This window comes from Symphalangus syndactylus, chromosome 11 (genome assembly GCF_028878055.3).
Source record: "Symphalangus syndactylus isolate Jambi chromosome 11, NHGRI_mSymSyn1-v2.1_pri, whole genome shotgun sequence".
NCBI lineage: Eukaryota > Metazoa > Chordata > Mammalia > Primates > Hylobatidae > Symphalangus > Symphalangus syndactylus.
Window position 1 is genome coordinate 96,676,621 of NC_072433.2, and position 288,358 is coordinate 96,964,978.

General features: G+C 37.9%; 2 protein-coding genes and 1 pseudogene across 5 annotated transcripts; 1 reads left to right on the forward strand and 2 right to left on the reverse strand.

Moving 5' to 3' along the window:
• Nucleotides 1-7,127: 7,127 nt before the first annotated feature.
• LOC129492688 (E3 ubiquitin-protein ligase RNF217) lies at nucleotides 7,128-9,064 on the reverse strand. Its single transcript, XM_055297887.2, has one exon. The coding sequence runs from the start codon at nucleotides 9,062-9,064 to the stop codon at nucleotides 8,576-8,578; it is 489 nt and encodes a 162-aa protein (XP_055153862.1). The 3' UTR covers nucleotides 7,128-8,575.
• MAN2A1 (mannosidase alpha class 2A member 1) lies at nucleotides 8,666-186,046 on the forward strand. 4 transcript variants are annotated; one of them, XM_063612896.1, is made up of 23 exons: nucleotides 9,724-9,852; nucleotides 29,817-29,938; nucleotides 32,812-33,066; nucleotides 35,436-35,580; nucleotides 48,773-48,944; nucleotides 70,585-70,712; nucleotides 84,749-84,922; nucleotides 87,558-87,744; nucleotides 91,958-92,135; nucleotides 98,568-98,770; nucleotides 101,944-102,126; nucleotides 105,317-105,431; nucleotides 105,838-105,905; nucleotides 133,753-133,930; nucleotides 136,161-136,379; nucleotides 136,712-136,834; nucleotides 140,196-140,310; nucleotides 157,574-157,707; nucleotides 161,108-161,249; nucleotides 163,756-163,889; nucleotides 171,540-171,734; nucleotides 181,463-181,573; nucleotides 183,273-186,046. In XM_063612896.1, exons 3-23 carry the CDS (start codon nucleotides 32,824-32,826, stop codon nucleotides 183,423-183,425), a joined length of 3,300 nt encoding a protein of 1,099 aa, XP_063468966.1. In that variant the 5' UTR covers nucleotides 9,724-9,852; nucleotides 29,817-29,938; nucleotides 32,812-32,823; the 3' UTR covers nucleotides 183,426-186,046. The 4 variants fall into 4 exon arrangements, with proteins under 4 accessions (XP_055154118.1, XP_063468965.1, XP_063468966.1 ...); XM_055298144.2 differs by having other exon boundaries at nucleotides 133,765-133,930; XM_055298143.2 differs by lacking the exon at nucleotides 29,817-29,938 and having other exon boundaries at nucleotides 8,666-9,852; nucleotides 133,765-133,930.
• On the reverse strand, nucleotides 155,297-155,937 carry LOC129457630 (cancer/testis antigen family 45 member A10-like; annotated as a pseudogene).
• Nucleotides 186,047-288,358: the final 102,312 nt, after the last annotated feature.

Sequence of the window (288,358 nt, forward strand, 5' to 3'; positions counted from 1 at the left end):
TCTCATCTCTGATAAGTGCACATTTAGACATATTATTAGCCCTAATTATACTGTACATAAAGGATATTTTCCCCAGGATAAATCATAGCCATAAAGATTGTAATTTCAAGAGTTCAGAGTTCAAATAAGTAATCATATATTAGATATTATAGGGTTTTCTGGAAAGAGACAGTTTTAAACATTTTATTCCATTCTCTCTGTAGATATATTTGTATTTCTACAAATGCTGCCTGTGGTAAGTACTGCAGGCTGGCTCACTCACTGTCCATTTTCCTCTCTTCTGATGGTGGCTTTTATACTGCAGAGGCTGGAAACTGAAAACATTTCCTAGACTTCTCTGCATGTAGAGCTATGACATGAATTAGGTCTACAATTTGATACACTCATGCAAAACTTAACAGAAAAGAAGTTAAGGCATCCTCCTGACCACTTTCGGTGGCATTTCTCTTAGAATTAAGGTCATAGAAACATTTTTCTGCAGCAGTGTTCCATGGTCCATTATTCAGCCTCCTGGAAGACAATATGCAGCTGAGGCCGTTGACAGTAGTAGGTTTTTGACTCCACCTTCTGTCATAGCGTTATGTTCTTGAACTCAGTGTTCCAGTTGTCTTCAGAGGTACTAGCTTCACTGATAGGTCGCTTGGTATTATACTGGGAATCACTTTTGGAAGCTTGGTCTAGCACCCACTTCTTCAATCCTGACATGGATTTTTGTAAGCATCCTCTATTAAATAACTTCTTGCTTAAAATACCTAGAATGATTTCTAATTTTTACACTTAATCTGAGCAATACACTTCCTAAATGTTATTTTCAAAAATCTATTCGTTGTAATACAAGGTATAAAGTATCGTAATTCTGTAGAATGCTGCATCAAAAGAGGAGTTTTGAAACCAGAAAAATGAAGCTATACCATTTAGTAGCTAACTATTCTAAAGCAAGTTATTTAACTTCTCTGTATCTAAGCTTCTTTATATGTAAAAAAGATGTTAATATACTAGTCTTGCAGAGTTATGATAATTAAATGAGGCAACATAAGTAAAGCACTGAGCATAGATGCATTATATGGTGTTCATTTCTTTCTATCCCTGTATTGGACTTCCTTTAGTGATTGAGATGATTAGTAAAATAATTTGGGGGAGAAATTATCTTTAAAGGGCTTTTTATTAAAGAAACGCTTACTTTATAGGAATATAAAGATTTAGTGCTGACTCACAAAGACAAAAGGAATAGCTTTAAATGCAGCTCAAGAGCAAACAGACATCTATTATGAGCCAGGGCAACTCCTAATGGGCACCACCAATCCACATCAACTGGTAGCCCAGGACCACGATTAGTATTCACTCATTCAACAAATATTTATTAGGCCTCAATATTGCTAGACGCTATTTTACTCACTAAGATACAATGTTGAATCACAAGGTCTCTGACTTGTAGCAGCTTGTATTCTATTGGGAGGATAGACATAAAATAAGTCAATACATAATTTCAAATAGTGAGAAGGGTTATAAAGAATAAAGTCCTTCTCCAGCTCTTCTTCCCTTACCTTCTTATGTCTCTCTCAGCAGTGTATTATGCTACTTGACTCATCCTCTCTTGCAGCTTCCTTTCATGAGAAAAAAGGCACAGGGAGGTAAAGGTTATGCCGACAATATCAAGAGTTTCTGAGGTAGGTGGGTAATTTCAAGATCTGTAAAAGGTCGAGGGCTCACTACTGTTTCGTGGATATCAGTGGAAAACACAAGACACCCCGATTAGAGACAAAGGAAGATGTTAAAGAGACAAAGGAAGATGTTGAGCCTGATGTTGGTGCTAGTTTCTCATGTCCCCCAGATCCCACAGGGTCTGAGGGAAAGGGTCCAGCTGGATGCAACATACACAGTGGATTTGTCATAGCAAAGGAATATTGTGCTTGAGGAATTCAATGCTTTACAGTGTGCGGTAAGTCAGTCTGCTCATTGTTTGGGAGAAGACATTACTCGGTTGCTCAAGGCTGCTCCCTGCAAACACGATCCCGAGAGGACACAAGTAAATAATGGTCAGGGCCGTGCATTCTTAGCATACCCAGAAAGAACGTGTAAGGATGCTCAGGGCTTTGACAGACTGATTTTCACAATAGGTTGAGTGGAGAAAAGGATTAAACCCTCATTCATTTATAGTTTTATGCAACCACAATTATAAAATTTTCTCAAGTTTTTAGGATTTAGAACTTTGTCCTACTCTTTTCCAATTTTTCCCCCTTAGATATGATCTATTTAGGCCTTTGAGGAGCTCAGACAGACTTAGAGTATCAGTTGACAGAAAAAACAGATTTTCCTATTGTTACTAAATATAAGCTGAGGCTCTTTTGCACATGTAGACTTACCAACAGAAGCATGGGGCTAGACCTCATGCCTTCCAGAAACCTCACCCCAAGCGCTCCTTTGAGACATTTCCTATTCAAAATTACACTGAGTGCTCACTTTAACTTAATCTTCACTGCAAAAATGTATTTCAGTGGGTAGGAAAAATGACAGATATTTATGATATGCTCCCAACCTGGAGCATTCTTTGTGTGGCCATTGTTCTTGAATCCTGGTAGAAGGGGTTCTTCTGGATTATCCTCACAGTACACTTTCATTGAGCTCTCAAGCCATAGATCAATGACAAGGGAGAAAATGGTGAACTTGCTCCATGACAAATCAATGCTGTCCAATTATCTACATGGACTTCCTTCTCCATGTCCCATAGCAGCTGTTTCAAATGTTCTCTCCCCTACTCACCTCTCAATTGCACCCGTCTTTCCCTTTCCCAGAGTAAATGGAAGTATCTGGTGAATGCTCTCCCAATATGTCACTACCTGTGGTAATCATACGGCAAGGCTGAAAGATCACTGTTACTACCCCAATATATATGCTGGAAAATGGAGGCTTAGAGATATTATGTAACTTTCCCAAAGTCACAAAAGCTTTATGTACTGGAGAAGCAATCAGATTTGAACCTTTATGATATGGGCTCTGCCCTCATGTACCTTCCCTTCCCTCTATTTTCAGTGTTCCTACAAAAAGCTCTAGCCTCCTGAGCCCCAGAAACCTGTACACTATAATGTTTGCTTTCACTTTTGCTAGAAAATTTTCTCATAGCATAAGGATTAAATCTGTAGCAATTTGTTTCCCTAATGACAGAGATAATTGCTCTGATCCAAAGGGAGGATAAAATTTCTCATATCTTTCCCAAATGAAAAGATTGTATCCCAGGATAGGCACCTAGGTTTGTTCTGAAGGTCCTGGGGAAACCAGAATGTCTACCTATCTATCTATCTTTCTATCTATCTGTCATCTATCTCATCTCATCTATTTATCTATCCATCCTATGTATTTATCTAATTTATCTGTATATCTCTATCATCAATTTATCAATTATCTATCAATCTATTTTCCAGCTTTATTGAGGTATTATTGACAAATAAAAATTGTATATATTTATGGTGTACAACATGAAGTTCTGATACAGGTATCCATTATAAAGTGATTACCACAAGTAAGCTTATTAACGTATCCATCACCTCACATAATTACCATTATTTTGTGGATGATGAGAACACTTAAGATCTACCCTCTTAGCAAATTTTCAGTACACAGTACAGTATCATTAACTATAGTCACCGTGCTGTTTGTTAGCTCTCCAGAATTTACTCATCTAATAACTGAAGGTTTATACCCTTAGACCAAAATCCCCCCATTTCCTCCAATTCCCAGCCTCTGGCAACCTCCATACAACTTTCTATTTCTATGAGTTTGACTTCTTTAGATTCCACATACCAGTATAAGTGAGATCATGAGGTATTTGTCTTCCTGAGTCTGGCTTATGCCACTTAACGTAATGTTCCTCAGGTTCATCTAAGTTGTTGTACATAATAGGATTTCCTTCCTTTTTAAAGACTGAATAGTATTCCATTGTTTATATATACCACATTTTCTTTATTCATTTATCTGTTGATGGACACTTAGGTTTATTCCATATCTTGGCTATTGTGAATAATTCTGCAATGAAAATGGGAGTGCAGCTATCTAATGAGATATCACCTCACATCTCTTGGAATGGCTATTATCAGCTTTTGGAGACATAAAGACTCATATGTTAGTAACAATAGTAAAACATACAGCTTTTTCGTAAGTGACAGTAAAATCTTATTTCAGTAAATAAGTGATCAAGATTATCCAAATTAATTTTCTGAAAAAGATAAGTTGCTTTGGATATATACACAGGAGTGGGATTGCTGGCTAATGTGGTAGTTCTATTTTTAAGTTTTTAAGAACTTCATACTGTTTTCCACAATGGCTTACCAGTCTATAATCCTATAAATAGTGTACAAGGGTTCCTTTTCTCCATTTCTTGGTCAACTCTTACTATTATTTGACATGTTTCTAGTAGCCATCCTAACAGGTATGAGGTAGTATCTCATTGTGGCTTTCATTTACATTTGCCTGATGATTAGAAAACCTTTTTTTTTTTTTTTTTTTAGACAGAGTCTTGCTCTGTCACCCAAGCTGGAGTGCAGTGGTGCAACCTCTGCTCGCTGCAACTTCCGCTTCCTGGCTTCAAGCGATTCTGCTGCCTCAGCCTCCACAGTAGCTGGGATTATAGGCACCTCCCACTACACATGGCTAATTTTCTTATTTTTAGTAGAGAGGGGATTTCACCAGTGATCTGCCCGCCTCAGCCTCTCAAAGTGCTGGGGTTACAGGCAGAAGCCACAGTGCCCGACCTAGAGCACCTTTTAATATTAGCTGTGGGCCATTTGTATGTCTTCTTTGAAAAAATGTTTATCCAGGTGATTTGTTCATTTTAAGATTGGGCTATTTATTTATTTACTATTGAATTACGTGGGTTCATTATATATTTTGGATATTAGTCCCTTAACAAATATGTGGTTTGCAAATATTAGGTTGGTGCAAAAGTAATTGCGTTTTTTTTACCATTACCTTTAAAAAATCGCAGTTGCCACTACCTGCAAAAACCGCAAATACTTTTGCACCTACCTAGTATTTTCTATCAGCTGGGTGGTTGCCTTCTGTATTTGTTTGCTAGGGATGGCATAACAAAATCCCAGGACTGGCTAACTTAAACAACAGAAATTTATTTTCTCAGTCTGGAGGCTGGAAGTCCAAGATCAAAGTGTCAGCGGGTTTGGCTTCTCCTGAGGCCTCTCTCCTTGGCTTGCAGATGGCTGCCATCCCAATCTGTCCTCACATGGTCTTTTCTCTGTGTGCATGTATCCCTGGTCTCTCTCTCTTCTTATAAGGACACCAGTCAGATTGGATTAGGGCCTCACTAACAGCTTCATTTTAACTTAATCGCCTTTTTAACTTAATCACCTCTTTAAAGACCTTATCTCTAAATACTATTACACTCTGAGGTACTGGGGGTTGGGACTTCAACATGTGTGTTTTAAAGAGAAACATTCAGCCTATACCACTTTCCTTCCATGGCCACATGATTGGTATGACCAGTCCCAGCAACAATCACTTTGCCCCTTTTCCCCCAAATCCTAACCATTGCTAACCCACACCATCTGTTTGGATTCATCTCTCAGTGACTCAGTGGTTTTGTACCATCCTAGAACATATCCCTCATCCGAAGTGACCACTTTAGAGTTGTTATCTCATACTCAAGGTCATTATCTCCTTCTCTCTAGTTCAAATATATATTATTAAGGCACCTAAAATACTTACTAATTCCTGCTTAGCAGGTCCAATCAGCATAATGTTGTCAATGTAGTGGACCAGTGTGATATTTTATGGCATGTCAAGACAATCAACATCTCTGTGGACTATATTAAGGTGAATTGACATACCCCCAAGACAATACTGCGAAGGTTCCTGTTGGCCCTAACAGGAGAAAGCCAACTGCTCCTGGTGGTTTTACAAATAGATATAGAGAAAACAGCATTAGCCACATCAGTAGCTATATACCAAGTGCCAAGTGCTATGTTGATTTGTTTCAGTAAAAATAATACATTTAAGACAGCAGCAGCAATTGGAATCACTTCCTGATTAAGTTTATGAGTTCACAGTTATTCTACTAGATTTATTCTGCACTGGTGAATTAAATGAGAGTAAGTATCACCACCCCTACTCCTTTTAAGACTTTTATGATAGCACTGATTCCTGCAATTCCTCCCAGCCATGCAGTATTGTGTCTGGTGAGCTAAGTGGAAGCTCCAAGAGCTCCTGGAGCTTCCATTTAGCTCTCCCTAAAAATGGCCCTCATTCTATGGCTAAATCCCAATGTGGGGATCCTGTCAGTTGCTAAGTATGCCTATTACAATGATTAGATTGGTGCAAAAGTAATTGCTGTTTTTGCCATTAAAATTATGCCATTAATACATATTCCAATTACATTGGGAAAGTAGCCACATAGTTGGTATATGGACTAACAGTGGTGATTTCTGTCCCCAGGAATTAGCATCAACTCAGAGCCAGTGTTTAGTAAACCTCAAATGATCTGTGTATTTCCTTTTCGCCAATGCAGCGTCACTAGTAAATGGCCACATGTCGTTTTGGGGAAAGCTTGAAAGAATTTGCCACGTGTACTATAGCCAAGGTGCAAGATCCTTCTTAAAGGGGACACAGATTCTCTTTCAACCAAGGGACTATGGGTCTGTGAACTGACTTAGGTCTGAGAACCGAGAGACTGTGACCATCCACTGTGGTGACTCAAGTCAGGTTTTGGCTACCTGACCTAGATCTTTTTACCCATTATAAATATCAAGCAATAATCTATTTCAACTGCCTGTCTATTTTGTTCCCAGAGCAGCTCCATAAGCCAAGGCAGTCTGATTTCCTGCTGCCGTTTAAGGTAGATGTGCCCACCTTGTCTTTGTCGGTTATGTGCTGCCTGGCCTCTGCTATTCTGAGATCGTGTCATCCCCAATGAAATCAGGGAGCCCATCTAGACAGTGGCATCCTCTATAGTCAAGATTTTCAAGCAAGGCTAGTCTCTTTAGACACTGGAGGGCAACCTACTTCCACTGATAAGAGAAAGAGTTGGAGTGTTTAAGATTGTCGGTTTCATCTGGGTCCAACCCATTTCAAGTATTGAGATTCTATTATTAAAAAATAACACAATTTTACACGAAAAACCCAGAATATGTGTGAATTTAATAGCAATTATAATTCAGTAACATGAAAATTAAAATTTTGTTTGATTCTCAGTATAATTCTTGTTGCTACAATAAACCAGAGCTTTTAGAATTCTACAGAATATCTCTGGTTCTCATACCATAACTCTGAGAGTTAAAAAACCTGTGTTTGTCATTTCTCTTTATAACCACTCAAAAGCACGCAAAAGAATCCATCCCACACCAGTCCTTCTAGTCACCTTTATAACCACAGCAGTCAAGTGTAGCAGCCACTTGGGGCCCCAAGGCACAGGCTTCAGTTGGCACTTCATCAGGATCAACCACAGGTAATTGCTTAATTGAGATGCCCAGCATGTCATGAATTACATTTCCCTTTGGCAAGGAGCTCAAGCTCAAACCTCAATCAAACTGACCTTTAATCCCATCTTTGCAGGTCTATTTCTTGGGACTACTCCTGGGACAGGGAAGCCTTAATAAAAAGAATTATTAACTACAATAGAGGATTAGAGTAATGAAGGATTCACTAGCAAGAAGAGAACTTTAAAGAATATAGCAACAGCAGCTATAAGGAGCTAACTTTATAACTAACTCTTGGGCTGAGAGACAGAGTGCCCAATGAAGAACCTCCCCAATTCCTCCCAGGGCTAAGATCTAGACCTTTTTGGAGAGGGCATGACCTGGCACACTGAATGGCAGAGAAGTCACCATTGGGCTACGTCTGCAAAGCTCATGGAAGATGTGCCCTCTGCAACTTGCTGCAAATGCCTCTAGGGTGTCAGGGAAGTTATTCATGGGGTAGTGTCTCACCTCCTCTACAAAGCTCCTAGAGTTGGACATGTGAGAGGAAATTGCTAGTGACTGAGCACTATAGGACCTTGGCAGTGGAGAAAGCCAGGCATGCTGCAAAAGCCTATCAATACACTGAAACCAGGAAGCAAAATCCTTTTTTTCTGTAATGTCTCTTCAGCGCCCTCTATTGACAAAGCTTCAGTCCCAGAAGGCAAACGAAAAACTGTTTAAAAGGCTCAGATCTGTTTTTACAGTGCAGTCAAAAAGGGTGAATTTGGAGCTGAGAGGCGATGAATCAATAACTGGCAGAAGCATCACTTCTCAGATTACACTCATGGTTTTCCTAGTCAGATGTTTCCACATGTGCCTGGACGGCCCTTTGTCAGTCTCCTTTCCTCCAGGTTTTAACAGGCTGTCACCAAAGGAGGAAATAGCCCGAAGAGAACGTGCAAGCCCTCTTCTCTTGCATTTCCTCCAGCCCTTCACCAAGTACTCTTCCAGGCACGCCAGGCCCGAGTGTCCTAGGATGGGAAACCTGGGCAACAAAGGAAGTGGGGTGTAAGCTCAACCCCTGTTGGACGTGGGGTGCTGGCGCCTGAACGCCCCCGAAGGCCTCAACTCCCACAAAGCTGCCTGCCAGGTCACAAGAGCCCTGTGAAGTCTTCCTACCGCCGGGACACTGGGAGGCAGGCGCGGGGCGGGCACGGCGGGCGACGCGCTGTGATTGGGCATCCGGGGGCCCGCCCCCTCATCTCGGAGCGTCGGGAGGGGGCGGGGCCAGCCGCCCGCTCGGCTCTGGGGCTGCGGGCGCCTATTGACCCAGCGGCCGCCGCGCCGCCGCTGTCTTCTTCTGCTCGTGGCGGGCGGTGCTGGAGCGCCAAGTGGCGCTGGAGAACCGGCGCTTCCTTTTGCCGCTTCCGCCGCCATCTCCGCATTTGTGGGGCGGGAAAGAGGGAGGGGGCTCGCGGCTGCAGCTGGAGCGGGCTTCTCTCCGGGGACGGTCCTTTCCTCCCTGCTCTCCTTTTCCTTCTCCCAGCGTTGCCGCCGCCCGCCCTCTGCGCCTCCGCGCAGAGCCTGGGTCCGAGAGGGGGAAGGTAGGGGCGGCGGGGGGCGGGAGAGGCTGGCCAGCGGACGCTAGTTCTGAGGAAACTCATCAATCCGTGAGCCCCGGAGTCCGGGGTGCACACCGGCCCAGCTGCTGCGGCGGCGGCGGCGGCAGGAAGGGGCTCAGTCCGGGTAGGCGGGGGCGGTGCCGCGGGGGCGGCCCGACCGTCCCAGCTAGAAGTTGTAGAGCTAGGCTCCTCCCGACCCTGTTCCTTTCCCCTCTGCTTCTCTGACCTAGCTGCGCGGCCCCGGCCCGGGAGCTGCCGAACCCGCGCCTCTCCTGGGTGAGGAGGACACGCCTGCCCTCGTCGAGAAAACTTTTCCTGCCGACTCAGTTGGGGCGGCTGTGGCAGGAAGTGCGGGCAGCGACCTCTCCTTCGCCTGCCCCGGGCGCCCTGCCGGAGGTCGGCGCTGAGCTTGCGATCAAGTTTGTGGGGGCCCCCCTTTCCCGGCTGCCGGCGAGTCTCTCCTCGAGAGGGGCGCCCGACCCCGGGGAGGGCGGCAGGCCAGGGCGAAGGCCAAGGGCGTGTGGTGGCACCGGAGACTAGGTGCGGAGCAAGGCGGGGACTCGCACCCGCAGCCGAGAGCGCGGAGGTGGCGCAGCCCGGGAGAAGGGAGCCTCCGGCGGCTGCTTCCTAGAGTCCACAGTCCGCTGTCTCCTTTGGCTGAGGACAGTGTCCTGGCCGCGAGTCTATCGAGGAAAATGAAGTTAAGCCGCCAGTTTACCGTGTTCGGCAGTGCGATCTTCTGTGTGGTGATTTTCTCGCTCTACCTGATGCTGGACCGGGGTCACTTAGACTACCCCAGGAACCCGCGCCGCGAGGGCTCCTTTCCTCAGGTAAGCACCTGGGAAGGGGGCGCGGGGCTCCGAGGGGCCAGGCGTGCGGGCCCCTGGTTAGCGGCTGCTACCCCACTTCTTCCTCCCGCCGCGGCCCCACACCCGTGCTGGGCGAGGCCAGGCCGGGGGAGAGTCCCAGCCGCCTCCAGCCGGGGCCCTGTAGCTCTCGGACGGCAATGACCACCTGGGAGCCACGTCTCCCGGGCGCGCCGAGTTAACAAAGTGCTGGGCGGCGGCGGCGGCATCGCGCTCAGGGAAGTGGCCATGTTCCGGCATTCGCACCCGGCCTGTTGGGGTGGCTTCGGGCACCTGCTGGCGGGGGAACGGGCGCGGCGTGAGGCGCCCCCCGCCAGCCTGGGGCCCGCGTATCGCGGTGGGGTCGTTCTCGGCTCTCACAGGGTTAAGCCGCCCGCACCAGCCCAGACCCCCTGAGTCGCGGAAATGGATCAAACCGAACCCAGCTAGGCATTTTTTTTTTTCTTTTTCTTCCCCGCTGCCTCTGAAGAGAGAGAAGTTTATTTCGTGTTGCGGCCCTTTTAGATGTGAATCTCTAGGTTGATTTTAGTGTCGTCATTCTTCAGCTATTACATCTGGTTTGTTTGTGGCAGACAGGGGGAACCGAGTGGGGAAGCGCGTGTTATACTCCAGCCGAAAGCTGTGGGGCGCTCAGTCCTGCGTCCAGTGGTTAAATTGGTAAATGAGTTGGAAAGACGACCCATCCAAAGTCTTATTTAAAGTTACCAAAAATAAGCAAAGCGGACACCATCTGTTCCCTTTGGAAGGGTACCCACCGCGCGGTATGTGCGAGTTCAGTTTCAAGTTATTTGCCAATAACCTGTGCACTTCAGAAATTGCGGTGAAACTGGGTGTTGTGTAGTGTGCTCTGTAACGAATGAACCTGAAGAACTCAAACCCTGACAGGGCAATCTAACTATTTCTACTTGACTTACGAGAAAGAGAAGCCTAGACGTGAAGTTGATATATATTTTTTTCTCTTTTGTGATAACTTAAATGACCAAAGAATATCTTTGCCATTTTTTTTGTGTGTGTTATGCTAGAGCAAATGGCTTGAATTTAATTGAGATTAAAGTAAAAACTTTACTGGAATTATTTTGAAAGTGAAAAAAGACCCTTTTATGGATGCTGTCATCAATACAGAGCACTCAACATGTTTTGTCGGTGAGAGGTTTTAAAAATCTTGCCGCAGAGAGATGTATCAAAATTTTAAAAGCCTCTGCCTCCCCTAGGTAGTATGACAGAGAAAATAGAAACAAGCACTATGGGCATCTTTAAATCTTGAGCTCAGAGCTTGTCCAGTGCTTCTTGATGAGGCTGAAGAAAACAGTTGGAAAAAGGTAAGGAGTTTTAAGCTTAACTTGATATGTTGTGTAATTTTGGGGTTGAAATTATTGTAATTTTTTCCCTCCAGTAATCTCTTTTTCAGATTTTCCTCCATTACAGGAAAATCATAAAAAGTCATATATTTTACTTAAAGTGTTTCCTTAAATAATGTCCTTTGGCTTTGGTTGATGATCACTTGAAAATGATTTATGCAAACATCTGGACCTGGGTTTTCTGGCAACCTTGGCATTTTCTCTGTTTCTAAAGACGTGAGTGACTCATTCAGTTACTGGGAAATCTTAGGCAAAGCTAATTCCAATATTGTAATATCTATCCTTAGTCCTCAATGAGAGGCTGAAGTTCTGCTTTAAGTGTAAAGCATTTGATGAAAGGTGAAAGTGGCTGCTGGAGGGGAAGGCTGTTGGTACTGAACTGGGAGGTGGAGCATTTTGTATTTAAGATTGCCTTTCTCAGATTTTCTGTACTGGATTTTCACTGCAGAAAGAAGGTATTCTTTAAGGGCTTGGAGGGCCACTGAATCCCCAAGCAGATAGACATTCTAAGACCCCTCTGTGAGCTTAACCGTTATGCGTGTGACATTAGCCTTCCTATCTTAACAGGGTAAAACTTAAGTGGCGAGGAAACTGAGGCACTGAGGCACGGAGAGATTAATTAGCTTGCCCAAGGTCACACAGCTGCAAGCTGAGATTTGAACAGGTAGCCTTTGTAGCCCAGGCTCCCAGCCACTATGTTGTCTTGCCTCTTAGGAATCTGTTGCCTGTTGTTTAGGCTGCCATCTGCTTATGGAAAGATCTGATGTAAAATATAGAGCAGTGATTCTCAACCTTTTTGGTACCAGGGACTGGTTTCCTGGAAGACAGTTTTTCCACAGACAGGGGTGGGGATGGGGGGAGTCAGAGGTTTCGGGGGATGGTTTGGGGATGAAACTGTTGCACCTCAGGTCATCAGGCATTAGATTCTCATAAGGACCATGCAACCTAGATCCTTGGCATACTCAGTTCACAGTAAGGTTCGTGCTCCTATGAGAATCTAATGCTGCTGCTGATCTGACAGGAGGTAGAGCTCAGGCGATAATGCTTGCTGACCTGCGATGCCACTCACCTCCTGCTGTGTGGCCTGGTTCCTAACAGGTCCACGGCCCTGGGATTGGGTGCCCCCGATATAGAGCATGTTGCTCTCTGATACCTTAGCTTATGACTAAAGGCACTTTTATTCTGAAGCCATAATGAATATGGTCCTTTTTCTGAAACATTTACTGCTAGAGATTTATACCTTCCCAGAATGTCTTCGAGCTCATTTCAGAGCTAAACATTATAATGAAAACCATTATGTAGTCCAGCATCCAGAACTCGAGTTGATTCTTTTTTTTTCACTGCTTCTAACTTATTCTTAATAACACCAAACATAGCAAAAGGAGGTTGCAATACATTTCTTTGGCAAGTTTGGGTATTGAATTCTTGAGTTTTAGTAGAGCCAAGCAGGTCGGTCACTATGTGTCATTTTTTGGTGTCTAGTAGAACGGTTTATTTAGATAGATATTGGGTTCCTCTAAATTGCCCGTTTAGTTGGTTTCAGTTGATATGGAACCTTCACTAGGCTTTAGGTCTATCTTGTAAACAAGATATTTTTAAAGACCATCGTAGATTGAGAGCAATCTATTTGTTGTTTTTTTAAAGGGAGGGCTTTGTTCTTTTTCTCTTCTCTCACAGCTCTGTGTTTTCCACCATTTGGCTGGACTCTGGGGCAAGAGTGGGCTGGCCAAGGGTGCCCCAGTTTCTCGCACCCTGGAGCAGCTGCCTGCCTCTGAGATATTCTTTGGAAGTCTATCCTGAAGCACTCCGAAGCCTTGCTTCTGCTTCTGGGAGGAATTCCTTGGAGGACTAGAGGCAACAGGGGGCCTAATCTGTTGAAACTTGTTTGTATATTTCAGGGTTAATAAATCTCAGCTAAGAAAATTAATAAAAATTCCACTGTGAATGAGAGGTTGGTCAGAGACTAATGTCCTGAAAATGCTTTATGATAACTTGGAAGAATTTGAGCAGATGGAAAGGAGAAACTTTGTTAAGGTCTCCCTGAAATTAGTCATCATTTCTTACAAGCAGATTTCACAAGTTGCTTAGTGTCTATGGTGTGTATAATAGGGTTGTCTTATTAATTAGTCTGATGTTTGGATCTAGAGAAGTAAATTAATGAGTCAGGTTTTGTATAACAAATGATCACTCTTTAAATAATTAGCGTAGCATATGACCGTAGAGATTAATATTAACTCTTAAAATATGGAAATTGAGACTCTGATGGAAAATGTGAAAGTGAAGTTAAAACTTTATCTTTTTGCCTATGTAACATTTATCAAGTGAGAAAGTGAGAATGCCTTTAATAAGCATTTGATTGAAAGCCATTAGAAGGTGAGAACTTGCATACCTTTTTTTTTTTCTTTGGGACAGGGTTTTGCTCTGTCATCCAGGCTGGAGTGCAGTGATGGAATCACAGCTTACTGCAGTGGCCTTGAATTCTTGGGCCCAAGCCATTCTCCCACCTCAGCCTTCTGAGTAGCTGGGACTACAGGTGTGTATGCCACTGTGCCCAGCCAGTTTTAAAATTTTTATTTTGTAGAGACGGGGTCTTACTATGTTGACCAACTGGTTTCAAATTCTTGGCCTTAAGCTATTCTGCCTCAGTCTTCCAAAGTGCTGGGATTATAGGTGTGATCCACTGCTCCCAGTTGCCTTTTTTTTTTTTTTTTAACTTACTGTAATACACATACAGAAATGTGCTTACATGCTTTACATCAGTAGTACTTCTTAAGAGTCCAGCATAGTAGATGTTATTAATGAAAGTTGACCCATGGCAATACGCATAACTAGGACTTTGATTCCCCATTTTTTTTCTTGCTTTCATAAATCTGTAAATCTTAGTTAAGAATGACATATAAGGAAAATATGATCTCCTTCCCCTTCCTTGAGTGCAGTCTATTTATAAACAATAGCACTTGGTGCTGGGGTTTGTTCATGTTTGTATGAGGGAGATTGTCTTATTTTCTGGGATATAATGCTGAGATCTGTGCTTTTTGGGAAGTGATGGAACTTTGATAGTGCATCCAGCATTTAGAAATGCAAGAACAAACATTAGAGCCTTTTGAGGATGGTGTCCTCTAACTCCTCTTCAGTCCAACAGCTCTGCGGGACTCTTCCTGATCAGCATTTTTCACTGAGACACAAACTTATTTCCTGTAAACCAGCTGGGCCAGATACTCATGACTGTGGTCTGAAGATAGTAGCTTATTTTTTTTTTTTTTTTTTAATTGAATTGGGTGTGTTGTTCCCAGATGAACACTGTTATCAGGGCCTAAACAAATATTTTTGTCAGGGAGATGTCACAATTGTATTATTAGAAGGGGATTTTCTCTCTTAGCTTTCAATTTGCATTAAGAGGTGTCTGGGCTGTGGGCAAAACAGTGACTAAAATGATCACTTTTATTTGTTTTTGAGTCAGCTATTGCTTTTTGTGATAACTGAAAACTTTAGTCTTTTTTGAAGGACTGAAGTGTTGAGAGTTTCCTGGAATGAGTGGTTCACTAGCTGTTGCCGATCACCTGGTTTATTCTTAGCTTTTTTTGCATTCAGGAGTCTTAGTTTTCCCTTGTTCTGCAACTTCTATAATCTTTAAGAAAATGAAAGGATATTTAACAGCTCTGATGACCTGTGTTTGCCAGATTGTAAAGGCCTTATTGCATTTTTTATCCCTTCTGTCTTGGTAAAGTTCCTGATAGCAGCAGCTTTTATAAAAGTTTGAGCAGAACTAAGGCAAGGAGGAACAACTCTAAAATAGTGATTTTTGCATTTCAGTTGTTATTAGTAGGTTAATCAGGAGAGGAAGTAGGACATTTTAACTAAAATGGGTTTCTGTTTCAGTTATCAAGCCAAGCTGCTATTTTTAAGGTTGAAACCATGTTTAAATTCAGACAAGTTTGAGGATTAACTGTACTGAAATGGAGCTCACATCTAGTGCTTTAGTGAGTATAGCTAAATGTGCCTGTAATAGGGAGGAAGTAAATCATTTGGTTTGATGAACTCTGTCACTTGAGGTCATATCATAGCTTTTCTGAAAGAGTGCCCTGTTTAAGGTAACTATATTTTATGCAGACAGGTGGATAGTAGGTATCTAGCAAATATCTTTTTTTTTTTTGAGTCAGAGTCTCACTGTGTCGCCACGGTGGAGTGCAGCGGTGCAATCTCGGCTCACTGCAATCTCCACCTCCTGGGTTCAAGCGATTCTCCTGCCTCAGCCTCCCGAGTAGCTGGGATTACAGGCACACGCCACCACGCCCAGCTAATTTTTGTATTTTTAGTAGAGATGGGGTTTCACCATGTTGGCCAGGATGGCCTCGATCTCCTGACATCGTGATCTGCCCGCCTCGACCTCCCAACGTGTTGGGATTACAGGCATGAACCTCTGTGCCTGGTCGGTATCTCTTAAATATCTTAATGTTAAATTTCTAAATCTAACTTACTGTTTTCTGAAGAAGAGATCAACTTTAAAGTACTTTAGTTTAAAACTGGACATACCCTACCATTTGCTGCCTCTATCCAGGGTTTGCAGCCTTTTTGCTGTTGACATTTTGGGCCAGAGAATTCTTTCGTGTTAAGGGCTGTCCTGTGCATTGTAGGGTGTCTAGCAGCATCCTTGCTGTCTACCCGATATCTGCCAACATCACCGTTCTCTCTCTGTCCCCCTAGTTGTAGGAACCAAACATGTCTCCAGACACTGCTCTCAATATCCTCTGGGAGTGGGAATCATCCCTGTTGAAACTGCGTTGGCTGTGGCCTATTCTTTATACCCAGTACATGTCGTTAGCACTTCTGTGTTTTAGGAAGGAGTGATCAAAAGGCTGAAGCTCAAAAAGCCAATTAGCATTTTTTGATGGGTGAACTCTGTTCTTTCTCAGGATGCCTAAAATTCACTTACACATTTAGGATTCTAAATTGTAGTATGTTACAAAAAATTACAAGGATAGATTATGTTCATGTGTAAGTTAAAGGAAAAAAATGGAAGATTCTTATGGAACTTAAAAAAATTCTTTTCCAATTGAACATGTGTATTCTGAGAAAAACATTAGGGTCAAGTCATAGTAAATAGATCATCTTTTACTTTCTTCCAGCTGAATTAGAGGTTGGCACTTGTCCAGATTTATTCCTCTTGCCTTTTAGCATAGGAAGTTAAGATATATTGATTAATAAGGTAGTATAAAAATTGTCTGCAAAAATGTTTTGAAATGTCTGCAGTTTTCTCAGGCAGACTGTTTACTTTTCAGTGTATTGTTTTTATTTCTGTTAATTTTGATGATTCTGGTCACAACATTTTAAATATCTTCTTGAGATGAGAAAAAACAGGGAAAGAAACTGGAAAATAAGGAGAGTGGATAGAGACTTTCCTCCTGATCATTTCATTTTGTCCTCTAAATAGCATTTTTTACGAAAGTGGGATGGAGGTGGGAGGGCAGGGAAAGAATGAAATTCTTTGACAAATAATCTTCCTTCTTTCGTCTCCAAGGCCTCTGGTTTTGAACTCTGCTAAGTCAGCTAACTATGAGTGAAATCTGCCTGCTACCTGTCTTTATAGGGCCATGTGCTAAGAATGGTTTTTACATTTTTAAGTGGTTTAGTAATGTTTCATGACATAGCCATGGTCATTCATCTACCAATTGTCTCTGGCCACTTTCACACAACAGTGGCATAGTTTAGTAGTTAAGACAGAAACTGGCTCACAAAACCTAAAATATTTACTTTCTGGCCCTTTTCAGAGTTTGCCAATCCCTAGTTTAAACTATATTTTTCTATTGTTAATAGTGGAGGCAAATAGTATTGTTAGATCTGTTAGAGTAGATGTGAGTTAATTAAACACAAACAAAATTCTCGTAAATTGGTTATTAGATAAGCATTGGTCAAACTTTGTGTTTTTAGAGAGTGGTTTAAAACTTGTGTTATCTACATGTTTCATAGATTTCCAGGTATCCTTGGGGAACTTTGATGCTAGAGCGTCGACATGCTTGATGAGTTGGTTTCTCTTCTTTCACCTGAGGGTTTTGCACTGTAGGACTGCTCTGGGTAGGAAGGTTCTGGGCCATGAACTAGGCAAAATTGATCCATAGCTTCAAGACTGAAAACCATGACTTTATGACTTTTTGGATCTGCTGTAATTCACAGATGGGCTTAATTCTGAGCCCAGTCTGATTGCTTGGGTTAGTTAGTCCTGAGAAGGGAGAGCTCAGGTATAGGTATCTTCTTCATAAGCTGTAAATAGAAGATGGAACTCAGCCAGTCTCTGGGATCCTGAGCGTTGTTCAGCTTGGAAGCAGGGTACTTTCAGGTTGCCAGCAGAGGTACTGGCCTGCTCTTCTGCTTATCAAAGAGCAATTCTTGCTAATTTTCATCATTTTTTTCACTTTTAAAGATTGTATGTCACTTTTTTTGCTGTGACACAGGCCAACACCCCATTTGTGTCCTCACAGATTTTAGTATCATCTTTAAATTGCAGTATACTTAGTGTGAACAAAATGGGGGTAATGCGTCTTATTGAGTAGTGTTAAGGTTAGTGATAAGTAGAGTTTTTTAAGTTTTTTCTTTTTTGCATTTAAAAATGTATGCATTTGTGTATTTTTCACATGTAAATGGATTTACCACAGGCCTCCTTTGCAGGTAGTGCCTTTGGAAGCCCAGAGAAATTAAATGCTTTTTCCAAGAGCAGAGAAGACTCCAAATTTGACCCTGTCCTATGTTCTTGCTGGTGCACTTCATTGGCTTCAGTGAGGAGTCCGGAGAGCTGGGACTTTACCAATGATTTTTTTTTTCTTTTAAACATGTAAAAGGTATAAATGCACATAGAAATAATTCAAATGACATAGAAAGGTACACATTGACAATAGAATGCCTCTCCCTTTTTTCCCCATCTTTAGTCCACTCTTCTCTGAGTCCCACTTCTGACCATTTCTTTAATGTTCCATGTGTGGTTCCTTCTTTAAATATATGCATATACCTCTGTTTTGATTTTTGTTTCAATTTTGAGCTGTTATTTCCCTTTATAAGAGATGAAGAATTTAACTCAATACCCCCACTCTTCCCAGTTTTTAAAAAAGTTTTGTATTCAATTTCTGTTTGATATACATTAACAACTTTCAATGATGTAATTGCATTTGTTTTCTTGATTCATCAACTTTAGGCCTAAAGCGACTCCCTACTCTGTCAGTCAAGGAATTTGGTACTTCTCAGCCTTCTCCCACTCATTTCTCTTCCTTCTCATTTCTCACCCTCCCTCAGCCATCAGTTTTTTTACATCAACATACCTTATATCATCTACATTTCATTCTGTGACTGAATGTGTTATGTGCTCTGACTATAGGTTGGTTACAAAAATTGAAAGCCAGTAAACAAGGATATGGAATTTTAGGTAGGAGGAATAAGTTCAAGAGATCTATTGTACAACATACTGATTATGATTAACAATAAAGCATTGTAGTTTTGAAAATTGCAAAGAGTAGATTTTAAGTGTTCTCACCACAAAAAAGAATAAATATGTGATGTAATGCATATGTTAATTAGCTTGATTTAGCATTCCACAGTGTATGCATTTTTCAAAATGATATGCTTGCTAAATACATACAGTTTTTATTTGTCAGTTAAAGAGAGCTTGTTTGGAGGTTCCAGCAGGGGAGTGCAGCTCCTCTTATACCCTTGACTGAAGACCAGTCCTCCTCTATAAGGGATGGTCATCCTCTTCGACCGCTCATGCAGCTTCGGGAGGAATGCACATAGAGTGGTGAGGGAGGAAGGGGACACCTGTCTAGCCAGCCAGATCAGCCGAATCAACCCTGGCGATCAATGGGGTGACAGATTTCGCAGCCAGATTGCCCTCACATCCTATTTGTCAGTTAAAGAAATAAAAAATGTTAAAAAAAGAAAACCAGTACATAGTGTTTTCAATTTTATGATGTTAAATACCATTCAATATATGTCAGGTAGTTTGGCTTCATAAGAAGGAGGGATAATCTTGATAATTAAACCTGTGCCACTTGAAGAAAATATTCTGAGCATTAGAACAAGTGGAGTTTCTTCTATTCCAGCTGGTGAGAATCATGCTATATTTCAGTTTCCTTCACTTCTGGACCATGACTTCCTTATATGTAGTTTTTGTTTTTTCTATTTCTAATTCCTTTCTGTTTTTGTTAGTGTCAGAGGAAATAGAAGTTATTGATTCCTATCTCTTTAAAAAATCATTTTACAACTCATTATGCACCAACATTTTGGTCCCTTGTGCCTGCTCAGGATTGAAAGTATGAAGTTTTGCCGTTTTTTTTTTTTTGGTTGTTCACAATTACTATTTACTCAAACTGCCATGCTTCTTCTAGAACTGATAATGCTTTGTTTCCTTTGTGATGAGAAGCCTTTCCCTTCAGGGTGAGGACTTCGGGACTGAAGATGTACTTTGCAGCAGTTCCCTTCTGTTTCTTTGTACCACAGATGTAGAGGAATGTGGAATTTATGGGTCCTGGCCTTGGTGGTAACATTTTACCTGTAGAGCATCGGAACATTGAAGCCTGAGAATGTGAATCATTCTTAGAATCATTTTCTGCATAAAGTCCTGAATTGGTGTTTTTAGAATCCAGTGAAGCAGTCATTCTTTTAACAGTCACCAGCATTCCAGAAAAGTCATACATATGAAAAATTCAGGCACAGAATTGTAGAGTAGGCTGGGTCCTTCCGGGTCAGGTAATTTTTAGTCTTTGATTTTACAGATAAGGGCACCGAGTCACGCATAAACTAGACCTCAGCAATTTGCCCAGTCACAGGATACCTGGGACATGCATCCTGACTTATAATTCACTGGTCTTCCAGCTGTACTATACCCATATCCAGCATATATTTGAAAATTTACTGCGTTAGATAATATGGAAATTATGGTAGACATATGTTACTTGTTTTGAAAGAACTTTTTAGTTATTTAGGGAAACAAAACTGCCGTTTGTGAAACTATTAGAGACAGTTAAGTGCTATTATTCATTAAAAGTTAAAGAGGTTAGAATGTTGCCTGGCATACAGTAGGTGCTCAGTAAATGCTAGTTGTTACCAATGGACAGAGATTTGTAGCATACCTATTATGTAGCAGGCACTGTTCTAGGTTCTGGGAATACAGGAGCTAAGACTAAAACAAGAGTCAATGATATTATTTTACATTCCTGATATAAAGGCAAAGGCCTTAAAGGGAACTCAAAAACAAACAAGTTCTGGTTATAGCCTGGCTTAAGTTGACTAAAGGAGAGGGTAAAGAAGCTAAGCTTTTCCTATTGGACAGTAGTTTGGAGGGAGAAAGAAAATTGCTAGTGTAAAGTACGGTGCTTATGAAGGCTTTGAATCCTGGAGGAGATTGGCTTGATTTAGAATCTTTGGTGCCTATGAAGAGTAGTTGGGAAACCACTGTAGGTAGTTCAGGATCAGATTGCAAATCGCCCTGAGAGTTTGTCTGAAGAGTTATGAGTTAGATGTTAGTGAACCACTCCGAGTTATTGAATATATCAGGAAGCTGCTTGAGAAAAGCAGTGTGAGAGAATTAATTTTGTAGAAAATTTTAGACCTGGAAAGGAGCTAAGAGAATATTCAATCTAGATTATTCTGGTAGCTGTGTGTAGGAAGACTCAAGTAGGAAGGCAGCTGAGAATCTGTTTGAGGTAATATAGACATAAGGCAGTAAATCCCTGTACCAGTATTGAATTGGCTAGAATCGAGAGGATGAAAAATGTGGAGACATTTTGTAAAGAGAAAGACCAGAGCTTTTTAACAGGTTTGATCAAGGGTAATGATGAGTGGCTTGAATCAGAAAATTTCTCCTATCTTTTTCCATTGCGGTGTTGGAGACTGGTTGTACTGTTTGCAGAAGGGGATAGGGACAAGCTGATCTGGAAAGCCAAGTTCATTTTCATTTACGATGACGTGGATGTTAGTGGAAATAACCAAGTGGGCTGGAAAGCCAGTGAGAGATCAGGGAAGGGAGATGCTGATCTGGTAGTCATCAGCATAGCCGAGAATGAATGAGCTCACTTGGGGACTGTGCTTAGTGAGGGCAGGGCCAAGTACATTTCTTATAACCAAAAGCTGCACATCTTACATTAAGAATATTTTGTAGCAGATGTTAATGAAATAAAGCAGCTTGTGTTCAAATCGTCAGAAACCAGCAGCTCATGGATCAGCTTACCTAAGAAAATATAAGATGATCAGAAGGAAGGATTTCAAAGAAACATTTTAGTAGGAGTTTAAAAAAGACGCTTCTCATCTTTGCCACAAATGATAGGACTAAATTATTTTTTTCTGGGTTGCTTAAGACAGAACATAAATTGTGTGTGTGTGTGTGTGTGTGTGTGTGTGTGTGTGTAGGGAGGATGGGCAGCCAGGTGGTGGAGAGGGAGAGACATTTATTAAGGATCAAAATGCAACACCCCAAATAGGGGGCTGAAGTTTGAAGGTTGTTCTGAAGGTCAGACAGATTTCTGAGAATACCCTCCAAACTGCCTCTTATTGATAGTAAAGAAAACCCCCCTTTTGTTGGGCTGGTAGCTGACCCCATGAACTGAAGAAGTAAAAGCTGTCTTTGACCCCGGGCTACCTCTGGAAAATTTGTAGGGTCAAATAACAACACTTGAGGTATAGGATATTTCTTGCGACATTTAGGTAGAAGATCCAACCAATAATTGTTTTAAACAAAAGAGATTTGAGAAGAACTCCAGAAATTTGTATCCTTAACTCATCTTTGATAGCCAATGGTATGATATTTAGAGGTTTGCTATTATTGTATTGTTATGTATTATGTTATGTCTTACTACTGCATTTGTTGCTTCTGTGGTATTTACTGTGTCTCACCTTGCCCTTGTAGACCAGTTGGTACAGATGGATTTTTATAAAGAAAGGCAATAGGAAAGAATTTGTAAAACTTTAGAGTCTGTAGTGCTTGTATAAAGAGTATTTTGGAAATTCAGAATTTATAGTAATTCAGATGAGACTTGCCTACATACCTGTCCGCTGTCAATAAGAAATAGAAGGGACTTATTCAGGAAATGATTAGTATAAATAAGGTTGAAGGGGGGTTGATTATCTACTTAATACCACCCTGCCTTCAGAGGCTTTCCAAAACTATTTCTGTATGAAAAACGATCTCAGACATGTCAGTTGCATTTATTTTAATAGGCCAACACTGTTTAGGTTGATTACTGAAAATTATTTTCTTTTTGTGTTGAAATTGTTTGTCTATATTACTTGTTTAAAATTATAAGATGTTGACAGAACTTTTGTTAGCATATCCTAACATACAATACATGGCATTAATTCATGGTAAATGTGTTTAGGTAGTATAAATGGATTGTGTACAAAGATAAGCATTTGTCCAAAATGTAAGACAGATTACCAACATAGACCAGCAATCATTGCCTATATGATGTGTAACAACATGACCCTGTTTAGCTGGTTTAGCTGAGAATTGTTAAGGCCTGAAAGTGTATCACATGAACCTTCATGCAAGTTCTTGGGTGGGATACACTGTTGGCAGATTCTGTCAGAGTGCTAAGCATAAGAATATAAATTAAAGATAAGCTTTAGAAGTAAAGTCGGCGTGGTTTTTAAAAAAAAATTCTGCAAAGAATAGTGTTCCATAGAACAGGTTGGGAAGTGCTGAATTAAAGAGTTCTATTAGTCAACAGTTAATATGTTTAGTGCCACTTAATTGTAGTTATTAAATGGATTTGTAAGTAATAAAACTGCATTTTATTAAAATTTTGTGATCTACACATTTTGCCCTGCTTATACACCCTTCTTCCACTCACTTTTAAGTGGTTATCTTTTTTGCATAGTCTCATTTTATGTAATAGCTTGGTGTCTAAAATGTTGCCTCAACAGGAGGTAGTTTCTGTGCAGCCATATTGGACTGGTGCAGATAGGGCCATGTGGTTCTAATCTAAACGTACATCTGGAAACTCATAGGGTGGAGCTGGTGCTGTCTCCTGGAACCTGTAGAAAACGTCAGCAACTGGAGTCCTGACCACATTTTTGGAGGAGGGTGGTGAGGGAATGAGATGCTATTATTTGAGGTCAGGGCTTGGATCCTGTGTAGTGATTCTGGCAGCTACTAAGTTGGTGGCCCAGCTGCAGTAGTCATGAGTCCCTTGAGTGCTCCGCCAGAACAACGTATGTTGGGCTTGGAGTCCCAGCTTTTCCCTTCACAGTAATTTGGCACTCTTACCTGCATCTGAGCAGCCTCTGTTACTGTCATACCTAGGCAGGTGTGAGATTTATGAAAAATGATTCGCCTGGGCAAAGAGTATATTGCTCTTGCAATTTGGTAAGGTATTCTGTAGCTATGTATTTTTTGTGCTCACATCGTGAGGGCGTTTATTTCTTTGAATGGACAAGTGGCTGCACAAAGACAAATTCCACAATTTGGAAGAAATTCAGGCATGTTAAGCTCTGAGTCTGGAAAATACCATTAAAAGGTTATTTATAACTGGCTTGTGGCTCATTGACAGACAGGTGGAGATACATACAGAATTGTGACCACAGCCCCAGTTCACACTCTTTTTGGCCTCAGCACTACACATCTTAAGGGGTGGAATGGGTGCTTGGAGGGTTACCTGTCATTTTATCAAACCCAAAAGCCTTCCTGTTGAGTTCCAGAGATCTGACTAAAGGCAGGGTTTTTCTGTAGAGATTGAATAGTGGCTGACTGACCAGGGACTGCAGCAATAACGATGACACCCCCGCTGGAAATACAGACTCTCTTTTACCAAATCGCAGTTCCTATATTTAGCTTTAATGCGACGCTTCTTAACTGGGGATGTGTGAAAATCGCCTGGTGAGCCATTTTAAATTATAAAAGGCGGATCTCTGCGCTTTTTCTAGGTAATCCCATTTGTTCCCATTGCTTGAAATTCATATTTATTCTGGCCACTCAAGTTTATATATTTAGCCCTGCCTTCTCTCCTGAGTTCCAGACTTGCACATTCACTGACACCACCATTCAGCTGTCTAATAGTTTCAGAATATAACATTTGCCCTTCCGTCTCCTCCCCAATAACTGGCTTGTGGGCCTGTTCCTCTAAAATGCCACCCATAATCCTCCCCCTTGCCCTAGCAAAAAACGGAATGCGAATTTTTTTTCCTTTCCTGCCCCTCCCATTCCTAGCTCATCTTTCTTGTCATTCTTTCATGTTCCTTCCCTGCCTGTCCAAGCTACCATGGCTTTTACCTGGCAAACTGCAGCCTTTTACTCCATATGCCCCACTGTGGCTCCAGAATGGCTTAAAATTTTTTTAGTTGATTGATTCTAAAACTCAGTCTAAGATAAACATGTTGATGCTGCTTTTTCTGAAAATTACTTTGAACCATAAAGGGTGACTCTGTCTTTTCTTAACTCCTTTGTTCAAAGTTAGGTGTAGAGCCTTGTTAGACCAAATTATGCCCCTGGGAGACAGTTTATGAGGTTGCGCGGCCTCACCCTCCATTGCTTGAGCTCACAGCTCCTTAGGGTCATGGCTCTCCAGCTCCGATGATGGAGATTTGGGCAAGAATTTCTCTAAAAAGGACTAAGCGTAAGAATATAAGCTTTATTTTTATAGGGCCAACTATTTGCTAAGTATATTAGTTTCTTATTGCTTCTATCACCACAAACTTAGTGGTGTAAAACAAGAAAAAAGTGTTATCATACAGATCTTTAGGTCAGAAGTCTGAAACAGGCCCTACTGGACTAAAATAAAGATGTCTGCAGAGCTGCATTCCTTCTGGAGCTCCAGGGGAGAATCTGTTTCCCTGCCTTTTCCAGCTTCTGGAGGCTGAGTGCATTCCTTGGCTCAAGGCTCCCTTCCAGCAATAGCATCATTCTGATTTCTTGTGTCCTCACATCTCCCTCTCTGGCCTGACTCTTCCATTTTCCTCTTTTCCGTTATGATTACATTGGGCCTACTCAGATATTCTAGGGTTTTCTTCCCATCTGCAAACCCTTAAAATTAATTACGTCAGTGAAATTCCTTTTGTCATGTAAGGTAAGGTATTCACAGATTTCAGGGATTATTAGGACAGGGACATCTTTGACTAAACATTATTCTGCTTACTGCACCAGGCACTATTTAAATTTACTTGCGTATACTAACTAATCCTCATAACAACCCTATGAATTAGGTATTATTAATTCTCCCCATTTTACAGATGAGGAAACTGCAGCACAGAGAAGTTATGTAACTTTGAACTTGCCCAGAGTTACACAGCCAGTAAGTAGTGGTGCCAGAATTCAAATTTTGGTTGGCTTCAGAGTCTATTCTTAATTATGATGTGTACTATCTGGAAGTGCGTATTGTAGTACCCTTCAAAGTGATTTTTCAAAAGCCATACTTTTACTATGTAGCAGCAGCTGCAATAATACTTTCTTCACTGCTTACCTGTTGGCAGGTCCTGTGCTAAATTCTTTCATAGCCATTCCAAGCAGTGGGTATTAGTATCTGCATTTTGCCCATAAGAAACTGAGGCCCAGGATTAACTTACTTCCCCAAGATCACATGGCCAATAAGTGCCGAAAGTAGTATTGGAAGCCAGATAGCCTGAACAGGAGCCAATGCTTAGCCATTAAGCTGAATTGCTTTCACCTTTATCTGGTGAATGATGTCATTAAAGATAAAGGTAATCTTTGCTCTTACGTGGTGGGCACATTTGATGACATAATCAGAGTCCAGAAAGAACTTGATATGTTGGAGTTATATGTTGAATCTAACAGAATTAGATTTGAAGGAAAAAAAAAACATAAATGAAAGGTGGTATAGATCCTAAGTTTCAGATACATGCATACACTTTGGGGTAAAGTTTTATTTCTTTTGAATGCTACCATTGGTGGGTATATTATAAACATGTATATCTTCTACAGCTCTTATGACTAGAAACTTGATTTGGTTGAGTGCAGATCTTATATCACTACCATGATAGGAAATAGTCCAGAATTATCTTGGGGTTCTTTTTCCAAACTTCCTTCACTCCCCACATGAGGTGAAAATAATAGTCTCTTGAGCCATGTTAGTGATGGTAGTGAAAATGGAAAACTTTTGATTGGGCTGTACGGAATCCATAATCTTTGCTCTAGAAAGGGAGCCACATATTGTATTCTATTCACCAGGTCATGGCTGTCATCCTGTGGCCAACGTGGGTCCCATTCTATATTATTTCCCAAACAGCCCATGAAAACCACCCTATTAATTAGCTCTTTCCTTCCCATTCTTGCCTACTTTTGGGGATGCAGTGAAGACTTCTTTTGGATTTTCTTTCTTCAAAAATAGTGTGTTTTGTTTTTATTTGTATTCTTTTTGATGTGGGTTTATATGCCAAAACATTGAATACTTAGAAAAAAATGTTACATGCCATTTTTCTTTCTTTCCTTCCTTTTTTTCTCCCAATAAATACCTAAGGTCCTGCTGTGTGCTAGGTAGGTAGGCATCAGGGTACAGTACATTGAGTAAAACAGCTATGGTGCCTGTTGTCAATATAGGGATTCATTTAGTGAGGAAAAGAGGGAAGCAATACATGAATAAAATAGATAATTGTAATAACACTGTGGAGGAAACAAAAAATAAATTGAGATAAACCATAACATGAGGAGGCTTGTTTTAGACTGGCTGGGGAAGGCTATGCAGAGGTGACGTTTGGCATGAGAATTGAAGCATTATGTAAACAGAGACCATGTACAAAGGTTTTAGGGTAGGGTGGGGAGGAGCTGGCTTGGAACGGATATAAGATCAAGGTGAAGCTAAGTTGAGAGAAAGAGATATTCAGTCCTTACTGACTGTGGTGTACAATGTTTTGATTTTGAGGGTGCCTAACTAGGTAGAGATTAAAACTCTTTACTGGAGATCTGAGGACTGTAGGTGTCTTTTTGAGGAGGATGATTTTTGGACTTAAGTTTGAAAGCCAATTTGAGGCATCAGGTAGGCATTTGCATATATGGGTCTGTTTTTCAGGGGTGAGGTTTCAGCAGGAGATATAAATATGGGAGACATCATGGAATTTAAATCATGGAGTGGATGAGATCATGTAAGAGAGTATAGAGAGGTAAGAGGCTCAAGAAGCTAACCTTGAGGTGCTCTAACATTTAGAGGTTGGGAGAGAAGGAGCCAGCAAAGGAGACTGATAAACAGTTGGCAGGAGGAAAACCTAGGGCATGTTGTACTGGGAATGAGTAAAGAAAACGTTTCCAGAGGGAAGGAGTGATCCATTGTGCCTAATACTCCCTGAGATGATGGGTAAGGTAAGGGCAGAGTGCTTTTCATCAGGCTTGAAACATGGGAGTCTTTGGGAATTTTACAAGGTCAGTTTTGGTGGAGTGGTGAGCAGATGCTGATTGTAATGGGCAGATGAATGAATGGGAGTTTGTAAGGAAGGGGGATAATGAGTAGAGAGAAACTTTTGATAATCCCGGTACATGAAGTGGGTGGGGCCCTGGAGGGGAATGGGAATGTAAGATGTTTTATTCAGGGTTCTCCAGAAAGACAGAACTGATAGGACACACACACACACACACACACACACACACACACACACACACACACACACACGAGAAGGGAGTTATTAGGAGAATTGGCTTATTTGATTATGGAGACTGAGAAGTTCCACTACAGGCCATCTGCATCTGCAAGCTGGAGAACCAGAGAAGCTCGTAGCAGGATTTAGTCTAAGTCTGAAGGCCTTAGAACCAGAGAAGCCAATAGTGGAGCTCAGTCCAAGGTGGAAGGCCCAAGAGCCCAGGGACCACTGGTATGAGTCTGGAGTCTAAAGGCTGGAGAACCTGGAGTTCTGACATCCAATGGCAGGAGAGGAAGAGTGGCCAGGCTCTTACAGAGGGTGAGAATTTGCCCTTTTTCTGCCTTTTAATTCCATCTGGGCTCCCAGTTGACTGGATGGTGACTGCCACATTTAGGGCACATCTTCTCCACTTAGTCCACTCACACACCATCTCCTCTGGAAACACTCTCACAGATACACCTGGGGCAGCTCAATAATTCTAATCAATTGCTAAACCACCCGGGTTTCACTTTGAGTAGATAAAGGATGGGCTCAGTGCCCACTGAAGCTCTGAAGAATAATCAGTATTTGACCAGCTATCTGGATATTCTTTAATCTAGTCAAGTTGAACCCCAAATTAACCATCACATGGGGTTAAGCACAGGAGCGTGGAAGCGCAGGAGTTTGATTTTTTTAGATGTACATAGCATATAATAAATATTAAGTTCAACCTTACGAAATTGGTGGTATTTGACTATGTTTTACCTATGAGAATGGCAATTTCGTATAGTTTGATCTAATAGAACATGTTATATTACTGAGAATGAGTTGCTTTTAGAAGTAGAACTTGATTGAGCAATATCGAGAGGGTTTAATCAAAAGGGCAAAGAACAAAGCCTTGGAGCAGTTGAGATAAATGGGATTGTTGCTCGGCAGAGGGTTGGCCTTTGAAGCAGGGAGAAGGAAAGGCACACACTTTTCCAGGAAGGCAGGAGAAGATATACAGATTCAACCATGCTGGAAGGATCACGGTGAGGCCAATATCCAGTGGGTAGTGTCCTATTTGAGGCAAATAATTATGTAATAAATTTACGGATTTAGCTGTAGATACACAATGATTGATTTTGTTCATAGGACTGAGTGGGTACTGATCCTGTTCTACCTTGTGGTAGACTCTAAATTTGTTCTCTCAAAGGTCTTTGATATGTGATTTTTTGCTTGGTTTTTCTCTTTCACTAAAAGTGGAGTAAATCAAATATCATGACCTCCTTCCCCACTCCTGAGCAGTGCAATGCTGTGGCCTCCCTGTAGAACTGATTAGCAAATCAAAGAATAAAGTAGTTTTCTCATAAGTGATTTTCTTGCCCTACAGAAAATTGTCTTTTTCAATGTTACTATCAGTATTCTTTGAGTTCTCAGCATAATTGAAGCATTATCTATGATTTCTGTTTCTTTAATGCAGACTACAGGTACATCCTTTTAAGGTCATTCCACTCTTCTCTGTCACATGTACAGAATTTGCTTATGAGGTGTGTTCATTTCAAGAATTTCACCTGTTTGGAGGGAGACTTTATTCCACTGCATAATATAATTTTAAAAATGATGTTCTTTAGACCATTGTGTGCATATATCCCTAGGCCATAATTTTCTCCATGTACTTAATTCAGTACAGAATTCCAGGTACTTATCATTAATGATATCTTTAAAGCTAAATGAGATTGAAAGTCATCTTTAATGGCAGTAGGATCCTTTTTTCATGAACTATCTCCTTTAATGTTTATTTTGAATAATACTCTTCTCCATGGATTATGGGACCAAAGCCATAATAAAAATATTCCCAGGAAGGGTTGTCTTCTTATTCAGTGTGTACTTGTTGAGCCATAGGCAGTTTTGCTGTGTATATGCCTCTAAAATGATCTTTTCCTCAAAGTACAGAAAGATCTGAAGAAATGTGGGCACTCATGTATTAAGTTTGTAGTGTTGTAATATTGTACGTGTAAGATAAAATGTATCTTTTTTTCTTTTTTGTTTGAGATGGAGTCTCGCTCTATCGCCTAGGTTGGAGTGCAGTGACGCGCTCTTGGTTCACTGCAACCTCTGCTTCCCAGGTTCAAGCAATTATCCTTCGTCAGCCTTCCGAGTATCTGGGACTACAGGTGCGTGCCACCACACCCAGCTAATTTTTTTTTTTTATTATTATTTGTCTATTTTTTTTTGAGATGAAGTTTTGCTCTTGTTGCCAAGCCTGGGGTGCGATGGCGCGATCTCGGCTCATCACAACCTCCGCCTCCCGGGTTCAAGCGGTTCTCCTGCCTGAGCCTTCCGAGTAGCTGGGATTACAGGCGCCTGCCACCACGTCCAGCTAATTTTGTATTTTTAGTAGAGACGGGGTTTCTCCATGTTGGCCAGGTTGGTCTCGAACTCCCGACCTCAGGTGATCCGCCTGCCTCGGACTCCCAAAGTGCTGGGATTACAGGTGTGAGCCACCATGCTAAGCCACTGATTTTTGTATTTTTAGTAGAGATGGGGTTTCACCATGTTGACCAGGCTGGTCTGGAACTCCTGACCAGGTGATCCGACTGTCTCGGCCTACCAAAGTGCAGGGATTACAGGCATGAGCCACCGTGCCCGGACAAAATGTGGTATCTTTAAAAGCTCTGTGATTATGGCATTTTAGATTAAGGTAGTGTTTTATTTTATGGAGATGTGTAGCTGTACTGCTGGCAAGATGAATCAACATGTTCTAATACTGCTTGTAATAAGAGTAACTTGATTTACCATTACCTGCTGTGGTAAATTTGTATCTTCAGTATTGGAATTATTCAACAGAATCTGTCAGAAGGGATTTCAAAAGCTGCAGTCTGTGATGTTGTGATAAGTGAAGAAAAGCATTTCCCCTATTTCAGACAGCCTTTGATAGCATATGTATTTAGGAAAATATATACAGATTCATCAACTGTGTACCTGACTCAAATATTTTTAGCTTCTTTGGGTTGAACTTTGGGTTATGCCAAGGGATCGATCCCCTTTGGTCTTTTCATGGAGAATCACTCGTAACCACTGTTGATGTGCACTTACAGAGAAGGTTGTAAAGGTTTATAGGACGATACTGCTCGACAGCTTTGCGGATCTGGAATCTACATGGTTCAGCTAGCTTCTCTATTTGAGCCCTGAACTAGTGTTGCACTCGTCTCCCGTTTCCTTTGCTTTGCCATTTCCGGTTGTAAAGTGATGTGTGCTCCCTCTCTTGCCTTTTACTAGTGCAGTGGGGCTTGTCTTTCAGGATGGGACCTGTGCTAAAACTTTTTCTTGTCTCTGTGTATGCTGATAAACAGGCTTTAGAGTTCTATCTTGTGGTGACATATCACCCCACCCCATCTTAGAGATGACAATTGCCTTTAAAGGACTATAGTTTTAATGTGTAGGGGGCTCTTTCTGTTACGTGCTTCTAAGTAGAGAGGCCTGTGAGAGCATCTTTCAGGTCTGAGAAGGTACATGGCTGTCTTGTGCTCCTTTCTTCTATAACATCAGGCTGTAGATATTCACCCCTAGTGTTGTATTGCCCCCAACCACTGCCACCCCCAGTGATTTGCTGCTAATTTTGGCTACTTTTTTTTTTATTCCAAAATCTGTTGCAGTTTCTTCGGACTTCTGCCAATTTTGGCATAGTTTGCTCAAATGATTGGCCTTTTCTTGGTAGATCTCAGTCTCTTAACTTCTCCCCTTCCCCTTGTTGAACTGACCAATAACCTGTGAGTATAACCCGTATATCTTGTGTGTTATATGGTCTTTCATATTTTTTCCTAAAGCATATCATGCCATACATACTATTTTTAAACTGCCCTTTCGCCACTTTATCTTCTGAAAATACCTTTCCTTACTTTATCTTCTGAAAATACCTTTCCTTACATTTCTATTTTAAAACAATTTATATTTCTAAATTTTCAGTGGCCAATATCCCTTCCATGATAATAAATCTATCGTTTGACCAGTCCCCTACTTTTGGGCGTTTGGATATTTTCTGTCCTTTTCTCTTTTCCCTTCTTCCTTCTTTCCTTTCTGCTTTCCTGTTATTTCCTGGTAATGAATATCCAGAGTTGTTTGTTCACCATGCATATAGTTTTTTAAAACCTTAATGTGGGTTTTTTGAGGCTTTTGCTAGTTATGACATCACCTTGTGTGTTCAAAGACAGGGGCCCAAATCTTATGTGTGTCTTCCTAGCATACATGCCTGACACAGTGGCCATTCACTGAAGAATTGAGTTTCAGAAATATGAGGGCCATTTGACAAATAAATGAGTACCTTCTATGTACTTGGAACCCAGGATATAGGGGTGAACAAGGTAAAGATTGTCCTTGCTCTCATAAGGTGAGGTATTATTTTGTATAACGAGGTTTATGTTACAGAGATGGCAACCCTTTTAATGTGAGGATCAATGAAAAAAATTTAAGACACACAGTATAGCAAAAGCAGACTGAATGACTTAGGGTATGGTTACTTGGGAGATGTTCATGCTTATGGCTGAGTTGACTAATTGATTTTTCCACAGATGATATTTCTTATTTAGGATTACCCACTAGTGTGAAGGGATTGAGATGGAATGATCTTTTTCAAGTTCATACTTTTTTGACCCTTGTAAGTAACTCCAGTCAATTATACTTACATTAAAAATTTCATACCGGAATATAATATGCTGTTGTACATTGATTCCAGGGACCCAAACATCTTTTAGGACTGAGTTTGGGGGGAACATAAATATTTCCCAAAATATTTTTGGTCTTTCTGTTGCACGTCTTAAAATATGATTAAGCAAAGATTGCAGCCGTGGAGAAGATTTTCTGCTGTAAATTGGTGTTTCAACCCTGCCAGCTGTTTGTGCTTTCTGCGATCCCACTTACAAAAGTGGAAAGTGAAGGGTGAGTGGCTGCCCTCATAGGCAACCACAAAATTAAAAAAAAAAAAAATGTGTATGCCTCAGCAGATCTATATTAGTATTTCATATAGCTGCCTTTTTCTTTTTTATTGTAGGGCCAGCTTTCAATGTTGCAAGAAAAAATAGACCATTTGGAGCGTTTGCTAGCTGAGAATAATGAGATCATCTCAAATATTAGAGACTCAGTCATCAATTTGAGTGAATCTGTGGAGGATGGTCCGAAAAGTTCACAAAGCAATTTCAGCCAAGGTGCTGGCTCACATCTTCTGCCCTCCCAGTTATCCCTCTCAGTTGACACTGCAGACTGTCTGTTTGCTTCACAAAGTGGAAGTCACAATTCAGATGTGCAGGTAATGTATACATTTGTTAATAATCACCGGCCTTTTTTGTTGTTGTTCTTTTTAAGATTTGACCTGATGTCTGTTCTGACTTGGTAAGTCACTTAAAGTCTTTGGATTCTAGTTTCTCTTTTTGTAAAGTATTTTGATTAGTCACATGAACATTAATGTTCTGTTCAGTGATAAAATTCTATAATTCTGTTTTTCTCAATTTATCTTACTATTTTATGCTTATGTGAATATAGTCTTTTTGTATGCTTTTCAGGTCTTATTTTCTGTAATAGTTGAAAACCTTTAGAGGTTTAAATTTTGCCAGAGATTTTTTTTTTTTAACCTTCCTTTGGAGAATACAAGAAGATCCCTGTTCTTATTATATACAGTTGTACATTATAGATTTTGTACAAAGTAAGGTTAGATTTTTTTTTTTCTTAATATCTTTTTGCAAGAGGGAAGGGAAATATTCTAGAGCTGTACTTTCCAGTATGGAAGCCCCTGTCTGCATGTGGCTACTGAGCACTTGAAATGTGACTAATGTGGCTTGAGATGTGCTGTAAGTGTAATATACATACACAGTGTTTCAAACTTAGCATGCAAAATATCTTAATTCATTTATATATTGATTATGTGTTAAGATAATATTTTGGATATACTGGGTTAATGAAATATTAAAATTAATTTCAACTGCTTCGTTTTACTAGAAAATTAAAAATTTGGCTTGTATTATATTTCTATTGGACAGCGCTATTATAGAGGGCAGTGGAGTCGAAAACCAGCGTTAGAAAGGACTTCTGCTTTTCTTAAACTCAGAGTGTTTCACTCACATTGGCTCTGCAAATTAGGGCAAGGCTGTGTTTAACTTTGTGCCTTAGACCAGAAACTGGATTTTGGTGGAAGGATCCTAAGGGGTAAATATGTTAAAGTTGGACAAAATTATTTGACTTCTGGCCTCGTTTTCGAATATGTACTTTCCACTAACTGCTGAGGGCGGAGAACAAGATATGATCTTGAGGTCATGGCTCACAGGCCAAGCTGGAAGCTGGGGACAGTGGAGCTGGCCAGGTCTTGCACCTGCAACCTCATCAGCTAGAGTGTAGCCAGATTCTGATAGGATCAGAATCTTGTGTTTACAGGGATAGCTGTTTCTGTGAGGTTTGGCTTTATTTAGTTTTTTTGTTGAGTACTTCTTAAGTACCTAGCCTTGTTGTCATCCATGATAAGGGAACAGCAAAAAAAAAAAAAAAAAAAAAAAAAATTATTTTTGTTGTGTGGTCTAAATCTGGGCTGGACAGAAAGGAGTTGCAGAGCAACCATGGAAGTCAGGCAGAGCAAGTCAGGAGGGTACTGGGAGAGCTGCAGGACTGAAGGAAGAAACAGACACTGCTAACACATCCTCCTGCCCAGCTCGTTTCCAAAGATTTGTCAGCTCATCCTTGGGAAGATTTTATTTTATTTATTAAAGTCATATATTCCATAGGGAGAGGAATATTATTGGCTTAAAATACTTTGTATTGACTTTTATATGATTTGTTTGTCCTTTAAATTTTTTTTGTAACTTATTTATATATTTGGATGTGATTTTTGCAGTCTGGTTTTAACATAATTTAAATTTTACAAAAGGTTGTTTGGTTGTGTTGTCACATTTAATATTATAGAGACTATGAAGAACAAAAGTAAAGTTTTAGTTTTTTTCCCACTGTTTTTTCCTTTGCATCCAAACATTATTAGCCAGAAGGAATACTGCATTGAAAAGCTAGAAAACAATAGGATACATAAAGGCTAAATCTCAATTTTAAAATTTTTCTCAATTTTTAGATGATTATGCCTGATTGACCCTGTTGTAGTTGTACTTCTAGGATAAAATAGGTAGATATAACATATGCTACATGGAAGAATAGCTATAGATAGATATATTTTCGTTGAGGCATAGATTTTTAATATACATGAGATTTACTATAAAACAAAGATAGCTCAAAGTAAAATATCATTTTCAGAACTGTTTTTGAAAATGCTGAAATATCTGGTCATAATCAAATTTCATCAGAAATTTTTTTCTTGGTTCTTTTTCTATAAATTTCTGTTAAATTGTTTTGGAAGTAAAGTAGGGGAAGAAGGAATAGAATGAACTTTTTTTTTTATTAGAAGCGGATGGGAGGGGATTATTTGTCAGGGTAGTTTTGTAGCACAAATAGCATTTCAAGCCTTTGAGTGGTGATGAAATATTTTCTACTCTAAACTCCTCAATTAATGTCTACAGAAATAGTTTTATTTTATAAAGTATATATGCAGAGTATAGCAGTGAATAATTTTGAGCAAATATTTACCAACATTAAATTTAAATTAATAATGGTTAAACTTTAATTTTTTTTCTTTTACATTTTTAGATGTTGGATGTTTACAGTCTAATTTCTTTTGACAATCCAGATGGTGGAGTTTGGAAGCAAGGATTTGACATTACTTATGAATCTAATGAATGGGACACTGAACCCCTTCAAGTCTTTGTAGTGCCTCATTCCCATAACGACCCAGGTAAAATTTGCACTTCAAAAAAACAGGAGGTTATTAAGTTCCTTTAGGCCTAAGTCTTTTAATGAGAATGTGGCAGAGGCCACTTCTCAAATTTTTGAGACATTAGTCTCTGACTTTTAACATTAATGTATTCCTTTTATGTGTCATTATGTTTTAGTGTTCTCATTTCGTCAATTTATGTGCCATTCAAGGATAGTATCTGTGCAGTATGAAATAGTAATAAACAAAAAAGAAGGGCTTGCCTTTGGGGACAAAACAGTATATAGTTTTAAGAGACTGCTTGTTCATTTTAGTAACTTTTTGTAAAATATTGCATAGGAGCATAGGAGAATTATTTCACATCTATGAAGTCTACTTTTAGAAAAGGCAGAATACTCATGGGAAAGTTTGAATCTTTAAAATAGAGAAGCAGTATTAAATGTTTTAAGAACCTTGGTGTTGATTGGTTTCAGGCACATATGAATGTCTCAGCTCTCTGTATTTATCAGTGTTAGATGACTTTAGGCAAGTTACTTAATCCCTCTGAGACCAAGTTTTTTCCCTGGTAGAATGAGGATAACAGTATCTGTTTCAATAGGGTGAAAAGTGAAGGAATCATGTATGGCACAGCAGTAGCTGCTATCATTATTGTTACTGCATATGATGGCGCTTATTTATTGGGGCCACAGTTTCCTCCCTTCCCCCCACCCGACCCCACCCCGCCAAGATGAGGGGAAATTGTTTCAATTATAATGGGACATAGGATTTGATATACATATTTGTTGGTTTGAGTACACAGTCACAGAGAATTTAGTTGCAGCATTTTTTTTTTTGTGGGGATTGGAGAGGGGGGTGTATTTCCAAAGACTTATTTTGAAAGGAGTGTGTTACTTTTCTTAATATCTCGATTTCATGATTACTGTCAGAAGCACTGGTAACGTAATAATTTGAAGGGTTTTTTCTTTGCTTCCAACATTCATTTATCTTCTACTTACATTTTTTTCCCATTAGTTTATTGGCAGATATTCCTATTTTTCTATTTTGAAGACAACAAAACATGTTACTTTAGGTCTGGACACATGATTTAGTGAAGCATTTTTTTTGTGCGTGTGTGCTGCTTTTGGATGTGAGAGGTAGTCTGCAAGCTTGGATATTGAAATGCTTGGATTTCTACACTCCTTCAATATTTAGTATGCACTGACATGTAAAATATATGAAATCAATATTCTGGAAATTTGTGATGAGCAGTTACTACACCTCACCTTCTGACTTGATTTCCCTGTCTTTGATCTTAATGTCTTTGTCTTTTCCTACATATGCCTGTTAGTGTTATGTTTTCCTCATATATATTTTAGATTGTCTTTCTCCGTAATCTTAGCCTGTACCTTTTAAATCCAAACTCAGGGAAGGCTGGGCATCATGGAAAGACTTCAGGGATTTGGAACTAGGCAGAATGAGGCAGATATCTTGGCTCTGCTGTGTATTGCCTGTGTGTCCTTGGGCACATTGATTTGTGTATCTGTAAAATGGAGATCATACAGGTGGAGTAGCATCTGAAGCCAGGGTTAGTTATAAAGTAATTATAAAAGGTGATGAAAATTACATCTAATCGAAATTTCTTTGCCTTTATTCACTTGAGTACAGATTAGTATATTTGCATTTAGGGGATGCATATGAAAAACACGTATCTTTGATTACTAGACTCACACTCAGTGAGGTGAGGTGCTACCACTTAATGTAGGATCTAGATGGCTTATGGCACTGCAGATTTTTTTTCTCTATGAATCTCGTAATCACTTGAATATTCAATTATTAAGTGAAATGGTGGCAGAGCCACTTGTAATATCTAAATTGTTCTCCCTTCTCTTTCTGCCTATCATGTTTAGTTTAATTCTTGTTACTTAATTGGGAGAGTGTTGTGATTCCATAGTATAATCTTCCTTGTAGGCTTATAAATATAGTTCGAAGTGTGTCTTGTGAGTCTTCCTCGTATGAAGCCCACCTCTTCCCTTTTCTTGTTTTTTTAAAAGACCTTTATTCTTTCCCTTTTTCTGCCACTTTTAATTCTCATCAATCTCATTTCTTGTTATTCCATACATGGGCACTTAACTGTAATAATAAAATCTATGGTTTACCAGGCAGAACGCCAAATGTTTTACAAACATTTAGTGCATACCCATGAAAGTTAGTGCCACGATTCACAATGAAGGTGTTACCAGGTTGCACAGCTAACAAGGGGCACCAGAATACTTTGCTGACAATTTACCTGGATCTCCCACTAAAGTAAATTCTAGCGGCAAAGAACATATGCCTCCTATTAAACACACTCTCCTCCTGGCCTAGTTGAACACTTGGCATATAGAATAATTGCCAAATAAATAAGACCTCTTTGACCTTTCTCGAAGCCCCTCCACCACATACTCATACTGCACGCACACACCTCCATGCTTGCAGGTCTTCGCAGATGTAAACATTTACAGCACTTTTACTTGGTCTCCTCACTAGAATGTTAGCTCATTAAGGGCTAGAACTTTGTTTTATTCACTGCTGTGTTGGGAATGCCCAGAATCATAACTGGCACATAGTACTGAGTCATTAGAGTTTGGTTAAATAAGTTAATGAGCTAATGAATCTGACTCTTCAAACTAGGATGAAACATTTGACTTATTCTTTGGCCTAGGCTTTTCTTTTAAGTTCCCTCCTTCCTGATGGCTACTTATTTCTATTCTTAAAAAAAAAAAAAAAAAAAGAACTTATTTAGAGTACTCTTTTGTAATTTTATGTACTAAAAACAGGCAATAATAAGCTCTTTGAGGGCAGGAATTGCCCTTGATTTTTAGATTTTTTTTGTTAGTTTGCATTACTATTCCTGCTTAGTTAGTAGGTCATCTTCTGAGTAGACATCCCTAATAAGTATTCCTGACTATAATCTATTTTGGTATCCTAGTAACTATAGCTGAATCTTTTTGTCATAGTAAAAGCTGTTAATGACCCTGACTCTCAAACCCTTCTTCACTTGGAAAAAATAATTGTCAGAAACAAACCTTTTAAAACTACAGTGATTTTTGCTGTCAAGCAAAATGCTATAGAGAAGAATCCACTGACTTAATAATTTTCACTATTCTTTAACAAAAGTAAAATATTGACAAACTAAATTATTCTGTGAAAAACTGAATTAGTCACATCATGAAAAGCCGTTCTTTTTAATAGAGGAAAAAGAGAAAAGTGTGTTCACATGCACTCCAAGTCAAAATGTGACTTTGCAATGGGAAATATTTGTATAATACTCCTAAATGAATGTGCAATTAGGCAGTGTTCTTTCTAAATGAGATTTATAGAGATTTGTTTGCATTTTCTGCAGCAACAATTTAAAACAAGCTTTAGCATAGTAGTTTGTTTCATCGGTGGATTTTTGTCTATTGGGAATAGAAATATTTGAAATAGATTTTTAAAAATTTTCTGTATTTAGTTCCCCAACTTTGTGAATTTATGTTGCTATGTTTTTCTATATATAGATATTTTTCTTTTTGGACTGAGTTGGTAATATCTCTCAAAAGAAGGTAAATTTCAAAATACGTTTGTATTTTAATAAAATTCCAAATTATGTTACAGTCTGTGAAAAGGTGTAACAATTGTCATAAAATATTTAAGTGTTTTACATGAGTAAAAACCGAATTGGAAAAGAATTGTGAAGTAAATGCTGATAACTTTGTACTGTTATGCTTTTGAAAGTTTTGAATCATAGACCATGAAATTAAATGTTAGTTGATTGATACATGTTCATGTTGTATTTAATAAGCTGATTAAAACACAATTACAGCACCTTTGTATCTACAATCTTAATTCTTTGCTTCCTACTAGTTAAACTGCTGAAATATTTGGTTAGTTTTACTTCAAAGAAGTCACAGTGTGTGGAGGGAAGATAAGGTATCCTAAATGGAAGGTTGGATAGCATATTGTTAGTTAAGCAATTTGTGAAATGAACATTAGAAAATAATCCCTCTTGTGGTATGACTCTAAAATAGTAGGAAGACCTAGGCCCAAGAGTTAACACTGGAAAATAATTTTCTTTTGTACATTTGCAATTCTTTTTAGAACTTTTTATTGACTCAGAGGGCGATTAGGACTTTTTGCTTTTTTGTGTGTGTAAAATTAAGAAACAGGTGTTTGCATTTAGTATTATGATAATTATGTATCCTCTAAAAAAGTTTGTTAAAAAAAAGAATAAAAACATGAGGAAATCAGTGTAATAATTTTCAAATCTTTCTATTCAAATACTTTCAAGTATAGTTAGAATTTGAAAACAGTTCTGGTCAGCCATAGTTGGCTAATGTCTCTATCAGGGGTGGCCAATCTTTTGGCTTCCCTGGGCCACATTGGAAGAAAAATGGTCTTGGGCCACACATAAAATACACTAACACTAACAATAGGTGATGAGCTAAAAAATAAAATCGCAAAAAAGTTTCATAACATTTTAAGAAAGTTTACAAATTCATGTTGAGATGCATTCAAAGCCATCCTGGGCCACATGCAGCCCGTGGGTTGCAGGTTGGACAAACTTGATGAGAGGTGGTGGAGACTTATAAGTCTGGTTGCTAAAGGAACTTTACTGATCAGAATGAGATGGTCATTGGAAGGAGAAGTTGTATGTGAACACTGTTCGGAGAGTACTTTATTTGGTTTAGCTACTGCACGATAAAGTGGATTGTTTGATTTTGGCTGCCATGATGGGAAATTTTAGTTTCTGGAGCTAAAATCGTATGCGGAACAACTGAGATCTGGCATTTATTGCCTGTACCGCATCAGGGGAGTGGCAGGTCTTTGTTATTTTTTACTTTGTGTAATTCTTTAACCCTGAAAAGTGGTAAGTTAAGCCACATTTAACAGGTGAGGGCAGCGAGGCTAAGTTAGGGTAATTTGTTCAAAGTCAGTTAATTTAATTATAAATTCTCAGAGGTTGGTGAATTGAAGCTCAGGATTGCCTGATTGTAAAATCTGTTTTTTCCATTTACCTCTTTTTGTTGCCTCTTAAGATACTTTATTTAGTTCAAATTATTCTATTTCTTTTCTTCTTGTGTTGTAGGCATTAGTCAATTTAACACATTTATCTGGACTTTGGATTGTTAATAGGGTTGTCAGATTTAGCAGACAAAAATATAGAAAGCACAGTTAATCTTGAATTTTCAATAACAATGAATGGTTTGTGTGTGTGTGTGTGTGTGTGTGTGTGTGTTTGTGTGTCCCAAATATCACATGCAGCATGCTTATACTAAACATTTATTTGTTGTTTATCTGACAACAAATTGGCTGTGCATTTTATCTGACAACCTTGTTAAGAAAATTGTAGCACTTAAGAGTTAAACGGCTCTATATGGCTATCTAGAATTCTGTTTTTAGAGATCTCTAAAATACATGTATTGAGATTCTGTTTTAGAGGAAGAATAGATGGTTTCGTCTCTCATTGGACTTTATTCTTTGAGGAGCACATATGTTAAGCAGCTGCTGAGAAATGTAGATGATCATTAAATAGCTCTTCTTTCTCCTCAGTTTCAGTTACCTTTGTCTATCTTTCAAGCCTGGGTGCTTGAAAACTCTCCAGTGCCCTGGTAATACAAATAATTACTAACACTTAGGGAATTATTATGTTCTGTGCACTCTTCTAGGCATTTTACATGTATCACATCCATTACTCCTTTCAGCAACTTTATGACAGAGTCTGTAATTATCCTCACTTCATAGATGTGGGAGAAGTGGCAGGAGAGAGCGTAAGTGATCTGTTCGTGGCAGGACTAGGTTTGAAATCAAGTGATCTTTTTCCAGAACCAGTACTTATAACAGTTTTTAATATGTTGCCTTTTTTGGTTAATTCTTCTGGAACCACAGGCTGAGCATATAGGAGGGAAGTCTTTTAAGTATTTCCAAGCCAAATATCAACTACTTTAGTATTATTAATCATAAAAAAGATTTTTTTCAGCTATCTTGCAAAAGTGGATGTCTCACTGCACTATCTCCTATCCTTCTTTTCCTTCTGATTTTTCTGGTTTATCTTTATTGAAATGAATGTCTCTGTCCCTAAATACGATATTAGTACATGAGATAGTGGTTTTCCTCATTGCCACATTTTCTACAATTAGAAAGTGATTTACAAGCAATATTTTCCAGCTTTTGTTTTGTTTTGTTTTGTTTTTTGAGATGGAGTCTTGCTCTGTTGCCCAGGCTGGAGTGCAGTGGTGCGATCTCAGTTCACTGCAACGTCTGCCTCCCAGGTTCAAGCAATTCTCCTGCCTCAGCCACCTGAGTAGCTGGGATTACAGGCATACACCACAGTGCCTAGCTAATTTTTTTGTATTTTTAGTAGAGATGGGGTTTCACCATGTTGGTCAGGCTGGTCTTGAACTCCTGACCTCAAGTGATCCGTCCGCCTTGGCCTCCCAAAATGCTGGGATTACAGACTTAAGCCACCGTACCTAGCAATATTTTCCAGTTTTTAAGTTGGTTTCTTTTAGAGACTTTGATAATTTGCCCAGTATTTGTCTAAAGCTAAGTAGCCCCCTCGTGTACCCTAAGAGTAACCCACCAAAGAAAGTCACTTTTCTTTTTAACAGTGTCCGTCATATTTTAGACAGTTTTCTCATTATTTCAAATAACCAAGCTCTGTTTGGGGAAGACTTACTATGCCTGAAGTATTGTCAGTCAGTGTTAGATGCTCATAGATGGGATCATTAATAAGGGAGGGGAGAAGCTTTAGCAGAGATTTAGAAATTATCTTGGAGATTGATCACGCAATTGCAGTTATGAGAAAACAAAGTATGCAGGTCTTCTAAGGGGCACTTAGAAAAGCAATATAATAAGGGGTCACAGTTGGACATTGTACGTATACAGCTGCAGGATGAACAAAACGCCTGCTGTCCTAACAGTAATACAAATAGGTTCCTCTGGTGTGGGGTGAAATTTCCAGTGACAGCATGTTCATATGGATTCAAAAAATGATCTCTCTGAGACAACTTCATTGAATTAAAGCTGATTTGCTTAGAAAACTATTAAATGACACTGAATCAACTGGGAAAAACAGGTTAGATTATTTTGGAAACCTGGGTTCAAAAGCATTTAGAGGCATCAGCAGGTTTCTAGGTTTTCCAAGTCTCATAGGTCTCTGGAAGCCTCAGCTTCATCTGTGACTATCTTCTTACCCTCTCTTGGAAACTTAATCGATTACTAAGTTCTCTTCATTTCGTCTCCTTGACCTCTTATTTCCCTCTGTTTATTTCCACTGCAGTCCATAACCATTTTTTATAGAATTTTTCAGTGGTCTCATTTTCTGTTTCTCTGCTTCTACTTTGCCTTTTTAGTCTTCGCACTCTTAGTACAGTTATTTTTGAAAGCACAGGTCAAAAAACCCTCACGTCCAAAGTTCTCTGTAAGAAACAGGAATACTTTAGAAGGTTTTCAATAATCTGTCTCCCACTTCTATTTTTATATTTATTTCTCACCATATTTGCATCATGTACCCTGCAATGCAGCCATACCCAACTTCCTGTCTTTTCCATATGCTCTTCCCTCTATTTGGAACTACCACCCTTTTTCTCTCTCCAGATGATGACTAATCTAAGAATCTTTCTTCTTTTCTTTTGGTAAGACTTTACCATTTCTTTATTTCCATGGCATTTTGTTCATATTTTCACTGTAGAATCTGTTTTCATTTAGCTTTGCTTTATTGCTTTGCCCTTATTAGATGCAAGGTACGTGTTTGAATGAATAAATCAGAACGTTAATTGAAACTCTTTCACAGTTTATCAGGGAGGAAAAGCAGGCTTAACTTATAATAGAAATGTTGGAATTAAAATTAATCAGCAGCATATTTGAGTAGTAGTAATACCATTTAAGATTGTATGTTACCCCATAAGTATATGACTAGAAGTTACAGTTGAATATTGAAGGATTAACGAGTGATGGAAGAAACCTGTTCATCATTTTTTCATAGAAAATAACTTAATTACTAGATGAGAACAATAAACACTGAGGATTCTGAAAGGAGGGAGAGAGGGAAGGGGGAAAGGGTTGAAAAACTACCTGTTGGGTACCATGTTCACTATTTGGGTGATGGGATCAATAGAATCCGAAACCTCAACATCATGCAATATACCCATGGAACAAACCTGCAAATATACCTCTTGAATCTAAAATTAAAAAAAAGAAAATAAGTTATTAGATCAAAGGATATTTATGTTTTTAATGAACTTTATTTTAAAATTTGAGAATATTTATCACATTGAAATGGAAAAAAAATCTTGAGGCTTAAGTTGCATGTGTTGTTTATTACCAATGTATTGTTTATCTAGATATAATTATTTTTTATTCAAAAACTTTTCATGTTTTCCTGAAGGTTGGTGCTTATTTAACTTTTGAGTGGAATTAATATACTTAAAAAAAAGCATTATTAATAAAAATAAAAAGAAAAAATCATTATTATAGCAATCAAAACCATAGCAGTGTAACAGTGCTTTGTGGAGCGGGGTGCCTTCTTAGGGATGGGTGTTTTAATCATCTTAGGGCTGACAGATCCTCTTAAAATGTAAATATTTTGGAAACTTAAAGATAATGGACAATGATTATTAGGTATAGAATCAGAACAGAGAGTGAACATATTAAAGCTAATAGTGTTGTATTATTTTATCTTTAGTTTCATTTCTAGTTGAAGTAATAAATTTGCATTTGTACTTTTTTCCCAGTCCTTTTGGCTATACCTTTCATTCATCTTATCAAGTACTTATTGAACTCTTGCTCTTATATGTTTGCAGTAGATACTAGATTAAGTTTGAGTAATAAATTTGCATTTGTACTTTTTTCCCAGTCCTTTTGGCTATACCTTTCATTCATCTTATCAAGTACTTATTGAACTCTTGCTCTTATATGTTTGCAGTAGATACTAGATTAAGTTTGAGTGGTATATGTGCTGAGGCCTGCTTCTAAAATTTGCAGAATCTGGGGCAAAGTACACAGAGGCCCGCATACCCTGTATTTAAACATTTAAAAGTTACAAATCAAAGTAATAAATTACTAAAGAAAATAGGCCTTCTCCTCTTGCCTGGAGAAATAGCTCAGTGATCTAGAAGACGAAATGTAGGTTTAGATTGCTGTAGCTCTGGTTCCCCACTGGAATATGGTGGTGTGTATGGGGAGAGCCAGCCTGTGGGGCAGGCCAGCTGCCTTCTCGTCCCAGGCCTGGCCCTGTCCCGAACCAGGAAGGACCTTGCCTGAAGAGATCCTGGTGCCAGGTCTACACCCCTACAAACTACAGCCTCTTGGTCACTGTTTAGGCTAGAGAGGGTCCCATTTGTTAGGGTAAAGTGCCCTGATGGGGAAAGACTTATAAGAGTCCCAGGAGGCTTCCAGTTTGGGGCTGTTTAGACAGATTTCTGGACCTTGGTACTCAGAAGGGCAGGGCAGACTCTGGGTCAGTTTGTCCTGTGGATTAATCCAATTGAAAGGGGTGTAGTCAGAAGAATAGGGAGGTACTTCGAGAGTCCAGGGCTCAGGGCCAGGTAACTCTTGCCCACATCCTCATGGTGGTACTTAGTGTATGCCCTTGAACCAAATAAAACTAAATGTTCCTGAAGAGCATCAGAACTCCACATAGTCTCTAGATTTCCAACCTATGGCTGAGAGCTCAAAATTTTAAAAATAAATTGTGATTTGTCTGTGAACAGTTACTAGGTGCTTAATTGTTCATGAACATTGAATGTAGACAATAGAGTTTCCAGCTTTATTAGCTTTTTTTATTTTAGAACTTAAAAAAAATTAAATAGTGGTATTGAATTTGGGTTTATGCCTGCTTTGTGGAACTTGTAATTATGCACTCTGTTTTAAATATTTCCCTACTTCTTTAAAATAGCTAATTAGCTTTTTTATGGGTGATAATAGTGTTAGAATGGAAAAGAATAAATTGAAAGGTATTCTTAATGCTGTTCTAGCCCTGGTTCAATTTTCAAGTATATTCAACAGAAAGAAAAAAAGCTGTGAATTGACCACTTAAGTAAATCAGTTTGCAACTCAGTGTCCTAAGATTATTAAATCCAGAGGTAGGAATATAAATTTTATGTCATGAAAATTCATCCCCTACCACTTTTTATAAAATACTATATTTCTGGTTGGTCTCATGTTAATATACAATTGTAGTTTTTACAGTAATTTAGAAAACGAAAGAACCAATTCAGTGTAAAAGGGAATACTTGATTACTCTATTGTATAAGAGCAATAAAAGCTAATTTACTGTTATATTACTCAGTACTGAAAGCTGCAAGAGGCTTTCAGTTCATTCTTCATTAATTATGCTGTATGGTGGTGATATCAGTGTGAGTTTTATGGAAGGCTTTCAGGTTGACATCTCTGAGCTTGTATTTTGGCTCACGTGAATGTCTTTACCATATTTTCCTCGTGATTGTTGAGGGGTGAATGAAGTGTTGAAGGCAAAATGGACTAATCAATCACTGATTCCTCTATGAAAACTCCCATGATAAACTCTTTTTTGAAATGGCCTTAGTTCATTCATCACAGATTATAACTATTGAAAATAAATAGTTGTGCTTAATAAAAAACACACAAAAAACTTTTACTTTTCAGTCTTCATAAAGACTAACTCTTAAAAATTTGCCTTTTATGCTAGATTTCTGGAGTTTTATTATCAATTTAATTTGGAGGCATTTCACTATTTATAGTTCTTTAGCTAGTAGCCAGATAATTAGGAATTAGTTTGAACCTTTAAATTTAGGTAAAAGATATTATGTGATATCTTAAAGACGATAATTCTAATAGAACCATTTCATTTACATGGTCGTTGTTGCACGTGTATAATAAAAGCATGGTACAGAAATAGATTTACTTACGTACATTTGAATTTAGCTCAGTTTTGCAATATGTAGGTAGATAGAGTATGTTCAGTTAAATATTATGTTGATATGTGATAAAATAAATTCTTCCCATATTGCAATCTTTATTTCTTGGATGGTAATGACGCTGATTTGTTCTAGGGCTGAATAAGTTTGCTAGGGCTGCGATAGCAAAGTGCCAGACTAAGTGGCTTAAACAACAGAAATTTGTTTTTTCACAGTTCTGGAGGCTAGAAGTCCAAGATCAAGGTGTTGGCAGGGTTGATTTCTTTTGAGGTCATCTCTCCTTGGCTTGTTGATGGCTGTCTTCTCCTTGTGTTTCTGCATGGTCTTCCTTGTGTATCTGTGTTCTGATCTTTTGTTATAAGTACATCAATAGTCATATAGGATTAGGGCCTATCTTCATGACTTCATTTTACCTTAATTACCTCTTTAAAGACCTGTCTCCAAATACAGTCACATTCTGAGGTGGTGAGACTTCAGCATATGACACAGATCTGTCCATAACAAGGGCATAGAGTGAATTCAGTGCAGACTGAAATTTTGGGTAACCAATATATGTTTAAGATGTGGAGCAGTTTGTAAAAGTGTTTTAATTGTATACTTTACAAATTGGGTGTTCAGAATATTTTTTATTTCCCCTTTACCTAATTTGATTGTACAGATGTGGGAAAGGGCAGTTAAAGACTGATGATGATATCAGTTCTGAGCGCTTGATGTTTTTTAACTTGGTGGTGTTGGTATGGTCATCAGGGAGTTAGGGCATCCGGGTTGGTTGAGCTTTCTGGACTATTCCCTGGGAATCCAGAGGTGGATCGTGGCTCAGTGCTCTGGGGGCAGTGCTCCAGGTTAGTACTTTGGTGAAGCTAGGTGGAATTCTTTGCAGACCACCATTTCATGAAATATCTTTGAGGTTTTAAAAATAGACACAGGCTTTTTTAGTTAAATGTGGAAAAATTGAAGTATCCGGGAAGTGTTCTTTGGTGCCAAATCAGGTTAAAAGTGCCCCAGATCAAGAAAGTCCTGTAAAGACTATTTGACATTGTATTTCTATTTGGCCCATAGCTTCATACGTGCCACATTGTAGGTGCTCAGTAAATAATTGTGGGATAAATGAGTAGATTTCAGTTAAAGCAAGAGGAATAAATAAGTCATAGCTGCAGTGCTCTTTTCAAAAGCTCATATTCACATTGTCAGAATAGTTTTGTCTTCTCTGCCCTGGCAGGCTTTCATTTTTTATTTATTTATTTATTTTTGCCAGCAAATATAGTATACATATTAATTTAACTATATACAGATAAGAAACAGCCATTTGGACCCCCTTACTCTTTAATTCTCTCACATGTAAGTTTGGAAACAATAGACCAATAGTTCAGCTTGGATATATAGAAACTTCTCCCTATAAGATTTTTTAGATGGGAACAGGTTTTTTTTTGGGGGTCTACTTTGCCTGCCACCAGTAGATGGAATTGGTGGCTGTGTACGCTTTTGCTTGGCCGTTTTAGTAGTCTGCCTTATGGCGCTATGTTTCCACCTGTTGGTGTTAAAAATATTTCTTATAGCCAAATTGCAACTATCTGTAGATAAAATTTCTGGGATATTTGGAAAGTATAGGAAAAAAGAGGAGAACCAAGCTGTCAACATCTACAATTCTCTTTTTGAAAAATTTTACCTATATGCATTCGCATTTGTTGTTTGATTAGTGTTACTTTGTGCTTCTAAAGAATTGAATAATGAGCAGCTTTTGGGAACAAATGCCTGTATTTTGCAGAATTCTACTTCTCATTGTTCATATTTATGCTGTGATTACCTTATTGGTCTGCTGCAAGCTTTTAGGTATAGTTTATACTTGCGATCTCTTTTTTCTTAGTTTAACTTATTTAATGGGTGAAGAATTTTAGATGTGGCATGAGAAGAGGATAAAATTTGGATCCCCTGTTAGGAGTACTGCCAACTTGTTAACACTGTTTAGATTTTTAAAATTGAAAAAATGTTCATTAAACTAGAGATAAAAAATTGAATTAGATACTATAATTGTTAAGATATAAATAACTGCTTTTTGGCCTTAGGTCATCTATCTTATTTTTCTCATTTCTATCTGAATTTGTGCAGTTTTCACGAGTGTTTTCATTGTTTTAATATTAGTGGGTTTCTGAGTCCCATGACAACTAAAATGGAGTTTCATTAATTGAAAACACCTGTTAATTTTAAAAATATGTCTATGAATGAAACTTCTGAGGATGTCCAAAGTAATGCAATGGAATGTGACTGAGTTGAAATCAACCATACGAATTAGACCTTTGTGGTATATTTGTGTCTTGATTTAGGTTGGTTGAAGACTTTCAATGACTACTTTAGAGACAAGACTCAGTATATTTTTAATAACATGGTCCTAAAGCTGAAAGAAGACTCACGGAGGAAGTTTATTTGGTCTGAGATCTCTTACCTTTCAAAGTGGTGGGATATTATAGATATTCAGAAGAAGGATGCTGTTAAAAGGTTTGTTTTAAAACTTTTTTGGAATTTGATAATATTAAAGCTTAATTGTACAATGAACTAAGCATTGAATTTTTAGATGGTGAAAATTCTTAGCTTTATATCTGAAACTTAAAATATTTCTTCACATACCATTTTCATTGATTTTGTTTCATCTCTGAAAAAGCCATTTGAAACTTTTCCATTTAAATCCTGTTTCCACTGGAAGCAGTGGCTTACTGCTGTAATCCCAGCACATTGGGAGGCTGAGGTGGGCGGATCCCTTGAGGGCAGGAGTTCAACACCACCCTGGCCAACATGGTGAAACCTTGTCTCTACTAAAAATACAAAAAAATTAGCCAGGTATGGTGGCTCACGCCTGTAATTCCAGCTACTCGGGAGGCTCAGGCACGAGAATGCTTGGACCCAGGAGGCAGAGGGTTGTAGTGAGCCAAGATAGTGCCACTGCACTCCAGCCTGGGTGACAGTGCGAGACTCTGCCTTGGGGGAAAAAAATCCTATGTTCCAACTTTGTCCCACAAATGGAATTACTAGGTCAAAGTGGCTTAATAGTTTAAAAGTTTTTTTTAAGCATATAGTTAAAGTGACTCCTGTATAGTTTGTTTCAATGTATATTTCAATCTTCCATACAGAAAGTATCAATTTATTTGCTTTTTAGTCAGCAATATAATTTTTGAAATTGTTGGCCAATTTGATGGTTGAAAAATTTCATTTTCATTTTAATTTTTATTGGTAACAGTGTTGCATATTTTCTCATACAGGTTAAGATTTTTGTGACTTGCTTATTGTACTTTTTCTTACTGATTTGTAGGAGTATTTATATACACATATTCCTTAACTCGTATTTTTCCTCAAATATTTATTTTCATCTTTTAGTGTTTGATATACAAAATTTTAACACATTTATCTACTCAAATCTATTATTCTGTTTTCTTTAGATACTGCTTTTGCTGTCATGTTTTAAAAAGTTTTCTCCAATCTAGAGGTCAAATAAATAGTGCTTTTTTTCTTCCTAATTTCATTTTTTACCATTCACTTTTTAAAAAACTGATTTTAAAAAAATTATGTTACGATGGGAGGTTTTCTGATCTCCGTGTATCCCCTGGAGTTAAGAATTATCTTATAATGAATTATTTTCTTTAATTTATTTAATGTAACCTATACAGCACTTACTGTCTTAGTCCCTGTTCTAAGCACTTTACAAATTGTTACTAATAATCTTCTAAACAATTCTGTGAAATAGGTACAATTGTTATCCTTGTTTTACATATCAGGACACTGACTCGTCCAGGGTCACAGGGCAGCCTGGCATTCCGTGTGGTCCAGGCTGTGCAGCTCCAGAGGCTGCCTCCTTTGCACACTGCGCCATCCTGCCTTCCCAAGATTGAATTAGTCTATCCTTTTCTAGTGATTTGAAGTGCAATCTTTATTATATTTAAATATGCATTAGTTCCTGGGCATTTTGACCTGTTTCATGGACTTTCCTGTTTGACTGTAATTGTTGTGCCTTTATAATATATTTCATTAACTGACAGTTGAAGTTCCCTCTCGTCTTTTTGTTTTTAATATTTTTAGTTATTATGGATACATAATAGTTGTACATGTTTATGGGGTACATCTGGTGTTTTAATATAAGCATATAATATATAATCGAATCAGGGTCATTGGGATATCTGTCACCTCAAACATTTATCATTTTCTTGTGTTAGGAACATTGGAATTTTCCTCTTTTAGTTATTTTGAAATATATGATACATTATTCTTAACAGTATTAAAAAGTTCTTTCAATGAGTGAACATTTAATTTTCCCAAAGTGCTTTGTAATTAATTTGTTAAATTCTTCGTACTCCATCAAAAAAGTAATCTCTTTGGATTTTGATGAAAATTGATGTAAACATTTAAAGATAATTTGGGGAGAATTGAGTTTTTATAATTTCCATTGGAGTTTTTTTTTTTTTTTTTTTTTTTTCCCCTTCTGATAGGAGGCTTAAAATGCTTACAGGTTTGACTAGGAAGGTACTTTAAGTGAAGGGTATATTTTCTACCGGTACTGGGATTAATTAACTACCTCATCCAAAGGGGCTAGCCACATCCATTCTAGCCATATGCTGCCACTGGAACCAGAGTTGTCAGGATATCCCTCCAGTTACTCAAGACAAGCTAGAATTCCAAAATATTATGTAAAATACCTAGAGTTTTTACATTGAAATGTTAGCTATTAATTTAGATTAATATACCAGGATATGCACACATGTGTATGCATAAACACACACAGACACACACACACAGTGCCAAACAGATCACATCAGCATTTCTGAATCTGTAGTTTAGATATACTAGTTTGCAACCTTTTAAACATTAATAACTGTCCTGTAAAACCACATAAGCGTTGGTATTTGTTTTATAAAGGCAATTTTTTGATTAAGTTTTAAATTTTTTGCCAAGTGCAGTGGCTAATGGCTATAATCTCAGTAGCTTGGGAGGCTGAGGTAGGAGGATCACCTGAGCCCAAGAATTAGAAGCTACAGTGAGCTGTGATCATGCCCCTGCACTCCAGCCTGGGTGACTGGGCAAGACCTCAACTCTAAAAAAAAAATTTTTTTTTAGGTCTTTAGGTCTTACCTTACTTCTTGAGCATGAATAATATTTCGTATTTTCTAAGAAAATAATTTTATAGGTACTCAGATTGTTTCTGATTTTAAGAATTTATCCCATCTGTAGTTATTTTTACTTTTTTGTTACTTCTTTTGGGAATCTGATTTTTTTCTTCATTTTGATTTACTTAATTTTGTTGGTTTTTGCCCACCTTACTCTCCTAGAACCTATTTATAGTTTACCAATTTTTACTCTTGACCTGTCTGCTTTCATCTTTCCTAATTCCTTCTACTCACTTTCACTAAGGCTAAATGAGCCAGTCCACTTAATAGGTTCATCTGTGTGTTTACCTCTTAGCAATAGTGTGACTGGCTTTTATGTTTTTATATGCTATTTTCTCATTATTGTATTTTTTCCTAAATATTAATTACTACTGTTTTCTTTTTGACTGAAGTATGTTAGAAAAATAATTTTCAATTTGCAAGTGCTATTTTTTCCAGTTATACTTTATCATAAACTAGCTTTAATGTCTTATGGCCATAGAATATGGACTGTATACTCTTCTTTTTTTTTTTTTTTTTTTTGGAGACTGAGTCTCGCTCTGTCACCCAGGCTGAAGTGCAGTGGCGTGATCTCAGCTCACTGCAACCTCTGCCTCCCAGGTTCAAGTGGTTCTCCTCCTTCGGTCTCCCGAGTAGCTGGGATTACAGGCACCCGCCACCATGCCTGGCTAATTTTTGTATTTTTAGTAAAGACGGGGTTTTAACATGTTGGCCAGGCTGGTCTTGAACTCATGACACCTGCCTTGAACTCTGGTCTTGAACTCTTGAACACCTGCCTCGGCCTCCCAAAGTGCTGGGGTCACAGGCATGAGCCACTGTCCCTGGCCTGTACACTTTTTATTCTTTAGAGTTTTTTGAATTTTTTTTTTTTTTTTTTTTGTGACTTAATGTGTAATCAATGTTGATGAAGCTTCTACTGGTGTTTGAAAAGGTGGGGTTTGTAGAATACAGAGTTTGGTATCTGCTAATTCAGTATTTTACAATTGCTAATTTTATCTTCGTACAGTCAGTTTTGCTGTCATATTGCATACACGTTCTTAAAAATCATGTTATGCAAAATTGTGCAATATTAAACCCAGGGCTCATGAAAAAGTATAGTTAGAGCATAGCAGTCTAAAACTTCATTAGTAATGTAGACACACACAGAACATGGAAACCAAATAAAGATGCTAATCCAGTTTTACCTGTGTTAAATTGGTTAAAAAATGCATAAATAAATATGTCAGTTTACCTTGAAAAAGGCCTAAAGTTTGATTGTGGAAGGGTGTATTGGAAGGAATATAGATTTGAGTTATTACTGAGAAGTGATGGCAAGTAGGTTAGCTGAAATCTATTGGAAAGTTGAATGCAGATGTGGATGACTGTGGCTCATAACCCTTGATGAACTGAGGGAGCTGGTAGATGTTTGAGATGTGTGCGTGTGCCTTGTGCATTCCTTATACAGCTTTGTTCAGCTGAGTGAAGTTTTGTACCTTCATCTAATGTTTCTTGGAGACTAAATTGTGCATAGCAAGGCAAAATTTATTTCCTCATGTAATCAATCACCTGGGAACTCATTCCCATTTTTAAAACAAGTGTTTATAGCAGAACTGACTGTACTTATTTTTTGCTACTGTTCCCCTATCAGCTTTTATTTTTTGAGTATTTTATGTTTTTTTTTTTTTTTTTTTTTTTTTCCATTCTTGCCTGATCTTTTTTGGCTTCTGTTTTAGCTCATTCATTCATTCAACAGACACTTCCCGAACATCTACTGTGGGGCAGGGACTGCAAGGTGGGCCCTCCTAGACTAAGATTTATTTTTCTTCATTGTAAACTGTATGTATCATCACTGACACCATCTTTTCTCCTTTTTATAATTAATAATGTTATACTACCACTCTTTTGTTGTTCGTTTGCTTGAGTTTGCTGTCCTTTTTACTTGAAGGACAGTCAGCTTGGTGGTTCTAAAGGCTGGGAACTGGGACCAGGCTGCCTAGATTCAAATTCTGCCAAGTCCCATCTACTGTGTGGCTTTGAGCAAGTTATTTAACTTCTCTATACCTCAGTTTCTTCATTTGTCAAATGAGGATAATATTGACACCAATTTTGTTGGTTTTTATGAGGATTGAATTAATTCAAACACCATGCTTAGCACAATGCCTGGCACATTTTAAAATCCCAGTAAACATTAGTGCTTTTTTAACTTTTATTTGAGACTGTGAGTATTTCTCCTGGATACCATATGTAATTTTTAATGCTGAAGTCGTCTATAATGGGAGACTTTTCTTTTAATTTTTAATTTTTTTTTTTGAAACAGAGTTCCACTCTGTTCCCAGGCTGCAGTGCAGTGGTATGATCACAGCTCACTGCAGTCTTAACCTCCTGGGCTCAGGTGATCCTCCCACTTCAGCCCTCCAGTAGCTGGGACTACAGGCGCACACCACCACGGTGGCTCATTTTTGTATTTTTTGTAGAGATGAGATTTTGCCATGTTGCGCAGGCTGATCTTGAACCCTTGGGCCCAAGTGATCCACCTGCCTCAGCTTCCCAAAGTGCTGGGATTACAGATATCAGCCACTGTGCTTAGTTCCTATAATGGTAAGATTTTAACTATAATTTTTTTTCTCTTTTCTCTTAAAACTTTCTTATATAATGCTTCATTGAAGGTAACTTTTTCCCCGTGTTCACTTACTTTATTTATGAAATTTTAAATTTTCACTAAGTTATATATCTAGGTATGTATAACTTTTCATTAAGATTTCCACCTATCAATTCAAATGTTTCTTTAGCTTTTGTGTTCTGTACTTACTAATTTACTACTGCTTTTGTTTCATTTGTTTTAGAATTCAAGTACCTTGTTATTGTGTCTCTAGTCTCTCTTTTTCATATGCATTTTTAATTTGTTGTATTTACTGTGTTTTGGGAGATTTTTCCTAAGAGTCTTCCCTGCCACCCCCTCAGTTCAGTACTCTGGTATTGAGTCTTTTCTGGCTTTGAGTGTTTGGTTCTAACTTTACTTCTGTGATTTTTGTATTGTTGTCCGTAAGTCCAAGTATTTCCCTCCTTTTTATTTATCTGTGAGCAACAACAGCTGTATCCACACCTGAAATTTGTCCCAAAACATGGTGTAACTTGCCTTGAATCACTTTCTTTTCTAACCAAATACTTTCAGTTTCCTTGCTGTGGGTATTAGTTGTTACTGGCTGACCAGCGTCCATTTCACCTGATTTCCTTTTGGGAAGTGGTCTCTTACCCAAGGAAGTCAGCTCCTCCTCCTTGTTGCCTAGCCCAGACAAGTCAGCTGTGATGTCAGCTCAGTTAATCAGCATATTATTTCCCAGGGCTTTGAATCTTTAGAGAGTGAAGTGAGGGCCGACAGATGGAGGGAGGGAAGCAGACACAGAAGAATGTTTACTGGTCATTCCTCACAGCACCTGCATTTGCAAGACTCTTCCTGTGATAAGATCCTTGTGTTCCCTGCAGCATGATTTCTCATTTTCCTCCAGCCCTTTGTTAAGCCTGGACTTTTATCCTGTCTTCAGTTCTGTGTGTTCAAGACAGTATCCAGAGTCAGTTTGTATTGCTTGCAAACCAGAAAGCTAGCTGATAGGAGCTTAGGATTTCTCCTTAGTTCCTCTGTTGGAGAATTACATCCTGCAAGATTACATGAGAATCAGGGATCAGCAGTTGGGGAAGGTGCCCTGGTTGTAAATAGGACAGAATGAGAGAAGAGTGGAGCTGGGGCTATGAGAAGATCTGGAAAAGGAGTGCCCCATCTATGAAAGGTTTTCTGTTTCTTTGGTGTAGCTGCTGAGCCTAGGGCTGGCTTTCTCCATCTAGCTTTGTTTTTGTGTGGCCTGTAAGCCAGGTAGGAGATGTGTGTCTGAAGATGCTGCTTCACAAAGTCCAGCCACCTCAGAAGGAAACTGGGTCTGCTGCCTGCTGCTTGTGGTCAGGTGAGGCCAGCCATGCTTGGCTCTCTCCCAGCATGGCTTCATTAAGGAGACTGCCTCTGCAGCAGTCACAGTGCATGGGCAGAGAGACTTCTGCAGAGGGAGGCTCACACAAGTGCCATGAGGGTGAAGAGTCTGTGATTAGTATCTGTCCCAAGACTCAGCTTTGCCTCAGCCCTTGGCCCTTCAGATTAGGAGCTGTTGACAGAATCTCTCAGAATCTTCTTATTTATGCTGGGATTTCATGCTAATTTTTCATGCAGGGCAGTTGCAGGTCAATACTTGAATTATTTCAGTTTTACTTGTACCATATCTGTCAGAAATGCTGCCAATTGTGGCCTGCGGATGGCCTCTTTCTCCTGACTCTACCTGGATGCAAGTCCCCCCCCCCCCCTTTTTTTTATTCTTTTGGTTATTTTTCTTAGGTTGAACCATATAAGTTGCCGATATTTGACTACTTTTGATATACAAAAATGGCAATTTCATGAATCAGTCCAATATTAAAGATAAAATATGGTAAGATATTGAAGGGGACTGCAGATTAGAATCTAGTGCTCAATCTTTGTCTCACTCAGATTTGTCTCACTCAGACTTCTGAGTGAGAACAGCTTTTTTGGCATTGGAAAATGTTCTGGAAAATAGGCTTGATCGTCAACAGTATCATTTTGCTTGAAGGAAAAATGGTTTTATAGCCAGATTAGGGCAGATGAATTCTGTTTCTGGTCAAGATTTGCTAAAGCTCTGTCTCTTCTAGCTATAATAATTCACTTTTATTCACTTATTACATTTGTTTGTAGAACTAGGGTAATAGCATTCCTCCCCACTTAATTGAACGAAACATTCTTAGTGTTAGTTGCTTAAATGTATGTTTTCAGAGGAAAACTTAATAGATGTTTAAGTTTGCTCCTGTTATTTAAAATTCTGAGCTTGTACTAAGTGGCATTACTAATAGTTTTTTTGTGTGACTTCTAGTGTAATGCCTATGCAGTGGCTTGTTTTTCTCTTTTTGAAGATGAGCTGTGGATTAAATATCTGTACCTAAATTTGCAAGCTAGCTGTTGCAGAGCAGAACCTGTTAATTCCAGCAGAGTTCCACGTAAGCTTTCATTGTCCCTAAAGAATACCAATTGATTGTGGGAACTTAACGGAAACATAACTCAAATGATCCTTATAATCTATTCTAGCAGTACTTGTTTGATTCTTATCCCCTCCCCCTAGCAGCATTATTATTCAACTCTATAAGCTTTTAGAAGTGAAAATCTAGTTAACTAAAGAGCGATCTATATAAACAGCATCTATATTTTCTGTTTTTTCGTGTGAACTGAAATAATTTAATCAATTATAATCATGGTACCTACTGGTAATACATATCCAGTGGATTTAAAAGAAGCTGCCTTCCATTAGATAATCAGTGTATTGTCTTCTACGCTTGTTTAATTTTGAAAATGATTGGTGGTGTAATTTTCTTAAACTTTTTAGGCTTCACATTTGAATATTTTTGGCTAAATGCAGTTAAATACTGCATGATGTTTATAATACATCAAAATGTGAACCCTTATTGAGAGTCAGGCAGCTGAAACATTAGCCTTAGCCTTTCCTTTGACTAGCACACAGCATGTTACATATTCATTGTTCCTCTCTGGGCTCTGAGATACTGGAACAGCTTTTATATTGCATCTGCTCTTGCTATTGAGACCAGTGTTGAGTGGAGAAACCCACGAGTTATTAGAACCTAAGAACAGTTTATATATTCACCAAAGTCTTGACCAGTTTCTCTTTGTGGATCTTTTAGTGTGAAAAGGGCCTCCAAATGTGTGCTGGGAGGAAGGCACCATCAGTTAGTATAGACTTTTTATCTTCACCAAATTGGTGGGTTTCATTGCTTTAGCAAGAATGCAAACTCTTTATTTATGTAATCTTTGTATTATCTTCTTACATTTTTTCCCCAGGTTCATATTTAAGTGAACCTTCCACTGTCTTCTCAACTATCTCTGCTTGCTTCTTAAAATCAGAGAAATATTTGATGTTACATTTTTAAATAAGAATCCAAACTTAACTAATGTGCATCTTGGGTTTTCTAAGAAATTGGACTATTAATGTTCTTATACGGACTAATTCATTATACATTTTATACAGGTTGGATTTTATGGTATTTAACTGAAGGTTGCTGTAAAATTTATAGAGCAATGGGAAGTTACAGTGTGTCTTGTGATACTCAAGAGTCATTTGCAGATTTGGATTGAGTTTAGAATCTAAAGATATTTAGCATTTCATCAAAGCACTGAAAGAAATGCACCAGGGTCTAAAATAACTTTAGTTCTAATAGTCGAAGCAGTGGTTTACGTTTATTTTAGAAAGCATATGTTCTATCCCTACCTTTTCAATTCCAGTTCGTCTTGAGTGAGACGGCTATCCTTCCACCTCTCATTCCCTTCAACCACTGGCATCTGTTTATGTCATGGAGACCTGTAAAAGCCATGAGGGACTGCTCAGGTGCTCCGTCCATCCCTTGGATACTTTCTTAAGCCTCAGAGAGGATTTTTTTGCAGCATTGACATCGACCACTCCATTCTCCTCGAAATTCTTTCCTCTTTTAGCTTTGAAGTGACCTTGAGCTCTTTCACTTTCGGGTCTATTCTGGCAACTGCTGGCCATTCATTTTTCATCATCTCTCTGATTTCCTCTTCTGCTTACTTCCCAAATATTCCTGTTCTCGCCTGTTGGGGAACACTGCTTAGTTTTCTTCATTTTGCATGCTTTTCCACACTGTTGTTTTAATTACCAGGCATTTGGACTACTTCCAGATCTAAAGATCCAACCTGGACTTCTTGTTCTCTAGTTAGTGGCAATAGTAAGAGATAAGCACTCGTGTATTTATTCAGCCAATCCTTTAGCATTCTCTTGAGTTAAGGTTCTTTATCACCTTCATTCTCCTGTTGAGGGATCTGAGGCAGAGGTGTTAAGGAAAGTGCCTAAGGTCACCCAGCTAGTAAGTGTGGAAATAGGACCCAAGCCAGGCAGTCTTGCCCCAGAAATAGTGGGCAAATAGTCTTCACCTCTGTGGTGCTCTGCCTTTTCCACCTCCCTTTCCTGTGACATCCAGTTAGTCCCTAAGCTCTGTGACTTCTGCCTCTTCAGTGCCTCCAGACTCTGACCCCTGCTTTTCATCTCCATTGCTCGTCTCATACTGTTGTGAAAACCTCCAAATGGTCTTTCCATTTCCAGCTGTGCCACTTCTAAGTGTCTGCCATTTCGTCAACAGAGTTAGTTTTCTAATATATGAGTCCCACCATGTTTGCTTTAAAATGCTTTGTGGTGCTTCAGTCTCAAAAGGCACAGGCCACTATCCTTTGCCTGACGCATACTGACTTTTTCTGTCTGATTCCTCCCAACTTGCTCATCCTTATCTCAGTCACTTCCTGCGTCACATTCTACTCTTAGGCATTCTGAGCCACGGGTGACCTCAGACACATGCTATTTCATGCTTCTTAGGAATTTGTGTGTGTTCAGCTTGGATTTTTATTTTTTTCCTTTTGTGCACTGGATAATTTCAGTCTTACTCATTTTCAACACTCAGCTGAAATATTACCTCATCTATGAAGCTTTCCCTTATTTACTTCTGCCATTCATTCAGCAAATATTTATTGTGTTATGCTCCAGAAATGTAGGAGGTAAGCAAGACTGACCTGGTCCCAGCCCTCAGAAAACAGCAGGGAAGACGTGTAATTAAACACAACACAGTATAACAATAAAGGGTTTTCTTCTATAGAGGCAAGAAGGGGGTCTTGGAAGGCTTCCTGAAGCAAATGATATTCAAGCTTAAACCTGAATGATGACTAGAACTAGCCAGTCAAGAAATGGGTGTCAGAGGGCAGAGAAGGAATTTCAGGTTGTGAGAAGAGAATGGTGATTATGGGCCAGGGATTAACAAAGGCATGTTTGAACACCTGAAAGACGTTTATTAGACAGCAGCAGTTGGGGAGGGTGCGCAGCGAGGGTGTGTGTGTGTAGAAGCTGGATAAATCATGGCCATCAGGGAGATACATATCAAAACTTCTAGAAGATACTGTTTCCAACCCTTTTAGAATGGCTAAAATAAAAAAGATGACAACGTCAAAAGTTGGCAAGAATGTGTAGCAACAGAAACTCTCATATATTGCGGGTGGGAATGTAAAATGGGGGCGACTTTCTGAAAAGCCTCCAAAGAGTTTTCCAAACTTAAAATATATACCATGTGATCTGGGAGCTCCACTCCTAGGAATTTACCCAAGAGAAATGAAAAAATGTTCACAAAAAGACTTGTACAGACATTTTCATACAGGCTTTTTCCTAGTAACTTCAGACTGCAAACAGTTTAAATGTCCTTCAGCAGATGATGGATTAAAAAATTGTCGTATATTCATACAACACAATACCTAGCAGTAAAAAAATGATAAATTACTGAAATACACAGTAATATGGATGAGTCTCACAAATGTTAAGCAGAAGAAGTGAGACAGAAGAGTAAATATTGTTTGATTTCCATTTTATGAATTCTGAGAGGAGACTCAACTGATCTATTGTGATAGAAATGGAATGTCAGAATGTTTTTTGGGGGCAGGGTGAGTGGGCGAGCATGGAGTGGAGCGGGGCATGAGGGAACTCCGAATTGGTGGAAGTAGTCTATATATTATTTTGGATAGTGATTACAGTTATCAGAATTCATGAGACTGAAAATATGTGTATTGTATATTGTTATTTCTCAATTAAAAATATTTTAGAAAATGTAATACAATATAAACATACAATACATTAAATACAATAATACAATACAGTAAACATAATGATATATGTTTCTCGATATGGAAAGATGTTCATGGTATAATGTTAAGTAAATTAACTTGGTTAAAAACTCTGGCTACCATAACCCTTTGTGCATATATATCAAGGTAGTGAGTTTTTAAATTTTATTCTTTAACGTCTTTCACATTTTTCAACTTATTTTGAATGAGCATTTTATGAATAAAGTATTGTTTACAGTGAAAGATTTAAAGTACATCCCCTGCTTATTAAAACTTTGCAGAAATTATTGAACCATATGAGAAATTTATTATTTCTATTAATTAATTAATTTTAGAGACAGGGTCTTTGTCACTCAGGCTGGAGTGCAGTGGTGCTATCATAGCTCACTGCAACCTCAGACTCCTGAGTAGCTAGGACCTACAGGTGTATGCCACCATGCCTAGCTAATTTTTATAATTTTGTAGAGATAGGTTTTACTGTATTTCCCAGGCTGGTCCTCAAACCCCTGGCCTGAGGTGATCCTCCTGCATTGGTCTCCCAAAGCACAGGGATTATAGGTGTGAGCCACTGCACTTGGCCCCAAGATATATTTTTAAATAAATTTTCATGACTATTTTTAAGCTACAGTTCTGTTACTTTTTTTTTTTTTTTTTTTTTTTTTGAGACAGAGCTTTACTCTGTTGCCTAGGCTGGAGTGCAGTGTTGCAGTCTTGGCTCACTGCCACCTCTGCCTCCCAGGTTCAAGCAGTTCTCTTCCCTCAGCCTCCCAAGTAGCTGGGATTATAGGCATGTGCCACCATACCCAGCTAATTTTTGTATGTTTTGTGGAGATGGGGTTTCGCCATGTTGGCCAGGCTGGTCTTGAACTCCTGACCTCAAGTGATCTGACAGCCTCGGCTTCCCAAAGTGCTGAGATTACAGATGTGAACCACCGCATCTGGCCTCAGTTGTGTTAGTTTTCAGTGCTTAGGAGACACAGGTTATAGCATTTATAGTTGAGAAAAAAATTTGGTTTAATTTACTTTTTAATATATGCCCCAATATATACAAAGGATACACAATGAAAAGTAAGGTACTCAGCCACTCCTGTCTCCTTGTCATTTTGCTCTTTTCACAGGAGGTAACTACTATGACCAGGCTCTTATTTATTTTATGGATATATGGGAAAACATATGCACATGCACATAAAGGCATAGGCATATATATTATACAATGATACCATGCCATGCACATTGTGCTGGTTTTTTTTTTTTTTTGAGTGGGTCTATTTTTTAAATTGTAAATAAGCATAACATAAAATGTACTATTTTAACAATTTTTAAGTGTACAGTTCAATAGCATTACAACATTTACATCATTGTGCAGCTGTTACTACCATCCATCTCTAGAACTTTATCATCACCCCAAATGCAAACTTTGTATCTATTGAACAGTAATTCCCATTCCTCTTGCTCCTGGCAACCACTGTTCTGTTTTCTGTCTCTACAAGTTTGACTACTCTATTGGGTGCCTTATATACTTAGAATCACATAATTTTTGTCCTTTTCTGTCTGCGTTACTTCATTTAGCATAGTATCTTCAAGGCTCATTCTTGTTGTAGCATGTATCAGAATTTCTTTCCTTTTTAAGGCTACATGATATTCCCCTGTATGTATTGAAAGTAGTGACAAAAACCGCAATTACTTTTGCACCAACCTAATACATACCACAGCTTATTTATCCATTCGTCCTTTGATGGACATTTGGGTGGTTTCTACCTTTTGGCCACTGTGAATAATGCTGTATGGATATGGGTGTGCAGATATCTGTCCAGGTCCCTTCTTTCCATCTCCAGAAATGGGACTGCTGGATCACATAGTAATTCTATGTTTAATTTTTTTTTAAATCAGTGTCAATTTAGGTGTATTTTTTTTGGCAGGGTAAAACATTTAAACATTTTACATAGACATAAATATGAGCATGATAAGCATTGACATGAAAATGGCAGTAATTCTGTACGTGTGCTTCTTGTATTTTTGTAATATTTTAATGTCATGCTTTTTTGCAAAATACATTGTAAACATTTATGAATTTCACTAGTTTTCTGTGATATCATTTTTAATGGCTGAATAATGTTCTGTCACTGTATGGATGAGTTAACTTGACTAATCTCTTACTTTGGGGATCTAGGTAATTTTTTAACTTTTATCTTTGAAAACATCTGTTTGTATCCATGATCTCTATTTATAATCTAATTTTATACAAAGGTAACGCAGAGCTGGCGGGGAGAGGGTGGGTACAGCAGTTTCATTTGACTGACAATATAATCAACATTTAGCTGTATGATTTTGTCCTCTTTGTTGCCTAAAATGTTATTCTCTAGGGCTTTCCCCAAATTGTTTTAGAACAAGCAAGTGGACATGCCTTTTCTACAGGGTATACTGCCTGGGAATAATGTGGAATTGCACCAAGGAGTCAAAGGGCAGTATAAGGATGTGTAATACAAGATTCGTGCATAATTTTTTCATCACCATGCTGTTTTCCATACTACTGTACCATTTTACATCCCACCAGCAATGCACAGATTTCCAGTTTCCTCACATCCTTATAAACACTTATTTGCTGTTTTATTATTTTAAGTAATAGGCATCCCTAATGGGCGTTGTACCAGTGCTTTTTAAACATATATCTTGGAGAATCTTTTAGTAAAGTCTGTTATGTGAATGGGACTTGTTATTTAACTACTTCCAATTTTATTTCTGGCCTCTTGGTAATGTATTTAGTGTATCTTTTGTCTTTAGTGTATATAATGCTCTTATTTTAAAATACAATATTTTCTTACTCATTTTCAGTGAGCATGGATGAAAGTACATATGCATTTTACAGTTTGATAGTTATTGCCAGCAGTATGTGAGACTACTTATGTCTACATCCTTAACATCACAGTGTGTTATACAACTTTTTGATCTTTCTAATCTGATAGGTGAAAAGTGGCATCTTAATGAAGTTTTAACTTGCATTTCCTTATGAGTGAGATTAAATTTCTTGTCATTTTTATGAGCCAGTTATTTCTGAAATATCTGCATTGTATCTTTTGCCCTCTTTTTTTTTGCATTATTGGTACCCATGTCTTACAATTTTATACTAATAGGAACAATCAGTGTTAAATGATGAACAAAACTGATGTGATTCCTGCACTCATGGTACTTACAGCCTGTTGGAATAGGAAGATAGTAGACATACAAATATGCAATTAAATTTTGTTGTAAATGTTATGGAAGAAAAGTTAGATTTTCTGTAAGATAACAGTTTAGGCTGGATTTGGGTGGGATGTGGTGGCCAGTAACAGCCCCTAATGAACCTGTAAGAACCAATGAGGCAGATATTTGAAGGGAAAACATTCCAGGTAGATAGACAGCATAGACAGCTAGCTGAAAGAAGGGGATGTGGCTAGATTGCAATGAGGAAGAAATCATGAGAGATGACTGATTTGCCCTCTGTTCCTCATACACTAAATCTGTATAGGTATGTATCAACAATGTTCAAAAGTATACAGTGAGTTTCCCCTATCACTATATAAGGGGCTTTAAAACAAATCTTTTTCCCTGCCTACTAGATATTCTCCATGAAAGGAATATGAATCAGACAATCTGATTAGCAGAATGTCTTTAGGGTATAAATTGATTTATTGGGAGCTTCTGTGTTTTTGAATTTTTCATTTAAAATTTTTTTTAAATTTAAGGATGAAATACTGTATGTCATCTTGTATTATTTCCTGTTTCTCCAGATATGTGATTAGAAATTCAACGATTTTCTTATGTGAAATTAATTTGTGATTCTTTGAAGCTTGCTAAATGATGCATTGTTTGCTACTAAGTTGTCTGTAGCAATTTCCCCATTAGGGAGAAAAGCTCTTTGAGTGTGTCCTTCTGTGTGTGACCAAATTCCAAATGTCTGATGATTCTACATAGGGGAAAAAGTGACACTCAGAGAAGATGATTTGCAGCTTGTTGTGCTTTGCAGTAAATTCTACATGTTAGGTAAAATGAGGAACGACAGATATGCTCAGCTTAGTTTTGATCAGTAATTTTCTTTAGCTTTCTATACCAAATTTCTCATCATTGAAATAGAAACATGGTGGTATTTTAATGTCTTTTACCATTAGTTACAAGTCAACTCAGTGTAAAAAGTGAAACACAAGTATTGTTAATTTTGAAAATTAGTTCCTGGTTTCTTAGTTTCTGGATTTGTTAGATAAATATATTCCTTTTGTTTCCCTTACTTACCCAATATCCTTTCACTTTGGCCTTTAGAGTTCATGTTTATTAGGAAATACCATGAAGTGTACATGTAAAATAGACAGAGAATGTCTTTGTAGAAACTAAACAATAAACCCTATGATGTGGGCACATCTTTTTTTTATAATTTTAATTAAATTTATTTTTTTAAATTTTAATTTAAATTTTAATTTTTTTTAATTAACTTTCTCCACTAATATTCCTCTGCCTGTCAGAGAAATAGTTCATTTGATACCTGTTGAACACTGTGAATGGAAATACTTGGAAGTGCCTGTATTCATTCTAAGTAAATTTTTCTATAGATATGGGTATTTCTCATTACTTTAAAAAAATCATTAGTCTTGAATGTACAGCTACAATCCATCTTCATTTTATTTTTATCATCACTAACAACAGTGGCTTTAAGTATGGTACTTTTTTAGGTTAACATAGCTTTTCTGTTATTGCTTGTAAATATTTTTTAAATTATTTCCAGACATATTGTTTCTGTTAAGACTTTTAGTCCTAGGTTTTGTAGTTATCACTAAATGATGATGGTTACTGCTATGCTTCTCAATAATTAGGTCAACAATTTTCTTTGTTTTTTGGGGACTATTTCTTGTTTTTCTTTCACTCATCAGATGCTTCCTTAAGTGCTTATCATAGATGTTCTAGAATTCAGGGCAAATTTGTGTCCTGATGTTTTTGGGTTTTGTTGTTGTTGTTAATGGCAAGTGTTTTTGCTCAACACAGCAAATATTTTATATCAGACCAAACCTTCCTGCTTGTGAGAATCTTCTGATTTATTATCTGTTTTTCTATTCTTGTGGATGGGTTAGAGGGTAATACCCTAGGAAAAACAGGCAGTTCAATGGAATACGAGTACTCACTAACCTGATTATTCTATCAGGTATCATACTATTACAATATGGTCCATATTAAAATAATGTTGCCTCTTTTCTTCCATGGGATGTTTTGTTCTATCTTATAAAAGAAACTATGCTAAGAGGAACTAAAACCTATGCGCTTTCTGGCCTCCTATTATGATGTCATTTATATATGATACGATATATTTGCCTATTTTTTACCTACTCATGCAATTTTTCTGAAAAACCTGTATGAGCATAGTGTTTTGAAATATGAATCCCTTGGCTTCCATGACATAATATCTTGGCATTTTCTTATGAACTGGTTTTAAGTCACTCTGATTGAGTCTTAAAAAGAAAAAATAAAACTCATTCTTTCTCCACTAAATCAATGGCTGTTTTATTGTATTTTTATATTTTTAATTGATGCAAATATTTGTACATATTTATGGGGTATATGTGATATTTTGTTACATGCATGGAATGGGTAATGATCAAGTCAGGGTTGGGGTGTCCATCACCTTGAGTATCATTTCTAAGTGTTGGGAACATTTCCAGTCCTCTTTTAGCTGTTTTGAAATATACAATACATTGTTGTTAACTATAGTCACCCTACTCTGCTGTCAAACATTAGAACTTACTCCTTTTATCTAACTGCATGTTTGTACCCATTAACCAACCTCTCTTAACCCCTCTTCCCAATCCCTACCCTAAGTCAAATACTCTTCCCAGCCTCTGGTATCTGTCCTTCTACTCTCCACTTCTGTGAGATCAACTTTTTTTTTTTTTTTTTTTTTTTAGCTCCCAAATACGAGTGAGAACATAGGATATTTGTCTTTCTGTGCCTGGCTTATTTTGCTTAATAGAATGACCTCCAGTTTCATTCATGTTGCTACAAATGATACGATTTCATACTTTTTTATGACTAAATAGTATTCCATTGTGTATATATATACACCACATTTTCTTTTTCCATTCATCTAAATCAACACTTAGGTTGATTCCATATCTTTGCTGTTGTGAATAGTGCTGCAATAAACATGTTGTGAATAGTGCTGCAATAAACATGAAAGTCCAAGTATCCCTTTGGTGTACTGATTTTTTTCCTTGGTATACTTGAGTTTTTCCCAGTAGTGGGATGGCTGGATCATATGGTAGTTCTATTTTTATTTTTATTTTTTTTTAATAAATCTTCAATGCCTATTTTAATAATGTAAATATTTTTTAAAAATCTGTTTTTCAACTTCCTATTCTGACTCACTGATGTGTTTATTTCTAAGTCACAGTTATGGTAGCTTTTTAATGGCTTTTACCAACCGGAAGGACAGATTGCTCTTTATTACTCTTTTCTAGACTGTTTCAGACTAAATTCAGATTTATTATTTTTGTCCTTTAGCATTTCTTATCTCCATTTCTCTTATATTTTCCTTCAGCTTGATCTTTGACTCTCCTTTTGCTTGTTTTTTGTTAACTTCTCATCATTCGCTGTTTTCTCTTTTGTTAATAGTTCTTTGAAACTTAACTTTTTAATTGGCCCCTTTTCTTAAACTTACTCTTCTTTTTCACTTAACTCCTTTTGGATGTCACACTGTCATCAAAAAGCCCTGGCCAAATTTATATGCATTACTACAAAGTGACTTCCTTTCTCAACGCAATTGCACTGTCTGTGTATTAATACTACCATTCCGTTAGACACCTGGAATTAAAATTCTAAGTCATATTTACATTAATCTTTTCATCTATCTTCAGCCATTTTCTAATTACCATTGATACTTTTTCATGTGATGTCTCCCCTGTCTTCCTCCTCCTCCATATTTCATAATTACCACTACCATATTCTGGATCATATCATCTCATACCTAGATAATTGAAACTTCATTCTGACTGACCTTTCTCTTTCTATTTTATTTTGCAAGTATCTATAAGCTTCTTCTAACATAAAAACTGTAGGTAAATACTAATATTAAACTGATGGCTTTATTCATTAATTCCTCATTTATGTAACAAATATTTGAATGACCATTATCTGCCAAGCAAGCTTCTGAGTGCTGGACATGCCAACGTGAACAAAGCACATTCTAGTCCATGCTCTCTTGGAGCTTACATTCTAATGGTGGGTAGAGGTCAGGAGGGAAAGAGTGGAGATCTGACAATGAACAAGATAAGTTTGGTTTCTGATAAAGACTGTGATGGATAGAATGGGGGGTACAGTAGGAGTGTTAGTTTAGCTTTGGGCACATGAAGACATCTCTGAGCTGAGCTATGAGGGCAGTTGAGACCAGCCACACTGGGAAAGATAGGGGAGAAGAAAATAGGTAAATGCTGGAAAACATTTTAATAGGTGGGAAGTTTTTCATGCCTCCTCAAAATTAATAGAATAGTCTTTAACCTTTAAGTACAGATAAGAATTCAGTCTTTGATGAAAGTAGCATCCCAGGCATCATGGAGAAGAAATGGATTATTAACAAATGGAGCTGGGAAAATTAGTTACTGTATATACTGTAATTCTTGGCTGGTTGACTTTCTTGAAGACCATTGATGCCTGCGGGACAGGAATTATGTTGTAAATTAAAACTGATATAGATGAAAAAAGAAAAGTTCTATGATTGGAGTAAATTTTTTCCACTTAATTTTTAGTTTTCTTAATCTGTAGTTTTTTTCTCTATTCAAGATCAGCGAAGAGTTTGTTTTTGATTTATATCTGAACTTTTATCTGAAATTTTCCAAAAGACCTATTTATTGATATATTGAAATAATGAAGTCAGGTTTCCATATTTGATAATTAGATACTAAATCTCATACTGTCCTGACATCTCAGGCTGCCAAGCATAAGGCATAAGGGGCAGGTTTGGTCCATAGCCTCTAGAACTGTGGCTAAATCAGGCGATCACCAGAAAGATAAGAAAAAGAACTAATTGTATGCATAGGTCTATCTACAGTAAAGGTGGGACCAGTAGCCTTGAATTTAGTTGTGTTCTTAAGGGCATTTTTTAGAAATTTCCAGCTTCTTCATTGTAGGTTCTTGATTTGGGCCTTTGAGAATCTGAAGTTTGATTGGATATTGTGTTTCTTTAGACATTCGAATGAGTGATATTCTCCATGTGAAATTATATTAGTTGGTGATCCCCATGGCAACATAAATTTATTTCTTTAATTTTTGCAGGGAATTTATTATTTGATTTTTTTTAGAAATTATGTCCATTATCCACTCTGTTACTGGTTATATGATCATGCATATGTTTGAATTACATGTTGTGTTAATGTGGCTTCTGTCATATGCTTTGTAGAAAATAGTTACTCATCCTCTGTGCCTCTGGTCTGCTTCAACTAAATTTGGCTTGAGAGTTGGCTGTTAGCTGTAGGCATCCAGTGATGTATGTCGTTTTTAAAGCTGCTTTGCTTCTTTCTGAAATTTTCCCCCATTTTCCAAACCATCGTGTTGCAGGCTGGCAAGTCTGTGACACTTAAGATAGATACTTGCTCAATTTTTTTCCTTTTCTTTTTTCTTTTTCTTTTCCCTTTCTTTCTTTCTCTTTCTTTCTTTCTTTCTTTCTTTCTTTCTTTCTTTCTTTCTTTCTTTCTTTCTTTCTTTCTTTCTTTTTCTTTTCTTTCTTTCTTCCTTTCTTTTCCCTTCCTTCCTTCCTTCCTTCCTTCCTTCCTTTCTTTCTCTTTTTCTTTTCTTTTCTTTTCTTTTCTTTTCTTTTCTTTTCTTTTCTTTTCTTTTCTTTTCTTTTCTTTTCTTTCTTTTCTTTCTTTCTTTTCGACACAGTGTCTCACTCTATCTCCCAGGCTGGAGCGCAGTGGCGTAATCATAGCTCACTGCAGCCTCAAACTCACAGGCTCAAGCAATCCTCCCACCTCAGCCTTCCAAGTAGCTGGGACTACAGGCGTGCACCACCACACCTGGCTAACTTTTTAATTTTATTTTGTAAATATGGGATCTTCCTATGTTGCCCAGGCTGGTCTAGAATTCCTTACCTCAAGCAACCCTCCTGTCTTGGCTTCCCAGAGTGCTTGAACTACAGGGCTGAGCCACTGTGCCAGACCTTGCTTAAATTCTTGACTTTTATGCTTCCTTGGGCACTATTTCAAAATTTTAATAGTTTATGATTTTTTTTTTCTTCTCAGGGGAAAGTATCTTCTCAAAACAATTTTATTAGGACTAGGGATCATGTTACCTGGTATGGTATTATGGCACAGGAATACCCAATAGACAAGTAATGACGCTGTTAGAGCCTTTCACTCAGTAATGGAAAGTAAACTCTATAGCCTACAGTTCAACTGAATCTGGAGCAAAGTACTTTATGATGTTATCTGTATTCCCAGAGCCATGTGGTATTTACTAGCTTTACCCTTGTTATTTTTTAGGGTAGTTTGCATGATTAACTTATCAGTGTCAGAAGGACTAAATACTGATTTTTTGATAAAAGTATATTGAAATAAATAATGTGCTTAAAATGACAGCCCTCCAATAAACACACATCAAGCATATACTCTGTGTAAAACACTTTTCTAGGGGCTCTGCAAGATTCAGAAATAAACTAGATATGGGCCGGGCGCGGTGGCTAACCCCTGTAATCCCAGCACTTTGGGAAGCCGAGGTGGGCGAATCACCTGAGGCTGGGGGTTCGAGACCAGCCTGACCAACATGGAGAAACCACATCTCTACCAAAAATACAAAATTAGCGGGGCATGGTGGCGCATGCCTGTAATCCTGGTTACTCGGGAAGCTGAGGCAGGAGAATCGCTTGAACCTGGGAGGCGGAGGTTGCAGTGAGCCGAGATTGCACCATTGCACTTCAGCCTGGGCAACAAGAGTGAAACTCCGTCTCAAATAAATAAATAAACCAACTAGATGTGGCTTTTGACATTAAGAATCTTTGAGGCTGTGTGGGAGTTTACACCCTTGTGGAAGGAACCTCCAGAATGACCTGCGTGGCTTTTCCTGCAGAAGGGCAGGGGTCACCTGAGACACCGGGTGCTATCATGAGGTCTTGAAGTTGAAATTCATTCACTGGTTTAAACATTTTTTGACAACTAGTATACATACTGGTTATATTTAAAGGCTGTTCTTAATGTTTATGCTTGTTTAGTTTTTCATTTGAACTTTTCTTCTATTTATTAATGTAGACTTGTTATTTTCTCTCTAGTTTAATAGAAAATGGTCAGCTTGAAATTGTGACAGGTGGCTGGGTTATGCCTGATGAAGCTACTGCACATTATTCTGCCTTAATTGATCAACTAATTGAAGGACATCAGTGGCTGGAAAATAATATAGGTAAGTATTGGTATATTCTTTATTTGGGCTATTTTGGACAGTTAATTTTCGGGATGTGAAGTGAGGCTCTGTTTTTTTTTTTTTTGAGTAACTGTTTTCCCTGTTAGTCATTATTGTTGAATAATTTATTCTTCATTAATTTATGATATTTCTTAGCTCATAAACTGAGTTACAAAGATTTACTATAGTCACTTTAAGGATCATCTACCTTGTTTAATGTGTTATTTATCTATATTTTTATTGGTTTTGGGATTATTTTAATTATATGTTGAGACTTGATGACAAGAGGCAAAAACCTAATTATGGTAGCTTAAGTTTTTTTTTTTCAGCAAAGAAAGGAAAGAAAGATATTCATTATGTCACTGAGTGTTCCAGAGATATGGTAGCTTCAGGTATTGCTGTATCCAGGGATCCAGGGGACTTAAATTATGTTGTCTGGGCACTGTATCTTTGGGTTCTGCTTGTTTTGCTGGGTTTCTTTACAAGGTGAGTAAGATGGCTCTAGGCAGCCGAGACTAATTTTTCCAACTTAGCAACCAGGAATTCTCTTTAATACTTTATCTAGTTAGCCCACCTTGAGTCAGTTGCTTATGTCTGAGCCAGTTACTGTGTCCAGAGGTATAGGAGTTCAAATCACTGAGGTCTAGTCATTTAGGTGGAAATGGTCTTGGGGGAAAGGGAATTGTGGAGAGCAGGGTCAGCTGCACCTAAAAAGCATGAGAATGGGTCCTGCATGTGAGTGGCCTCATGGAATGGGTCCGGTTCAATAGAAGAATTCTGTTGCTACAAGAAATGGGAAAAAAGATGCTAGACTGATAGAATCAGATGTCCACTATAAAAACTTGGGACTAATAGAAAACTATGTGATATTTAATATTTGCATTTTGTTACATGGTATGTAAATCCTTTCAAATATTTTATATCTCCGTATAATAATGTAGTTTTTTATGTAAGTATATGTGTTTTTTATTGAAGTTATTTTTAGATATTTCCTTATTTTAAAAAATTGTCCCTTAGGGATAAAATTCTTCTCATCCCTATTAATTTTTTCTTTACTTTTAATTTTGAGATAATTGCAAATTTGAAGAAAGTATAAGAATACTGCAAAATATTCTCATAAACGCTTCATCCAGATTTACCAGTTGTGAACATTTTGACACATTTACTTAATTTTTTCTGTTTCCGTATTGTTGTAATGGTGCTGGTATTTCTTATTATCAGAACCATTTGGAAGTATGTTGCAGGTATCATGCCTGTGTAGAAAATAGTTAGCATAGCAGGTGTGCTATCCTTAGAAAGGCCTTGTTTGCAAGATTAGCCCTTGGTTAGTGTCTGGGAACATGGATATCCTAACGATGAGTGGCTCACTGTTTTTAATCTGTTTGTACAAGCACTATAGTTTGTGCTAAACAATTGCTTTCCTTCTGAGCGTCTGAATTCTTAGTATGTGCTGAACAGAGGGTGCCTACATGACCAGCCCCCAACATTGGACACTGAGTCTGTAATGAGTTTACTGGTCAACAACACTTCACACATACTGTCACAGTTTCGTGCTGGAGCATTTAAACACATCCTGTATGACTCTACGGGGAGAGGATGCTTAGAAGCTTGCACCTGGTTTCCTCTGGACTTACTCTATATGCTTTTTCCTTTTGCAGATTTTTCTTTTCCCATTTCACTGTAATAAATTATAGGTATGAGTATGACAATATGTTGAGACCTGTGATTTTTCTTAACAAATCACCAAACCTGAAGGTGGTCTTGGGGACCCTCTCTACACAATGCCCTTTTTCTTAAATACTTGATGTGCTAACCCAAGAATATTCACTTCATAAACCTCAGTTATGAATGTTTTTTATGTTTTTATTGAAGTGCAATTTACTTGCAGTGGAATATATAAATCTTAAATGTAGAGGTCAGTGAGTTTTAACAAATGTACATACCCATTTAATCTATACATTTATTACCCAAGGTCTCTCATCCCCTCATCTTTCCACTTGCAGCCAACTGCTCTTTGATTTCTGTCATTGTGCATGAGTTTTGTTTGAAGAAGAATTTATTAATATATGAACTCACATAATATTATTTTGGATCTTGTGTCTTTTGCCCAGTGTAATTTTTTCTTACAACTTTATTGAGATATATTTCACATAAATTCATAGATTTGTGCAACCATCACCACAGTCTATTTTTGGAACTTTTTTCAACATCCCCCAAAGAAACCTTATACCCAGTAGTAGTCACTCCCCTTTCTAGCTTCACCCTTCCCTGCCCCAGTCTCAGGCTATCACTAGTCTTTCTGTATATATGAATTGGACTATTCTGGACATTTCACATAGATGGAGGCATGTAATGTATGGCTTTTGGTGATTAGATTCTTGGCATAATATTTTCAAGGCTCATCATGTATTACAGCATGTATCAGTGCTTCATTCCTTTTTATAGCTGAATAATATTCTGTTGTATGGATATACCACATTTGTTTATCCCTTATTCAGTTGATGGGCACTTAGGTTCTATCTTCTTTTTGGCTACTGTGAATAATGCTGTTATACACATTTTTGTGTGAATCTACCTTTCTTCCTAGGAGTAGAGTTGCTGGGTTATATGGTAACAATGTTTAGCATTTTGAGAAACTATCAAACTTTTCCAAAAGAGCAGTATCATTCTACCTTCCCACCAGCAATGTGTGAGGTTTCTACTTTATCCATATCTTCACCAACATTTGTTACTGTCTTTTTTATTATAGTCATTCTAATATGTGTGAAATGGTAATCTCATCTCATTGTGATTTTGATTTGCATTTTCCTAAAGACTAGTGATACTAAGACTCTTTTCATGTGTATATCAGCTGCTTATAGATCTTTTAAGAATAAATGTCTGTTCTAATTATTTTCCTATTTTTCAGTAGTTATTTGTCTTTTTATTATTGACTTAGAAATTTTTTATATATTGTTGATGAAAGTTCTTTGTTGGATAGTGATTTGCAAATTTATTTTTTCATTCTGTGGTTGTTTTTTTCACTTTCTTGAAGGTGTCTTTTGGTGCACAAGTTTTAATTTTGAGGAAGTTTTTCTTCTGTTGCTTGTGCTTTTGATGCCATAGTAGGAAATCATTGTTTAATCCTGAATTATAAAGATGTACTACCGTTTTTAAACTAGTTTTATGGTTTTAGCTCTTACATTTACGTCAGTGATCTATTTTTAGTTAATATTTGTATATGATGTGAGGTAGAGTTTCTTTTTTTTTTTTTTTTTTTTTTGCATGTTGATGCCCGGTTATTCCAATGCCACTTATTGAAAAAGATGATTCTTTCCTCACTGAATTGTCCTGGCACACTTGTTGACAGTTAGTTAACCATAATTATGAGAGTTTATTCCTGGACTCTCAGTTCTGTTTCCTTGACTTATATTTCTGCCAGTACCATACTGTCTTGATTACTATAGCTTGTAGTAAGCTTGACATTGGGAAGTCTGAGTTCTCCAACTTTGTTCTTTTTTTAAACTTGTTTTTTCCACGTGAATTTTAGGCCAGTTTATCAATTTCTGCAAAAATATCAGCTGGGATTTTGCTAGTGATTGTATTAAATCTGTAGGTCAATCTGGGGGAATATTGCCATTTTAACAATGTCACATCTTCTGATATATCAACATGGGATGGCTTTCCATTTAAGTAGATAATCATTAATTTCTTTCAACAGTGTTTTATAGCTTTCAGTGTAAAAGTCCTGTACTTTTTTTGTTAAATATGTTCCTAGGCATTTTGTTTTACTGCCATTATAAATGGGATTGTTTTCTTAATTTCATTTTAGGATTATTCATTACTAGTATGTAGAAATACAATTGTTTTTTATTAGTGATCTTATATCCTGTCACCAGCATGAAGTTTTTGAGATTCATTCTTGTTGTGTATGTTGGTAATCCATTTCCTTTTATTATTAATCCAGTTTCCTGTTGAACATTTGGGTTGCTTTCAGTTTTGAGCTATGGTGAATCATATTGTAATAAACATTTGTGCACAGGTCTTTTTGTGGGCATATGTTTTCATTCTTTTGGAATGAAATGTTTACTAGCACCTGAATTGCTGGGCTATAGGATAAGTTTATGTTGCAGCTTATGTGAACTTTGAAAGAGTTTTCCAAAGTGGTGGTGCTATTTTATATTCCACCAACAATGAATTAGAATTCTGATTGTTCCACATTTTTGCCAGTGTTTGGTGAGTCTTTTTTCTTAGAACCATGCTAGTGGGTATATAGTGATATTTCACTATTATTTTAACTTGCATTTCTATGATGACTAATGATGCTGAGTATGTTTTGTTGTGCTTATTGGCCAGTGGTATACCCTATTTTCAAGTTTCTAAGTCTTTTGCCCATTCTTTTTATTTGAATTATTGCCTTTTATATATATATATATACACACACACACACACACACACACACTTTAAGTTCTGGGATACATGTGCAGAACATGCAGGTTTGTTACATAGGTATACAACATGCCATGGTGGTTTGCTGCACCCATCAACCTGTCATCTATGTTACATATTTCTCCTAATGCTATCCCTTCCCTAGCCTCCCAGCCCCTGACACGCCCCTATGTGTCATGTTCCCTTCTCTGTGTCCATGTGTTCTCATTGTTCAACTCTCACTTATGAGTGAGAACATGTGGTGTTTAGTTTTCTGTTCCTGTGTTAGTTTGCTGAGAATGATGGTTTCCAGCTTCATTCATATCCCTGCAAAGGACATGAACTCGTCCTTTTTATGGCTGCATAATATTCCATGGTGTATATGTGCCATATTTTCTTTATCCAGTTTATCATTGATGGGCATTTGGGTTGGTTCCAAGTCTTTGCTACTGTGAATAGTGCTGCAATAAACATACATGTGCATGTGTCTTTATGGTTGAATGATTTATAATCCTTTGGGTATATACCCAGTAAAGGGATTGCTGGGTCAAGTGGTGTTTCTGGTTCTAGATACTTGAGGAATCACCACACCATCTTCCACAATGGTTGACTTATACTCCCACCAACAGTGTAAAAGCATTCCTATTTCTACACATCCTGTCCTGCATCTGTTGTTTCCTCACTTTTTAATGATCGCTTTTCTAACTGGGGTGAGATGGTATCTCATTGTGGTTTTGATTTGCATTTCTCTAATGACCAGGGATGATGAGCTTTTTTTCATGTTTGTTGGTTGCATAAATGTCTTCTTTTGAGAAGTGTCTGTTCATATCCTTTGCCCACTTTTTGTTGGGGTTGTTTTTTTTTCTTGTAAATTTGTTTAAGTTCCTTGCAGATTCTGGATATTAGCCCCTTGTTAGATGGCTAGATTGCAATAATTTTTTCCCATTCTGTAGATTGCCTTTTCACTCTGATGATAGTTTGTTTTGCTGTGCAGAAGCTCTTTAGTTTAATTAGATCTCATTTGTCAATTTTGGCTTTTGTTGTCATGGCTTTTGTTGTCATTGCTTTTGGTGTGTTAGTCATGAAGTCTTTGCCCATGCCTATGTCTTGAATGGTATTGCCTAGGTTTTCTTCTAGGGTTTTTATGGTTTTAGGTCTTAAGTCTTGAATCCATCTTGAGTTAATTTTGTATAAGGTGTAAAGAAGGGGTCCAATTTCACTTTTCTGCATATGGCTAGCCAGTTTTCCTAACACCATTTATTAAATAGGGAATCTTTTCCCCATTTCTTGTTTTTGTCAGGTTTGTCAAGGATCAGGTGGTTGTAGATGTGTGGTGTTATTTCTGAGGCCTCTGTTCTGTTCCATTGGTCTATATATCTATTTTGGTACCAGTACCAAGCTGTTTTGGTTACTGTAGCCTTCCTTGTACTATAGTTTGAAGTCAGGTAGTGTGATGTCTCCAGCTTTGTTCTTTTTGCTTAGGATTGTCTTGGCTATATGTACTGTTTTTTGGTTCCATATGAAATTTAAAGTAGTTTTTTTCTTATTCTGTGAAGAAAGTCAATGGTAGCTTGATAGGGATAGCATTGAGTCTATAAATTATTTTGGGCAGTATGGCCATTTTCACCATACTGATTCTTCCTATCCATGAGCATGGAATGTTTTTCCATTTGTTTGTGTCCTGTCTTATTTCCTTGAGCAGTGGTTTATAGTTCTCCTTGAAGAGGTCCTTCACATCCCTTGTAAGTAAGGTATTTTATTCTCTGTAGCAATTGTGAATGGGAGTTCACTCATGATTTGGCCCGCTGTCTATTATTGGTGTATAGGAATGCTGGAGACTTTCACACATTGATTTTGTATCCTGAGACATTGCTGAAGTTGCTTATCAGCTTAAGGAGATTTTGGGCTGAGACAATGGGGTTTTCTAAATATACGATCATGTCATCTGCAAACAGAGACAATTTGACTTCCTCTTTTCCTATTTGAGTACCTTCATTTCTTTCTCTTGCCTGATTGTCCTTGCCAGAACTTCCAATACTATGTTGAATAGGAGTGGTGAGAGAGGGCATCCTTGTCTTGTGCCAGTTTTCAAAGAGAATCCTTCCAGCTTTTGCCCATTCAGTATGATATTGGCTGTGGGTTTGTCATAAATAGCTCTTATTGTTTTGAGATATGTTCCATCAATACCTAGTTTTTTGAGAGTTTTTAGCATGAAGGAGTGTTGAATTTTGTTGAAGGCCTTTTCCGCATCTATTGAGATAATCATGTGGTTTTTGTTATTGGTTCTGTTTATGTGATGGATTATGTTGATTCATTTGCATCTGTCGAACCAGCCTTGCATCCCAGGGATGAAGCCGACTTGTTTGTGGTGGATAAGCATTTTGATGTGCTGCTGGATTCGGTTTGCCAGTATTTTATTGAGGATTTTTGCATTGATGTTCATCAGGGATATTGGCCTGAAATTTTCTTTTTTTTGTTGTGTCTCTGCCAGATTTTGGTGTCAGGGTGCTGCTGGCCTCATAAAATGAGTTAGGGAGGAGTCCCTTTTTTCTGTTATTTGGAATAGTTTCAAAAGGAATGGTACCAGCTCCTCTTTATACGTCTGGTAGAATTCAGCTGTGAATCCGTCTGGTCCTGGGTTTTTTTTGGTTGTTAGGCTATTAATTACTGCCTCAATTTTAGAACTTTTTAATGGTCTATTCAGGGATTCAACTTCTTCCTGGTTTAGTCTTGGGAGGGTGTATGTGTCCAGGAATTTATCCATTTCTTCTAGATTTTCTAGTTTATTTGCGTAGAAGTGTTTATGGTGTTCTCTGATGGTAGTTTGTGTTCCCATGGGATCAGTGGTGATATGTCCTTTATCATTTTTTATTGTGTCTATTTGATTCTTTTCTCTTTTATTCTTTATTAGTCTTGCTAGCCATACTAGTAAAGAGTTGTTGCCTTTTTTAAAATTTGTAGATGTTCTTTGTATGTTCTGAATATGAGCACTTTGTCACATATATGCTATATGAATATTTTCTCCCAGTTTGTGGTTATTCGTTTGCTTTTAGTGGTATCTTTCTCATTTCTCTTAACTATTTAATACAAGTATATAAGAAAATTTTTCATATGCATGTGTATATGTGTGGTCTAAAATTGTATAAATCCTAACTATCTTTTTATTATAAATATTTTATATAATTTCTTATTAGTTATAAATATGTAATAAAATCATAAAATGAAAATTATCTTTTTAAATACTTATAGTATTTAGACTATATGTCTGTTTAATATTTTATTGCATGGATAAAATCTCTTATAGTAATGACGTAGGGTAGTGGTCTTCTTGTTCCAGATTTTTAATAGAAATTGTTTAGCTATTCTGTATTAAGTATCATATTATGTAGTGTTTTTATGGTAGGTGCTATTTATAGTGTTTAGAAAATTATTTTCTTTTTAGTATTTTTCAGTTAACAGTGAATACAGAATATTACTGGTTTTCTTATAGCCATCTATCAATACTGTATGGTTTTTCTCGTGTTTCCGTGGATGTGACAGCAGTTTGTTCAGTTAAAAAGTCATTGACTTCCTGGAATAAATCCCTTTTGGTTTTGGTACTATTGAGTTTAATTTATTTAGTGATTTTATGATTTTATATCCATTTTCATAAGTACGATTAGTTTTCTTTTTTAATGTACTACATTTATATGATTTTTTATTGGTTTATGATACTTAATAAAATGAATTAGGTAGTACTGAATTCTTCCTTGTATTCTGTGACAGCTTATGGACATTTGAAATAATTTATTGCTCAGATCGTAGGCTTAGAGGGGTCTTTTATTGGAGGCAGATTTTTTGATAATGTTAAAAATTTCTCCAAAGTTATTAATATCCAATTTACATCTAAAATGTAAATTGTATTATTTTTGTTAGAAACTCAGCCTTCTCATCAACATTTTAATTACTTGGAGTATAAAGTAAGAATTATATATAGTATTCTTTGTTTTAAACAGTGTTTTATTAAATACTATGCAGTCAATGTGGGAAAATAGGAAAAAATTATATACTAGCAGAAAGTAAGGAGAAATCCTTCTGTACCATTTAGAGATAACCTGTTTTGTGATATATAACATTATAGCATTCTGGACTTTTTCATATGTATATTTAAACACAGTATAAGTTTTTTTCCACAAGGATAGGATAGTATTTTAAAACAAATTTGTTAGAGATAGTAAAGTGTTTAAAGTTATCTTCTCTACAACTTTTGTATCTATCTTCTTTATAGTTTTCTGTAGGGCATTTTTATTTGACTGTTAGTCTGTGTTATTTATTTTTTAAAGAGCAGGTTAAAATTTTTTAAGCTAAAAGGTATTCTGTGTTTCTTCATACTACCTTATCTTTATTTTCTTCTTTCTTTGTTCTTTTTGTCTGTTTTTTGTTTCTTTTTCTCTCAAGGAGTTGGCAAGGGGTGCATGTGCACACATACATACACTTTGGCTCATTTGTTCTTTTTCTTTGTGAAGGTGAGAGGCAGCGAGACTTCTTGTGAGAGAGCATACCCATCCATCTCACTCATCCTGTGGAGTCAGCATAGGCAAACTGCTGAAATGGAGTAGGAGCTCATTTCTGCAGTCCAGGCAGAGGACAGTGGCAATGTGGCAGGGTCAGTCTGAGAGTGTATGTTCCTCCTACCTCAAGGTGCCCTGGAGAAGATCAGTGCTGGCCTTTGATGTGCTCAGGGGATGTACTTATGACTCTTAGCATGTGATATGAGGTATTTCGCCACTTCACTCTTTCCTGCATCCTAAATAGTGAACACATTTAACAATACAACATCATAAAACTGTTCAGTTTTAGAGGTATAACTGTCAAAAGCACAATGTGAACAAATTCAGCTTAAAGACTGAATTGGCTTTATTAAGTAATTCATGAACAGGGCAACATCCCATCTAAAAAATAATATTCTGATGAGCAAAGCAGAGAAGATTGGCTTTGTAGGCAGCAAAAGGCTGCAAAAGCAGAGATAGGGAACAAAAAGTAGGTTGGTTATTTCAAAGTTACTTCCCTTCCAGGGTTGAAACAGAGGAGACTTCCTTATCATGCTGGCTCAAGTAGACCAGTCCCCTTCTGATTGTGGATCAGATTGCTTCGAATCTCCTGGTTTTTATTGTTGTTTTTTAAACTGGTACATATTCAAGTTCAGTTTGATTATGTGGCACCTAGCACAAGTGACTGTATTCTGGTTTGATGTGGTCTTTTGGGGTGTACTGCAGCAGCTCAGCCTAATAACAGTGGCCTCCCATAATTTCATTTAACATAGACCTCTGTGAATTTAATTAGTAGGCTTTTGAGCATCAAAGTGAGCCTCACTACATGTTCCATAAAGCTGAGAAAAGCCAGGTTCGGGGAGATTTTCCCTTGGCCCAGTTACTTTCTTTTTAAAGATAATGAAATATCTGAGGATATGACATTTCTTTGTATTGTAGCTTTGGCTGCATCTTATGAATTAGTGTCCCTGGTTTTGTTTTCTAAAGAATTTAGGACGTTATTTTGGAGACTTTTTACATTTGATTATGGGATGCATTTTTAGTTGTTTAACCTTTGGCTATTAATGTCTGCTTTTAACTTTATTATGAAAATTGACCATTATAACTTTTTTTTTTTTTGAGACAGAGTCTCACTCTATCACCCAGGCTGGAGCACAGTGGCGCCATCTCAGCTTACTGCAACCTCTGCCTCCTGGGTTCAAGTGACCCTCCTTGCCTCAGCCTCCCTAGTAGCGAGGATTACAGGTGCTTGTCACCGCACCTGGCTAATTTTATATTTTTAGTAGAGATAGGGTTTTACCATGTTGGTCAGGCTGGTCTCGAACTCCTGACCTCAGGTGATCCACCCACCTCTGCCTCCCAAAGTGCCGGGATTACAGGCATGAGCCACCGTGTCTGGCCTATTATAACTTTTTTGAGCTTTTAAAGTTGTCTTTTGACTACCATATCCATATTACAAATATATTTCCTGATTCCTCTTAAACTGTAGTATTAAATATACTTAGAATAATCCAGTTTTATTAGGTACTATTCGTATTACTCATGTTCTAATTTTTAAACGTATTAGGTTTGCCAAAAATTAACTGATGTTAATTCTTCTTAATGATTGTTTTCCACACTTTTTTCTTGTATTTTGAACAGTTTTTACTTTTATGTATTTTGATAATCTTATTGTTGAATGAAGGCATGAAATCTTTTTGATGAGCTTTCTAGTTTTATTAGCAAATGTGCCCTCTTTATAAAATTTTGGATTTTTCTTATATTATACTTTTTCCTAAGTTTGCCCCTTACCCTCCTTTTAAAAAGTATTGCCAAGAAAAACTCTAGCAGGAACTGGGTTCCTTTTTAAGTCTATCCCTAGTTCTCCACTCCTTTCCTATCAAAGTTTTTAAAAATATAGTTTACACTCTCTCTTTTCTACGTTATTCAGTGTCAGGGACTCTTTATTCCATTGCAGCTAGGTTGCTACCCCTCTGGATCCAATGGTTTTGATGTGGAAAAGATTACCAGTGATGTTATAATTGTTAAATTGAATGGACACTGTAAACTCTTTGACATCACTACAGTGTTTGATATTGATTTTTGTCTTTTTTTGTAAGCTTATTCTGTCCTCGTTATTTGGACAATACATACTCCTTTTTAAATTTTATGACTTAATTTTGATATAATTTTTAACTTATAAGTGGCATCATAGTACTTGGGAAGGACTCCTGTATATCTTGTACATTGATTCATATGTATATTTTTCTGAATCATTTGAGAGTAAGTTAGAGGTACCCTGTACCCTTATCTCTAAATACTTCACTGCATGTTTCCTAAGAAATAAGGGCACTTTTATATGTAAATAGAATAAAGTTATCAAATCAGGAATGTTAACAGTGATACAGTAGGACAGTCTAGTCCACAGGCTGTATTCAGATTTTGTCAATTATTTCAATAATGTCTTTTATAAAAGCCGCTTTTTCCCCCACCCAGTCAAGAATGGCATCCATGGTCATACATTGCATTTAGTTGTCATGTCTCTTTAGTTTCCTTTTATTTGAAACTCTTCCTTAGTCTTTCTTTGGAGGTTTCTTGATCTTTATATTTTTGAAGAGTAGATCCACTTTTATAGAAGTCTCTCTATTTGACTTTGTCAGTTTCCTCATGATGGGATTCAAGTTATTTGTGTATTCTTCCTATCTACCTGTTTGTCTGTCTAGTTACAATATCACTGCAGTAATGTGATGTCCCGTTGTCATATCAGGAGGCATGTGATGTCTCTGTCCCGGTACTGGTAATACTAGAAACAACTAGTTAAGGTTTGTCTGCTAAGTTTCTCCACTGTGTTAAATTTTTGCCCTTTCTAATTAATATGTAGGAGGTACATTGGGAATAAATATTCTATTCCTCAGCCAACTCTCATGTTTTTGTTTTAGTGTCCATTGATGATTTTCTAATTCCTTCCATAATTGCTAGTTGGTATTCTACTAAAGAGAAGAGCTTTCCATCTTATTTTCTGTTTATTTATTTATATCAGTATGGGCTCATGGTTAATATTCAATGGGTTATAATGCATTATTTATTTTCACACCTCAGGTGTCCCAGATTTGGCCATTAGAAGCCTCTTTGGTCTCTTCCTGAGTTATTTTAATATGCCCTCCTGATACCTTGACTGTCTCTTTACTTTATGACACAAGAATATATTCCAGGCTTATCATGTGCTTTCCTGGCTTCAGCCTTGGAATAAGCTATTTCTTTCAGGTTTTTTTTTTCTTTGTAAAATGATTGGTATGTAGAGGCCAAGACCTGAGAGCTAAGGTGTGATCATTGGTACTGAGGTTTTATTGCATCTAGGTCCTTCAAGTGCACTGAGTTGGAAAATTTGTGTATTTTTTGATGCCTATATCTATATTTTTATATTTCTTCATGAAAAACCATAAGTTAGTACCAATATCTCCTGTTGTAATGCAGTATCGTAGGGTACATTCCAGTCTTCCACATTTGTAGTTACTTATCTTACCGTGAAGATCCTGGCTCCCTTGTTCTCGTTTGTTCAATCTTAGAATACATGAAAGCTACCTTCAGAATTGTTAAATCCATGCTACCACAGAAACCAAAGTTACTAAATAGAGTTCAATATTTCTTTTTAATTTTTGGATGTAAATTACATATGTGAAATGCACAAATCTTATATGGTCAGTTCTTTTAGTTTTGACATATGCTCTTTTTGAGTTTTGACTATATACTCTTGGTCCCCTGTAGATCCTGACTTTTCCTTATTGTCCTTTACTGGCTCCCCATCTCTGTGTTCTTCCTTAGTATTGTTTACAAAGTTCTAGTTCTCTTTGTTGTCTTGTGTGTTACTTTGTGTTATACTTATTTGAATGGCAGCCTCTGCAAACTGGAGTCAAGATCTAGTTTAACTTGTTTTTGTAACCGTGGGGTCTTTCATCATCTTAGGTAAGGTGCTTAAAAGGTGTTTGAATGAAAAAAAATGCACACAGCAATATTAGTTATGTCAGTTTATAAGTTGTACGTAGACACTTTATTTGAGAATCCCAAATAATTGAAACATCAGATTTTTATAATGCTGGATGAACAATCTTATTCTAACCTGTACATTTATTATCTTTTTTTTTTTTTTTTTTGAGACAGAGTCTCGCTCTGTCGCCCAGGCTGGAGTGCAGTGGCGCGGTCTCGGCTCACTGCAAGCTCTGCCTCCCGGGTTTACGCCATTCTCCTGCCTCAGCCTCTCCGAGTAGCTGGGACTACAGGCGCCCGCCACCACGCCCGGCTACTTTTTTTTTGTATTTTTAGTAGAGATGGGGTTTCACTGGGGTCTCGATCTCCTGACCTCGTGATCCGCCCTCCTCGGCCTCCCAAAGTGCTGGGATTACAAGCGTGAGCCACCGCGCCCGGCCTATCTTTTTTATTTATTTTTTACATTTTATCCTCTGTGAAATTGAGATATATCTTTAGTCAGTAGTTTGCATTATTGGTGTGAGCCAGCTATGAGAAATCACTGGCCCCTTTCTAGGTAGAGTGAAAGCACCAGCATCATAATGTCTTAAGATTTAATGAAATATGGTATAGTTATTTTGGCCTGTTCTGCCACTGTATCGTAAGATGATTTGGGGCTTTTGTAAGGTGTAAAAGACAGACTGAAAAATCCTTAATGTTGGGGTTGGGAAATGTAAGTTGAAATAGTTACGTTACTTTTCTTTATCATGTAATAGTTCCAGGGTTATCCACCCCCACAGATCACAGGACTGTGAGATCCTTCCAGGAAGGGCCCTGGTCCTGTTTATTCTTTACCTCTAGTTAATGGCAGTGGCTTTATAATAGGTAAAAGATGTTAATGGCTAAAAGATGGCAGTATTTATTTCAACTCTAACTGATTAATTGCAGTGAGCATCCTCTGCCTATGTGGATAGGCAGTGGCACAATCCTCCCTTCATGATATCTTGCTGGGAATACTTGGCAGAGGATAATGCTGGGTAGGTCCTTGGTCTGATATCTCTAGGAGACTATACAATGACGATGAGTCTGAATGTGTTGTGACTTCTTTTTATTTCATGTATCAATTAAAAAAATAACAGTTATCATCTTTATCCACAGGAGTGAAACCTCGGTCCGGCTGGGCTATTGATCCCTTTGGACACTCACCAACAATGGCTTATCTTCTAAACCGTGCTGGACTTTCTCACATGCTTATCCAGAGAGTTCATTATGCAGTTAAAAAACACTTTGCACTGCATAAAACATTGGAGTTTTTTTGGAGACAGAATTGGGGTATGTAGGGTTTGATGAAAGTTGATCCCAATTGGCCTAGATACTATTTCACAAGGGTTATGAACTCATACCACTGTGGGTTTTGTTCACTGTCAGTCTTGAAAAATCAGATGACCCAAAGATACTCTCGTAATTATTTTTCGCATGTACCTGTGTCAAGATTCTTTTAAGTAATAATGCAGATATTTATAGAGCATAGGAGAATCTTTTTATGACTAAAGGAAGTAGATAAATATAAGGAGTTAGTATTTTGCCAATAATGCTTTCACTTGCTTCTGTTTTAGAAAGCACGTTTTATCACAAATTTGAACATGCATTAGAACTGATATCCAGTCATATATCTTATATTCAGCCAGTGTTCCTTCCTTCTGTCTCTCGTCTCTATATCTTGTAAGAATTGCTTTTTAAAGCCTTAATCTTGTCCTCCTAAAACAGCCCTAATATCAAAATACCACCTGTCTTCACAGTGTGTTCTGTGGCCCGCAGGCATTCTAAGGATATACTTCTGCAGCTCTTTATTAGGAGAGAGGAGAAAAGATCTAGGCCTCTTGGGAGGCCTTTGCCTTTCTCAACCCCTATTTAATTCAGACCACCTTATTTTCTGTTTATTTATTGAGCCTTTATTATGGGCCATATATTATGTTACCTCTGCTTTATATTCATTCTCATTTAATCTTTTTAAATTATTCTTTTTTTATGGTGAAGAAATGGAGGCTTAGATATGAGAAGCCATTTGCCAAAAGTCATATAGGTCATGCATAGAGAGCAGAGATTTGAATGTAGTTCTGTGTAGTTCCTGAAACCCCGGCTCCTAACCTCTGTCATTGTGTTCTCAGTAAACTTTCATCTGAAAGGAATATTTTGTTTATAAAACAGTGTTTGAGAAATTACTGCATTACATTATACTTGTTTTCTTGTGTAATCTGGACCCCTTAAATGTTTCAGAAGAATCATTTGTAAATCTAGACAGTAACTTTCTTATATGTACTCCTGTTTTTTTCAGTAAGGAAAGCGTTAGCTATACAGTTTCTTAATTCTAGAAAATTAAACCTGTAGGGAGAACAAGAACTTGTAGGGGATTGCATTCTGTATAGTTTGATCAAATGCTAAGGAGCATATTAATTTGAAAAACAAAGAATTTGAAGAAGCCCTACTTAAACAATTGCCCATAAATATCAGTTAGTAGGAAATTATTGAGTACTTTTATGTATTTAAATATTGTGCTAGGAAGAAATATTGAAAACATCCTTGCTTATAGGGAAATTCCAGTCTAATTTGATAAAATACAGATACAGCCAAATGTAGCAGATAAAATTAAGTATGCAAATTAGCTGCAAAAGAGTAGAGCATAAGGAGAATTAGTGGGGCATGGAGTATGTCCTTATCCATAGGAGAGAAGAGTTTTAGGACTTGTGACAACTATATGCTCATAGCAAGCATTAGTGACCAGCATCTGCAGTGTCACAGTTGTGAATATGATTCAGTGAAACAGCTGATAGCACTGAAGTACATAGATTTTAATAGTTTTAAATTTGGAAAATAACAGTTAACTAAATCGATAAAACTGTAATATTTTAGGACTTACCTGATAAATTTGAACATGTTGCTTTTTAAAAAATGTTTTCGAATTAAGTTGAGCTTGTTCATGTGTTTGAGTTCTTAATGAAGCAGTTATTTTCACTTATTAAAAATGTAAATATTTTTGTCTTTCTGTTACATAAGCAGTACATACTCATTGCTGAAAATTGGAAATCCATACATAAATAAAGGGTGGGGGGTTATTTAAAAGCTCAGGATCATATTCACAAAGATAGCTTTTAACTACTAGTTAGGTCCTCCAGTCTCACTAGTTGGTAGGCTTCTCACCTCTCCAGGCCAGTGGTGTCAACATGTGATAACATTGTAGTTTTAATTGAAAGTAATTCTGCATCAGGAATCAGTGTTCATTTTTCATATCTTGTTTTGTTTTTATTTTTGTTTTGCTTTTTGAAAATTACTTTTTCTTTTCCTGTGCTTCTTTGTTGGTGAAAAGTCCCATTGACTGAATCATTCTTGGTAAACATGGGGTGAGACTGTAGATTCTCCTGGGTTGCACATCCTCTCCTCACCGTAAGAGGAAATTTTCTCCAAGATTGAATTTCTCCAGTGTTTTTATAAGTCTATGCTCCACACTTCCTTTGTTCTTCCATCTCTTTTTTACTCCGTTCTTCTCACCCAGCCTCTGCAGCTAATATCATGGTATCTCTCAGTGAATCCTGTTACCTGAATTGGGAACAGCTATGGCAGGAGCTGGCAGCCAGGGATGGACATAGTTTTGGATGAGCCAGCTGTAACTTTTACTACTGCTCAGTTTGTATCCCTCCTGGTCAGCTGGTGCTGGTTCGTGCTGGGGCTTCCCTGTCTCTGCTATGCTTTAGATAGAAGAGGTAGATAGAGACTGAGATGTGTGAGTATCTTCCTTCAGACAGGTGGTCATTAAATACCGCTGGGGTATGTGTACTGGAAGTTAAGGGGGCTGCTGATTTAGGATAGAGCTAAATCAGCATTACTTTGTGAAAAGTAATGACATTTTAAATATTTTTTGGGAAAACAGATTTTATAAATGCAGGGTTTGTGTGTTGGCTCTTTATTTTAGATCTGGGATCTGTCACAGATATTTTATGCCACATGATGCCCTTCTACAGCTATGACATCCCTCACACTTGTGGACCTGATCCTAAAATATGCTGCCAGTTTGATTTTAAACGGCTTCCTGGAGGCAGATTTGGTTGTCCCTGGGGAGTCCCTCCAGAAACAATACATCCTGGAAATGTCCAAAGCAGGTATGAAAATGCATATTTCTTAAGACAACATCTTGAATAAAGTAGCTACTCAGCTGCTAGTTGCTGAAGGCTTGAACAAATGGGCTTTAGTAGCCAACATTATCCTTGTTTGAAGTATTCATTCAAACCAGATCTAAAGCAACTTAAAAATGCGAGAGCCTTGACTATGCCGGTTATGTGTTACAATTTAGTGGAAAGTGAACAATACTAGATCAATATACAATGGATAACCTATAATACACTATTATTACCATCTCCTTTGCCCTCATTATAAAAGCCTTCTACTGTGTTTGATTGATTTCATATACTTTTGTTGAATAAAACTTCTGGTCCCTATTGTACAAATTGGTAAGAAAAGCAATTCAACTGCAAAAACACATTTATTGAAATGGAACACATAAAGAATGTAATTATCTGTTCTCTTAATAACAATTTCAATAATAGTGAATGCTTCCCAGCTCTGGTGTATACACATCTTTGCATCATTCTGATGTTTTTGACTTACAGTAAACTTTAATTAGGAATATTTATACTTAAATACATTTAAATAAAAATCAAAGGTATGAATCATTTCTTTAGAAGAAAATTGTGCTAATGATGGAAGCATCTCATTAAACCAACTTACATGTAGTTTCTAATATTGGTACTTTTAAAGTTTAATTTCTTCACTTAAAAATTAGTAGTGCATTAAAATAAAACATTGTGGTGTAATATAAAAACACTAAACTGCTAGGAAAATAATATAGCCCATTAAATAAATAAATTTTTGCACTTTTACATCAGTTTAATTTAAAAAGAGAAGTCACTTAAAAAAATGTGTGTGAGGAAGAAGGTGAAATGAGATCTTTTTACCTTCAATGAGTCCTTAGAATCACAAAGAAGATTTTCCTTGCGAGCCTCTCACTGTGGCAGACATGAAGATGTTTTAGCATGGCAGCCTTCTTAAAGTCATGGAGCCCTTCTATCAAAATCTGACTTTAATAGTTGTTTAGAAAAACTGCCCAAGGTTAGGGATTGACTTGATTTCATTTTCTTGGTTCCTACAGCCATGAGAACCACTGAGGAATTCTGAACAACCTGCTTTCTAGCTAGGGTTGGGCTAAGTAGACATAAGAGAGTAAGCCAGTGTATTGTATGGCGGAAGGTGTAATGAAAAGGAAGGGTTGAGTGTGGGGGTACCCTGGCCTGTGTAGGTGGGCAAATAGCTGTTTATATTTACAGGTATTTACACTACTCTCTGCTCATGTGACCAGGGATGGGGAAGTTCTTAAAAGTGATGTTTCATGTGGGGAGTCCCAGTGCATTCATAGTATTGTGAGCCCTTTGTTCTTTTTTTGGGGGGTGCTGCTGAGACTGCCTGAGGCACATTATTGAGGAAAAAAAGGCTTTTTTGTAATCCTTTTGCTGTGTCATCTAACCTTTCAACAATTGCCCCTCAGGATGATACCTTGTGCTCAGTTAGTTCCAGGGGTTTTGAAAGTGATTTCCAGGCACCTGGGGGCATACTGTTGAATGAGTCTATATAATACTTAGAGATTTTTTCTTTTTAAACTTCTTGGCCGGGCGCAGTGGCCCATGCCTGTAATCCTAGCACTTTGGGAGGCCGAGGCGGGCGGATTTTCTGAGCTCAGGAGTTCGAGACCAGCCTGGGCAACATGGTAAAACCCCGTCTCTACTAAAATACAAAAAAATTAGCTGGGCGTGGCGGCGTGTGCCTGTAATCCCAGCTACTCGGGAGGCTGAGGCAGGAGAACTAACAGAACCTAGGAGGTGGAGCATGCAGTGAGCTGAGATCTCCCCACTGCACTCCAGCCTGGGTGACAGAGTGAGACTTTGTCTCTAAAATAAACAAACAAACTTCTTACAAGTCTTGAAATGTTAACTTTACTGGTTACCTCAGATCCATATATCACCTTCTTTTTGACCTGATGATGAATTGAGATCAAACACAGGCATCCCAGCTCATTGGCCCCTTTCAAACTCCCCACTTTTTTTGAGACAGGTTCTCTTTCTGTCACCCAGGCTGAAGTACAATGACACAATAGCTCACTGCAGCCTCCATCACCTGGGCTCATGCAATTCTCCCACCTCAGCCTCCTGAGTAGCTGGGACCACAGGTACATGCCACCATGCTCGACTAATTGTTTTAAAAAATTTTGTAGTGACAAGGTCTCCCTGTGTTGCCCAGGATGGTCTTGAACTCCTGAGGTCAAATGATCCTCCTGCCTCGCCCTCCCAAAGTGCTGGGATTACAGGTATGAGCCACCATGCCTAGCCCTGTTCAATTTGTTAATGTCCCAAAGAAAATGAAATTTAACCATAATGTACAGATGGCATCTTTGGATATGTCCAGCTCAGCAGGTTCTTCTACTTTGCAAGTAAATAGCATTCTTTGTCAAGTTCATTTTTGGTCAAGTAGTATATATTTTAAGTTGGCTTTTTCTGTTGTCACATGATTTGATGTTTCGGGGATTTTCTTTTTCTTAGTTACAGTGAAGTTGACATTTCTTACCTGGTAAAATAAATCAGGAGCAAATTGCATCTGTATGTTTTCAAATGTGATGTTGGGTCAATTGATTTGTTATTGGTTCACCATATATTTAGTGAGTGTCTTCTTCCTACCAGGCATTACTGGCTGGTTACTTGGCTTTCCCAGTGTTGACACTTTCTGGACAGGCTTGAGACTTAGGATAGATGTGAAGTGTCAAAGGCATGCCATTAACGTTTGTGATTTCTTTTCTCTATATGTGCTTTACATATATATATATATATACAAGATACTGTATATCTAATAGTAAACCCTTTTTTATGCTGGCTGCCTAGGAAATCTAGTTGGAGCTCAATTATATCTTGTATCTATGATTTATATGTTTGATTATTTTTACTCATTTTTTTTGGTAGCCTTCTTTCTATGTGGTTAATCTCATTCTTCATTTTTATTGTAAGTAACCTAAAAGTGTTTTGGCAAATGTGGAATGTTAGTAAATTACTAGTAAAGATAAAGTAATGTGCTAATGTCAGAAAACTAAGCATTATATGTTACATAAGGACGCTGTGGTTATATTTTACTCACCAAGATATTATGTTACTGCTAAAATTTTATATTTGCAAAGCAATTTCAGTGATTATAAATGTAAAAAGGACCATATGAGATTTAAATTTAGTTAAATGTTTATAATTTTTATAAAATACTTCATTCCATCATTGGTGTTCTTTTAGATACTTTCATAAGTTTTTATATTGTGAATTAGAATTTACTTTTTGGATGATCCTTGAAGTGAAAATTATAAAAATACTTGTCGTTTAATCACTGATTTCTTAAGCTTTGTCTTTGTAAGTATTGTGAACTGCTCTGGGTTCATCCACTTGTATAATTTCATTTTCACAAGCCCTTTCTCTTAGTTTGTATTCTCAGACTTTCTTAAATGATGCCCTAATTCTGTGATTTCCAAAGGACATTCTGCAGAATACTATAATAGAATATGAAATATAAAAGCTATTCCATCAAGCTATTGGTTAGAGTCCAGAGAAGTAGAAACCAAAATAGCTAATTCAACTCCTAATCCTTATCTGATGGTCAGTATTGAAAAGGACACTGTGACAAATACTCAGATTATTGGTGGCAGGTGACAAGTATGTTGATTTTTTTTTTCTTTAAAAGAGGAAATATGACTATAAAATGTTATAGATTAACATTTATTCCCTTTTGGTTTTGTTCAGAGTACACTTTTTTCTATGTTTAATCAGATAATTTTAGATTAGAGAAAGGAATATTAAGACAAAGCAAACTTCGAAGTCTGTATGTGTGGGAAGTCCTTATTGTCATACTAGATAAATTATTTTAACACCTGGGCTATCTGGTATTCAATCTCTGTGGCTGGGCTTTAGGAAGTCATTGGTACCCCACTTATTATATGCTAAGTTGGTATATGACCATATTTCTCCAAAGATAATCCATTGGAAACCTATGAGTTTTTCCTACTGATAAGAATTTATGAATATATTTAAAGGATAATGAAAATTAGTATGATAGTTTAAAAAAAAATCTGTCTTTAAATTATACTAACCTTGCAGTTAAAGTATACAATAATTTCTTTTAATATAGTGTACTTTTGAATTTGGTTATTTCCTTTTTAATCAGTTGTCACATTCCCTTTTTCTTAGTCAAATTCATATTTTCTGTTTTTGTTTTTTGTTTTTTTGTTTTTTGTAGGGCTCGGATGCTACTAGATCAGTACCGAAAGAAGTCAAAGCTTTTTCGTACCAAAGTTCTTCTGGCTCCACTAGGAGATGATTTCCGCTACTGTGAATACACAGAATGGGATTTACAGTTTAAGAATTATCAGCAGCTTTTTGATTATATGAATTCTCAGTCCAAGTTTAAAGTTAAGGTAAGGAGAAAATATTTATGATTCCATATTTGAAGTTGAGCCTTTATTATTAAATGAGACTATAAACGGAAATCCTTAGCTTCTTTGTCCTACGTCACAGTGCTGCTTAGAATATATAATTCTTGTGTAAAAGTATAATCCATTAGGAAGAAAATTATTATATGCTATAGTTCCATATCTAAAGTTATCCTGTTCCTAACACTCCTTGAGGATTAAAGAGGAATTTACTTTTATGTGATTGAAAATATGTACCTACTAAGTTGTGATATTTAGTCTTCAGGGACATCCTGTTTTTGTTGGGCTTGTTTTTTTTTTTGTTTGTTTTTTTTTTTTTTTTTTTTTTTTTACCAACATTGAAAGTCTGTTATTTCTCTCTGACAGCTGCATCCTTGTGATTTAGTAGCATGACTGGCAGATGCAGATGAACGTCATGAATTTTGCAAACAAATGTCCTATGTCCAGAGAATACACTAACATTTTTTTTTAAGTGAGAAGACTTCTGAAATTAATCGTTTGCCTATGGTTCTTACTCATTTTTTTTCTTATGGAAAATTTAAAATGTACTGTAAAGTTCTGAAAATAGCAAAAATTGTTCCCTTTCTCCCCATATCCATGGCTCAGCTGCAGCATTCTTCAACTCAAGACCACTCTTGTTTCAGCCATGCCCCACTGCTGTCTCACTCCTCCCCACAGGATTATATTGAAGCCAATCTCAGGTTTCGTATTGTTTCACCTGTAAATATTTCAGTATGTATCTCTAAATTATAAAGGTTCTGTTTAAAAATATAACGATAATACCATTATCACACCTAAAAAACTAATAATAATTTCATGATACATATCTGGGCAGATTCAAATTTTCCTCATCTCATAAAAAACAATTCTTTTAACACATGCTTTATTTGAGTCAAAATTCAAGCAATAATCATATATTGCATTTGATCAATGTTTTTTAATTACAAAATTGATTTTTTATTGATACATAATTATATGTATTATGGGACACCTATGAATTTTGAATACATGCAGAGAATGTATAATGATCAAATCAGGGTATTTAGGATATCTACCACTTCAAACTTTTATCATTTCTTTGTTTTGGGACAACAGGCTTTTGAAGTCTTTTTTTTTTTTTGTAAATGTGTCTTAGAGACTCTACATAAGAAGATTAATTATTCAGCATGTTTATTATTTCGCATATTGACATGTAAAAGTAGAACATCTGTGAAAATACTATAGAAAGGAAGTGATATTACTGTTCAGGAAATTTGAAAGCTCATGGTGAACTATACTTTAGTAAGAATTCAAGTTTATTAAATAAACCTAAGTAATATCAAATAGATAAATAAACCTAATAAAATATCAAGTTTATTCAGGATCGTTACAGCTGAATTTTTATCAGATTATGAACTGGGATCCTAGGGGTATGTTTAAATTATCCCTGTATTCTCCTGAGAGATGATGCTCATACATGAATATGTGATCAGAGGGGGGGATATATATATGAGTATCTTATCTGTAATTACATCTTACTAGGAAGTGGTTTTGGTTCATAGAAGCATCTGGTCTCCTGTCTGACTGAAAAAATGAGACCCTGATTTTAGTATTCTACCTATTTCATCCTTTGCCTACTAGAACAGTTTTTTAAAAGTAATTAAAAAAATTGAAGTGCCACATACATAGAAGTGGAGAAACCATAAGTGTAAACAGAATTTTGCAAGTTTAAAAGTCTCCATGCAACAATCATCCAGATTAAGGCTTAGAACTTCTATTGTCCCTCAGATTTCTTTCCAGTCATCACCATCTGCTGCAAAAGCAACCACTACTTTCACATCTGTCACCATGATTACTGTTACCTATTCTTGAATTTTATACGATGGGGACCATACATGTGTACTTTGTATCTGGCTTTTTCTTTCCACATTATGTTTGTGAGAGTCATCCATTCTGTTGCAGGTAGCAGTAGTTCATTCCCTTTTGGTACTGTATAGTGTCTCTAGTATTCATTTTTTGATGAATATACCACAGTTTATTTGTTGTATTGTTATTGGGTATTTGGGATTGTTCCTAGTTTTTGTCTATCACAAATAAGTCTGCTTTTATTATTTTGTCCATGTTTTCGTTACTTGTTATGAGTTTACGTGGGTATAAAAGGGGATGTAATTTTTTGGCCAGCACATGTTCAGCTTTAGTATATATTGCCAAACTATTCCAAAATAGATGCACCAATTGTGTTGTACAAGAGTTTCGGTTGTTCCACACCCTTTCTCAGTTTGTATTGTTAGGATTTTTGTTATCTATTTTTATCCTTTTGATAGATGGGATGGTTTTATTTTTTATTTCTCCTGTGGTTAATGAGGTTGAGCCTCTTTTCATATGTTTATTGCCATTTGAGTATCCTCTTTTGTGAAATACCTATTTAAGTCTTTTGATGATTTTTTAATTAAATTGGGTTGTCTTTTTCTTACTGAATTCTATCTTTTTTAATATAAAAGTTATGCGAATGTTGTCTCCTACTCTGTAGCCTGCATTTTCACTTTCTCATGCTGTCTTTTGATGAAGAGAAATTTTTAATTTTAATTAATCAAATATAACTATTTTTCCTTATGTTTAGAACTTGTTCTGTTTAAGAAATTTTTATCATTTGGTTGTGAAGCTACATTCTTATGAAGCTATCCTCTAGAAGCTTAATTGTCTTGCCTTCAACATTTAGGTCTATAATCTATCTGAAATGGATTGCTGTGAATTGTGTGAGGGTAGGGATCAAGATACATTTTGGCTTATATACATATCCAGCACCATTTATTAAAAAGACCATACTTTCTTCCACAGCACCACAGTGTCATCTTTGTCATTAATCATGAATGAGACTGCATTTGTGTGTGGGTCTGTGTCAACACTCTTTATTCACTTTTATTGGTCTATTTGACTCATCTCACACTGTCTTTATTATTAACACTACAGTTTTACAATAGGTTTTAATATCTGATAGTAAGTCTTCCAGTTTTGTTCTCCTTCCCAAAATTGCATTGGTTATTGTTAGTCTTTTGTAGTTCTACATAGGTATAGGTCATCTTTTAAATTTCTACCAAAAAAAAAAAAAATTGAAGGGGATTTCGATTGGGATTGCATTGAATCTTTGGTTTGATTCGAGCACAAATAACTATAATTATTGGGCCATCTAATCGATGAACGTGGTGTATTTTGTGTATTAATGCAATTGACTTTTGCATTTTAGCCTTGTATCCAGTAACTTTGTTAAATTTATTTATTATTTTTAGTTATTTGTGGATTCTTTATGGATTTCCTATGTATGAATAATGGCATATTTATGTCTTCCTTTCCAAAGCTTTAAATCTTTCAATCTACTTTCTTACCATGTACGATGGCTGTGTCCTCTAGTATAATGTTGAGTAGGAGTGGTGAAAGCAGACATAATTTTCTAAGAGAGAAAACATTCGTTAGTCATAATGTTTGCTGTAGAATTTTGTAGCTTCCCTTTTTCAGATTATGGAATTTTCCTTATATTCCTCATTTACAGAGTGTTTTTTCATGACCAGATACTAAATTTTATTATTTTCTTCTTCTAGGACATTGCTTTCTGTTAGGCCTTTATGTCTTGTGCAGTGATTGGACCAGTACCCCAAGATGAAAATTTGGTAGAGTATAGGGTCCACCTTAATGCATTTTCGTTCTCGCCGACATTTTTGTCCCTTAAGTTCTGGCTGCTTTAGTTCTTTAATGTCTTCAAAGCTTTTTCTTTCTGTAGTTTATCTAGTTATATCTGTTTCTTGTGGGATACTTAAAGGTACTTTGTCTGAACTGGAACCATAAATTTGTTATTTTCTTTTAATGAACTGGAGAACAAAAGTAAACAACTGAGTTCAGATGGCTGAAAAATTAACATGGAATAGCCAAGACAGTCATTTTGCCATTTGATCATCATTTAACAATTTTTGTAACTTTTCTTATGTGTTGTCCTGATAGAATTCTTACATTTAAGATTAAAGTTGTTGCCTTTTAATGTAAAAACCATGTGAATATTTTTATTTGGTTATTTTTAAAGGTGTCCTAAATATTTACTTTTTATGAGCTACCAAGAGACTTTCTAGAGAAATTTACTTTAAATAATTACTTTAAAAAATACTGTAGCACAGGTACTGAGTTATTTTTCTACCCTTCAAGATTGAATTAAGTTTTTGAGAAAGCCTACTAGGCTTCTTATCTAAACTGCTCTGGGACATTGACAAGAAGGAAGTATTTTCATCTTGGCTCGTACCAAAAACTAATTGAAATATTTTCGAAGGGTATACTTTATTGTTAATATTAATTCTGTAGCATGCTATAGATTTCTAAACTTTGAAGTTCAAAATGATTTTTATTATCTAAATAAAATCCTTTGTTTTATATTTGAGGAAAGTGAGACTCAGAAATATTTAGATCATAGACTATTTTGTCACTCTTACTATTTATACTTTCCTGAGCTCATCTGTGTCTGCTGGATATGAAGTTAATGCCATATTTCCTTCTATTCGTGACTCATTTCTTTTATGGTTACACAAACAGACGCATGCGCGCGCGTGCACACACACAAACACACACACACACAGTCTTCTTCCTAGTAATGCTTGTAAGTAATAATACTCTTAGTGTTAGCTAAAACATATTGAGTGCGTATTATTTGCTGTAAATTGTTTAAAGTACTTTATTTAACTTATTTAGTTATCTGAACATTTTCTGGTAGGTTCTATGATTGTTCCCATTGTGGATGAGGAAATTGAGGCACAAATAGATTAACTTGCCCAAGATCACTCTCTATTTGGTGAAGCCAAGATACATTGGCTACACCAAATTGAATACAGTTGAAAATTGCTTATCTTTAACATAAACATAAGGATTTAGAAATAATCATCTATTTTGCTGTAAAAATATATTGCAGCACAACTAGATTACAATCACTTATATTTGCCTTATCAGTATCATTGTTGTAAATGTTCCAGTCGCAATTTTGTCTTTGCAGTGAAGAAATGATAGCTAAAGCTTACACTATTATTTGCCAGTCATGGTTGTAAGTTTTTTTTTGGTTTTTTTTTTTTTTTTTTTTTGAGACGGAGTCTCGCTCTGTCACCCAGGCTGGAATGCAGTGGCGTGATCTCTGCTCACTGCAAGGTCCGCCTCCTGGGTTCACGCCATTCTCTTGCCTCAGCCTCCTGAGTAGCTGGGACTATAGGCACCTCCACCATGCCCGGCTAATTTTTTTTTGTATTTTTAGTAGAGACGGGGTTTCACTGTGTTAGCCAGGATGGTCTCCATCTCCTGACCTCGTGATCCACCTGCCTCAGCCTGCCAAAGTGCTAGGATTACAAGCGTGAGCCACCACACCCGGCCACTTGTAAGCTTTTTACTTAGAGCCCTGTTCACTGTAATGTGGATAGACAGAGAAGTTATGTAATATGCTCAAAACACATGTCAGATAAGTGGTAGAGATGGAATTCAAACCAATACTATTGCTACCTTGAATCAAAATGACTTGCAATATCTGTGTTTGTGTACGTGTATGTGTGTGTGTGTGTTTGTGTATATGTATGTGTGTAGGAAACAACAAAATCAGCATCTTTCTTTTAAAAGGAACACATTCCATGTTAAATAATCTATTTATTTTTGACAGGACTGCCTTTTAATATCTGTTTACAAGATTTGGTGTAGTGTTTCTTTTTGTCTTTGATTTGTAGAATAGTTTGAACTCATAAAAACGGATTTCTTACTGCTGATTTAAATCATTAGTCAGAAAGACCAGTGTGTTTAAGCAGCCAGACTTGCCATTCTTAGCACTCTTTGGATTTAACTTCTACTTAGTGTTACCTACTGGTAGAGTAAGTTCATTTTTTTAAAATGACCTGCTGTTCTTAAAGTCTCTTCTCCTTCACAAGAATTCAACTGGGGGAAAAGGGAGATAGAGGAGGGTATGATATATGAAATACCTTATGGCTAACAAAATTATTATTCTAGACTTTATGGCTAATAAAACTGTTATTCTAGACTTCTGGAACACTTTAATATGTCTTTTATTTTTGCTGCTGCCCTCATCTTTCATTTATCTGGATTAATCCATGCCCAAATCATTGTACACTTTGAAATTCTAGAGATATGTAGGAGTTTTCATATTCACTGATTTGTAGATCTAAATAGCTCTCCTTTTAACTGCTGAAGTGTATAAGTTTTCCCTTAGTTTAATTTGGGCCTTAATGCAAGTAAAAAAAAAGTCACTATTATTTTCTTCCGTGCTTCTGATTTTTATAAAATCTGAGCTATGTATTCATCTTAACTTGGAAACACATCTTAAATATTTATTATTAACTTTCCCTAGCAGTGTAAGAAGTAAATAATTTTAAGGTAGAATGAATAATTGAAGTGCATTTTTTTTTAAACTAGATACAGTTTGGAACTTTATCAGATTTTTTTGATGCGCTGGATAAAGCAGATGAAACTCAGAGAGACAAGGGCCAATCGATGTTCCCTGTTTTAAGTGGAGATTTTTTCACTTATGCCGATCGAGATGATCATTACTGGAGTGGCTATTTTACATCCAGACCCTTTTACAAACGAATGGATAGAATCATGGAATCTCATTTAAGGTACTTTTACCTTTCTATAGCTACATGTATTTATTCACTTTCTTTAGATTATCATAACCTTTTTGTAGAGTTTTGCATAATATACGTCATTCATGTAGTACATTATGTAGTGTTAAGCTCTAATTAAGCACTTAATGTAATTGTGAAATTTTAATGCAGTCAGAAATACGTCTCCAGACTACAATCAAATTATTACATGGGTTTTTGTTCTGGAAGAAAAAATAGTTTATTTAATTAGATTTTTAAGGAGTTGTATTCTACATTTTGTATTTTTCTAATTAATTTACCTGTGTTATTTGCACACCATATTAATATTCAGTGACACCATCATGAGTGTCTACAGGCCACTAATCTGATAGGCTTCTCATTGGAAATATAGGTGAGCATCAAAGAAGGAAATAGGGCCTCCCAGCAGCCAAACGTGAGCTTCAAAGTTCACAATCCAAAACTAATGTATTTTGTATGTGGGAGAACTTTAGACTAGGCGTCATCTCAGTTCTTACATACTTATTTGAAGCACATTTCTATAGGCACAATTATCTGCATAGAAGAACAACATTTGAAAAAATGATGACTGATGGGGCAGATAGTGATTGAAAATGTAAATGGATACAGAGAAGACAGAAAAGTCTGTAGAAAACACAAAAACCCTAAACTGACACTATCCAGGAGAACTTTCAATCAATGATAGAATATTTTATAGTGATAGGTTCTATTTCTGCACTGTCCAATATGGTAGTCATTAGGCACATGTGACTATTGAGCACTTGAAATATGCCTATTTAATTTTAATTAATTTAAATGTCAATAGCCATGTGTAGCTATGGCTACCATATTGGAGAGCATGGTCCTAAGTAACGGAGGCTGATTGTTGATAAAGTTAAAACTACTCCAGAGGCTCCCAAGGCTTTCTCTATGTATAGACCGGTAAAGTAACTCATTTTCATGATGAATATTGATGTTTGAGTTAGAGTGTACTTACTGTCTTTTATATACTAGTGGACATTGATTACATTTTGGAAAGGCTTTTTATTAAAAATTATTAATTTAAGAGTTGTATTTTTATATGGTAGTTTTTTTATTGTTAATATTGTGCTGCTATTAAATACTATTTAAAAAGCCTAACCTTTTACTGTTACTTGTAATATGCCAGAAAAATATCTCATTAAAGAAATTATTTTCATTATTATAGGTACATATTAGTTGTACATATTTATGGAGTACATGTGATATTTTGATATAAGCATGCAGTATATAATAATCAAATCATAATTGTATATTCATCATTTATGTGTTTCAAAATAACTAAAAGTAGAATTGGAATGTTTCTAACAAAGAAATAACTGCTTGAGGTAATGGAATATATCTTATTAAATTTAAAACAATGTTTACATGTAGTGACTATTCATTCTTACCCTACAGAATGTCAACCAGTTATCTCTTATACTGTTTTAAACTTTTCTGTTATAAAGTGAACTATATTCTCAATAATGTAGAGATCGTTTTGGACCACTGAATTAGTGATTTTTAAGTGCCAAGTATTTTTTAGTGGCAAAAAGAATATTGGTTTATCTTAATTTATTGAACATATTCAAGGCATTGTGATTACTGCTAGTAATATATTTGGAAAATTCTGCTGCATTAAAACAAACCAAAAAACCATACAATAGTTGTGACTTTCCAAATGTATTTATTTATACATAAGTTTGTCTGAAAATAGTAATATTTCATCCCTATGCTCATTTGTAAAATGTGGATAAAATATAAAAGCATAGGGAAGATAATATTTCCCAAATATTCTTTTTAACATTTTAGGGTATCTGGATATGCATATGTACTCATTTTAAAGCCAGGAATATTTGCCATTGGATATACGTTAACGTACATACACAATTTAGTTAATTTAAGCTTAGTGATTGTTACGTCATTATTTTTGGAAGGATTAGAATTTAAAAGTGGAGATTGTTTACTATCCTTTGATTATTTCTACAGTTTAGAGAAATTCATCATTTTACAAACAAAAAAAGTATTTCTGGTGTCTCCTCTTTTCTGAATCTTGATAACATTTTCAAGTTGTCTTGATTCTGTCTCCATTGTCCTTAAAACATGTTTTGTGTATAGAACCTTCTTATACTTTTTACTTCATCAAGCCATGTCTCCTTTTAAATAAGTTTTTAAGAAAAACTTATCTTGAGCCATATCCTCTGATGAAAAAACATAAAAGTTGGAAATTATAGCCCCCATATTCTTCTTAGACTAAAGATTTTTTTCCTTTAAAATGTACTACAAAGGACGTCTTTTTTTTTTTTTTTTCTTCAAAGAGAGTCTTGCTCTGTTGCCCAGGCTGAAGTGTAGTAGTGTAATCCTAGTTCACTGCGGTCTCAAACTTCTGGGCTCAAGTGATACTCCCACCTCAGCTTCCTGAGTAGCTAGGACTATAGGTGCCTGTCACTACACCTGTCTAAGAGTCTCTCTGTGTTGTCCAAGCTGGTCTTGAACTCCTGGGTTCAAGTGATTTTCCTGCCTTGGTCTCCCAAGATGCTAGGATTATAGGCATAAGCCGCCATGCCCAGCTGACATCCTGTTCATCATTTTTCAGTTTGTATTGTTAAATTCTCTATATTTGTTATATGTTATCATTCAAAACTGAAACCAACCCTTTCCCCTGAACTGTTCTTGGGCCATTATTTTCTGCCTCTCCTCTCCTCTGAGTGTCCTGCTTATCGACCATGCCTTTCTTTCTCATTTTTCTTAATGTGTATTTGTGAGAGTAAATGACATTCTGGTGATGTTCATGGTCTATGTGTGTGTTGCTCTTGGAGAGAAGAAGGGACAGAGAAATTTATCCAATTTTTCAGATATTTTTTCACTGTGTTATACATAAATAAGCCTGTCTTGCTGCCAACAGGTACTGGCTTCTTTTCCAGGATCATCTAGAACAAGGACCCCTGATACTAGTGTAGACATGGTATTTTTTGATGATTGAGAATGTAAATGTGTTATATGGGATACATTGGTTGTTTCATATGAATTATTATTGCCAATATCTTTTTCACAAATTGCTTGTACTGCAATTATGGATTAAAAAATTTGGAAAGTATCGATGTCACATGTTTTAGATTATAAGCTAAAGTGTTTGTTTTAAAATAAAAATATGACTTTTATGCAATTAGGGCTGCTGAAATTCTTTACTATTTCGCCCTGAGACAAGCTCACACATACAAGATAAATAAATTTCTCTCATCATCACTTTACACGGCACTGACAGAAGCCAGAAGGAATTTGGGACTGTTTCAACATCATGATGCTATCACAGGAACTGCAAAAGATTGGGTGGTTGTGGATTATGGTACCAGGTAATCTAATTATAGAAAAATCATCTTTAAAAAAATCATTAAAATTATGGTAATAAGATTATATCTTTTGATGAAGTTGTTAGTGTATATCAAACCACATTAACAGTGATATCCCTAGTAAGTATTACTGTGTCAAAACAGCACCGATATTCAAATATTTTTTAAGAAATCTGTTGACAGAGTCCCAGCTGTGCCAACTTTTTATTGCAATGCATTTCTGCAAATAGGGTAGTAAAATATTATTACTACTGTTTAAAGCTGATCCTATTTTCTTCTAAATACAGTGTGGAGACTGGAGTTGTCTTCTTGACCAAGGACTTGGCATCAAATAAAACATGGTTATAATCTAGAGAGATAAAGATTCCTACTTCGTTGTATGTCAGCTTAATCTCATCCTATTTCATATCCAATTCTTCTTGTATACTTCTTTTTTTTTTTTTTTTTAAGAGGTACATTGACATAATAAGCTGAGAAGCATATCTAGGAAGGAAAAAGACCTATAAACCTTACCATATGTGGATGATATAAGCCATTGGGAATGAGAAAGGATGACGTGTTGGTATCAAAGCCATCTTTTTTTTTTTTTTGATGTTTTCCTACATCACCCACTTGCTGTCTCTGGCTGTCATATCGAAAGAGATTTGCTTATAGGTCATTGAGCTTTGGCTACAGAAGATTTTTTGTATCTTGACTTGTCTGGAAGAGCTATGATTGGTTCTTCCATATGTTTTGTGTTGCTTTTAGCTTATAAAAACTTCCCCGTGTAGAATTGCGTGTTAGAGAAAAAAAGGTAGTAATTCTCAGACTGTACTTGGCATTTGTAAATTTGCTATGTCAGTACTTCACACTTCGTTGAAAAGTCATAAACAATCACCAAGTCATTAGCACAGACATTTTAAGGAGGAAATTTCAAAACACAAGTGAGAGAATTATTAACAAAAGAGGTAGTTAGTATTGGGTGTTCTCTTGAACTCGGACTGACGACTACTATTCATTCAAATTTGGCAGAAATATTGCTGTGAACAAGTTTATGAATTAGGCATGCATTTGGCTGCAAGTGATAGCAACCAGAAACAATAAATCCTGTCCTGCTTACTTTTATGTCGTATGAAAAAAATCTGTAGACAACCGGTTCTGGTACGGCAGCTCTGCAGTGTCATCAGGCATTCAGGCCTTTCTTTATCCTCTGCCATAGTAGGGGGAATCTGAGAGCATCCTGTCAACAATAGATCAAATGTGTATATAGTTACAAACTGGAAAGCAAGAATACATCATGGCATATTTGGAGATTAATTCTAATCATGGCATGAAAAACATGAATTGGATTGAGACAATGTTTATAATAGTCAGCTTAAAAGTATTAATAGATAATGTGGCTTATGTAGAAGGGAAGAAGAAATGGTAATGAGGTCATTTGGAGAAATGTTTTAGAATTCTGCTAATTATTCCTAGCTTGTAATTAAGGTGGGTGGGAGAAAATGGAACAGAGGGTGAGCGTGAGGGTCCTAAAATGTAGAAAAACTATATAGTGGCAGACATGCTAACATCTTCTTAATCCAACAGCCGTAACAACAAACTAAGAAACTGTGATTCCCAAGTGATTTTTCCCGAACCGTATTCCGTATTAATAGGATAAGTGCATGTTCGGAAATTAGAGGCCCTGAAAAGAATCCTGTATTAATGAAATGTTGAAACATTTAGAATTTTGTTTTACCCAATGTTTCCCAAATGTACTGTGTTTCATTTTGTTTTGTTTTAAACAAAACAGCTCTCTACATCCTGAGAAAACATTTGGGGGGTGATATACTGTAGTCTTTATTATACTCATCTTATGAGAAGGCTGCATGTGTGCCTTTAGGATGCAAACATTGATTCCTGGCTTTCACTCAGTTTAATTAGGACTCTTTAATACATCTGTGGTTTTAGGTGGTGGAGAACATGACTTTCACTCTGCAGATTCAGGCTGCCTAATAAAGATAGGCCTGTAGACAATAGAAAGGAACTTAGATTGAGGGTCTTATTGTCATAACTGAACCATATTCATATGGTGTTTTAGTATGGTGAAAACAACGCTGTCTAGGAAAACATTTGAATATATTGGGAAATTTAGTTAGATTATGGCATGAACTCAAATCCATAAGATTTTAGCATTAAAATTATAGATTTGCCGTGTAAATGTATTTAATTAATAACATTGATCATGATCACTTACATCTCTGAAGGAAATATTAATGCTCTGTAAAAAAGTTAACTTCTTTTATAAGTTTTTTTGTTGTTGTTGCATGACAACAAAAATGTCTTTAAGGTATAGATCCAAAGTTGCTTTCTGTATTGGAAAAAATAATATAATTGAAAACGTGATTAGCGAGGAGTTTCTACATACTTCTCCAATATGAATTTGCCTATGGATGCCTGGTCTGTAAAGCCTTCAAGAAACGTAACTGAATTAGGAAAAAAAAAAATCTTCGAGCAAGTTCTTTTTCCATGAGTAGTGTATCAGCAGTAGCTGGTGATGTACTGAGGATGTATCTCAGAATTGGTCTGGAATCAATAGACTTTTGATTCCTTAGACATAAAAATACAATTTGAATATAGTTAGTAATTTGAGTGACCAAAAAAATTAACAGTGATGAAGACAATTTCATTATTCACATCTGTCAAAGACTCTTGTTCTGGTTCTCTTGAACAAGAACATGAAACTAAATTAAACAAAACATCTATTTTAATTCTTGGGGTATGACTTGTATACTAATTGAATTTTCTTGTGAGCTGAATTATCTCATGTTTTTATTCATTGTTAAAACCCTTGTTAGAGCTTTTTCTAAAGTAGCAAATCATTGTTTTTTTGATAGAATGCCTCAAGGTTATTGGGGTGATCCTACTGGATATTATTATTTGGTGCGATATTCATAGAAAGTATACATAGTTTGATTATGTTTATGTGTTTCAGGTGTGTCCAGAAAGCTTTCAGTTTTAAATGGATTCTTGTCAGTTTTATCTTCTGATTAACCATTTTTCTAAGTACTTAGTTCTAGGGGAAAAAAGAGCAGGTTTGTCATAGATTCATTATAGGTTTCACTTTGAATACAAGATGAAGATATTGGTGGTTTGGCCATTAGTAATGAAACTGAAAATATTATATGCAGATTTTTAAATTGTTTCTCAGACTAATCAAATTTTTGATTTACAGACTTTTTCATTCATTAATGGTTTTGGAGAAGATAATTGGAAATTCTGCATTTCTTCTTATTTTGAAGGACAAACTCACATATGACTCTTACTCTTCTGATACCTTCCTGGAGATGGTTAGTGATTTCATCTATAGTCATCATAAAAATGTGTAATTCCATTGTTCTTGCATTAGCAAAGAGGATGAGAAGCTTAATGAAAACAGACATTGAAATATAATTTTTTGTACATTATTTGAAAGAATTTTTATCACTTAATATAAATTACCTGTATGTTCATCTTTTATATAAATATTTCAAAGTATGTGAAATATATAGGGTTTTAGAATACTATTAAGATGTTAGTAAGGCAACTGGGCATTACAATTAGTTGTTTTGCTTGGCTTTAGAAACCCCTTGATATTTAAATTTTTGTAAGTCCTTAATCTGTTCCTGCTAAACTTGAATTTGAATGGTCTTCTGGTTTCAGGATGAGTCCATGGAGTGTTAAGTAACATTAAAAAATTACTGTTCATTTTTATAGGATTTGAAACAAAAATCACAAGATTCTCTGCCACAAAAAAATATAATAAGGCTGAGTGTGGAGCCAAGGTAAATTCATAATTTCTTACAAATGTTTACCACTTTCTGGCTTAATATTTTTTGGTTTTATGGTTCTGGCTTTTAGTTAGCATATATTTTGAGGCAATCAATTTATTAATTAAAAACTCCTAAAAAATGGATTTTCTTTCATGACTGTGTTATGCGCAGTGCTAATAGCTAACACAGTGCTTAGTACATTGACTGCTGAATAAATTATTATAACAATATTTCTCACAGATATAAGGTATAGCATGATAAATATATAGCTTATAAAACATTTTCTTATCTCTATAAAATTAATTTCAGGTTGTATCCTTTCTTGATTAACCTTCCATTTAACTACCTTGTTTCCATTAATCCCTGATCCTATTTTTATATGAAAGAAGAAACTTTATTATTATTAGAAGATCAAGGTTTCTACTGTAAATTGTTTATTAGATAACTGTCATTTTGCTGGTGAAACAGCCTTGTTTTAACACTATTGATTTATGCTAAAGTAAATGGGAAGGGTGTTCAGTGACCTTAAACCAGGGCATTTAATTGGTGGCTACCTAATAATTATAAATAAATGCATTATGTTTTATTGGTATTTCTTTAAACAGCAAGGTATCTGTTTTTAATAACCAAATATTTGTTGGTCATTTCCCAGTTGACCCAGGCATATAGTGGTTATTTTTTGTAATATAACCTTTAACTGTCAGAATTGAGATATTTAGTACCCCCTTTTACCAATTATAGGATAAGACAATAATTTCAAAGAGTAATTCATTATTTCAACGAAATATTTTTTATTAAAATTATTTAAAAATAAATGGAATGAATGTATAAAAAATTTATAGTTGCTAGTAAAGTTGAGGCTTTTTGTTAAGCATAGACTAAAGTCTTAGTTGTCTAAATTTCTTTAGTAAGTAGAGAGATAAGGTACATACAACTTATTCCTTAGAACGAGATAATAAGTTTTTTTATTTTAGTAATACTAATGTTCTCTGTAACACGGCAGAAGCCTTAGGAGCTTTCAGATTGCCAGGTCATAGTTAGGATGAAAGGATAATGACACTGAAAGAAATATTACTTATAAAATTACAAAATATTTTCTTTGTCTTAAAATAAGTTATGTTTTGATGCATTTGGGGTTATATGCCTGTTCCTTAAATATTGTGTTCCTAGTAAACTCTGGCATTAGTAAATCTATGTGGATTTAGGCATAGTTCTCTCATCTATTAACTTTTCTTTATTTTTATATTTTGGTGGAGGAAGATCTTTGTTTTTGCTGGTTATAAGAATAATATATGCTGCTATAAGTGATTTGTGCCCCATCTCTGGGTGCTGTTATGGTGGGTGGGGTGAGGCAGGGCTGGAACCATAATAGGTCAGAGGAAAAGATGTTCCCTTTAGTTTCTCTCCTTCCTTTACTGTCTTTGCCTTAGCAAGCAGTAATTGATAATTTCGCCTTTCTAATGCCAGAAGAAGAAAGTTAGGAAATATAGTATATTAATGAAAGAGAAAAATATTTTTAAGCTTTCATATTGAGGAGTTTTAACTACAGGTAAACATAAATGGAATTTCGGAGGCTATTAGTAAAATGATTGCTTTTTGATATTTCTTTTTAAATAGTTTTTATTTAAATAGTATAGTGTTTATCTTCCTATTACTTCTTTACAGTTCTTTTTTATCAAATATTGACTTTCCTATTTCTGTAGGTAGGTAAATTAGGAATACTTCTGATTGGCAGATTCTTATTTATTTTTATGCTTATTATCCATTTTATAGGTTAGGGCTTCTTAGATTTTAGGTTTTAAAATCTATATTTTACTTGTTAGCCGCAAATTATTTTAGTTACTGATCTCTCAGTAAAAATAGATGAACAATGAAGGAATGATAGTGGCCTTTAAAATGGAAGAATTTGATTGTTTTATTTAGCAGGTACTGAAAGTAAAATAATTGCCTTTTTCAGTTTTTAAATTGGAAGCCTTAGAGGCGTGGCTATGAGTCTTTGTCATATTCTTCATGAGTCTTCTTTAATGTTCTAAGGGTTGGCTTTATTTTAGTTATAGACACAGTTCCTATTTGAGTAACAAATTATCTCTCTAAATAAACCATGCGTTCTCGATGGGGGACATATTTTTTCCAAGAGAGTGAAAATTGGTTTTTTGGGGATTTGAAGAATCTTACTCTTTTTAATATATAAAGCACAGATATAGTACATAACAGGTAAACGGTTTGTGTGTGGCATTAAAATTGTATGTGGGTGATTAGTAAATGTCTAAAAAGAGTCTTTAGGGAGGTGATAATGTAAAAAAGATTGAGAAATACTAACTTGAACCCATAGAATATGAATAATACCCGTAAATTTGATCATGCTGTTGGCAATATTAGTTATAGCAATAAACCTAACATAACTTTGTAAGTATTTAAAAAGTAGTCCAAGATCTGTTTAAAGTGACATTAGTACACGTTGATATGCCTGATTTAGTTCACACAGTTATGTGAGCTATATCATGTGTGGATTCATAGATTTTGTGTAGAAAACAGATACTTCAGAATATCAACTAAGATATGAAAAGTACTTAATTCCAGAAAAGCCCTCCCATAACCCATTGCCATTGGCTTGTTTAATGGTTCTCCCTGGATGACTTCCCAGCACCAATAATTTAAGTTCCTCTGATTTTCTCCATACGTACTTTCGTTTTGGATGCCAGTCTTGATTAAGAGTATTGTTATCTTTTTAGTTATCTAGGTTCTGAAACCCCAGAACCTACTTTGACCTCTACCTTTTATTATTCCTTAAATTTTATCAGTTGGAGGGTCTTTTTCCTCTCATCTGTGAAATGCATCTTCTCTTTTCCTATTACTTTTTGGTTCTAAGCCATACTTCATGCTCGAATTACTTTAACAGCTTCTTATCCTTTTGTCTTCAATTTCCTATGCCCATCATTTATTACATGAAGTTATCAGAGGAATCTAGCCAAAAACAGAGCTCTGAGAAAGTCACTTCCAAATTCAACATTCTCTAGGTACTTCTTCTTACCTATTGAGGAAAGTCTGACCTGATGGTCAAATGTTTTAGTAGACTGTTGCCTAACAAACTACTCTAAAACTTAATGTCTTAAATACAATTTATTATATTTCCCATGTTTTTGTAGAACTGCTGGACAGTTCTTGCTTGGGGTCTCTCATACCATTGCAGGCAATTGGAGATTGGGACTGGAGTTCCCCAAAGATTTGACTGGGCTCAGTGTGCAGGAGGGTTCATTTACATTGCTGAAAGTTAATGCTCCCTGTTGGCCAAGGGTTCAGTTGGAGCTGTTAGCTGCCAGTACTTACACATGGCCTCTCCATATGACTTGGGCTTCTCTAACCATAGTGGGTGGTTCCAAGAGGGAGTATCTTAAGATTGAAAGTCTTAAAAGTGAGTTTTCTGGGTAGAAACAGCAAGACTTCTTAAGACCTAGCTTTGGAAGTCCTAGAAGGCCATTTTCATTACATTCTATTGGTCAAGAAAGTCATTAAGGTTAGCCAAGATTCAAGGGGAGGGAATTACTCTCCATTTCTTGATGTGAGGAGCATGTATAGGAAGCAATGGGAATGATGGTAGTCATCTTTGGAGACTAGCTATCACAGTTCACCTATAGGCTACCTCAGTTCACATACGTTTCATGTATGGAGTAACCTCACCCACCTCCCAAGATGTCCAAAGTCTCATCCCATTATGCTATTAGCCCCAAATTTCTACCTAGATCAGGCCAAAATGGGTCACTCATATGGCTGGCAGTTAATGCTGGCTTGTTTCTTCCAGTATAATTATTTAAAGTTAATCACACTAGATTGTAAACTCCTTGAGAGTAGGAATTATTTCTTTGATTATTTCTAGCATCATGCCTGTGGTATTATATGCAACGTAGCAAGAATAATTACAGATTCATTGAAATACATTTAAATATCGACTGAAGAGAATATTAAGCTTCAGACACCAGATATGCATAGAACATGGTTCACATTCTATGTGAAAATGTGGTATCCTGGTATATATTCTCCTCAGGTAGTTCTTTGGTCTCATATTTGGAGGTTGGGTGCCATAGTGCTTCTAAGTAAACTTTAAGTACCATTACAAATAAAGATAAACCATAATTCAGTAAAGCTTGGAATTTGTATAACTGTCCATTTAAGATTTTAGTTTTATACCATGAGACCTGAAAAATTTCAGATTGCATCTCAGCATCATTGCATTCTTACAGAGTTAACTTCGTTGAGATTGGATTTTGGGTGGCTGTTCAGAATGGATGGATATAAAAGATAGTTCCAAATAGCTGAATGAATTGGCTTTATCAGATTGGTTTTTATATGTAAGACTTACTGTTACGATCGACATAGCCTGATTCTACATTTTGTATTTTTAATATTGTTACTGTAAACAATTCTTCTGGCACTAATTACCTATCAGTTTAATGGGATTCAAGGCTAGTTTTTTTCTTTTCTTATGTTATCAACGTATTTTTATACCAAGAAAGAATGTGTCTTAGAAAATATCTAATATCTCTAACCAGTTGTTTACACATAAGTTTTAAATGAAGAAGCCAAGCTCACAACCTTATTTTTATTGTTTGGAAATGGAATTTCTAGGAAAATAGAATTCTTACCACTCAAATTGTGGCAGCATTATTTGATAGAGGCATTTGGAGCTTAAGGGCAGAAGTGAGATTCCATGACTTGAACCAAGGCGGCTCTAGTCTGAGAAGTGAGTCTGGTGAAAGAGCTGTCAGTGTACAGAGGGAGCGCACTTTGTGCTCAACTGTGGAGGAGATGGAAGTGTTAGCTGCGATAATTAGTCCAGGAACTGTCCTTAATAGCTCATGGATTATGATGGTTTAAGCTTAAACCTTGACATGTACTAGAAAACTAGTATATAGAAATGTCTTTTCATTAGTTAACAGAAAAATGAGTGTAAAAAGTCAGTAAGATTAAAGGTTTTCTTTCTTGAAACTGGTTGGCTGTATTTTTTAGTTATCCCAAAGAATTCAAGGCAATAATAGAATACAGGATTTGACACCCTGGACCCTCTCCAGCTTCTATTATTTTGAGAAAAGTGAGATATTTTTACCTTTTAAATAAAGCTGTTTTGAACTTTTCTTTTGATGAGGGAATTAGTAACTGATGGTCCTAGAGACTCTTAAACACATAAAAACTAAGGTATTCTGTATTCCAGTCTAGTTTAGCTGTATCTAGGCATTAATAGCACGGTGTATTTATGAATTTTATTGGATTTGAAGGATGAGTTTATAAACTGTCCTCTAGGATGCTTTTCTGTTTAAATATGTATTGCTTGTAAAAGGTATGGTATGTTTTCACCTATGTTCTGTCTCTGTTATGTGTTAACTGTGATTTTTTTCAAGGTATAGGTTGGCTAGTTCCCTGATTTATCCAGAAGCACTTTTCATCTTGTCTATAGTCTGCTGGGGTGTTTTCAGAAAGGATGCTTTATCCAAAAGACTGAATAGAATATGTTATATTATGTAAATAACCAGAAGTTTCTTAAGGAATTCAAGGTACCTGCAAGATGCTGCATTAATTTTATGTTAAAAATTATTTGCATCGACTAGTGGTTGGTACTAGTGTTGGGGTTGGTACTAGTGTTGGAGCAGTCATGGCTCGGTAGCAATACAAAATAATCTTATTTGGTGTTTGCCATTCCAATTCAGTCATCACAGGATCACATTTTGCCTAATTTTTCAAGAAAATATAAAGGTCTCTTGGGGAGGTAATGAGGAGAAAAGGCTCCACCTTTGTTCCAGTTCCCCCCACCCTTAGCATTTCTATTTATTTTATGACATCGGGAATGATGAGTATTAATTCCTGAAATACTGTTTCAACCTCACATTGACTGAAATGAAATAACATCTATTATATTAAAAAAATAGTTGACACTTGCAATTTATGTGATGGCTGACTAGAGACCATGAGACTGACTCTTAGTTTCCCATTAAAGCTCATATGAAAATGTAGAAGATGATGAACAATTGTAGGAATACCAAAACCTTGGCTTGATAGTCAATGTATTACCGCAATCTAAGATGTCCACAAACTATGAAGCTGATAGAACTGGTCTGAAAAATGCAACTACTTGCCGATTAATGATAAGCATTTAGAAATAAAAGCAACCTGCATGTCTTTTAAAGCAAGTATGGAGAATGATTCCTTTTCCTTTTCATAATGTCTACCCCCAAGGCTTTGAAATTCTGGTATTATATCAGCTAGAAAAGTGAACAAGTATTTTTCTATTGGAAGAGTGCTACTTTTGAGGCTATTAGGAAGTTACGTAGCTTTTCTTTTTTATTTTTTTTCTTCTTCCTCCCTGCCTAAGGTCTCTGTTGACCAATCTTCATTTAATTGACCAACTAGATCAACTGACGCTCTTCATTCTTTTTCAGTGCCCATGGCAATGTGGCCTTGTAGCTAACAGGCTGTTAGCTAGCAGGCCAATGTATTTCCCTCCCTCCATTCTTTCAGTTGTGTGATTATCATGAATCAGTTATTTATATCTAAACAAGTTGTTCTTGTTATTTTTTTCTCGTAAACCATTTTATTATACTGTTGAATTATGTAAAAACCCTTTTTTATGAAGTTGAGGACTTTGGAAATATTCAGCAAAGGTGAGTCACTGATAAATATTGGTGAGATGACTGCAAAAGATTTGGGAAGAAATCATAAAAATATAGAAGCAACCTGCACTCAGATTTTCTTAACATTTTTGAGTTTAAGTTCTTGCTATGCTTTAGAGAACCTAAGCTTGGAACCACAGAAGATTATCACGTTTGGTTATGCAGAAAATATGACAACTCCAATTACTGGTTTCATAGTCAAAGCAAATGATTTGCATATTTTGAATATGATACATATATATATCTCATGGTAAAGTAAAATATTAAGAATAACACATACATATCATAATGATCTTCTACTTTAACTTTTATTTTCAGGTCAACTTTAACTTTCTGTTAATAGATCTATTGCCAGCCTTGATCACATTGATGAAAGGGCTTCCACTGTATCCATATTTTGCAATCAATTTGGAGACTAAATCTGCCAGAAATAAAGTAGGCAGGAGCAAGGGAACTTAACGATAGATCATTGAGCTAGGAAAGTCTGCTCAAGGAAATTGCTGTTGGTGGTGGCATGGGCCAGAAGAATACTGTGATATTCTTTGTTGAAGAAAGAAGCCTTCCCTTTTTTGAGATTGAGAGCTGGTATAGAAGACTGAATACCAATCAGGCACAGCCACCTTGGATATTAACCTTTTGGAAACTTGCGATCAGGCTGGATCCATGCATGTGAGCCTATTATTCACTCACTCTTTTTCTCCATCACTGAATCCCCCTTACATCCTTCATGACATTATTAACAAACTGGCCATGTCATTTTTACCTTATTGTGTGTCTCCCTTGGTAGAATAGCAGCTCCATGAGGGCAGAGAGCTTGTTTGCTTTTGCTTCCCCTGACAAATAGCTGGCACACTGTAGGTGTTCAACAAATATTTGTCAAATAAACTAACTACGTTAGAGAAGGACTTCAGCTAATATCAAAATAAAAAGGACCAAGGGTAGTTTTAGCAGACACAGAGTCTAGGTAAGTGTCTACTTCTTTGAGGATAAGCGTTTGAAAGGTTATCATAGGAGAGCTGTGAAAAAGCTCTACAGACTGCTTAAAAAATAGGGTACAGCATGAAGACTCAGAAGAGTAACTTATTCAAATGATTTATTACAGAGACTAGATGAAAATTTTTTTAAAAAAGAGGACCTGGAATTCTCAAAAAGCTTTGAGTTATAATCTCTGAGAAATATGAAACAAGGTGAAACACTGAAACAAAAAGATGACAAAAAATGAAAATGAAAATATTTGGAAGAGGAGAGGAGTGAAATAAGGAGAGATTGTTGGAGGGGCAATAACAGACCTTCTTCACTAGTGATGCTGAAGAGTAAAGCTGGCACTGAAAGAGGGTATTGATGTGAAAAACAAGTCCATGAGATACTTTTTTAAGAATGTAGACAAAAGGAAGACAAATGCCAACAATGAGAAGGAAGATGATGATAGGCATGGAGGACAAGATTCCAACAAAAGAATTAAAAAACTTTAGGAAAAAAATACAGCAGAGGCAATGATCAAAGATATAGTTGATGAAAAGTTTTCTGAGCTGAAAAGGCCTCCCTTTATAGATGAAGAGGGATAAGTGCTGGGTAATAAAAATGAAAAAAGAGCCACCCCGAGTACACCATGGTAACTTAGTTCAATTAAAAGGAAAAAGGACATACTAAAAAAGTGCCCAGGCAGAAAGACTATATTGTATAATATAGAACAAATGCTAGACTGACTTAGACAGGAGGACTATGAAGTTTTGAAATCATTTTATACTCAAAGTTATCTTTCATATGTGAAGGTAGTAGAGAGACATTTTTGGATATGAAAACACTTATAAAACATACCGCAGGCACACTTCCCGTATTTTTAAAAAGAAATTTTAAAAATTTCTTGATGAAGTCAATTCAGCTGACTGATAGATGAATTAAAATTTACAATTAAAAATGAATTAAAAGCATTGGGAGCAATTAGATATAGTGAAATCTAAATCATTAGTGTCATTTTTATTGTCAAACTAAAGGTAGAAATGTCCAGTTAGTTTTGATAGAATTTAACAGCACTGTGGATCTGCGGCTTCAGGTTTTATTAATGCCTGAAAGAGGTGGAGAGGCAGGAGCATATAGGAGATCCTAAATAATAGTTTTTAATCAAGAAGATTTAAAAAATACCAACTTCTGGGGAGAGTGATACTTCCTGTTCCATTGCCTTTACTTACTATCAGTGTACTGTTAACTCCTCAAACATCTGTCTCTGCTGAGAAAAGTCTCCTAAGTTCTAGACCCATCGGCCAAGTGGATAGCTCTCTTGGGATGGCCCATTAGCAGCTCCATTTCACCGTGTTTAAAACGGAACTCCTCTTCCCTGCTTGAACCTGTTCTGTGGTCCCAAGCTCTTTCAATTTTAGAGTGACCAGATACGATAGTTTTTTCACTATTAGCCTCTTTCACTCTCAAAATTAGTTTGGACAATAAATTATGGGGCTACCCTGATCATCTTGTCTTTTTTGCTTTCAACTTGTATCCAAACACATGCTAGACCTTTTCATTCTGTGTTTTGTTTGTTTGTTTTGTTTTGTTTTGTTTTTGAGATGGAGTATTGCTCTGTTGCCCAGGCTGGAGTGCAGTGGCACAATCTTGGCTCACTGCAAGCTCCGCCTCCCAGGTTCACACCATTGTCCTGCCTCAGCCTCCTGAGTAGCTGGGATTACAGGCACCCACCACCACACCGGGCTATTTTTTTTTTTGATTTTGTATTTTTAGTAGAGACTGGGTTTCACCGTGTTAGTCAGGATGGTCTGTATCTCTTGACCTCGTGATCCGCCCACCTCAGCCTCCCAAAGTGCTGGGATTACAGGTGTGAGCCACCGCACCCAGCCTCATTCTATTTTTTAAATGTGTCTCAAATTTGTCCTCTTCTCTTCATCTTCAGTGCTACTACCCTGCTTCAGACTGCTACTGTCCCTCCGCTGGGTGATGGTAATAACCCTGTAACAGATGTCCCTGCCTCACACATTTGTTGGAGGGGTTAAATATGGTTATGTGTATGAACTTCATAGTATGGGACCTAGCGCTTAGCACGCACTTAACTAATATTAGCAATGATGTTGTAACTTAGCTCAAAACCCTTCTTTTTTCCATTACCCTAAGGATAAACTCTAGACTCTTTAACATGGCTTGTGTGCCTGCATTTTGTCTCTCTCGCATCATCTCTTCCATCAGCTCAGTCTGCACTATGTGCTCCAGCCCCACAATGACTCTATTCAGAACACAGCAATTCAGAGAACTATCAATTCTTGGACACTCCACTTTTTGTTATATTACCTTTACATCTTTACTGCCTGGGGGGTTAAAAAAAATACAAAAAAGCAGGCCAGGCGCGGTGGCTCATGCCTGTAATCCCAGCACTTTGGGAGGCCGAGGCAGGCGGATCACCTGAGGTCAGGAGTTCGAGACCAGCCTGACCAATATGGAGAAACCCCGTCTCTACTAAAAATACAAAATTATCTGGGCATGGTGGCACATGCCTGTAATCCCAGCTACTTGGGAGGCTGAGGCAGGAGAATCACTTGAACCCATGAGGTGGAGGTTGTGGTGAGCCGGGATTACACCATGTCGCTCCAGCCTGGGCAACAAGAGCAAAACTCTGTCTAAAAAAAAAAAAAAAAACCAAAAAGCAAAAGAACCAAACCACAACAAAAAACCTCCAATCTTGGCCTGGGACGGTGACTCACGCCTATAATCCCAGCACTTTGGGAGGCCGAGGTGGGTGGATCCCCTGAGGTCAGGAGTTTGAGACCAGCCTGGCCAACGTGGCGAAACCCTACCTCTACAGAAAGTACAAAAATTATTTGGGAGTGGTAGCATGCACCTGTAATCCCAGCTACTTGGGAGACTGAGGCAGGAGAATTGCTTGAACTGGGGAGGTGGAGATTACAGTGAGCCAAGATTGCACCACTGCACTCCAGCCAGGGCAACAGAGTGAGACTCTGTCTCAAAAAAAAAAAACCTCCAACTTCATCTCCAGATGCACCTGAGTGGGCACACACACAGACATGCACATGCACACATACACCATTTGCCTGATAAATTTCTGATTGTCTTTTAGAACTCAGCTTAGATGTTACATCTTACATCCTCTGGAAACTTGGTTGAGATCCTTGAAGCTAGATGGTGTTCTCATATGCCTCCATGGGGCTATGTTTACCCACTAACTGCCTGCATAATAGTCCTCTGAAGAGATTTGCCATAAATCTCTTGCAGGTATGGGTTGGTCTTGTTCGTCATTCCAAAATGGTGCCTAGCAACTCTTTAAGGAAAATGACCTACTGCCTGTGGCATTTGAGCTAGGAATTGCACTAGAGGGAATCTGTCCTGCAGAAGTAATCAGATATGGAGGTGGAGAGAACTTTGGACAAGGACGTGCATTTCAGTTTTACCATGTGAACAAATATTTTAAAAGACTTTAATGTTTATCAGTGATAATGAATTGGTCAAATGTTGTATATTTGTAAGTTATATAGAAAGATTTTTAAAAGATGCCTAAATTAGCATTTCTTTTTGTAGCAGAGAACATAGGACTGGTAAATTCAGAGATTTTAACTAAAGTTTTTGTGAAATCTGTGTTTTCAAGTTTTATGGAGTAAATGAAGATGACTTGTTTGAATCGAAGTTGTGAATGGTTGAGTGAAATATGGAAGAAGTGCTTGGTACATAGGAGGTGTTTGCTAAACTAATAACTAAAAATTGGAGGTGGAGAGAGTGAAAATTATGAGAAAAAAGTCATGTAATCATTAGGGAATTAAATAATTTATCCATAGTGATTAACCCTTATGGGAAAAGTTTTGATTTAGAATCATCTCGCATTCATTGTTTTCTCCTTTAAAGGTGAAGTTTTTTGTACTTGTTGGCTTTCCTTTGTTACCCAATATGACTTCTTGTATATATAGTGTTTCATTTTGTATTGCACTGAACTGCATACAACAGAAACCTTATTACAATGGCTTCTGAAGAAAGCCTTTTATTATTCTTATAGACAAGTTTCAAGGTAGGTAGTCTGGGGTTCATGATGGGTTCCATGGTGTCATCAAAGGTCCAGGCTGCTTTTACCTGTTAGCTCTACCACTGTTAGCCTGTGGCCCTTGTTCTTGTGAACTCAGGATGGTTCCTGCGTCTACATACATTACATCTGTGTTTTGTCCAGCAAGAGGGATGAGCAAAGGATGAAGGTCATGGCAGTTGGGGTGAACTGGGGACCCAGTAACTTTCTCAGAATTTCCACATACTGGAATTCTAATTACATATCATTGTCCAGAACTATGCCACATGTCTGCATCTAGCATGGGGAAGCAGTTTTTTTGTTGTTGTTCATTTTGATTTTGTTTTTTAAGCTACGACTGTTGCCATCCTAAATGAAATTGGCTTTCTACCAATAAAGGAGAAAGTGATAATGGTTGTTGGGTAGGAAGGAGCAGCATCTGCAAATTAGATTCATTAACTAGATCAAAATGCAGCTACCAGATTTTCTGTCAGCTACTCTTCCTTGCCCACTTAGGCTCAGGGACTGGAGTTGTGTTCTGAATACTCTAGGAACAGGTCTATACTGAATAAATCAGTAATGGTTGTTAGAAATGTCTTTAAAATGTGTTCTCAAGACTTACCAGTTAGGTAGGAAAATCATACCAAACACAATGAAGCTGAAAAATTTTCTACGTATTCTAAAACCAAAACATAATTAGATGCTGCAAAATGAAAAATTTAAAGAGATAAGGAAAAGCTCATAAAATAAGAGCATATATATACAATTGAGATTCGGGTTATTTAAATATTAAGAAAATAGAATATTTATTCTTTAACATTTCCTGTTTATTTGTAGGACTATGTGGGCCTGTGTTAAAATATAGTTCCTTATTCTTTGATTCATACTTTCATTCATTCAATGACAGATTTACTTTGCATTTCTGTCTTGGGCAGCACTGTTCTGGTATGTGTTCATATTTTCTTGCCTCTTTCATTTCTTCTTGATTCTTTCTTGCTCAGAACCTACACAGGCAAGGTCTCTTTTCTAAGTGACCTGTGATTTATACTGTGCTGTGTAGACTGCCCGTAAGACAAACCCTCAGTGCCTTGCCTGAAATCTTCAGGGGTAGATGTATGTGAGGGTTCAGAATTCTTTTTAATTTTAGGAAAGTACTGTGCATATGTGGCATATTATTGCAGAGTCTCCTTTGAAATTTCTGAATCTTCCGATCAAATGGGATAAAGATTCTATAAAGCTTCATGTCAGTTCTGTTTAGATTTACTATCAAATGAGTTATAAAAAAGCTTTTGATTTTTTCAGAGCTTTTTGGATTTCACAGTTTAGAGATTGTAGTTCTGTAGAGTATTGGTTTGGGAGAATTATGAAATTGCTTAAAATAATTAGCAAGCTTCCTAAAAAGATGCATTATAGCAGAAACCATTTTGACTCTTCTAAATGGCATTGATTGTTACTATCATCCATACTCGGGTGCCTCAGCTTTTCTTTGTTCTGATTCCCATCATTTCAAAAATCTGTTCAAAAATGTCTGTCTCTTAAGAAACCTTTGCTAGCTGAGCAGTGTTTTTCACCCTTTTGTACCACATTCTCTAAACATGTAGGTATTTAGGTGTTGACTTTTTTTTTCTTTGTGAGAATTCATTCCTTGACTTTACTAAGTGTTGTATCTTCCTAATTATACTTATACTTCAAGATTCCCTCATCATCAGAATTCATTTTTTCAAAAAATTTATCGTTCTATTCTTGCATCTCCTAAAATAATGCTTTTTGCAATTCTTGCATCAGGCAGTTTAAAGTTTATGATAGGCTACCTAATACAATATAATTAAATATATATTTTTACTGTCATTTAGAAGTTTGAAGAAAAATGTTTGTCATTAGGCTATTACCAGTCTCACACATTGATTTTTAAGTGATACACAGTGTGGGATTTGCCTTAGTGCTCTAACAGCATAGGATTTTAAATCATTCTTTTCTTCAATTTCACATGAACTTTAAAAGAATCTTCCTCACCAGGCCCTTATAATTTAGTCTGCTGTGATTTTGTTTTTAGGTACAAAATTCCTTTAGATTTTATTTGTGAAATTAAACAGATAGATTTCATTTAAAGTTATATTTTTTATTTTTATTTCTTGAAAAATAAAGGCAGAGTAGCTTAATGTTCAGAGACCACCTGCTAAATTGCCTGGTTAGTCTGTGTTTTAATTGATTTTATTTATATTTTAAGTCAAACTTTCTTAATTAACTAATTGCATGGTTCTAGTTTATTGTCAGATTATTATGCAATGAATTCAGTTTGCAAAGTGTGTTTTAATTGTGTGTTTTGTGTGGTGAGATTAAAGTTATTTTGCTTGTTTCTTATAAATAACATCTTCATCCATCAAGGACCATAGTCAGGAAAATGCAGATGATGGGGAGGAAAAACAGGTGCTCATATATAGAGAATTATGATGAGATATTTTGATATATTAAAATATGAAGGCAGAATTGTCATGGGAAGTACCACATATAATGGATAAAGGATTATAATAATTTCTAGTTAAGATATTTGGAAATACATAACTGTATGTAACTGAAGAAAAACTTTGAAAAGAAAATGAGGTGGTGTCAAAGAATAGCTGGTGTTAGTTTTGGTATGTTTGCTAGATAATATAAATTTTGAATGATTCTGTTTTTCTATTGCTGTGGCACCAGCATTTGAAGTTGTATAAGGTACTATGAAAATGTTAAAGTAAACTAAATATCTGGAGTATGAATGATTTTTAAAAAATGATTTGTATTGGGGTGGGAGTAATTGATGGTTACATGAGATTCCTTCAGTAGTTTACTGTTTTCAGTTTCTTGCAAAGTTAGTTCTCTGTCCACTTGCCACTTCTTTTCCTCCCAGTGTCCATCATGTCTTCTGAAATAGTAACATAAAGCTAATTATTAACCCAAAGCAGTTCAGAACATAGACTAAAGTGATGTGGCATATTTCAAAGTCTTCCACTCTTCTGAACTAGATTTTTTTTCCTTCTAAATGCAGATTAATAAAGCGTGCACAACAAGAGGAACAAGGAAAAGGATTTTAGTGAAGGTATCCTGATCCTGAAAAAGTCAGGGAGGGCTTCAAGCCCATCTTGGACTTCAGAACACTTCACAACTTTGTGGTAAAAGAAACATTTTAAATAGAGCCTTTGGACTTACTTATTTCATCCTTATTCAGAGAGTAGCACTTTTTTTTTTAATTTTTATTTTTTTTAGGCAAGACAATTGTATGTGAAATCGGGTTACTTTTCAAACTGAAACGTACCTGGGTTTCAGATTTGTTGTAGGTACTTAATATATACTCAAAATATTACAGGTAGTTGGTTGGCTTGTGTGTTTTTCTTTGAAATGTGTTCTTTTATCCCTTGTGACATTGTGTTTGCATTCACTGTGAGTGATGTTTTCTCTAGTGTTTTGTATCTTTAATCGGTTCATTGGGTTGTATAGTAGGGAGTCTTTCCTAGGACCAATATTGTTTCTAAAAATACTTTGAAAGTAGAAAGTGGTTTGTGTTTTATTGTTTTCATATTTTTTACCAGTCATATGATGGCTTACTAATGTGAAGAGATGTAGCACTAGTAAAAATTTGTTGTTTTATCCTCTATTCACCTGGAAACCTCACACAGGATAGGTTTCATTTGTCAACACAGATACAGAAAGTGAATACAAACATTGCCATTTCTGTCCTTAACAACAAAACAGTCTTATTTTACTGTGTTAACTTTTTAAGGTCCTTTTTATTTGTGAAAATTAGGTTGTTTATGTACTATGTGTTCTTCCAAAGTTACAGAGTTATATTCATTGGAGAAATGAAATTTTCTTCCAGTAGATGAAAATTACATTTTGATTGAACATCATTCCTTATGCAGTCACCCATAAATATAATGTCTTTTGCTGTCTTTTCAGAAAATGGCTACAGATGTGATTTCTGAATTGACAAGGAAATAGAACATCTTAATGTTTTAGGTAAAACAGATGGTATTTTTGTTTGAGGCAAAACTCTCTCAGAGAGAAAGCAACTTAATTGGTGACAAGACTCTTGGGGTCAGCCAAATTATATACAATTTGTGTTTATTTTTGTTGCTTTAATATCAAAAGTTTTAGAATACTTGGAATATTTATTCTTTTATTGACTTTACTATTTTCTGTTGTGTACTGGAAATAGTTGTAAAATTTTTCAATCTTTATAAAAATTATAAGTCCACATATTTATTCTGCTTCGGTTACATTTATGGTCTTAGAAATGCTTTTTGCATTGTGGAAAGTTCCTGAAATTTGTAGTTCTACTTTTGAGGGTTAACATTTTCATTTGTAGTTTTAAGTTGCATTTGCAACTACAAATTCTGTAGACATTGATACCAACTCTGTTCTTTCCATGCCATTGAGCTCTAGGCAGATCTCACTGTCAGATGCCTGGAATTTCCGGAGCACAGTGTTGTGAAGGGAGCCTTCCATTGAGAGTCATAGGACTGATTCTAGCCCCATCTCTGTCACTAACCAGCTCATATTTTTGGAACTTCAGTTTCATTTGCTCTCTATATTTGGCGGGTATTAATAGGTAATCCCCGAGGTCACATCCAGTTAACATTTGGTTTTCTTGTCTAAGTATTAATCGTTTATAAAGCATTCGTTTGGATAAACACCAGGAAAGGAAGTTTTGAGGAAGAAACTACTCTGGACAATAACCAAGTGTTTCCAGTAACTGGGACATAAGATAAAGAATCTCTCTTCCAAAATATCTCCAGTATTCCAAAATGAAGACCTGTTAGGTAGCAAATTTTCTTTTTACCACCTCTTACAGAAATTCAGAACTGGGTAGTGAAACAACCGCTTGTGTTGTCATCATAGCAACCAGGGGAAGTAGCCTAATCCTCACCTCCAGGAAACCTCCTTTACCCCATTCCTGCCACTGCAGGTGGGGAAGCTTTGGAGTGAAGGTTCTCTGCTGGGGAGAATATAGAGCAGTCTAATAAGGCTCTGTTCAGAGAGGCAGGGGGAGGGTAATGGGATTCTGAGTGCTCTAGTTGCTGCATCAGCGCTTCTAGCACGTGCACCCTGACTGCCTTACCCACTGGAGGGAGACAGCAGGTCACCTTCCCTGCCTCTGACTGCCTGACTGATTAAGTTTGAATCCTGGCTGTACCATTTCAATGGCTACATAACCATGAGTAGGATACAGAACCATTCTGTGCTTCTGTAAAATAGGCTTGTAAAGTAACTGTTTGTTCAGCACTGTTTTAAGGCTAATTAAGTGCTAGCTGTTGGTATTATTATCATCATAGTTGCTATGATTACCGTAACATCTGAAAAACTCTGCTACGAACTAAGTCATTTACTTAAATATAGCAAAAATATTCCTTTAATACAATTTTATATTTGACTTACTGCTTTGTCTGTTAATATTATAAGCAAATATAACTGTCTGCCCCAGTAATATTTTCTAACATAGAGCTTTCTGGAATATTTACTTAATATCATACTTTCCTTGCCATTCTTAGTTTAGAAACTAAAAGTTTATTAGTAATATTTTGTGGAATTCTTGCATTTGAGGAGAATAAGGTATTTGCAGCAATCACTTAGTTGCCAACAGCAATTTTAGGTACTGTGGTCATACTGTTTTGTGAAGGACAACTTTATATTTGCATTTGATCACACATGCAGCATGCTTGTTTACCTTTCTTTTGAATCTTTTCCTTGGACAAATGGCTCTCCATGGGATGATAGGCTCATAATATTTTGTCCATGATTTTAAGAATGATTTCTCCTAAATATAGAGAAAGGTGTGAAATAAACTTTCATATATTAGGAAGATCGGGTAGCATTTATGTACTACTATATCCAAATAAAATTCTAATTTTTATTGCTGAAAGAGTGTTCTGTACCTTAGCATTGAATTTTTTTTTTCTTGTAAGAGCAGGCCATATTTGTTACTTAACCAGCTAGTAGCTTCCAGAAACCATCATTTAAAAATTTTCCCTTGTGAATACAGGAGAGAGGGCAAAAGGCTAGACCCACTTCATTTAATCTTTGCTTGGTCCCAGTTCCAAGGACCCCAAGCTCTTCTTGCTTGTTACTCTTTGCCCACCTCCATCCTGTTTTCCAGGACTCAGGATTTTCTTTTATATATCCTCGGTGCTATGAAACTGGATGTTAGTCCTCATTTTCAACAGGAATAGTGTAACCTGGTGTATTAGTTTCCTGTTGCTGCTATAATAAATTACCAACAAACAATTCTATTAAAAAATACACACAAATTTATTATCTTATAGTTTTGGGGGTCAGAAGTTCAAGATCATTTTCACTGGATTAACAAAATATTGGTAGGGCTGGTTCCTTCTGGAAGCGCTGAGGGGAGAATCATTTCTTTGCCTTTTCCTATTCTAGAGATATCCTGCATTCCTTGGCCTGTGGCCCCTTCCTTGTATATCGCATCCACTTGGTTGTGTTGTCACATAATCTTCTCTGTTGGATCGTCCCTCTAATAAGGACCCTTGTAAATACATTGGGCCCTCCTAGACAGCCCCGAATGAGCTCCCTATACCGTGAGCTGTAATTTAATCATATCTGCAAAGTCTTTTCTGCCATATAAGGTAGCATTCATGGGTTTTGGAATTAGGACATGGACGTCTTGGGGTCATTATGCTCCCTATCATACCTGGAAATCTGATTTTTAAATTTCCAGTGGAAAAATGGATCTATCTGTCTTCACCTTTCCTGCCTAGGCTATCAACTTGAAGCTATCTACTTCATCTTCCTGCTTTGAGCCTTCACCCCTTATGTTCTTTCTCCACCTGGCAACTAGAAGCAGGTATTAAAAAGGAAAATTTGACCATGTTAAACCTTTTCCATCAACTGCACAAAAAGCTGCAAGCTCCTTGTAATGACTAAAAGACAACCCACTACCCACTATGACTTGAGTTTTATCTCCTTTTCTAACTTCATGTAATTGCATTTTAGAGATTCACTTCACTGTGTAGCTTCTAGTGGTAGTGGCCTATATATCTTGAAAATAACATTATTTCCTGTATATCTGTGTCTTTATTACTGAAAAGGATTTCCCTGCTTCCTTTGCCCTTTAAAAAATTTGTTTTTGATGTTGTTATTGTTCTGAATTTTTCTAATAAACACGTAACTTCCCGTAGAATACTGTTTACACCCAAAGCTATTAAAAGGATTTCTAGCATATTCACTGATAACCCTAGAACCTAGAGGAGGTAACTATTAACAACAGTTTCTTTTTAGAATTTTATACATTTTTATATTTCACTGATTATATTTGTATATAATTCAGAATATTCTTTTGTATTTAATAATGCAACAAACAATTTCTTGTATTTAAAAAATTCTTTATAAATATTTAATGGCTATTAATAATCTAATACATAAGTATACTTTTAATTGTTAATGTATTCCCTCAACTTAATATTGTATTGATTAGCTAATATAATGTTTTGAATAGTATTGTTTAGATATTTACATTGCTTAGCTGTGGAAATAGTTTAAATATTTTTTGTTTACTATATTTCTGTTTTTCTCCTTACACTAATTTTGTGTGTGTGTGTGTGTGTGTGTGTGTGTGTGTGTGTGTGATAGAGTCTCACCCTGTCACCCAGGCTGGAGTGCAGTGATGCCATCTCGGCTCACTGTAACCTCCACCTCCCGGGTTCCAGTGATTCTTGTGCCTCAGCCTCCTGAGTAGCTGTGACTACAGGCATGCGCCACCATGCTGACTAATTTTTGTATTTTTAGTAGAGACATCATTTTGCCACGTTTGCCAGGCTGGTCTCGAACTCCTTACCTAGGGTGATATGCCTGCCTCGGCCTCCCAAAGTGCTAGGATTAGAGGCATGAGCCACCACACCTGGCCTCCTTACACTAAATTTCTAAAAGTAGGAATCATTGTATTAAAAGGCAGAGTCTATTTTTAAGTTACAGTTTTTTCTGATTATAAAATTATAAAGGCTAGATATAAGAAATGTATAAAGTATGAAAAATAATTATAATGCTGCCACCTAACAATAGGTATTGCTAATATTTTGGTAAATCATCAAGTTATTTTTCTCTTCTTTCTTGCCTTCTTTTATAGATGATTTTAATATTCTTTTAGTATTTACATAGAAAAGCATAGATGACTTATTACAGTCTAATTGAAATTATTACTTTTGTGTTTTTTTGTGTTGTCATTTATATTTTCTTATATATTTACCCCTCTTTGTGCTCTTCATTTTTCCCTGCAATCTCATGTTTCCCTCTGATATTATTTTCTTTCTGCCTGAAGTCTTAACATTTCTTTCAGTACAAGTTTGCCGGTAACCCATACACTCAGTTGTTGTTTCTCTGAAGGCATTTTTATCACTTTCTAAGGAAATTTTTGCTGGATATAGATTTTTAGGCTGGCAGTATTTTTTTGTTTCCTCACCACCTCAAATATGTAATTCCGTTTTCTCCTGGCTTCCTTAATTCTTTTGATATGTCAGCTGATGATCTTATTGTTGCTTCTTTGAACAGTGTAATCTTATTTTTACTGGCTGCTTCTCAGATTTTGCCTTTTCATGGGGGATTTAACATGACACACCAGGTGTATTTTCTCCATTTGGGGATCACAGAGTTTTTTTTGTATCTGTGGGATAGTCCCTTTCTTTAGTTTTGGAAAATTCTCAGCTATTCAGGTAATTCTGTTGTACTATTTTCTCTTTTATTTCCACCTACACATTTCCTATTTAACATATTAGATCTTTTCACTGAGTTGCCTGTGTCCCTAACATTCTTTTCTATATTGTGTATTCTTTTTTCCACCACTTCTGTTTGTATATTTTTTATTGACTTCTCTTTTGCTGAGTTAAATATATTTATTCTGCTACTGTTAAAGACATCTTTGGAGTTTTTAATTGTAAATATTTATCCTTTTAGAATTTCATTTGATTATTTTGTAATATGTTAATTTCTATGGTAAAATTCTCTACCTTGTCCTCTACTTGATTCATGTTTTTCTCTTTCCTTGGCCATATTAATTATAATTTTAAAGTCATGTCAGCTAACTTCAATATCTGGGTCATGTATGGTTCTAGTTTCTTTTTTTTCTTGGTGTTTAGTCACGTGGCTCTGTCTTTTGTGATGCCTCTTAGTTTCATATTGAGTACTAGACAATTGTGCATAAAATTTAGAGAGACTCTAGAAAATATCTTCTTCTAGATAGATATTGTTCCAATCAAGGACTATGTTAAATTGAGACTGATTTATTCAACCTGTTGTTCACTTGGCTTTCTAAGTAATTTTTCAACTAAAAGCCTGCTTATATTCTGTAGGCCCTATCTCCTGGTGGGTTCTGGAATGTCATGAGATGTCTCTGCTATACTTTTCAGAAGCTTTCTGTTCAGGTTTTAAGCTTCCCTTTCCGCGCAGCCTCGGTATTTGGCACTTGTCGTAATGAAAAAATCAGCTGTGTACCTGAAGCCTCCCAAAGTCTCCACAAAATGCCCTCTTGACCTCTTTGTTCCCCAGTGATGTCTTCCAGACTTTCCACTAGGTTTTGCATGGAACTCACAGCCTCTCCCTTGCTGAGAATTGGCATGCCCCAGAGTGAAAATGACTGCAGAAGGCTGGTCACTTTTCTGAAGTTTTTTCCTTTCTTCAGCAGTTTTTCTGTTGCCCTCAGGCAAATATTATTTTTTATCTGGCTTTTCTAGTTGGCTAGGTGAAGTGGGAGCTCTTGTTTGTTGACAGCTACTCCATTTCCCCTGGAAGTGGAAACATCATTTATTTCTTAACTTCAATTTGACAAAAATAAAATGCTCACCTTTTTTTCATATGAGTGTTTATATTTCTGTTGATTTATAAGAGCACTTTACAAGTTTTACTAATTTATTTTTTTTTTAGTTTTTGTTCTTTAATCTTATTTTTAAGATAGAAAAAGTTTTAGGTTTTTTTACCAAATCTGTCAGCCTTTTACTTCATTGTATTTTTCAGTTATGGCTAGAAAGACCTTTTGTACCACAGATTATATATTTATTTTTTCTACTAACTTTGTGTCTTCTTTATGTTTCAAAATTTACGTTTATCTGGAATCAGTGTTGGCATATTGTTTTAATGCATCTAGTAACCATTTGTCTTGCTCATCTATTATTAAGGATGTATGTGTATTATAGAATTGATTTGCCCAGCTCATGATCATTTTCCTTCCCTCACCTTTCTTCCAAGAAATGGAATTCAGTGGGATTTTGGTTGGCACTGCATAAGACTTATGAATTAATATTGGGAGAGTTGTGCTTTTGCATCATTTTAGTTTTCTTATTTAGAAAGATACGTCTCTCCATTCATTTTTATGTTCTAAATGACAGTTTTTCATTTTCTGCATATATTATACATTCTGCTCATTTTGTGTAAAATTAATTTTGTATTTTGATTGGTCTCCTGAAGATTCTTAATCTTCCTAACTGCCGTGTGTGTGTGTGTGTCTGCATGCGTACATATGCATCCCATGACATGCTATTGCATACCTTTGTCTTCCTGCCTACCCTGTTACATTGAACTTACCAGTTTGTTTCTGTGCCTCCCCCTCCTAAACTGTAGGTACTTTGTTGACTGGGATTATGTATTCACATTCATAAGTTTATAACTACACATACCATACAGCATCTTTCTGTCCTTTCTTTGCTTGCTTTTTAACTTAGCCGTAAGCCATATGGTTACTTTGAATGTGTATTCTCACCACTACCATGTTATGAGAACTCTTGTTTCAAGATATCTGTATTATCGCATGTTGTTAATTTCCTTTATTTAGATTTATATATGCCTTACACAAAAAAAGGATTTGTGACAGCTCATTGACCTGGGTTTGTTAAATCGTTCACTGTACTACCCAGTGTGATGATGTACCAGGGTCCTTGGTCACGATACCATGAGGGTCTTGTAAGGGAAAGGAGAGAAGTGAATTGTTATTGAGATTCTTTTTTGTGCTTGGTCAGAGCTAGGTGGTTTTCTAAACGTTTTATAATTTAACATTAACAATAATCTTGTTTCCCGATTTTATAGATGAGGATATTAAGTCTTGGGGAAGTCAAATAACTTGTCCAAAGCCTCTGAAACTCTAAGTGACATGGTGGGGATTTGAATTTGAATGTGTCTGACTCAAGAGCCCAGTTATCACACAACTGTGATTTTTGAAGATCTAGTATAACTCAGAAAGACACTCTTAGTTTTTAATGTCTTGAATTTTTTCCTGCCAATATGGTAAGCATTATATTTTAAACCTAGAAAACAAAATGGAATATATCAAAAGAACTTCAGATGTAGATGTTGCAACTTTTGTTAACATGTAAATTCATATGTTTCCATATTCAGAATACTGTATAAAGCTTAATATTTTTCTTTAGGTTATATTCCACTAATGAGGCTACTTAGAGAAGATGAATGCATTCTTGTTTGAAAGGATTTTTTTAATATGTTGTCATTGATTAAGTCAGACAAAATGAGCTCTAGTTTTTGCTTTATTCTTAACTTTCTCTGTAATATTGAATGTGCCATTTGCCCCATCTTTACAAAGGGACTAATTATATAATTTACATTTTTGAAGAGTTGAAAAGCACTTTTTAAGGAATTGAAATAATCAAAATGGAACTGCTCTGATAAAACTATAAAGCCCCACGTTAGTAGATACTATTTACAAGTAATAAATTCTCCTAGTGGTATTTTTCTGCACTGATCATTCATTAACTATTGAACATTATTCTGTGCTAGGTACCTATGGTAAGCACATGAAATTACAGTTATTTTTTCATATGCCTTTTGGTGTTTGCTTAACTGATTTTAAAGTGCACTTACAAAGAACTTGAAAAAATACATTATTTTTTAATCTTCATTACACAATCATAAAAATATGTATGTTGCTTTTTGTTTGTTTGTTTGTTCTTTGTTTTTTGAGACAGTGTCTCAACTGTCACCCAGGCTGGAGTGCACTGGCGCAATCTTGGCTCACTGCAACCTCTGCCTCCCGGTTTCAAGCCATTCTCCTGCCTCAGCCTCCCAAGTAGCTGGGATTACAGGCGCCTGCCATCACACCCGGCTGTATGTTGCTTTTAAAATGTTTCTTCAAATGTTTTTGCCTACTTCATGCAGTGAGGTCATAAGATGAACTCCTTAGTATATATTGCAAGTGTTTTTCTGTTCCAGTGTTCCAGTATATAAATTTTCTTTCACAAATATAATATACATGAAATGTAAATGGCTTATTGCTTATCTGAGCTTCCTGAGGAGAGAGGCTCTCTGGGGATATCGGCATTGCTGAGGAGAAAGTTCTTCACATTTGAATTTGAATGGAACTAAGGGAATCTCCACAGGAAACTTCAGCTGTTACAACTGTTGCAAAGATCCTTATATGCCTAGCCTGTGAGTGAAGTAGTTAAGAAGATGGGTGTGGAGGTAAAATTGCATTCTAAGCCCTATTGTGGCACTTTTTAGCTGGGCCAGTCTTGGCAACATTCCTGCTCTTGTTGAACCTCAGTTTCCTTATATGTCCAGTGAGAAGGATGAAAGGTTGCACCACACGGGTTGCCCATGCAGGTCTGAGGACCAGCTCAAGCATTCAGGATGCACTCTGAATGATAATTCCAAGGTCCCTCTGACCAAGGGGCATGTTCCTTCCACTTTGTACTGCAGCCAGTCCTAGAAGGAAGCCTGTGTGGTTCTAGTGTGTTGTTCACATTTTAGTGGGCACTGATTAGATTTACCTCAAGGAGAACACTCAGTATTCCATAGTTGTCTTTTTTAACATGATATGAATTACTTCTATGAAAGGGGTGAAGGAATTTTTAGTATACTCATCCTCAGTAGAATCTTCAAAGTAGATTATCTTCTGCCCTCTAGTTTGATTGGCAGGTAACATATGAGTGCTTTTTCTTCATGAGGTGAGAGTTATTCCTTGTATATGGAGAACTGAGATAATTGCTCATAACCCTGAATTATGGGGGCCCAGTGTCACAGTGAGAACTAGGAGGCTGGACGTGACTTGGTGACAGATGATACGTAAGAAGCTGATGCTGATTTGGTAGAAATTGGAGAAGAAAAAAAAGCACTGAACTTCCAGCTACAATTGAAATTAACCCTCCCCATTCTGAAGATATAAACATAATTTTTTTGTTGATGTGGATCAAATATTGTTAATTTTCAGTAAGTGAGTATGATATTATGATACACTGAAACCTGTTGGTTTCATTCACAACTAGAGGGCCTGAAAGGACTCATGTTTGGGGATGTTGGCAGTATAACAGATGTTTGACTACCAAATGTGATGACAATGAAAATTAAGTTATTTATGATGGTGTACTTATTTCCAAAGGAAATACCTATATATGATCATCCTTTCTTTGTACTCTACTTAAAATGTACATAGACAGGAGTTCATGTGTCAGATAAATTTGTACTATGATGCACATAAAAAACATGCTGTGAATCTCTATGTTAAAAATTATTTTCTTAGTGCAACGTTATACTCATTATATACTCTACACATTTAGTTTTTGAATAGATTCCTGGCATGATAATTACATAATCATTCAGTACAGTAGAAACATCATTATGGTCAAATACTAATTAGCTACTAAAATGAAACAAAATAGAACCTAGTTCACAGCTTATTATAAAAAGTGATTTAATAGGATGCAAAACCAAATATATGGTTAAAATTATTGTTTGCATCAAGTATGAGTACTTTTTTTTCATAGAAGGAATTAGTGTTCTGGATGCCTATTATCTAATTTATTGTTTGGGCACACATTATAGTATCACGGTCTTCATGACCTTTGGCTGTAGTGGAGCACCCAAAGAACATGCCAGTAGGGATTCTAGGCTTAGTGTGCCTAGGTATGCCTCAGGGCTACTGCAGAATTAGGAGATTGGCCAAAGTTTTCAGGCACCATTTTCTCAAGTTCTTTAAATACTAGCTCTGTAAGCCTCTGGGAACATGGGTTTCAATAGTAAATCACTCATTTCTGGGGTTCTGGTTTGAACATCTTTGGTGCAGAGAATGAGGGATCCCCCACTGTTTTTCTTCCCTAGTGCACCTTAGAAATATAGGACAGTCCCATTGGTAATAATGAATCCTGGCCATTGCAGTTCTGCAGGTGTGTTTGTGAATGGGGAACAGTCAGGCGAAATGTAATCTCTGCTAGGAGGGCTGTGGGAGGCTGCAAATAGATTGACAAATCTCTGAGGTAAGTCTGTTGAGCATACCTCTCAAGAGGGCATCACCCTCCCTCTCCTTGAGAATTGCTTCTGTGCGTAAAATGGGATTTTATCTAAGTACTAGGAGGATTCATTACTCTTTGTAAATGTGTTTGTGACTATGTGGTTTCATCTGTTAATCTCTTGTATACATATGGAATCTCAGTGAACATAAGTAATACAAGTTAGGTCCTGTTATCCTGACGCATACTATAAGCCTAATAGGAATTAGAGACATTCTTAATGTCATTATCACCTTTGGTATCTCAGAATGTTGCTTTAACATAAATGCTTCTGATGAACAATTTATAAGTCTAGTGTCACGGATTTTGTGTTATATTCTCTTTCTTTTTCTTCATTTTTCCTGTTGTCTTTTTTCTTTTTAGTTTTGGTCCCTGTAGGTATTCATTTTATTTCTTAATGAACACTTTGTAATGCAATTAAAGCAAAAATATATAGAACACATATACAGGATGGAAGAATACTGGTAAGCTTGGTGCTACCATCTATAGCTACAACGTGTTGGGGGAGAGGTGGTTGTTATCCAACTATTCAGTGTGTTCCTGCAGTTACAAAATTGTATAGGAAAACAAAAATATTTCAGATCATGAAAATATGCACTTAGTGAATCAGTGAGTTATATTATTAGTCCAACATCCTCTTTGAAATACTCTCTGATTTATTTGAAGGCAATATGATGCAAATTGATTATAAATTATAAAATCATAAACCTTGCAGAGGATGCAGATTTCATAAAGTCTGTGATGTGATGGTCTAGAACGTCTCTACTCACAGGCAAAGCCATGGGAGAATGAGAATCTGGCAGAGTTATGCTAGTAAGAAAATCAAGGCTGTTGGGTACCTCAACTGAGAATTATTTGAATATCAGAACTGGGAGAGGATTTTAGGAAAAATAAAGTCCTTAAATATTTTTTCAAATATAGTTTATTAATAAAACCATCATGTAAAAATTAAATGTTATGTGAAGGATGTCATAATATGCTGGTATAAAATATTGGAAAAATTGTGTCCCAAATATCAGTTCATTTATGTTTTCGTTCATACCAAAAGTTACACGTAGTTGCAAATACTGCCTAAACTTACTTTAATAGTTTGCATTTTCGTTTTTCTACCTAATCCCAATAATTTTTTTTTTCACCATTACTTACTATAAATATTTGGGGCCCTGTTACAAGTGGATTTGCTTCAAGTGACGTTTTTTAGAATCAACTTTCTTTAATAATAAAGTCCCATTGTATATAAAATATATGTGTGAATTATGTGATTTTCCATATATAGCCATACATTCTTAGTGGTCTAAAATGAATATTAGATTTTTAACTGGAACTAATTGTGACTAAATTGCAAACAAATTGTGAATTTTTTTTATTTGGTGAGATTTGGTAGGAGTCAGGGTATTAGTTGTATGGAGCTGATTCTTTTAGACAGATGAATAAAACCGTATGTATATGTCTTTTTCTGGGATACAGAAAAGCTTTATTACACATCTATGAATATCTTCCATTTGTAAAGCATTAATTCTTTAGAAAGGGCTTCTGAATCATTATTTAATTATCCTTTGTACTGTGTGATATTCGTTGTGATGAAATTGCCTGTTCTCTGAAAGTTCTCACAGAATGTTCCTGTTAATTCTTCTCCATGAGTTGACTCTATGACTGTCCATGAACTGAAGTATTATGAAGGGTTTGAAAAAAATTAGCCAGATGTAGTGGCGTGCACTACACCTGCTACTCCCAGCTACTCAGGAGACTGAGGTGGGAGGCTTGCTTGAGCCCAGGAGGTTGAGACTGCGGTGAGCTATAATCTAGCCAATGCACTCCAGCCTGGGTGACAGAGTGAGACGCTATCTCAAAAATGTATATGTATATGTATATATATATGTATTTAAAAGAAGTAAAAATATTTTGAGATCCCAATAATGAAGCAGCTGTTTTTGCAGGTACCTTGTGGTCTATAATCCTTTAGAACAAGACCGAATCTCGTTGGTCTCAGTCTATGTGAGTTCCCCCACAGTGCAAGTGTTCTCTGCTTCAGGAAAACCTGTGGAAGTTCAAGTCAGTGCAGTTTGGGATACAGCAAATACTATTTCAGAAACAGCCTATGAGGTATGTTGTGGCCATAGAACTTAAGGAGGCATAGTAAAACAAACCTAGCCAGTATATAATTTATGTACATACAGTAGCCCCCATTTAGCCATCATGTTGGCGTATGTGAGGTGATGAAAGTTGTAAATACCAGAGAGTTTAACTGGGGGGTTAAATGACACTAAAGGAAAAATGATCCTGTGTTCCCTAAAATGTTAATTTCTTTGTTAGTATATATATTCTATCTTATTATATGTTGTTCGTATGTATATTGTATATCTTTGTAAGGATGTATACTGTTTATTCTAAGGTAATGCTGTAATTATTACTCAAAATTTTGAATGTTTTGCTCTAAGTGAATTTAATGATATGCATATCAAAAGTGAGATAAATACCACCTTTAATAACTTTGGATAGTTTTAGGTTTTCATTACAAAGGTGACATAAGACACCATGGAAGAGAAATGCCCTAAAATAATTAAGATGCTTCTTTTGTGAGAGATAATTGTGGAAAATCTGTGCTCAAGTAATAGGTATTTTTTGTGCCAAAGTTTCTTAAAATAAGCAATATTAAACTGATCACTCTACCACTAGAAAGGTTAGACTTTTAAAATCTGGAATGTAATTTAAATGGCACTTCTGGAGATACAGCCATAAACTAGGAGCTCTAAGAACTGTTTCTGCTTGACAAAAGCTATTGCTGGCTACTTTTATTATTATTATTATTATTTTTGAGACAGAATTTCGCTCTTGTTGCCCAGGCTGGAGTGCAATGGCGCGATCTCGGCACACTGCAACCTCTGTCTCCTGGGTTCAAGTGATTCTCCTGCCTCAGCCTCCTGTAACTGGGATTACAGGCATGTGCCACCACGCCAGGCTAATTTTGTATTTTTAGTAGAGACGGGGTTTCACCATGTTGGTTGGGCTGGTCTCAAACTCCTGACCCCGTGATCCACCTTCTAGCTACTCTTAAATATGCATGATCTTTTAGATAGAAAGGTAAACTATAATAAAAATTTTGGTCAGATTTTACAGGAAGCTTTCCATCTAGAAAATGGAACAACAGCTCCTGGAAAGCAGGAGTCATGTCTTAAGCTGTGTGCATCCCCCATGCTCTGTTCAGTGTCTGCTGAACCTCAAGCATTTGATGTCTAGTGCTAACTTGTTTAGTATTTATGTTATGTTTATCATTTTTATTAACCGAAATATCATAATATTGCAAAAAAATTTAATAATTAGGAAATGGCATTGTTGTAAAGCCCTTACATTCATGGAGAATTTCCTTCTCTAGGCATTCTAGAGTACAGCCAAACAATTGAGAATTATCATACAGGTTCACATACTGGATAAAAACATTAATGCTTTTGATAGGCCTACCAACTTTAGGTTATTAGGTTCTCTGGATAAACTGAGACGTGTATGGTTTACCCATAAGATATCAAACATTTATAGAATATTGTTATACAGCCATCCCTTGGTATCTGTAGAGGACTGGTCCCAGGACCCTCTGGGGATAACAAAATCTATGGATGCTCAAATCCTTTATATAAAATGGCATAGTACAGATGATCCCTGACTTACAATGGCTCAACCTAGATTTTTCAGTTTTATAATAGTGTGAAAGTAATGTGCATTCAGTAGCAGCCATACTTCAAGTACCCATACAACTATTCTATTTTTCACTTTCAGTATAGTATATAATAAATTACATAAGCTGTTTATATTTAGTATAAAATATTATTTGTGTTAGTTAGATGATTCTGCCCAACTGTGGGCTAATTTAAGTGTTCTGAGTACATGGAAGGTAGACTAGGCTAAGCTATGATTTTGGATAGGTTAGGTGTATTAAACACCTTTTTGACTTACGATATTTTCAAATTCTAATTGGACATAACCCAATCATAAGTTGAGGAGCATCTGCATTTGCATATAACCTACACACATCCTCTTGTGTATTTTAAATCATCTCTAAATTACTTGTAACATCTGATACAATGTAAATGCTGTGTAAATAGTTATTATACTATAGTTTTTATTTGTATTTGTTGTTGTTGTTGTTGTTGTTGTTTTCAAATATTTTTTATCTGTAGTTGGTTGAAACTGTGGACATGGAACCTGTGGATATGGAGGGACAACTGGATTCTCTTTTTAAAAAATATGATAGTTTGTTGGTTTTACCAAAAATATAAATGGTTTGCCTCTCAGTAGATAACATTTATCTTTAATAAATTCCCTTCCCTATCTTTTAAAGATCTCTTTTCGAGCACATATACCACCATTGGGACTGAAAGTGTATAAGATTTTGGAATCAGCAAGTTCAAATTCACATTTAGCCGATTATGTCTTGTATAACAATAAAGTAGAAGACAGAGGAATTTTCACCATAAAGAATATGATAAATACTGAAGAAGGTATAACACTAGAGAACTCCTTTGTTTTACTTCGGTTTGATCAGACTGGACTTATGAAGGTATGTTCTGAATAGTTCTAAAATTCATAGAATGCTTATCATTTTTGCTACAATGTGTGTAGATTAATTAGGCAAAAGGGGAAAAAAGTCTTAAGTAGAGCTGTATCAAAGACTCTTGAGTAAAAGGATGCATGAGCTTTTTGCACCTTCATTGACCACTTGCTGCTCACATGTATAGTCTGTGGGTGGCGCTGCTCCATGGGCTGTGTGTCACTGGTCGACAAGATAAGTACAGAAATTGTTTTTTTTAAACTGTCATATACATAGAACCAGATGCAACATGCTTAACATCTTAGTAGTGAGTTGCTTACTGTTTTTTTTTTAATCTTTAGCAAATGATGACTAAAGAAGATGGTAAACACCATGAAGTAAATGTGCAATTTTCATGGTATGGAACCACAGTTAAAAGAGACAAAAGTGGTGCCTACCTCTTCTTACCTGATGGTAATGCCAAGGTAAGTGGTACTGATGAGATGACAAATGGAATAAACACTTATTGAAAGAGTATTGAGGAAAAAGATAAGTGAGTGTCATTATTTTATCATCTGTTGATTTATTAGGGATAGATGAACTTTTGGTTTCAGTATTATCTATCACTTTATTGATACTTAGCAATTTGTAGTCGAAGGTTAGATAAATGGCTGGGCAAAGTGGCTCACACCTGTAATTCCAGCATTTTGAGAGGCCAAAGAGGGTAGATTGCTTGAGCTCAGGAGTTCAAGACCAGCCTGGGCAACATGGCGAAACCCCTTTTCTACAAAAAATACAAAAATTAGGCATGGCGGCCTGCACCTACAGTCCCAGCTACTCAGGAAGTCTGAGGTGGGAGGATGGCTTGAGCCTGGGAGGCAGTTGCAGTGAGCCAAGATCGCGCCATTGCACTCCAGCCTGGGTTGATGGAGCAAGACCTTGTTAGATAAATAGTTTTTTAGAGTTGGAATTTGTTAAGATGCTACAATGAACAATGTTCAATTAGGATAAACAATGAACATGGGAAGAAACTAGAATTTACGTAGAGTTAGGGAGCTTTATATATATGCATTTTATACAGACACAAAACCTCTAGCCATATGGGAAAAATAGATTTTCCACTGGACCATTTTTCTCCTTAACTTTCAGCCCTTTAAAAAACAAATCTTTCTCACTCTTGACTATAAAGGTAGTAATATGCAAACTCTGGCACATTTTGAAAATGCCAGAAACTGAAGAAAACACTAAAATTTACCACCAGGTGCACAATCCCATGAAAACCATTGCCAACATTTGGGTGTATTTCTTATTGTCTTTTATTTTATGCATATCCTTTTCTCCCCGTTCTCAAGTCTTGACTTATTGCATGTACATATTTTGTTTTTCATTTGTGACAGTGCTCACAGTCTGGTGGTATGTTTTTTAAAAATCCAATTTTAATATATACTGTTGTGTTTAAGATGTTGCATATATTCTTTTTCTCCCGATTATTCACTACCATAACATTGTAATAAGCTTTCTTTGTAGCATTCAAAAAGAATGCTATAATGCAATTCTGATTAATTCCTGAGAATAACTTTCTAGAAGAGTCATTTTGTATCAGTGTCTGAAGTCTTTTAAGGACTTTTGCTATGTACTGATTATCTTCCCTCTAGAAAGACTAGGTAAATGTTCAATCCTACCAGCATTTTTTGAGAGTAACTCTAAAATCCCAGTCCAAGCACTGAGAATTGGTCATATTAAAAGCTTTGCCTGTAATATAAGTTAGTAGAAAAATATTTTTCTGTTAAGATTTTCGTGATTACTAGTAAGGTTGAACATTTTTGTACCTTCATTTATCTTTCGTATTTCTTTTGTGATTTTCCTATTTCTATTCTTTGTTTTTCTGTTGGTGTGTCCTGATGATCTCTGAGCACTCTTTATGTATGGTAAAATCAATCCTTTTCCCTGTATGTTGTAAAATTTTTCTTATTGTGTCATTTAGTTTGTTAATTATTTTATTGTATTTCTCATTTATAGTGGTTTTAAATTTTTGTGTAGTCATTTCTTTTTTTTCTTTAGAGTTTCTTCCTTTGCTTTTATACCTTTATAGGTTTTCTCCACCTCAGGATCAGTGAAATATTCTCCTAATTATTTTCTTGTTAGCTAGGGACCTATCTCCTGAAAAAGTTACTTTTGTTCCACAAGTTATGAAACTTGCTAACTAAAATCCAATACTGGATTTTAAGGGATTGTGTAGGCTACAGTAAGGACTCTAGGTTTTTTGTTTGTTTGTTTTTGTTTTTGGCTGTTTGGGGTTTTTCTTTCTTTTTGTTTAAGTCAGTGAAGAATTAAAGACAAACTACAACTCATATGAGGCATTCCAGGATGGGCAATGAGTCCCAATTATGTGCTGTTTCAGTGTTTTCTCATTCACCAGCTTTTGTCATTGGACATTTTATTTTGATTGACTGTACTTAAAAAAGTAGTTGTGCTATAGAATTTCATGCATAGATACCAATAACTAATTTATTTAAAACCATTTTATTTTTAAATAGCTCTAATGTCAGATAGAAAGATAGAACAATTGTCATTTTTACAGAGAGAAAATAAAAAACATCAGGGAAAGAGGCAGTCTAATATATCAGAAAAAGGCAAGAGCCCAGAACTCATCCCAGGTTCTCATCCCCTCCCTCACTTTCTATCTATTTGGTAATTAGGTACAAGAAATTTGTAAACCATTAAGCATTTTAATAACTCCAGAAAATTTTCCCTAGCCAAAGAGGTAAGTTTGGAAGAAAATTACACAATTCTGAAAAATTTTTTTTTTTTTTTTTGGAGACGGAGTCTCGCACTTTCACCCAGGCTGGAATGCAGTGGCACGATCTCAGCTCACTGCAAGCTCCGCCTCCCGGGTTCACACCATTCTCCTGCCCTCAGCCTCCCGAGTAGCTGGGACTACAGGTGCCTGCCACCACGCCTGGCTAATTTTTTGTCTTTTTAGTAGAGACGGGGTTTAACCATGTTAGCCAGGATGGTCTCGATCTCCTGACCTTGTGATCCACCCACCTTGGCCTCCCAAAGTGCTAGGGTTACAAGGTGTGAGCCACGGCGCCTGGCCGAAAATCTTATACTGTTTAAGTAGTTCATATTGCAAGCCTAACTTTCTATGCTATTGTTGAACTAAGGTATCTAATACTTTAAAAATATAATTACTCATAAATGTTTTAAATTTGCTTCCATGTCACATAAATTATGTGCTTTGTTACCATTTTTTTTAATTTAAATAAAAACTAAACTAGTGGTTTCCAAGTAGTTTTTTCAAGTTTGTGAATTTATGTTCAGCTAGTTCTTTCAAGTAAAAGGACAGAATGTTTTATAGTTTAGTAAACCGAGCTATGATTAAACTGTGTTTCTGAATCGTGCTTTCAGTTTGCTTAGATGACTCCGTGTAGTCATCCTTGCCGCCTGTCCCAAACCCTGAACATTAGGGGGCTGGGATCATGGTTATAATAATTATTTACCTGGAAAAATGTAACTTCTGTGGAATGATTGCTGTTTCTAATAAGTAACTACATGGACAAATAGAAGGATTTTAGTTAGAAATTTGTACAGCTGGGAGGAATGCTTTCTAGACCAATGAAGTTTTAAACATTTTTATTTCCTATTTTCAGCATTTTTAAAAATAAAAAACATGTTCAGTTTTTATCAAATGCATATTATGTTACCTTATAAGATCTGGTTTACACTTAAAATTGCAAATATCAGGTGATAATGTATTTTCTATTTTTGAAATCATAATAAACATATTCTTTTAAAAGTTTGGAAGCCAAAATATTTTTCTTAAATATATTATTTTCTTCTCAGCCTTATGTTTACACAGCACCGCCCTTTGTCAGAGTGACACATGGAAGGATTTATTCGGAAGTGACTTGCTTTTTTGACCATGTTACTCATAGAGTCCGACTATACCACATACAGGGTAAGAAAATAGGAATGCAGTTATGAAACATATGTATGATGGTTTTTGAATTCTTGCTTTTCTTATGCCATTCTTAATAAATTAACAGTTGGTTTTTGTAGATGATATTTTTCTAAACTTGACATATTTTTAATATGATTTAAAATATGAAACTTACCCTTTGATAATAAAAAATGATAAAACATTTCAATCCCTACATATACATGTTCCTCTGTATATCTTCTCTTAATTGTTGCCATATTGGTCTTAGTCATGAGCTCATTAACTGGAAACTTTATTTCTAACACCTGAAAACAATACAGTGTTTTGATTTTATGAAATGGAAATTATATTAAATACGACTTTCAGTTAATAGACCACACACATATATGGGGCCTGCTTCCTTAAATACAGCCTGTATCACTGGAACATAACTTTAAGAGAAAAACGTTCTAAGCTAGTTCTGTTTGTGTACAGCTCTTTACCCACTAGAGTATAAAACCTAGCAATTGTTTATCATTTTTAGAACAGTATTGAGCAGCATCTTAATGAACCCAAGTGATAGGAAACAGGCTTTTGATCCTTTTGAGAACTTAACCCTGGGCAATGGAACTGATTCCGTGGGGTCTGAGTGGGGCTGTGGTTTCCAAAGACTTGCACATTTAGGTTGGTTGATTTAGAATTCATTGTTTTTAGAATGGTGTGCTTTTCCAACTACAGATTTAATCCTAATAACCAGGGTATTTACCATATTATTGACACTCTTAGAAAAAGACCTCATAAAAATGCCATTTAAATTTATCTTCACTGTTAGCTAAGTTGAACAAATTAGAAAAGAAAAAATACTCTTTCCTTGAGTCTTCATACAGGTGAAAAATAAAGGATTTCACAAACTAAAGATAAATGTATGGACAGGCACGGTTTCCTTTTTATGTGTTGTGGGGAAGCAAAGGGATACTATGTTCAGGGAATTTCTTAAATAACAGAAGTTCAATTTTCTGATTTCATAGTTTAATTTAATTTTGCTTTTATTTAACTTTTATTAACTTCAAATTTCATTAGTATTTGCTTTTTGTTAGAATTTCAGGTATGTACAGACTTTCTCATGCAACTTCTTTAGGTAATAATATGATAGGTTTTTCAGAATAACCCATGATTCACAGGATGAATCAAGAAGTAAAAGTTCTGTGGCAGGTGGGAAAAATAATGCTAGACACTAATTTTGTGTCCTAAATGTGACTTCTGAAGTTATCTGTGATCACTTTGCTACCTACAGTAAAACCTGTAGTTCTGAAATAATCTTTTATTGAGTTTCTCAAAACTTCTGGTAAGTCAGAAACTGTTTTTGATCATCTGTTTGTACTCTTGTGTAAGCCATTATTTAATACCCCTGAGAGCTCTAAGTTACATTTTCAGCTTTAAAGCATTACCACACAGAAGATATGCTGATCTATTTTTAAGTTTGCTTTAAACTATTGTTTTTTAGTGGAAAAGTTTTTCCTAGAGTACAACATGGCACACACTTTGGCACAAACTTGTGTCATCAAGTTTGACTTACCATTGTTTTTCATCAGTTATATTTAGAGATGGGCTGTGTCTCAGAGGAAATGCTGTAGCAACTCTTCCTAAAATTCCAACTTCTCGATCAGGTATATTTGCATAATTACTTTTGCTTTTATTTAATCATGTCACTGTATCTTCTGGGTTTTCCTTGGATTATCCAGGACCTTGTTCTCACATCATAGGGCAGTTTGTGTAGACTAGATGGCCCTTTGCTGCTGCTGGTGGCTGTAGCTTAGCTTGCCAGAGTACTTAGTGCTTGACTTGGAAATTAATAGACTCTGACTTGCCTATTTACTTATTTGAGCAAACTACACTCATCAGAACTAAATGCTTGTCATTTTTCCTTTCCCCCTCTCTTCCTGTTTCCCTCTGGGCAGGGAACTGTCCAGTGGCTAATAGTGTTAAGCAGGAGCCCGGGCCACTGAGGTTTGACTGGCTCCTGGCCTTCCAAAGGGGCTCTCAGTGTAGCCCATTTCTATTTGCTGGTCTTGCCTCTGCCTCTTTTCTCTTTTTTACTCTTTAGTTTTTTTTCTTTCTTTCCTTCCTTTTTTTTTTTTTTTTTTTTTTGACAGTCTTGCTCTATCGCCCAGGCTGGAGTGCAGTGGAGTGATCTCGGCTCACTGCAGCCCCTGCCCCCCTGGTTCAAGGATTCTCCTGCCTCAGCCTCCTAGGTAGCTGGGACTACAGGTGTACACCAATACGCCTGGCTAATTTTTGTATTTTTAGTAGGGATGGGGTTTCGCCATGTTGGCCAGGCTGGTCTCGAACTCTTGACCTCAGGTAATCCACCCGCCTTGTCCTCCCAAAGTGCTGGTATTACAGGCATGAGCCACTGCACCTGGCCTGATTTTCTTTTTTCATGTGTTTCCTTTCTAGAATATTTGTCTTCTCTTCCTTGGTGTTCTCGGGCATATGAAAAAAAAAATAAATAATGGATAATTAAGTGTAATGCAAACTTAGAGTGCCTCACTGATGAGTTTTACAGTAGTTGCCTGGTTTAAATGTGAAGCCGTCATACATAAACTGGACGTAACATATAAATCTTTTTTTCTTTCTTTCTAGTCCAGATCATTTATTTTTTCAACTTGAAAGTAGTTGATAGGAAATAGAGATACCAGGATCACCTGAAATGCTTTCTTCCAAGCTATATACCTTCTCATGTTTGTATTTGAGCTCCTCTTAACAAATCTCGCTCTGGGAAAAGATAAGCCCAGTTGTGGAGAGAGTCTTTCCTTAGTAATCTTCATGACTCACCTGTCCCTCCTCTTTTTCACACACTATTGCCTGAACCCTCGGGTTGTCTCAATCCTGGCTTATTGGGGTTTTAATGAAATCACTAATCAAGGCCCATGATAGAGATACGAAGTCTTCAGGGTATTTGCTCTGTCAGCGTTCACGCTGCCTGAAAGGGTGATCAGTCTTCAGGGATCTGTTATTTAGTGCCAAGTCTTCCGTATTAAGAAATACTGGAAAGTTGCTTAACATTCTAAATTTTGGCCTCCTGTAAATCAGACCCCTGGATGATTGATCAAAATGCATAGACAAAATGTGGCTTTTCACTTTAGATGCAAAGGAAACGTCAGCCAACTTCCATGCTGTTGTAGATTGGCTTTTAGCTAGTATTGCATAAAATAACAAAAATATTTATTCTTGAATTTAATTTACTAAACTAGTTTTGGATATATGCTACTTTTGCCCCCCTTAAACCAACCAGATGCAGTTATTTGGATGAGTATTAATGAATAGAGCCTATTTGTTGTTAGTACCAGATTTTCAATCCAGGAAGAAATGAGGGTTTGGGGAGAGAGACTATTAATATTTTATGATTACATGCTATAATTGTATTAGGTTACTAAACCAGTTAATTATACAAAAGATTTTGTAATCTCAGCAACAAGGAATAAAGAAACAGAAAATGAGTTAGTATTAAAGATTGTCTTTGTTGGGTGTCTATTTTTGTTAAACCTTACAAATCCAATTTAAAAACTAAATGCATACCTGACAAAATATTCTTACATTTCTCAATCTCTACTTTAGTTGTTCTTTGACCCTTTTCTCCCCAAAGTGACTATTGTCCAAATTAAGCTTCAGGAGAAAACAAAATCAAGAACGAAAATCAAGCAACATTTCCAAAATTATATAAACTCTTTGGTCCTTAATGATTTTGAAACAGGATTGAGAGGCCTTGTAGTTCAACCTACTTTTGTTTTTGGTTTGGTATTTAACTTTTGTTTCTCTATTTGCGTTCTCTCCAGATTCTGAGAATGATCAGAAGTGCAGTTGAAGGCCTCTCTCTTTCTTAACATCTTTTAAACTAATAAAAGAACACTCTGTTTTCCTTTTCATTATTCAGACATCGCATTCAAAAGGTTTCTAAAAATACTAAATTAGAAGAAATCTTCTGCTCACTAGCCTTAAAAGCTCTACAAGATCAGAGCAGATTAGAATTTCTTTTTTTTTTTTTTTTTTTTTTTATTATACTTTAAGGTTTTAGGGTACATGTGCACAATGTGCAGGTTTGTTACATATGTATCCATGTGCCATGTTGATTTCCTGCACCCATTAACTCGTCATTTAGCATTAGGTGTATCTCCTAATGCTGTCCCTCCCCCCTCCCCCCACCCCACAACAGTCCCCGGAGCGTGATGTTCCCCTGCCTGTGTCCATGAGTTCTCATTGTTCAATTCCCACCTATGAGTGAGAACATGCGGTGTTTGGTTTTTTGTCCTTGCTGAAGGTATGGCACGGTGGCTCACACCTGTAATTCCAGCACTTTGGGAGGCCAAGGCAGGTGGATCACGAGGTCAGGGGATCAAGACCATCCTGGCTAACAAGGTGAAACCCCGTCTCTACTAAAAATACAAAAAGTTAGCTGGGTGTGGTGGCACGCACCTGTAATCCCAGCTATTCGGGAGACTGAGGCAGGAGAATCTTGAACACAGGAGGCGGAGGTTGCAATGAGCCGAAATAGCGCCACTGCACTCCAGCCTGGGCGACAGAGCGAGACTCCATCTCAAAAAAAAAAAAGAAAGAAATTTCTAATGAAATGTAATTTTTTGCCCATGTCATGTTTAATAAATCCATTTTATAGCACCCATAATTTAATGAAATGCAATTTATTTCATTTGTAGAAAATCACATTCTTCTGGGGGAAAAGTTGAGGGAGGTGGGAATTAATTTTTCTTGCAGTATAATTATCTTTCATTTAATCGAAGCTTTAAACACTACCATATAGGCTGCTACTTTAGCTTTTTTGGTTAATCTGTGATTAGAAGATAGAATATAATATAAACAGAAGCTCCTGTATCTTCTTGTGTTTTATTTAATACTGCACCTACAAGGAAAGTACATACCTTGCAATAATATAATACCAGTAAGTGACATTGCTAACTGTGGCCTTATTAGTCTTCAGAGCTGTAATTATTGGACTTTAGTGTCCTAGTTTCTGATATCAGCAGCTACTTTGAAGAATTAGGTCACTGTGGGTAACCAGTGTGTCGTGTACATTTCACTGGCACAAGGACTGTGTTCTCCTAGGCAGGTGTTTGTTAGCGAGTGAGTATGTATGTGTGTGTAAACCATGTTTTAACCCTTCGGGGAAACATCTTAAATGCGATACTTCTGCCCTGTTTTCCACCAACATATTATAAAGTATTATATGTAATGGATCTTACTCAAAGAAAACAAGCAGCCTGGAGGTAAAATGTAATGAACTGACACCAAAAAGTATGGAAGGAAAGACTTTCCTTTCACTGAAATGACTGATTTCCTTGCATATTTAGCAATCGAAGAGAGTTGCTTAGTTTTTCTCTGAGCAATTTTGAATATATAAACATAAGTGGATTTATAACCTGACTCTTGGCTTTTAGAGAATCAAAATGAGCTTCATCTAGTTAAACATACTAGGGGACTTCAAAAAGTTTGTGGACAAATGGAATTAAAAGATAAAAATTAAAAATATAAACTATCAACATAAGCTTCATCAAGTTCATGACACTTTTGTAAGCAATGAATCCAGCTACTCAGTCCATCCCTAAGGAACGCAGAGTCCTGGGAATTTATCCATGTCATTTCAGTCTACTTATATTATTAAGTAAAATGAGTGCCCATTAAATACTTAAGATTAGGAAACAAAAAGAAGTCAGGAGGAGCCAAATTAGCACTGTAAGTGACCGCCTAATGATTTTCCATTGAAACGGTCACAAAATTGCCCTTGTTTGATGAGAGGAATGAGCAGGAGCATTATGGTGGAGAAGAACTCTGATGAAACTTTCCTGGGTGTTTTTCTGCTAAGGCTTTGGCTAATGTTCTCAAAATATTCTTGTAACAAGCAGATTTTACTGTTCTTTGGGCCTCCAAAAAGTGAACACACCAAATGCCTTGAGCATCCCAAAAAGCTGTTGCCATGACTTTTACTCTTGGCCAGTCTTCTTTTGCTTTGACTGGACCATTTCCACCTCTTGGTAGCCATTGTTTTGATTGTACTTTGTCTTCAGAATCATGCTAGTAAAGCTGTATTCCATCTACTATTACAATTCTTCAAAGAAATGTTTCAGGATCTTGATCCCACTTATTTAAAATTTCCATTGAAAGCTCTGCTCTTGTCTGCAGCTGATCTGGACACAATGGTTTTGGCATCCATTGAGTGGAAAGTTTCCTCAACTTTAATTTTGCAGTCAGAATTGTATAAGCTGGTAATTGTTACTTCTCTTCAGTTAGAACAGGAGCGAAAATTTTTTTCTTGAAAATTGGTGTAGTCTTCATCTTCAACATTGTCTCATCCCTTCTTAAAACAATTTATCTATTTTGTAAACTGCTGATTTTCTTGGACCATTGTCCCCATAAACTTTTCATAAAGCATCAGTGATTTCACCATACTTCTACCCAAGCTTCACTATAAATTTGATGTTTGTTCTTGTTTAAATTTTAGCATAATTTATATTGCTCTGATAGGGGTTCTTATCAAATTGAAGTCTCACCCTTCTTAGTGCCTCAAACTAGATCCTGTTCAGACATGTTACAGTAAGTAAGTATGAGTTTATTTTGATGAAATCCGTGCATAGTTTTTTCATGATATGCATTTTCCATGAAACTTTTGAAGACCCCTCTTATAAGGGAATCACACTGGGATTTAGAGATCCAAATCCTTAGTTTTGCCTCTAAGCAAACTAGAGGAGTATGGGTTTGTCCTTTAATTTCTTAGGGACTCAGTTTTTTAATCTATAAAAAAGGTAGTTGTTCAATTAGGTGTAACTGTCAAAGAGTCTTCATACAACTTAGTTTCACATAAAATCTTCTGTGCCTGAATCCCTGCTTCTAAATTCATCTTCTACACTTGGTCTTAGCCAAAAGGCCAAGAAGTGATTAAATTCATCTTCTAAGAATGCCTGAATCTGGGGCTTCCATCCCTGGAGTCTACCCCACTTGTAAACAAGGTCTCACAGCTTCACTGAAGTTCTTTTTATTTCCATAAAAAGATTCATGAGGACGTTAAAATGGTTTGCAATCAATCTCTCATTTTTTTCCAGAGCTATATTCCATATTTAGTTTGATTTAAAAGTAAAAAGCATTAAGTAAGTTATAGCTAGGCAGGCTTAGGTAATTAAAACATTTTTGGAATATCATAATATGCAATTGACTGCTAAAGATTTTTTTCCCTGTTAATTGGAACTTTTAAAAATTGAAATAAGTAGCTATGTGTCGAATCTGATTATTCCCTACAGGCATGAAAGAGAAGGTTATTTTAAGGGACTGTAAGCACATTCTGGTTACACAGATTCAGAACTCAGAGGTTATCTTTGGGGCTGTTTGAGAGCAGCTGATTGTTGAAGCCATAACTCCTTAGCAAAGAAGCATCATCCCCTACAAAGGTGGGATGCACTGAACTCAGGTGAAGGGCACAGGGATGGGAAACACAGGAGATGTGTAATGGCTCAGAGTTGAGACTCCAGAGCCAGTTCTCTTGTGTTTTATTCCCAGGCCCATCCCAGCTCTGCCACTTAGCAGCTGTTTGACCTTGCACAGGTTACTGCCAACCTGGCTTTGGTTTTATCTTCCTGAAATGTTGACAGTAGTAAAATCAGCTTCAGAGGATGTTTGGAGTATTCACCGAGTGAATATACAAGGAACCTTACCCAGAGTGAGTGTTGTATCTACTTACAAGAGTGAGTAAGCCAGATGGGTTAGATAGTTGAGTGTTACAAGACAAAGCATGGTCATTAAGGATTGGGGGAATTGGGGAGGATTTAATGAAGGACGTGAGTCATTGACAGGCTAGGTCTTAGAGAATGTCACATGAAAGGCAGAAAGGAGGAAAAGAATATCACAATGTGTGAAATAAGGTTGTTTAGAACTCCACTGTAAGGATTTGAAGAACTCTTTGTCCCTTATATATTTTTTAATTGACTTATAGTTTTTCTTTATACATTTAAATAATTGCAAAGGATGTTATTTTGGTGTATTGTACATGGTGACTTTTAAAAATAAGCATATCCAGTGGGCAGTGGTACTAAGTCATGTGTTTTTTAAAAGCCTGCACTAGCTTTTTCTTTAACTGTCAGAAACTTCACATCATTATTTTCTCCTTATCATTACATTCTATTTCTCCACAGAATTTTATCTTAATGTAGTATTTTTGTAGTTCAGAGCTTTGTTATTGGTCAGTCTTTCATTACTTCTCTAAAACAAAAATCGTGTGTGTGTGTGTGCGTATTTATATATACAGTTTTAAAAGTCTGTTATAAGGCTCTGAGTATTTTATTTCTTCTGGATTGAGATATAAAAATTATTATTTGTATGCAGTTGGTCAAAAAAACATAAATATGTTCATATTTTAATAATTTTATTTTATAAATTTTAATGAAAACATTTTTCTCAGTGGGTTGTACCTTTTTTATTCCTAATGGATAATGTATTCATTGATGAATGTCACTCATTGCTAGAATGATATATGATTTTATTCTTAATTTTTGTTTTGATAAATACCAGTGCAAAGGAAAGTTGTTCACATAAATAAGTAGCTGATAATGGAAGGAGTTTTGTTATAGGAATATCATTCAGTACTTTAAACTCCTGAGTTAGATGCCATAAGTCACAGACTGATCTATCGTCAAACATTAATTTTAATCAATTATTTTTAAAGATCTACTGCCTGACAACCTGATTAGGTATGCTTTCAATTTTGGTGAAAGCAAGCAATTGGAAACCACGTGTTTTGCAGAAATATTTGTTACTTAGTCATTAAAGTCCAGTCAGACACCAGTATATTGAACTGCCTTTGTTCAGTACACACTAAAGAGGGTGAGAGATATGCTGCTGCTTGTTTTATTTTTTTTGGAAGTTGAGAGAAGAAATAGAGTGGTGGAAAAGAAAGAAACATCTGTCATGGAGGCAGATCATTGTGAGGAATCTTTTCCTGCCTAAAGGTGCCTTAGAAAGGAGCATGTTTGGGAAAACAGGAAGTAGGTAAGTTCAGAGTAACTGCCAGTGCCACAGATGTGCAGATCAAATACCATGATTAGTTCAGCCAACTTCTCTCCTCTGTCCTAGACTAGCCCAAGCCTGGGACACGGGGAAGGCACCAAAAAACTCCAGCGTTGTAAGCTATTTTATTCACCTCCTAGGGGAGTGTTTTAGTTAGACCTTATTTATTTTATCTATTTTGAGGTTAAAACTGATATCAGTGTTATATGATCCCTCCAAAACAGAGCTTCCAAAAAATTCTGTTGTTTCATAACATTAATACTTTTAAAAAAAAAAAGCCTTTCAGTTTTGTTATATGTTTTTCAGTTATTACGTCTTCTTCAAGTATATCATAGTTTATTGGTATAATCTTTGCCCAACATTTGCAATTCATATGATCAAAATGCCATACCTTTCCTATTACAGATTTAGTTTTTGACATTTTCTTGAGAATTATTGAAATGAAAAGTGTAAAATAGGTACACTAGTGCCTAACTCATAAGTGATTGGTAAGTAATAGTAGCTGTTTATCTAGTAGTATTTTATGAATGGCACAAAGCATTATATCATCATTTTCTTAAATTTGTGACTTGGAATGAAATGTACTAAAATTTGTATTCATGAAAGCAGATGCTAAAATTTTCACTTGTGGAGAAATAATCAATATGAACATTTACAGACCCAGAAATCAGCAGTGACTCAGAGGATAAATTAGATCTTATAATGAATGGCAAATTGAGTGAGTCAACATTGAAAAAAAGGTCATCCAGTAGTGGGAATTATTACCATTTTTATTTTGGTACTTTCAGATATAAGTACAGTTTTTTTTTTTTTTAAATGTGGTCACGATAATATTTTCTTTTTAGAAACATTTAGATGTTGACTTACTCAGTTTGTCATTGTTGTGAGAATTTTATATAAGCATACTTATCGAATTAAGCAGTATATGTTAATTAATAACCATAAGCTTGAGCTTTAAGCTAAATTGGATAAAGTTTACAAACCTTTAGTTACAAAGTTTACAAACTAAAGTAAGTGCATAATAGCAAAGGTATTTTTATATTTTTGATGATTAAAATACAAAACAAAATGTTTCCCAAATTGAAGAGGGAATATTCAAAATCAGAAGCCCTGGTTTTTTATGATAGCTATTATTATCCTACTTCTGCAACAAAGTGATGATTCTGTCATCCTCTCTGCTCAGACACAGATTGGAGGAAAGGACATGAGAGCAACAATTAGATAGATAGCAAGGTTCCCTTTCCCTGAGAGCCAGTATTTTTAAGACACTCAGACATTTCTTTGAATCTTAGATGGGTGTTTTGGAGATTTATTTTATGTGATTTGATAGCCATGTTAAATTTCAGTTAAACTTTTATTTGCGGACTTAAATATGCCTCTTAGGATTCTTGCCATCACTTGTCTTTTTCCTAGGTGACCGTGGGCCATTTGCTATTGTCCCTCTTGATCTAATGAGTTGTCCTAATCACATTAGGTGCCACCGATAAGATACTGGACTTTGCTGGGATATGAGTGAGGTTCTTTTTTGTCCGTTTTTGTCCCTTTTCCCAAGTTGTTGCCTCTCACTCCTATAACTGGTTGAGTGTGGTGAGAGTGGTATAAGGTTTATGGGTATATTCCTTGGAAAAGTATACTTTGCATTTCAAAATAGCTAGAATAAGATGATCTGGAGAGGTGGAGAGGGTTGAGCTAATTCTGAGATTCTGCAGTTCTGGGTTGAATTAGGCAGCTTCAGATAAATTGTTGAAGGATCTGAGAGAGTTGGTGGTACAGAGGAAGTAAAAGCCTGGGATTCTCCAAAGGCCATCATTAGTTGTTGCTCAGAGCTGTGACTCCAGGGTTTCCATTTGCATTTCGTGGAGTCCTTACTCCCTCCTGGATGTTTCCTTTACCTCATATTTCAGGCATGGCATGTGCCGGGCTTGCCCTCCAGTTTTTCTTCTAATAATAATAATTATTATTATTTTTGCGATGGAGTCTCACTCTGTTGCCCCAGGCTGGAGTGCAGTGGCGCGATCTTGGCTTGCTGCAACCTCTGCCTCGTGGGTTCAAGTGATTCTCCTGCCTCAGCCTCTCAAGCAGCTGGGATTACAGGTGCCTGCCACCACACCTGGCTAACTTTTGTGGTTTTTTTAGTGGAGACAATGTTTTGCTATGTTGGGCAGGCTGGTCTTGAAATCCTGACTTCACGTGATCCACCCACCTCAGCCTCCCAAAGTACTGGAATTACAGGCATGAGCCACCGCACCGGCATGCCTTCCAGTTTTTCTCTCCCCACACGAGGGAGCACCCTTTTTGGTTTCCTTAGACTGGTGCTAAGCAACAGTTAAGAGGATGATGCCTTTTGTTTTCTGTTCTCTCTCTCCTGATCCACCCAGTGGGGGAAGGCTCTGAGAGGAGCAACATCATTTTGAGAGTGGTGCTGAAACCCTGTAAGCCTGAGTGTTCTGTCCTCCCAAAGCTGAGATACGGCTCAGCCTCCTGACGGTGACCTACTTGGTTTTATTTCTTCTTGCTGTCTCAGAAAATATTCTAAAGATGCTTAATATTATTTTATAAGTACAGGTATAAGTAATATATATGTGTACTCTTCTGACAAATTTCACACATTACAGATATAAAGTAAAATTCCTCTGGCATCTGTGTCTGTCTCCATCCACTCTTCAGGAGAGGAATTCAGATACATGTGCAAGCATACATGCACCACACGGTCTTAGAACTGTAGAAAAGTATAGTATTGTGTTTGTGTCAATTTTCAGCATAGTTTATCATGCTATACAAATGCTACATTTAGCTTTTTCTTCTGATGTTTCTCTGCCAAGAGAGACAGTTACCTCATGCTTTTCATTTGTGACACAGCATTCCATAACATGGGTGTATGTGATTTTATTTATTCATTTCCCTGTTGAAGGGCATCTAGCGTGTCTTCACATTTTTTTGTTCTTAGCGCCAGTATGCAGTGAACATGCTGGTGCATGCCTCCTGGGCTCACCATTATGTATATCTCAGCTAGGTACAGTGGGGAGGAACTGCTGTGCAATAGAGTATCTGTCTTTAATATTAAATATGTATTACTTTCTTGGCTTCTAAGGTGAGTGTGCCATTTTAAAAGAGAGTTTTGGGTTGTTTTAAAGAGTTTTTGGGGTCTGGAAGCCTCTTGTGCTTTGTTTCACTCAAAAAAGAGAGTTTTGGGTTGTTTTAAAGAGTTTTGGGGGTCTGGAAGCCTCTTGTGCTTTATTTCACTCAAATAGCTCTTGCAGGATATCAGATTTCAGTTCAGCGCCCACTCCCCTTAAAAACAAAAACAAAATCAAAATCTGGAGGTCTTCTCTCTACTCACTTACTACAAGGCTTCTCCCAGCCCTTGGTCCCAGAGTACCTTGAGCCTTCTCCAATAGTTGGTCTGCCAGTGAGACCTGATGATGTAGTGGTTTAGTCCTGGTTCTGCCAGTCTTGTCCTTGGATGAGTGATTTCTTCCTCAGCTTAGGGTCAGGACGAAAGGAGTCATTATATGTAAAGCTTGTAGTAAACATATGGTACATAGTAAGCATCAATAACTCTTGGCTCCTGTCATTGCCACATAGCTGCCACCCTTCACTCAGCATACGTTTACCACCCTTCACTCAGCATACATTTATTGTACACGTCTACGTGCTGGGAACATGAAGATAAATAAGACATGGTCTCTAGCCTTAAGGAAGTTACCTTCTAACATGCATGTAACATGTATGTAAAATGAAAGTTTACTTAAACTTTATCCATAGCCCAGTTTACTTTCCTCCCGTGTCAGCTAACTTCTGCATGATAAAGGACAGGCTTTCATATCTTAGCTATTTCCGTCTAACAGTGATTCAGTACTTACCATGTACCCCAAATGTTAAGAACTGGAATGCAAAGATGGTGTGTAGGACAGTCTGTATCTGTGAGAAGCTAACATTCTGTAGGGAGATTAAAAAAAAAAAACAACTCTAGCTCCGGGTGTGAGACTGGAATCTACAGCATCTATACAACACTCTGGCGTAGTGGGACCTTCTGAAGGAATCTTTTTGGCCTTTTTGTTACCACTTTTCACCTGTGAACTGCCTCTGTTCTACCTTGCGTTGCCTATGAGAATAAGGATAAACAAACTCCATTCTCTCTTCCAAGGAGGAGAGAATTAACAGCAAGAGGGCACATATTTCTCTTTGTTGAAACCTGGGAATGGCATCAGTCCTTTCTTTCCCTAGTGACTAATCTTGTAAAGTGTTAAAGAGAAACCAGGGGCGCTTAGAAAGCCCTGGCCATTCATGCCCAGGTGGAGCCATTTTAGTAAAAAAATAGCATTTTTGCTGCCATGCGATGCACAGGTAAAACAGACCACTGGATACTGCTGGTTTGCATTCCCGCTTCCCGGGAAGTTCTCCCTTCCATTGCATGAGCCTCTTTGGGAAAGGTAAAACTTAGGGAATTACTGACACAGAATAGGAGCAGTTGGCAATCCTTTCACTCTCTCACATATACTGATCTTTAAAAAAATAATAAATTATCATTGAGAACTCAGGGATACCTCCTTGCTTTTATGACCATTACAGGTTTTGTTTAGCTTGTTCATAATAAGTATATTAAGTTTAATCTTATTTTAAAAGTCTGTCCTGATACAAACTTTAAATTGCTATCTTGCTGAATTGTGAATGGACATAAAGGCTCATTTTAAAGAGCTTTAAGTGTTTGTTGCCACAACAGGATCTGAGTATAATGCTGAGCTTGAGAAAGATGATTTTCTCAACAGAAATACTTTATTATTGCTAGAGGTAGTGTGAAATTATTATTTTTTCCTTGAAGCATGTTCTTTTATAAATGCTTTCTGGAGATACATGAATTAAAATTAATGATGTTCTCTTTTGTTAAGGCTTTATTTCATTTCATGTATTCTGTTGATCTTTGAGAGAATATCTCATCTAGACGGAAGGAAACATAAAATAGTACTAAAAACGCAATGAATGCTTTTAGTAAATTAGAGTTTACTTCTTGTCATCAGCCATGCTCCCTAGTATTATGTGAATACTATCGTGCTTGGTGCTACATTTTGTGTTTTGGATGTTTTTGGTTCATTTGTAGATGCTTATCTGTTGTTATTAAAATTCCATATACATTTCATTTTGGCTTTACAAAACTATTTTGGTTAATGTAAGCATACTGAAAAGAGGGTTTGCATTTACAGTAATGCATTTCCTAGGTCAGAGAAGATACTGTTATTTATCATCAGTTATATATGTGATTTCTTTTACAACTTCCCAATAGTGGTGGAGGTATTTGGGTCATCTATCCATCCAGGTCCTTGCAATAATTGTCATCAGGAAATGTACATGTGTAGGTAACTGGCAGGGGTTAGTGGTTCAGACTATGGCCATCAAAAAAAAAAAAAAAAGGCATCAGCTGGGTGCCGTGGCACATGCCTGTAGTCCCAACTACTCAGGAGGCTGATGTGGGAAGATTGCCTGAGCCCAGGGGTTCGAGGCCAGCCTGAACAACATAGTGAGGCCCTGTCTCTTTTTTTTTTTTTTTTTTTTTAATGACATTCCGCATTTCCTCACCCATGGAGATGGTACTCATAATAGTTTTATGACTGTAGGAAGAAAGTGAAGTTAGCTCCATTCGAGTTGGAAGAGCAGTATATACCAGAAAGAAATTCAGTGAGCATTCTGAAAATTCTGATCCTAGAGGCTTCAGCCCATGTAAGTGTTATTTATCACTAGATTGTTATTTTTATTTTAGAATTTCCATTGTACTTTTCAGATAAATCTATGGTGCTTACACTAACTGCATTTACATTCTTTTTTTTTTTTTTTTTTTAACAGAAATGTCTTAGCCTCTGGAAGGCCATTTTATTCACTAACACATGCTAAGAGGCTTCAGCAATATCCTGCTCCATTCTAGAAAACAGCAATTTGATCCTTTTTTCCTCCTCAATCATTAACAAAATTATGCATTTGGGGTGAGATGATCCTTCTTGAACAAGTAGCCAGAAATCATTTGTTCCAGTTTCTTCTCAGGGTGCTGAATTAAGTCTCGTCTCATAAATCTTGTGGCTTCCTTGATGATGGATTCAAAAAATCATTTCTTGACTTCTATAGGTCCTTGCAGTCCTTCAAGCAATTTGAAGAGCTTTTCATATTTTCGTCTAAAGTGTCGAATTTCCTTCACTAATTGACATTTTATATCAGCATTAAGTTCTTCTTGGCGTTTTGGAAAAGGGAATATTTCTGTGACTTTTAGGTCATCTCCAGAGAAATTGCTGGTAATGATTCCTCCTACAGGTGCGTTTCTACCAGGTTTCTGCATCAGGCCATCTTTGCTGAAACCACTGAAGTCATCAAACCGAGAATCCAGTTGGCTTGGTGGAATACCATCTCCTGCCATAAGCTTCTTTTCCTTGGACGTTTGGCTGGGGCAGGGCACGCCATAGCAGGCAGCCTTACTGGAATAAGGCTGTCTCCTGCTCTTTGTTTCCTTAACAACAGGGCCATCTTCTGCCTTTTCCGAGATGAAGGACTCTCAGATTCCCTGGGACGTTTAAACATGTTTTCAGGTTCTACAGCAACCTTCTCTGCTTTATCAGTCATTGTTTCCAGAAGGACCGATCCAGTATGGCCCAAGGGGGATGGAAGGGAAACTGCCTGCTATGGCGTGCCCTGCCCCAGCCAAACACTGGGAACGCTGGGAACCTGTGTGGTGCGCCGGAGTCCTGAGGGAGAAGCCTTGTGTTCAGTAGGATCGCGGGTGCCAGCCCCGAGAACCGTGGGGCCTGCATTTACACTCTTTGCCACAAACCTCACAGAGTTAAACTTCCTTTCTTTAACTCTTTGCTGTCACCTTCTGCTAAGCTCTGGGGATTCTACTTGTCTCCTAGGAAAAAGTCTCCCTTACTCCTTTCCTCCCTTCTGCATTTTTCCTTTTTTCCTTTCTGAACCTCAGAAAGCTTCAGCTTTATTGAATAGAATAACGTCACTCTTTCTTCTTATGACCACTTTCCTAATTGCTGTCTTTAGAAGGTCCTGTAATATCTCTCACACACCCTTTTTAAAAAAAATTTCCGTAGGTTATTGGCGTACAGGTGGTATTTGGTTACATTAGTAAGTTCTTTAGAGGTGATTTGTGAAATTTTGGTGCACCCATCACCCGAGCAGTTCTATTTGTAGTCTTTTATCTCTCGCCCCCCCCCTTCCAACCCTTCCTCCCAAGTCCCCAAAGTCCATTTTATCATTCTTAGGCCTTTGCATCATCATAGCTTAGCTCCCACATATCAGTGAGAACATACAGTGTTTGGTTTTCCATTCCTGAGTTACTTCACTTAGAATAATAGTCTCCAGTCTCATGCAGGTCGCTGCAAATGCCATTAATTCATTCCTTTTTATCTCATACACTCTTGATCTGTATTAAGTGTGTTGGATTTCCTCTTCTCTCTCTATGAAATTGACCCAAGGCCTCACTGAGGAGCTGAAGATACAATTAAAGTAGAACGACAGAAACTAGTAAACCCTTGAGGCTTATCCAAACGAATGTTTGATATGTTAGGGACTTTTTAAAGCTGTCCTCTGCTTTATATAACAAAGGACAAAATGGATCATTTCATAACAAGGGGTCCTAAGAGATACTAAACTGAACTAAAATTGATTTAACTTCAGGAGAGCTTTCCAGATTATAGTCCACAAATACTAATATGTTAATATCACTTTCAGCCATAAACCATCTCATTGGATCTCCTGTCTCTTGTCCTAGCAATAATACACTGTCACTTGAACCAGCAGAATGTAAACTTTACTGGCTCATAATTTCTGGTCTGTAAGGAGAGAATGGTGAAAAAGTGGGCTAGAATGGCCCTTTTGGGAAATGGTGGTGCAGGTGAGAAGTGGACTGGCTTGTAGCTGGACAGCCTTTTTTTCATTTCATGTCCTGTTTCCCCTCTAGAACTCAGAGAATCATTTACATGTTGTACATCATCTACATTTTTCTCATCCCAGTTGCTTCATTCTTTAGTTGAATAATATGCTCCCCTGAATAAGTGCTATCTACCTTCTAATAGTTTTTAAAAAGAAAAGTTAAATTGTCATAGCATTTATTATATGAGAGATGTTAAGTCAGGAAGTAGAAAATAAGAAAATGTATGTAACTTTGGAAAGAGTTCTGTATAGTATATTTCAAAACGGTGAGGCAAGTAATTTATTTCTATTAATCTATATATATATTTTTTAAATTTAGGAATAGAAGGACAGTCTGTGGAAGTTTCCAATATTGTGGACATCCGAAAAGTATATAACCGTGAGATTGCAATGAAAATTTCTTCTGATATAAAAAGCCAAAATAGATTTTATACTGACCTAAATGGATACCAGGTAATTTTTCCTTTAAAATATTTAAGTAATGGTTGTATTGGTATGTAATTCTTATATATAATAATGGCCCAGTTAATTTTGGATCCTTTGAAAAAGTATACTTAAAGTTGCAAATTATTTCTAAAATAAAACTGAATTTTGGCAGATAATTTCAGGTTCTACAGTTAGAACAAATATTTGGGAGACCATTTTTTTAGAACATCTTTTTGTAAGGATTTATTTGTTCAAAGGGTAGATTTGGTGACCACTATGAATGTTAAATATCTTGATGCTAAAAAATATATATATGAATTTATCTACCAGAAAGGAAACATAATTAGGGATTGATGGATTATACTTACTGGGTTTTTTTTTTTTTTTTTGAGACAGTCTCACTCTGTTGCCCAGGCTGGAGTGCAGTGGCATGATCTCAGCTCTCTGCAGCCTCTGACTCCCAGGTTCAAGCGACTCTCCTGCCTCAGCCTCCCAAATAGCTGGCACTACAGGCACACACCACTACACCCAGCTAATTTTTGTATTTTTAGCAGAGACAGGGTTTCACCATGTTGGCCAGGCTGGTCTCAAACTCTTGGACTCAAGTGATCTGCCCACCTCACCCTTTCAAAGTGCTGGGATTGTGGGCATGAGCCACTGTGCGCGGTCTGTTTTTGTATTAGTCCATTCTCACACTGCTATAGCGAAATACCTGAGACTGGGTAATTTATAAAGGAAAGAGGTTTAATTGACTCACAGTTCTGTATGACCAGGGGTAGCCTCAGGAAACTTACAATCGTAGAGGAAGGGGAAGCAGACAAGTCTTACATGGCTGCAGGCAAGAGAGAGAAAAGCCCAGGGGAACTGCCATTTATAAAACCATCAGATCTCGTGAGATCTCCCTCACTATCAAAAGAACACCATGGGGGGAATCACCCCCATGATCCAGTCTCTGCCCACCAGGTCTCTCTCTCAACACCTGGGGATTACAATTCAAGATGAGATTTGGGTGGGGATACAAAGTCTGTATCAGTTGTCCTCATAAGGAATTGATCCATACCTATTAAGTTTATTCCTTATATATTGGTTTAATGTATGATCTAATAATGGGCTCTTGTAAATTTCAGGAAAACTCTTCCTCTATACATGTGTGTGTATACCATTATACATACAGAGACACACATATATACTATACCTAGGTATATCTATTTAGAAATGGGCAGGTATATATTTAATCAAAATTTTCATGAAATAGTTTCAAATTGTAGTAAGGAAATTGATTTATACAATCTTACCAGATTGTCAATTCTCCAATTTAATAGAGCACTTTTGATTGTTACCTAAATCTCTGTTTTCTGAGTGTATGTGTTTGATAACATATCTTTGAAATACCATTAAAACCATGAGCATGTTTTTAAAACAAGTGTTTTAGAAATTTCTGGCTGTGAATAGAAATAATTTTACAATAAACACTTTTACTTTGATTTTCAACTGGGGGTGGGTGAAAAAGATTTTAATAATTTTCTCTTCTATGATTTCCTGCAAAAGTTAAATTTAAACTTTTTCCGAAACATAAAAATTGCAGCATACATTCTGAATTAGCATGTTAATTCAACTACAGCCATTTGGATTCCAAATAAAATCTCAACTTTATGGTGATTCATTTTTTTATGTACAAAAGAAAGTCTTTTCTTAAAATTATACAAAACCAGTTATTTGTATTTGTGGGTGTAGCCATGAATGAGAAACTTAGTAAAACCGAATAACTAAAAATGTGAATTTTCTTTTTGAGGATGGGACGTTTGACTAAAAAAGAAAATATTACTTTTAAGTCTGTAATATTTCTGCTTTTAAAATTGACCATTTTTTAAGCTTTGGATATAGTAGTACTTGGGCAAAACTAGATATCTAGCTCCACCAGTGGGGAATGGGGTTAGCAACAACACAATTGTGGTAGTTTTACATTTTTTAAAATAAGTTTACATATAGAAGTTAATTGGGTTTGGAAAGGAGAAATAGAGAATTCTTTTAAGGTAGCTTTACTTTTTTTTTTTCTTTAAACATTTTACAGTTGTAGCTTTATCAGTTTATTAATTTCCCAAGGCTGCCATACAAATGGAATCATGTAAAACAACAAAACTTTATTCTTTCACAGTTCTGGAGACTAGATTTCTAACATCAAGGTGTTGGCAGGGCCATATCCCCTGCAAAGGCTATAGGGAAATAACCTTCCTTGCCCTTTCCCAGCTTCTAGTGGTTGCCCATGCTTGGCATTCCTTGGTTTGTGTATGCATCACTCCCATCTCTACCTCTTTTGTCATACAGTGTTCTCCCTATGCCTCTTGTATCTGTCTGTGTCCAAATTTCCCTCTTCTTGTAAAGATGCCAGTCATTAGGTTAAGTCCCAACATGATCCAGAATGACCTCATCTATTTCTGCAGAGGCTCTATTTCAAAATAAGAACACATTCACGGGTTGTGGGTGGACAGGAATTTGAGAGAGGGAGGCATTATTCAACCTAGTACAACCAGTAATTTGAGGTAGACATTGCAGGGTTGTTGGGAAGATTAAAGATCAGATTTGTGAAATACTCTGGACCATGGCTTTCGTTAATGGGCACTTAGTACATGTTAACTATTATGGTAACTTTGTACCTCTTCTTTTCTTCACTTTTATATCCAACTTTCATGAGTTTAAATGAGGAGATGACATTTTTATGTGGTATCATTAAGATTCACTGATAATAGGGTTCTGAGCTTAGAGTCAGTCACTGTGACCCAGATGGGCTTTGGGGTTACCGACAGTCTTTCTCAAAAAGTAGAGTCATATTTCTAACATTCAGGTACTAGGCTACAAGGAATTGGAATTTGGAACCATCTACACTGAAACTAATCAAAAAGAGTAAGCACTGAATGGTTTTTAAATATAAATATGCATTTGATTATAACATAATTATCTTAGAAGATTTGGTGTGGAGATCTGTGGTATTTATTAAAACCAATTCAAGAATAATAAGAGATATTTCTTGAAAGGGGATAGAGAGCTATTATACTTAGCATTCATTACAAAAGCAGTATGTTAGATTTAGATGAGAAATGAATACTTAATACCTTTATAATTTGTTTTATGCAAATATTGGAGAGCTAGAAGACTTTTAAGCATTTTTATTCTGAATTTAAATAGGAATGCCTATTTTAAAAATCTGGACAAGTTCTACCTTTCCCACCTAAAAATTGTTTTCTAATATCCTTGTGGTTTTTCTTTATATTGTTTTAAATAATGTTTTCATTTTTAAATTATTTCTTCCACTGAACAAAAACGGAAGCTTTGTCTTTTTCTCTTGGGAAGAAAAATCACCTGTCCTCAAGTTTTTAAAAGAACATTTGTAAATATCACTTTTTGTAGATGGAATTGTTGTGTTTTATAGATTCAACCTAGAATGACACTGAGCAAATTGCCTCTTCAAGCAAATGTCTATCCCATGACCACAATGGCCTATATCCAGGATGCCAAACATCGTTTGACACTGCTCTCTGCTCAGTCTTTAGGGGTTTCGAGTTTGAATAGTGGTATGTATTGCTTACACTCTTTTTCGCTCTAAAAGGTTTCAGTTCCGACTGTATACTTTTTCTGTTGGTCAGATGTGGTATAATATCTAGTTAAAACCTCCCTGTCTTCTTTTCAGCTTTTTTCTTTCAACAACCAGACTATTAGTTAAGTTTGGGTTTTGTGAGAACAACATAAAAAGATGAATCTCCTAAATCTTCAGATGAAGAACAGGAGACCTAAAATTCCATGTCAAGATTTCTTTTTAAAGATAATTTGCTTCTCCTAATAGTGTGTATTTTGCAGAGGTCTCCATCATCATTATGATTTAACGGATGTGGAAACTCAGATTCAGAGGTTTAGATAAGTTGCCTACGTTTGCGAAGTTGGGAAGTTGTGGTTCAAACTTAGGTCCTTCTCTGAATCATGGTCTTTCTATTCTACCACCTGAAAGAAGGAAGGGAGTAGAAATGATAGAGATATGGGGATAAAGAGGTATGGCTTTAAGGATTCCAAAAGAGAGAAAGTGATGCACAGAAAGTGAGAGAAAATAGTCAGTAGACACTGATTAATTTTTGCAAGTCTTTCTATTGAGAGACTTTGATCCTTTATAATACATATTTTTAATTGGTTATCATACATGGTATCATTGGTCTTCTTACATTCTAAGAGTTGGTAGAGATAAATATCTGAAGGAGCCAGATAATAAGTGAGTGCAGATTCCTGGTGTGTCCTTTGACACAAGCCCACTTTTTACATGAGGCATATACATGCATTCTGTAACTTACACACACACACAAAAACAGCTACTTCTCATTTTTCTTTGTGGCCTTCATTAGATAAGATCATGTAAACTCATGCCATAAAGACATGAATTCGGTTTTGAAAATAGTAATGGCTCCACATCAGGGATCCAGTAGGGAGGGTTAGAGACTTGAGCAAACTGAAGAGCATGTTCCCAATGTGCAGTGGGGCAGCATTGTTGCTATGTGGTTAGGGCCCGGTGTTGCTAAATTCAATTTTTGAAGAAGAGTTCAGAAGTCTGGAATTTTACATGAAGTTGTTCAATCTGTAAAATATTGATACAATTTTTTAAAAAACACTATGTTGACAAAACGTAAAACATCTTTGTGCCCTCCATGACTCTTGAGCCACCCATTTTTAAACACTGCCTTAAATTCTCAAAGCTGTTCCCTAAATAGAGGACTAGATAGTAAGACTCAAGCCGTGATTAACAAAGTGGCATTATCTCGCTTCCTGGTAAAGACAACCTAAGAAATAAAATGCCTCTTTTTCTGCTATAGCCACCAAATACCTTAGTATTTGAATTAAAGCAATTCCAGTACAATCCAGGAAATCACTAAGTGCCAGTCACATGTTATATGTACCAACATTTGGAGACAGGAGAAGAGTTAGAAATTACCAAGACGTTGATATGCCAATTTGGGCGGGAAGTGACAAGCTGTAGATAGATCATACCTATCTACAGCTTGTCACTTTACACCCAATTTAATCCCTGCACCTGGGGACTAAATCTTGGACAATTGTCTTTTAAATTATGAAGGTAGTGACAATGAGATTTCTACTCATCTCTGGTAATTTTAGGTACTAGATACGTAAACTCAGAAGAAAGAAGCTAAACAGAGTTGTTATGACTATGTAATAGTAGTAATTGTTCAAGTCTTTTGTGTTTGCTATTTCCCTTTTGTACCAAATGATCATTTAATATAGTAATGGATATGAATGAATATGCATGTATTTTTAAGTATGTAACTTCAGTTTTCTAAGTCTTATTTGAGTATTAGCTTAAATGTGTGTGTGTGTATATATGTACACATATGGCTCTATTTTTTTTTATTTTTTAATCTCATAATGTAATGATTAGCTTACAACTTGAGCTAGAGGAAATATGGAAATATTGCATAGCAAATGAAGGAACTAGGTATGACCCCTTTTAAGCCAGAGAGGCAGGACAGTGGTACTGCCGCTAACACAATATCAGAGAAGCAAGGGAGTATATCATGAGTGTGTCCACATTCTAGGGCTTCTTCAGAGACCTGCTTCATATCAAGTAACCTAAATTTTATTTGCAAACCTATTTTAGACCTACCAATCTGTGTGTATTTTACTACTCTCTGTGTGATGTACATTTCCTGATAAACCTCATAAGCATTTTTGATTCCAAATGGTTCTACTAAAAGTTTTGGAGAACTTAATTTACTCTTTAGGTTAATGTTTTGGAAAAAAAGTTTCATTTAAATTTTGATCTGTCCTGTCTCATTTTTAAATTTCTTATCAGATATTGTGAAACATTACTAAAGAAACACAGAAATACTATCCTGTTTTATGAACTACTTTGAGCTACTATCAAGAGAAGGCCCATGGTGTAGTGGGTTGTATAAATCCACCTCCTTACCTGGAGGGGAAATTTAGAGCAAGACATCATGGCTGCTACTTAAGTGCTGCTCAATGAATGTCAGTATTAAATTATTCTGGTCAGTTTTACTTGTTTGTTTGTTTGTGTGTTAGGTCAGATTGAAGTTATCATGGATCGAAGACTCATGCAAGATGATAATCGTGGCCTTGAGCAAGGTATCCAGGATAACAAGATTACAGCCAATCTTTTTCGAATACTACTAGAAAAAAGAAGTGCTGTTAATACGGTATGAAAAAATAACTAGCATGATCTGATATTGATTGTTCTTTGTCACCCAAAACTTGAAATTATGACTTTCCACTTTTAAAATTTTAAAAATCATTTCCAATATTGAGATTTCTTTATAGTAGATGTGGCCCACGTTCACAGAAAGAGAACTTCAGTTATAAATATCGTGTAAGATTTGCACTTAGGTCTTTTTTTCTTATGTTTGCTTATTATGTAGATAAAAAATAATGACAGGAAATCAGTTTGGGTAAATATTCCTGAAATTATTTTGAAAGAAATAAGAATTGAAAAATTGAGCTAACTGAAAGTTAAAGAATAGAACTTAGGGCCGGGCGCGGTCGCTCATGCTTGTAATCCCAGCACTTTGGGAGGCCGAGGCGGGCGGATCGCGAGGTCAGGAGATCGAGACCACGATGAAACCCCATCTCTACTAAAAATATAAAAAATTAGCCGGGCTTGGTGGTGGGTGCCTGTAGTCCCAGCTACTCGGAGAGGCTGAGGCAGGAGAATGGCGTGAACCCGGGAGGCGGAGCTTGCAGTGAGCCGAGATTGCGCCACTGGAGTCCAGCCTGGGTGACAGAGCGAGACTCCATCTCAAAGAAAAAAAAAAAAAAAAAAAAAAAAAAAAGAATAGCACTTAGTCATATACTTAGGAGATTAAATTTGGTAAACTTTATTTGAAATCTTAGTAAAATTTATTTGAAATCTTAGTGTACTTATTCTAGTCCTAGACTCTTCATTTGAAAATATATTTATATGTAGGTTTTCCATGTTTGATTTTTATTCCTCAAAGCAAAAATCTAGTAGTCTGTGTTGAATGGTCTGGCAAAAGCCCAGGTGGACCTGAATGACCTGACGATACGCTTGTTCAGGCAAAGCTATCTTCAGAGTTCTCCATAAGTTATTGATCACCCACCTTGGATAGCCCTGAACATGGGCTTTTTCTTTTTTCTCTGTTCTCCTTTCTGCACTGACCATTGCAAGTCCTTTCTGCTCTTTTCAGCCAGTGACCGTACCTTTCACTTTATAGAGAGAACAGCCATTATCCAGGGCTCTCTGTTCCAGTTATCTAACATCTACTCCCACCCTTCCCTTCTTTCCTCCTGTTACATTTAAAAGAGACTTTACCATCCATCATCCTAGGCAGGTCCCACCACTTGTCCTTGGAACTTACTCTCTTCACCCACCTCAGCATCCTTTTACTGTTCATTCTCTCTCTCTCTCTCTTTCTCCCTTGCTCCTCATATCCAACACTTCCTGGGAGATTCTTTCTGTTAGCTTTTGAACACTCTTTGTTTTCTTCTGTTAAAAATAGAAATGGAATACAGCCTTTCTTCAGACTCTTATTTCCATTTCCTATAAGCTACTATCCTCTTCTCTCCTACCCAATTGAGCCAGAGTTTATCAAATGAGTTTATTTCATCACTTCCTTCTCACACTCCATTTGTTTCAGTCTGGCTTTAGCCTTCATCATATTCTGAAAGAGCTCTTTCCGATGTCAGTAGATCCAGTGGATATTGACTTTCATCATCTTACTTTACCCTTCAGCAGTATTTGACACTGGCCATTGTCACTCTGTAAAATATTGCCTTGCCAGGGCTTCTATGGAGCTATGCAGCTTGGTTTTCCTCCTACCTGTCTGGCAGTTCTTTATCTCTCTAATAGTTCTCTACTCAGCCATTAAATCTTAGAGCTCTCAAAGCATGACCCCTGGCCTTCTCCCTTTCTTATTTTTTATGCTATCCCTTGGCAATCTCTTTTATTCCCCTGGTTTTGTTTGCATCCTCCACACAGGTAGAAGCCACTAATACATATCTCCAACTTAGGCTTGTCTCTGACCTCCAGATTTATCTATCTAATTGCTTCCTGATATTCTCTGTTTAGAAGGACACCTGAAGTTTGACATATCCAAAACACTCATAATCTCTCTTCCCTCCCAAACCTGGCCCATTTCCAGTGTTCCCCCTAGTCAACAGCCACCGCCATCCATACAACTCCAAGACAGACACGAGTTCTGCCTGATAGACAGTTCTTCCCATCAGCCTTTTCTCACGGAGTAATTGCTATCACCTATCTATCTCATTGCCTGAATATTTCAAATTTATAATCTTCTTTACTTCCACCACCCTAATCTAAAGTGACTTCCTGTATTTCCTGGGTCTAGCCTATACGCATCCACCCTGTTCTCTTTCTGCCATATGTCTGTTCTTAACCCAGAAGGCAGAATGTTTTTTGTTTTTTTGTTTTTTTCAAAGCCAAATCTAACTTTATTGCTTCCTGTTGAACCCTCTGATATCTTCTCATTGCTGTCAGTATAAAAGTCAAAATTTCTTACCAGGGCCTCCAGAGCCTCTCATGATATGGGCCCTGCATGTCCCCTAGGCATTGGCATGCCTTTTACTGTGTCTGCTTTAGGCCCACTGGTTTCCTTTAAGTCCCAAGTACTTTCCATCCCCTCCTCTCCACAGCACTTTTGCACATGGCCTGTTATCCTCTGCCTTAGAGACTCTTGGTGATAGTTTCGGTTATTGCTTACTTCATCAGCTGCTTCTGGACCAGGTTAAAAGCCCTTCCCCTATGCTGCCTCCAAACTGTGCATCTCACCTTCCTGCAAGTGTGCGATTATTTGATCCTATCTTTTCCCCTCCTTTGGGCCATAAACTCCATGAGAGTGGGGAGTGTGCCTTTCTCAGCTTCTAGGATTATTCCTGGCAGAGGACATGCCTAATATATGTCATATGAATGAATATCCAAATGCATAGATGAATGAGCTGTTAGAGTAAATTTTGCCGCTGTATTTATTGCAATTTCTGCCTATTACCTTGTCTTCACATACATGTTGCATTCCTCCTACTAGATTCCAGGGACTTGTTGCCTTCATTTTCATATGTCCTTATATTTGGTAGACATTCTTTAAATAAAATACTAGTTGATTGAATGAAATGGCAACAGCTAATAAAGCAAAAATTCTTCCAGTATTTAGAATATTTTAGAAAAAAGAATTAGTATCCACTTTAGATGTCAAGAGCCATACCATTCTTGAGACTCATATTTTAAATCAATTACTGACAAGATAGCTTAGTTTTAAGGACTAAATCTGCGTAGGAAAATCATTGTCTGAGTGCTGACAGCTACTGTCTTTTGCTCCTCCTGAAAAAGTTTCTGGCTTATATGACTTTATATTGACACTAATCTACAAAACTTCTGTTAACTGCAACAATAAAAATTTTCACATCAAATCTATAAAGCTTTGACTTAGAAGTGAAATAATTTGTTTATTCCCATTCAGAACTCCTTGGATAGTAATTGATTTAAATTTAATTTAATGTTTTTATGTTGATGAAAATTTTCTTTTACTCAAGTATAGATTCTGAGTCTTCAATTAGTGGTTTCTTTTAAATAAGAAATGAACGAGAGAAGAGAAAATACATTTTAATGTCTAGTGAAAATAATTAAAAAGGCAATTGATGAAAGTTAATACCATGTAACTTGAATTTTCTAGAAAGCATTCTTAATTTCAACTCAGACTCAAATATCTAAAATAATGATGAAGGGAAGTGAAGTAGGGGGATACTCCCTGAATAGGAAGAGATTTTAATGGGAAGCCCTGAGCATGACAGAGCCTCATGGAAATAATCCTGAGCTGACTAAGTGGAAGTTAGTCCTGTCCTCAGAGAATTCTGCAGAGAGTCAGTAAAAACAAGGACTTGGATGATATCCACTGTGTGATATGTGCAGGTGTCCAGTGATGACTGTGGCTGCACGAGGTTGACCATCATTTATGCTAATCATCCTCAAAGCCAATAGAAATGGAAAATAGGATTCATCTCTTTGGCATTGCCAGGGTTTGAATGTGTCCCCTAAAAGTTCATGTGTTGAAAACTTGGCTACCATTGTGGTAGTGTTGGGAGTGGGAACTTTGGGAGGCTTTTGGGTCAAGGGGGATCTGCCCTCATGAATGAATTAATGCCATTATCATGGGAATGGGTTAGTTATTGCAGGAGTGGCTTTGTTATAAAAATGAGCTCTTGCATGCCCTCTCTTGCCTTTTCACCATGTGATAACGCAGCAAGAAGGCCCTCACCAGATGCCAGTGCCATGCTCTTGGAATTCCCAGCCTCCAGAACTGTGAGCTGAATAAACTTTTTTTATAGATAAATTATCCAGTCTGTGGTATTCTGTTATGGCAGCAGAAAATGGACTAAAAACAGGCATTGACGGCTTTAGGATTTGTTTCTTTGACCGTTTATCCTTACCCCTTTCCTGCTACTGGTTGTTTAATGAGGCACTGAGCTAGGAACCCTGTAAGTGTTCAAGTGTTAAAATTGTGTTGTTTTACCTTTAAATATAAGGAGAAGAAATTGGGAGAGATCAGATTAAAATATTAAATACTTATATGGTTTAGAAAAGTGACAGCATAAGGGAGGCCAACCAGGTCTAAGGGTAAATACTTAGGTGACCAGAAGATCTACAGTAAACTTGAGGACACATCCCACTAATACCCACAACTCAGCTCCAGCTGATTGTTTCCACATGGGACTGAATGCCTGTCCAGGGTGACACAGATTTCCAGTTTCTTGGGTAAAAAAAAATGTGTTTTGGGTTTTTTGGGGTTGCTTTTTTAGTATGAATTTTTTATTAAAGAGTTGGCTTAAAAACAAAAAAACTTTTTAATACCATACAGACCTACCAAAATGTGTATCTACAAATTTGCCCCACAGTCTTCAGTCCTGGGCTACAGATACTTACCTCTAAATGTTATGATTCAATGTATTATTCTTCATTTTCTCTCCTTCTTCCTCTTTGTCTTTCTTATCCCACCCTTCCTCTCTAGTGTTCTTCTTTCATTTATTTATATTGCATTTGCTTATTAAATTAATAGATTTACTTCAACAGACATTTATTAAGTTCTCACCATGTTTCAAGTCAAACTGAATAAACAAGGGTAACTTAAAAAATGGTCTCTTACTATCTCACCATGATTTAACAGGATCGTTTAACTCAAAGTGAGCTTAATAAAGGGCACCAAGAAGTCTGGCAAGAAGTTCTGACTCATGGAGTAAGGGCTGGAACCCAGTGAGGAAGAGCTGTACTTTGTGTGGTTTGGATCAGAAGGTGCTAGAAACTTTCTTTAATGTCAGACAGGCTGCAGAGAGAAAGCTACACTTACACAGTCTGAAACCTTCCAACCAACAAGAAATTAAATAAGGTTTATAGTACTAGATTAGTTAAGTACAAGGCTGGGGAATTCATTTATAACTTAAACACATAAAATTTCCTGTAGAAAACATGTTTTTAAAACTTTGGGTTTATTATATGACTTACAGTGGAAAGGTTACCTTTGTAGAGATTAATTTAAATATTGCTGGTTCAACAGTTAATGTCTTGTTGAGCCTCTTGTTGCTGTAAATATGATAAGAAAGTACATGAATGGTGGAACTCTGGGTGAGACTTTGCCACTCCAACCTGGCCAGCCTCCAGCAGTGTTATTTTTTCATGGTGCTCTTAGGGTAGTGAACCACAACTCTTCTATAAACTTCCTTATCTTTCTAAGGACAGTAAACTACACAGTTTTTAAATTCTTGAAGTCCTTAATATCCATGACATTGTTTCCTTTTAGAAGACTCCTGTCAAAATGTCTTTGAAACCGAATCTCGTTTTTCTAGTGCAAAGGTAGTTAAAATGTAAAGCTTATCTTTTGATTCTAAAGGGAGCTCTGTTTTCTCTATAAGGTTGAATGTCTGGGGTGGCAGTTCCCAGCACAGGGTCATGGAGCAGTGTGCGGCTGACTCCATGAAATTCACCTGGGGAGGCTTTTCAGCTTTGCATTTTCAGGACCCCATCTCTCAAGATTTTGTAGATTTGGGATAGGACCCAAGAATCTATGTTGATTAGAAGTGCCCCAACTCATTCTGTTGTGTGGTTAATTTGGGGAAATACCAACGGTTAGGAAGAACTAATCGGGTTTGGAAGATTGGTATATATGCACGTTGCTGCTTCTGAAGTATAGAAGATTAATCAGGAAGTGTTCTGGCTACTCACTGGAGTGGTGAGGAATTACTCCAAGACTGTGGAACAAAGCCGGAGCTTTCTCTCAATGTTTCTTGACCTAGAGTGGACTTAATACTTCCCAAATCTGAAGAGGGAGGTGTTTTCTTTTCTGTCTGAATCTTTTATGTTTTATTGCTCGTGAGTGACTTTGTCAGCAATCCTAACCTAGATTATGAAGTCCTTTGACCTTGGAGTACATTTAAAATACCTTGTTGAAATTGTTCCCTCTTTATTCATGTTATTCTACAAGCTGCATTAAATTTCAGTATTGTTGGAGAATATTATTTTATATGCTTTAATCTTTCTTTTAATACAATTCATTCAGACCTGATTTTTTGTCAGTATCTTAATATTGCCATGTCCCTCTGCTGTCTTAAAAATTTTTTTTTCTCTCCCCATGGTCTGAATTGTAATGACATCTAATGTTAGCTTCTGGCACGATGCTAGTCACTTTTTGCTAGCACCCTTCTGTGCAATGCTAATCTGACATTCTGAATTTTTAGCTGTATATCTCTTAAATCGTGTCTTTTCACACAGATCAGTAGCCAAGCCTTTTATCTGAGCCTTATATTACAAAAAGGATGCAAAATCAGAAGATACCAATGGAGTAATCATTTTAAAAAATAAGATACAAAATTAAATTTGGTTCAAATGTAACTGGTGATCAAAGGACCTTTCTGCATAAATTATTTTCTAAGTTATTTGTGTCTGTTTTTACTCCTTAGGTTAAGATTCTACTCAGTCATTGATTTAATTTTGCATGTCATCTAGAATATTTAATCTACCAACATTAGTAGATTATTTAATGTTTGAACATACAGAAATGTTGCCTTTAACCATATACCATAGCAAAAACTAAAGCATTTTAAATTATATGGAATAATCATATACTATGTAAATGTGTGATAACTATTCAGTAACATATTTAACACTTCTGCTTTTGGAATAAAATAGTGAAACAATTGGCAATGATTTGCCAAGTTGAAAGAAAACAATCAGATGATCTAGGCATGCCACCTATGTTATTTATATTTAAAAATTGGATTTATTTTGAGAGTTTTGTTTTCTTTAAATTCTGTCATTGGGTAACATTTAGTTCCTATCATTTGGTAACGTGGATGGACTTTAGCTTTGAATCAGTACATGCCTTTATGGTCTTGTTAAGGTGTATAAATGAAACTACAAGAATCTGGTGGATGAAACCTGAGAAGGGAGATAATATTTGATGATGCACAACATATAATCTATGTACAGCCCAATCCTTGTACTTTGAGAGTTTTGTGATAGGTTGAGAATTTTCATAAAAAGGTATGCCTTGTCCTAAAATGTATGTAGGAAATGTTTTCAGTATTTTTAGTATTAAATCAATGGAAGAGATATTTTAAACATATGAGTTAGATGTGCACTGTTTATTTTCTTGTATTGCTTACAACTAAACTTGGTAGTTTATGGAGTGTTTTCTAAGACTGTTATTTATAAAATATAATAAAACTAAATTATTCATATATTTTTATAGTAAACGCTCTCAGATAATTCTGTTAATATGATGAGAACTGGAAATATAGACCTCTTAAACATTTTTGTTTTTTCTTGATAGGAAGAAGAAAAGAATTCGGTCAGTTATCCTTCTCTCCTTAGCCACATAACTTCTTCTCTCATGAATCATCCAGTCTTTCCAATGGCAAATAAGTTCTCCTCACCTACCCTTGAGCTGCAAGGTGAATTCTCTCCATTACAGTCATCTTTGCCTTGTGACATTCATCTCGTTAATCTGAGAACAATACAGTCAAAGGTATGTCTCAAAATATATCTTATAAAAAATTACTGTTTATTATGTACTTGTTTTAAGGCGGTAAGGAAAGGAGAAAAAAATAATGTATGCTTTACTATGCTTTGAGGAATTATTAACAGGGCTTCACATTTAGCCAAAAGCTTCATGCCTTTCATTTGACTATTGCTGTATATTTTAGAGCATATCCTGATACTAATTTACTCTTAAGTTCTTTATGGCGAGCAGGTCAGGAAATATCATTAGTAGGTGGGCAATCTGGGCCTTAAGTTTAGCACTACTGACTTTTCCCATTCATTTCTCCTTGTTACACAGTATCTCTCAGAAGCTAGAGAAATAGTACTTAGTTATTTCTGTATCAAAGGCTTTGTATTTTCGTACCTTTCTCTTGAGAATCACTGCAACTGAGTTTCCCATTAGAAAACCAACTGTTTAGAAGAAATAATAGAGGAAAAGCATGGGGAAGTTTTATTAGGTATGAAATTTAATTTAGTTAGACTGCAGTTATATTCATACCTGTTTTTAACATCAAAAAGATTGCATTTGGAAAGAATAAGAATTAGACATTTGACATTGTTCTTATGTGTTGCAAAGCTGTTTTGATATTGCAAATTGACATAGATTTAGCTGGAAATAGTAAGTGGTTATGGATTCTGTGGAAAATATCTCATGGTAAATGGCCTAAGTATGAAAAGAAGAGGATGCTCATGTTTAAAGACAATATAAGAGGTGAGAAATGTTTAATTTAGAACAAAGAACTAAAGCAATAAAGTAAAGATAAATGCCTATAATTTGGACATTAGACATTTACAACTTTATGTCTAAGATATAGGAGAAAAAATATAATTTCTATTTTTTCTTTATAGATTTTTGGTTGAGACACTTTTGAAAGCAAAGGTCAGATAAACAGGGGAAAAATAGCAATAGTCTATTGTACATGCTATACCTGTCACTTGGGAAAGGCCTCAGTTCAAAAGTATTTTTTTCCCAAGGCAGTGGTTTTGGGACCTTGCCTAAATAATGTTTTAACAAAGAGCCATAAATCCTTTAGAGACAAGACAAGGAAGAAAGCATCTTCAGCCTCCCAAAAGGCAGGAAAATGTGGGAGGATAAATTTATGGGAAGAGTGAAGTCTGCTCCTAGATGCTCTGGCACTGCTGTCTCTTAGCTGATTAGCAAGCCTTGTAAAGGGGCCTGTCTTTAGACAAGAAAAGGCAGAGAGGAAGGGATGAAGACCTCTTGTATTTGTAAATTGCTGTCCTGCCATGAAGCAGACAGAAGAAGGGACAGAATGGCCCCCTGGTTTTCTTCCTTCTTCAGCTCAATAATCCTCAGTTTTTTGAGAGAGAAGTATTTTGGTTTCCTTCAGAGATAAGGAACTTATGCTTGGCTATGCAGGCAAACATATATGACTTATAATAATGACTACAAGCAAATGCTTGAGGCGCGCGCGCGCGTGCGTGTGTGCGTGTATGTGTGTGTGTGTGTGTGTGTGTATTGAAAGGCTTTTTAAAATCATATGAGTGAACTTGCAGGATTTATTTCCTACCCACTACATGCCAGTTACTGCCATAAAACAGACAAATGCCCCTGCCCTTCTAGAGCTTAGATTCTACTGGGAGGATAAAAATAAGAAAAAGTAGGAGAAATATGTAATATGTTAGATGGTGTTAAGTGTTATGAAGGAGTAAAAAGGGAACAGCCATTCAAAGGAGGTAACACAATTTTAATTAAGGTGTGTAGAGAGGGCCTTACAGGGGTGATAATGCAGTAAAAATCTGAAGAAGATCAGAGAATAAGAGAATCCTGCAGATTTCTGGGGGTAGAGTGCTCCAGGAAAAGAGCAAGTGTGAAGGCCCTGAGGCCGGAGAGATACGTGGGCGGAACAGAAGCTCCATGAGAGCTGTGCTTGCCCTTTATTCATTGCTATATCCCCATGAAGAACAGTGCCTGCACATAGGATCTCAAAAACTATTTTGAATCAGTGAATTGTGTAGATGTTTTTTCCAGGATTCTGCTGTGGCTTTTTGTAGGTCTACATTTTGGCTCCCCAAGGTGTGTCATAACTTCGTGAGCTAAAAGAAATGGAAAGAATAGAGTGGAGGGCATCAAATACTCTGGGCTTCAGGTTACCACCACCCAGCATAGACAGTAGAGGACATCAGCGACCTGAAGAACCCAGAGGCTTCTGGGGAGGATGGGCGGTCACCATCCCTTAGCCTCACTTCTAGGTGGCTCCTCCACTGTAGTTGTTTTAAATGTAATTGTTTTCTGGAAGCAGCTGGAGCTGACTAGAGTCAGTGAGCATAGGGTTTTACCTTCTGTAAGTGAAGCCTGGAACTTGTTTTTTATGTCACCTTTTTTTAGTGGTCACTCACTTCTTCACATCCTTCCTTCTTTTGACTATTTTCTTGTAATACAAATCTAATCACTTCTCAGATGAAAAATCCCATTGCCTACTGAATTGGTTCAGACACTGAGCATTCAGGTCCTCTGCAGCCTGGCCTCTACTCACTGCAGCCACCTGGCTTCCCGTTGCTCTTCGTGCCTTTGGACAGGTGGGCCACCCTCCCCACCTGTGGGCTGAGTGACTGCTGACTCAGCTACCATTTATAACATGAGGCTAATATCACGTATTGCTGTGTCAGGTCTTTTGCTAAAAACAGATGAAATCCTATTGTGAAAGCCTTTTGAAAACAAAAGCACTCTGTAAACATACCTTGTTACCCTAATGACACTTACTCCAACTTGGTTGCAGATTGGGGTTTTAGCAGAGGGAATAGAGAGCAACTTAACAACATAAAGATTTGACCAAGAGGATTAAAAACTAAAATGTTAATAATGCCTATTGGTAACTACCATGCTGGCTCATAATCAGAACTAAATACTTGGCAGTTTTGCGTTATCATATCAGTTGGTGCCAGTTCCTGTGTTAGCCTTTAAGTCTTAGCACATATTTATAACAGTTGTTTAAAAGCCCACTAGTAATCCAAGAGGAAGGATTGGTCCATTCAAAACCGCTTCTTTAAAGAATTGCCCTAACCTGATAATAGATAATCATTGAAGGGAACCATTGTGGGTATTGATTCAAAGAAAGCTGTACTTACAAAGTGTCCACTGTAATTCCATGCTTATACTAAAAGAAAGACAAAATGACTCAATGAATAAGTGCAGAAGCCAGATGTAAGCATTTTGGTTTGGGTTCCTGTTTCTGTGTGCTAGAAGCTTCCAATGTGCAATAATGGGCTGTTCATTTGGAGAATGCAACTCATTTTTCCCCTTGAAATAATGTCAAAATAGACATAGGTTCCAAGCAAGACCTGAAGTCTGCATTGGCCTGTATTTAAGAAAGCATATTCCTAACCACCACAGTATTTCATGAGAAATGTGTCTGAAGGCCACCTTAGCATGATAAAGACACGTGTATTCCTGCCTGACCAACTCCTTCAGCACCATGATAGAGAGTGCCCTTGCTTGGCCCTGCTCTTGGCCGCTGTCTAAAAGTTTCTCAATTCTAAACCTCAATTGGTTTTTTTGACTCCTGGGATAAGGGGTTATGGATTCGAAGAACAGTGAGGGTGGCGAGTTGCAGGCTGCAGGTATGATAACCCACTGAGGTAGTTCAGCAGTTCCCACTGCTAGTCCTCAGATTCACTGTATCCGGACCACACAGGGGAGATTTTAAACATAGAGACTTTTACAAATTTCCAGATCTCTGAGATTCTCATTCTATAGGGATGGGGAGGAGAGCCTAGGAATTTGTAATTTTTAAAAATGTTTCTCATGAAATTGCTGAGTTATCTCCATTTGCTAAATTAGGAAAGTAAGAATTAGAGCTAAGTTAAATGATAAAAATAAAGTCACCCAGCGGTAAATGGCAGAATCAGGCATTCTGAATCTCAGGCCTTCTGAATCTCAGTGCTGTGTGTGGCCTCAGAGGGTAGCATTTGACTTTTTTAGAATTACTAAATTTGTTTCTGAAAGTCCAGGCTTTCAGGGATTGCTCTATATTAGTAGATGACTTTACATTTTATATAGACATATCTTGCTTTTAGACAGACATACCTTGCTTTTCTGCTTTATATCAATTTTTGGAAAATGATTATATGCCGTATATTTGTATTCAGATGAAAAGGGGAACAAACATCTCTTGAAGCCCTGCCTCACAGCATGCTGCGTGGCCTTGCCCATTCCAGCCACTATCTACAAACTTACCCATTAGCCTTCCTATTCTGTTGGCCTGTCTTTCAACTCTTTTCCTTGATCACCCCCTTTCCCTACACTATGAAGAGCTTGAGATACTACAAAGAAGCTTCTGTAAAGGTTTGAAACCTAGGGAACATGAACACCACTGAAATACACTAAATGCAAAAGCCTTGTCATCAGGAAAGGACCATTATTTAAAAAGGGAGATTGGGTAGAGAAGATGCTGGGAGGATCTCATGGGAGGACAGATCATGAGTCAGGCTTCTGAAGCTGGAGCTGCAGGTTCAGCTTGGAATAGAGGGACAAAGAGGAAGCTGGATAAGCTTAGCTTCATGGAGCCATTCTACTTGGAATACTTTAGAAATGTGATATGTAGTTCAGCTCTTTTTTTTTTTTCAGATTATTTCCACAGCTTTTATATTTAGACATATTTATTTTATATAAGCGTGATATATATATATATCTTAACTCTTTCTCTATGTAATTTATTTTGATTTGTGTTTGTTTCTTGCAAATAGTTAACCATCATTTCAATATCAGCACCACTTACTGAATAAGATTTTATCTCTCCACTTGTTCATTCTGCCTCTTCTTTTCTTATAAAAGGCAGTTTGAGGATTTTACTTTATTTGTCTTTCTTATAAGAATTGATTGGTGCTTTATTGATCTCCCTAGCTTCTGGAAAGGTGAAAATTGTGAGAAAAAAAAAAAAATTCCTTTGTTTTACGTATCTAAGAACAGCCATTTACCTTCCCTTTCTTTCTGTCATTTTATCTTGTTGATCAAAACAGGATAGCTATTATTGGACATTTTAATGAGCACCCTAAAAAATGAATTTCTACTGGTTATAATACCATCTTAGGACTTAAAATGAAGCATGTAATTTTCTAACCTTTCCAGCTGCCAGAATGCACTAGAGATGAGTGTTAGGTATTTTCAAAGAATCTGAGTGGTTTGGAGAAATTTTCCCACCAGATGTGTAGCCATGCCTTAATCTATGTGCACCTTACTAACCGTGTGAGGGGGGTGGGGTCCTATGAGTCCTGGAGAATTTGGCCAAAGTTATGGCCCCTCTCTTCCCCACAAACGGTGGTTGCACACATAACGTTTACTACAGTTTCCAAAAGTTTACTGTTTCTTTTGGTGCGAGACAGGAATGACATAAGTCACATCTTAAGATCTTCGGTAGAGGACTATTCACCTGCTTTTCTTCTTAAAAGAGACTGTCATGTGTGTATAATTTTCAGAATGGCCTTAAATCCTATTTGAAGTGGGGTGAATGGATAGGTGGATAGGTGGTAGATGGAAGGAAATTACAATTTCCAAAGCTTGGTTTCTGAATTGATATATTTTTTGATAAGTTATAGTTTTATCTCTGCTGGAACCATCAGTCAGTACTCTTCTTTTTCAGCCGTCAATTGGAGGGGTTATCTCCTTTAGTTTACAGTATTTTGTTATTTTACATCAAAAATATTTTTTATCTTTTCTCTCCTGGCTAGGTATGTATGAGCACAAATTCATAGCTAGTGCAAAGGTAGGAGAAGGAAGCTGTTAAAAGCTTAAACTTTGGAGTCAGATGTCCTGGGTATGAGCGTGTCTCCTTTGCTTTCTAACCACGAGACTTAGAGCAAGTCACTTAACTCTCTGAGTCTCAGGCTCCTCCTTAGTAACATGGAGATGGTAATAATACTCATCTTAGAGATGTTCTGAGGATTGGAGATAATTTTAGTGTTAGTAAAGCACTTAGAAGAGTGTGTGGCACATAGTAAGCCCTATGAATGCTTGACACTATCTCACCTGTGATAGTTCAGTCATGAACAATGGCGATTGTCACTAATAATGAGGTAAAAACATTGCCAGAGTAAATCTTGATGTCACTTTGACTTATTCCTGATATTTTAGGTTGGTACAAAAGTAATTGCAGTTTTTGCTATTAAAAGTAATGGCAAAGCTACAATTACTTTTGCACCAACTTAATACTTTGTTAATAATTCCTCAGATATTTAAAAATAACATATCTAAAATTGTCTGTTTGCTAGGCATTATGCCAAGTGCTTTACGTGAACTTTATTTAAAGCTCTCACAAAAACCCTAAGAAGGTAGGCAATATTTTCATCCCATCTTACAGAATAGGAAAGTAACTAACCTAGAGATATGATAGATAACTTTCTAGGGCGCACAGCCAGTAATGTGGTCCTGGGGCACACGCAGGTGTGTCTGAGTCCAGATGGCTTCTCAGAACCTTATACTGTCTTGCATGGGAACAAGAAGGGAGAGGGAGCACTGAAAATGTGAGGGAATACACTGTCTATTTTTCTTGTGTCCTCAGTGATAATAGGACACCTACAGGAGGATATCCCAACCATTGGCAGGAGAAGACTAAGGGCTAATCCAGGATCACTGGTGGTCATTGCTATTTGAGTATAAGAGAGAATGCTTTGTGATAGATTTTCTTGTATATTTACATATTTTAATACAAACTCATATACCACCTCAACTATTTCAAAGGTTGTTGTGAGATAAAATGAGTTAATTGATGAAAAGCATTCTGCACAGGATATGGCACACAACAAGTGCTCAACAGGTATTAGCAATGACTGATATTGTCACTGCGGTTGACCCTCAGTCTTCAGAGGGACTCTTCACAGGTCCAGCTTAGCTTGCTGAATTTATAGAGGTTTACTCAAAGTCACATAAATGGTTCATGGTAGAAAAAATCGTTGGTCTGATTCAGCTTTCTCTAGGCCCAGCTTTATCTGATGGCTTCATTCTGCAAACCAAATCATCTTTCCCCATACTCCACCAAGTTGCTGGAAGAGCCTCAGAGGCCCAGCTTAGTCTATGAGCTGAATGTTGGTTTTATCCCCTGAATTAAGTTTGCAGTGGATTTTCTCTGTGCAACTTTTGAATATGCCAGCCTTACTTCAGTAATTCAGCCTCGAAAGTGATCTAATCTGTTTTACAAAGACAGTTACCTACCACAGTGCTTGGCACGATTTCAAAAATTGTAAATTTTCTTCGCCACATCCTCCCATTTTCTGGGGTTCAGATATTACTAATGCATTAATGAATGTAAAAGCAGTTCTTCCAAAATCTGTTTACTCTCCTAGAGCATGCAGTGTGGCTGCTTGAAGGTATCTGTTTTCCTGCATGCATATTCAAGTTAAATTCACAGTTTCCCTACTTTGAAAAACAGTTTTCTTGGAAATAAAATGTCTAGACAGACTTTGAAACTGAAAAACTGCTGCTTTGCCTCAGGTATTTTTGCTTGAAAACTGATACTTTCATGAATATTTGATTTTTTAAAAACTTGGACAAGATGATTGCTATTTCAGTTCGTTTTTACAAAAGTGATGTAATTTTAGTTTTGAGAGAAAGTATAACTTTTTCTATCAGTGAAAGTTAATTTTTGTGACTTTTATCTCTATTTTTGTATTGTCAGCTTGTAGAATTCAAATGTAGAATTCCAAAGGTGTTTCCCTCCACACGTTTTTTGTCCCCTTCTGTTGCTATAAAGGCCTTAGGAATTCATTATTCCAAGAGCAAATGTGTTGCAGGAATTTTAGCAATGCCTGCTATCAAGTGATATGTAAGGATGGACCCATGAGTTAAAATGGCCAAATGTTTTAGGTTAATAGTGATATGTGCTTTTAAAAGAGCTTAATGAAGAGGGTTTCTAATCTGTTAATCTGAATCCAGACTTTGTTATGATTTTGATATACAACTCTAGACATATAATTTAGGAGTTCCCTGAGTCTTTAGCTACAAAGTTGTAATGTCAATAAAGGAAATTTATGCTAAGGGCTTCCTGTGTGCCAGACACTTGGCCAGATCTTTGTTAAGCTATTTCATTTCATCTTCATTTTATGGAAAAGGAAAACCTGGTTTTGCTGAAACCCACGGCTAGTAAATTGCAGAGCAAAGATCCAGATATCCAGCTGTCTGACTCCCAACTCAGGCTCTGAACCACTCTTACTACACAGCTCCTGCACTAGCGCATTCTGCCCTACAAGGCAGTGTGAAGCTACTTACATAGTATTTTCAACAGGTTAATCCACACAGTGACTCCATGAAGGAAATAATACAAGCATTACCTCCATTTTACAGGCAAGAAAATAGATATTTAGGAAGAAGAAATTACTATCCTAAGGTTTCACAGTTGGCACATGATAGAGTCCTCTTTGTTATTCTTTTGGAGATCTAATGATACCATAAATGAAGGGTTTTCCTATGTGTTATTTTTATACTACATGGGGAGGGTGTTTTAAATGTGTTGAAATGCATTAGAAATTTTTATCATATGATTTAAAATTGCTGTGTGTATCATGTGGTCTTGTGATGACTCAGAATTCCTTAGATGACTTTTCTCTTCCTTCAAACAAAATCTTAGCAGTACCACTACAAAATATCAGTGTGAAACATCATAACATAGGTTATTCCAGCTGAGACTCTGAGGTGAGGACAGCTTTAAACTGTTCAGGCACATTAAAATCAAATCAGTGGTGGAGATTCTGGCAGCTATTCAGGAAAGATGTCTCTTTAGTACATTAAAAAATCTTATCCCCTAGTGAGGATGATCAGGAGTTTGGGCATATTCCTGTCTGTGGCCAGAGAACAGGGGAAAGAATCAGTTTTATCACAGTGTCAGTGCTGAGCAGCACATGACTCTTTTTTCAAAAACTGTATGTTTCTTAATTTTTCCAGGGATTTTTAATTCATTTATCTTATAAACACCTTCCAACTTTAGGAAACATAAAATTTATTAAGATAATTGTATTTTAAAATATTCAGAGACCTAAACCATTCATGACATTGATACTTAAATGGATATGAGAAATTTTATTGCAAGAAAAGGTATACTGACCCTCTTAGCTGACTTGTCATGTTTAGTATTTTTATTTTTGTTTGCCTATCAACAATAGCTTCTGCAGTATCGATTTAAATGATACATCAAGCTGGTAAATGTGAGCTGGCCTATCAAGTGAAAGCATAACTAAATTTAGATAGCTCTAATATAAAAATAATAAATCAGTACATCAAAGATTAAGAATGCAGTTAGCAAAAATTAATGTTCAATAAAGAAGGATGTGTGACTTTTAAGTTAGATGGTATATCATTCAATGACCAGATAAGGACTAAGTTTAGGTGCAGTTTATTCAACTGATTTGTGTGTTTGAAAAATAAGATGAAAACACAATGCTTTATTTGAAGAAACTTTAATAAAACAATATATAGTGTGTGGACCTAAGGAAATCTAAGTCCTCGGGGATTATAGGGGAAACCAAGGCATGAGGTTACCTAACAAGTAACCTTAGAACATAATCTCACCTGGCTCAGTACAAGTAGGAGAGGATGGTAGCAGGTGAATAAGCAGTGAGCATGGACCTGAGGAGAAATGAATTTGCCTAACTTTCTTGCTAAATAAATGTGCTTTTGGATGCTGACATCAAGAGAGTGGTGTGTGGAGTACCGTAAATATTCGCTTTATTGTCTGCGCGGTGTGACTGCATTCTGCTCATTTGCAGGTGGGCAATGGGCATTCCAATGAGGCAGCCTTGATCCTGCACAGAAAAGGGTTTGATTGTCGGTTCTCTAGCAAAGGCACAGGGCTGTTTTGTTCTACTACTCAGGGAAAGGTAAGTTGAAAAGGTTATTTTTGCTTACTGTTAGTGTGCTTTGAAATCCTCTTTCTGCAAAGGATCTTGACAATAAGATCATGTTTCATTGCCTCTTTACTATCTGTTTCGTCGGTCTGCAAATTAGTTTGAATCTCCCCATCTGAAAAATGCACTTTCTCAAAACTTCAGCCTCCTTTCCTTGTCAACATCAAAAGGCATAGCTGGAATTTATGCACATTTGAAGGCAATGCTCTTGTTATTTCCTAGGCCTTCTATTTCCAGCCTACAAAGTGCCTTGCTCTCAGTCCCCCAGTTTTCTCCTCCCCTGAACCACACATGCTCACATATCATCTAGTTCAGCATTGGTAAACCTAAGTCCTACCGAGGCCAAGGCAAGTTTATAATAACTGAAGCTTATAGAGGTAGCCATAAAGAAGCAAATGGGAAAATTCAGACTGTAGGCTAGTGGAATAATCCACCCACAGCCCAGGAGGCAGCTGTACGTAGCGCCAATCAGTTGTTTTCTCTTGGGAAATAAATGTAGGTCTTGGTCTTCTGATTAATGCAGATTTGCATATGAGTCAACACTGTGCAGGCCAAACAGATCCTCAGTCTGAACACAGCTTGCTGGCTGCCTATTGTTTATTTCTCTTCAAGTTGGTCTTTCTGGCAGTTCCATCAAGCCTGTCCTTGAAAGGAAACAAACCTCCGGTCTCCTGCCTCTGTCACTGAAACGGCCATGACTCAGAGAAGGCAGCTGGGCTGATTTAGGCACACAGGCAGGTCTGCCTCACCAGGCAGCTCAGCTGACCCAGCTTTCCTCCAAAACCTCATAAATAATGCTGTAGACCAGACTCAAGTGATTCAGTTCCAACCCTACAAATTAGCATGTGTGTGGGGTCCAAAAAGATAAGAAAAATGTGGTAGGAGCCCTGGACCTACTTAGATAGATTAGCTTCTACATTTCTTTTACCCTACCCTGCTTGGAGTTGGTGCCAAGAAAGCACTGATATTTTTATTACTTTTTAATTATACTGTATTTGCACTCTATTGTATTGTTGATGATCTAAGTATACTTGGTTCTGAGCATTCTGACATTAAGGCCTTGAGTCATAAGGGGGTTATACGATCCAGAGAGACAGATAACATGGCAGCAGTGAGGGAAATACTTTCCAAATGACCTGTCCACCTCTATAGACTGAGACTCAATGACATAATGATCCTTCCTTGTAGTGAGCCTGTGTGCTCTCTCTTAACTCTTTCGGAACAGGAAAAAGTGGTTGAGGACTACCATTGTTAGGGATAAGTATTGACTAAAAGAGAATGAGGATATTTTTAAAGCTTCTTGGCCATTGGATGTCCTTTCTTTTATTGAAGAAGCCCCTGTGCATGATAAAATTCTCAAGCAATACAAAAAGGAGTGCAGAATATGTTGCTCATGACCATTACTGGTTTCCTGTTTCCTTCCAAGGATAGTCTGTATGTTCAAGCATGTATATATGTATATTTAATTCACCCTTTTTTCTGTAAAAAAGAACTTATATATATATATATTTAATAACTTATATATGTATATTTAATCTACCCTTTTTTCCTCAAAAGAGAACTTCAACGTACTGTTTTATTCCTTCTCATACTAATTTTCACAGAATATATAGTTGTGCTGTTAATCTTCAAAGTTGATCTAAATATGCAAATTTTATCATTTGCTTTTCAGATATTGGTACAGAAACTTTTTAACAAGTTTATTGTCGAAAGTCTCACACCTTCGTCATTATCCTTAATGCATTCACCTCCCGGCACTCAGAATATAAGTGAGATCAATTTGAGTCCAATGGAAATCAGCACATTCCGAATCCAGTTGAGGTGAACCTGACTTTCACATTTGGATTGGGAATCATTGGCTTTTATACCTTTCTTGGTTTGACGTGCAATAAAGAAGCACATTATTTTAGCTTCTGGCTACTGTGAGAACATGAATTCTGTGATTCTGTGAGTTTTTTCTTTTTTCTTTTACCAGTACATTAAGAAAAAGAAAAGAAAAGCCATGCTATCAATCAAGTTTCTTTTTTTTTAAACTTCCTCCCGTGAACTACCACTATCAGTATGAATTGATGCAACAAATGAAGAAATATTTAAAGACAGCCTCTCAACAGATGGTATCTCAGGTTATATGCTAACTAATTATGTCTATGTTGGGGGTTGCGAAGAGATTCTTACAAGTATTTGTGTGCTGATTCTTCATTAGTTTTACAAAAACACCTATTTGGCTGAAATGGAATAAAATGTTTGTGGGTAAAAGCTAATGGCCAAAATGGTTGCAATCATTCATACTAGTTAGAAAAATTATGTGTTGAAATAAGTGGAAAAGTGCAATCCATCTACCCTTATGATTAACATAGATGATTTTTATACCTTTTTCTGGTGTACCTCTTGACCTTCTCCTTCCCTTCCTACCCGTTCTAAGTATTTCCAGAAATACCTGATTTTGAATCATTCAACAGTAGAAAAAGAGGCATATTTTCATTACTTGACAGTGTGGGATGGGTGCAATTTATTCCATCTTCACTAAAATAGAAGCAATTCCATAGGTACCATAAACCTATTTTAGGTACCACAAGGTGTCTTTTTACACAGCTCATTTGAATACAGGTGTTCTGAGAAGGGGTTTCTATTTTAAAATTACCATATCAAAATGTGCCTTATTTTTTTATAAGTCTTGTTAAATCAGTTTCCATATTACTGTTTGGGGAAGGGGGAATGTTGCGGGGTCGGGGAGAGGGTGGGTACTTTCTATGACACATAAATTATGTAAATTTTGCCTGACAATGCTGGCCACATTCTGATCTGTTTCATTAAATTTGTGGTGATGTTACTCTAAACATTTTGACTATTTGAATGTACTGAGATGTCAGAAAACAAAACAAGGAAGGAAAATATTGTTAATTAAAATATGCTGCTGCCAAGGAAACTGCAACTTGAAGCAAGAATTTTGTAAAATGCAAAATCCAGCTACTGTTTCCATTTCACAGTAGTTAACTATATTAAAAAGAGAATGCTTTAAAATTGATCTTGTTTTGAAACCCACTTTTATGTAGCTCATCATGGTTTATCTTACTAAGGAATATGTTTGTTCATTCAATTCTCAGCTTTTGTATGTGCTAACCTTAAAGTGAAGTTCTGAGCCCGTGTGCCATTACAGTGCTTTTAATAAAATTTATTTGGGATTATTATTTCCTTAACATTATAATAATAGCGACATTTAGACTATTCAATTTTAGCATAGAAAGGAGTCTTTGAGTATGTACAGTTTTGAAAATTCCCTTTGAGATAATCAATTTCGTATTCTGTGGCTTTCAACCTCCATTTACCTGTTGTCATTCCAATATCTTTATAGAGAAATAAAAACCCAATTTTTCTTTCACCATTTAGTTTATCATCTGGATTTTCACTCAAGATGCAGCTCCTAAGATTATTGTTATGTTAAATTCATAAACTCCTTCACCTTTAATAATTAAGGAAACAATACCAGTGTTGATAAAGATATTACAAGGGGTAATTTCATGCAATAAACATGTACTGTAAGTTTTCTTCCTCATTTTTTGGAAAAAAAACTGAAAAAAGAAAAAGGACTTCCTTTTTGTGGACATCTACAGATGTTAGGGTTGCCAGAAGCAAATCCCAGGAATGAGATCAGTATTTTCATTGCATCTTAAATGTATAACCTTCCTGGTGGGAGTTCAGTGTGTTCTGTGGTTAAGTGGTTGTGCTTAATCATTCTGGAAATTCTGATCAGATGAAATAAAAAAAAATCTTGTTGCAATAACAGTGGTTTTTGCCACTTCTGGTTGTTTGAGATAGATCTGTCCCATGTCAGTCTGGGGTTTTATTCAGCTTGTGTTGCTACCAGCAGTTCACAGGTAAAGCAGAAATTCTCTTTAAACAGCAAGTTTCTTCTTTTTAAGGTTACTTTTAGAATAAATCATCAGGGAAATAGAGAAGATGATTTTGCTTTGGGTTGTGGTCAAAAACTGATTAAATAATTTAATGTCTGTGGCACACACTAAAAACCATACACTTCAGTTGTGATCTCAGTGGCATATTTATTTGGTTAGGTTTTGTTACATTTATTATTACAGATGTTTAGTTGACCAAGTAGTTCAGTGTTTTCTTTCCTTTTTTTGGAAATTTTAGTTTGAGTTTGTGACTGCAGTGTTCAAGAACTCAGCATCCTTGTTTTCTACAAATACTGATTAAAATAAAATGCTGTAAAATGTGTTGTAAAACATTATCATGATCTTCCCATGCCTTTGTTGTACTTGTGCAGAAGTGTTTTTATATTCCTTTGTCTGGAAGAAAATGTTTGCTTTCGTTTTGATCATTTTGTTCACCTTGGAATCAACAGGTTTTGATATTTTCTCTTGGAAGATTTTATATCTTTTTGGGAATATGTAATATAAGATCTCTAATAAAAGATAATCTTATCATGTACATGGTCCTCTAGAGTAGTTCTTAATCCTATTTTGTAAACGTATTAAAACGTAATGAAGGGGTAGGGGGAGTAGTGAGGGTCTGTTCTTTGTTCCTTCATGATAGATTGCTTTTTTTTTTTTTTCTGGACACAGAGTCTCGCTCTGTCACCCAGGCTGGAGTGCGGTGATGCAATCTCAGCTCACTGCAAGCTCCACCTCCTGGGTTCAAGCGATTCTCTGCCTCAGCCTCCCAAGTGGCTGGGATTACAGGCACCCACCACCACTCCTGGCTAAATTTTGTATTTTTAGTAGAGACAGGGTTTCACCATCTTGGCCAGGCTGCTCTTGAACTCCTGACCTCATGATCCACCCACCTCAGCCTCCCAAAGTGCTGGGATTACAGGCATGAGCCACCATGCCTGGCCTGGATTGCTCTTTCTTTAGTTCAGTTGTAGTTAGAAAATGTAGTTGTAGAGTGAAGATTGTAGATGGGTGGTGGTGAGTGTTACATCTGGGTTTGGAGGCACCTTTCAGCTTGAAGTCTAGGGACCTTCCTAGCACCTGTGCCCCACGGGGCCTTCTGAGCCCATTAGGAGGTAGGCAGATTGTGGTCAGATTCCATATATAAGCAGGACAAAGTTTTGGAGGGGAGTAAGCTCAGACATGAAGCTAAGAAGGTCCATGTGAATTGATCTATAAGGGAGGGTGGGTTGAAAGAGTCGGATCTGGAGGCACCCTCCAGCCTGCTGGCCCAGACTACTACACAGCTTCAGTGACTTTAGGGGAGTCCCCTCAAAGCTGAGAGGCAGGCACAGGTGGAGAATAAATATTCAGGGAGGTACACATGGGTTAGCCAGGTAAAAAGTACATGTTAACTAGGAAATCTGCACTTGGTTTGGGTAACTTACGCAGTAAAGAAATAATCCACTCAAGGCCAGGTGTGGTGCCTCACGCTTGTAATCCCAGGACTTTGGGAGGCTGAGGCATGCAGATCACTTGAGGCCAGGAGTTTGAGACCAGCCTGGCCAACATCGTGAAACCTCATCTCTACTAAACATACAAAAATTAGCTGGGCATGGTGGCGGGCACCTGTAATCCCAGCTACTTTGGAGGCTGAGGCAGGAGAATTGCTTGAACCCAGGACACGGAGGTTGCAGTGAGCTGAGACTGTGCCACTGCACTTCAGCCTGGGCAATAAGAGTGAAAATCTGTCTCAAAAAATAATAATCCAGTTATGCACACACAGGAGTGTAACAATCTGTAGAAGTTAGTAAAAATAGATGTCATTGAGAAATAGTGAGACTTGTCTTTGGCCCCATAAAATTAGATCATTAACATGTTAAAATAATTTGAATTATTTTATGTTCACAATGCCTTTTACAAACCTTCGAATCAGACTAACAAAGGGCAGTTATGATGTTGAAAAGTTGGATCACAGGGGAGTTGAAAGAATTAGCAAGTGCTCTGTTACTACCACATATCAAAGCAGAAAACTACCACATATCAAAGCAGAAAGAGAGGTTGTAAAGGGCGAGATTTCTCCAGTACACACTAGATGAAGCAAAAATAGGAAATTGTAACTATCCAGTAACTAATGTTCAAGGTAGGTAGCACTCCAAATACAGCTATTGCCAGGTATGAGATGCCATCTAAGCTCTGTCTGGATCTCTTGGTTTTTCTTTCCCCTGAGTTGTCCTCATTCTTGGGCAAGCTCTGCTCATTGAATGGCAAAATGGCTGCCAGCAGATCCAGACTGGCATCCAGACAGCTCAGAGACCTCAGTGGAAAGGGCACTTTTATCTACATTTTTGTCTAATTTTTTCAGCAAATGTCCTGAGATTAATGTCACTGGCTCTTTGGCTCATGTGCTAATGATTATGGCTAGGAGTATAGACTTAGGTTCAACTGAATCACATGGAGAAATGGGTGAGGAGTAGTGCCCCATCCCCAACCCAAAGAAAATGGAGTTCTACAACCAGAGAAACAGGAGTTGGATGCTCAGATACTTTGGATACTAGGCAGGCAAAATACAGTAGAAATACATTGCAGAGGAAAACCAAATGGAGATTGTGGATTTAAAGGAAGCTGAAAGCAACACCCAGTTTGAGTTTCAGGAAAGGTCCCATAGAAGAAGTGGACTTGAGATAATTAATTCTTAGAAGATGGATTTGATTTTAGCAGGTAGAGACAATATGTGTCCCCTGTTAAAAAAAAAAAAGGTGGGGCAGCAGGGGGAAGACATGATAACAGCAAACCCTAAAAAACTAGAAGTAGTATCTTCTGTCTGAAGCAGTGCTGTCCTATAAAGCTTTCTTTGATCATGGAAATGTTGTTTATACTTGCTCTGTCCAGCGTGGTAGCTACTAGCCTCTTTTTTAGCTCTTAAATATTTGAAATCTGATTAGTGCAACTAAGGAACTAAGTATCTTAATTAAATGTAAATAGCAACACGTAGCTACTGTGTCTGGAATGCATAGTTAACGTATAATACCTGAGTAGAAAGTACAACTGAAAATACAAGTTAAGGCCACATTTTGCTAGAATCCTGCTACTCAAAGTGTGGTCCTCCTCCCAGAAGCATTGACATTGCCTGAAACATGTTAGAAATGAAGACTCACAAGTCCCACCCCGGATCTACTGAATTGGAATCTGCATTTTAACAAGATTCCCCCAGGAATTCATGTGCTCGTTAAAGCTGCCCTAGCACATTTTTCAAGAAGTTAGGTCTCTGTCTTGTCAAACTTTTCTAAATAACTCTTTAAGTCCCACCCTTACAATCTCTACTGCCTGAAAACATCCCATAAAATCTGTGCACTTGTCCTAAAACCAACCAATTACAAGCTATTTCCGGCCCTGCCCACTTCTAAAAAGTGACATTCAAAAGTCTTCCTTGTTAAAAATCTTCTGTTTATCTTAGAAAAATATAGACGCATATTAACTTGGATTAACATAGAAACTTTTGCCATGGCCTAAAAGCCCTACCTGGCCTGGTCCCTGCCCTTTCACGTATGTGAGCTTTATTGTGTGTGTTGCATAAAAATTTATTTCCTGACTCAAGCCAGTCTTGCCTTCTACCACTCTCCCTCTTACTGACAGTTGTCTAGGATTTTCTGGGTCTCTAGCTCGCCAAGATCATTCCTCTTAAGGGCCTTGCACTTCCCTCTGCATCAAAGGCTCTGCTCTCAGACCTCCCTATGGCAGGCCTCCTCCTATCCTTCTCATCTTAGTTCAGTTGTCATCTTCTTAAGGCCCTCTTCTCTTGACCAGCCACGTTATCAGAGTCCTACCTCCACTCCTTCACTGAGTTATCTCCTTTTTCTTACAGCAGAGCCAAACCTGAAATTTTGTTGGTTTGACTTCCCCATTAGAATGTAAGCTCCTCTGAGGGCAAGAACTGCAGCTGTCTTGCATTGTATCCCCACGCTTGGAACAGCAGGGGTTCCATAAATATTTGTTCAATAAATGAATAATGATTACCACCTGTAAATGTAGAGAAACAAGAATTATAATTTCAGAATAAAAGGCTGCAAAATCCATTACGTCTAAATATTTGTTTGTTCATGTTATTTCCCTACTCAAAACTCTCAGGGAATTCCCAAGCCCAGTAAAGAATGTATAAATTTTCAAGCTCTATTCCTAATCCCCTCAAAGGATATGACCTTATGGAATACACTGAAAGTTATTATTAATCAAAAGCTGCCCCTTCACCTTCTTCTTCCTAACAAAACTCTGATTTTACTCAAGTATGAGGTAGCCATGGGTCTCAGAGGGTGAATCGTGGCTGGTCTAAATCGATCATGATAATTTCCTTCTCCAGGCTGGATTATTGATTTAGGAATTGACATCTGATACAATTCTGGCCAATCCAATGACCTATCATGGAAATTAGTTGGGAGCTTCTGGGACAAGCCTCTTTCCTCCCTCTTAAAAAGGGGAGAGCATCTTACTCTCCCATGACCAGGTTCAAAGACAGCATTGGGTAAGTGTTGATGCTGGAGCTGCTGCAGCCATTTTGTAACCCTTCAGGGAAAGCCTGAGGACAGAAGTCAACTGGATAAGTAGAGCCTTGGTCCCTGATGATGCCGAGCTGGTGAATGAACCAATTCCAATTTTCTCATTATATGAAGTAATAACTCACGTGAGTATTTGGAGTTTAGTGTTACATGACAAAGAGCTAAAAGCATTTAAACCAATGCTCTTGGGTGTCACCACTGCCCCAGCACCACGCTCTTACTTATGTAGATGCTTTGCTGAATGGGTACATGTGGACTTGAGTGACTAAGTCCACTCAAGTGGACTTGATTGCAGAGTAAGTCCCTCGGAACATGGCCTCTTACTTTGTCTCTCGTCCCCTCACCTCTCACACATTTTGCTCAAAAATTTTAATAAACTGCACTTTATTACACTGCAGTATCTTTTTTCGAACATAAGGTGTGTAGACGGGTTTTTAAAAATGCGAAGTGAATTAAGCATGTGGGTACTAGGGAAATGCCTGAAGATTTTAGAGTTCCTTTAGCATATACTCAAAGAGTGTTTTAATTTAGATGTGGAATTGGGGCTGGCTCCTGTGTGGCAAGATGACCCTTCCAAATGTGAACCAAAAACTGGAGGTAGAGGGGAAGAATAAGTAAAAGGGGCTGGGGTGGGAGCAATGAGTCAGTGGCAGCTAGTTTCTTTGAAGTATGTCAAGTAACTCCTTCAAGTACTTTGAGACTTTTTCAAACATCGTTGAGAAGCTGTCTGTGAATTTCTAAATCTACAAAGGAGGGAAATTGTAACACTGCTATTTAAAAAGGCCTTTTATTTTTTTTTTTCAAATTTATTGTTTAGATTGACATTGTAAAAGGGCCTATTTTACGGGCTTTACATGTAGATTTGAGTTCTTGGCTCCTAGATTTTTTAATTCACAGTTTAGCCTTAGGACTCATTTTCTGGTCTCAGAGCTAAATGACAATGCTAGCAAGCAAGATGTACCTATAGGGTCCAGATGTGTGAAACACCAGTAAAATAAAATAGAACCCTCACTGGTTGGCTTTCAAAGCTTGATCTGAAGTTGGCGGTAGGTCTTTGTTTGGTCTAAACTCCCTCCTGGAACTGGAGACTCAGAGCCTTTGTGTTTCTTGGGATGGATTTTTCAGCCATATGCAGGACTGAAATAATATCGGACCGGCTATATGGAAGTGAGTGTTCCAGAAAAACCATTTGAGTCATTCATTTACGTATTCATCTTCCTAAATGAATTTTCTAAGTGCAGTTAATAAGATTACTTTGAAGTTAAAATATATTTTCTTAAGTAAAATCTGCAAACTCATCCTCACTGAATTTGTGGGGTACCTTTAAGAGGAGTCTGAAGGCAGTTTTCACTTTTGCATTGTGCCATCAATGAACATTAACTGAATTTATCATTTAAGCAGGGCAGTTGTGCCAGGCTCTGAGAGAGGGGGATTCTAATAATCCTGCCCTCCTATTAGTAAGAAAGATAAATCCCAATGCAGTTAAGGTGCCAGAAGATGAGAGCAAGAGGGTCACATTAGTGGCACAAATGACAGATCCTCTGGGAGAACAGAGGAAGGAGACTTTCCTTCCATCTGGAATGATGAGGAGGGAAGGCAAGGAGGTAGGAGAATTAGAGCTGAGCCTGAAGAATAAGTGTATCACCAGCTGGGTGTGTGAGAGGAGGGTGACTTGAAACCAACGGCACAAAGGCAAGAAATCTCATTTCTCGTAGAAGTTTCATGAAGGGAAATTATTGGAAGTTTGGCTGGAAGTGTTTTTGATTAAAGACTCTGCAATCTGCATGTAGAGTTTGGATTCTACTCTACAGAAGAAAATGGGGGTGTGGCAGTGTGCCCATTAACATTGATCTGGAAACACATTTAAGTATCTGAAAAGAAAAAAGCATGCTTATAGTTTTCAGGAAAACTTAATATAACCACACAATTACAAATAATTGTGAAGGAAAGGGCAGGTATATCTCTGAATTTGTGATTTTTTTTCCTTGCAGCCACACGATACTTAAGGAAATTATGAAATATAAATTTCTTATATATGAGCCTGTTAGCCCCAGAACTCCATAGTGATACAATGAAACCTTATCAGTGAAAGAGTAGAATCTAATCCAAGTGTGGACAGAACATTTTCCATAGTATTAAAGTAACTAGCCCCTTTCATTAGTCCACAGCCAATCTACTTCAGAGCCGTCTCTAGGGTTTAATTTGTTAACCATAAACTCAGGAATATTTGTCACCCAGATAAGAGGTTAAAGAATTAATGAGGCCGGGCGCGGTGGCTCACGCTTGTAATCCCAGCACTTTGGGAGGCCGAGGCGGGCGGATCATGAGGTCAGGAGATCGAGACCACGGTGAAACCCCGTCTCTACTAAAAATACAAAAAAATTAGCCGGGCGTGGTGGCGGGCGCCTGTAGTCCCAGCTACTCGGACAGGCTGAGGCAGGAGAATGGCGTGAACCCAGGAGGCGGAGATTGCAGTGAGCCGAGATCGCGCCATCGCACTCCAGCCTGGGTGACAGAGCGAGACTCCGCCTCAAAAAAAAAAAAAAAAAAAAAAAAAAAAAAAAAGAATTAATGAGACACATTATTAAAATTCTTTTAGCTTTAAAGAGTTCTATTATTTTAAGGTTTAGTAGAACCTTGTCATCGTGCAATCTCTTGGGCCTGTGTCATTGAAGTAAAATAATGATGAAGTTTTGTAATTAAGTGAAAACTACCGTAAGTGAAAGAGTAGGGCAACTTGTCCTGAATCTCACCCTGTCTCCACCATGGGAAATGAGTGGGGTTTCTACAGAGTTGTGGCACATAAGCACATGCCTTAGTTAGTTCTTGTAGCTTTGACAAGTAGAGGAAACATGAAGCTCTTTGGAATACAAGATTTCAAATTAGAGGGTGACACAAGGGGCAGAGTGGCACCAGAAATAATGGCTGGCCTTTGAAACTATGCACCTGGCTTCGTTAAAATCTCTAGAAATAAACAATGAAAATAAAAGCTGTTCTAAGTTTAAAAAGAAAACTACCTATTTGAGCACCTGGTTTCAAGGAGCCAGGCAGGAGGCTATAGGGATTCAGAATTTGCCAGGGTTCCAAATAGAAGGCAAACTGTCTGTCTCAGGCATGCAGAGCCCTGGGAGCATGGAGTCTGATGTTGCCATCTGTGCGATTGTGACAGTCGCCTACCTGATGAAGTTTGTAAAGCATTAGAGGGTGGCTCATGGCAGTGGGTAAATCTTGACTTGTCTGGGGGCAGGGGAAAAAGAAAGGATTACTAAATGGTGATACCTTTGTTTCTCATCCTTTTGCAGAAGGCACAGTCAGAAGTTAAATAATGATGATGATAATGATAACAGCTAACATTTTCCGTGTCATGTGCCAGGTAGGTACCGTAAGACATTTAGCATACCTTCTGTCATTTAATCCTCACAGCCACCCTATAAAGGATATGCTATTGTTATACTCATTTTACAGAACAGGAAAGTGAAGGCTGATGAAAAACTTCTGTCTATCCAGGAGTCTGCATACTATAGTCCACAGGCCAAAGCTAGCCCACTGCCAGTTTTTGTAAATAAAGTTTTACTGGAACACAGTGATACCATTTGTTTACATATTTTCTGTGGCTGCCTTATGGCTGCAAAGGCAGATTGAGTAGTTTTGACAGAGACTGTGTGGCCTGCAAAGCTGAACAAATTTACTAATGTTCCTTTACAGAAGAGTCGCTGCCATCTTGTCTCTCTGTAGAGGCTGGGTTCTTAACACTATCCTTCCACTTCAGATGGAAGTCCTAAAGCTGTCACTTCAGGGAATATTTTTATTACAAAAGAGAATGGAAATGATGCAACGGTAATGGAGAGAACATCAGATTGGGATCTGGTGATCTGGATTTCAGTCTGAAATTCTGCAAAAGTAGCTGTGGGACCTTGGAGGAGTCACTACACCTCCTAAGAACTATTTTTCCTGGTCTGCTGATTAAAGCCACACTGCCAACTTTCCAAATTAGAAGGTTTCCTAAACACTTTTTCTGGCTGCAGAAAACTATTTTAGCAGATGAAATAAAATGCATTTTAACTGGTTCTCCATAGCAACGCTTACAGCTCTTTCCAGTAACCTTTTGAAGTCTGACTTCTCCATGTTGTGGTTATGGCACCTTTGGGTAGATAGATATTTGGGGATGGGAACAAAATGATCTGTTTAATGCAAAACTTATTTGTGTTTTGTTTTGGTTTTGTAAATGCCAGGGTTTCCTTTCCCAGCAACAACATAAGCCTGAAAAAAAAGAACCTGAAACTTTATCTGGGGTGGTTAAAGCCCAAATTTCAAGAGTAATCTGAACAATCTTGAAAGGATTACATGAAAATAGCTCTTTTGACCAGGGAACCAGCAACCACAGCTCATAAATGCCTTTGGCTTAAGATCAGTGTGGGGACCTGCAGAAGAGGAGATTCTCTTCAATTGAAGTACTAAGAGGAGAAATGTTTTTAGATCTCAAGAAATCTTAGTTTTTGGCTATCTGTGGTTAAAAATCAGTCCTGGTGTAGCTTTGCCCTGAAAGATTAAGGGAAACGACTGCTTAGGAAAATATAATGACTGCTTGGTAAGAAGTGCCTGAGCAGTGACTTCCACATAGGGTGGATTTGCTAAGGTGTCTGGCGATGGGACCTTCACCTTGTTCCGCAATGCACCCTGGTGGTTTGAAGCAGGAAGCATGTGTAGTTTGGTGATGCTGTCTTGACTCTTCAATTTAGAGTATGAAGATTTGGAGTGGGAGCAGAGAGGAAGTAATTAAATGTATATCTTTTTAAAATGCAACCTCAGTCAAGTTTGAATCTGACAGAAGTTATGTGTATATTTTAGGAACAGCAAAATGTCAGGACTTCAAGCCCATCATTTGAGAGTGAGCTCCCATTTGGCTAATTCCACTGTGTCCTGTTGAGTCTCAGGTTGGTAAAGCATTGCAAGCACAGAGCCCGTTAACATTTACTTCCTCTTAGGATACGGGGCACAGGTAGCGACTTGAGTGATGGCTCCTGAAAAGATATCTCCATGCCCTAATCCATTGAATCTGTGAACGCAACCTTACTTGGAAAAAGAGCCTTTGTGTATGTGATTAAGTTAAAGACCATGAGAGGCTATCATCTGGATTATCTAGGTGGGCCATAAATCTAATGACAAACATCCTTATCGGAGGCAGAACAGGAGAAGACACAGAGAGGGGGCAACATGACCATGGCGGCAGCGCTGGGAGTGATGCGGCCGCCAGGTAAGGAATGCTGACAGCTACCAGAAGCTGGAAGAGGCCAGGGAGGAGTCTCCCCTAGATTCTCCAGAGGGGATGTGGCCTGGCTGATAACTTAATTTGCCATTCTCTCACAGTCTGGCATCCAGAACTGTGAGAGAATAAGTTTCTCTTTTTTTCAACTACCCAGTTTGTGGTAATTTGTCACAATAGCCTCAGGAAACAAATATAGTACCCAAAATACGTTCATCCAACCCATCCCACGGCCCCTGTGGAGAGGCACATCAGAGCTTTCCCCACCTTCCTGTGATCTTGCCAGAGAATAAAGGGCTGAGGGACTGTGCTGACTCCTGATAGACAAGGTGGTGTGCCGGGATGACAGAGGCACAGAACTAGCCAAGAACCACTCTCGTATTGGATTCATTTGGCGGGACTACTTATTCCACCTGCTTGGAGTAAAAACAGGAAGATGTTTTCAGTGATTTGCCTCCATTTGCCACAGAACGTTACTCATCCAGTTCCAGCTGATTTGAGTCATCTTCTCAAGATGAAATAACTGGATACTTGTCAATAGTAGGGAATATGAATGATTTTCACTTCTCAGAAACTTTTAATTTTTAGGGCACTTTAAATAGGCAGATCAATTTGTGCTCTCGAATCTCACAATAACTCTGTGAAGCAGGTCAGACAGGTATGATTATGAATCCTTTTAAGCTGTGCAACTTAAAGCTAACGAACAACACCGGATTGAAGGATAATTTTTCCTCATCCAGTGTCCTGCTTAACTGGCTTACTCACTCTGTAGGGAATGACTGACTGATTCAACAGAGAGTTGACAAAATGAAACCGCATATACCTGGAAATGTCCTTGTATGAGAATAGGGGGAAAAAGTTTTAAATAGGAAAAATAGAGATACACCCTACCACACGCTGAAACACACATATATTATACATCTATTCTGCCTAGAATATAATAAAGATTGAATTTCACATTGGTGGTAAAGAGGTAGACCACTCAATAAATAGTATAGTCTTCATATGGAAAAAATTAAATTGTTTATCTACTTTAAACAGATACAAAAAATAATAGATTAGATATTTAATTGCAAATATATATATGTATACATATATATACAATAGAAAAAATATAGGAAATGTATTTGAATGACTTGGGAGTGGAGAAGGCCTTTCTGTGCATAAAATGAACTTAACAGCTGTAAAGAAAAATAGACAAATTTGGTTATGAAAATTAAAAATGATGTGGTCAAAGATGCTATAATAAATTTAACAGAAAAACAAAACAATATACAGTGGCAAATATTTGCAAAATGTGTGCTATTTATTGATTTATTCAGCGAAAAGTTTTGGAGCACCAGATATGCACCAGACACTGCAGTCAGCGTTAGGCACTAAACCCTGAATAAGACAAGCAGTCATCATGACCTCGTGGACCTTGCGATCTAGCCCGCATTGACCAAGTACTTTTGAGTATAATGAGTATTATAAAGGTCAAGCTGGATGCCATGGGAAAGTGTGATGTGGATAAGTCTTGATAGGCAAGAGTTAGCATCTCTAAACAACTGACAGAAATCAATGAGAAAAATATTAACCTAGAAAAGTTGAAAAAATATATGTACTGAAAATTCCCAAATGAAGAAATAATAGTTCACCAATAAACACAGGAAAATATTTTATCCTTATGAACAAAGCTATTCAAATCAAAATGACATGTAATGTTTTACCTATCAGATTATTAAAGAATCAAATGAGTTACAATAGAAACTGCAGGTGATGAGAGGTAGGAACCTGGGCTTTCTCTCATTCTTTGTAGGAGTGTAAATTGTAGAAAATCATATAATGCCTACCAAGATTTACAATTTAAAAATCGATTTCTCTATTCAAAGTGTTATGGACTGAATGTTTGTGTTCCACCCCACAGCAAATTAACGTATTGAAGTCCTACCCCACAATGCGATGGTATTTGGACACGCATCTTTGGAAGGTAATTAACGAGGGATGAGGTCACGAGAGTTGAGGCTTGCATGATGAAATTATTGCTCTTATAGGAAGAGACACCAGAGATTTTTTTTCTTTTTCTCCCTCTCCCTCCACTCTATCTTTCCCTGCCATGTGAGGACGTACCCAGAAGTCCCATCTGCAATCTAGGACGAGAGTACTCACCAAATCGGCAGACACCTTGATCTTAGACTTTCAGCCACCCAAACTGTGAGAAATACATTCCTGTTGGTTAAGCCACCCAGTCTTTGGTCTTTTGCTATCACAGCCTGATCAGACTAAGACACTGTGTGTGTGTGTGTGTGTGTGTGTGTATGATTTAAAAGCAAGTAACAGGAGAAGTAAGAAAAAAATGTTAAGTACTGCAGTATCAGTCAGAACGTTATATTGGGGATTGACAAACTCTACAGTCTATTGCCATATCAAGCCCACTGCCTGTTTTGGAAATAGAAAATATTGAAGCAGAGCCATACTCATTTGTTTATGTATTGTTTCTGTCTGTTTTTATGCTACAGCAATATATTTGAGCAATTCAACAGAGACTGAATGGGCTGCAAAGCCTAAAATATTTCTTATCTCTTCATTTGTTGACAGTTTGCCAATGCTTCTATTGAGATTAAAACCATAAACAATTTAAATATTCATTAATTATGTTTAATTAAAATTATTTTATATTCACAATGTGGAGTATTATGCAGCAATTGGTAGAGTCTTACATATAGACATGTAAATATGGCTTAAGATATTTTGTTAAATGAGAGTTATGGTTCAATATGTGTAGCATAATTCATTTATGTAAACAATATGTATAAAGAGAGATACATACATATGTATGCTACCATTTATAAAGTGCTAAAGTACTGCCCTAAGCACATAATTTGTCTTATTATATGATTTATTCCATATAACAATCGTATGTGTTAGATAATATTATTTACTATTTTGCAGAGAAGAAATTGAGGGTTAAAAGACTAATTTGTCTAATCACATAGCTAGTAAGTGACAAAGTGAGAATGTGAATTCACACTTTTCACCACTGTACTGTGCATAAATGTTCAAAAAGGGTAAACACAAACAGTTTTTACTTGGGGAGTAAGGAATGGAATAGAAATGGAATTATAAGGGTCTTTAATTTTCTGATATTTTTTATTGTGTTTACTGGTAATACATGATTGTTGTTAAAGATTCAAAGGTGCTTCCATTTTGGAAAAAAAAATGTAGAAAATAATTTCATGAACTTTGTCTGTCTATAAGTCAATGTTACTGTCAGCAAATTTTGATACTGTCACATTAATGCCAAATACATTGAAACCTGTCATTTAGGATCATTTTCTAATCATTTTAATTAAGAATGAAGAAATAATAGTTCACCAACATATGAAAAAGATGTTTATCAGAAAACCCACTCAGTTTGTAAATGAAGGAAAGAAAGCTTTAATATCAATTATTTTTTAGGAAACTTGCAAAACAGGGAAAACTAAAATGTCAAAATCTGGGGTAACCACCATGGATTCTCTAAGTTTGCATTATTCAAAGGGATATAATTTTCCTGCCATATAATTTGACAGGCATAGTTGTGGCCTGGTAGAAATAGGTTTATGCTGGCAATAAGGTTGAATTAAATTAATGATCCGGCTATAAATTTTGGCCCTGTTCTTTCACTAGCTAGGTCATTAAATAACAAATAAATTATTTAGTCTCTTGAAATTTTACTTTATATTTAAAATGGGGATGTTGGTCCCTAAATTTCTGGGTCTACATACATTAAAACCTCTAATACATCCAGCACATTGCCAATTATTTGCCATTTATTAAGTATCACTTAGTAGGTGCTTAATAAACACTGGCTGTATCTACAGAGACAGAATTTAGACTGTCAAGTAGCAAGTTAAATTGGTCATCCCAGATATTTCTGTCCTCAGCTCTACTAGTCCAGAAGGAAAGTGGTTTTCTCCCACTCACTAGCACAAGCTGGCAACAGCACCATCCGGACTCAATGCTCATCACTATGGTAACAACCGTGGTCTCCCTGCTTCCTGCTCAGTGTTTATTCTTCCATTTTCTCCCCACCCCTCTCAGAGCCAGACTCAGCCTGTGGCTCCTACTCAGAAGTTTTTCTGAAAAGAATAGACAAATTATAGAAAACGGTAATTGGATGTAATCTCTTTTTCCCTCAAAGTAAGATACCAGTATGATCCACTTTTTTTTTTTTTTGGTAAAAGGAGCATAACTAAATATAGTACTTCCATTCTTGTAGCAACACATGATTCCTGTGTTTGATAGAGATAGAAACAGGAGGCATGCTTATTGATACTCACTTAATCCTCATGAATTTTCTCTCTAATCTTTAGAGCCCTACTGCCTAGGGGCATCCCATGGAGGGGATTATGGGAGCAAAGACACAGATATAGGAATGCAGTTGGTGGATCTGAAGGTCCATGGGTCAGCTGGCTTTGTAGGAAGAGTAGGTTGATACAGTTGAGGAGGAGGAAGTAAGCCTGGAGTGCTAGATTGGGCCAAGTTGTGAGATAATTTATACTGTTAATCTTGTCCCTTTCCTAGGAAAAATCATCTCTCTTCATTATACCAAATTTCACTGTCAGGATCACTTAGGTCCTGCAATCCTTGTGTTTCTATTATTGTAGCATCTGCAAGAGAACCAAATATATGTAAAGTCAATGATACTTGATCTTAAGCAGTTTGCCATCTATGGCCCTTGATGCAACAGTTATACTTGTATAACTTATTTTCTTAGTTTCCGGTTTTCCAAAAGCAGACCTATCTAGATAATTATTTTTATAGGAATAATATTTTTGCAAATGTTAAGTTGACATTTTTCATTTTCAGAAATCACATTGCTATGCAGTTCTGCACTTATTAAATCACTGGACTTCATTTCATGGGAGGTTGGAACAGAGAAGTCGTTTCCTGGCCATCAATAGAAAACCATATTTTAAAAAATTCGCAGTGAGAACATAATATTGAAATCCAGGCTTTGTTGAGAGGGGAAAAATATTGTTTAAATTTGCCAAAATTTCGTTTACAAATCAAATGCTAAGCCTAGGGAATCTGGATCATTGAATTTTACTGTAAGCCATTATGTAGAGAAGACCGATATACGGTGCAAGGGACATTTCTATCTAAGAATAGGGAAAGCCCCTTATATTTCTGAGAGGAGATGGTTGGGAGGAGTAAAGAGAAGAAAGACAAGCCATCAGACATGATTATGCCAGCTCTCTTGTCCCCTTGGGGTAGTAGTTTCTTGGAAGATGTGGTAGAAACATGGTCCAGGACAGCAGGCGTATCCCAGCCTGTGCTTCAGAGCATCCCACAGTTGGCGTGGCACTGCATCTAACATGGTGTCAGACTGGATGGCAGAAATGGCTGAGTGGGCTGTCTAGAGGGCTGAGCTTTAGATATCACCTCATTTCTTCGTATCCTCCAATATTCTGTATCCTTGACATGAATGGGAAATGGAAGAAGCAGTAGACCAGAAGAGGACTAAGGTTAGAAAGAAGAGGTCATGAATGTAGCTATGACTTCAGCAGGGATGCCAGCATAGCATTTGAGGGAACGAGGTGGGACAAACCACACCTCTGTGTGCACCACCACTGTTTCCTGGGCACCAGACCAAACAAGCTACAACGTGTCAGAGACCAGCAAGGACTCAGAGGCAGTGTCTCTCCCTAAGGACAATTCATTTATTGTATGTGTGATACATAACCATACCTGTATGTCCAGGTGCCAATTTGGAAAGTATGAGAGGAAGGGAATACTTAGAAGGAGCTTAAACTTTGAACTATCCAAAACTGAGGTATCTTTAAATAGCAAGTAGAGAATAAATAAAGTTATATTTTCACTCTGAGTGTGTAACTTTTGAACCATAAACATCAACATTCTTAACCACATGGAGAACTTCCTGGAGGCCTTCTGAGGGAGTACACGTATGTTTAGCCAAGTAACAAAGAAAACTTACCAACTCCTAATGGTAGACCTAATAATATGATAGAATTAGAATCAGAATCATAGAATCTCATAGTGATGGGAATCTTTTAGTCCAACCATCTGAGTAACCTGAACCAGAGAAAAAACAAGACTACCATGTCCAGCCAGCAGAATGCTATAATATGGTATGTTGACTGGAATCCTTGTTAACAAATTCCAACACCCAGTGAGTATGGATTTCAAATAAAATTATATTCATTGAGCACTTTGTAAGGCACCATGCATTCTCTTTTTTTTTTTTTTTTTTTTTTTGAGACGGAGTCTCGCTCTGTCGCCCAGGCTGGAGTGCAGTGGCGCAATCTCGGCTCACTGCAAGCTCCGCCTCCCGGGTTCACGCCATTCTCCTGCCTCAGCCTCTCCGAGTAGCTGGGACTACAGGCGCCCGCCACCACGCCCGGCTAATTTTTTGTATTTTTAGTAGAGACGGGGTTTCACCGTGGTCTCGATCTCCTGACCTCATGATCCGCCCGCCTCGGCCCCCCAAAGTGCTGGGATTACAAGCGTGAGCCACCGCGCCCGGCCTGGCAGCATGCATTTTCTAAATGAGCGATAAACAGTTGTGATAGACTAGAACAGAAGAGAGGGTTAAAATTGCAAGAGATCTTAGAGGTTGTATATTTTAATGTTTGTTTTGATCATCTGCATCAGAATCGGCTTAAATGTGTGAACATGCAGATTTCTGGACCCTAGTCTTTATGAACTGAATCACAAATCTCTAGTGATAGACTCTGGATATGTTTTTATTTTTTATGTATTTTTTAATTTTTTTTAAACCAGTAATTTTTATTATGTAGTCATTTCCAAGGTTGACAAAGAAACAGATTAACTATCCCAATTATTTGTATTGACTGCAGAAAATGTTCACAACCATGTTGTAGAAATTGTTTTTTACTAAATAAGATGGTTGTACTAAATATTTGGGATAGACACATCATGTTTAAATATTTTAATCCCTAAACTTAAAAAATGAATCAGAAGCAAACTAGGACTGAGCTGTCAGTCTGGGATTTATTATTGAACAAGGATAATCTCCTCCTACTGGACTGTCACCAGCCTGTCACCTCTTCCTTGAGACCAGCATGAAGGTCGAAGTTCATACCACCTCCGCAGACTCATTTCATCCCTCACCTGCCCACGGTCACCTGTGTAGTTGGTAAGTCCTTGAGCCCTCAAAGGCCTAATAACGTAGATGAGTTCAGGTCCGGAATCATTAGGGATCTGTAACTTTGGGGTGAGAAATTGGTTTTCAAAGCAAGAACCCAGCTGGGGAAAATCTATAATGGATAAATATTTAAATGATGCAAGGGTTTTAAGAAATTAAAAGAATGTGAAGTGAAGTGAGTTGTGAACAAAACCTCCGTGTCCTTCTTCTCCGTGTGCCTCAGTTACCCTCGTGCCTGACAGGCTTTGCCCACGGAGCCCAGGGGACCCTCAGCGATGGCCTGCTGTGGTCGTCAAAGTGATGGCCTCGGTCAGGACTCATTCAGTCCCCCAAACAGGCCCGAGTTTCATCTGAGTTTTCACTTTAAACCCCACACGGTTGTCCTGGCAGGTCATGGTAAGATAGAAAGCCTTGCAAAGAAGTCCGGTTATCTGATCTGAATTTTTCCCTTGTCAGCCCGCGCCAGAAACAAATACCCAAATGCAGCATTTGAGAGATTTCTACTTGTCTGTCTGCCTACTTGAGAGCAGCACATAACTGCAATGCAGCCTGTACAGGAGGACAGAGGGAAGGAAAGCCAGAGCCAGGTCTTGAGCTGAGGAAGGCAGAGTCTTGTGGACGGCCCTCTGGACTGGGTGATGCTGTGAGGGAGCATGAACCCCGTGTCCCCGAGGGTCCTGAGCGCTACTTGGCCATTGGGTCGGATCACCAGGTGGGTGATGCTGCCGTTGTTGAGGGAGCAATGGAGCCAGCCTTCGGGAGGAAACTGCAGCGGTGTGCCCTGTCATCTGCGGCGAATGACACTGGCGTGACATCGGAAGATCTCCTCATTATCCTCCCCCTCCTTGGCATCCCCCGAGGGATGCAGTTTCGGAGCGCTCCCTTGATCCGGACTCCATCTTCATAGCACGCCCAGTGGCCACTTCCAGTGATACGCTGCCAGGCTGGCTTGACGAGGAGGGTTCCCGCCCCAGGTCTGTGCAGACTTTGCAGACGCTTGGCAGGTGCCTGTTGCTGAAGCCAGTGGTTTCTATGGGGTGGGTCATGGAGGAATGGACGATTTTATTAAACCTCAACCCCAAGCTTGCAAGTCGGAGTCCAGTTAGTTCGACCTGTTCACAACCCAATGGGTTCTGACTGCAGTCCTTTTCCAGGGAGCCGTCCATATGGTACTGGGAACGCATGATGAGGAGGATGTGCCCTGTGGCCTTGGCTCTGCAGTGGTCCAGCCTGCACGCCAGCTCTTCTCCAGATTCCACGTTCCTCTTCCTTAGGTTGTTCAGAGACAGTGATTCTCGCCTGTCCCGGTCGGGGTCCCAGACGCTGAGGCTTGGCCGCGTGCCCCACGCCCAGGCCCGCGGCTCGGCTGTGCGCGGTTTCCCCACTGTGCCAGCGAAGCAGAACCCCGGGACCAAGCCCCCGGCCAGCCCGCAGGCTGCCAGCCTCAGCACCTGATGGATGCCCGGGCCGCCCCTCCCGCGCAGGTCCCGGGCGCTCAATGCCTGGCAGGCGCGCCGCCTCTGGATATGCTTTTAAATAACAGAGTTGGGCCAGGCGCCGTTGCTCACGCCTACCTGTAATTCCAGCCATACAGGAGCTCCACACCAGCCTGGGCAACATAGCGAGACTACAAAAATGAAAATAAAATAAATCGGAGTGTGGTGGCACGTGCCTGTCATCCTAGCTACTAAGGAGGCTCAGGCGAGAGAACGGCTTGAGCTTGGAAGTCCAAGGCTGTAGTGAGCTATGATGGCGCCTCTGCACTCCAGCCTGGGCGACAGACCAAGACTCTATCTAAATAAATAAGTACGTAAGTAAGTAAGTGATTTGTTTTGTGCCACCTATACCACTTTTCTAGTCCTAGACTTCATTTAGCAAATGAGAAAACCAAGGTGTAGAAGAGCAAATGATTTGGTCCTGATTACTCCACTGGTTAGTGGAAGAGCCAAGATTGTATCTAATAATAATAGTCTTTCATAATTTGTTAATTGAGAGGGAGAGTGGAGAGACGATGGGGATGGTTTATGAGATATATCAGACTGGTTAATCTTGTCTTTTAGCCACAGGATGCTCATTCCCCTCCCATACTCCACCTCATGACTCTCTTAAAGTTATTGTTCAAATGAGTGTGGCAAGGTTCGCGAATTCTTTTAGCCGGGGGTGTGAATTCTCAGTCCCTTGACATAGGAATTTTCAGCGTGTCCCAATAATTAGATTCTGGAAGAACTTGTAACCCAAACTCATACATAGGACTGCTTTATATTGGAACACCAACTTTCTGGATGTTATGGAACACATAGCTCCAGAACCGAGATCAGTTGTCCATCTACAAATGTCACTCCCTTTTATTTGATGAGTTAACTGAGAAATACTTATTTCCATATCAGCGGACAACTCTAAATATATAACATATAAACGTCTGTGTTTATGTTTGTTTTCCCCCAGAAAAGGAAGTTGGCTTTCAGTCCAGAAATTATTATTATTATTTTATTTTTTGAGAGACAGAGTCTCACTCTGTTGCCCAGGTTGGAGTGCAGTGGCATGATCATTGCTCACTGCAAACTCGGACTCCTGGTTACAAGCAATCCTCCTGCCTTGGCCTCCTAAAGTGTTGGGTTTACAGGTGTGAGCCACTGTGCCTGGCCCAGAGATAATATTTTTCATAAGACACAGTTGGAAGCAGATGCAGTTACCAGAGGTCCCTTTAGTTGTACTCCGCTATTTTCCTAAATGCAATGCAGATTCTTGCCTTTGTATCTCCAGAAGATTTTCACACTTTCCAAATTTCATTTCTCTTCAGTGAAATGCTTTCTCATTTCTAGAGTTATTCTACAGCCGGCGTTCACCTACCCGTTTATATGTTTATGCTCATTTTTATGTCAGCATTGCATTGAACAAACAAGGGACAATCAAAACAATTTTTTTTGACAACTGCTGCAAGCACAACCACTCTGAGGGCAAGTTCTTCTCTGTCCCAGATGAAATGAGGGGCAGGTGCCATTGACTTTCCTGGTTACTCTTAGAAAATAAAATATCCTCTAGATACTTTAATCTCCAGAGTAATCTCAGTTTAGTAACCTGGATGTCCAGCCAAAACTCCAAATTTTTTCCAAAGTTAAAGTTTCTTTCCTCCTCCAGCATTGGCCTGTCAGGGCCCAAGGTGGAAAAGCAAGCAGGAAGTGATTGGCTTCATGACTCTGTCACTTCTCCCCTGCCCTCCTCCCCAGCTCCCTGACAAGGTAAGAGGAAGGGAGGGGAGGCAAGAGGGTGGGAGGAAGCCTTATTGACTCACATCAATCTATGATCGACATTTGCAGTTGATTTTGTCCTGGAGCATTTTCATAGGTTCTTTGGGGACATCCATTGCTGGAAGTCTCCCTCGATGTGGGCATGTGCTTCTGCTAATCACTTTGCCTTTATCTCACAGCCCCTGGGTATATTGTGGTACACTTCCGTTTTTAAATGCCATAGCTTCCTAAGATATAGCTCATTTTTCCTTTGAGCACCTGGTAGGCGTCCAGCCCTAGCCATAAAATTAACCTTTAGATTATTCAGGCACTAGTCACATACCAGTCTGGTATCAGAAGTCACATCACAGGTTCTCCTGGTGGTTGATTTTGAAGTCTCCTCACCAGATTTAAAATCAGAAAAAGGCAACGTTCATCCCTTTCCCAATCAGGAGTGGAGAGTGCAGGAAGAGTTGAGACTCAGCACTATACCAATTATTCCTAAATAATTTTTTTCTCTAATTGCAATTTTCCAAGCATTTAATTTCATTTTCTATTCTTTTTTTGAGAGAGGCTAAGGGTTGCAAAACCAGATTTAGACTACATCCATTACACTTTCTCCATAAATAGCCTTGCATATCATTTTGGAACCTGGAAGCAGTTGTTTCTACCTATTGCCTTGGGACCTCAGCCTAAACTGAGACCAAATCTCATTTTACCTTCCTGTTGCATTCAGATGGAGACGGATCTGTACAACTAGATGGAAATGGTGTCTACTTAACTTCTGAGCTCTCACCTATCTCTGCAATTTCCTTATGTTTGGGACTTTCTCTTCTCTCCTCCCCTCCTACCTGATAAGGGCCTCCACTTTCTGTGGAGTCACCCCCATAGCATCTATTTCATGTCATCACTCATTCTTCGATTTTGCAGCTCTTTCCAATTTAATATTTCCTTGCTTCATATCCCTCCACCCTCAAACTTAGGGATTTTTAACATCTGTTTGTGCTGTCAATTCAATGCAAGGTTCCTGTTTAAAAAAAAGGTAAGGACTATAGTTCTTAGAAAGAGATGTTAGAGAAATTTTTCCAATATCCTGGGGCCTTGGTCTCCTTGGTACCTCATCATCCAGGCCCCTGCAGATTCCTGCTTTCTTCAAGGGAACTCTCCCGGCTTGCAGAGACAGAGGAGACCCTTTTGTTTGTTGCCTACATAAGTGTGGTATCAGTCATTGAAAGGAAGCACATTGTGAATTCTATTTGCCAGTTGTATTTCAGTTTGTATGTAGTTACTTTGTTCCACTTCTTTACTTGCAGCAGAATAATAAAGCAAACATTTTTAAAAATTCCTTTGATGAAACAACACAAAACAAGCATAGCCATTTATTTCGGACCAAAATTTTTTGAAGTATTTTATTTATTGTCAAAAAGAAACTAGTGGAAATAAATTAAGATGATGTAGATGCAGAGCTAAGAAGACAGTCAGATCAATACACTGAATTATATTGTTATCAATTACACATTTGGCCATGTGATAAATGTTATAAATGCTTTCAACGTTCCTCTAGACCCCAAAAAGAACGTTTCATTAGACTAATATACATTGGAAAATAATTTGAATTTAGGAAGCTAAATATTTAGAAAAATTTTGATTAGACTGCATGTTAAAGAGGGTTTATATATTCACCATTAGTAATTCCCAATCTAATATTGCCAATGAGGAAACTCTGAACAGCTGTCATCTAGAATTCTAAAATATCACTCGTTGATAAATGTGCAACATAAGCACCATAGCTCAACAAAATGAAGTGCAATTTTCTCTTCAGTCAGAGAAAAGAGCAAGTTCAAGATTAGTTATGCATTAAACAGTCCATTTGGGAAGGCTAATTAGGGAGAGAGAGAAGACCTTGAAATAGAAATCACCAGAAAAAGCTAGCAGATGAGTCTTTTTGGAGACTTAATTTGTCCTTTGTCACAGACAGAACACTTGTGAAAAGTGCATGTTGCCCTCATCCAAAGTCTGGTTATGAGGTTCAGAAGGTTTTCTGATGCCTGATGGAAAAAACAAAACAAAACAAAACAATAGTAGCTCATGAAATTGTCTTTAGAGATGCTGAGGCCTTTTGGGCATCAGGTTTCCAAAATGATATAATAGGTGTGCAAACTCAATTCCAAAAAAAAGACATGGGCACAAGATTTTGGCTTGTTCTCTTTTTCTCCAGTACTTTAGAAGGCCTGAAAATGAATAGAACATACTGCATTTAAGAGAGTCACATTTTTGACAGGAAATCTAGCACGTGAAAAAAAAATCTGAATTCTTTCCAATTTAAATACACTCAGATTAGTACAGCTCTCACTCCAACCAAATACCAGTGCTCCCAGAAGCTGCCCCAGTTTAATATTACATGCTATTCTTTGAAGAACACTAATCAAGGACAAGAAAGAAGTTATTCTTGTGTAAGTTGCATTTACTTTAGTATCACTGATGTGTATCTTTCTTGAAAATCTAGACAATGTTTTTCTTAACAAAATTGTTTTAGAGTTTTGTCATCCCGGTTCCTCAATATTATCTCATACAAGCTAAATGAAACAAAAACTTCTGGAGGAGAAGGGTAAGAGTGTTGGTTGTCCATTATTGGAAGCGGGGATCCCAGAATTAGTGATAATTATATGAAATATCTCTGAGCAGGTTGTCCTAGACCTGTCTTTACTAAGGAATGCAACAAATGCCCTTAAGAAAAGACCAGAATCATAAGTTAAAGTGTTTTTTCTTAGAGCCTTTCTTCTGAGCAGTAAGCAGTTTAGCCTTGAAGCAAGATAGGCCAAAAGCTGTGCTCTTAAACTCTATCAGTGTCAAGAACTCTCAGATGATCTATTAAAATCCAAGGCCATGTACATTCTCTTAAGAAAATCTGGTTTTTAAAGTAAAAAAAAAAAAAAAATCTAGTTCTCTTTTTCATTTACAAGTAGCATGGCTAAGGAAGGCCATTCTGATGATTTCAAAATGAGGCTTAGTGAATTGTTGTACTTGCCCACTCTTCTGAGCTCAGGTCAGGCAGTGTCTAGAAGCTACGAGAACTGCTCTGGAGGTCATGCTACTCACTGCTCTTTAACCCTCTCCTCAAGTCTTTCTTCCCTTACAAACGGAGATCTCTTGGTCTCATAGGAGAAAAATATCCTGTTGACCTGAGTGTGTGTGTGTGTGTGTGTGCTTTAAGTATACACTTCTTGTAAAAAAGTTCCAAATCTCTACAGTCTACAATCTCAACCATGGAAATCATCTCGTCCATCTTTTATTCCCACAACCAGGGATAATATCCAAAACATTTAACAACTAATATGGCTTCTTCACAGGTTATCCAAATGGCACCGACAGTAGTGCTGGAGTAGAGACCTGGAGGCCCCATTTGTGTCTCTGGTTGGAGGGTAATGGAGAGGCGTGGATAGATGGTCATGGGAAATATTGGGTGGGCTCCAGAAGTGGTTATCCACCAACTTGTAGTAAAGTATTTTAATATTTTAATTATCAATACAGCTGTTAGCACTGTGCGCTGCCTGGACAGAACCCCTGTTCACAGCACTATGAGGTGGAGATTATAACCTCTGTTTTATAGCTGCGGGAACTAAGGCTCAAGGTGATTAAGTAATTTTTCTATGGTTACTCAACTAGAAGGAAACACGGAGAAAGGGAAACCTGAAGGGTAAGCCAGGCTTATAAGATGACCAAGCACAGGCTTTTCCTGCTCCTCTATGCAGCACCTGTTAACCAGGCCCACATTTATCCAGCTCCTCAGTATCTGGTCTGTTAAATCAAGTTTAGAAATAACCTTTGACCTTCTCTCATTCTGTGAGGTTGGCCTGGCTGTAAAAGTCGGCAAGAAGACTATAGAAGTTGGTGCACCTCTAGAAAGTAAAGGTTGTTACTGCTTTACCCACTCCCCTCCAAGCTTGAGGAGACCCTGGCTGTTTTCAGGCCATACAAAACTCCTTCAATGGCTGCTCTGCTGAATGACATGGAAGTCTGTGAGACCATCTTTTCTGAGATTGCTTTGGCAACAGGAAGTTGAAATATGCTCTCTAGAAAGGATTTTTTCCTTTTTCCTTTCCTTTCCAAAGATCAATAAAGTACACAAAGGAAATACATTTTATTTATTTTAAAAATGTCTCTACGTTTTAAAAAATTCGGGGTTGACTGTAAAATTAACTAATACTTATTGTAAGCAAGTGTGAAGAAAACTGGTTTGCAAATTACTTAATAAAATTAGTTACACTCCTACTACCTGTTATTTTATTATATTTATTGACATACATACTCCTGGAATCATACCTTTCAGCATTTTAAAGTTTTTTTAATTATTTTTAAAAGTCACTTTGAAATAATTTTATGAGTTTTTTCCTTTTTTATTACATTATCTTTGAAATTTTTTTAATTATTCCTTTATCATTGAATATTGAGGATATTTCTATTTTTTCCTCATTTTACATAAGGCTTCATTCAAATCCTAATATCATGAATCTCTTACTTATCACGGACTGTTTCCTTAGGTAAAAATCCTAAAAATTGAGATTATAGGAACAAGAGAATTAATATATTGCACAGTTACTTTCCAGAAAGACAGTGCCAATCTGCACTTCCACCATAGTATATTAAAGCACCTGTTTCACCTCATTCTTGCCAACAATGATAATTTCCTAAGAACTTTCCAAACTGAAAGATGAAAGATAGTATCTTTTTTTAAAAAAAAAGTTCAGATTTTTTTTATTTTTTATTTTTTTTAGACAGAGTCTCACTCTGTCACCAGGGTGGAGTGCAGTGGCGCGATCTCGGCTCACTGCAAGTTCTGCCTCCGAGATTCAAGCTATTCTCCTGTCCCAGCCTCCCAAGTAGCTGGGACTACAGGCGCATGCCACCACTCCCAGCTAATTTTTGTATTTTTAGTAGAGACGGGGTTTCACCATGTTGGCCAGGATGGTCTCGATCTCTTGACCTCGTGATCCACCCACCTTGGCCTCCCAAAGTGCTGGGATTACAGATATGAGCCACCATGCCTGGCCAAAATTTCAGATTTTTAAAGCACTAACTATAGCCAGTTTACTGGGCTTAGTATTTTTAACCTGTTATTTCCCTTTAGTATTGACTAAACCCAATGGAATAATTATTGTTTCTATTCTAGAGATGAGGACTTTAGGCAGAGAAGGAGTGCTTGGCCTGAGGGCATACCTGCAATAAGGGTCAGTGTCAATGTTGCACTGGGGCGCTTTCAGGGCTGGTTCTCTCAACCTCTCTGCTGTGCTGCTTTGCTCTGCACTACTGTGATCTGGTGAAGAGCAACACATTTTTAACATTCACTTTTCCCCCAATTACAAAAGTAGTATAAGGCCATTGAAAAAGAGTGGATATCCAGAAAAGCATAGAAAAGCAAAAATCAACCTATCCAGAATCAACTACATGTATTACACATATTTGTATACTATCTAATTTCTCTCTCTCTGTGTACTCTGTGTATACATATATGTGTGTTTGTGTGTGTGTGTGTGTGTGTATATATATATATATATATATATATATAGATATACAGTTGATTCTTGAACAATGCAGGGTTTAGGACATCAACCCCCTCCATAGTCGAAAAATCTGTGTGTAAGTCTTTATTCCCCCAAAATATAACTACTAATAGCCTACTGTTGACCAGAAGCCTTATTGATAACATAAGCAGATTAACACATATTTTCTAGGTTATATATGTTATATATTGTATTCTTACAATAAAACAAGCTAGAGAAAAGAAAATATTATTAAGAAAGTCATTAAAAAGAGAAACTATATTCTCCATTCATTAAATGGAAGTGGATTGTCATGAACATCTTCATCCTCATCATCTTCACGTTGAGTAAGCTGAGAAAAAGGAGGAAGAGGAGGGATTGGTCTTGCTGTCTCGGGGTGGTGAAGGTGAAAGAAAAACCACATATAAGTTGCATATAAGTGGATCATATAGTTCAAATCTGTGTTGTTGTTCAAGGGTCAACTGTATATATATTATGGATATTATCACATTGTTTAAGTTGCTTGATGACCTGTGGTATATGTCATTCAATAGTCTTGTACAAAATGACTTTAAATGGATACTTAGTGTATTAGTCCATTTTCTTACTGCTGATAAAGACATACCCAAGACTGAGTAATTTATACCGGAAAAAGTGTGTAATGGATTTACAGTTCCATGTGGCTGGGGAAGCCTCACAATCATGGCGGCAGGCAAAGAGGAGGAGCAAGTCATGTCTTACATGGATGGCAGCAGGCGAGGAGGGAGCTTGTGCAGGGAAACTCCCATTTTACCATCAGATCTTGTGAGACTCATTCACTGTCATGAGAACAGCACAAGAAAGACCCACCCCCATACTTTAATCACCCCCCACTGGGTTCCTCCCATGACATGTGGGAATTGTGGGAGCTACAATTCAAGATGAGATTTGGGTGGGGACACAGCCATACATATCACATAGCATTTTATTAAGTGGAACACCAAAATTTAATTAAATAATTCCATAGTGTTGTACATTTAAATTTTTACAATTTTTTCATTTATAAGTATCTTCAGTAAAGATATGTATAATAAGGAAGTTCATTCTAGCATTGATTGTAAAAGTAACAAAAGTTTAAACCACCTAAATGCTTACCTACCACAGAATGGTTAAAATTAAGCTAAATTAATATATATGCACTTGTTTAATAAATGAAATAAATCAACATGTATTTTTCTAGGAAGAGGTGTACAACACACACAACCCTTCACACACACACACACACACACACACGTATATCTATGTGTTAACACCTCTTAACACACAGACTTATATCCCTTGGATATCTTAGGCCAGACGTGTGCTTTAACAACTATAGCTTTCTACAGGTTCAAGAAAGTTATGCTATCAGTTATTCTTCTTTTTTTCCAGGAAGTGGTTTGCCTCCTTTCTACTTAATTCTTCCTAATGATATTAAATATGTCAAAATCTTTCCTATATTAAAAAATGGAGGGGAAAAAAAAGCTCCCTAGACCCCTCATCTCCCTATAGATTATCTCCTTATTTTTCGTCTCCCTTTCATAGCTATGATAGATTGGAATATTTTTCTTACCTACTGTGTAATAGAATTACATATTCCTTACCATTATGTTATGGTCCTTTTTTTTTGTTCCTACTGAAGGAGGAATATGTGTCTCTCTGTTGTAGATGAGCATTTATTAATAGGTAGTTTGAAGTTTTGTTATTTTTACAATCAATGCTACAATCATCTTCCTTATACATACATCTTTACTGAAGATATTTAGAAATGAAAAAATTGGAAATACTGAAATGTGCAATGCTATGGAATTAATTAAATTTTGCTGTGACCTGGACTTTGGGCTTGGCCATTTGCTTTGGCCAAGGCCACATTTTCATGTATTAGCAGAAGCTTTAAATGCCATGACTTGGTTTGTCTCATATTTCTATCCTCCACTATGAGCACAGAATATCCCAGTAGCTTGTCCTTCAGCCTGGATCCCAGAATGGAAATACATGCATAGTTGAGTGGAGCCCAGTCAAATCCAGCAGAACTATAGCTGGTCCACTGAAACAAATGTTTGTTGCTCTAAACTACAAGGTCCTGAAGATGTTTATTATCACTGCAAAAGTTTACTAGCACAATAGCTAAACCTCTTCAAAGAATTGTCCATATTCACAATTTTTATTTCTTTATTTCCTGGTCTTTTTTCCAGTTCACTCCATATGACTTTGGCCCAATTGTCTCACTGAAATAGCCCTTGCTATAGTCAGTAATAAACTCAATAATGCTATATGCAATGGATACATTTTAAAACTCTCTAGGCTTTTCACCTCCCTCAATGGCCATTTTGTTCTGTATCTTTTGCAGGCTCTTCTCCTTCTACCCAGAAATTACATGTTGACATTCTTCTCTTAGAGTCTCTCCTTTTCTCATTTCATACTTTATTCTTAATCTCAACCAAGTTCAAAGCTTCAGTTACTATTATTATGTAAATATGATATTTATCCCAGACTTATACATTTAACTACTTGAAATAAAAGTTTCTCACTTGAACATGATCGGGACTGAATCCATGATCTTCCCTTAGACTGGTACTTTTCCATTGTTCTTACTGTAATGAATGGTACCACCTTCTATTCATTCAGTTGCACAGGAATAAAACTTAGGCAATGTTCCTTTCCCTTACATCATCTCCATATCCATACTGAAGGCGTTGTTGGTATCACCTCCAAAAAATGTTTCATTTATAAGCTTGATGCAATCACGATTTTAGCCCGAGGTACCATCATCTCTTGTCTAAGTAATGCTTCTGTGCTTAATTGCCATCTTCTCCTGAGGATTCCATTCAAAGTTTCAATTGGATTTTAACACATCCACTGGGCTTGGGTTAAAGAATAAAGATCAAAATCCTCAGCGTAATGACCAAGGCTCTTCATGCCTAGATGCTACGTCTTCCTCAAGCTTCCTCTCTTACTCTCTCTCCTCATTTTTTATGACCAAGTCATACCAGTCATTTCCAGTTTCCGAATGTGCCTTCTCTTTCCTAACACAGAGCATTTGCAATGGCCATTTCCTGTCTTTTGAACGTTCTTTTCCATCTCTCTACTTTCACTTAAGTTCTACTCATATTTCAGATTTAATTTCTTTAGGGAAGTCTTCCTAATCCCCCACATATGGGATCAGTTTCATTTGTCATATGACCTCATAAGACAACCTTTTTATCTCTTGGGATGATTGTCTTAGTCCATTTGTGTTGCTATAAAGGAATACCTGAGGCTGGATAATTTATAAAGAAAAGAGGTTCATTTGGCCTATGGTTCTGCAGGCTGTACAGGAAGCATAGTGCCAGCATCTGCTCTGGTGAGAGCTTCAGGCTGCTTCCACTTATGGTTGAAGGCAAAATAAAGCTGCCATCTGCAGAGATCACATGGTAAGAGAGGAAGCAAGGGAGAGAGAAGGCGCCTGGCTTTTCTTAACAGCTGGCTCTCATGGGAACTAATAGAGTGAGAACTCACTCACTACCTTGACGATAGCACCGAGCCATTCATGAGGGATCCACCCCATGACCCAAACACATCCCATTTGACCCCATACCCAACCCTGGGGATCAAATTTCCACGTGAGGTTTGGGGGAACAAATATCCAAACCTTAGCACTTATCTTCATTTGAGAGTCTACATTAATATTAGTTGACTTATTTCTGTAATGTCTTCCTTCTTTGTTACATCATAAACCCCACAATAGTAGAGTTCAACTGTTTTTACTTACCACTGTATTCCTTCCCCTTAGTAGATATGCAGTAAAAAATTGATGGATGAGTATAAATATATACTTAAATTAAAAATAAATTATAGAAGAGTGTGAACTGATTGTATTCTTTTTAAAATAAATGCATATGCATATGTGCTGGTATCCATCACTACCTGCAACTTTATCATCCAATATAAGAAATAGAATATATTCAAATGTTAGGGGATATTTGCATGTATTTTTGTGTAAAGTGTAAAGAAAGTCTTGGGATACTAAAAAAGTCAAACATTTGTAAATGTCCTCTCTAAATAATTAAACTTTAGTGAGAATCTTTATCAATATTTAGACAAATCTCTGATTATTTCCTTTAGGTAAATTTTGAGAAGCAAAATTACTAAATCTAACTGTGTCTGCTTATTTATGTTCATGCATATTGCCATTACTTATTTAATGATAAGGAGCCCAGTGACTGGACTAGCCCTAAGAATCAATAGGAATAAAAATAAAAATAAATGTAGAAAACATATAAAATAAAAAATATACATACTTTGTTCTATTTTGATTATTATACTGGGTAATTCCTTAAAAGTCACTCCACATCTAAGGATCTGATAAATATTAATTATAGTTCTTCTCATTTATTTGAGGCGAATTTTAAACATTTCACTCTTTAAGCCATCAGAAGTTTTATTTGCTTGAGATTACTTTTTTTCCCACTAAATAGTGATCTAATTATCCCTGCACTATTTATTGAAGAGTCATTCTTTTCCCCATTAAGCTGTGATATTACATTTATCTTACACTAAATCATTACGTATATTAATGTTGGTTTCTTGGATATTTGTTCTGTCCTATTGATATTTGTACTTTCGTGAACCAGTACATACTACTTTATTCATTTAAGCAAGGATCATAGGGTCACTATAAAAGAGTTACTACCTATGCTTTAATCATCATTGAAAAAACTTGTTTTAAGTAATTGAAAAGTTACTAAGACATATAAGTACATGATTTACTTATTTACCTTTCATTACCTCTAAATTTTAAATATTTTACAGAAATGTGCATTGTACAATGGAATAAAAATAAATGAAAACATTTGTAAGAATTAAGATTAATTTAGGAGTGAGATTAACATATGAAATCATTTCCATAAGGAACTAGAGTTACTTTAGATCATATATTGTTTCTAGATGTGATCAAAACAAAGAAAAAAAAATGTGACCAGTTACAAGATTCCAAGCATATCTTTAGAGTAATTTTTTAAAATTATTATTTTTTGAAGTCCCACTCCCCTGATACTGAAACCCAAAAGTGGTGGTAAGCAGCCTTGATTATATCTCTGCAGTTGGCAGGCGAGTCTCTCTCACTGTGCTTCCAAAGCATCTTCTGTCACTATCCAATACTGACTGTGTCGTGCTATAATAGTCACGCATGCTTTGCTCTGTCCCCACCAACATGACCCTCCCAACCCCAGCCTGTAAATTTCTTTGATGCCTGTTTTCATAGCCCTTGTGTCTGGCACAGTGCTTGGAACAGGAGAGGGTTCAAAATTGTGAGGGAAAAGGGGGAAGAAAAAGCAAACAGAGAGATGGGAAAGAGGGAGGGAAAAGGAAGTTATCTAGGATTCCCCATGGATTTGTTTGAAGTTAGCACTAATATGTTGGTGCCTCTGCCTTCACATTCCATGCTTCTACCTTATCCCTGGCACCATCCTGGTCCCAAATTCTGTTCCCATCCCTCAGAGCAATAGAAATGGATTTTAACCTCTCTGCTTACTGTCCCCAATCCCAGTCCTGACAGTACACTGTCTATGCTCATATTAAATAGCACAAGATGATTTTTATTGTGAACGTGATGGGATTTCAGGGCTAGAATCATTTCCAGTTAATAGTGTGACATTAGGAGTTGATAGATTTAGCATCAGCCTCAGGAGCTAAGTCAAGCTCACTCATCTGCCTTTAGCGATGCTGTAACTTTGTTCAAAAGGACCACTCAGAAAGCAGAGCTGCTGGCTGCTTGCTCACAGCTCCTTAGATAAGGCAGGCCCATTCCGCTGGCTTATTTTCTGAGCATGATGTGCTCATAGCATCTGTCAAAGTTCATTGCTTATAAAAGGCAAGGACCTACCTTAAGCCAGCTTAAGTATGAAATGAAACTCATGTAACTAACTTGTGTAACTCATGCAACTGAAACCTCCAGGAAAAGTTGAGCAGGGGCTCAAATCAAACCATGTCATCAGGGCTCTCTCTCACTTCTGTTCCTCTGTGCTGGTGTCATTCTTAAGTAAGTCCTCTCCACATAGTGAGCCCAGCATTTTCAGTGTAACAACCCTGGCAGAAAACATCTCTTTTCATTTTATTTCCCTCTTTTCAAACAGTTTACAGCCAAAGTCCCAGGATCTGAGACTCATTGGCCTCTCTCAAATTCAATAACTCTATTCAGGGCATTGGAATACTCTCAATGTCTATTCCTAGATATTCAGAATTGGAGTCAGCCCTAGCCCACCCACATAGACTGCTCATGGGCAAGGGGTGGCTCTCCAAAGGAAAATTGAATCATGGAGCAGAAGTAAGAAGGAATGATGTCGGGCAGATGTGAGGTTCATTTTATGTGTCAACTTGACTAGGTCAGTGTTTGAACAGATATTTGGTCAAACATTATTCTAAGGGTGTTTTTGGAAGAGAGTCACATTTAAATTGGGAGAATGAGTCAAGTAGATTGCCCTCCCGGGTGTGTGTGGGCCTCACACATAGTTGAAGGCCTGCATGGAACAAAAAGGCTGACCCTCCTTTAACTAACAGAGAATTCTTTCTGCCTGACTGCATTTGAACTGGGACGTTGGCTTTTTTTCTGCCTTTGGACTCAAACTAAAATGCCAGCTCTTGGCCGGGCACGGTGGTTCACGCCTGTAATTGCAGCACTTTAGGGGGTTGAGGTGGGAAGATTGCCTGAGCTCAAGAGTTCAAAATCACCCTGGGCAACATGGTGAGACCCTGTCTCCACTAAAATACAAGTAAATTAGCCAGGCGTGGTGTTGCATGCCTGTAGTCCAAATTACTCAAGAGGCTGAGGTTGGAGAATTGCTTGAGCCAGGGAGGTGGAGGTTGCAGTGAGCCAGGATCGCCCCATTGCACTCCAGCTTGGGCAACGGAGTGAGACTCCGTCTCAAAATAAATAAATAAATAAATAAATAAATAAATAAATAAATAAATAAAATACCAGCTCTTTCTGGGTCTAGAGCCAGAATGCATTTAGATTGGAATTTACACGTTTGGTTCTCATGGTTCTCAGGCCTTCTGACTCGGACTGGTCCTACACCATCAGCTCTGCTGGGCTTCCAGTGTGCTTTCTCACCCTGCAGACCTTGGGGCTTGTCCATATCCCTAATCATGCAGACTAATTTCTTACAATAAATCCCTTTCTATATATGCATATAACCTTTTGGTTTTGTTTCTCTGCAGAATCTTGACTAATACGGAAGGCCAGACAGTAGAAACCCTCTACACTCTCCATGTCCTCTCGCTGTGTCTTTGAAGTCCCTGTGCTCTGTCTACCCACGTCTTCTCCTTCCTGTCCTTGAAATATATGTGTGGCCTATTCCAAAGCTCATTCTTATCCTCTGCTTTGAAGCCCTTCCTTATTTTATTCTTGGAGAACTCAGCATCATCTACCTTATAGTTTCACAGAGCATAAGTATTTCCCCACCGTTTCCTCATTCTAATTCCACATGGACTTCTATAGCTTCCCTATCTTTAAGGGAGAAGAGATGCTTTTTCTGTGCACCCACTATGTATACAACCCTGTGTTAATGTTTTATGGAATGTGGATAGGAAATACAGATGCTACTTGACTTACAATGGGCTTATGTCCTGATAAATTTGTTGGAAGTTGAAAATATTGGAAGTTAAAAACTCATGTAAAGGATAAGTCATGATTGTGGACTGTGAATGTCCCAACTCACGTGTGATGGCCATTACTGGCCTGCTGCCTTCATGCTGGGCAATTATCTTGAGTTTCATCTCAAGAGTAATTGCCTTCCTCTTCTTCTCACCAGGAGCAGGAGACACAGATGGGCATTTTGTAGACATGATGGATGCGGAAACAGGATATTCAAAAATTGCTGGCAACACAGCACACTGTCATCATGTGCCTGACTGGGAGCTGCATTTCACTGCTGCTGTCCAGCACCTCAAGAGAGTATCCTACTGCATATCTCTAGCCTTGGAAAGAGCAAAATTAAAAATGAAAAATATGGTGTTTACTGAATGCATATGGCTTTCATACTACCGTAAAGCCAAAAATAGGAAGTTGAACCATTGTAAGTCAGGGACAAAGGTACTTGGTTTCTTCTCTCAAACAGAGTGAGAATTAGATAATCATGGTCTTCTCCCTTCCTCTAGCCTTACTTTCTGACTCATCTCTAATTAGGCAGTTCACAATATTTCTTGAAGACACACATTATCCCCAGAACTATTGTTAGGGTAGTGATTAAGTTCTGTGACTGGTGACAATAAACCAGGGTGATGACAGGAAAAAGCAATGAAATTAGCTTGAGGGCAAGCTAGAGGCAAGTTGTGCCAGAGGTTTCCCCTTAGGGTTGGTGCCTGCCATAGCAGGGGCAAAACCAAAGATGATGCCATTGCACTTGACTGAGGCATCAATTGCAAATGGCCCATCCCCCAAATTATCTGGTTCATCTTGTAGAAACCAAGTTGGTATGCTATAAGTGGTCAGAAGGCACAGGGTGAAGATCCGGTGTCAATATTTACCTAATGTGAGATCATGGGAGGCCACTTTACTTCTCTGGGTTGTTTCCTCCTCTGTAACTTGAGGTACTGCAAGGCTGACTTCATGGTCATGCAAGCTCTGTGCAGTCCCAGAGGAGCCCACATGTAGAACAGCCCACACTTGGCTTAGTGCTTTGCTGTCACTGTCTTGAATTTCTTGATGATTTTTAAACAAAAGGCTCATGATTTTCATTTTGCAGTGGGTAATTATGTAACTTGTCCTGTGGGCCAAGTCAGTGATTCCACAGGATTCCTGGGGTTGGTCTATGGACTAACGTGCCTAAGGTCCTATTTGTTTGGGAAAAAGGTAGGTTAACCATTAAACAAAGATAAGTAAGTTTCTTTACTGAAGGACATCTCAGAGTGTTTACATGTCAATGTTTTTGTCACTCTCCAGAAAAAGAAGATGAAAATCATCTTTTAAACTTATTTGACCACAAAGCTCTCCAACTTTTTTTTTTTCTAAAGAAGCATCTCATATAACAAGTGACACGCAGAATAAATTTTGGAGAATGTTGGCTTCAGTGTTTGCTTAGGTGTCTATGAAGTCTTGCAATCTATACTTTTTTTATTGTAATGAGTCATGGATGGAGATTGGGAGCAGGGGAGGGGGAATTAAAGCTGGAATTAAGGAGTGGAAACAGGGTCTAGTTCCACATTCAAAGATGAATAATGCTATTCTATGGCCCAGGGCTCTGTTGCAAGAAAGAGTTACACTGGTCTTGTCTCACTGAAGCCCACACAGACCTACCATTTATCTCCCCTGAATTTCTGTTTATGCTGCTTTGTCTATGTAAGTGCCCTGCTTCACCTCAGTCTAGTAAATTCTTATTGTTTCTTCCTCCAAAATGAATCTTGAATTTATCTACATTTATGTCTCCCAGCTTCACCCTTGTGTAAAACACGTTGTCTCAAATGGAGCAATGCTATCGTTTTCTAATTCACCTCCCAGATCCACCCCATTCTCCACTTGGTACTCTGACTTGACTTCTCTTTTCAAATTGCAGACTGGCCTCATGCTACTTCCCAGAATACAACCTGTCAAAAGTCCTGCTGCTTTTAGGAGAAAATCAAGACTTCCACTCATAACTAACTGCCTTGCAATATCTGAACCCCACCTGCTTCTCCAACTTCGTCGCAAGCTAGCCTGCCTATTGCCCTGTTCTCTGAACACAGTGACCTTTAGAGACTTTCTTGAGAGCACCAAATTATTTTTCATTTTAGGAAATGTTTACTTTCTGCTTTCAGTCTCATGAATGTTCTTACCCTTGCTATTCAAATGGCTGGCTCCTCCTCAGTCTTTAGGTCTTCAATAAAAATCACTTCCCTTGCAAGATCTTTCTTGACCACTTTTCTAAAGCACCTCCCCCACCCCCACTGATACCATATAGCTCCTACCCCTCTTAATACTATCATTTCATCCTGGTCATTCAATTCTTAATATCCATACATGCTATAATTAGTTGTTTACTTTCTCATTGCTAGAATGCCAGTGCCTTGAAGGCAGGGATTATATCCCTCTGGTATATCTGATTCTTAACAAATGCGTGGTACATAATAAATGTTCACTATGTATTTGTTGACTGAATGACCAAGTGAATGAATTCCTAAAGCTCTGTCTAATGCTTGTTTCCTACCCATGATATCTCTTCTGATTTTTCCCAACCAGAAAGGATGTCTCCTTTGTCTGAATTCTCGTAGTTCTTTACCTATGACTTCTTTATAGCTCTTATATTCAGCCCCTTGGCATTATTTGTGAGTCTATTGCATCCTTCTTAAGTTCCTGGAGTAGCATCTTGCAGATTTTTGTATACTCCAGCTGTTCCTGGCACAGAATAGGTGCTCAATAATTCTGATTGGCTTGATTTGAATCACTGAAAGAGCTTTCAGTAGAACAGGCACCTAAAAAGTTGCTGAAGAAGATTATTTAAAAATAAAACAACAACAAGCCAAAAATGGGCACATTTCCCGGCCATTTTAGGAGTCTTGGAGAACGGCCTAAACACCAATCTCCACTGATCCAAATCAGCTTCATTAAACACTCCCTGGGCCTGTGAGATGGATGGCATCTGAGCAGAGCCCTGACAGGGAGGGAGAAAAGATCTCCACCTCCAGGTGCTCCTCCACTGCTCCTGGCCCCAATTGATGGCCCTGCCATGGAAACTTTCAAGGAGGAAACTGCTGTGAGCATGAAGACTGAGCAGTGCTTCTTTTTTCTGGCCCTTTCAGAAGTTTCCCCCGATTGAGAATTAGTCCTGGATATATATGCATAGGTGAGATTGCAATAAAGACTTGGGAAAGAGGAAGGTGTCTTTCTTGGCCAGGACACTCAAGTATACGTGACTATTACCATTCTGAGTTTCTTTTGTTTCATCTATAGAAGTAATAACGTATACCTGGCAGGGTTGTTGGGAGGATAAAATAAGATAATATATGTCTTAATTTTATATGCATATAGTAGATCCTAAATATGTGTTAGGTTCCTTCCTATCTTCCCTTCCATATCAGGTAAGAGCTCTGTGCGTGACCTCCAGGATGGACCACATCAGGGGACATAATTTGAATTTATAGAAAGGGGAAAGTTAGATTGAGTTATATGTGTATACACATGAGTGCATATAGCTCATGTATATGTGTTATCTGATGGGAAGCTGGTACTTGCTACGCATTTTGATGTGATAAGTGAACAGCAAACAAAATGATGTGCACCCAGAAGAGAATGCAACTGGAACCTTCATCTCAACCTGGACAGTAGTGCCTTGTGGAGATACTGTTAGTTTGTGGGAAGAAAAGTTATACAGCCTTAAAGGGGCAAAGGGTGAAATTTTCTTCTTCAAGCTAGGAATAAGAACAAGTTTCATCTGAAGCAAACTAACATCAGAAAAGTCACGATTTCTTTTTTAAAGTTTGTTTCATAGCCAGGGTGAGGGATTTCCATTGGTAGAACTAGAAGCCATTTCATATCAGTCTCCATTATTTATTAAATAAACTTCAGAAATAGATGGATAAAGTAGTATCTGACGCTTGAAATTCTCTGCCAGATGCTGTGTTCCTAGCCCAGCAAAAGAGGGGCCAGATTACATTATGATGTCATTTTTCTCTCTTCCTTTCTGATAATCATTTCCTGGACACAGGGGTGGAAAAGAGATTACCTGGGAACAGAACATGTCTAATAGAAACTCACTTAAGGTTCAGGAAAGACCTGAAACATAAAGGATTTTTTGCCGTAAATGTGATGTGGCAAGTTCACCTGTGGACCAAATGAAGTAAATGCATGGAGGACCATAAAGGCATCCATTTGCTTGAGAATTATCCACACAGTAACCTGACTTCAGTTTTCAGATGCTTCTGCAACATTTGCTGTGGCCTTGGGTTTTTTTCATCTATATCCATGGTATTTTCTTCACTGTCTTATTACAAATGGGTAAGAGATCTAAGGAGAAAATCAAAACTAAAAGAAAAAGAAAAACACACAGAACCCCCCTCCCCCAAAATGCCATGTTTACAAGGACGATGGATGGAATGGATAGAATTTGAGATAAATCTGTCACAATGATAGCTGTCATTTAAAACAGTTGTCTTTAAAATTTTGTTTAACTGACTTTTTTTTTTTCTCTGTCATCCAGGCTGTAATGCAATGGCATGATCTTGGCTCACTGCAATCTCCACCTCCTGGGTTCAAGTAATTCTTGTGCCTCAGCCTCCTGAGTAGCTGGCATGCACCACCACACCTGGCTAATTTTTGTATTTTTAGTAGAGACAGGATTTTGGCTTGTTGGCCAGGCTGGTCCCAAACTCCTGGCCTCAAGTGATCTGACCACCTCTGCCTCCCGAAGTGCTAGGATCACAGGAGTGAGCCACCGAGCCCCAGTGTTTGACTTTAACATGGCATGAAGTTTATTTTGTGATTGTAAGTTTTGGAAAATAACACATATATTTGCTTTGTTGTTAATGAAAGCTTACTTTAAAAAGATGCGATGAAAAGGAGATTCACTGGGAAAGAGGGCCATCTTCTCTGACATTTAATACATGAAAACACAGCAAAACAATAGGAAAATAATACACGTTCCAGAATGTTGATGTCTCAGAGACTCCTCCCCAACTATTTATTTGTTTCTTATCTCCTCCATCCCACTAACAGTTGTTGCAGTGGCACAGCAGCACCAGGGCCATTTATTAGATGAGGCACTTTATTAGAATGGTGCTTCACTGGAATAGAGACCCACACAGTCCTTGAGTGAAGACACATGTTGGCAATGGGAAGAGGTTATTTTGCCACAAGTCATATTAAAGATGACTGGGTGTTGACACAACACAGAAAATCACTGGTGAAGGATTTTAATCTTCTTTACCAATGAGCAGATCACCTCATGGAAAGATAGGACAGAGTTTTCTGAAATCTTCCCGGGAGCTTAACGAATGCATTTGAGCATGATTATAAAAATGGCTGCATAAATATTTTTCTTTGCTCATTTCAGAGCATGGTAATCAGAAAGGCTCTTTGAAAACAATATTTTTATCTGCACCTCAGATTCATCCATGCCCATTAGCTGCTCAATTAGGCGAAACAAACTTTAAGTTGCATGCCAGGGGCTTAATTTAATTTGCCTGGGATAAGCAGTTGCCCATAGCTGTGAAGCCCTGTGTTTTTAGAAATTATACCAGAGTATTGAAGCAAAAACTCTTAAAATACGGTGTGGAAATTGAAGCAGACCATAGTTCATATTGTGTGGGAAATTAAGAGGTCTAATAGCCAGTAAGCAGGTATGTGAGTCACATCCCCCTGATGTTCCCATTCCAGTTGCTTGTTTTTTCACTCTAGTCCTGTGGATTCTAAAGTAGTACAACTCAAGTGACATCAGTTCATGAAGACAAAAGAAGCTTTTTGTTTGATTTTGGCTGGGTGGGTGTTTTGTTCAGGCAAGTATTGAGCAGAAGAAAAAATGTCTTTATAAATCCTTAGCCTAATGGATTTTTAAAAAATCAAATGTAAATTCTATTAAACTACTTTTCAGTTATCACATAATTTACTTAGGCATTTCTGCGTAGCAAAATATATTTGGCCTACATGCAAAGGGAAAAAAGTGATTTAACTTTGCAAGAAACTGTTCCTTTGTTTTTTTTTTTAAAAAAAGTATTTTTAAATTTTATGGGTACATAGTAGATGTATTACTTATGGGAGACATGAGATATTTTGATATAGGCATACAATATGTAATAATCACCTCAGGGTAAATGGAGTATCCATCACCTCAAGCATTTGTCATTGCTTTGGGTTACAAACGTCCCAATTATACTCTTTTAGTTATTTTTAAAAGTACAAAAAATTACTGTTGACTATACTTGTCTTTTGTTTTTAATCATTTAAAATAACATCCAGGACACAATTCTTGTAAAAAGGAAAGTTAGAAAGTTGATTCTTTACAGCATGTAAAATAAGTATATTTAGGTATGTAGCACCTTCCTAGAATAATAGGGGAGTCGATAGCAAAGCCTGGGTGCATTGTGTGTCACTGATGCATGTGTTGTGTAGAAAATCAGGAGCAACTATGGGTAGGGCTCAGGGTATGAGTGCTGGCTCCGATCCTGATATCAGCTATGTGACTTGAGACAAGTCACTTGACTACGCTGTCGTAATTTTCCAGTAAGTGAAAAAGTGAAAGAAATAATATGACTTATTTAGCCCACAGGGTTGTCTACAGCAGAGGCGGAAAAGATGAATGTGATTAACATATTCAGCTGGGAAAATATGCGGCAAGTTTCAAATGAGAGCTGTGAGGTACAAAGAGAAGAAGGTTGAGAGAAAATTTAGAAGTGAAGAGCTAAGGGGCCCAAAAGTAGTGTCTAGAGTGAGAAGAATGGGCTCGAAGAAAAATAGCAGTGGGTTTGATGCGTAGAGAGATGCTGGCATGAGCGTGGACAAGACACCATCACAGCAGAAAACATGGAGCCACTTGGTGATGGGTGGAGTCTTCTACATTGACCTTGCTGCAGTGTTTATCTCCTGTTAACCATCCCCATGCTGCAATATGTGACAGGATGGAATTTGTTGTGAATCCTTGTAGGGTCAGGGCCAGGAATCAGTGAAAATGACTGCATTGTGTTGATACTTGAGTTCCCTGCCAAGCCTGGTAGATAGGAACAGTCCATGCGGTGGCTGAGAGTGATGAGGTGATAATTGAAGAGACAGAGTAAAACGAACAGAAAACCACTGGGTGTTCAGTGCACAGAACTTCTTGGCATGCTGGATTTATCCAGCAAGAAAAAGAAATAGAGGGAAGACATTGGCTGATGATTTCTCACTTGCAGACTTAGTTGCTTAATCGCCAATGAGGGAGAGAGGCTGCTTGCAGGTGAGTTGCCAAAGTGAATGAACATGAGTTACGTTAAGAAATTAACAAAAGATAAATTTCAGGCAAGTTTCTGGAAAACACAGACTGGTGATAAGATCCACTGGACTGTGAAAAAGCCTTACCCTTGGAAAGCGGAGGGAGTGCCATCATTTAAGATATTTAAAACAAGACCAGCTAAAGCATCTGCTAGAATCTTATCCAGAAGGGAAAAATCCAGATCTGGCAAGAGATGAACTAGCTGATGTCTGGGAGCTCTCACACCTCTCGTTCTTGATGTTGAAAAGCTGTGGTCAAATCCCTGAACATTTTCCCGAGCACATATAAGACTGGAAGCTGTGTGACTCATTAGTCATTCTGGTAATATCTAGGAGGCAGTGCCAGCTGTGGAATTTTGAGCAGATGTGGCAAAACAGCAGAAACCATCTTTTGGATTCATATCCTCTTGTCTCTCACTCTTATCCTTGGAAGAATCTGAGCATATTTTTAAAGAGCAAGTTAGGTGGTAGTACAGTTGTTAAAAAAAAAAAAAAAGAGAGAGAGAGAGAGAGAGAGAAATCTGTTTGAGAGACAGAGCTTCCAACTTCCTGATTTATATTAAGGGGAGAATAATTGTAAATGCCCACATTTAAGTGAGTAAACTATGCCTTGATCTAACCATTATAGGATTCTGCCCAACCCAGAACAATTATCAACTGTTAATTATGCATTTGAGCATGAGGTCCAGCAAACTGGTAATTCCAGACTATCTTCCCTCTGCTGCCTATCTGTTTCTAGCCTGTCCCTTAGCCATTTGCTAGCAGAATAAACTATACCCTTAATAAGACTGCCATTTGAGAAAAAATGCATCTGGAAGGACTGGCAGAATGGAAGGGATAGGAGTGCTCCCTTGATAAGTCGTAAAGACCATCTTTCAGCTCTGAATCTCTGATCTAGGCTGATAGGGGAAAAGACAGGTGCAGATTGAAGTTGAAAACACTTTTTTTGAATGACTTTGTCAAAAGTTTGCCTTACTTAATTTCCACGAGAGTCTAAACCTGTGGCTTGAGTTGGCCCCTGAGAGTGACGTTTCCATTGCCTGACTCTGACACACATGTTGTGTGGAGAGGCAGAAAGAACCATTGATAAGGCATCAGAAGCTCAGGGAATGAGGCCTGGCTGTGTGTGACTTTGGACAAATCACTTGACCGTCTTATTTTAGCTTTCTGGTATGTGAAAAGGTAATAACTCTTTTATAGTTAACCCACAAGGTTGTATTTATTAAGGGAGGAGAAAAAGGAAGCAATTAATGTATTTTCTTCTGAAAGAGAAGCATTTAGATTAGAACAATTTGTCCTATCAAAAGCCAATTTCTCTATTCACTTAGTAACTGCAGCTCATCTCCTTTTACTTACTTAACTCCAGAAGTTCATCTTGTGTTCTGTATCATTAATATTCCCCATCAACTGGATCATTCCCATGGGTATACAAAAACTCTTAATATTTCTCATGTTAAAAGAACAAAAACAAAAGAACTTTAATTCCCAGTCCCATGTCTTTCTCCACCTACTGCCCACTTGCACTGCTCCCCTTCATGACAAAACACTCAATGGAGTTGTCTATGCTCTTCTTCCGCTTGCTCATCTTCCAGTCTGTTTTTAACTCATTTCATCAGGCTTTGTTCTCCCACTCTTTTGAACGTGGTAAAGTCACCAGTGACTTCCACATTGCTGAATCTAGTGATCACCTTACAGCACTCGTTCTTCGTGAACCCTCTGCATCATTTAACACAATTTTTTACTTCTCGAAACACTCTTCACTTGACCTCCAGGCTGTGACAATTTTCTCATACTCATTCTGTCTCCTCAACTACTTCTCAGGCCTCTCTGTGGGTTCCTTATCTTCTTTCTGACCACTGTTTTGGAGTTTTGGGGGGCTCATTTATCAGATTTTTGTCTTCTCTATATTGTTAGATGACTCCATCCAGTTTCATGGCTGTAAATATTATCTCCAGCCTCAACTTGTCCTTTGAATTCCAAACTCCCATCAAGGTGCCTCTGTGGCATTGCCAGTGTCTAATAAATTTCTCAAACTTAGCATGTTCAGTACATCTATTCAGTTAGTCAGGCCAAAGTTCCAGGAGTCAACTTTGAATCTTCTTCCTTCATATCCTAAATCCTACCCATCAGCAAATCCTGTCCATTCTTCAAATTACATATCCAACTATTCTCCACCAAGTTCATGACTACTATCCTATCACTCCATCATTCTATTAAGTCATTAATATCCTATCCTATCATTCTCTTAAGTCATCATCATCTCTCATTTGGACTAGGGTGAAAGTCTTGTAATGGATTTTGCTTTCACTCTAGACTGCCCAAAATCCAGTCTCCACACCTCACCTTCAAAGATCTTTTAAACTCTCAGTGAGATTCTTTCACTTCTCATTCAAAATCCTCCAACTCAAATTCTTTATACTGGCCAATAAATCTCACATCAGATTTAATTTTGTTTTCTATTTTTGTCCCCATTACACATTTTGTTCTGGTCATCTGAGCTTTCTTGGGTTCCTTAAACATGCCAGGCTTATTTCCTTCTCAGGCTCTTTGCAATTCCTGTTTCCTCTGCCTGAAGTTTCTCTTCCAGATTTTGAAGGAGTTTGTCTGAAGAGTCCTTCCCTGACCATCTGACCTAAAATGGTCCTTGAGTCCCTGCTGTGTCACCACAATCTCTCAACTTGATTACTTTTCCTTTAGAGCATCTGTTAGTGTCTAAAGCTACATCATTTGTTTTTTGGTTTTAACTTGCTTTTGTTTTTTGTTTTCTGAGTCTTTCCAAGTCAAGGTAAGTTCACTGAAAGCGAAGTTTACTGTTGTAATATCCTCAGTATCTGAAATAAGACTAGTGTATAGTAGATGCTTCATAGTGACTTTAAAAACTTATTAATTCACCATACCATTTAAATTTCTTTAAAAATCTCTTTGTCATGTTTAACTTTTGATGCATAAGGACATCAGATCTTCCTTATGGAATCAGAAAATGCCTGCTGTGTTGGCTAGCTCCAGTGCACTATTGTTTGTTCTCATAGTGATGTTCAGTAGCCATGTTTGTGTAGTTGCTGATTCTTTATAACTCCTGTGGTTTTTTTCTCCCAAAGGAGTCCTAGATATGCCAATACATCACAAGGATACACCACAAGGAAAACTGACCACTTGGATGTGCTTTGGAATGGGCTTTTGGGGCAAAATTGAACAAACAAACAAACAAACAAAACAAACAAACAAAAACCAACCTGGGTTCTTTTTTAATTCACTTTCCTGAAACACGGATGTGTGAGTGTAGGGACTGCGGATGGAAGCAATTAGGGTGAGAATGGAGGTCAGCTGGTGAAAGAACAAGCCAGGGTGAGAGTTGACTCCAGTACATTGAAGAAAGCAGAACTGAGAGTCAGGGGCACAGACTGATACAACACCTCGAGGAAGAACAGAGAGGCCCAGTGCTGGAAGGTGGGGAGCGGGGGCGGGTTACTGATGGCGACTGGCAAGGTGAGGGAGGTGATCACAGAGCTGGACCACGGAGATAAATATCTATCTGCAGGAGAGAGGGGGTAATGTTAAAGGAGAGGCTAACTTCTGCTTAGGGAGTCCTCAGCTCATCATTTCTGGGGTACTAACCACACCCTTTATTCAACTTAATTATTTAGGAATTTGTTAAATGCCCATACATGCCAGGCTCTGTGCTAGCTACTGGAGATAGGAAGCTAAAAAGGAAGCCCCCATTCCCATTTTATGCCTTTGAAGTGCTTACAGTCTGATGTGTTGTCAGTCTTAACAACAACGCATCAGATTGTGTACACAAGAAATCTTTTTAAAACCAGATAAATTTGCATTAATTTCAGGGAAAATAGTGATGATGGAAATTAGTTGAGGTTGGGGGAAAAGAAGATGGAACAGAAAGAGAAGGCTTGAAGAGGTAAGGTAATTCCCTGAAAATATATATTTTTTAGTGTTTATCAAAGGTTTCATCAGTGTAACAAGCATTTCACTGTCAGTAGGGGATTTTTTCTTTTTTTCTCCTTGCTCATATCAGCATAGGAGACTGGAGGATGGAATAAGAAATATTAAGTCAGTTACATAGGTATGTTATTTCCCAGAGTGTCAAAAAATTTTATATTGGGGATTCCAACATAGGCAAACTTTTATAAATGGCTGTTATTATCGTCTATGCTCTTCTTTTTTTTCCCTAGGACTCCTTGGAGAAGTTCACATGACATTCTGTTTAACGTAAAATCAGCATGTGTCCCAAGCAAATCAACAACAGCTGTTTTAAATAGCAGTTTATATTTCAAAATATCATTATGAACCAGGGGAAGAATTACATGGATGCCTATGTCTCCAGATTACGGTGATGGAACATAGCATCTGGACATTGTGGCCATGGGCAGACAGATCTCAGAGTTGGCTGGAAGATGGTGATCTGTTTAATGAAACAGTGATCTTTAGGGGGAAATTTTTTTCATGATCCATGTGTTAAAAATGCCAGCAAAAAAGAATGAAAGGAAAAAAGGCTCGGTTACATTCAAAGGCGTCATGCTTCTGTTGGCTGAAGCTTCTACTCAGAATCCTGTGCATTTCTCTAAATGGGGTAGTAAAGCAGTTTAATACCAGTTTGTTCACTTCAAAAGTACTCATACCAATAAACTAAGTAAGATTCAGTACCCATCCCCGCAAGAGTTCTTAGATAACATGATGGACTAACTGTATCACACTGTGTCACTAAGAAAGTGTAGATCCTGTGACCTACAGGTTGTTCCAGGCACAGGATGGACCTGGCTGCACTTTTCAGTCTCTCATTGTCCCCCACTGGTTAAAATTCCTTTGGCAATGCCAGCAGCGCTTCTCTCTGCTCTGATTTTGGGCCTCAGAGGACAATTTAGGCATTTCCCCTTCACCTCCTAATGAATGCTTCTTTGAATAACCTGCTTCCATGATGCTGCCAAGTGAGCCTTTCCTGTTGGCACAACCACACTGAGTTGCAGGGCAACAGCTTCATCATGTGGTGGCACATGCAAATCTCAGAATCTCCGTAGCCAGCCCAGTGTGCCTGACCCAGGTGGGCACCCGTTTCCTGGAGAGTCTCTGTCTTATTTGCAGGCTTGCTGAAGGGTCCGTCATTACATTACATGACTGAAAGTGCAACTCACATGACTCACGGCTCTCTGCAGGCCTTGTCCATTGTGTACCTGTGGTCAGCCTTAGTACCTCAGGGAACTGCTGGACTTGATCTCATGCTCCAGATTCACTATGGCCTCACCATGCTGTCTTTAGATTGACAACTCTAGCAGGCTAGCCTGCTCACATAGCCAGTCTCTAGGCCCAGGTGCTACCTTCTGTACCTATACTTCCAGCCTGCAGAGCAACCCCTCCGTAAGCCTCTAATACCCAGCCAGAGACAGCACTGTGGGCCCCCTTCTGCTTTGGGGCAGGAGTTTGAATGTATCTCCATTGGTCACATATCTCCCAAAAAAGTTACTGAAAAACTTCTGTTTCTATCACTTATATCTGAGGTTGTCAAAGTTTTGCCTGTTGTAAGTGAAAATGTGAATCCAGAAAGTTCATGGGTCCAGCGTGTGCTTTCCCACTGTCTGGTGTCCTCTTCTTTGAAATACTTGCTAGCTCCAGTCCACTCTTGCCACAGTGAAAATTCATCTGAAAAACAAACAAACAAACAAAAAACCCCACCTATTTATTTTAGAATATTTACTGTAAAAATAGAAAGCTTACAAATTACAATGCCTCTGAAATGCTTTCCAGATAGGTCCAAATTATACCTACCCTTTAAAGCACAGCTCAAATGCCAGAAGTAATCAATAACTTTCCCTCTTGAATTCTCATAGCATTTTATCTGAAACACTCTTAAGATGCTTATACTTTTTCCCCTAGATTATTGTTACTGACACATATCCACCTTCCAAGAAAACTCTGTATAGTATAGGCTATCGTATTCCTCTGTCTCCCACAATGCCTGTGCATGGAAGACTCTTAATACATGTTTGCTGAGTACAAAATACAGAACTCCTTGAAGGTGCTATGGTACTCTGCAAAATAATGACAACAAACACATTGAAAATGGCCACATTTCTGGCCAGTAGCTCCTGGTTGCTGCAGATATCTATGGACAAGGGTAGTAGGGCCTTTTTAACTCTTTCTAGATTGTCCTCCCCAGGCAGCTGGAAGCCTGACTCCAAGAGTGAAGTTGCTAATGAGACAAATGGAAAGTGATTGTAACCATTCACCCAAACCATGATGGTATGTAATTAACAGGCATGGTTTTGACAACCATGTGAGAATATGAGTTCACACATGTGGTGCTAACCTTGCCAGGCAGAGCTTTTGAAGGAAAATGGAGTCTCACTGAATGGCAACAATGTTCATTCCACAGAGAAAAGCATCCTAATTGTTTTAATCTAGCACAGGCAGGGAGCTCTGTTCAGCAGGGAGATCTGACTTCACACTTGAACGTGAACAACAAAGGCCTCTTGAGCTTTCAAAGTACAATTCTGTCTTCTGCTCTTGCCTTCTAACTAATGCTGAAGGTCAGAGAAAGGAAATGGTATATATGATGTAAAAAACAATGAATACCAAAGTTGCTACTTTTCTCTCCAAGGTTAATTCTGTTTAGAATCTTCTTCACAGTGGACCTTTGAGACAACACAAAATAAAACCAAGGGAAATAGTGTGCAAATTGCTCTCTCTCCAGGAGAAATTTTGACAAACCCTTTATGGAATACTCCACTGAGCAAAGCATTCTTGTTCTCTTCCTCTTGTTGTTAATAGGGTTACATTCTTTTGACCTCAGAAGCAGCCAGCTTACCCCAGCTTATGTCGAAATCTTAAAGGTATTTTTCAGTGCCTATCAAAACCAATAAATTTGGAAAGCACATTATTCATGCTTTCTCATTTGCAGTTTTACTGAGTAATATTGAAGAGCCAGGGAGTATGTGAAGCTGAATCCTGAAAACTGGGCCTCATAAGGCATTTTTGGTGTGGCATGTAGGTTTTCACTTCATCAGTCTGCTGGATGGTGCGTATATACACACAATTGTTATCACTATTCAATATTCATTTAAGTGCCAACAATAACCAAAGTACAAAATATAAGCTTAAATAACATTTCTGGCCACAGTGAAATGCATGGTGAATACAGAGCAAAATGCTTAATAAAGAAATGCAGCCTTTAGAAGATGAGGGAAGCAACAGGGTTCACTCTATTTCTCTTTTCCTAGAACAGCCTGGCAGAAACCATCTTTCTTCTTTTCTTGTGGATCTCCTCCATTCTCCACCTCACAAGTCCGGTCCTTCTTTTGCTCCTACACCAGATGTGCTTGCAGACTTTAGGACTGGCTCTGACTTTTCTGAATTCCTGAACCATATATTTAAATCCTTTGTTTTGAAAGGCACTTGAGTTGTTCCACCATAGATACTGTTTCATACTCAAACCCTGTAGTAAGTATTTGCTTGGGGGGCAAAAATGAAAATGCCCAGAAAGGACCAATCTCACCTGAGTATAAACTAGTTCTAACATGGTCAGAGAGCTGGAAAAGTGTGTTCAGGTATGTTCTGTGGTCCAACATGTGTAAGATAATTAAAAGGGCCTTGGGGAATTCCCTGTAGAAGGTACAATGGGCTGTGGTCCAGATTTATTTGGGAACATCCAGTTCTGTCTTGGGAATCCCTACCCCCTACAAATTTGATCTGATTACTGAAAGTGAGATAGTAATACTGAGATGCTCCGTTCATCCATTAATTTGTCTTTTCAACTAACATTTATTGAGCATCTGCTGTGAGCAGGTCTCCGTGCTGGGTACACATGAATATGAGCTGGGCCTTATCCTCAATATGCAAAACTGATCAAACCTTTCACTCCTTTCAGGGAGCTTACAATGACCTTTTCTTATCCAGCTCTTTATCTTTGTTTTAACCTCTCCTCACCAGGTATGACAGACCAGTTTGTGATTACTGAATGAATTCTTCTCTCTCATGCCTCTGAGACTCTGTACATGCTATGTTCTCCACTAGAGTGGCTTGCCTGCGCTTGAGTCCTAATAAATGCCCATCATTGAAATCTATGTTCAAGAGCTATCTTTTCTACAATGCCTTCCTTGATATATTCAGTCAGTTGGGATGCTCCTTCTCCAATACTCTTTTTTTTTTTTTTTTTTTTTTTTTGAGACGGAGTCTCGCTCTGTCGCCCAGGCTGGAGTGAAGTGTCACTATCTCGGCTCACTGCGAGCTCCGCCTCCTGGGTTCACGCCATTCTCCTGCCTCAGTCTCCTGAATAGCTGGGACCATGGGCGCCCGCCACCGCGCCTGGCTAATTTTTTTTTTTTTTTTGTATTTTTAGTAGAGACGGGGTTTCACTGTGTTAGCCAGGATAGTCTCCATGTCCTGACCTCGTGATCCTCCCGCCTCAGCCTCCCAAAGTGCTGGGATTACAGGCGTGAGCCACCGCACCCAGCATTCAGTGCTCTCGAAGCACTTTATATACACAGTCTCACGAGCTTGATAAAAAAACATGTCTCACTCCAAAATTATAAGTTCTTTGAGGGCAGAGAGCACGAGTTTAGTTACTCTATCTCTATTATCTTCCCCAATGGCTTAGTATATGGTTGACAAATATTTGCTAATTAAATAAATTATTTAATGTAGAAAATGATAACTACTCTAAGAGAGGTACCAATGAGCGGCAGCTGCCGTTTATTGACTGCTTATCCTATAGCAGGCACTGTATTATGCTTTCTATATACATGCTTTTATTATTTCCCACATTATAGATTATGAAACTGAGCTTGGAGAGGTTAGTGAAATTGCTCAATCTGACATGGCTAAATCTGATGGAATAATATTTGAACACAGGCCTGTCTGGTCCCAAAGCTTTGCTCTTAAGTGCCACATGGTGCTGTCCTCATTCAGGCAAAGCTGACCCAGGAAAATGAGCCTATAATTTAGAATGCTATGGCTTTTCTTAAAAGCAGCAATCATAACCCCTATGTATTATTATAAATGTATGGCCCATTATTTCTGAGTCTGACCTGTAACCTCAAATGATGGTTGAAGAAGGAAACGGAACCCTTAGTGCTGAACAAGCATAGCACAAGCACTGACTTTTCTTTCGAAGTTAGGTCACTACGTAATGCACAGTGTTTAATTGATGTCTGATCAAATTCAAATCTCATTTGAATGTGGAAATTAAAGTTCTCTACAGCGAATTCTGAGGGATTTTGTCAACACAAGATAATTCTCTTCCAAGATAATGACTAAATTTAATCTCACATAAGCCTGATAACAGACAATTCTCTTGACAGCCATGAGGCTGTTGGGCTTGTGTGTGAGTGTTGAGAAACTGAGCAGTGGACAGAAGTCCTGAAGTGTGGGATGTGAAGAAAATGGTGAGAAGAGAACAGGACATCTCCAGGGAAAAGAAGGCCCCAGTTAAACACTGCTGTGTCTGAGATAGGCCTCTTAGAGCAAACCTAGCCCTGCCAAAGGCACATGCAAAGATGTTACTTCAAGTCCTAGAGACATTTCTGGATGCATTTATTTCCATTTCTTGTTTTTTAATGCTTGTATTTCTCTTCCTAACAGTACTGCCCCTATGATACAGTTAGGCTTTGTGTTCCCACCTAAATCTCATCTTGAATTGTAATCCCCATAATCCTCAAAACCCCCGCTTGTCAAGAGAGAGACCAGGTGGAGGTAATTGAATCATGGGGTGATTTCCCTTATGGTGTTTTCATGATAGTGAATTCTCACGAGATCTGATGGTTTTATAAGGGCCCCTCCCCCTTGGCTCAGCACTTCTCCTTCCGGCTGCCTTGTGAGGAAGGTAGGAAGGTGCTTTGCTTCCTTTTTATCTTCCACCGTGATTCTGTTTCCGGAGGCCTCCCCAGCCATGCTGAACTGTGAGTCAATTAAACCTCTTTCCTTTATAAATTACCCAGTCTCAGGCCATTCTTAATAGCAGTATGAAAATTGACTAATACAGTAAATTGGTACCACAGAGTGTGTGGTGCTGCTATAAAGGTACCTGAAAATTTGAAAGTGACTTTGGAACTGCGTAAAATGCAGAGATTGCAACAGTTTGGAGGGCTCAGAAAAAGACAGGAAGATGTGGGAAAGTTTGGAACATCTTAGAGACTTGTTGAATGGTTTGGGCCAAAATGCTGATAGTGGTATCGACAACGAAGCCCAGGCTAAAGTGGTCCCAAATAAAGATGAGAAACTTACTGGGAACTGGAGAAAAAGTCACTCTTGCTATACTTTAGCAAAGAGGCTGGCAGCATTTTGCCCCTATCCTAGAGATCTGTGGAACTTTGAACTTGAGACTTAGGGTATTTGGCAGAAGAAATTTCTAAGCAGCAAAATGTTCAAAATGTGACCTGGGTGTTTTCAAAAGCATTCAGTTTTATGCATTCACAAAGAGATGGTTTGGAATTGGAACTTATGTTTAAAAGTCTGGAAAATTTGCAGCCTGGTGATGCAATAGAAAAGAAAATCTCGTTTTCTGAGGAGAAATTCAAACCAGCTGCAGATACTTGCTTAAGTAACGAGGAGCCAAATGTTAATTGCCAAGACATGGGGAAAATGTTTCCAGGGCATGTCAGAGACCTTTGCAGCAGCCCCTCCCATCACAAGCCCAGAGGCCTAGGAGAAAAAAAAATGGTTTCCTGGGCCTTGCTGCTTTGTGCAATCTTGGGACTTGGTTCTCTGCATACCAGCCATGGTCAAAAGGGGCCAACTTACAGGTCAGGCCATTGCTTTGGAGGGTACAAGCTCCAAGCCTGTGGCTTACACATGGTGTTGAGCCTGCTGGTGCACAGAAGTCAGCAACTGAGGTTTGAGAACCTCTGCCTAGATTTCAGAAGATACATGGAAACACCTGCACGTGCAGGCAGAAGTTTACTACGGGGGTGGAACCCTCATGGAGAACCTCTTCCTAGGGCAGTGTGGAAGTAAAGTGTGGGGTCAGAGCCTCTATGCAGAGTCCCTACTGGGGCACTGCCTAGTGGAGCTGTGGGAAAAGGGCCCTTGTCCTCCAGACCCCGGAATGGTAGATCCACTGACAGCTTGCACCATGCACTTGGCAAAGCTGCAGACACTCAATGCCAACCTGAGACAGCAGCCAGGAGGGGGCTGTACCCTGCAAAGTCACAGAGGCAGAGCTGCCTGAGGCCATGGGAACCCACCTCCTACATTAGCATGACATGGATGTGAGACATGGAGTCAAAGGAGATTGTTTCAGAGCTTTAAGATTTGATTCTCCCATTGGATTTAGGACTTTTATGGGGCTTATAGCCTCTTTGTTTTGGTCAATTTCTCCCATTTGGAATGGGTATATTTACCCAGTGCCTGTACCCCCATTGTATCCAGGAAGAAACTAACTTGCTTTTGATTTACAGAATCCTAGGTGGAAGGTACATGCCTTGTCTCAGTTGAGACTTTAGACTTGGACTTTTGGGTTAATACTGGAATGAATTAAGAATTTGGGGGACTGTTTGGAAGGCATGATTGGTTTTGAAATGTGAAAGGGACATGAAATTTGGGAGGGGCTGGAGGGAGAATGATATGGTTAGGCTTGTGTCCCCACCTAAATCTCATCTTAAATTGCAATCTCCATAAATCCTTGGTCCCCATGTGTCAAGAGAGAGACCAGGTGGAGGTAATTTAATCATGGGGGTGGTTTCCCTTATGCTGTTCTCATGATGGTAAGTGAGTTCTCCCAAGATCTGATGGTTCTGCAGAGATCTGAGCTTTTCCCCCTTAGCTCAGCACTTCTCCTTCCTGTCACCCTGTGAAGAAGGCGCCTTGCTTCCCCTTCATCTTCTGCCATGATTGTAAGTTTCCTGAAGCTTCCCCAGCCATGCTGAACTGTGAGTCAATTAAACCTCTTTCCATTATAAATTACCTAGTCTTGGGCAATTGTTTATGGGGGTATGAAAATGGACTAATACACCCTGGGAATTTGTTTCTCCTCCTTAGGACGAAACAAAAGGTAGAATATTTCCCTCATCCCGTGCTCCAGTCTAGAAACATTTGAGCCCAAATATCTATTGTCTGTGATGGATCCAGTGCAATGAAATTAGCCAATGACCAAGTCTCTAGATCATTTTAAATTGACTTGTTAAATAAACTTTTATTTTACGTTCAGAGGTACAGCTGCAAGTTTGTTATACAGGTAAATTGCATGTCACGGGGGTTTGGTGTACAAATTGTTTCATCATCCAGCTAATAAGCATAGTACCCAGTTGGTAGTTTTTTGATCCTCTCCATTCTCACACTTTCCACCCTTACGTAGGCCGCAGTGTGTGTTGTCTTCTTCTTTGCATTCATTTGTACTCAGTGTTTAGCTCTCACTTATAAGTGAGAACATGTGGCATTTGGTTTTCTGTTCCTGCATTAATTTGCTGAGGATAATGGCCTCCAGCTCCATTCTTGTTGCTACAGAGGACATAATCTCATTCTTTTTGTGGCTGTGTAGTTATTCCTTGGTGCATAAACTTTACCCATTCTACCATTGATGGGCATTTAGGTTGATTTCATGTTTTTGCTACAGTAAATAGTGCTGTGATAAACATATATGTGCATGCGTCTTGATAGTAGAATGATTTATATTCCTTTGGATATATATCCAATAATGGGATTGCTGCGTCAAATGGTAATTGTTTTAAGTTCTTGGAGAAATCGTCACATTGCTTTCCACAGTGGCTGAACTAATTACATTGTCACCAGCAACGTATAGACATTCCCTTTTCTCTGTAATCTTGCCACTATCTGTTCTTTTTTGACCTTTTAATAATAGCCATTCTGACTGGTATGAGATGGTATCTGATTGTGGTTTTGATTTGCATTTCTCTAATGATTGGTGGTGTTGAGCATTTTTTCACATGCTAGTTGGCCACCTCTATGTCTTCTTTTGTAAAGTGAATTGACCTATGTATTTATTTTTTAAATATCCTCTTATTTGGACTCTGCTAGGTCTTGGCTTTGAATGGAGTTCCTCTCTTTCTCTTCCTCCTCTACCACTGAGTGTGAGCAGGGTCCTCAGAAGCTGCTGGGCTCCTGGGGCATGTGGAAGGTGGTGCCTGCATGGATATGGAGAGTAGTGTTGGGGATGGGGATTGCCACCTTTCAGTCATTTAGGGCTTTTACCTGCAAAGGCCCATAGAGCTAGCTTTATTCAGAGTTTAATTGCAAAGCCTCATTTCTACTTTCCCCAATTCTTCTCTCAACCAGTCGTTGCCTCCAAGGACACCCATAGAGTCCTTGTGGTCATTTCTGGTGGTTATCAGCCTCCCATGGCTCATCCCTGCAGCTGCAGGAGGTTCGTGGTCCTGCCATTACCTCTTGCAGTTGGTTGGGGCTAGATCAGCCTTTTAGCTGCCAAGGTAGGAGTCAGGAGCTGCTCCACATTTTGGGCTGAAGGAAAGACGTTACAATTATGGACCGAAAGACCCCGCTGTTGGCATCACTGACTGACCCCTAAGCAGAGGATTACATAGAAATAGACAGCAGGGACACCCAGATGGACATGGCTCACCCGACTTTTACTGGCTGACCACGATCACCTTTTTCTGACCTTTAGAAAATTACAGAGTGCTGTGCTCTCCTGACTCAGAGTATGACTAATGCGGAAGGGTGGCTGAATAATCATGCCCTGGGATATTGCTATTTTATTGTTTTTTTCTTTTTAATCTTAGCACACAATCCAGGAGTGTGCTAAAATGATTTGGACCCTATCCTTGAGGACTTTAGGATATTGAAGAATGCAATATGAACACAGACATAAGAATTGAGAACAACATAAAGGAGTCATAATGGCTGCATAATTGTGTGCAGTTGCCTGATGGGATAGTAGGAGTAGCCTTGAGGGCTGTGGGAGCCAAGAAAGCCTTCAAGAAACAGTAACTTAAGCTGAGTCTTAGAGAATGTGCTGGATTCGAGTAGGGAGATGGAAGGGCATTCTAGGAGCCAAGACCAAAGGGGAAGGGAGAGGAACTGTTTATTAGATGCTAAAGAAAGCAGTACAAACCTGAGGCATGGAAGGACAAGCTGGGAAGGTCTTTAACTGTGAACCCAGGTCCTGAAGTTCAGGGGTGAATCTGATCAGGTGTGAATCTCTCCTATGCCAAAGGTCCACAGAGTGATTCCTCAAGGTCACAGAGCAGCCATGGTGCCAGATGCTGTGGTGTGTCTGTGCAGTCATAGGCTCAAAGCACTTCTCACTCAACCACATTGCATTTGCTCACAACTCATAACCCCTTTGAAGCTTGCCAAAACACAGGTGCACTTTTATTTTGAAGACAAACTCTGAGAGCTGCTGATGGGACTTTTTGAGGCCAACATTGCTTCAACAGCTGCTCATATCCTTCAAAGAGCTGAGGCCTTAGCTGCAGGGGCAGGGGAGCCGTTGACTTCTGAGGTTTAGGTGGCAGGTGCCTTTTCCGCAGTCGCTCCCTCCTTCTTTGGAAGCAGAGGATGCTAGCCTCCTACAGAAAGGACTGTGAACTCCCCCCTTGTCACGGATGGCCCTGCAGTGCCAAGTGTTGACAGGAGGTCGTGGCTGCTTTCAGTGGAGCATTAGCCCTAATAGGTTTGGCAGGATTTTAAAATAATCAAAACAAAGCAGGTTAAATGGTTTGATGGGGGAGGGATGTGGTGACTGCTTGAGCTTAGATCACATGGTATGCCCAGCAGCCTGGCCCAGTACAGCTCCAAGGCCTGATGCCAAGGGTCTGGGCTGAATAGAAATCTGAAGTGGCTTTATCAGAGAAATTAGTCTGTGATTAGAGCTGAGAAGAGTCACGAGTCTTAACTTCTATTTAGCACTCCAAGGATAAGGTGTCCCGTGTGGTGCCAAATTACTCCCTCTGGGCAGTCTAAAGAATGAATGGGATGTCTATCCAGGGAGCATGGTGGAGGAAAGATGTGGGGGCTGGGGGGAGGTTGCAGGGTAAAGAATGATGCAGTGCCATGGAGCAAGCTGTAGACAGACATGCTTTGGCTTTGTTTGGGGGTGGGGTAGGGTGTGAAATACTTTCTGTACTGATTTCTGTCCTGCGATCCGAAAACTATGACATGTGTTAGAGCCAAGAAGAGACAGAACTTGACCAGGTTGGGTATTGCTTGATTTTTTTTTAAATGAGGTCTTGCTCTGCCTCTCAGGCTGGAGTACAGTGGTACAATCAGCTTACTGCAGCCTCTACCTCCTGGCTTCAAGCAATCCTTCTGACTCAGCCTCATGGGTAGCAGGGACTACAGGTGTGTGCCACCACACTCAACTATTTTTTTTTTTTTTGGTAGAGATGGAGTCTCCCTATGTTGTCCAGCCTGATCCTGAACTTTTGACTCAAGTGATCCTCCTGCCTTGGCCTCCCAAAGTGCTGGGATTACAGATGGGAGCCACCATATCTGGCTGGTATTGCATTTTTAATACAATTGGAATAGTATATTAAATATTTTTGAAGGAAAGAATAGACCTTCAATGTGGTGGAAATGAAAGGAGTTACCCACCTCATTTTCCTTGTGGTAGAATATTGTATTCCAGCCACCAGAGGCACTCCAGCCTGTGGCTTTCAGTTGTGAATGACAGCCCACTGAAGTGACTTGCCCTTGCTATCTTTGTCCACAGAAATCCCTGGCTTTGCTCTCACTTTTGCCAGGGCTTCTCTTCTGCATCCTTGATGCTGTTGCCTTCCAAATCTGAATGTTTTTGGCAAGGTCAGAGATGTTAAAAAGCTAGCAGGAGGAGCTGGTTCTGACAAAGGACAGGCAGGCAGTGCACAGGTGGTGCACCCTAGCCTAACAAAGGCTCCTTTGCTCAGTGGTGGGGAAGAACTGCTGCATGGCTTTGCTGGGAATCTGTCCCTGAAGCCTAGATGGGCCCAGCCCTCACCTGGATAGGGATTGTCCCCAAAGCTCTTTTACTGCTAATTCAAGCAGAATGGAGGACTGACACTAAGAAAACAGGCTATCTATATCATGAAACACAAGGGGAAAACATGTCTAGGTTTGGGACCAGCATCTTAAAATATTCAGAAAGTGCCGGGCGCGGTGGCTCAGGTCTGTAATCCCACCACTTTGGGAGGCCGAGGCGGGCGGATCACGAGGTCAGGAGATCGATACCATCCTGGCTAGCACGGTGAAACCCCGTCTCTACTAAAAATACAAAAAAATTAGCCGGGCGTGGTAGCGGGTGCCTGTAGTCTCACCTACTCGGGAGGCTGAGGCAGGAGAATGGCGTGAACCCGGGGGAGGGGCGGAGCCTGCAGTGAGCCGAGATCGCGCCACTGCACTCCAGCCTGGGTGAAAGAGCCAGACTCCTTCTCAAAAAAAAAAAAAAAAAAAAAAAAAAAAAAAAGAAAAAGTTCAGAAAGTAACACAATTCCTCTCTCTCCCTCTGTCTCTGTCTCTGTGTATCTGTCTCTGACTTTTGAGGCTCTTGCTCTCCACTTGTCACTGTGTATCTGCTTTATTTTTCTCTTATTACACCAACTTTTGCATTTCTTCAAGCACGTGGCAGAAGATGGCTGCCTCTTATCTGGCAATTTTACAAAGCCCTCAACTCAGGCAAACGGTAGAGCTGTTCCTATCAGTGCCAACTCCAAATTCACAGAAAAAAATCTGATTAGATTAAGTCAGAGAAGGTTAAAAGGGTTCTGAGGGAGGGATGTGATTGCCTGATTTCTGATCATAGTATATGCCTTAACGGTATACAGGCTGTTCAGAACAATTCCAAGACTGTGGTCTTGGGGTGGCATGGTGTGGATAGAAAGCTCACAAAATGTTCACTTGGACAATTAATATGGCTGCCTGGACCCACAGGTACTAGGGTTCAGAGCTCAGAGATGCATATGTGTGCAGGTACATGCTCACACATGTGTATATGTGAAGCATGCATGTGTGGTCTTATGGTTGGGTAGAGACCCCTAAAAGTGCCTACCACATCAGATAGAAGGCTAGATTTCTAGATAGAAGAAATTTGGGCCCGTCTGTTATCTAGAAATTTCTTTTGTTGAAAGCTCCTTCCTGCTGTGTACTTCGGCAAAGTTCCTCATTAACATGACCCCCCTGAATTGGGAGATTTGGTCCCAGATTCTCTAATCATCCTCTGTCTTCCCAAGGTGGAGAAGCTCATATATGCTGGGAAGTCTTTTGTGAATTTACATTTCCTTTAATATGCAATGGGCACAGATGGTTACCAGGTTGTCTCCGATTCATAAGTCTTCTTTCATCAAGGGCTGATCAAAATTTAGTGCAAGTAGGTTTAAAGGGACAAGCTTTTAGGCTTGGAAATGTGCATATAAATAAAAATGTTGCCGTAGCGGCTCCATTGTTAATGAAACAAAAATGATCCATGTCCTCTTCCTGGATAACAGAGTCTCTGAATATACTTGTTTCAAGATTTAAGTGCTGAGGGAACCGGCCACAAATCACAGAGCAACCATTAATGAGCCTCTGTCCCTACCTGTTTAGCTTATTAACTGCCTGTTACCTACAATTCTATATCTCACTTGGGGACACAAAATGGATGCGTCAGCAATGCAAAGGCTGAAAAACACAGAAGTTAATCAAAAGCACAGGGGTCCTGGGAATGCAATCAGAAGATATGTGCTGGTTGTTTATTGGGGTACTGGGAGGTGGCTGGGAGGGAGGATCTGATGCTGTCTGATATGAGATTTGGCTAATTAAATCCCCCTGTCCTTTAGTCAGTGTCCTCTCCACTCTGTGCAAGCTGTGGACATGAAAGGAACAGTCCCTGCCCTCAAGGAACCTACATGCTAATTGTGAGGCATGCTCTGCGTGCTGGAATCACAGAAAGCAAACTCAGGATAGCACTGTAGAGGCTACATGAACCACTGTTAAAGTACTAAAAAATGGTGGATTGTTATACAGTAGAAAGAGCTTAGTTGAGAGAGGAGGTCTTGGATTTTGCTTCAGTTCTATGATGTGACAGTGGTGTGTCATTCACCTTTTCCCATCTTGATTTTCTGATAAAATAAGAGTTTGACCTGGATCATGGATGAAGGGTATTCATGAGAAGCACTTTAGGTATTCATGAAATAGGAGTAAAAACGAAGTTATTGAGATTTCAGGAAACTTCATTTGGCTACTTAGCAAAGTAGAAGGTTTAATTCATAGAGAAGAAAGATGAAGCCACCCTTGGCAGGGACCCTTGCGTACATCAGGGTGTGTGTATGTGGAGGGAATGGCCTGCTTTGTGGGCATGAGAGCCAATAAAAGAGGGGAGTGGATATCAATCACAAGCACAGAGATGGGCAGAACAAATTAGGCAGGTAGGCAAACCAGAGTTCAACACCAAAACCAGCAGCTGTGTTCTTTAACCCAAATAATCAGAAATCTTCTCAGTTACTTCCCAACTTGAAGGCAAAATTCTACTAAAATAAAGTCTTCTAAAAGTAATTTGAAGACACAGATAAAAACAGAAAACTAAAAAGCCTTGGCTCCACGATTAATTAAAAGGATCAGCTTAAATTTACAAAATTGCTTTAATAAAAGAAGACACAAAATCACATACATGTGCCTCCATATGTTAATGATGGCTATTTTTCTTTGTTTTTCTGCTGCTGCTATAGCCATGTCCCATCTATCACTTGGTTTCAGGCGTCATAATCAATTGACTCTACCATAAACAACATGTTGTACATGCAGCAACTGATAACAGCATTTAACTTGACACACGGTAAAACGTCCCTCTTTTTTATTCTTCCAGTCTCTCAGAAGACAGAAATAATAGCCTTGAATCAATTCCTTACTTATTGAGCCAAGCAGGCATTTTCTTATGAATTTTTCTGGGGCAGACAAATGCGGCCCAGCAGTTAATCCTACCAGATAACTATATCCACTGTGATGAAGCTCTGTAGGAACCTGTTATCCTCGTGTCCAGAACAGTGCTTGGCACACAGTAGGCACCCAATGGCTATATGTCCATCAGATCACTACTCCTAATTTTAGTTTATCTGATAAGAGGTAAATTTCATGGAGAGTTGACAATCAATTGTTACCCGTGGAAGGGATATTTTTACCTATGGAAGATAGCAAATCTTTTTTGTGGATTGAAAATAAGTAAATACATAGATGATCTCTTAGTGACCACTACTGAATTGACACCCAACTCCTTGTCAATTAACTGATTTTCGTCTATTTCTTCTCTAAACACGATGACTGAAGCTCATGGCACATTGAATGCTTACAGCCAATTGGCCGGTCAGCCTTATGTTGTTCTTCCCTAGGTTGGCTGTACGCTTGCATGTGTACCAAGAGCTAATTGTGTTTGCTTCCGAATTTCTTCCTTCTCGTTATCTTTAAAACTGTAATTACAGAATTAATTAAATACTGCATAAACTGATGAGACATACAAGAAAAGAGTCATTTCTATGAAAAATAAGTTGAATGTTCTGAAGAAATTCAATGAAATTTCTTGTGATTACAGAGTTTATATTACATCAGCAGACAAGATATCTGTAAATGACGGAAAAGAATGTAAACATCTAGACAAAATATACTTTTTTTTTTTAACATTAGGTAGATCTTTATTTTATTTTTTTATTATTTTATTTTATTATTAGACTTTAAGTTTTAGGGTACATGGGCACAACATGCAGGTTTGTTACATATGTATACATGTGCCATGTTGGTGTGCTGTACCCATTAACTCGTCATTCAGCGTTAGGTATATCTCCTAATGCTATCCCTCCCCCTTCCCCTCACCCCACAACAGTCCCCAGTGTGTGATGTTCCCCTTCCTGTGTAGATGTGTTCTCATTGTTCAATTCCCACCTATGAGTGAGAACATGCGGTGTTTGGTTTTTTGTCCTTGCGATAGTTTGCTGAGAATGATGGTTTCCAATTTCATCCATGTCCCTACAAAGAACATGAACTCATCATTTTTTATGGCTGCATAGTATTCCATGGTGTATATGTGCCACATTTTCTTAATCCAGTCTATGGTTGACAAAATACACTTTCAACTTTAAAGAAATGAAACCCGGAAATAATTGGTGATGGGTGTGCTTAACACAAGAAAGACAATGTACAACTCCAATTGGCAAATGCCTACTCAAAGAATACTTAAGGATTCAAGGGAAAAAAAAGATTTCAGCCATGTATGCATTGTTTTTGACAATAGTTTGCTCTTTTTACAAACATTTTCAATTAACAGTAAACAGTTTTTCATGACTGGCAGGTAGCATGAGTTCTACTAAAAATAATTTAATGCTTTCAGAAAGAATTAAGGCCACACAAAATCAGCAGTGTAACTTGGCAGTGAAAGCACAATGATTGGGGTTACAACCCTGGAAACTGCAACAATATGGGAACTTAGTGGAGTACTTCCAAGTGAAATGTGACCCATAGTCCCAGCTACTCGGGAGGCGCAGGCAGGAGAATCAATTGAACCCGGGAGCCGGAGGTTGCAGTGAGCCAAGATCGTGCCACTGCACTCCAGGCTGGGCGACAGAGTGAGACTCTGTCTTAAAAAAAAAAAAAAAAAAAAATGTGACCCAGGTCAGTGTTCTCCTCATGGAGGGGATGATGCTTTCAGTTAACAAACCTATCTTACAATCAACTAGTTATTTGTCTTATACATAGTGCACGCACGCTCTCTTTCTCTGTGTTTCTCTTTTTTTGTAATGTTTTATAAAATGTTTATTCTGAAAAAACTTCAAAGTCAGAAAGTTGCAAGTGTAATGTAATTAACTTCCATATGCCCTTTACCTAGATTCACCAATGTTAATGTTTTACAATCTTTGCTTTGTTTCTCTTTCTCCACCTCCCCTCCTCCTCCAACAGTCTCCTTCTCCTTCTTCTCCCTGTTACTATTACTGTTAGCTTTGCTAAATAATTTGAGAGTAAATTGCAAATATCATGAATTTTATCTCTAAATACTGTGTGTCTCTCTTAAAAGCAAGGATTACAAACAACGGAAATTTATTTCTCACAGTTCTGGAGTTTGGGAAGTCCAAGATCAAGATGCTGGCAGGTTCCGTGTCTAGTGGAGCAAGTTTCACGGTTAATAGATGGTGTCTTCTCTCTGTGCCTTTACTTGATTGAAGGGGCTAGCTAGCTCTCTGGGATCTGTTTTATAAAGGCACTAATTCCATTAATGGAGGCAGAGCTGTCATGACTTAACTCCTCAAAGGCTTCACCTCCTAACATCACCTTAGGGGTTAGAGTTTTAACATATGCATGTTGGGGGGACACAAACATTCAGACAGTAGTAGATCATGTCCAAATGATGTCTTTTATAGCCTTTTTCCTTGATCCAGGATCACTTATTGTACTTTTTAGTTTGCTTAAATCTGGAATAATTACTCAGCCTTTTTTGTCTTTCATGGCATTGACATTTTGCAAGAGTATCTGGTCAGTTGTTTTGTGAAATGCTCCTCCATTTGTGTGTATTTGTTTCCTCACTACTTTCAGGTTATGCCTTTTGGCAGGAATACTACATAAATAATATTGTATCCATTACATCAGTAGAGACATGATGCCAGTTTGTCCCATTATTGGTGATGTTACCTAGGATTACGTGGTTATGGGGGCATCCTTAAGTGTTTTTCTACTGTAAAGTTAGCACTATCTTCTTTGTAATTAATATTTGGAAATGGTGTAAATACACTGTTTTTTATCAAACTTTCATCCACTTGTTTTCTCAGCCTTTGATAATTTTTGTCCGAGTCAGTTATTATTATGATACTTGCCAAATGATATGTCTATTTATCTCTACCTTCCTAGCTTCCAACTGGAGAAATCGAAGTGTTTGCTAGAAGGTAGAGATGTGGGATGGGGAAAAAGAACATAAATTTCCTTCCCTCCTCACCGACCACTTGTCTGGTGAAACAAAATAAATTTCTTAATCTATTCAACTTTTCCACAGTTGCACTCCAGATTCTTGGGGATGTCATATTCGTAGATGTCCTTCCCTCCTTCTTTCTTATGCCATCAGTGCTTTTCATCTCTGCTCTCCATCCCTCAAATTTCTGCCACTTCCTGTGTCCAGGCTCAAAACATAGGGGAATCAGTCATTTTCAGTTGCATGCAGTGCTTTTGCTGAATGCAGTGTGTGGGGTAAAGAGGTGGCTGTGAAAGTGTCATGTCATGAGAGTAAAGGAGGCAAGGGAGAGGGAGCCCCTGAAGGGTATGTCCTCAGAATGAACTTTCTGAAAAATATAATTATATGCATTACAAAGGTCAATCTGATAGCATGACTTCTTTTTTTTTTATTACTTTGTTGGGTTACGTGAATGTCTACTCCTCAGGCTTGAGATGTGTCCTTTGCTTTATTTAGTGCCTACATGAACTAATGCTTTACTTGATTTATCTCATTTACATGTTACAATAACCATATGTCATAGACAATACTGTTAATGTCTCCATTTTACATTATGAGGAAACTGGAGCTTAGAGAGGTTGGCCTAAGATCACAAGCCTGATGACCAAGGTGTTCTATTTGCAGAGGCCACTTTTTTTTGGCACTACGTTTCTGAGAAGTGAGAAAAATAGGTATCAGAAAGCTCACACACATAAGTATGGATCTCCAGCTAGAGTTTACCAATGAATTTTGAATAAAATTATGCTTTCCAGCATAATAAACTTGGTGATGTGGTTTCCCCCTGACAAATGGCAACTCCTCTCAAATCATAACTGATTCTCATAAGAAAGAACAGTGGCTACACTGACAGATGGCAGCTGGACAGCTGGAGAGAAATCAGCAGAGGCTCCCCAGTGGCCCACTACAGAGGAGTCTGAGTGAACATCCTGACATGCCCCGTCCCTGAAACACATCTTCCAACAGCAAAAGATGCTCTCACACTGATAAACTGAAAAACCAAGGAAGTAATGCATTGGGTTTCTTTAATCTGTTTTGATGAAAAACACATTTTGTGCATCTCCTCTCACTCTAATAAGAACAGAATAGGGTGGGTTGGAGGGAATTACTTTATCTCAGCTGCATAATAAGGAAGCAGCAATCCATCTCTAAAAGGTCTCTTCCATTTTCATGAGTCTAAACATGAGTTGTTATTATAACCATCTAGTTCTAGAATATCAATAATTTCTTTGTTTATGTGTCACATGAACATAGCCTATGCTTAAGTTAATCCTGATGTTCAAACCATAGTAAAATTCCTTAAGACAGTGCTGTTCTAATTGGTTCCTGGAGCAGACATTTTTGGTGAATAAATTCTCTGAAGACAAGGAAGAACTCTGAGATCATTACCGTATTTAGAAGACAAATGTATCACCTCATGAAAATGTTAATGGGCAGCATTAATTGGAAGCAGAGGCCAGGCTGGGAGTTCCCTGTAGAGCCTGAGAGTCACAGAGCACTCCAGGGTAGAAAGAACACATCTTTAGGTAATAGATTTATAGGTCTGGACAGGGAGTATTTTAAGTCCCTTAAACTTTCTGATTCTCTTCTTTCCCTTTGGGTCCGTGTCTGCATTTGTTCTTAGCTTCTACCTCCTCACTCTCTCCGTCTTCACTTTAGCAGCATTCCTGATCTCTACTATGTATTTCTGGCATGAGCAGTAAGGATCAGTAATAAGAAGAAAAGAGCAAAACCAGGGAAAATGTTGACTTCAAAGGAAGCAATGAGACGTCGACCTGAAAATTATTGAAGAATAGAGCAACATCCATACATGAGGACTCGCTTTTTCCATTGTCTTTCCTCTTGGTCCCTTTTGAGAGGTTAATTCACAATGGAAAAAACAAATGCCAACGATAAATATTCTAGCTGAATTTTAGCCCTGCCCTCTTTTCCTCTTGCGCCTACTGGAAAATTATGCTATCTTACTGAACTTTACTTATTTTTTGTTAGCTGCCTCACATTCATTCCAGAACAAGAAGGGATGCAAAGAACCACAAACACGAACAATTTATCCAATTGTGCTTCTATTATCCATAAATGATAACCAACATTTATACAGCACGTACCCTTTTGTGGGCACTGTTCTATTATTTCACATGTATTGATTATATTGATTCACTTAATCTTCCTGTGAGTTAAGCACCATGATCACTCCTCCCCACCTTTTGAAGGCGAAGAAATTGAAACCTAGAGCAGTTAAGTAACACTTCCAAAGTCACACATCTAGCAAGTAGTGGAACAGGAGTTTGAAATCATACACTCCTGAGTCCTGACTCCAGGCCTTTGACCACCACATGATGCTGCTTCCCTCAGGTGCACTATTAAGGGGTGTGACGAGTGGACACATGAGAACAAACCTATCAGTGTTCAATGAACTATGACTAGCTATTTGGGAGACAGTGACTGCATAAGGCTGCTCTTCGCGAGCGCAATACACATAGATTTCAATACAAATCATTTTCTAAGCCCCAGTAGAGCCTCCTAGAGAGTCTAGCTTTCACCAGGATTATTGGTTTCGATTTTGCAAAAGACCTTTCTAAGACGTCTGTTGGTCTCTTCTGCTAATTTTAAATGGTGATTAAAAATATGCTTCTTCAAAATTTCCCCCTTCTCTTAGCACTTTGGGTGCCTCCTCTTCCTCTTCTTTATCTCCTATTGCTGTCCCTTGTCACAGTTCCAGCTTTTTCTACCTGACAGGCAGTAGTTAATTTGCTTTAAAAGCAGTGCCATCTGAGACTGTTTCAACCTGAAAAGAACTCTCTGGCTCTTTTGCCAGAGAGAAAAGCCCACTTGGTTCAGAGGCTGTGGCTGAGGGCAGCAGATGGATCCTGTATCGCTTTGAAGATTGAGCCTTGAAGGGTTTCCTTGAAGAGATGTCCACTCACTTCAAAGGGGACAAGTGTCGCTTCTGCTAGCACAGGCTCGTACTTCAGTCAGCCTCCTTGGGGCAGTCGGGAGGGACACAATGACTTTTATATTTGTGGATATTGTTTTGGCTTAATTTAAAATTCTAGCTGATTTCTGGCCCTCTGATGTGCTGATAAGGATACCTAGATAGGAGGAGAGAGATGCAAATTTTCCTTTGAAATTCAACCACTGGCTCGGGCTTATTCAGCCCCAGCCAATAAAACCAGCAGTGGTTTTGAGTTGCTTTTTGCTTGAACCCACAACGCTTCTAGCAAGAGGGTGATGGAGAAGGGAAGAGAGCAAATGTGAATGTTGTACCTGGTTACATACTGTTTGTACAGAACGGTAACTTAATTAGCACTTGAATCTCTTTCTCTCTTTTTTTTTTTAAGAGATGGAATCTCACCATGTTGCCCAGACTGGTCTGGAACTACTGGGCTCAAGCGATCCTCCCACTTTGGCCTTACAAAGTGCTGGGATTACAGACATGAGGCACTGCGGCCAGCCAGCACTTAAATCTTAACCAAGATAATAGCTTTATGAGACATGGGCCTCTGTTGCTTGATGGAAACCTACTCCTCTTTTAGGAACATCATTAAAAGTCAATTTCAAAATTTCTGTCTGTGATGATATCCCAACAGTGTGGCTTCCTTTCAAGCGTTTATTATTTTGAGTGGCTGCACTGGTTGAATTGTTCCTACACAGGTTCTTTTAAGGATTGTTTCCAGGAATACAAAAATTACTCAGTGGCTTCCATTTGGCTGACAATTTTATATTAGTTTGTCAGGTTGAGACGACCTGACCTTATGTTCACGGTTATGTGTGGTAAACTGTAGAAGCCCTTGACTATATTTTGTACCTTTCCTATCTTAGGATAACTAGTCCCAGTTTTCTCTGCTTAGTCCAAATTTATGCCTGCTGTCCCCTAAAAATTGTCCCAGTTTGTATGGTAAATTGTAAGGTTAGCCTATAGCTAGGGAACTCAACAGGTATCATCCGGTGGGCACCCATTGTGATTTAATAGAAAAAAAATTGGGATTTAGAACTAGAAATCTAAACCCTGGATCTGCCATGGGTGATGGGACAAATAGTCTAAAGTCTCTCTGAGCCTCGGTTTCCTCATCCACAGACTAGGAATAATAATGACCCATAAAGTTTTTGTGAGAATTAACTGGGTTAATATATATGTGAAAACACTCGGAAGTGTGCGTGGAACTCAACAGGGAGTTGCTGCATTTGTGTTTATAGAAAACCTCTTCCCCTGAGGTGAGGGTGGATTGTACTAGCTTTATTTTAGCTGATTTTGTGTGTGTGTGTGTGTGTGTGTGTGTGTGTGTGTGTGTGTGTGTGTGTGTGTGGTGGGAATGGGGCAGAGAATTAAGCGAGAAAAGAGAACCTGGGGGCAAAAGAGAAAATGAATTAGAAGTAATTCTAGTGCAAGACATAGGATTGCTGATTTTAAATGTAGCATGGAAATTATTTTCACTCAGGGCTGTGTAATAATTGCACATGGATCCTCCAGCATATGTTTGAGGTTTCTTAATGTATTTCATGTCTTGAGGCTTTTGATGCCTGTGTTCCAGCCCACTCTCATATTCTTTTGAAGCAGGCTTAGTTTCTCCTTAAAACAGGGCATTTCTGTGCAAAAGCTATCATGTTCTGGGACTTGAGTCTCCAAAAACAAACACAAATTCATCAGGAAAAAAAGCGCTGGATTACCATGCTGGGGAGACCAAGCGAAAAGTTGATCCAGACACAACTAACCTTGGGCAGTTGGTTGCAGCTGGATAAACATGAGTTACAATAAAGTTACATGTGTAACGTATCTGCAAGGTGTAACTGTCCAAATACAACCAGATTTTACTTTCTCTTCCTATGATCCATCTACTGTTTCACCTGGAGTAAGGATATGTTGATACTGAAGAAGTTATTGCATTGAACGTGCTTTTACTGAATAGTCCTCATTACCAATGTAGTACATGTTTATTATAGGAAATATGATCCATAGTTCTACTATTCAAATGCAACCACTGTTAAGGCTTGGATATGTTTTATCTAATATTTGGTCACATTTCTAAAATTTTCCATTCCTTTTTTCTCTCAAATTATGTTAAAATTTTATCATGTTGATATTCCATTGGACAAATTTTCTAAAAATTACATAGTAATTTCCCAAGTGTTAGATTTTGTTCCAAATTTTTGAAATATCAATTGTGTATAGATTCTTGTCTGCATCTGAGATTTTTCTTTAATGTAAAAATAAAGAGGAATTATAGTGTCAAAGTCATGAAAATTTTAAAGTTCTTTATTCATATTGAATAACTGAAAAGCTATTTTGAAATACTGCTTTCAGTTTACCACTAACTGGATATTTTTAAAAATACTTTAATAGTATCTAATAGGTATTGCCTAACTATGATCATTTATCCTTATAACACTACATAAAATATTATTTTATGGTCAAACCAGCATATAGGGTAACTTGGATTTTTCAATATAAAAATTCTGGTTTCTATGCATACTAATGTCATATGTGACCCTATTATATTTCTGGTATCTCATAGCTGGATATTTTTCTGGCAGTCTTGATGGTCCCTTTTATTGGTCATCATTGTGCTTGAATTATTTTAAAAAACAGGCTGGCAGCAGGAAGGGAGAAAGGGAAGAGATTCCTTCTTTTAGAAACAGCTTAAGCAGTTTGAGGTGGTCTACATTTCTGATATTTACAGCACATTTTGACCCAAATTGTGGGAAAAAAAAATGTTTTGGTCTTAAAAAAAAACCTTTTTTATATTAGCTACTTTGGATGTTCATTCTAAAAACTGGACAGAAATCTTGGAATGGATTTCCCTAAGTGGGGACTCAGAATATGTGATTATTTGCTGGCTCTTTGAGATGGAAGCCCAGGTTGAAAATGACAGCCCCCACCTCTCCAAAACTCTCTTAATGCTTGTCACTGGCAGAGAGAAACCTCTTGCCCGGAGGGGAGACGAGGCCTCTAGATTGTCTGTTTCATTCTTTGGTGGAGAAAAAAAGAACCAGGCCAAGAGAGAAGACTCCCTCGGAACCAAGATCAGGACCACAGGATCAAGGTACCACATCTGAGAACAGAAGACTGTCAGATCCTATGACCTGTGCTAGGACATAGCAGTGCATGGCCAGTGGGAGACTGCTAATGAACTTTCTTTGGGAAATGTATCCCTCAAGTGTCCATTGTGTTGAATGATGAGAAAACAATACTTCTTTTGAGCTCTGACAACTTTTGGTCAGGATGAGGATATTTAGAGTGGATTGGTGCTTTCTGAAACCTCAATAGCATTTTCACCAACATTTTAAACTTCTCTCCTGGCTTAAACACCCTCAGTTTCTTTAATAGTTAGTCTTGTGAGGTAGTTTCCAGAACTTTCCCTCTGGTCAGCTCTCTTTCACATCTCTACCAAGCTTGTCAGTCTCAACTGTGATGTATGTAATTAGCCAGCATATTTTTCTTGCAATATTGTGCCTGCATGAACATAAGACTTCATATGTCATCTAGTATGGCTAGCCACATCCTAATGGTACAATATGCTTATGTGGTCAGAAGAATAGTTTTGAGACAGTCCAAAGTTCAATTAATTGTTCCTCTACCCAAACATATCATATCATTTTCTTATAATAAACTTATATCCCTGAAAGTAACTGCTAAGACCATCTTAAATCTCATTCTGAACTTGTAGATTTGTCTTTTCTGTTGTTTATTTATTTATTTATGTGGATATGGGAGTTTACATCTATTCCATTTCAAGTGTATCTAAGTCTAGGGCCATCATTATAAGTCTAGTATCATACTATACACCCAGTAAGTGATAATAAATGCTTGTTATAATGCTTAACCTGTGCTTTTTAAATAAATAGGTGACTTTTGGGGTCTTTTTGCTATTATTAATGGTACCTTTCATTCCTCTCATCTTTTCCTTTTTCTTTTCACTATATTTTACATTCTTCCTGAAATTGTCAGTGTAGAAATCTATTTCTCTTTCATCTTCCTACATGTATTAACAAAAAGACAGAATTTGTCTCTAATGGTCTTAGTGGCACATTTTAAAAGAAAGGAAAAAAAAAGGAAAAAGAAGTTAAGCATGCATTACCCTCCTTAATAATACATGTTTTCTGTTCTCTGGATAGTTTGTTATTTAGAAATTATGGACTCTGGTATCTTTCCTATAGCAAACAGAAACAGCATAGGGTAAATCTGAATGATTAGTATGCAAGGAGCTGATTCGGGGATATTCACTGTAGCTTGTCCTTTCAATGTGTCGTCTTTGACATCTTCACCCTGGGTATCCTGGCAACAGAGCACTTCACAAAAACAGAAGTCCCATAGACACTGTTTGCTGAATTCCATCAGAATAATGAAAAGACTGTTTTATCTAAGCATTTGCTGAAGACAGTAATTTAGAAAAATAGCAAGACGGCAGCTAAATGTACTTGATTCAGAAGTGACTGACACTGAAGGAAACCCCCGGCTCAAGGATGGTGTCAATGGGTCAGATAATTCCTCAACCATTTGCAGGAAGACAGGAGAGTGAAAAAGAGATGACTTGTGAGCTAAAACGAGAAGTAAACCAACATGAATGTACCAGGATAAGAAACCCGTAAAGCAGCCTATTTCTATAATGTGGGGCCCGTGCCTCCCTAGGAGCTGGAGATGTGTCTTTGCTGTGCTGTAAACAACCTGAGGACAGATGCCTTCTGCTGCACGTGGAGTCTCCTCCCTGCTGTTCCGTTTGCTGTCTAGTAGTGGGACAAGCTGAGTACTTAGGGTGGCACACTCTTCCTAGGCCCCATGGGATCCAATAACCTTAGTAAGACATTTGGAACTTCTGATCCATTCCGCGCAGTGATATTGCTGTCAATGGTCCCCTCTGGGCCTTAACAGGTTAATTAAAGCAAGGCTATCAGATCCTGGCTATCTTGATGCTTAGGCACTGGGAGACCAGAGGGCACAGTGGATAAGAGAATGGCTAACATGATTGATCTCCTAGGTCTATCTGTCTAATTTTTTCAGACGTATCCTACAGTAAATTTCCGTCTCTTTTTTGTGAATGAAGGGCTTACTATGTTGGTGAAGAGACTGTCTGCTCTTCCCAAGGCTAAGAGTTAAGAAATGTTTTCCCACTGCCAGGCTGATGTCTTTGTTAAATAGAGCTCAAGATTCATACAGTGTGAAAACAGGGGAGAACTTTAGGGGCCAGAAGTTTAAACTTCTCAAAGTATTAGAATCCAGACAGGCTGAGTACTAGAGTTGACACATTTTGACAGTGTGCCCAGCCCAATAATCCCCTCCTGGTGCCCACCTTGTACCACCCTCCTTCCCCAATTCACTCAAACTACCTTTGTCCTGTATAATCCTGACTCCCACCCCCAACCCCCATTCTAAACCACAGCTGGTTGGACCAGCCTCAGGCCGCTGACTCAATCTGTCTAGTCACAGTCTCTCACCTGGGATCCTGAAACTAAGACTCGGCAGCACTTGCAGTTCAGCTGGCTTTCTGAGCTGAGGACATTTACACTTTGGGGGAGGAGGGTGACTTTTTCTGAGCATACAGAAGCAGAGAGATGAAAAAGACATAGCCACACAGCAGACATAGATGAGAGAACACAGAGAAGGAGAAAGAGGGAAGGGAAAGGGTGTGAGGGGAACCGGCTGTCTTGATTTTTGATGGATTTCTTGTTTCTAGTTTCAATTTCTTCTGAAATTCAATTCCACTTGTTTCCTTTGGGCTCCATGAGAGACGTATACCCCAGATCCTATTTGAGTTCAGCGAATTTGAGTCAGTTTTGCTTAATTGTTAAAAAAAAAAAAAAAAAGTCTTAAGACAAATTGATCAAAGACGTCTCTAGAACTGGAATCCAGGTCTCCTGTCTCAGGCCAAAGTTTCGCCCACATTACTGGCCTCCTGCCAATACCTCAACTCTGGGATGCAGCAGAAGACCCTCAGTGGTGTTCTCTTGACAACTCCACTGAGTCCTGGTGGGGCTGGAAGAGCCCCCTAGAAGTTATTACCTGAATGGTCCCACCCTCCAGCCCTTGGTCCTAGATTGTTTCTGTATTGGATGAGCTACTGGTACCCAGTGCGCATCCTCACTCCGGTTGGAACAGAAATCTGTGTTGTGGCCCCCTCCACATGCCCATCTGAATGCACATCTGAAAATCTTGGGCCCTGTGTCCCTGAAACTTGTATGACCTTTAACAATAGCACAGCCAGTGTTTTCAGGTGATGAGGGTGATAACTTCTGCTTCTTTGGAAGCGTCACTTAGAAGTCATTAGAAAAGATTTCCAGGCAGGTCCTCACTTACTGCTTCTCTAAGATGCCAGCTGTTGTTTTGTTATTCTGTGCCATTAGGATAAGGGCAAACTGATGTTCCAAGAGAGGCTAATTGTTGGGAGCAGCAAGGAAACAGGAGCAAAACTGGGCTTCTGATCATGCCAACAGTGTTTCTGTAGCTCCCACTGCATGAGGCTCCTGCTCTCCAGGACAAAGCAGACTGCATGCATTTGGCACAAATAAAAGCCATGTAGTGATCTGGGTTTGATCTCTGCACAGAAGAGCTTCCTGTATAATTTATGGCTTTAGAATGGGCCGTCAGATTTTTGGGCAGAAAAGAAGCCTAACATATTCTTGTTAAGAAAGAGTAGAATAAGTAGGATAAATGGTACTTGGGAAGCTCCTGACCATTCCCATACTAATCAGAAGAAAGTCCAAGTGATGTTGATTATACTGTAAATCAGTTCTTTGGAGCCTAATTTGGCCTACCTAAATTTAGAGAGTGTCTGCAATCTCACACAGGGCACAAAACATGGTTAAGATGGAAAGTGCTAGTCTTTTTGTGACTATTGTCACAGCAATACTTTGCTTTCTGGAAGACAAGACAAGTTCTGTTTGCAGGAACCAATGTGCTAGTAGAGAAAGCCAGGACATGTCAACATCAAAGTGGACTGAAGTCTTTGAAATTACTGTCCTTTTACCCTATTTATGGATCACTTTCCTGGCCTCCCCTTCAAAATGCCTGCAGGTACATACAAACTCCTACTCATGTTCACATACAAAGGCACACACAGCCTCACACCACAAAAATAATCCCTTTGATAAAACATATTCTGAAACTAATGTAATAATAGAATAAATGGCTCTAAAGGCTGCTAGTTATCTATTGCTGTATAACAAATTATCCCAGAACTTAGCAGCTGTGAACAACAAATATTCATTAAGTCATGGTCTGCAGATCAAGAAACTGGACATGGCTTAATTGCACACCTCTGGCTTAGGGTCTTTCTCAAGTCTGCAATTAAGGTGTCAGTGAAGCTGCTGTCATCTCAAGCCTCATTGGGGAAGGATCTGCTCCTAAACTCACTTATGAGGGTATTGGCAGCTTTCAAGAGCTCACTGGCTCTTGGCCAGAGGCATCAGTCCCTTCCGTGAGGGTTCCATAGGGAAGCTCACAGTAAGGCAGCTGGCTTCACTTAGACCAAGCGTGTAAGCAAGCAAGAGGTCAGATTGTGAGAGAGGGCACCCAAGATGGAAGCCGCCTGATCTCAAAAACAGCTTTCTAGGACCTCTGCTGCATCCTATTCACCCCAACTGAGTCACTCTCTGCAGTCCCTACCTACTCAAGGGAAGGGGATTTCACAAAGGCATGCATGTCAAGAGGAGAGAGTCACTGAGGATCACTTCAGAAGAGCTCCCTGCCACAAAAGCCATCTCCTTCAGCTATCCAGGCAGCCACATCTCTGCTCTGCATGAAAGCTTCTTGTACTGAGAGCTTGGCCGCTTTTGAGGCTGCTGTTTTCATTCTACTTTTAGAAAGTCCTTCCTTAGGTGGAAGCATGAAGGCTGTGTTCTTTGAGTGGACATCTTTTGTGGGTGCCTGTCCAGCTTCCCTTTCCTTTCTGGCACTGGCAGTTCACTTCCCACCGGGGCCGCTCTCCCCTATTCTTAGTCTGGGCTCATGATGGGCATAGGATCCAGCGCTGGATAATCAGACATTTGCATCTTCTTGGTCATAATGGTTGATTAAGCAGTGGGTACAGGCCACAAGCAGATCCAATTTATACACCTTGAGCTATCTTTCTACCATTTGTGTGAACCCCGGTCCCTCATTCCCCTCACCTTCCCAACGCCTCTTCTACATTTTTTTCAAGGGCCAGAAGTTGCAATTCTTTAGAGGACCACCCTTGAACTACCCCAGCCATAGAGAATTGAAAGTGTCCAAGAATTTATGTCTCCCCTTCCTTTATTTTGTTTTTTGGTTTGTTTTTTTACAATTTTGACCAGTTAAATTTTTTTAAGGATATAATTCACTTATCATACACAAAGACAGTTCATTGTTTTTTTTTTGTTTTTTGTTTTTTTTTGGTCTATTCACAGATATGTGGAGCCATAACCATAGTCAATTTTAGAGCAGTTTCATCCCTAAGCAACTACTAATCTACTTTCTGTATCTATAGATTTTCCTTTTCTGAACATTTCATATAAATTGGATCACGTTATATGTGGTATCTTGGAACTGACTTCTTTTACTCAGCATAATATTTTCACGGTTCATCCATTCTGTGGCATGTACCAGTGGTTTATCCATTTTTGTGGCCAAATAATATTCCATTGTATAGATACACCACATTTTATTCATTCATCAGTTGATGAACCATTTGGGTTGTTTCCATCTTTTGGCTATTATGAATAATGCTACTACAAACATTCATGTACACATTTTTGTGTAGAGTATGTTTTCATTTCTCTTGGGTATATATAGCTTACGTTCAGTTGGCTGAATCATATGGTAACTCTTCCAGAGTGTCTTCCAAAATGGCAGCACCCTTTTACATTCCCACCATTAGTGTATTAGGGTTCTGATTTCTCCACATCCTCTCCAACACTTGTTATTACCTACCTTTTTAATTCCAGCCATTCTTGTGGCTGTGATGTCTTGTGCCTATGATTTACATTTCCCTAATGACTAATAATGTTGGATATTTTTTCATGTGCTTATTGGCTGTTTTTATATCCTCCTTGGATAAAAGTCTATTCAGATCCTTTGCCTAATTTTTAGTTGGATTCACCTAGCTCTGTGCCCTTAGAGAAAACTCTGAGGCATGACTTTCTCTCCAGAATTTCTCTGAAGAATCACAGCAAAGTAAGCACTCTGTGAGACTTTTTTGAGACAGAGTCTCACTCTGTCGCCCAGGCTGGAGTGTAGTGGTGCGATCTCGGCTCATTGGAACTTCCACCTCCTGGGTTCAAGCAATTCTCCTGCCTCGGTCTCCTGAGTAGCTGCGACTACAGGCGCGCACCACCGTGCCAGGCTAATTTTTGTATTTTTAGTAGAGAGAGGGTTTCACAATGTTGGTCAGGCTGGTCTCAAACTCTTGACCTTGTGATCCGCCCACTTTGGCCTCCGAAAGTGCTGGGATTACAGGCGTGAGTCGCCGCGCATGGCCAAGACTTTTACCTTCTTCCCTTTGCTATCAGACTCCTCTGGGAGCATGTGGTAGCCTGTCTTAAAAAATGACTGTCTTCAATTTCCTCTTTGCCCATATACATCTCAATCCTCCACGACCCCATTGAGAGGCAGAATCTCTGCCTCCATTCACTTGAATCTGGACTGGCTTGTGTCTGGTTTGTCTAACAGAATAGAGCAGAAGTGATACTGCTCATTTCTGGGCTTAGACTTAAGAGCCTAAGAGGACTGGCAGTTCCCACCTTTTGATTCATTATGTAAGAAGTCTGAATGGCGGTTAGAATCTTATCCAGCCTCTTGGTTTTCAATATTTTTCAGGCCAATGCAGTTTTATTTTACTGTGAAACTTTTTTTTTTTCTGATTGTAAATTTGTTTCTTGTAGAAAATCTGGAAAATACAAAAAAAAGTGAGATAATAGAAATCACTGGTATTATACTACTTAGTGATAAACACTGCTAACATTTTAGTACATGTCCTAGCAGTTTTGCCTTTGTAACTAAATCTATATCTAGCCATCATTTATCTGTCAATAAGTTTATCTTTATGTATTTTATAAAAAATGTTTGGCTTGATTTATTTGTACTTTTCTTAAACTCTGTCAAGTTTCTGACTACAATCATTCTTCTCCTATTCTTAGCAGCTTGAGACCCTCTGATAAGGTATTAGAATGTGTTTGAGTTGAAGAATTATAAATTGGAAAGCATGAAAGAGGAAAGAATAAGAGCCACAGTTTCCTTCTTAAGTAATAATAAAATGTCAGATCCTTAGCAAGCCTAGTGTCTCTATTTATTCTCAAAATTTGGCTTCTTATTTTCAAATAATCCATTTTTGTTAAGGGAATGGTGGGTCTGAGCTACAAAAGAACTTCTCCTCATGAAAGCACCTATTCAGCAGATGCTCCATTTCCTAAAACACTTAGTCTAGATAAACAAATGACAGCCAACAGAGATCTTCAAGTTTCCGATGATGAAACTTTAAAATAATAAATTCTGCTTCAGGTAACACTGGGTGAAACAAAATCACAGAACACTATTCTCAAAAGTTGACTGCAAAGACCAGGGGTTAATTGCATGGAGGATGATGGAGCTGCTGGGGTAGAACAGGTCAGAATGCACTGGCTGGCATGGATGCTGGATGCCCGGCCTAGAGGTCCCAGGGAGGAGAGTGGCTAGTACCTTGGTAGCATATCCTAAGTGAAGCCCATGAATCATTTGTAGCTACAGAGTTACACAAAATAAATCTTTGGATAAAGCATCTGCTCTATGAGGATGATGAGGGGGCGAGCACAAACCAGAGGATACTCTGACAAGCTCAAACTGTTGTAGCTATGAAGAATCAAAAGAAAGTTGAATCCAAATATGTGTATAGTGGGAATCTATGTAAAATTCAAGAAAATCTGCTTTGCAACTTTCTTGCAACAGAATAAAGAGATAGCAAACGTGTTAAAGGTAAAGAGTCATTTGGAGAATGCAGTGGTTACCTTCTTCTTACCGTTATAAATACTGAAAATGTCATTTGTTACATCCAAGCTTGGAAGAGAGGAGGCATGGGGCTGTAAGTGAAGCATCTGTTTTTCTTCCTGGCTGTCTTCTGGCCTGGGAAGACTAGTCTCCTTTTCCCTGTTGGAGGATGCTGGCTTTGAGGCTTGCCAGCACACCCTACACACTCATGTTTGCTTGATGGCAGTGTCATATTTTATAGGTTCTCACAACTTATCATGTCCAAATTTCCTGCCACTAATCACCAGTGCCTGCCATCTTCACATTTCTGAAATATAATCTAATGAATTTACATTCACTGAAACAAACTCTCTTTCCTGGCTGCTGTAGTCCTGGGAAAGGAATAGAGACCTCTGGCAAATTGTCAGGTCAAGTGCAATTCCACCAAGAAAGAATAACCATCTCAATTCTAGCATCAACTTTTTTTCTAGAAAGCACTTTTGCAAATCTGTGATTGCTGTAGCATTAATTAGAAGAAACTTTGACTTTATTAGATAGCAGCAATTGACCTTGGTTAGCTTCCCAAGCTGAACTGAGGCTGACTGGCTGGTTGACAGGCTGAGTATTGTGACAAATTCCCTGACCACGCTGGTTTACCTCAAGTAATGTTAGCATTTAGACAAAACAATGCCCAAACCCCATTAAATGCAAAGACAACAGATGCATGTTAGAAAATAGTGAAATGAGAATGCACATTAAATATAGGACTCTTTCTGTAGAATAAATTTATAACATAAATATTAGAAATTGATTCCAAATATTGGTAATAAAATACATGTTATGTAGTTCTTGACCTCATTTTTATTACATATGCATTTAATGCCCACTAAAAGGCTACCATAGTGTATTAATTAAGATAGTATTAGCAAGGATTAATAAAGTCCCAAGTAAGGCTGTGGTGGCAGAGATAAAGAAAGAGGAGAGAGCTGAAGGACATTTCTGATCTAGAACCCCCAGGAAAGTGCAGAGAAGAAACAAAGATTGGATAGCTATGAGCTTTTCCTCTTGGGAGACACCCTTAACTGAGTGGGGGAAATAATTCATTTCTGGGAGCATTTGATTCACGGTGTCTATGAGACATGAAGAAAATGAAATATTAACTATTTAACACAGGAAGCCTTGATGAATTAGAACGTCTGTCTGAAGATGCCCCCTCTCCTACTTAGATAAGCAGAAGGGGGCCTTTGGGCAGAGGATCACAGTGCCCGCTGCTGGCAGTGACTAGACATGAGGTATATCTCAAGTAGATTTAAGAGATGGGATCTGGGGCAAAAGCATGTTTTAAAAGCCAGGCGGATGATCTGACCACACGAATGAATCTCATTCCAATAAACTTCACTGTAGAAGAAATATCTCTTTGTTTTCTGAAGACCAATTTGATTTAAGACTCTAAGGCCCCACTTGTCCAATTGGTGGCATATTCCATTTCTATCACTGTGGCTTCCTCCCTCTCTTGGGATTGCACCATATCCTGGGGTGGGAGGAAGTCTTGCATGATGTCTGAAAAAAAATGAAGTCCTCTGATTTTAAATCTTCTTGATATTAAATCTTTTGTGTTCACGGCTGGCATCCTCATTATTTAAGCCCTCAATGTCTCCTGTTATCCGATGGCTCACTGCTTCCACATTTCATGGGTCATGGGCAGCTCTGACGAAGCCAGTACCCTCTGTGCTTAGGGTCTCGCCCCTTGGTTGTCTATGGAAACATTTCTTTCTGGGGTCTTTGTGCCCCAGGGTACCACCATGGAGCAAGACCAGGTAGTTCTCCACTCCTCTGGGCATCTGCTGCTCTCTCCTACCCCCAGCCTAGGGGAATCCCCTCCTGCACTTTCTACTTCTCCAAGCCCCTCTGTTTCTTCAGTTGAATCCTCCTGTCCCCAAAGGATTTAGAGTTAAGAAAACACAAACCAGAAAATCTCACAAACTTCCTGTTTTGCACTCTGCCGGGGACTTGCCCTAAGGCAATGAATCAAAGAGCAGGCTCCCTGCTTTGATGAAGGGAGGAAAAGGGAAAAGCACAGCAGAAAAACAACTGCAATTCCTACCTTGAAATGTTATGTGGCTGCTTCAGCCCTGGCCCTGAAGGGGTTAGGGAGAGAGAAATGCCAGGTTTTGAAGCCAATGCAATGAAAAGCCTGGTGAACCCATAGATTGCAGGCTCAGGGAAGTGGGTGGGAGAGGAAGCCTGAAGTCAGTCCTTCATCTGGGGAGGAAGTGTTTGACCATCTCACCCTTCCATGCTCAGAGGTACATAAAAATGAGGGGAGGGGAAGCCCTGTGATTTTTATTTTCTGTATTTCCTTTTGTAAGAGCTGCTAAAAGGTTTTCCTTCAAAAAGAAGTTGGAATTACTCGATTTTCTGCAAACTGACGGATCTGCTCTTGTATTTCTGCTTCTTGGTATGCCTTTCCCCCAAAACTCAGGGAACGGTGTTGCTGGAAGGCTGAGGGTGAGTAGAACGGGAACATTGGTTGGTCCACTCACTGCTGGCCTGGACTCAGTTGTTGGTTAACTCCCGGCACAGAAAAAACACAGCTGATGGTGCTCTTTCAAAGTAAATCAGCATTCTAGGCACTGAAAGGGAAACTAGGTTTCAGGGAATTGCAAAGACAGGCTGAGAAAAGATCAAACCACAGAAGGTCAGGTACCACCAAGAGGTTTCTGGGAGAATGAGGTAGCCTTTTTATTGAAGAATGTAGGTAGCTGGGGAAAGGCATCAAAGGAGATTATCTATTCACAACTCCCTCATTCCGGTGTGGCCTGCATCTTTGAGTCTGCCCAGAAAAGATCAAGAGGAAAGAGCAGGGAGTGGGGAGAAAGCCTCTGCTCAGCAGGTGCTGATGTGACTGAGGAGTGGCATGAATGTCTGATGAAGGGAGGGGCGAGGCAGAGCTGTGCCTGCCGCGGGTTTAATGCAGAAGTCAATCTGGGAGGGGCGGTGTGAGGTGACAGAGGCGCCCAGGGCTGCTCTTCCTTTCCCTGACAGGTGGTGACAAGCTTTAGTAACATCATCATGCGCTGTGCACAGTTGTAGCTTCATTCAGTTGTCTAGGAGGGGCTGGAGATGAACTGGTAGGTGTGTAGCCAAACACAGAATGGGACATCATCATGATGAAGACCCCAGGAGTCAACAGGGCCAACCATGCAAACCACTTTTCCTTGCTAGACCTTATTTGTCTCACCTGTAAAACAATCCACTTAAGGAGTTGTGAGTATTAAACGAGGCCATACATTTGTTATTTGTCTATTCATCATTTTTTTTTTTCTGGTCAGGAATAGCAGTGCAAAAAATAAAGTCTCTGCCTCCATGGAAGATACAGACAATTAGCAACTCAACTTAGAAATATAAAGAGAGTGTCAGGTCCTGAGAAGTGATAGGAGGGAAAACACAGCAGAGTAGACCGGGTGATGGAGGATGCAGCTTCAGACAGGGTCTCTGATGGGGGCAGACACAAATGAAGCAGTGGGGGTAAGCCATTCTGCTCTCTAGGGGAAGAGCATTTTAGGCAGGAGTACAGCAAAGAAAACACTGAGAGTGGAACCAGTTTGGTGTGTTTGGGGAATGGCCGGAGGCCAGTGATAAAGGAAGATGATGAAGGAAGGAGTCACAGCAAAGGAGGTTAGAGACGTAGCTGGATCATATGGGGCCGTGACAGCCATTGGAAAGACCTAGGATATTATTTTAAGTTTGATGGAAAACCCTAACATATGTGAAGAGTTTCACCAAAACAGGTATGGAACACTTCCTATGTGCCAGGCCCTCTTCTAGGCACTTTATTAATTCAGTCCTCACACAACTCTGTGATGGGGCCCAGAAGGTGAAGTGACTTGTCCACGGTCACATGGCTGGCCGGTGGCAGAGCCAGAATTTGAACAAAGGCAGGCTACCTTCAGATTAATGCTCCTGACTTTCTCCCTTTGCTCAATGTCTGGAACATAGGAAATACTCAGGATGTGATTATACTGTTGTTTCAACTCATCAGTGGCTTCCTATTTTCCTAGAAAAACATCCCGACTCCCCAGTAGAGTCTGCAAAGTCTGCTGCCGTGGCTCTGCCGTCTTCTGTGGCCACTCGCTCCGTTCCTCGGGCTCTATCCTCCAGGCACTATGGTCCTGCAGCTTCCCTAGTATGTCCGCCCTCTGCCTTCCTTGGGAACTTCTCAGGTGCTAAAGCCTCTGCCTGGAATGCTCTTCTTTCCAGGGAGCCTATGGCCAGTGTTGCTCATCCTCTTCTCAGAGGAGACTTCTGACCCACATGCCTAATAGTAGCTCCTGTGACTATAGTAACAGCACCTTGTGATTTTGTTGGTTTCTTGTTTCTTCATGAGCTTGTTACATGCAGATTATTTCATGTATTTATTTGCTTGCTATTTTCATTTTGTATCTCTTATCTGTGAGACTATAAGCTCCATTTGGCTTGTTTCTTTGCAATCCCCAGGGCTAAGATTCAAAACATATTTTTTGAATAAAGACATGAATGGACAAATTATTATTTTTAAAAGCAGGATTTTATAGGAAATTCAAATGATTTTTTCCTTTTTCAACAATAAATCTACTTGGAGATGGCATGATTGAAGCGTCATATTCAGTTACATCAAAGTGCTCATGGTTTTTTTCCCTGTAGATGAAAAGATTTTGAGTTTTGCACAATGACAAAACAAAACTTTGACTTCCCTTTCAAAATTTAAATCCCTAATTTTATGCATTATTGACAGTTCTTTCATGTTGCTACCACTTATAATTTGTTTTTTCTCATGGGATGTATTCTAGAAGTCAAGAGACTTCTAAATAATTATTTTTCTAGCCCAAATGGGTAATATTGTATACATATATTTAGAAAACATAATTCTTTGATGAATCATTCATTAATTAATGCATTAATTAATTTATTCAAACATTAATTGAATGCATCTATGAAGTAAGTACTGTGCTACACCCTGAAGCAAAAAGACAGATACGTCAAATGCCTTCTTCCCAATAAGTTTATAATTTAATGAGAAAGACAATTAAGCAAAATTATAGCCCAGTATGACAAACACTATGCTAGAAGGAAGCCCAAGACATTGTGGAGTATGTGAGGGGGCAGGGAACACATGCCCAGGGTGGCTTCCTGAGGATGCGACTGAAATGAGCTCCGTAAGCCAAAGGTGAAGCAGGAATCAGGAATGGAATTCATGGCTGAGGGAATTAGGGTGTGCAAAGGTGCAGGGGTGGAAACAGCCTGGAATATTCCAGGAGCTCCAGTCAGAGCAGTTAGCGCCAATCCTACATGTACATTCTCAAAGTGCTCTATGTTGGCAACTACACAAACACAAGCTCCATTGCCTGGCTCTCAGATCCCTCCACATGTTGACCTTACCCCTTCTCCAGCAGCTTCTCTTTCCTCCATTCAGGGTAATCCTGTGCATGCTATACTTATTCCAACCTGTAAACCTTTGCTTATCATAGTCCTAACCCATAAGCCCCCTTCCTACCTTTCATAGCCTGTCCTCTCAGCTATTGCCTCTTCCAGGAAGCCCTGTCTGATTATACTTGTCCATGGTGATCACTCCCAGTTCTGAATTGATTTTGGTCCCTAAAGACAATTCCTTAAAAACCTGTTTCATTGTCTTTTAATTATTTGGGGGTGTTAAGTTTGCATTCCCAACTCATTTGTGAATTTGGTAATGGTAGGTACTATTTGTGACTTTAAATTTTTTGTCTAGCTCAGTGGGCCATGATGAACACTTTCAGTCAGTACCAGAACTTAATTAATATTAACTGGACATTTTTTTCATGGGCACTGCTGTATGCTGATTGTGGTTTGTAGTCCCTAGCCTTTTGTATACTGGGGGATCAAATGGACAAGTTTTATTTCTCCTATACTAACTTATCTTGTGACCTTGAGCAATTAAAAAGAATGAACTAGATCTGCTTTCTATATCAACATATAAACATCACTGGAATGCAAGGTTGAGTGGAAATAGCAACTTGTAGAATGGTACAACATGATGCAATTTATGTAAATTTTGAAAAATGATAATGGTATACTATATTTTTAATGAGTGTAAACATAAAATTTTTTAAATGGACTAAAAGAATATACATGCAGTTCATGGTAAAGGTTGACACTGGATTAGGAGAAGGTGGTCAAAGAAGATTATACTATGATCTATTTTGATTTTACAAAATAAAACATTCGAAGTAAAGACAAAATATTTTCAATGGTTAATACTATTTTTCCAGTGGTTCATAGGTTATTGGATTGTTTGTTTTATTAGTCTTTATATTTTTCTCCATTTTAAACATTTCTCAAACTCCAAATCACACATAGGCACACAGAAATTGCATGTGTGTTTGACAGCTGGAACATCTAGGAAAATTGGAGACAAGGAATGTGTAGATATAGCTTGAACAGCTCAATTATTGTGAGTAGAAAATTTTTCTTGTAAAATATTCAAGCTCCTGCTATTTCACCATTATAGCTCCTTATAGCTCAAGATACAATTCTGGTAAAAATAAATTCTGTGGCCTTTGCATGGTCTTTGGTTTTACTGTAGGCTTCCTGAGTTAATGTGGGAGCTGCCCTGAAGGACTTCAGCTCACTCTTTCTGAACCAACAGAAGCTTTCTCTGTGTCTTTTCTGAACTGTATGATTTCAGGTGAGGTTAATGAGCGTTAGTTATACCAGTAGGTGGACTATATGGGTCCTGAATTTCAATGCCTGAACCCCTGTCATGTTAAGGTTGATAGTGACTCAGGAGAGTTACAAATAGGCAGATAGCATCAAGGGGCTGATCATTAACATTCTCATAAAAGCTGAGAGGGTGGTTGGAGGGGTCAGCAGTGATCTAGAGCCTGCAGGACCTGAGGACATCACCAACTTACAGGGCCTGAATTGCTCTCACTTAAACTCACATCAGTGGAAAAGATGGGAAGACTTTAAATGAACAGATTGAGCTGATTCAACAGGATTGTGTGACCTTCCAACCAAGTTCAGCCTGAGAAGATAATAAAGACACAATCCAACCCAAATGAGAGGGCCAGTTGTTTTAATAATAACTCGCAGAGAAGGGAGTTTCTTTGAAATCCGAGGCTGCTTAGGCTCCTAGAAAATAGGTCTTGAAGTAGACATTTAAAAATTCTTTAAAATTATGTATACACGGCCGGGCGCGGTGGCTCACGCTTGTAATCCCAGCACTTTGGGAGGCCGAGGCGGGTGGATCACGAGGTCAGGAGATCGAGACCAAGGTGAAACCCCGTCTCTACTAAAAATACAAAAAATTAGCCGGGCGTGGTGGCGGGCGCCTGTAGTCCCAGCTACTCGGAGAGGCTGAGGCAGGAGAATGGCGTGAACCCGGGAGGCGGAGCTTGCAGTGAGCCGAGATCGCGCCACTGCACTCCAGCCTGGGCGACAGAGCGAGACTCTGTCTCAAAAAAAAAAAAAAAAAAAAAAAAAAAAAAAAAAAAAAAAAAAAAAATTATGTATACACTTACATTCGTATATGTATGTACTTGCATTTATATATATATATATACACACACCCACATAAACAGGTAAAACATATATATGAGTGATATACATCATGTATATATCGTAATATATAAATATATATACATATATGAAATAATATATTTTATATATATATAGATCACAACAAATATAGATCACAACAGATCAGTCCTATGATCAGTAAATGCATGGTGAGTGATTGTCATGAATGGACAAGCTTAGTAAGAGTAATGCTTTTCTCTTGAATTTCTTACTGTTGATGAATATTTGTTAATCCTCCTGAAGTGGGCTGAAATTTCAGGACAAAGGGTAACAACTGGGACAACCATGGAATTGGGGATCTGGGGAAGGATAAGGAATGACAAGTCTCCCACAGCCAGGAGAGCTCCCACTGTCACCAGCATATTCATTCTTGTCTTCCCAGCTGGGCTTGCTTGTGGAGCAGCCACTCGCCAGTCTCTGTTCTAGGCACTAGACATACACCTTCTCATGGAATCCTCACTGCAAGACCCACAAGGTACAAGTACCTCATTTTCAGAACTGAAGGCTTGGGTTAAGTAGCTTTGCTCAGTTAGGTAACCAAGAGGTGGCAGAGGTGGGATTTGACCTTCATTTGGCTGACTCCCGATGCCTGCATTAATAACTACCAGTAAGGATAATTTTGGCCACAGGCAACAGCAGATGGAAGGTGCTTCCTCTCTAATACAAGGGAGCAACAGCAGATGGAAGGTGCTTCCTCTCTAATACAAGGGACAAGCATCACCATTCAGGACAGTTTAGGCTACAATTAAAGGTATACACAGGTATAAACAACCCCAGCAGTTTTAAGAACCATAGAATATTCAACCACTGTATAAAGTTGCTTCCAAACCACACACCTGAAATAAGACCTTTTGGGTATCGGCTCTCCACTGGGTAGAAGACAGAATCATTTGGGGAATGAGCATGGCTTTGGAACCAGTTAAACTTGTGATCAGATCCCAGTCTTGCCATTTAAATTTGCAGCCTTAGAAAGTTACTTAACCTCACTGAGTTTCAGTTTCTGAAGCTCTAAAATGGTGACAGCAGTACCTGCTTTGCAGGGGTAGTCTGAATACTGGAGAGAAACAGCAAGCAGCACATGGTCAGTACTCAATGGACAGCAGCTATTATTGTTAATAACACCAATTATACATATATGTTGGACATTGAACTTACAGAAAACAGTGCACTGGACAAAACAGACCTAGACCCACAGGTGGACAGTACAGAGTTCCCTGTGAAAACGCCCTTGCTTTTGCTGAACAAGGGCGCCGAGGCTTAATGGAGGAGCACATGGTATTCTCCATCCAAATTTTATAAGGTGGTTGATCCACAGAACCTTGAATGGCTAAACTTTAGTAGCCAACATTTAACAATTACTTTGTGCCAGGCACTTTTTAAAGTGTTTTACATGTATTAGTCTTTTAATCATTTAATCCTCACAATAACACCATTAGGTAGATAAGTATTTTGGCCTCATTTTACAGTTGAAGAAATAGGCACAGAGTATTTAGATGTGTTGCCCAAAGTCACAGGCCTTAAGTGACAGAGCTGGAGTTTAAATTCTGGCAGTCCATGTCCAAAGACCTGGCACACTTGGGGGCAATACGTGGCATTTACAGCCCTGCAGGTTTTGCTATTGTGATAGAGTTGTGTGCAAAGCAAAATGGCAGCTAGTGGAAGGAGTTCCTCCACCTCAGCAATACAAAGGCTTGCTACCCAGAGTTAAAGACATGCTTCTTCTGACGATGGTGTCACTAGCATCTAATTTTAGAGCCATTAGGTAGCAGGGATTCTAACCAATATTTACTGAAATCAAATTAAATGCATATTTTAACATCTTGGAAATATACTTGCCTTAGTGACATGCCAAGTGGGTACAATGTCAAGGCAAGATCACAGATGACAACATCTTTGTTAGCCATATACAGGCCATCTTTTGTGATGTTACTTCTATGGAGAAGTCATGTGTTTTGTTGTTTGATTTATATAAACTACAACTTCTTTTATGCTGTAAATTTTGCTTGGTTCCCTTTCACAAATTTATCTTGTTTGTAGTACAGAGTGTTCTATGGTCCAAATGTTTGTATTCCCCTAAAATTCACGTGTTGAAACCTAACCACCAATATGAAAGTATTCAGAGGTGGGGCCATTGGGAGGTGAGTAGGTCTTGGGGTGGAGCCCTCATGGATGGGATTAATGTCCTTACAGAAGAAGCTAGAGAGACAGTCCTCACTCTTTCCACCATGTGAAGACATGTCTGTTGAGGGCCAGAAAGCAGATCCTCACCAGAAACCAAATCTGCTAACACTTTGGACTTCCCAGCTTCCCAAACTGTGAGAAAGAAATTTGTATTGTTTATAAGCTACCCAGGTTATGGTATTTTGTTATAGTAGCTTGAACAGACTAAGACAAGTGTATTTGGGGCTCAAATGAATGAGGTAGCCGAAGACATTTTAGGTGCTAGGAGTTCTGAAATATTTGAATGCTTTTCAGTTAGACATAAGGAAACAAATAGCAAGGTAGTAAGGAGCACTTAGGGGAACACACAGCTGCTCAATTTTAATCTGCCTGTTCTCATTTATAACATAGACCTAGAGAGCTATAGCTTTACTTTTACTGTGCCACAGAGAGTGGTTGGGTCCTAGATTTTTATTCTTGACTACAGAAAGCATTGGCATAATCATTTCTACCAAATAGGTAGGTGATTTGTGATCTGGATAACACAACACCAATATTCTGTTATATAGTTATCATCAGTAACATGTCCAGGAAACTTTGTGAGTTTGGTCAACACCATCTTTTATTAGGCAAATCTGAATCTGCAGAGCTTTATTCACTTGGATTTCACAATTGAACTTGTGATTGCTGGACCTGGCTTTGCCCACTGGGGAGAAGGCCTTACTAAATGTACAGATAAGTCTAGGCCTGGACAAAATGCAGATGTTGGTGAACTCTTCAATGTTGATTCTTCCCAGCTAGCATCTCCTTTTCCTACCATGATGATGTCCATGGTGAATCATGCCTGTGCCTTCATCTTCTTTCTTTCCTTCTCCTAGCAAACTTGGGACTTGAGAAATAATTTGATAAAATCACTTACAGTAATAGGTAATTGGTAAGTTTTAATTACTTTTTACTATATTCTGGGATATTTGCATTTTAATAGAACTTCAGTTTTTCTACGAAGGACTAAATAGCATCTTGAGGTAAGGAACTGGTCAAGCAAGTGTATTTTTGGAATTGAATATTTCTTTTTAGTTCCCACGAATACATAAATGGCTATTTTTACTGCATACCTAAAGGCTTGATCTTGCATATTAAATACATATCTTTTAAAGAAATACATAGCTTATTGAGAAAAAAACTGTATACCAAGTCTCTTTGTTAAATATTAAAGGCAAATAGTGAGAATAATTGTAAATGATTCTAACAGTGTGTCAACAAGGTTCATGTGCTTATAAAAATTAGCAAAAGTTATTTTATGTATAAACTTGATATTAAAATAAACATTTCCATAATTTGAATTTTGCACTACTTTTGAGTATAATAACATAGCTAAGAGGCCTTATAGATTAGTGTTTTCAAAGTATGTTCTCTGTATTAGCAACATGAGCATCACCTGGGAACTTGTTGGAAACACACATTCTTGGGCTCTACCTGAGAGCTGCCGAATCAGAGACTTTGGAGGTGGGCCCAGCAATCTGTGTTTTAACAAGCTGTCGGGTAATTTCAATGCACACTAAAGTTTAAGAACTGGGCTTGTAGATGATTATGTTTGAATTCATCCTAATTCACAGATGAGTAAATTAAGGCTCAGGAAGATGAAGCGGTCGAGCTGAGCTGCTGATTTTTAGCAGTGTTCTTTTAACTGTTCTCAGATAAGTCCTCTCGGCTAATCAATCTGAATGAGAGAGGTTTGGTGCAGCATCTTTGATTGACAGGACAGTCAAATCTCTTCCTGATTGTGTGGGTTTAACCTTGTAAAGGCCTGAGGGTGAGATTTGAACAACTTCAATCTCTCAGAGCCTCTTAGGGATCAGGCTGCTCCATATTCGCTCTCTTTAAAAAGATCAGCACTCATTTTCCTTTAAGGTTAGAGTTAGTCTGCCTGAGTTGCATACAAATAAGATGAATGAATTCATTACCAAAAGCTAGATTAAGTTTTGCAGCTGTTCTGCCTGGGGATCTAGTAGAGAGGCTGGCATGACTGAAAATCCTTTACTGATCAAGGCAGTCTGAAAATGCAATCTTTTGTGGTAAGTAGCATTCAGAAATACCGAAATGAAGTGAAAAATTAAAATGACTTTTGCCTAAACATGTGGGAAATGGGGAAATCCTAGGGTGCCACCAAACATGTATCAGAGCTGTGGAAAGGGGATGCTGTCTTTTCATCCGGCTCACTCACTGCACAAGAGGAGTGCAACTCAGGAATGTAGGGATGAGAATTTGCATTCAAAATTTCCAAGTGGCTTTACACATTTTAGGAGAAATACAGATGTTTGCCACTTTACAAGCTCACTTATCCAGTTATCTCTAATTCGCAACCTCTGAACTAGGCAATGTCCAGGAACTGATTTCTTCTCATCTGGTATCCTAGTATAAGGAATGCCAACATGTACATTTATCCATCTTTCCTTCATGAATGATGCCATTTATCACTCCAATATTTTAACATTACTTCTATGTTCTAAGACTATTCTGGGATTGTTTTCTTTTTCCTTTCTTGCCTTTTGTTCTTGATTGAATGAGTAATTTTAATCTTTCATTTCTCCCTCTTCTAGTTTGAAAACTGCACTTATTGTTTATGTGTTTATTCTAGGGATTTTTACCTAATATGCTTAAATTATCAAAGCCTAAGTTTAATCAAAACCTTGCTTTTCCTTTCAACTGGAAAGATGGCCACTCATTGGTTTTACGAAAGCTGCCCATAAATGTAACAGGTAAATGTAGGTTTACAATAAAGTCTTGTCTATAAAAAAAAAAAACACGAGTTCTTTTCAAACTTTAATTCCATTTATTCCCGCTCTTGACTTACGCTATTGTGTTATATTTTCAATTCTACTAAAAAACTGACATTATTATTACTTTTTTATACAATCAATACTCATGAATATAAGCTCAGTTTATTTCTTCCAACATCTCAAGTTTTACATCTGAAATTACTTTCCTTCTGCCTGAAGTACTGCCTTTAAATTAGTGCTGGTAAAGAACTCCCTTAGGTCTATAAATGTCTTTATTTTTACTCTATTCCTGAAAGATATTTTACAGAATATAGACTTCTAGATTGGCAGTCATTTTCTTTTAGAACTTTGAAGATTTTTTCCATTATTATTAAGATTCTGTTGAGATGTTGAGAAGTCAGCTGTCTAACATTCCTTTGTGTGTGATCTGTCTTTTCTTTTCTCTGGCTTCTTTCAGATTTTCTCTTTGTTGTTGATTTGCACCAATTTTACTATAATGTATTTTGTCTGAGATTTCTTTTAACTTATCTGACTTGGGATATACTTGGTCTTCTTGAATCTCTGGATTGCTGTCTTTGATCAGTTCTTAAAAATCCTCAGATATCATCTTTTCAAATATTGTCTCTAACTCTCTCTTTTGTTTTGATTCTTCAATTTTAGATCTTGCCATTACATTTTCCACATTTCTTATTCTTTCCTGTATTTCATACTTTTTTTCCTTTTCTCTTCATACTGCATTTAGGATCATTTAGCCTGGTTTATCTTCTTAGTACATAATAGACATTCAGTAAATTTTTGTTGAATGAAATGCAATATTGAAGTTTTAAAAAATGTTATTATATGAAACTAGTGTTTTATAAGACACATAATTTGTAAAGGCTGATCTGATATAATCCCTTCAATTTTCTGTTTCACATACTAAGGTCTATAGTTAACTGACCTGGTCAAGACCATAGAACTAAATAGTGTCATATCTGGCCCTAGAATTCAGATCTTACCCTAAGTTCATTGTTCTTTGCAATTCACCACACAATTTCTCATTTGAATGCAAAATATTACAATATAGGTGATGACAATATGAGTGAGAGATCTGCATTATTTTTCCTTGTGAGAAGTTATATTACTATTTGAGAAGTAACATCTATCCTCTATTGATGATCAATGAGAAGAAATAAATTTGGAAGCAAGGTAGGGAAGGGCAGTGAGTGGTTTAAGAAGTAACTAAGAAAGGCTTTGATAGCCTTCAATAAGACAATGACTTACTAGCTGAATAGCCTTCAGGCAAATTAGCATCTTCTTATTCATTCATTTCATAACAGCTTCTCATATGTGTATCAGGTCAAAGTAGTAGATTTACAATAAAGTCTTGGCTGTAATGAAGTGACAGAGAATGTTTAGAGAATGGTAAGTAAGGATTTACGCCAATTCCTGAATAATGAGCCATAAGGTACAAGTCCAGTAGTTTGCTGGAAATAGACTCTTCCACATAAGTGAGAGCAAACCCAAAGCTTGTTAAACGAGATCTGTGAATACCAGCTGTGGGGAGACATGAGTGATGGGGGAACATAGAAACATGGAGAAAAGGCAAAATAAACTTGAACATCTGTAATAAAAAGTGAGTGTGGAAGTGAGGAGAGGGTGCAGAAATGAATTCTTATTAGTTATTAAGAAAATCTACGTAATACTAGTATTTACATATGGATAAATCAATGTAATAGCCTAACAGCCTTTTGTGAAAATTTCGATTAAATCAAGTAAGTGACTTAGATTACAGTTTTGGGACATTTTGTATCCTTTTGGCTATTTGGACCCATTTTTGAGAATAATATTTACTCGTATACTCAGTTTTCTCCACTTGTGTTAGTTCTCAATGCTAACTATGGGATAATTTAAAAATAAAAGAAAAAAGCTCTATTAACCGCATATACTCACTTCTACCATAAGTTCTCTGGCTTTAAAACAGTAATCATTTTCATATATTTGTCCACTTCCTCCCAATTGCCCTGTGTACATTGCTTCATCAAAACACAATGCATAGCTATGTAATGATAACGAGAGGAAGAAAACTACTTTCCTGTTCTTTCCTGGTAGCTTTGAAACAGTAACTATTTCTGTAATTGTTATCCTTCCTCCCTGTCAGGGCAAATTCATCAGTCCCAAACTTTCATGTGACATGACCCTAAAATTAACTCTCCAGAGAGAAGATACTTTTCCCACTTAGAGAGCAAACAAAAATGACCAATGGCAGGGGATGCTGGTGAGGGCAGCACCCAAAACTGGCCTTATCTACAGACACCCTGGCCATGTGCTTCCTACGTTTACCCTCAAGGGACAAAACAAAGGATTCAGACCAATGTATTTCCTCTTTCCTTTCACTGCAATGAATAACACCATCCTAATCACAAAATAGTGAGATCTGACATGTTTTTGAAGATCCAACATGTTCTTCTTAGTTCACATTAAAACCATCTGTCAGCTTCTCTTGCTTGTTAGTCATGTGCCTGCAAAACCAATTATAATATCTAATATAATTAGATATGATATCTGTTATACTTAAAGACCATAAAATATTATTAATAAGAAATGGGAAAGAAGGATACTTAGTTGAATATAGTCTCCATCCTTAACAGTGCAAAATGAAAGACAGCATTAAAAATCTTTAATTTTTATCAGCATAGAAAGTCAAACAAGAACATCCATCCCTTAGTGTGTATTTTTTTCCTTCCACCGCCATTTCATTTTGGTTATTTGGTTTGAATTAAATCTGTTTTGTGCCTTGAAATTGATTTGGATATTTTTGTCTTGAATTTTCCTACTTTGTTTGCTTACAACATAATTGATGTGCACTAAGAAGTGATTAGTTGCCCAAACCATTTATCCAAAACCTTTTCTAAATGTAGAGTTTAATCTGGGAGCAGTTTTGAAATGAGCAACTTAGACCCATTTTCAAGACAACCTAGCATCTTTGGGTTGGTCATTTAACTTTATTTACTTTTTAATATATAATTTAGAGCTAATATATTTCTAAAACAATGAATAAAGTTTCTTACAAAATATAAAATTAGCTAATATATTCATCAATTCAGTTATCCAATTATCTACCCATCCATCCCTCCATCTATTCATCTAAACAACAAGCCATCCTATTAACAGATATTTATCACTAACATACTAGGCACTGGGGATAAAGCAGCAAGCAAAACAGAAAATAAGTCTGATTTCAGGGAGCTTAAATTCCAACAAGGGGAAACAAATGATTAATCAATAATTAACCCATATAGTATGTCAGATAGCCATAGGTGTAACGGAGCAAAATTAAGTCGGGTGAGGGCTAGGGAGTTGTGATTGAAAATTGAGGAGGCAGGACAGCCTTCACAAAAAGGTGGAATTTGAGCAAAGACCTAAAGAGGGTAAGGGAGTAAGCCATGCAAATATCTGGAAGCAAAGTGTTTCAGCTGAGCATAGAGTCAGTGCAAATGTCCTGAGGCAGGAACATGCCTGACATATTCATGGAAAAGCCAGGAAGCCAGTATGGCTGGAGTGATGTGAGGAAGGGCACAGTGGTAGAAGATGAGATCAAAGTATTCATGGGGATAATGACACTGGGCCTTGTGAACTGCTGAAAGGATTTAGGCTTTTATTCTGGATGAGATTGGGAACCACAGAAGATTAGGGGCAGAGGAGTAAAATGATATGACCCAGGTTTTGGCTTCTGTGTTGAGAAAATGCTGTATTGAAGTAGGAAGGAAGCGGGTAAAGGTAGAAGCAGAGAGGCTAGCCAGGAGGCTATTGCCATTATCTTGGACCAGGGTGGCCACAATAAAGTGGTGAGAAGTGGTAAATGCTGATTTGTTTATAGGGTAGAGACAGGTAGATTTTCTAACTATTTAGAAAGGAAAGAGAAGAGAAATGAAGGATGATTACAGGATTTGGCCTGAGGAATTTTATCAACAGAGCTGAGTTGGAGGGATGGGGTTGACTGTGGGAGGGCCAGTTTTGTAGGGAAGATATAGAAGTGGATGTTGGGCTGATGAGTTTGAGATGTGTATATCTCATTCACTGAACGCCTAACTAGGAGTCAGACCACGGATGAATCCTTGGAGGTGGGTAGGTGATGTGCGGAGATGACTGAATGACCAGCCGGCTTACTCCTGTGAGTAAAGCTTACTTCTGTCAGTGCCAACTCCTCACAGAGGGAAATAGGCGTGAAGACAGGTAGCCACAACAGGAAGCAGACTAGTCTAGAATCCAGGAACACGGTGTTGCTTCTACCCAGAACATTCCTTTGGGATTGAAATAAATGGCCCTGTATATGGTTCAAACTCTTAATTACTTATTCAGCCTTCAGACTTGGCATAATCAATCTCACACCTCATCTGATTACAATCACTTTCTCGTTACCTTTAGCAATAAGACTGGAAGAGACCTTTATTGCCCTGAATACACTTGCAAACCACACTTTGATGGGTATGTGATTATATACCTCTTTGAAAAAAGTCTCAGGTGAAATCAAATCCTTCCACTGATATCTCTGACCTTCACCTATTTTGTTCTATATATTTTTGTCCAATCTTTTTGCCTGAGTCTGGGAATTGTGCAGGTTAATGTGTATCTTCACCAGCATGCTAACACAAATGTCATACTGCCACTATGCATAATTATGCAGTGATTTGATAAACAGCCCCATGAGTTTTCAGAACAATGTCTTGACTAAGATTGATTTTGAATGAAATTAAGCGGTATGAAGAATAATTGTTAAGGCAATTTAAAGTCAATATCTAAGACTAAATAAGCACCTATAAGAATAAAAATAATTGTGCTGAGGTAGTAAATTATACCACAAAGCACAAAAAAAATTACTTTTCTTTTTTCAATATTTTTATTATTTAAAAATATATAGGAAAAAACCACCATCATAGTTCTATATTGGATTAATATAGTGGGCCTGAATGTTTGATTTTTTTTAAAAATCTGTCATTTAAACTACATTGCAAAGCTAGTGTACAACTTTTTTGTCATTTTTCCTTGCTTACTGCTATGCCTACAGTTCAAGTGAGCTGACGATAGGGGCAAGTGAGTACCTTGTCCTAACAGACATGGACATTAACTAAAGCCACTCAACTGGGCTTCTTTGGGTCCCCCACTCAGCTCAGTTTTTTCTGGGAAGAGCCTTAGATACAAAACAGGGAAAAGGATGCTAGCAGGGTAAAAGAATCCTCAGAAAGATGAAAAAATGGCCCCCAAAGCAATGGTTGGATGATATTGATTGGGATGCAATGGAATGATATTCCTTTGGGCGAGAGGTTTAGCAGACATTCTTTTTGATCAACAATTTCGTTTCCTGGAACCTCCAGAAAAAAGGTTAAGAGTGGAACTTGGGCAAGAGAGGGAAAAAAATGGTATCTTTTTAGTTTGCTGGGGATCTTCTGTCCTGAGGGTTCTGGGGCATAGGGAGTGTGTTAGGGAGTGTTAGGGAGCCTGTGTGTGTATGTGTCTATGCTTGTGTATGTGCCTGCATAATGCTTAGAAAACAACGTTGGCTTTGTAGACTCAAGGTACCAGGATGGGGTACACTGAAGAGAGAGAGAAATCAGGGTGCTGACCACCAAAGTCTTGCTCCAGGCTCACACAGAGTGAACAACTGCTGTTTGTTTCCATACAGCACCTCTTCCCTCTTTTTTATTAACAGCACCCACTCACTTCCCTTGAGGAATTGTTCTTTCACTCTGTGATTCTGCAAGAATTGTCAATCACAGACCTTTACCTCTCTGGTATAATGAGTGGGACTGTGAACCAAGCTCATATAATCAAGGCTCTTCCCTGAAGTTGGATGTTCTCTATTTTTGTTTGGACTGTTAGCTGCAAAAATATGACATCAAAGCAACCAGCTCCCTGACAGTGTGGAGTAGAGCTAAGAGAATGAAGTCACCAAAGACCAGAGGTTGGACTGAAAAATGTGTAGAAGTAGAGTAGATGAGATCTGGAATGAGTGGAAACCAGAGAAGGTGAATGTGGTTACCTTGTTTAAGTCTTATGATCCATTCATCCTGGGGACACACTATTCCTTCCTTTTCATGCTTTGGTTCTGTGATCCAGTAAATCACCTTTCCAATTTTTTTCAGAGCTTAAAATAGCTTAAAATTTGTTTCTGTTATGTTCAGCCAGATAATACAGATTAATATAGGGGAATGCATATTTTCTTCTTGAAGTCCTAGTCCGTGTTTCCAACAGGACAGGTAAAAGAGAGAGATTGTGCATATGGCTAGAGGTTTTCTGTGTGTTTCACTCCCTCCCTCCCTCCCTTCCTTCCTCCCTCCCTCCCTTCCTTCCTTCCTCCCTCCCTCCCTCCCTTCCTTCCTTCCTTCCTCCCTCCCTTCCTTCCTTCCTTCCTCCCTCCCTCCCTCCCTTCCTTCCTCCCTCCCTCCCTCCCTTCCTTCCTCCCTCCCTCCCTCCCTTCCTTCCTTCCTCCCTCCCTCCCTTCTTTCCTTCCTTCCTTTCTTCCTTCCTTCCTTCCTTCCTTCCTTCCTGTCTCTTGCAATTGGGCATAAGAAGATGGAAAAGGATTCAGAGCCCTACAAGAGGAGAAATGGTAATTAACTGAGTTAATAATGAAATTTACTGGAATTACTAATAACCATTTAAAGTATAATGTCCAATTTAAGTGTGGATTTAATAAAGTGAAAATTGTTGGGAGAGGAAGAGAGCTCACATTTAACTGTGCCTATTGTATCTTCGACTCATGTTAGGTGCTTTCTATCCGTTACCTTGTTTAGTTGTTTATGAAAGCCTTATAATGTAAATGCATAAATTGCATATACCTTATGACCTAGCTTAAGCAAAAAGACTTATTGACTCACATAACTGAAATGGTCTAAGACTGAAACTGTTTTTAGAAGGAACTTAATTCAGTACAAAAGTAATGCCATCAGGATCCACTTCTGAGTGAGAATCTTTGTGTTGCATAACTCTTGATACATAGAAAACCAGCTGAGTGGTGTTTCCTTGGGTCCTGCAGCCTCTTCTGCTTTTTATTTTTTTGTGATACTTCCCTTATTCTCAAACTTGCTAGTGGAGCCTGGAACTTAAGAATTATATAATTACAGCACTTATTAAGAGAGTCTATTTCCAGGATAGTGAAGCCAAAATTGAATTTTATCAATTCTATGCAATTGTGAAAACAGCTAAAGAGTATAGTTCCTTGAAGTCAGATCATGCTGACTGTAAATCCTGGCCCTGCCATTTCCTGGCTGTGTGAGTTTAGGTATGTCCTTGGCTTCTCTGAACCTCAGGGATGGCCTGTACATTCCTGCTAAAATTTGGTACAGAAATTTGCTACCAGAAATGGAAATTATATAACCTAATTTGCTTCCTATGTTTTTCAGAGAGACAAAAAGCCAATACTTCAGTTCAGGAACTGCAATATATTTAACTTAGAAAACATAATGCCTTTATTCTTCTGTTGAACACAGATGGAGTGCTTTTTTTTCCCTTTTTTCATCTTTAAGTTACTTTTGGAATTTATGGTTAGTGGTAGCCAGACTACAATCTTATTGAAAGGGAAAGGTTATGGTCACAGGACTTTTGTTTGAGACTTCCCTCTGATGGTCTTTTTTCAAGTAGAAAGAGGTTTCATGGAGTTTTTATTAATTAATTTTAAACTTTTCTCCTTTCATCAAAATCTTCATTTTTTCGTGTAATTAAAGCTCCTATGAAAAGTTGTAATATTAATTTCCATTGTGCTCAAGTTTCATTTTAAAGGATCGCTGCCTTTCTCCCCCAACAGATTTTTAACTTCCTTAAGTATACATAAATAGTAACTATGTATTAAAACCCAGACTCATATTTAGCCTGTGTGAAATTATACATATGAAAGGATGTTTACTATCTCCTTGCCCTTCTAACCTCTCTAATCTTCACCCCCTGACCCATAGACATTTTTACCTGTCCTAACCTGATGTGGGATATCTTTGATGCTCATGGTCTGACTGGGCAAGTGTCATAATAGGTAGTAATACTTCTTTTGATATGACTATCAGAAAGAGATATTTAGCACAAACACATATGCTCTTACAATCTACTTCCGGAAAATTAGAGGCAATTTAGAATTTGTCATCACAGACTGCTTTAAACTGATTTTGGGTTATGTGAACACACACTTATCAACAAGGCTGAAATACCCTAAACTCACTGTGAAACTGAAAACTGGCAGAAAATTTATGTAGTTCAGAGATAAAGACAGTTTCTGCCCTCAGAGATATCCTAGTGCACAAACTACTCTGAGAATCCAGTCCTATGAGCTTGAAAGATTATCTTTTATAGTCAGAAGTAGGATGTAATCATATAAAAGGAGGAACTCTTTAGACATCATGCCTCCCTTTTGATAGAATTCTTCACTGATTCCTGTATTGCACAACTTTGAAACCACACACAGCCCTCTGCGGGAAACAGGAGTGGCTTCAAGCAAGAAGCGGTAGGTGCTTGATGTTAGATCTTGAGGAGAAGGCTTAGAGGTACCGTGAGAGATGTCCCCAAATATTTAGTGGGTTGGCAGGTGAAGCATGTTCCCAAGGATTGAATTGGAAGTAGAATCATCAGATGGCAGATTTTTATAGGCGAGCATAACTGGACTCAGTTTAATGAGAAATTTCCTAAGAATTGTAGCTGCTCAACAAAGGAACAGGTTTCCCTGAGGTGTTCAAGTGAGGGCTGTAGAATATTATTCAGGTTACAGAGTAAGAGATTTAACCTCATGCCCCAATTCTTGAAGTTACTGGGCTCTCAGAATGCCCTAAAAATAAGGAAGCACACACAACTTCTTGGTCTTGTTGAACACACTGAGACTCTGCATTTTTAAGGAAATCTTTCATCCTGCCCCAGTCCCAGAACCACCTCCATGCATTTTTAATTTTCTAGAGTAGAGTGTAAACACTCGAAAGGGCATGGGGGACTTGTAGGAAGGAAACATAAGTGAGCAAAGTGGGCTGGATGGGAACTGGGTGAAAGAGCCAAAACTTGTTTAAAAGTGCATGCACCTACAGCTTCTCTTTGCCATGTGGAAAATGAGACCTAATATTGCCAGATCTACTGGTTTCAAGGAAAGCAGGAAATTGGTATTTTAGATGGGAAAGCCCTTGAGTTTTCAAATGTTGGCAACTAAAAGCATTTAAGAACACAGTGTGAGAGCAGGGGTGGGAGAATTCAAACAAAACTGATCTGCAAACCAAATTCAGCCCTCAGGCTACCTCCTTGTGACATCTGGAACGAGCAAAGAGATAAGAAAATTAATGAATAAATAACTACCTGGTCACAGATGAGAACACAGATGACAATTCATGATTTCTGAGTCACGTATCACTAACTTTGTCGTGGCTTGTGCCATGTAATGACCCAGTCATGGGGCTTGGGTCTACTAAACATATTTGCTGTCCTCACAGCAACACAGCTATCTCAAGAGGCAATATGGCAATGTAAAAATATTCTAGATACATGCTATAATCTGGGCTCTTCTGAATACCATTGTCAACAATGTGCCATACTGGAGGTATAATGGGATAGTGGAGTTGGAGAGACCTGAGTAATATCCCAGTGTCCCATTCACCAGCAGGTGACCTTGGGAAAGTCAGTTAATGTACCTATATCTTAGGTTCTAGGTTTGGAAAATGGGGAAACTGATACCTATTTCATAAGGTGGTTGTGGGTTTGAGTAGAAGGAGGTATCAGAAGCACCCAGCAGAGGGCTGGGCACAAAGCTGGAACTCAAGGAAATTACTTTCCTAGATCCTTCTCCAGACTTTCTACGTGACTCATTAAAAATGACTATTGTTAACGAGTATAAACAATACTCTAAGTTAATTCAGGACAAACAAACAAATAAATGAATAAAACATGCAAACAACAACAAACATAACCAATATAACTGACAACCTTCAATCCATGGTACAAGATGTGCAAAAGAGTACTTAATGCATGTGAAAAGTGACAAATTGAGGAGGGGCTTTTGTTTATGACATTTGTGTGTCATGAGCCTTGCACTCCCCCAGGATATAAAGTCCCAGAGTCAGAACCAGGCTTGTCCAGTGCCAAGTGCCTTCTTAGAGTGAGTACACTTAAAATCCCTTGGCTTCACGTTGGTTCGTGTGTGTCCAACCACAAGAAACACAAATGACAGGGATGCTGCCCATCAGATGACACTCTGCTATTGATACTTCATATCCTGTCATTCCATGAGATGCTCCTAACATCGCAGAGGAAGGCTGCATGTGGAGTTTAGCTAGTTGGGGATTACATTTGCTCACAAATGTCTCCATTTGAAACTGTGAAAGAGGGAAATTTCATTACTGTAGAAATTTCATTTGGGGCCCTTTGGGCCCACATTGTCATGCTTTGTGTTTTACAGCCCTATGCCACCCTGGCAACTGTTACTGAGCATTCTTTGCTGAACGTCCATCTTCATGTCTACAGACAATGTCCAGAACTGCATGCTTTTTCTTCCTAGTCCAAGATGAGTCAGCCAGGCACCTGTTGGTTAGAATTTCATCCTGAGTGGCTCAGAATCCAGGTGCTTACAGGGTTACCATTGAGAACACATCACTTTCTGGGACACTTTGGGGAATTGTTGTTTTGTGCAATCAGTTTCCTATCAACGGTCTGTGAAGATACTTGAAAATTATTTAAGATACACTTACCCTCTTTTCTTCATTGCACTGCCTACCTCTTAAACACGATCCTAAAATTCAATAGTGCATTGAACAAATGATCTCAGGAAGTGACAGTGATGCCGGTGAAATCTGCTTTCTTCCTTCTGTAACTCAGAGAAAAATGGGTGCTGTTTCACACCCAAGTATAGGAGTCATGGCTGGGTTCCACTGCACACCATACAACCTACAACACGTGTGGTTACAAACACAGATCATTGTTTCCACCGCAAAAAGAACTACACCAATCAATATTTATTCTGCAAGTTATGGGGAAATGAATGTTCATTGTTCAGAATCTGGGAAGAGGTGGAAAAAGAGGATTTAACTACTTTTCTTTCATGAAATTAGAACAGCCTTTATGGAGAAAGTAGGTGTGTACATATTCTTTAAAATAAAGAGAAAATAAATCTTGGTCATGAGCTTTTAAAAAGTTAGAAAGTGGAAAGAAAATGTTGACATAGTCATCACTCAGTACACCTCATTCGCCCTCTCATCTCCCAGAGCTAAGAGAGACTCTGAGCCTCTGGATGCTTATGGAGCTCTGGAAAGCAGGATTCAGGCTTTCCATTTGGAAAGTTGCTTAAAATCTAGTGGGATCAAATCTCCCTTAATATGACAATGTAAGGTCTTCTGCTCCTAATATGACACTTTCTGGGTTCTCTGAACAGGGGATACTCTAGTTGGGATTCAGACTTCTACTGACTGAGGTCTGGTAAATTGCTCCTACTGAAAGTCTGACAGCACCCATTAATATGAAGCAATTCCTAGTCACCATTTTTAGGTGAAAGTGTTATTCAATAGATGCTTTACTCTTTCCTCTTTATGATGTTATTTTCACACAAATTTCATTTCACATTTATAATTGATCCCTCCTTAATTTCGCCCCATTATGTCAAAAAATTTCAAATGTTTCTCTTACTTGTTCAATTAATTCCTTCTTTATTTCAATGATATTTCTTTTACTTCAAAGATTGTTCACCATTTTGGTATTAGTCTTTATATGTATAATTACCTTATGTCCATGGGGAACAATGATCTGTATTCAAATGTCTTCTCATATTTTTAATTTCTTTATAAAACTATAAGAGAAGAGAGAAAATAGTCAAATTTGACATTGTCTCTTCTCCCTCCAAACAAAGCAGAATCCATGTTCTAGGTCTACAAACCCAGTTCTCCTTTGTTTTTTCCCAGGTTCAATGAATAGCAACCACCAGTCACCAAGTTACCCCAGATAGAATCACCCAAGCTTGACACCTCTCCCTTATTCTCCAGATCCAATGCGTACCCAAGTGCTGCACTATACGCACTCCTGAGGATCTCATATCCACTCCCTCTGCAGCCACTGCTCCAATTTACTCGCTCTACTTCAGGTGCCTCCTGCTTCTGATCTCACCTCCTCCATTCATTCAATAAGGATTTATGAGATTTTACTGTCAACTGTGTTGGGTATACATTATGTTGAGTAAGACCAACATGGTCAGTACCCTAATTCACTTTATGGTGTTGTAGGGGAGAGAAATGTGAATAAAATGATCACAAAACAGAATCTCAGTGGCTATACTAATTTTTCCAAAATGCAAATCTCTTCTTAGTGCTTGACATCCCTTGGTATCTTCCCATTTTCTTTAGGATGTAAAGCTCAAACTTAGTGAGGCATCCCAGGCAGGTCCTTCATACCCTGATCCCTAAGTGTCCTTCCAGTCTTCTCCCTTGATACCACCATCTTACCACACTCCCAACACATCAGCAATTCACCGAACAGGCCATAGCAGGTCACAGCTGCATGCCTTTGTTCACGCTCTATCTTCTGCTTGGATGTTCTTCTCTCTCCACTCCTCTCACTCAGGACCCCATCCTCTCTGCCAGGCTAAACTAAGTTCATTTCCCCAAACTCACCTCGAGCATGAACTCTACTTTTTGAAAATATTCTTGCCGTCCTCTTACCGGGCCTTGTCTCTTCGCAGGTGACATTGATCCACCCTAATTCCCTTCTGTACCTTATTTAGACTTTAACTCACCCCTACAACACTTAATTGCACTTACATGTTCTTATGAGCATCTTACTCACTAAATTAGAAATGGCTTGGAATCACAGAAGCTGTTTTATTCATTATCTCTGTATATTCAGGCCAGATCTTATGTTTGTCCAATGGTAAATAGTTAATTGCAAATGAATATGTGAATGAGTAAGTACAGATTTACTGACATTTATTGAGTGCTTGTTCTGCACACTGTTCTAAATATTTTAAATGCTTTTAATCTGGCTAAAAACCCAAAAGTAAGTTTCTATTAACAGGTGAGGTAACCAAATTAAAGATGATTTGGATAATTTTTCCAAGCTTACACATATTGTAAGGGATGGAGCTTAGACATGAGTAGGGAAAAATGACTGAGAGATTGCATAACCAGATGGGTGAATTCAAAAAAGTTAAAATAACTTCATGTGATTTAGTTATTCTTTTTTTGTCATCCTGGAGGAAATGATTTGTAGTTGGGACTGCTCTGAATCTAACCAACTAGAATTTTGAGCAAAGTGTCTGGTCTTAATTTTTTCATTTGTGAGAAGGGGATCCTGGAGTACTTCTCTCATAGGGTTATGGAGAGGATTAAAGGAGGTAACCCATGTAAAGTGCTTAATATGTTATCAGGCATGTGGGAAGTGCTTAATAAATGATATCAATTGTTCTTATATTTACCACACTAGGAATTATTTTCTTCCCTTTCTAAATTTTCAAAACATTACAAAAAATTTAAAATGGAAAAGCACAGAAAATGACAACATAAACCTCTATGTACTTATTTAACACCTAAATGTAACATTAATTAACAAGTTGCAAATTTCTTTTACAGAGAAAATCATAACATTGTAACAGATTACAGATACTGTTGAAACCTCTTCCTATGCCTTCCTTCCCACAGGCAATGACTATACAGGCATTTGTGTTTATTCTTTCCATACATTATTTTTATACTTTTATTACATATTTGGTTATTGGAAAACAATATATACAATTATTTGGTGTGCTATTAAATTTAAATACAAAGTATATATTCTACATACTTTTTTTTGCAACTTTTCCACTTAATTACATTATTAAAATTTATTCAGGCACATATATAATTAGTTCATTTATTTTAGTAATACATTGTATGGATATATTATCTATTTATGTTTCTCATGAATATATTTCTTTTTATTTTACTTTTGGCCGTTAAAAACAAGCTCATTAGCTATCCTAATAAATTCTTC

What these genes read in the sequence shown, in the direction of transcription:
- MAN2A1 (XM_063612895.1), top strand. Translation starts at nt 9,718, where the DNA reads ATGAAGTTAAGCCGCCAGTTTACCGTGTTCGGCAGTGCGATCTTCTGT. An exon ending in GTGGCTGGAAAATAATATAG is followed by an intron (nt 70,713 to 84,748) that starts GTAAGTATTGGT and finishes CTTTATCCACAG; the next exon opens with GAGTGAAACCTCGGTCCGGC. An exon ending in AGGCTGAGTGTGGAGCCAAG is followed by an intron (nt 105,906 to 133,752) that starts GTAAATTCATAA and finishes ATAATGAAGCAG; the next exon opens with CTGTTTTTGCAGGTACCTTG.
- LOC129492688 (XM_055297887.2), bottom strand. Translation starts at nt 9,064, where the DNA reads ATGAGTTTCCTCAGAACTAGCGTCCGCTGGCCAGCCTCTCCCGCCCCC.